This window comes from Paroedura picta, chromosome 10 (assembly GCF_049243985.1).
Source record: "Paroedura picta isolate Pp20150507F chromosome 10, Ppicta_v3.0, whole genome shotgun sequence".
In the NCBI taxonomy this organism is placed as follows: Eukaryota; Metazoa; Chordata; class Lepidosauria; order Squamata; family Gekkonidae; genus Paroedura; species Paroedura picta.
Window position 1 is genome coordinate 29,376,417 of NC_135378.1, and position 281,295 is coordinate 29,657,711.

The following is a 281,295-nucleotide window of genomic DNA, read 5'->3' on the forward strand; positions in this document are numbered from 1 at the left end:
TTTGGATGAGAAGACTTCCCAGGAGTACCAGACGATGACATGGAGGCAAGCCATGGCACACTACCTCTGAATGTCTCTTGCCTTAAAAGCCCTACAGGGTCACCATAAGTCAATTGTGGCTTCAAAACAACAACATAAAAAGTGAGCACTGCTGACTTTTTAACAAGTTTCTTGCTCACAATATAGGCATATAAGGCAACAGCTGTATTTTACAGGAACCATACAAGACCCTAACAACTCGTGCAGGGTCCTGAGTACTTGTCGGAACTAAGCTGAGAAATTAAACCCTCTTTCCTCCAGGCAAAACAGCCAATCAGTGCTGCGAGGGAATCACCTGATAGACTCTTAAATAATACAGGACAAACTGAAGTCCTGGAGTAGCCAATTCCTTATCTCCTATTCCCTCTGAAACTTCCATTTTCTCCATGAGAAACTGATCTCTGCCTTTGGAGATCAGCTGTAATTCCATGGGAACTTTAGGCCCTATCTGGAGGCTAATAACTCTACACTAGTACTGTATGGTAAACATTAACATCCTTTTGAAATGAACCCTCTGAGACCATTTCCATACTTAAATATTACCTTGTTTCTTCTGTATATTGGTTTCCCTTTGAATGCCATGAGTTTGCACTAGGTATTCCACATTGAGACTTTTCTCCAAACATTTCTCCTCCACTATCTAGGACATACAGCATGCCACTATCTTGAACATACAGCATGCTTTCCACATCAACTTTGAAGCAGGCTGCATCCTGGCATTCATTTCTCTGTGTGTTTTTGTTGCATGTATATTGAGTTATCATGTTATCACCATATTTTCACTGTAAAAATACAGTATCTTGTCTTCAGTCACCATTTTGTGCACTCCTCATACCCATCCAAAGTACTCCATGACTCACTTGCCCCCTCAAGTTTCCATTGCAAACCCTCTTTTAAATTTGGGGTTTTTAAATGAATGTTTGCATTATAACGCAATAACAAAATGACCACACAAAATCCCCTCCCTGCTCCATTCCCTGGAGGTTGTAAAAACTCTGTGGTATTCCCAGAATTCCGAGAACAAGAAGGATGGAGGGAGGGAAGAGGAAACAACAAACAAGGCAGAAGGGTAGGGCATGGACAAGCAATTAAATGGCAGAACAGCAGGGAAAATACTACAAATTCCAAGGGATTCTCCACTAGTAGGACCCAAATTAGAACCCAACATAAAAATGAAATTTCTGCAACTGAGGAGTCACAAAACACAAGGTAAGTTAGTGCAAAATTAAAATCTGTGGCTCAAAAGGGAAATTTTGGTAGAGAACTGAGCAGAATCTTTGCGGCTTAAAAGAGACACACACGGGAAACATTAATGTAGAAACAGCCTGAGGTATTCAGATGTTGGGTCAAATGTAAATTGCATTACTGGAATTAGAGTCACTTCCATGTCACTTCCATGTGCCTCTGCATTACAACAATCATTGTATTTTACAGGATCCATACAAGACCCTAACAACTCGTGCAGGGTCCGAAGTACTTGCCGGAACTAAGCTGAAAAATTAAATCCTCTTTCCTCCAGGCAAAACAGCCAATCAGTGCTGCGAGGGAATCACTAAGAAACCTTATTCAGGATGATCTGCTCCCAGGATAGGATGGGCAGCTGAAGCTATTTTGGTTCACAGAATTTATTTTGAAAAAATAAATGTGTGCATTGTTGCATAATATGGGTGAAATAAAAACAAACTAGATTGTTGCCATGACATGGGTTACATATACCACTTCAAGTTGTAGCAGTAAAAAAAACCAAGAACAAATCAAACGAAGGTCCTCTTACAATTTCTGGGTACATTCGATTGTCTATCAATGACAAACACACATGGGGGGGATTACTGTAGCGGAAGAAAAACATCTGTTTCCTTAAAACCACACAGAATACTTGCATGAGCTTACATAGAAAACAAACTGTATAAAAATACATATACAAAATTATAGAAATATATTTTCTCTAAGTGGAATGTTTGTGGCAGATTACTGAGAAAAATATACAAATATTTTCTGCAGCAATGCAAGACAAAATTTAATATCATACTCAGTCTCATCTATAGAATGACAGAGATACACAGACTTATGGGACCAGAGGACAAGGGAGGGAACAAGTCGTACAGGACTGAAGAACAGGAGTGGCTGTGCAATACTGGAAATGAATGAGTGAAGGCTGGACGGTTGTGGATATTGGCACCCCACCCCCAAAATGGAAGAAAAATAATTGGCATACAGCAAGCCTTGAATTTTATGGACTAAATTACTGAACTCAGTAGTCAGATGGTCAACTGAGCTTCTAATTAGTATTTAAATAATAATAATAATAAGTTAAGCAGTGATGGTTTACAGAAGATGAGGTACTAAAAAAATATTAAAATTGTTTGTAAGACAAAGGAGAATACTGAAGATTAGTGGGGAAGGGGAAATCCCATTTTCTCCCCATTCCCAGTTCAGGCTTCCCTCCTTTGGGTTCCAGATCACTACCCCCCTGTCCCATTTTAGCTCCTGTCTTTCCCCTTCCAATTATTGACTGCCGCTAGCCTCTCCACCACTTCTCGCTCTGGCCTTGTCCCCCACCTCACTTCCTCCTGCTGGTGGTCAGCCACCTCCTTGCCCTCCCAGGCACCATGATGTCACAAGTCATGTTGAATTATTAATGCAACTGAAACTGAATGGCTGCCTGAACTTTTCTTACTTTGGTATCTGTGCAGGTGAGGGGGGAGCCCCAGATCAATTTTTTTTTAAACAATTGAACTTTTTTTCCAATTTTTTTACAAATTTATTTGTAAACTTGTGGAGACCCCCACCACCGCCAGTTTTATGGAACTCGAAAGCTAACTGTAGCTTGCCTTGTTGGACAGCTATGCCTATATCGTAATCTTGCTAGCTACAGACTCCATAGTATATACTTTTCTGTTTGATCTTCAAGCTAGTTAAGCTAGACAGCTGGAAACATTTTGCACAAATCCAAAATTGATTAAAACTGTCAGAATTTAAATGCAACATTTTATATTATGAAGTCTTTTTAACATTTTACCTATTAAATCATATTTTGATGGATACTTTAAAATCTTAGGTTTTTATGGATTTTATTAAGACAGTAATGAATTTTGAGTCCTAACTTTTTAGATAAATTTTTACAGTGTCTTATTTAAATAAAATAATCTGACACTATCCATAAATGGGAAGCTGATAAAAATTCAAATGATGCCAATGTAAATATTAAAAAATTAAGCATATGTAAAATGTAAACACTAATCTGAATTGGGAGAAAATCTCTGACAGTCCTTCCCCATCATTAAATTGATTTCAGGTCCAATGTGAGACCACTTAATTCTACCTAAATCAAAGGAAATGAGGATACAATTCACATAACTGCTTTGGAGATTCACCTTTCAATCATTGCAGGATGGCTTTGAATTGAGTTGATGCACATATGATTTGTCCATGATACACACAACTGGCCAGCATGTCACTTAATCCTCATACATCATTGCATGCATGTTGGAATTTTGTGCTTTTGGTGATTGGTCACAGAACTGGTGTGACATATGACCATTCATTCTACAAACACCAATATAAGCCTGCTCACAGTGCTAATTCTCTCCATGTGATTGTGAGCACAAAGCAGCAGTACATAATGACATGAAGAAAAGTTAGGGTGAGAGTCATATATGTAGGGAACTAATTCTGTTCCATGGCCACAGCCCCTTTCTTCCCCAGCACAGAGATTCTGGTCATGTACAACCTGGTTTACATAAGCCTTGCTTTGTGCACCCATGTCCACAATCGCATGAACGATTTCTTTGGTGTGGCCTGGACTTTTTGTCAACTGGTTTTGTGGTTCAAGCTATTTGTATTCAATCTGTAATTACTGTATTGTATTGGAGTCCAGAGGGAGGATTTATTCTCCCCAAGTCCCATAATAGGAAAGCAAATACATCAAGGTGTGGGGATAAAGTTGGCACTGAAAAAAAATTAGTTACAATAATGAATTAAATATAGTCTTTGAATGCTTATAAATAGTAATTAGTAGTAAGACACTGGACATCATTTGCTACATGTTACATAAGGTGCATAAGAAGAACAGACATTAAAAGTTCTGCTCTAGCAGTAGTCTGGACTATTACAGTCCAGGTTATGGCTGAGCTATAAAATTTTGTATGTGAGTATGTAATAGTAGTAATTGTAATAGCAGTAGTAGTAACCTTGGAAGGGCACTCCGTGTGCAGTGTTTCCAATCTATACCTTCCATAGTTCTTAGATTACAAAATGGCCAGCTGGGCGTGCACCCTGGATTTATTCACAGTCTCTCAGAGGCTATTCTACAAAATGGGCTGAAATACTGTCAGCCAACAAAAATAAGAGTCCAATAGCACCTTTAAGACCAACAAAGATTTATTCAAGGCATGAGCTTTCGAGTGCCTTGAATAAATATATTCACGGCTTGAATAAATCTTTGTTGGTCTTAAAGGTGCTATGGGACTCTTTTGTTTGTGTTACTTCAGAGCAACACGGCTACCCACTTGCATCTTGCCAGCCAGTAGGGGGAAACAGTACGACATTAAGAACAAAATTTGAATCCAGTAGTACCTCTGAGACTCAAACTTTGTTCAACTGCTTACTATAAGTCAGCTGTGTCTCGATGGCACCTTCCACCGTCACAAATCTGTTTGTAAACCTATAGAAGAGCATTATTTTCCTTAATTTCTGTTGAAATATCCCCCCCATACTGTGGATTATATCATTGGTACTTACTTTTAAATTCTTTATGCCACTTTACGATAACCCTTCCTTTAAAGTGGGTGAATCTTTTGCCATGCTAATCATACTGACCTTTTCCTTACTGATTTTTTTCCTTGTAATTATTTTTGTGATAGGCATCTTCTTAAACAACAAATCTGAAAATACTCATAGTTTACCAGCATCTGACACACTCAGACAATTGTCTCTAAGCAAGTGAATACAGATGAGAGCACGAGATAGGAAAAGGGCTACTCTTCAGATGTGCCCATCACCCTTGCAAATGCACAAGAACCCAAGAAGATTGAAAACTGCGGCTTGAATCTTGTAATATGCAGATATAACTGAAAAGTACTGCTGCAAACTATCCCCCTCCTAAACATTTCTTCCATAGATCAATAGACCCTTAAGAACTAGACCAGTTCAAAGTGGGCATCTGTTCCAAGCCAATGTCTTCATATACTTTTTCTCTCCTGACATTAGAGGAAGCCAATATGGTCTGCAAAAACCACCTGATTTTAAGTATCTGAAGGATATCATATTACATGATACATTGGTTGATTCTTCCTCTATGTATGTATGTGAGAGAGAGACCATGTGAGTGCAACATAACACAACTCTGCTAAAGAAAATGCCACGGGGGAAAAAATTAAAATTGATTTCTACCTAAATTACATTTACCACCAGAAGACTTACAAATTCTTTTATAGTGTTCCATGGCCAGACACCCGCAATCCTTAGAATTATAATTCACCAGATTTCTTCAGTTTGATGCCTTCATTGCTTCAGTGCTCCTGGGCTTTGCTCTCCCCCTTTTGTTCTGTGCAGCATTTCTGTCTTGGCGAATCAGTGGAGCAGAAAGGTGTGGATGTAGATTTGCCTTTCAATCCATTCAATAAAATGGGAGACATTGCTGTAAACTCCAGGTCCCAAAACTTTGGAAAAGCAGACAGAGCCCCAAGAAGTTAAGCCAAACAATGTCCAACGCCCGGCAGGCTGTTCACACACCAGGGGTCCTCCGCTGTCGCCCTACAATAACATGCAGATGATTTGGTTACTCTTGCTAAGAGAGCCGCTCAGTCAGCTGAATCTGATCTCAGGAAGTAACAGAATAAGTGTGGTTGGTGGAGGGAGTGGGGGCACATGTCATTGAACGGGAGCTGTCCTCCCTATATCATTTAAGAAGACTTTCTTGTGATACATCTTGACTCATCACTTGCCTGGATTTTCACTCAGAAGCAGTGTGGCCATAAGTCACCAGTCCCATCTGATACTGCAGATGAAACTCCCCCACCCCCAGCACAGCACCAAACAGGTCACTGACACCATCTCATAGTAAAGGTAAAGGTATCCCCTGTGCAAGCACTGGGTCATGTCTGACCCTTGGGGTGATGCCCTCTAGCGTTTTCATGGCAGTCTCAATACAGGTTGGCCTTGCCAGTGCCTTCACCAGTCATTACCATTTACCCCCCAGCACGCTGGGTACTTATTTCACCGACCTCGGAAGGATGGAAGGCTGAGTCAACCTTGAGCCGGCTGCTGGGATTGAACTCCCAGCCTCATGGGTAGAGCTTTCAGACTGCATGTCTGCTGCCTTACCACTCTGCGCCACAAGAGGCTCTAACACTATCTCATACTGATAATCAAAAAAATGAGCTGGCTGTTTTTGTCTACCAACATGTAAAGTTGGTTGGACTGGGACTTTCTCAAAAGACTATATCAAACCAGGGGTGTGAGAGAGTTTCAAAGGAAGGGAAAATCTGAAAAGTGAACTACCCAGGCACAATGTCTTGTCCCTCCAAAATCCTGCTCCAGTTTGGCTACCAAGCAGGAACAAAACTTCTGTGAGGAAGCAACCTGACTCAACACTGGGCCAAATTTAGGTAGCACAGTGATACCCTACATTTCTAAATTACCTGTGAGGGTAGGGTTCTGTGAAAACAATAAGATTTCCTTGTATTGCTTCTCTTAAACTGGCTTACCATGCAGGAGTCCACAGTGCCAGACTCATAACCTGCACATAACATCCTGGTGGTGATGGTCTTCATATCGAAGTATGACTGACACTGTTCCAAGGAAATAATGCGGACTTCTCCCTCTTGAAGTTTGAAAGGCACTAAAGAGAGGGGGGGAAATGTGACCTCTATCAAACAATTTACACTATGCATAAATACAGTCATCATAACCATGTTGCTTCGTTGTATAAAGTAGAGTGCTGTTCACTTTGATATAAAGTAAAGGTAAAGGTATCCCCTGTGCAAGCACCGAGTCATGTCTGACCCTTGGGGTGATGCCCTCCAGCATTTTCATGGCAGACTCAATACGGGGTGGTTTGCCAGTACCTTCCCCAGTCATTACCGTTTACCCCCCAGCAAGCTGGGTACTCATTTTACCGACCTCGGAAGGATGGAAGGATGAGTCAACCTTGAGCCGGCTGCTTGGATTGAACTCCCAGCCTCATGGGCAGAGCTTCAGACTGCATGTCTGCTGCCTTACCACTCTGCGCCACAAGAGGCTCTAAGAGTAGTAAGTATGGCTACCAAAAACCTGATTTCACAGAGCTACTAACAGCTGCCATCACATGTAGAAATTTCAAGTCCAAAGTTGACTCAAGACCTTTTGCCATGCCATGTATTTGTACTCCACAATCCACAAAGTGACCCACGGATCCGTTTCCCCCTCAATGCCATTGATATTGGAATGCAGCTCTTAGCTCTCACAGGAATCTGAATAATGTGCTCTTTTGTATTGTTCCAGAAGATTCGAGGGTGCAGTTTTCAGTTTTCACATACAATATGAGAGCTGCATTTGGTGGAGGAACACCTTTCAGATTGGACAGATTCCTTGAACCGGCTGTTGACTACTGACCCTGACCAGATGCAGAACAGTGCAGGCGATGACTATTATTTTCAGCCATATAGAAGTAGATTTCAGCCATAATGCTGTGGTCTGAAGTGACCCCTTGTTAAACGCCAAATGAGAGTGTCATAATTCAACTTAGCATGTTGGTTTATAGTGAAAATAATCATCAGAGCAACTCTGAGTTCCCTCACAATAATTTCCAACAAAACATGCTTTAAACTACTTGCCTCTCCATGATACAAATGTGAGAAGCCACTGACTTTTGTAAGAGACAAGTAATTATACAGCATTGTCAGGATTCAAAGAAAAGGGATGTATTGTATGGAAGAGATGCCGCTTTGTTTCTTTCTGCAATATCAGTTCCTATTGCTAAGACTGCCAAAGTGCCGTTCAGGTTTCAAAACAGAATTAACCTTTGGCAACTGTATATATTGGGGCTAAAGCAGAAAGGAACATCCAGCTGTGTATGCGTTTCTCTCTCAAACACAGATCCCTTCTTGTTTCCTAAGACATGTCCAAACATGCAATGAAGTGGAAAGTGTCAACAAGTTTTGACAGTGGCTGGTGAGAATTTCATATGCTCAAGTATTTAACAATGCACAGGACAGGTTCACTGCTAGTGCCCGAGACAGAAGATTTCCTCTAAAGCTAGATAACTGACAGTGGCAGAAGGAAGGTAAATAGATTTGGGGAAGAATCTGGAAAACATTCATCTTACTTTTGTTGCCCATGTGTCCCCAGCCAGTGATGTAGCAATAGGTATCTGGCTCAACTAACTGCTCCCTGCTGGGTAGGCAGACTGGCCTAACATAGCTTGTCTCGTTGATGTCTTCATTAAGTTCCACAATGCTGATATCATAGTCCACCACAGCTCGGTTATACCGGGGGTGCAGAATAATTGTCTTCACCATGCGGGTTTGCATGAAGATGGAAGGGTGATCCAAGTTGTTGATGCCAAAAACCACTTCCCATACAGCAGGGTTTTCTCTCCTTGTGAAAAAGTAATAAGATATGGAGATGGTTTAGTTCTGCATGAAGAGCAACTTGGGCAGATCTTTTGTAAACTCACAGGCATTCAAGTCTTTCAAAAGAAGGGTATTTCCCTTAAAATACCTTTTTAAAATAGTAATAACCAGATAGGTTTAGTATAGCCAAGTTGGTCTGAAGTAGCAGAACGAAAATTGAGTCCACTGGCACCTTTAAAACAAACAAAGTTTTAGTCTAGGTGTGAGCTTTCATGTGCATGCACACTTCCTCAGACAATGAAATAGTCCTTATATCTGCACTGTGATGTTTCCTATTTCATTATCTAAGGAAGAGTACATGCACACGAAAGCTCACACCTAGAATAAAACTATGTTGGTCTTAAATGTGCCATTGGACTCAGATTTTGTTCTAGTAATAACCTGGTTCTGGGTAGTTTAGCAGCTGTGATAAAATTTTAGATTAAGATTATTCCACTTAATTATTAAACTTTTAAAATCAGAGTTCATTAGGGTTCTTCAGCTGTGTGATGCTTATATATGTTTTATGCCTAATAGACAGCGAATAATTATTAAGAAATTTTGTTCCCCGAGTCAAAATTTGAACTGAATGTCAATACAACATCTCTGCCAAAGCAGTCCATCAGTCAGTCAATCAGCTGGTCAGTTTTCATTTACGGCCCACTGACATGTCCAAAGTACATTAAAAACAGATAAAGAAACGCACATAAAATTAATTCTCTACATAAAAACGCTCCACACATCATTTGCCACAATATATCTAACAGTTAAAAGGTTAGGATCTGAAGTTAGATTTACAGTGGACATTATCTCAGCCAGTATTTTCATTGCAGAACACAGAAACTTTGCCACTGGTTTCTTGCAGCGGGGCAGCATTCCCCACTGCTTCCCATGAATTAACGGGGGGGGGGGGAAATAACCCAGTGCACATAGCCCGCCCAGGACAGAAATGGTCCACTGCGTCTCATCGAAGTGGCTGCAGGGGGCAGGAAGGTTTCACTGCACGAAGGAGGGATAGTATCATCTATTCCACCAAGTACACGAAAAAAACTCTCCATTTAGCTCCGCAGCACCACAAAGTGCTGTTGACAAAACAGGGCATTCTGTATCCCTGCTGGGACACCATAGGCTGAGCGAGGAGCTGGGCCTGGAAGGCCCAGTTCTTCCCTAGCCCAACATAGCCACCAATGGTGCCCGTGTTAGAAATCAGCATTCCCTTAATGTGGGGCATTGGAATCACTAAAGCAGGCCAGGGCCAGGATGGGGCCAGGCTGGCAGTGATGTCATGCATAAGCAAGGATTTGCCTCACTGTCATGCATGCACTGACCTGGCCTTTTCCCCCCATGCATAATCGGTCATTCAGTAGTTCTTTGGCCAACCACTGCACATGAGATTTTGAGATTCTACAAGATTCTATTTTCCTTAGAGAAAGGAAGCACACTTTTAAATTTCCTGAGACATCTAAACTTAATCTAAAATTTAGGAGCATGTACACAAGGCTATAGGATGGAACCATAACAAAAACAAGATGTTTATAGAATAATAATTTTTTTTCATAGTTACTTCCTGTAGCCCTGCATTCACACCCCTGATTTTGAAAATATATAGATTAATAACATATATATAGATTAATATAGATTAATATAGAATATAGATTAATAACAGCCTAAATAATAGACACTAGCTTATTTATGACACTTGCATCCCATCTTTTCTCCAAGAAACTCAGGTTAGTCTGAACAGTGTCATCTCATTTTATCTTCATAACAAATGCTTGGTAGGCTGAACTGACAGAGAGAGTGATATGCCCAAGACCATCAGGTAAGCTTTGTAGTTGAATTCAGGTCCAGAGCTCTTGCCACTATGTTATTCTGACTCCTACACTTTCTCTCTCTCAAAAAAAAATCTGCAGCTTTCTACTGACCTTTTAAATTAAAAAAAGAATTAAACACTGCAAAACTCATGAGAAATGATGTAACCCTTTTCATACACATGAGAAAAGGGCCTGTATTGTTTATTCGGTAACAGTCTAGCCATTATTTTTCTGTAAACTGAACAACACTTGTTACATTTCATGATTGAAAGGCTAAGCAATATTGAAGAGCTATATAAACACAGTTAGATGCTTCTCACTTTTTGTATGTGACCAGATTGGAATCGATCTGATGCAGCTGTGACCAGGCAAATGAACTGTCTATCAGAGTTTCTGTAACCTCTTATTATTTTTAACTGGAAGATTACAGAAAATTTAAGCAGAATAAGTGGCCATGTCAATGGTTTTATAAAACGTGTGCGATACAGAAAACTGAGATAAAAGTATTAATGAATCACTTTGTCCCTCAATAAGTAGCACTGCATTTGTAATGCCTTCAAAGGGCTTCATTGCATCAAAAAACCTATTAATTATTAACTTTAATAATGTGATGTCCAAAGGCTGGCCTTTCAAGGACAAAGATACTTTAATTCCAACTAAATGACCATGGCCTACAGTGAAATCCAAAACAGAGTTACACCCTTCTAAACCCATTGACTTCAATGGACTAAGAAGGGTATGGTGCTGTTTAGGATTGCACTGCCAGCCTATTATTTTTCCTAAGTAGCCTCATTTGTTTTCATTATTAATATTATTCTTATAAAAATAATAAAAATATCATTGTTGTTCTTAACGCTAATAATATATATATTTTTGAAAAGCAGAGATGGGTTGCCATTAGAGATTGTCTACATATCAGCATTCACCTAACCCCCTACAACAGGGGTAGTCAACCTGTGGTCCTCCAGATGTTCATGGACTACAATTCCCATGAGCCCCTGCCAGCCAATGCTGGCAGGGGCTCATGGGAATTGTAGTCCATGAACATCTGGAGGACCACAGGTTGACTACCCCTGCCCTACAAGACTCTCATAGGGCACCATGATGATCAAGGTAAACCAGCTGAAACTCTCAACTCCAAGTGGTGTGTTCTTCTAACCATTGCAGAGATCATTCACTACAACAAGGTATATATTACCAGCATCCACGATATCTGTAATGTGCACTCCAGCCCATGGACCAACTAACTACTATGTAACTTCTGTTTGGGAATTATTTCTCCTACTTCAGTTCTTATACTATTAGTAAGGCATTCTCAGCACCACTCACCCCTCAAAGCAGTGTGCCACTGTCAATACCCATTTTCTCCCAATGAGAACACACCCACAAATGTGCCCACTTGGCTCGCTTTGCAAGGAGCACTGCCATGGCCATCGTCCAGGGCGACTGGTCCTGCCACCAAGGATCCTCTTGCTCAAACGTGCTGCAGGGCGGCGCCCACAATCTATTAAGGAACATATAAAACATTTTGCCAATAAGTAACCATGTATCCAATGCGACTCATAGTTTTTGAGAGACCGGTGCCAGCTCCAAAATTTCTCACAAGAATAGCAAATTGCACACCCAGGAAATACAAAGGCATTCAATCAATCGATCGATCAATCAAACTTTATTACAGTTGTTCAGACCCAGTTATATGAAGTCAATACATAAGAGACCAAAAGAATTTAGTCATTTAATGTAATACAATTTAAAACAGATTATAAAATAGAACTTAAAATTATGCTACTTTAGAGCATCAGATTTTTATTGCAGCGGCACAAAACTTATCCAGCTGAGTTGTCACCTGGGGGGACTCATCACTTGCAGCCTCTTTGCTCGATCTACATCATGATGTTCTGGCAACTTTTTAAGGAGAGGTTCAATCAAGTTGCTACGAATGTCTACATAAGCAGGGTAGTGGAACAATATGTGCTCTCTTGTATCAATTTCGCCACTCCCACAAAAACATTGTCTCAGTGTAAGGGAAATGTTCTTATAGCGACCCTCTACAAGAGCTGAAGGCATTCTACTTAAATAAAGATTTTTTACTCCCTGGTTGAAAAAAGAATTGTAATATTTACATTGTATTTATAACTGTATTGATCTCTGATGAAGATGTTTTAGAGCAAAATGTTTTAGGCCCAAGTCTTTTGTACTTATGGTGTACATGTTTTACTGACATTTGTGTGTGACCTATAGGAAAAAGTGTACACACACTAACTTCAAAACCCATTCTTAGGTTCCCTTGAAAGGGTCCCCTCGACTGGCCCCGGACAGGCAGCTTAAGGTGGCTTTGGGCTGCAGCTCACAGCCGGATCAAGTGGGGCAGGCGGGGGCTGGCCAGCTCGTTAGCAGGCCTGGGACAGAGCTCCTTAGCAGGCAGTCAGCAGACCTGGAGCCCTCATTAGCAGGCCCAGCCTAGCAGGCCAAAAGGCCCTCATAAGCAGGCCCTCCACCATGACCATTTGCCCAGGGCCCTCTCCTCTTACCTGCTGTTGGCTCCAGGCACTGAGGCACATCTGAGAGCAAATAGACTAGAGTCCAGGGATGGAGGGGGGGGAGCTGCAGTGGCAAGGCCAATCAGGGCAAAGCTGTCTGCACCCTAATTGGCCCTATTCCAACTTTGACAGCCAGACACATTCCACCCCCAGGCTGTTTCACAAATATATAGAGGAACCATGGATAAGGATATGTCTCTCAGCATTGAGGGATCCTGTTATTTTGGTTGGGGACAGAATCTAGAGTTGTACAGGCTATTTGGCTTGTGTCAATGACCTTGTCAAATTCTCATTCCTTTTCCAAGTATGGATGTATACAGCACTCTAGCTGCACTTTATGTCCCACTTCCAATCTCTACTCCTTGAATAGATCTGTGAATATTCTGAAGAGTTTTTTTTTAATTGGCAAACAAATGATTCATCAGGAATATATGCCAGACAGTTGAAGAAAAACAATATAAAAAAGCAAGGTGGGCACACTGCCTCAAGTATGAAGCCAGAGTTGAAGAGCATGCTAGGATTTTATTATTCTCCTTTACAGGCGTAGAATGTGTGAGGGGCGGGAAGGGAACCTATAAATATACCTGTTACTAGGTACATCTTCCTTTGCTGCCAGTTTTGATAATCCTAGTTTTGGTACTACTCCAAGCAGCTACAATAGACTTATTGTTAATTCTTTCTAGGCATAGGGTGCATTGAAATATCTGTCTCATCCACTGCTTTGTAGTTCAATAAATGATGCCTCCTACCTTCTTTGGTGCACAGAAGGGAAATCACGCTGTTGCTTCTGCATGGCAACCTTGAACAGAAAAACTAGATTTTATGAGAGATAATCCCTTAGCTCAGATGGCACTGCTGCTTAATACATACACTGCTGAATCATTGACTGCTGAATATCTCACATGAGGCACCAGTTGTCTTCTACTCTCATTAAATAATCCCTTGGGGGCTGGAGTTTGTGTTTCATTTACAACTCCAAATACAGGATGTTGGGACAGTTTCTGTTGCCATAACAGGCTGTACTGAAATAATTCTAGCTAATCATTTGAACACCTTGTGCAAAAAGGGAATATTTGCTGCCCGGCAATAGTTGTCTAATTCCTTTAGATCCAAGGATGGCTTGATCAAGACTGTCTCCATCAAAAGTTACTAGTACTACCCTCTAATTTAAATATCTGTTCCACTTAATATTTTTGGTAAGGTCTTGGAAGAGGAGCGGGTCTCATGGCTTAAGTGCCACTCAGTGCTTAACACCCACTCAGAGCATCCGCCTTTTCCTCCAGCTGGCTTGTCTGTCTGTCCGGTGGTCAGCCAACTGCCTTCCATCCCCCACTCACGACAACCCCTCCTCGTTCCACTTCCCTCTGAGGCTTGGAGGCTGCATGAGAGCTGCCCCTGCCAGTGAGTCCCATAACAGCTGCCTGTAGCCTTTCCAGGTCCTGCGGGGAGGCTATCCACAGAGTTCTTCCACTCCACCCCCGTAAACTAGCACCCATTGAATTCCTGAATGTAACAGGATTGGCCCCTAGTGTACTTAACAGTTTCTTTACCAACACAATCCTCCAATATCACTCCTTGGATCACAAGGACAGTGCAACATGTTACCTTCACTACATTTCCTTTAAATGTGATTTAGAACCTAAAATCAGGGCATTCACAGTCAACAAAGATTACATGTGCTGAATGAGCACATTGATTCCTAGCCAAAACTATGTGCAATTTCCCTAAACCCAAAGTTAACTGAAAACATAGGATATAGTAGTGAAATGGAAAATCAGATTAAATTATAAAACCATGTACAGACAACTTGTATTTAACTGTACATACGAGGCATTAGTGTTGCCTATATTATTTGTAAACAGCGTTCGCTGTTTAAATAAAAGGTTAAGCCCTAAGTGGGCGAAGAGTGGGTGGGGCTAGTCCGGGTGAGGGGCCAATCAGAAGGCGCGAAGCCAGAGCTCTGCCCAGAAGCTGCACCGACCGCCATGAGGAGGCAGTTAGTCCAGACATTGGCTTGCCACCGGGGAAAGGGGGTATGCTCGGAGGCCTCCGGAGAAGCCGCGGTGCCAGATATGCTGGCAGGCTGCGCCGGCAAGGGAGGGGGGAGCCCTTCTTAGAAACAGGCTTTGAATCTAGTATTATTAATAATAATGATAATAATAACTGTACATACCCAGCACTAGTTACCTATAGAAACGTAAAGCATTGCACACTTGCAACTCCACAGATAGAAGTGGTTGGAAGAGCACATTCCCATCCTCATCACAATGAGAATAGAAATGTATACCTCCACCTGTATCTAAATGCAGGTCATACTGGATGCCTCCTGTCTGAATGCGCTCTGCAAAATGGATACGTAGCTGCATCCAGCCAAACTCCACAGGTCTAGCATTGGAATCTGCATGCAAGGGCTGCTCTCACATGGGGAACGGCCATGCTGGGAGTAAGCATATAGAGTACAGCACTGGAAAGTTCTCAGTCTCTTACCCTGCGACTAAAAGGGAATGGACTGTTGATACATTTTTGGTCTCCCATTCGGACTGCAGATTCAACCAGTTCTTGTGATGTAGCCGTTCATACTGTGGTACAATTTCTGTCACAGGCGGCCCACTGAAACAAACACAAATCCAAGATAACTCAGTACACTTACTTTTGTGAAAACTTGGAAATCATGGGAGAGAGTTTCAACTGGCCGGGAAAACTGCTTACTCTGAAGCTGCACTCTAAGAATATCTACCTCAAAACTCTTTACCATCTGTACAGTTCTCCACACATGCAGCATTTCAGCATCAGATCAGGAGCCCACAGCGCTGGTAAGCAGTGCTTTTCAGCTTTGCTCTTCCCATGTGGAAGATTTTTCTGTGACCTTCATGTGATGGTAAGTACCATCTAAATCTGCTCTTTATATCCTACTTGTAGAGATACTTTGGGGAAAGATTTTGCCACGGCTGGACCAGATAGTTTTTTGTTATGTTACTGGTGAGAAAGTGTCAGATTTCTGGAAGAAGGAAATAGAGTGGGAAGTGGAAACTGCAAACTTTTTCTCTAGTGGCCCAAAGCATAGCTCCTGTTACTTTACATCTGTCAAATTCATTCTTGTTTCTATTATATTGTTAACCATCACATTCAACGTCTGCCTCTTGTGAATTCATTCTTGCCTGATCCATTATGTATCTGTCAATGTAATTCCCACTGTTTTTTCATAAGACATTGTCAAGAGTGTTCACAGAGTGAAAGATCCCCCCACTTTCGAGTTCATCAAAGGAAGATGACGCTGAAATCAGAAGTCTCTTTTAAAAGGCTCAAAAGTAAATATTCAGACCTGGCAAGTTAAAATTTTCTTTCTGTTTTTGAAGTACTCTGCTATAAAGCTGCTCATGCAAATGCTTCATCAAAAAAAGGCCACCAGTTCATCAGGTATTAACATTTCATAAAGTTATGTATTCACTCACTGCACTCACCCCTCTCACTGAATGAGATGCCATCTTTAAAAGCCTTGTTTTTTTAAAATAAGCTTTGGTAATGCAAGAAGCGAAGCTGAACTTACAGTGGAGTAAAACATAATATCTCACGAGAAGTTATTCCCACCCATCCTTTCCAAAATCCAAAATCATGACATTATAAAAAGGTCATCTAGTAAGGTCCAATGAAAGAAAAGAAAAAGGGGTGCTTATAACAATTCATAAGGGTACGTTTTCACTAACTTTTTCATTCTTGTACATAATTTAAAATTGCCCACATTCACAAAACTTTAGTATGCACACAGAAAAAAATGTATCCTTTGGCAATATTTGAAAAAATTTAAAGGGGGAGGTATTTCCCTAAAATTACATTAAAATCTTCACAATTCAACATAATAACTTTTCTATCTAATTCACTGTTCAACCAAACATTTATTGCCCTCTTTACTGCAGTCCCCATGGCACAGGACTTTTGTGCATTCAGATCCTGTTGTTACCAGCAGGACCTTTTTTGTGATCAAAGGGGGAACCCCTGCCTTTCTCTATCAACAGCAGAAATGCTGGATGAATCCAACTCACTATGCTGCTCAATGAACAGTTATATATTTTCCCTGTTTTGGCTTCAGCAAGTCCTCTTGTCTATGTTTGGTACATTGCGTTTCAAGGCATACATCTAAGACATTCTAAGGAGGCCCTTAAATTGTCTTAGATGGACACCTTGAAAAGTAATTTTCTCTGACAATAGCAAGTATTTGGAGGAAAAAAATGGAAAATATTTCAATTTATTATGCCAACCCAAAAGAAATTCTTAGTGGTAGACCCGCTTTAGTTCCTCCAAACACATCAGCTGCCATATAGAGGATGGGGCAAAGTTGTTGACGAGAACCAATTAATTCAAAAGAAATTCCATCTAAAGTTCATGACAGAGTGGTTTCTCAGTGGTCGAGGGGATAAATTGATTTATTAGTTGCCGCCATCTTTTAGTTTAATAATTTTAATAATGTAATTGGGGTATTTAAGGGGTTTTATTGTATTTTACTCTTTTATTGTGTAAACCGCCATGAACCCAAATGGGAATGGCAGTATATAAATTTAAGTGATGAATGAATGAATGAATGAATGAATGAATGAATGAATGAATGAATGAATGAATGAATAGGCTTTCTCAGAAGGTGGTGGGTTCTCCATCTTTGGAAATTTTTAAACAGAGGCTGGATAGCCATCTGACGGAGAGGCTGATTCTGTGAAGGTTCAAGGGGGTGGCAGGTTACAGCTGATGAGCAATAGGGTTGTGAGTGTCCTGCATATTGCAGGGGGTTGGACTAGATGACCCAGGAGATCCCTTCCAACTCTATGATTCTAGAAGCACTCTGAAGCCAGAGTAGAGTAGATTCCAAGTTTAACAGCAGAAGGTAATGAAGAGAAAATGTTATAAAACTCATCTGTGGTCCTGTTGTGATCTTCTCAGTAATTTCCCCTAGTTATTTCAAATTTTCCTTGTTCCTTAAAACCTTTCCTTCTTGCAGCAAGCTCATAATTCACTCATCATTCAGAGTGGCTTTTTCTCAAGTAAATGTGCACAGGACTGCAGCCAAAACCATGCTGAAGGCATCCAGCCTCATAAAATACAGGTTAAATACTCAATTGTTTTGAGGCATAAGGAAGAAAACTGAAGCTATCTATTTCTCAGGAAGAAAATTTTCTTTGTTAGATTATAGTAGAGTAGAGTATAGCAGTTGACTCCAAGTGCTTCTGTTAATGTGGCAAAATGAAAATCCACACACAGTTCTGAAATCAGAGAGTTCATAGAAAATTCAGTTGCACTAAGCTAGGAGACAGAAGAGGGAAAGATTATGAAAACTTCATAGATTCAACCAACTGTATCAACAACTATTGCCATTCTCAGAAAATTTAGCAGTGCTACAAACTACTGACCTTACCCTAAACCCATTTGTCTGCACGCTAAATGGCTTAAATTTTCTTCCCATTCATCAGCGCATACGTGGTAACTGGTAGCTGACCTGTGAACAGTCAGAAACATCAAGGAGCTCATGTTTTTAGACACAGTCACTGTGAAGGAAGAAAAGGAAAATGCATTTTTAATATGCTAAAAGGAACAGCTTGCACTTTGGGTTCTATTACTTTCCCCACTACTTGGTTTCCTAACACTAGAAAAAGGCAGATCATAATAAATGAGCTACCTTCATTGAACACCATTGTAGGTAGACACCAAGGACCAATTCACCACAGTCTAAATGTGATAAATGACAAATTGCTTGCACTCATCAGGATGATGCACTGATCCCATTTAGACAACCCAGTTATGCCACCATGACCTCCTTCACTCTAGCCTTCAAATGGTAGCTTGGCTGACAGCTTGCAGTAACTAAGAGAGGGACGCCAAATCTTCTTGCCTCCCAGATACCTGGGCTGTTCAAAGCTGTCCCAAAAGAGGTCCACAAGACAGAACCACTTGTCACTAAATTAGAGCTCCAGTCCAATCCTTTATTTGTTTGTTTATTTGTTTGTTTGTTGTTTGCATTTCTACACCACTTCCCCTTGTGGCTCAGGGTGGCTTACAATAGAAGTTTGTTGCTCACAGTTTGAGTGATGCTGGTACATAACAGAGAACACAGTTTGAGACTTATAGCATTTAACATAGCAATACAAGGAATATATCAATAGTTTGCATTTAAGATTTTGAACACAATAACACTTTATAATCATAAACCGTGTAACTTAACCATTGGATTTATAGTGGCAGGGTCAGGAGTCACCCTATGACTGAGTCTGTTGGGCATTGCTGGTAGTTGATAGGGGGCTTCTGGGATGGTGTTGTTCTGTTGGCCTCAACCAAAGTCTTGGTGAAAGAACTCCATTTTGCATGCCATGCAGAATTGTTTCAATTCTGGCAGGGCCCTGATCTCCTCTGGGAACTCGTTCCACCAAGTGGGAGGCAGGACGGAGAAAGCCCTGGCTCTGGTTGAGGCGAGACGTGCTTCCTAGGTACATATTTCTAGGTACATATAAAACATGTTGTATACCCTACAATCTAGTCAAAGATACTGTGTGTCTTCTTACGTATCACCATAAGGATAAAACACCAATATGTCTGAACTTATGGGCTGGTATCCACCAGAGTTTTTCTAGAAGTGGAATGATTCCTGCCTATGGAATGCAAAATTCTCACCCTTCATGCTGAAGCCCAAAATGCTCCACACAAATGTTGCCCCTGGAAGATGGAGGGCATGCAGATAGGAGAGGGCATGTTGAGAGGCCTTTTCACCGCAGTGTGGCGAGAAAGGCAAAAAAACTGCACTTCACAGGTAGAAATACTTCCACCCACAGAAAGGTCCTAGTGCATCCAAGACACAAGATCTCCTCATATGAGCTCATATGAACTAAAGTGCCATCATAGATCTGCTCAGCAGCTCTCTTTGGCTAGTCAATATAGCAACAGGTGGGCCTTTTTCTTTTTCATTTGTGGCTCCTCACCCTTATCAAATGGCCTATCAGAGAAGGCATCGCAGGTAAGCTTTTCACAGGGCATGCAAAGCTAACTCATTTTACATCATCTTAACCACTGGCTCTTAAATAAAGTTGAAAGAGCCATTTGGGTGGTGCTGTCCGGGTCTCAGCTCTGCCTTCCGGGTCTGTCTGGGCCTAGGAATCCAGAGGCAGCGGGCCAATCTTGATGCACCCAGCAAAGATGGCCACGTCCAGATTGGGCCAGCCCCTGGGGTGCCTGCCTCCATCAGGTGAGTACCAGCTGCTCGCCCAGCCTCCGAGGCAGAAGGTTCCTCGCCGGCGAGGACACTGCTTGCCCGTCTCGCACACTTCCCCGTTCCTCCGCCGTGACCACAGCAGCCAGTGACAGAGCGCCGGCAGCTCCTGAGATGTGCCACTGCCGGGGGGGGGTCCTCTCTGACACCTTGGAGCCCCTGGCTGGCCAGCCAGTGCCTCGGTCCCTCTCCGATGTGCTCTCCAGCGACTTGTGCCACCAACCATTGTCTTCCGCCACCGCTGGAGCCACACACTGCCTCTGGTGCCGAGCTGTTCTGGCTGCTCCTGCCACCGTCTGCCACCTGCCCACGGTGGCACTCACTATACAGGCCAGGTGGCCATGATGCATGTGGGGGCCGCTGCGGTCACGCTCCTCGCCCCGCTGGCCCCTGGTGCCTGCATCATGGGTGCCCGCAAGATGACCTGCCCAACGCCAGCGGAGGCAGCAAGGGCCCATACCTGCCCCTGTCCCTTCTACAGATGCCAACATGAGGAGTAGCTGCTGCCCGCATACCTCCCCACCGCCACAAGGACACCCGCTCAGCAGGACGCCCTGCATCCTCCAATCCCCTGCTTCCTGCCTTAACTGCCTTTTCCGCCACAACCTCCCCCGAGGCCGCCACAAACTCCCAGGTAGGCCTCTGCCCCTGCGTGCCTGCCATCTGCTCCCCGCCCCTCTAGTGGTCTGCCTCCTGCCCCCAGCCGCCTGGCCGCTATCACCCGCTGTATTTTTCCTACAGCAGGCTTTAAAGCTAGTTTTGATTATATTTTTCTTATTTATAATGTTATTTTTAATTTGTTTTAAAACAGTTTATAACTGGTTGGAAGATGCCCTGAACACTGGGAGAGTTTGGGAGAGTTTGACTTAAATCAGCCTTTCTCACCATTGAGAAACTCCTGATACATTCTTCAGGCTTCAAGAAATCCCAGAAGTGACGCAATCATGCAGAATATGGTTGAGAAGCCTAGCCGTGGACACACCAACCCAGGGCCCTCCCCTTCCCACCTCCTCTAGGCCCATCATTGGCCATTTTGGGAGGGGGGTTGACATGACCATATAAGATCGTATCACCGGATAAATGTTTAATAAAATTTAAAAAATATATTTAGAATTAGTTAACTCTCATTCATTCAGGAAACACTTCCAGGGACATCAAGAAATGCCAGGGTTTCATGAAACCCTGTTTTAATTTGTTTTGTTTGATTGATTGACTAATTTCTATACCACCATCCCAGCAAGGAAATAAATAAATAATGAAATAATTTTTTATTTCTCTACTGCCCTTTCCTGCTGTGCTCAGGGTGATTCACAACAATATATCTAATGACTGAAAGAAGACAATAGCAAGCACTTCACCAAAAACTCATGGCCCACGAGACCCATAAACCCGGTCTGAAGAATGATCCATTTCCTTTCTTTGAAACCACTATATCTTTCTGTCTTTTTCCAGAGACGTGTAGCAACATGGGGTCAATATTGTTGTGCAGTATATATTAGAAGGAAATAAGTCTTCAATTTTTTCCCTGTCCTTTACATTTTTAAAAAGTCACATATACCATTCCCAACACACTACAAGAATAGCTAGCTTTCAAAATCCTTCTCCGCTCCTTATTTAGTTCAGTTGATGAGTTATTTATTCATAGTGACTTTCCCAGCCTTATGAATAAAGATTATTTGTTTTCTGTAAACTGCTGGACAGACATCTAGCTTATATTAAAAATAATTTACTCAGCATCTGACTACTTGATAATACAGCAGAGTCCTTATGCAAAGGGGAGAAAATTTGTGTTGGTTTCAATAGTTTCCTGCACACAAAGAGTTCAATTATCTTCTGCTGAAAAAATGAAATATGGACCATGACAACCCTCTTGGTTTTCTCCAATATTATATTAATATATAGCATGTGTGGAACTTTTATTTGGGCTTCTGACTGCTTGGTTGTTGATGCTTTCTTCACTCTAAGAGCTTTCTGTCTCTGCTTCAACACATCATACAGAAAAGTGTTTATTTGAACTTATGCATTCAAATTCCCATCTATAAGGAGGGGGAGGGATATCTACCATACAGAGTTTTTACATCTTTCTTCGTGAATTTCCATAACCAGCCAAATACTTCAGTTAAAATTACTCCAGCAATTCCCACTTTTTGTTGATGTTTGAAAGCCTCACATTATAGATTCTAGAAAATTCTCCCACTGCTAAAACTTACCACAGTTCCATTCATCTGATTTGTCTGCACAGTCTATCTTCCCATCACACCACGTACTACGGGGCACACAGTCATGGTTGGCACAAGCAAGCTCATCCTTTTTGCAAAATGCTGTCATGAAAAATGCAAAATATAAGGAAATAAGATTTAAGGAAGAGGAAGAGTTCTGACAAAGATCCACAGTTAAGTTGTGAAAAGAAGTCTTTCTTAAAGGAAGTCATCAGCTGAAGTACAAGCAGACCTCTATACTATAGTACTTGCTTAATTGGAAGCTAGTGATGACTACTGAGTTTCTTTAGGCAGCAGCAAAATTTCAGTCCATTCATATAATCAAGTCTTATTTAACAGTGCCTAGAATTGCTACAATCTCTGTTTTATTTACATGACCAAGAAGTAATTCACATGAGAGACAGTGAGCAAACAGCAGGAGAAAAAAATCTTCTGAATATTTAGGATACCTTTAGGATATCTGCATCAACTTGCAATTATTGTCTAAATTTAGTTTCTATTGTTTATGATCCATTGACCTAAATAATGCAGTCCATCAGCTGCCTAAATTAACAATTCAATGCAATCAGATTGTGATTTGGCAGTGATCCAAGAAAGCAAGAAACAGTGTATAGCAAAAAAATCCTTTCTGATATAATAGTTGTACAAATAACATTCATAGAATCATAGAATCATAGAGCTGGAAGGGGCCATACAGGCCATCTAGTCCAACCCCCTGCTCAACGCAGAATCAGCCCAAAGCATCCTAAAGCATGCAAGAATTAATATATTCAAATTAATATATGTAGAAACATTTGGATATTCTTGGTGTAGTGGTTAGGAGTGCAGACTTCTAATCTGGCGAGCTGGGTTCGATTCTGCACTCCCCCACATGCAGCCAGCTGGGTGACCTTGGGCTCACCACGGTGCTGATAAAGCTGCTCTGACCAAGCAGTGATATCAGGGCTCTCTCAGAACGTTTATGCACTGGGAACTTCACTGCCCCAGTTCTCATGCAAGAGCACAGATTGGAGGCGGATGAGGTGCACCGGGCCAAATGCTCTCCCGTGTGGGTGCAGGAAGAGGTGGGGCAACCTGCCACAACTAGAACTCCAGCCTGCAACCCAGCATGAAACCTCCAGTGCATAAACAGTCTCAGCCTCACCTACCTTACAGGGTGTCTGTTGTGGGGAGAGAAAGGGAAGGTGACTGTAAGTCGCTTTGAGACTCCTTCAGGTAGAGAAAAGTGGCATATAAGAACCATCTCTTCTTCTTCTTCTATATAAATGAGTGCTGAAACCTCAGAGTACTTCAGCAAGAACACTAAGTGAAACCAAACTATGAGAGAATTTACAGAATTCAAATTCTAGCCAATATATCTTTTGTATTTTATTTGCTTCATATCCTAATTCAAACATCCTAGTGAAATAACACCAACTACAACAGGAACAAATACCAAAATCATGGGGAAATTAATATTTTAAAGAAACTGGGTTTTAAATATTTTATCAGTGCTCTCCTTAAAGACCATTTCTGTACTGGGAACCTCACTGCCTCAGCTCTCATGCGGGAGCACAAATCCGGAGCAGACAAGGTACACTGGGCCAAATGTTCCCCCATGAGGGAGTAGGAAGAGGCAGGGCAACTTGCCCCAACTCAAACTCCAGCCTGCAGTCCAGCACAAAGTCTCCAATGTGGAAATGGTCCTTGTATTCCTTTTTTCACTTATCCTATTGTTTATTTTTGTATTTATAACCTGCCCTTCCCCGGAGGCTCAGGGCGGTTTAAAGGATTAAAAAATACATTTAAAATTAAATAATAAGCTTTTAAAATCTTTAAAAATCAATAATCAAATGTGAAATAATTAAACCAGTTGATTCAAAGCCACCTGCTTCCCCAAGTGAAAAAAGAGGGGGAGGAATCATAAAATATTTGCTCAGATGGAATTTAGCTGGATGAATTATCAATTTTGGGGAGGGAGGAATGCCAATATCTATGCAGCCCAACATGAAACCTCCAGTGGACAAACTGTCTCAGCCTCACCTACCTTACAGGGTTTCTGTTGTGGGGAGAGGAAAGGGAAGGCGACTGTAAGCCGCTTTGAGACTCCTTCTGGTAGAGAAAAGCAGTATATTAGAACCAACTCTTCTTCTTCAGTAATATCAGGGCTCTCTCAGCCTCACCTACCTCACAGGGTGTCTGTTGTGGGGAGAGGAAAGGGAAGGCAAATGTAAGCCGCTTTGAGACTCCTTCAGATAGAGAAAAGCGGCATATAAGAACCAACTCCTTCTGTTCTGATTGAGTAGTAATATCAGGGCTCTCTCAGCCTCACCAACCTCACAAGGTGTCTGTTGTGGGGAGAGAAAGGGAAGGTGACTGTAAGCCGCTTTGAGACTCCTTCCGGTAGAGAAAAGTGGCATATAAGAACCAAATTTTCTTTTTAGCCAAAAGGCCAAGAAGCAATCCTATCTCTAATTGTTTATACAGCACTGAAAGCATAGCTTTCATATAAAACTTTTAACCTCTAATTTCTCCTTCTCCTTCTCTGTCCTCCATTCCCCTTTCCTCAAGGTCTTTTGTTTTAAAATACTGTTAATCTGTGATGAGGGTTTGTTCTTCCTAAGCTAATCATTCTACTGTGCCTGCTCTTGAAGTGCTTTGTGAATAATAATTATCATCACCATCGTCTGATTACTGACTGTGAGAAGGGAGTAAACAAAAATAGAAACTCAAGAACTGAACATTTAAATGACAATATCTTAGCAAATCAGGACAGCTTTGATTTGTTCTACTTAACCAGGTCCCTTTTCAGTCCCTCCAACAATAAGGCACAATTATGCTTATAGATGCATATCTAGGAGTGTGGTGCAATCCAAATCCTTTTGCACTCTCGTGTTCAACATTCCGAGGAACCTGGTGAATCATCCTCTTCCTAGCAAACTAGCCATTTGAGAAGCCACATGGATCCCCATTCGGGAGAAAAGAGATACATATCTAAATTAATGAACAGCTGACATGGAATGTAGATGTCTGAAAATGAGGAGGAACCTGGGTGCTGAATGCAACCATCATTCAAGCCCTGACAGCATAGCTCATACCTCCCTACTCCCCCAAGCCAACACAGCAATAAGGGAGGTAAGATCCTAGCATTAAATTCAAAAAGAGAGCTGTACTTTTAATTGCAGCCCTTCAAAACAAGGTAAATGTTCTAACCCTCATAGCTATGGAATACTGCCTCAAATATGAAAAACCAAACTGTATCTGTTAATTATGAAAACCAGCCGTATTAACATCATGCATTCTGAACACAGAAAATTAACTTTCTAATATTGACACCAATATGCTGATGACACCCAGCTTTTCCTCCTGATGGACAGCCGCCCTGATTCTCCCCCAGAAGCATTAGCCAGCTGCCTGAAAGCAGTGACGAGATGGCTCAAGCAGAGTCATCTGAAGCTCAACCCTTCAAAGAAGGGCCCAAGTGAGGAAGTGTGCCTACCCAACCTGGACAGAGTGCAACTATCAGTGGCTCACTCCTCCAGGAGCTTGGGTGTGGTTTTAGATGCCACCCTCTCTAAGGAGGCTCAGGTCAGCCAAGTAGCACAGCTGCCATTCTAAGACCTTCACCGAGTCAAACTACTAGCTCCCTACTTGGCCACAGAACACCTAGCCACAGTGATCCACATGACGGTCACCTCTAGACTAGACTTCTGTAACTCACTCTATGCAGGCCTGCCCTTAACCCAGAAACTGCAACTGATCCAGAATACTGCAGCCAGAGTCCTAACAGCAACACCATGAAGATCTCACATTCGGCCCATCCTTCAAGAACTGCACTGGCTTCCAGTCAAATTCCAGATCAGGCTTAAGGTTCTAGTAAATACCTTTAAGGCCATCCACGGTCTGGGCCCAGTGTACCTAAGGGATATCCTCTCTGCCTACACCCTGCAAAAAGCTTTGTGCTCTACTACGTCAGTATGTTACAGTTAAATGGATGTCCTTGCCATGTTTGTTCCATTATATTATTGTTTTTCTGTTATGTCTGTATTGCTATTGTTCAATTTATCATATTGTACTCTTTTTTCTCAAGTTCTATGCTATCTGCCCTGAGCCTTAGGGGAGGGCGCTATATAAATTGAATGAATGAATGAATGAATGAATGAATGAATGAATGAATGAATGAATGAATGAATGAATGAATGAATGAATGAATGAGGCAGTTCAGGTCATGGGCACAGAATACATTCTAGATAGACAGAGTAACATTCCTGAAGACAGCAAAAGCAAACATCAACAAACTACATCACGGGAATGAAGTAGACATAGACCAGCGAGAAGTACAGAAGCCCTATTCTAGAAAACGTTTGACATGAAAAGGATTATCAGGACAGGGAGAGAGATTATAAGCAAGTAGGTGGCAGAGAAGAAAAAAAACACAGAAGGGGCTGAAGGCATTCAGACAAGAAATTATTTGTGACAGAAAAAAAAGGACAACTGGTATTAGATAATATAGTAGATACTAATTGACACAGAAGGAAAACCCTGATACAGAAGTAAAAATGAAAGGGACAAAATAAGTTAAAGGAACAAGTTGCCAAGAATGAATATTATCTACAAAGTGACCTGATGGGTTGGGTCCAGCAGAAATGTCTGCCAAAGGATGGAAGACATTTTTGCCTGTTCCCTATTCCTGCTACAAACGTCCAGCTCCCCAGTCACACAATTCCTAGAGGATCCCTCTGCCCCAGGACCAGCATTTGGGGGGACATTTGGGCTGCAGTGCCAGGGGAAGGGCACGATAGCAACACACTTGTGATGGAAATGCTTGAAGTCAGCGGAGATTTTCTGCAGGTTACATCACGATGTTATTTGTGGCTGAGTAATAGAATATAAAAGCCACAAGACATAAAAAAATACTTACAGCAATTTATTTCATCCACCTTATCCGGACAGTCTGGAAAGCCATCACATATCATTGTATGTTTGATACACAGCTTGTTTGAGGGACACTCCCAAAGGCCCCGTTCTTTGCAACCTGAAGACATTTTCCCCCAAAAAAAGAAAAGGAAAAGTAATTTACTTCAAAAATTTGTCAAATACAGTGTGTTCTGTTGTAAAAAGCAGATATGAAATATATATATGGATTAAATACTATATATATATATGCATGAAATATATTGGAAGAAGATATGAAATATGTATTTATATTATACACACACATGACCTGGAATGTTTATACCTATTAGACCAGCCTTTCTCAACTTTCTTACTGTTGAGAAACCCCTGAAACATTCTTCAGGCTTTGAGAAACCCCAGAAGTGGCACGATCATACAGCATATGGTTGGGAAGCTTAATTGTATACATGTCCACCCACAGACCCTCCTATTCCCACCTCCTCCAGATCTATCATTGGCTATTTTTAGGGGGGAAGGTCAACATAAGCATTCCTAACTCTCTGTGAAAAACTCCATCCCTTTTGAAGGATTTAAGAAAGTTTGCCACTAAGCCCAACCTAGAACAGAATAGTACTTTCTGAACCTGATCTCCCAGATTGTCAGAGGAGGAATCTATTAACAGGCAGTCATCCAGAAAAGGAAAAGCAGTAACCTGTTGCATCCTAAGGAATGCTACCACCACAGTTGTGAGCTTGGTAAACACAGTGTAGTATGTAAAAATATCCTTTCCCCCCCCCTGCTCAAACTGTAAGAAAAGTTTATAGGAACAATGTACAGAAATATGGAAATATGTCTTCTTAAGGTCAAGGACTGCCTATCACAAGTCGTGAGTTAAAAACTCAATCACAGAAGGTAACAAAACCATACAAAATTTATAAATGTTCATTTATTTAGACTTCTTAAATCCAAAATAGGACATCTACCCCATCTTTCTTATCAACCATTAAAAAACCTAGAATGAAAACCCTTTTAAAAAGAGAGCCAGTTTGGTGTAGTAGTTAGGAGTGCGGACTTCTAATCTGGCATGCCGGGTTCGATTCACATGCAGCCAGCTGGGTGACCTTGGGCTCACCATGGCACTGATAAAGCTGTTCTGACCGAGCAGTGATATCAGGGCTCTCTCAGCCTCACCCACCCCACAGGGTGTCTGTTGTGGGGAGAGGAAAGGGAAGGCGACTGTAAGCCGCTTTGAGCCTCCTTCGGGTAGGGAAAAGCGGCATATAAGAACCAACTCTTCTTCTTCTTCTTAAAAAAATTCTCAAGGGGCCTTCTCTATGGTACCCTTCAGCAAGAGCTTTTGGAGCTGTGAACAAAGTTCAGAGAAAGGCAGCAGCTGGCTTGGCAGCAAACCACTGATTACTGCCGTGGCTGGAGCCAGCCGCAAAAAAGGCGGCATGGCTTGGACAGCCCCTTCCCCAGCTCCTGCAGCAGGCACATGACTCACCTGCCGCATGAGAAGGCGCAGGGGTGTGGGGGGAAGAGTGGTCCCAGGAGCCATTTAAATGGGACCATGCCAGAGCCTTCCCTTTGTCCTGCTCTTCCCAGCACGTGGCTTATTTCCCACCCTCCCTCCCTGTATTGTAGCACTGACGGTATTTTTCTTCTGTTCATCACATTACAGTTATGTTGTTTTGTTTTATTTCATCACAGCTGGCAGTTTTGGAAAGGGGCGGATCCTTGTCTTTGGGAGCCCGCACCTGCATGCCAGGCTCGGGCAGTATCGGGGAGCTCCATAAGAGGCTGGGTGCATGCTGAGCAGCAGTGCCTCTCTGGGAAGGAGCTGCCATGCTGTGCAGGTGACGGTGTGAGCCCTAATACAAGCTGATGTATGAAGGGCCTATACCAATACCACCCTCCCATGGGGCCCAGCAAGCTTGGTGGTTGGGGTGAGCTTGACCAGGGTGCTGGAAGCTTCAATTGGTCGGCTGGCCAATCTGAAGCTGGATCCGCCCCTTGGTATGTCGACGCTCATGTTAACAATAAAGCTGTGGCCTATAATCATGCCAGAAAAAAGTACAGTTGTCCGTGTCCTCTGTGCAGCCTGGAACATGCCAGCCTGCTAGGTAATGGACTGTCTATTGCCTTGGAACCCAACTGACAAACAGATAAGCATTTAAACCCCAAGCGGCAACCAGTACAACAATCAATAGCACCCTGGAATCCTGAGTGATCAAGTCCCAAGTGGGGAAATAAGCAGAGAACCAGTTCAAAACCCATCTGGGGTGGTTAGTTAGAAATTTGGATTTTGAGATTGTTGGAGGAACGTGTTGAACTGGTCTGTGTCACTGACTTTGCTTTATCTTCTGGAAAGGTGTTTTGTACTGTTTAGGAGGATACTGAAAATATTAAGACTGTTTCTACATGGAGGGGTAAAACATTCATGGCCTCCTGCTTGCAAATGCAAGATGGTAAACCTCGCATTTGCAGCCCTCCTGCATTTTCCCTCTCCCTCATTGCAGCTTTTTGCCTCCCAACGTTTCTGCAAGGGAAAACAAGCCAAACGTCTCCCCCACCCCCCTCTTTGGCTTGTCAATCACAGCAAGCCACCAATCACAGCGCTGCAGTTCACATTATGTGATAATGAAGTGAAGTAAATAGAGAACTATGAGGTCTCCAACTTGATTTCAAGGAGATTTTAATGCACTAAACTTTCTCAAGAATATGCTCAATATGTCATCATCTGTACAAATGATGTTTAAAGACGTTTAATCTGTGTTTGCAACAAGAAATAATATGAACAAGGAGTGGGCAGCTTTCTAGAACTCTAAAAGGATTGGCTGTTCCTCAGTAACAACATTAGGCATAGTCAAAGAAATGTCATTCTGACAGCTGTAATTTTCTAGAAGATGCAGTCTCCCATATTTATAGAAGCTAATAGTAATTCTGTTAACCACTAAAGACATTATGTCTAGGAAACACACAGAGAGAAGAAGCAATTCACTGTTAAAGAAATTCACTTTGTATAATAAACTGTATTTCATATCTTAAAGTCAAATAGCCAAAAGTACTGTTTCTGTACCTGTGAATGTAGCAAAACAAAATCTGAAGAGAACACGCTAATTTTGTGAGATGCAAAACAAGTTGAAATTAAATTTGCTTTAGATTATTTATGCTTTTAAAAAAAAACACACACAGCAGGTATATCCAAAGTACAAATTATCTAATTTTTAAAATTTAACTCTATCCCAATAGAAGAAGTGGGAATGAAGGGTAATTCCTCCACAACAGAAGAGCAGAGGAGCTTTGAAAGTTTGGCCATTACCTTTAAAATATATAATTACCTCACTGAGCGCTGTGGCTTCATTTAAAATGGATATTTAAGAGAAGGATGGAAGTGTCAAGTACTGTTGAATACAACAAAAGAGATAAGGGCTGAGTGAGTAAAAGAACCACTAGAAGGGAGGAGTTTCACCTTCCAACTGAGCTTGTTTAATGTTGTGGGAGGTGAAGAAAGGAATTCAAGGATACTGAAATAGCATGACTGTTAAGAATATATCCTCCATGCTCAGGAATGTGTGGCAGCTATTATAAATATTTTTGGATTTGTCTCTTGATTTGGAATGCCTTTGGACAAATTAAATATGTGTGGTCTCTTTAAGAGGGAATACAGTGTTGGTTTCTGCTAACAAAACTTATTGATGGAGAAGTGCAGCTAGAAGGAATATATATCAAGGTAATTTGGAGATTAAGCAGACTGTGAATAAACAAATGAATAAAGGCAATAGCCAACGGGATTACCAAACATCCCTGAGAAGGTTTTCATTTGCTGGTAAAGGGGATTCAACATCCCAAGCCTACCAGACAAGAAGTGACAAGATGAATGGGGAATTAAATGAATCATTAACAACAATAAAGCAAATTTTGCAAATGAATTAGGAGGCAATAAATCACCTGAGTTTGAATATAAAAGAGTTAACCAAAAAATGGAGAACTGGAAGAAACAACAAAAAAGATAGTGGAAGATTTGAAGGAAATTAAAAGGAGAATTCATAATAATAAACAAACTGTGGAAACTATGAGAGAATCTGGAGAACCAAATGGCCACACTGGAATATAGACAAAGAGAACGTATCCGAAGATTCAGGGGTCTAACAGATAAGGATTATATTGATATTAGGAGATGTTTGATAGATGGACTAGCCAAACTATTAGACATGAATGTGGAAGATATGGAAGATCAAGTTGACATAGTATTCTGGGTTAACTCTGTATACGAAAAACAACATAAACTTCCCAAAGACTGTCTCATCCAATTTACAACAAGGAGTATTAAAGATCAAATTATGCAGAAGCACCAAAAACACCTTTTTCTGTTGTGAAAGAACATATTAAAATTTTAAAGGAGATTACAGCAAGGCTTTTGAGGAAAAGAAAAGATAACAAATTTTTGTCCAGGGCTTTAAAGGACAAAGGAATGAGATATAGATGGGAGGTACCAGAGGGGATATCCTTCAGTTACAGAGGGGAAAAGTATGAGTTGACAGAACAGATCAAGACACAAGCTTTTTGGTGAAAATATAAGAATTCATTTGACCCAGATCCACTTAGCTAACTAGGTGCTGTAGTGACTTTAATAAATTATTGATTTTTATTTCTGCAAATGTGAGGGTTTTTTTCTTGGAATGTTTATGGGTTGAATGGGAAAAGCAAGCATGGAAAGCTCTTGCATTTTTTGTCTAAACAGAAAGTTGATTTAATTTGCTTATTTGCTTTAATTTGCTTATTTGATTTAATTTGCTTACAAACAAACAAACAAACAAACAAATAAATAAATAAATAAATAAATGTGGCCAGCTTAAAGTACCAGGTGCTATAAAACACAATTCATATACCTAACCCAGCACCTCCAAAAACAGCTGCAGAAGTTTTAGAGGCAGACAAATACTCTCAAGGCTAAATTCTCAGCTTCTCAGCCCTAATTCTGCTCTCCACTAAAGCTTATCCTTATAAATGAGGCTAATGAAAAGGGGCTCACCTTATTGGTGAGCCAAGAAAAAAGAACGATAGAAGGTTGCTGATACAGAGAAATTTAAGTGTTGAATTTGGTTCATGTTACGGGAATTTTAAAAAGGGATAATTTTTTAATGTTAAAGATCAACTAAACCTGAAATTGATTTATAGTGATAATGAAGGCAGGGTCTTAATAATTAAGATAGAGGTAGATGGAGTAAGGGTGACTTGTGTTGGTATATACGCACCGAATGACAAGAAACCTTGCTTCTATTTTTAAAAATGAAAAAGAAATTACTAGAATTACCTAATGAAGATATTACCTTGATGGGTGATTTTAATGGAGTAATAGATAAAGGGTTAGATAGAGATGGTATTTAAAATGTGAATGATAAAGATAAATCACTTTCCCAAACTTTTACTATATGGTAAATCAATTAGGTTTGAGGGATATATGGAGAGAGCAAAATCCAGAACAGAGAGAGTATACAAACTACTCAAATAAATTTAACTCCAATTCCAGAATTGATACAATTTGGATAATAAAGAGACTGTTTCTGCATGGAGGGGTAAAACATGGGTGGCCTCCTGCTTGTAAATGCGGAATAGTAAACTCCACGTTTGCAGCCCTCCTTACAGGAGACTCTTCCTGCATTTTCCCTCTGCCCCATTGTGGATTTTTGGATCACCCACTCACCCCCTTTCCCACCTCATATCCCACCTCTGGAAAACACAAATGGGACTGTTTTTTCCTGCCTGAGTTGTGAAAAGGCTGGACATAGTAACTGAAATCCAAAAAACATTCTGTGTAAACGGTTGGCTTAAAAACAAAGTGCTCAGAGCCCTGTATGATCAGGAGAAGGCCGCTCAATCACACACCCCCCCCCATTTTCCCAGCTCATTCCCCACCTCCAGAAAACAGAAATTAGGTTGTGTTTTGCCTGTCCAATCCTAAAAGGACCGTGGACATTTTAAAGAATATTTTATTTTACCTTTGACAGTGTAGCTTTGCGATCACACTGCAATGCGGACCACACCATTAAAAAAAATTATTCGGAGCAGGAAATGGAGAGGGGAGGGAGGGTGCAAGTGCAAGACATCGCTGCAGAGACTATTGCACCTTTTCACTTCCATGTAGGATTGCCCTTGGTTGCTCACTGGTTGCTCACTGGTTGCTCACCAATGGAATGTGAGATAAAATGTGGGAAACCCACTTTGTGGGAAATCCACTTTGTTATTTCCCTCATCCCGTGATCCAGCCCCTGGGCAGCCTTGGGATGCACATGATGTCATGTGGAGGGGGCTCTAGAACCTGCCAGCAACCTCCTTGTGCAGAAACAGAGAATTATGAATGAAATTGTTGATATGAAATTTCACACTGCAATCCCACAACAGCTGGGGAAACAGGAGCAATTCTAACAAAATATTTAAATATGCAATAAGTAAAATAAAAACTGCATATATTAAATATACTTAAATAATACAAAAAGATTTTAACAGCTCCAACCCGCAAATTAAAGTTATCTATACAGCTTTTAGCTAGCTTCCTTTCTACTACATTTGTTTCATGTATCCCCCCCCCCCCCCATGTTGTATGTAAACCGCCCAGAACCATACGGAAGGGCGGTATAGAAATTAAATAAATAAAAAAATAAATGTGGCCAGCTTAAAGTACCAGGTGCTATAAAACACAATTCATATACCTAACCCAGCACCTCCGAAAACAGCTGCAGAAGTTTTAGAGGCAGACAAATACTCTCAAGGCTAAATTCTCAGCTTCTCAGCCCTAATTCTGCTCTCCACTAAAGCTTATCCTTATCAATGAGCCTAATGAAAAGGGGCTCACCTTATTGGTGAGCCAAGAAAAAAATCAAAACACTAACTCCATATGCTTTCCACACAAAAAAAAACACACACACAAACTGAGGTGAGGAAACACAATAAAACAATGTAAGTAAAAGATTTTTAAAGTTTTATCACAGCTACAGCGCAGTTCCTAATGCCTGATGCCATTCCTCTTTTGCTGGTGCCTGCTTGGTCTAGTGATTAGGGCATTCATCTTGGATGTGGAGGCCATGTGTTCAATCCCAGCTTCCGTTTGGCAACAGGACTACATTGCAACTTGGACACTCACTCAACTGTGTGCACAGCCAGGGTGGAGAGTCATGCAGCCATTGATAGTCACTGCTTGGTTGTGCCCATTTAAGCCACTCAGAGGGATGCTACTGGCCAGTGCTCCTTGATTGCTGGTTGTTTCCAAGGTTGCTCTCTGGCATGTTTGCTATGGATATGTGCCCAGTGGAGAGGCCTGTGTTGTCTCCCTTGAGATGAATGTCCATAGGGAGCCAACAAGCAGTGCCACTGCGACCTCCATAGCATTTCTCAGAATTAGCCTGCCCCCCCCCCCAATCCTTTACCTTGGGACCCTAGAGGTGTAAGTATGAAGGTTATATGTGTCTTGCCACCTTGTTCTTGTGGAAGCATTTTCAATTATTTTAACTCATGTTTAAAAGTATCATTAAATTACAGATTGTTCATTTAGTTGGTAGAGTTGCCTTGTTGATGGGGGAGAGTGCAGGATGGAGAAGAAAAAAGGATAGAGATGAGAGAGAAAGGAATGGGGGAAGCCAATCAGATTATAGGCCACCGTGGCCTCAACAACAGGCCTGGTGGAAGACTGCTATTTTACAGGCCCTGTGGAACTTTGACAACTCCATCAGGGCCCAGATTTCAACTGGCAATGCCTTCCACCAGACTGAAGTCATGCATAATAGGCGAAGGCAAGCAAAATGCCCATGTTCATTATGGAGGTTATCATCTGCACCACAGTTGAAAACAAGAATGCATGGCTTATAATGCCATCTTAATCATGCTGTCTAAACACTGCATAAAGAAAAGCTGACTGCTGCTGTCCATTCACGAAGAGCTGCCAGGGAGGGTGGTATAGAAATGTAACAAACAAACAAATAAGAGTTCTTTCTCAGGAGATGCAACGAAGTTTGCACATCTGAGCACAAACCTCAGTTAGTAATAGGAGCACTTGAAATTAACATGTGTCTAGAAAATAATTATTGCACCTTGTTTTAGAATAGGTCTCAAGGAGTAAACACTGAACATTAGTATGCCAAAAGTTAGAACTTACTGATGATCGCAGTAACATATTTATCTGATCCAAGCTGCTATTATGTTCTTACATTTCTTTTTGTGCATAGTGTACACTGACTAAAGCTTTATGCTAACAGCTAGGGTGATGTTCAGCATGAGTGCTGGACTTGGGGCCAAACCATCTACACTTAAATTATTCCTCCATCATACAACTCATTGCTAAAAACAAACGTGGAGAAGACTATGAAGAAATCTGTAAAAAGTAAAGTGTGCACCTGTGCACCCATGGTTGAGGCTGCATGATTAGGGAAGAGAGAAGGCCCTGCTCCCAAACTCAATCTGTATTAAAGAACTGATGTGGGGATCAAATGGGATCAACAATTTATGAACCACCTGGGCTTTATGGAAGAACAATGGAATATAAAAAGAAATTGCTTTTAGGCTGCATAGGCCCAGTTTTTGACCCGCTATTATATTTTCTGCTTAGTTTATCACTCCCCCACCACCAAATAATTCCAAGATTATAGGACTCAAATATGCCATTAAGAATCAATGATTGCCCTTGACGCCCCAGCTACTTTTCAGTTAACACCCGGTTAAGTTCATTTACCACAGTTCTCTTCATCACTATCATCTTCACAGTCTGCTTGCCCATCACATCTTCGGGAGGATAAGACACACCTCCCCGAGCGACATTTGAAGTGACTGGGTGAGCATTCTGTCAGGAAATGCACAAAGTCCAATCAGATTTTTAAAAGTCATAAGGCAAAGACAGAAGTAAAAAGAGAGAGAGAGATCACAAGCTGTCTTTTTAGTCTCAAAACCGAAATGATAGGCATGCGTTCCAGTGACTACTGTGACTTCTGTGATGTGACTACAGGCAAGTTAACTGGAGGGGGAATTTTTACAAAATGCAAATGGCTGAAGGCAATGGGTGATATGTAGGTTCCTTTGTGTTATCAAGGGAGAGCAGTTAATTGGAAAGGTGAGCAGTTGACATGTGCTAAGTATTGGTAGGAATGACACTGCTTTCTGGAGCTGATTTATTAAACATGAATGGGTGCATTTGGATCTACTTATCAAAGAACTGGAGTGCCTTAAGGCAATAAAATCTAAAACACATACACTAACACTAAAAGAAGCCTTAAAACAGTATCAATTGGTCATTCACTTCCTTACTAAGTACCTGCCACAGTAAAAAGTTTTAAAATTAAGTCTTTTAAAATTAAGTACAAGGATTAAACTACCCTGGCAGAGAATTCCATAAGAAATTCCTGCCACTGTTGAAAACACCGCTGTGTATAGGTAATATTGGTTTCAGATAAAGTAGGAGACCAACATCAATGACCCAAGAAGCATCAGAAAGTTCTCATGCTCAAGCCCAATCTAAACAACTGAGAGTAGAGCAAAGGCACTGGCACTGTTCCTGTGTTGGAATTACAATCAGCAAGTAATTTGGTAAAGTTAACCTTGAAGGGTTGCTTTTAAGCTGCAATGCTGTACCTGTGTGCTCACTAGAGATACCAGATGTTCACTGCTGGGATAGCAGACAAATTATCTAAACATGTACTTGGAGTTTTCCATTCTACGTGGCTAAGGAATTTCTTTGTTTAAGCTGCCACCACCACCCACTTCCTGCTCTCCAGGAAGAGAAAGACCTTTGCCTTAGAAAAAGGAACCATCCTCCACCATTTTCTCAGCTTTCTTCATCTGCTGATGTGTGGGCATGTAGTCCTGATTGCAGCCTAGCCATAGGGGCTTGCAATGTGTTGCTTTTGTAACTAACTTTTAAGCTTTTGTGCACTGCATCAGTAAGAAGGCTGAAGCAGATGAATATGATATATATTCATGTATAATCTTTCTAGTAAAGATTATTCCTTTTAAACCTCAAAGTGCTGTGACTTTGGGTCTTTGCCTAATTCACAAAAGGTTACCTATAGCTGCAAACTTTCTGTTACACTGCAGCTCTATTTTTCTGGATGGACCGAGTCCAGAAAAGTCCCAACATCCTGTTCATTTCGGTGTTGGTTACAATTTACAAATGGGACCATTTTTCAGTTCAACTAGAAAATTCTTTAAGTTGCTTTGATAATGATATTTCACATCTTTTCCAGATTAATAAAGTCCTAGGACTATGATTTATTTTAGCACACCTCCCATTTGTGCCTGGAATGGGCAGGGGGCGACAACACACCCCTCTGCAGCAACAGGCTTTGCACCAAAATCCTCTCCCACAAATATCTACCTCTGCCCCCTCAGGAGACACTTAACCTCATCATACCTTGTGCTCCAGGCCTCCTATCCTCCAGGAATGGGGTGGAAGTGCCATCAACCAGAAGCAGCAGGTAGAAGAGATGCTGGCAAACTGCATCTTTATTCTCTTTTCTAGCAGTGTGTGTGGCTGAGACCCCTTGTCTGCTAAGAGGGAGTTGCTGAATGCCAAGCACCTCTTTATCCTGCTCCTTTCCATCTGAGCTGTGAGCCAGGACAAGCCTGAAGCCTACATTTCTGTGTGCCCCATCCATTCCATGATGGGTCAACCTCTGGGGCAGGCTGCAAAAAACTACTTGAGAACTGACTGGATGGGCCAAATTACCCCAAATCATCCTTGCTCTCCTGTCCTTCTGCCCAGGAACAAGCTTATGGCTGGGAGCCTGCCCTATTCCAGCAGCTTTCATGTCTGCCATTTGTACTTCCATTCAATACTTTTGTCCTCCAGCCTTCTATTACGCCTTTCACAAATGGGTTGGTGTTCACTTCATATACTCACAACACCAATAATCTGATTGGAAATTTAATCTTAAATATTATAAAAATGAAATACCCATCTACAAAACCTCAATATTAGTTTAAAGTACTGAAAAACAAGTCACCTTCTACATCCTCATCAGGGGTTAGGCAGGTTTGGTTGCCTGAATTTTCTTCTGGAAACTGAGTACAATCAGTGTCTTCTGGCCATTGCAAGCCCACAATCCCAAGGACAGACTCACATCTTTCCTTGGACTGCTCACAAAGTGCTCTGGAAAGAGTAATTTGAATGGAAAGAGAGAAATGGTTGATAGAAAACTTATCCTCCCTACAAAAAGAAAACTGGCAAAAGCCACAAATCTAGTTAAGAAAATAAAGATTTTAAAAGTTATATATAAAAACTGATCTATACGTCCCATTTACCCCCACACATACACAGAGTAGATCCTCACTGGGGTCCTACACTGTTCCTAGGATCTGCTTCAACCTCAGGAACAAATTTCAGGAGGTTCAGAAGTCTGCGAAGGGAGGGGGAGTAACAAAAACGTCCACTCTGTGATCAGATACTCAGCTGTGAAGTAGGGATGCCAGTCTCCAGGTGGGACCTAAGGAATTACTGCTCATCTCCAGATTATAGAGTTCCATTCCCCTGGAGAAAATGGATGTTTTGGAGGGTGGGCTTGATGGCATTGTACCCCAGCCTCTGTCCTCCTCAGGCACTACCCCCAAATCTCCAGCAGTTTCCTAACAAAGAGCTGGCAATTCTATAAAGGCAATGGTAAAGGTATCCCCTGTGCAAGCACCGGGTCATGTCTGACCCTTGGGGTGACGCCCTCCAGCGTTTCCATGGCAGACTCAGTTCAGGGCAGCCTTGCCCGTATTACACATACCCTAATCCCTCTGGTGGCCAGGGGGCCCCTGACAACCTACAATGAAAACTTTGCTCAGTCTATATGTACGTGCTTACGATGGGTCATCTCATCTCAATATGTAATATATATGTTTGGAGGCTGCTCATGTAGTACTTCTTTTGCACAGCTCTTAATTATTTTCTGCAAAACACCAACAGATTATTTTCAGACTGATCAAAGACCCTCTGCTGTTTCAAGGACATTGCTTGCAGCTTGATTACGAATACAAACCAGGTTTCCCAAAACTCGTGGAGAATAATATAACAATATAACAATAATATAACAACACAAAGGATCATGGAAACATCCTCACCAGCACCCACAGGGTCAGGAGAATAGCACAGGAGGCTTATCCAGCACTACTTTTCTAGAACCTGAATTACTTTCTAGATAAAAAGTATTCTCCTTTGCATCATTACAAAAACTCATATGGAAGCCTTTCCATAGTAATAATTATTTTGATAGTCCTTTATTAGATCTATTTTTTCCATTAAAGCCATTTGAGATGGACTAACCAGAAACAGAACATGCTATTATTTGAAACAATATCCTATCAGTGTCACTGCCTATAATGGTTCTAAAATGCCTCAGTCATTATTTCCCAAAAACTCGAAGTGCAAATCAGATGCACGTGTGACAAGTATTCAGAAGCAGCCAAAATAAACAGTTGATTTATATAAGGATCCATGACATTTTGCAGAATCTTCTGAAGCTATGTGCCGGTGCCAAAGGAACAAATATGTATATTTGTTTATGTTGCTCTACATGCATTGCGAAACAGAATTCCATGCTTTATTTAATTTTTAATAGGCAACAAGTGCACATTTATACTTAGAAAAAAAAGCTATATTTAGAAGCATTGGGAATGCTGCCTGACACGGTGATCACCTTAGAAAACCAGGTGGCTGCTATCTTTCAGAGTGTGTTTGTCCTGCTCCAGCTCGTGTGCCAACTGCCTCCAATCCTGATTCAGTCTAATGTGATCCATGCCTAAGTGATATATAGACTGAACTATTGCAATGCACTGAACTTGGGGCTTCCCTTAAAGAGTGTTCAGAAGCCACTGCTAATGCAAAACACTACAGCTAGACAAAGGGTTGAGACTTGCTATTAAGAGCATATGGCCCTGATATTACAGGAATTACACTGGCTACCAATCCACTCTGAAGCCCAGTTCAAGGCGTTGTTTTCGTCCTTTAAAGCCTTACATAGCTAGGTAACAGGGTAGCTAAAAGACTATCTTCTCCCATATGTTCCTGCCCAGGAATTAAGACTGCAGGGATATGCCCTCCTGACAGTCCCATCAATTAAAGCTACTAGTTTGCTGGGTGCACAAGGGAGCCCTATAGTTAGGGACCCCCCCCCCAAAGAGGTACACTTGGCCCCCTCATTGTCAATCTTCAGAATGCAACTGAAGACAGTTTTATTTAGGTCTGCATTTAGATTGGTTTAGTTTAGTTATATTACTAGCAGTCCTAATCCTCATTTTTATACTGCAACTTTTATAGGTTTTGTAATTGTTGTCTTTATTATGTTTTTAATAATGTTTTATCTATGTTATACACCACCTTGAGCTGCAAGGGAGAAAAGAGGCTACTAAACATTTTAAATCGATGTCACATCAAATATTGAATTGAACCCAAAGGGTGCTTCTTCTTGAACAAGGGAAATGCTCTTTCAGAGGATTTCCCCTAAAACTGTACACACACTACATTCCCCATCTCTCCAAGGTTCATTCAGCTTCCAGGACTGTCTTCTGGGGAGAGGGAGGAGTTTCAAGGAGTTGCAGTGGGGAGCAGAAAGCAGCAAAAACCAATTTCACAGGTAGAAGTCTGATCACTTTCCTTTGTTTCCACTTCTTTGGAAACATAAGAATAAGTTTATCAAATCAAAAAGTTCCAAAGCTTTTTATTCTGAACTTTTATCTTGAGGTTCATGGACTTCAGAAAATGGAAGGGTTGGATAAACTTAGAGAACCTTATGTATTGTTGTACGTAATAACTTATTAGTTTCAGGTGTTTATACTGATGAAAAAAGACAGGAGTTTGATGCATGTAAGGATCAAGAGGAAGAAGTACTTCTGTATAATAACTTTGCCAAGAAGTCATTGAATGTGCTCTGCACAGCACGGAGTAAGGAAATAAGACAGAGAAAACAAATAAGCACACATTCCTCTGCCTCTATATGTGCACTAGCATGTCTCTAATCATGGAAGATATAGCATTCTATTACCTGGAGTCTTTGCTAACCAGCCAGTCTGTTGCCTGTTCCAAGTGGCCATGGCAGCCATCAGGATGGAGCAAAGATGTGAGAGTTCCTTCTTCCATATGGAATCAAAGAAAATGGACCCCTCTCTCTCTGAGCTGAGGGATTTTCTCTTTTCTGTTTTCCCACCCCTTATGACTGATCATGAATGGCAGAGACCGCAATGGGTCCCCGGCGGTTTCTCGCAGTGGGGAAACATGCAGCGTCGCTTCTCCCGGTGCACAAAGTCTACCCTGGAGTTGTGCATAATGGTTGTTATTTCTGAAATTTTAGTTAGATGGTTTGGGGGCTACCATACATGAAACTAAGGGATATTGCAGGAATCTTGCTCCTGACTGGCACCTATCATAAGTGGAGACAAGCCAGCTTCCCGATTACGAACATAAACAAGGATGGTATAACAAATGAGGATCAAGATGAAGGAGACCTGGGTTCAAAACTCCAGTTAATTATGATGCTCGTTGACTCTCTTCCTCTCTCTCATATTATCTCACAGAGTTGTGTGAGGATAAAATGGAGAAGCCAAGAACCGCTTAATCCTCCCTGAGCCACTCTGGAGAAAGAGTGGGTAAAATAAACTATTGCACATATCTAGAAAAGGGAAGGGAGAAACAGGTATAACAAAATTAGGCTGAAACTTTTACTGAACAATTTAGAAATTAGAATCTGAACAAATCAAATTTCCCAAATCAGACACTACAAGCTACCAGGAAGACGAAATGCAAATGCAAAATATGTTCATATTTTTACAGCATTGCAGAACTTTACATCACGGAACAAGAAACTATGCCAATTATTACTATGCCAAGGTTGTTTTCTTTACCATTCCTTAATGTGCATAATTGAGCAAATACACACTTCAGTACTTTGTTCAGTGAATAATAGGGAAAAGCTAGAAGAGTGTGAAAATGTCTTCAGAGAAATATTAGAGGGGTTCAATAGTTGCTTTGCAGTAGTCAGTTAGCGAAATGCGAACTCAAGTCTTCTCAGCAACAAGCAAAAGTTGCGGGGCAATCCTTAACAAGGCAGTCTTCTACGCCCATTGACTTCAGTGGAGTTAGAAAGGGTGTGCCTCTGTCTAGGATTGCGCTGGTATGATTCATGGATTCACCAGCATTGCACATAATGGCATAGATGAAGAAGAGACTATCTGCCCTCCTAGCTTTAACTGGATCATTGATTTAACTCTGGATTTGCAGATTTAATGTTGACAATGCACACCCTTCTTGTCGTGGCTGCATTGCAGCTTCTAAAACAAAATATTAGAAGCAATGGTAACTCATAGTCACACCCAGACTTTTTCAACCTTTTGACCTTAGAGAAGCCCCTGAAATATTTTTCAGGCTTCAGGGAGCCCCAGAACTGAGCCAGAAGTGATGTCAGCTGGCCATGATACCTTGCCCCACCTGGGGAAGACTCTGGGGGGGAGAGAAAGGAGGTATATTGAGGTAGGAATAAATGTCCAGGTTCTGCCTCCTTCCACAAATGCAGTAACCACATAACAACTCCACCCCCAGGTCAATAGGAGCTACCGGATCCTTGTTTTCATGGCAATGTCAAGAATAGCCTGTGGCCAAGGCCATTAAGGCAGGGTATAGGGGAAAGGCCAGGGAGGCACTGAGAAGCACTCACAGAGCCCCAGGGCTCCAAGGAGCCCTGATTGGGGATCCTTGGTCTCACCATTGATAATTGTCCTTTTGTGCACAGTAGTCAGACTTAAAATTGCACTGAAAAGGAAAACAAATCAGAATGCAGCTTGCTATTAAATGTTACCTGCATGGTGGAATCCGTTGGTTTGTCTGAGGATTGCATTTTGGCACCAGGATTGTGCATGCAAAAAACATCAAATATTTGTAACAATTAGTTTGAACCAAAGCTGGGAAGAGAGAGGACTCCCAACTGATGGAGGCTTCTTTCTGTGTTCGATGGCCCAAGTAATTGGGGAAATGAGTATAATTATAAGGCAGGTTCATGCACAGTTCCAATGTAATTGGTTCACATAGACCTGGCAGAGAGGGGGGGAAAGGTTGAAATTACATTTTAAATACATAAGTAATGTTTTTGGAATTCTATGATTTCATGCATTATCCAGTCATTCCAAGATGCAAGATCATATTTTACCACCATTCTCAATTCCCAAAGGAAAGAAAATGTATCCTATTATTGAATTCAAATCAAAGCAAGAAAAGTCACACCAGAACCAACGCCCACATGGTTCTATAACGATAGACATTAACTTTTTTGTTGTAACTTATGTTCTTACAGTTTGCAAAATGTGTGTACATAGAAAATCAAAGATGTGAACTTTCTAGCAAAATGTCCAGTGCCTACTAAATGTATAACAAAAATAACCATTATCAAATAATTCTGCATTCTTTCTTTTAAAATTATCAGCTGTTTTCTCACTTTCATGAGGAGAGCAAACTGCATCTCTCAGCCCAGGGCCAAGTTTTGAGTGATCATGAGTGAACCGGCCCTTTGTGTTGGCCCATGATTCAAAGGCTCTTTGGAGCCATTCTACAATTCAGTATTATATGGAGATCTACTACAAGTTAATTTCAAAACAGAAGGCCACTATTCAGCCAGTACAGGCATATAAATGCATGCCTATTATGTATTTGTTTCACATTATTATTTTGTGCATGTAACATTAAATTGAAAACAGGGCAGATTTGTGAGTCAACTGTAGCCATCTTTCTTTCATGTCAGCTTGTTTATGCTCCCATAGTCTATTCTGAAAATACAACAAGATGAACAAAAACTAGAAAGCCAGTGACAACAGAAAACTGGAATAAGTTGTCACGACAAATTTCTTCTATCTTTAGTCAAGTTTATAACTAAACACCTTTGCTTTCTTCTCTCCTAATCAAAATCATTCCAAGCATTGACAACTGTGACCATCATTCATAAAGAGTAGCTTAAAAGAAAAGAGCATTTTCTCTGATGTCCTGCAAGACACCTTGATTAATGTAACCAGTGGGGAGGCTGCTGGAAGCATGCAGTTGGGATAGCACTGCTAAAAAGGAAATGCCCAACTCACTACAATTCACATGGCTGTTATTCACATTACAGAGAGAAGAGTTGCCACAGGAATCAGGACAGGATGCAGAAGTACATTTCTGATTACCTTGGTGACAAAGCATCTGACCTAGAGGGACAAAATAAGATGTTAGAATAACTGCTGTAGGGTGAAACTATTTTGACCAAGAAAATAGTCAGTCCTGAAGAGACAAGAATTAACAAAAGGATTGTACATAAATAATGTGTCTAGATCACTATCTGAAGAAACTAAGTTAACAATAATGACAATTACATTAGACTAGGCTTTTTCAACCAGGGTTTTGTTGATGGCCCTGGGTTTTTTGAACAGGTGGGATTTAATTAATTTTTTATATTTAAAAAAAATGTTAAACATTGATTGGGTGATAAGATCATATATGGTCATGTCAACCTCCCCCCCCTCCCAAAACAGCCAATGCTGGGCCTGGAGGGGGTGGGGAGGGGAGGGGCTCTGAGTGGGCGTGTACGCAGCTATGCTTCCCAACTATATAACCCTACTTCTGGGGTTTCTCAAAGCATGAAGAACGTTTCAGGGGGTTCTCAATGGTTAAAAAGTTTTAAAAGGCTGCATTAGACAGCACTGTGTCAGCAGCAGGCATTCTGTCCTTCCATGAAACCATCAAATGATCACACAAACTTTCTTCCTCACCTATTAGCCCACCAGAATATAGACTTTGATAGGATGCAGACTTTTTTGTCTAAATCCTACCCAAGGTCTCATCAGTTTTTGCTGGGAAAAAAAATTAGCTTTCAAAAAGTAAATCCTCCACCCTAGAATCAGTCTCAGAAAGTAAAATGGTGAATATTAACCAAGGTGTAACACATGATGGTGACGTCAGAAGCTAAGGAATATGCTCAGCAATCGGCAGCTGTGACAGCCGGCATTCATCTGCTGCTTCGACAGGTTAACAGCATTGGCCTGCAGGACTTTAGCCAAAGCACACTCATCCTACGTCAAGATAGGAAGACATTTGTTCCCAAAGGATCATTTGTTATGCTGCCCTGATGGCCTGATAGCTGGCTGTGTGCAGATTGAAGTGCAAAAGAGGAGTAGACCTTCCTACCCAAAGCATCCATTTGCCTTCTTTATCTGTAGGGGCAGAATGTGAAACCTGCATGTAATTAACCTGAAATTCATCTACTACCAATGACAAGACGGTAGGTGTGGTAGGTGTGTAAAAAGAAATATGCAGTCCTCCTGACACTCCTTATACATGTTTCCATTTTGCACCAAATTGATGAAACAGAAGCTGGTTTCTCCCAAAGACCCATTATGCACGGGGGTTTTAGCGCACATTCGGGGTGGAATGGCGGCGACTAAAATCACGGATAACGCACGGAGCCGGCTGCAACCGGCCGCAGCTTCGGTGCATGCCGCCGAAAAAGCCGCGTCAGTGAAACGCGGAAGAAAGTGCAGCTTCCGGGTGAGCGGGGCGCAACCAGAAGCGGCGCCTGGATCGGCGCGTGCATAATCGGTTACTCTGGGTTTTGCCGCCGTCACGCCCCGCCCCGTGCATAACCGGTATGCATCGCGTCTTCCCCCTCCGCGTTTTCCATGTGACCCGAAATCGCCGTTTCGGCGGCCGTGCATAATGGGCCAAAGTGAAGCAAGATTGCCCCAAAAAGTCCTCCAGCATGGGAAATGCCATAGTAACTGGAGCAGCTGAATATAAAGTGCTCATGATTTTATTGGAGGGGGATGTATGGATTTGAGGACATCACATCGATTTCTAAAGACAGGAGGCTCCTCATCTTCAGGGTGAACAGATGGCAGCAGTGCCCAAGCCCCAACATTATGTGATTCACTGAGGCAGAGAAGACACATCATATGCTTGTTAGTCTGTATTGTTTTGGTGCCACACTTCCATGCACATTTGGAAAAAATCTTCTGAGCCATGTTAAAGATCACGGAATGACTCAGTAGCAAAGATAACAGAAGAAATTGAAGAGAATGTGAGAGGAGAACTTCTCCAAATGATGGCAAAAAGAGAACTGGGAGAAAACAGTGCCCCTCCCTCACAGTACATGACAGTTTAGTTGGAAAAAGTAATCTGGGAGGGAGGAATCCCTTTTCAGTCTATTGGAGGTAGAAAATTATTCTCCATGGGACTGCACAAAAGACCAAAGATGAACCCAAGATATGGCAAATTGTGTCCTGAAACTTGTTTTTAAAGTCTCAGCTTTTCAACTTCACCCTATTCTCCTCCTCAAATCATAATGTTGCTTGAATTTGTATGAAATAGATTCTTGCTAAGCACACCACAGCCAAAATAAAGTTCCTATAAACACCCTGTCTTTGGACTGTTTCGTAGACTCAGCTGGGGGGAACCTCTGTATTGGATTTCTATTCCACAGAATGAATTACAGCAATAATGTCAACCTAACCATAATTGCATTTCCTTAAGGGATGCATTGAAAGGAGCCTGTTTTTCTCCTTCAGCCATGTGGTGAATGAATGTTTATTTGTAACTTGTACAGATGAAATTCCATGAGAATGTTCCCTTCCATCACATTTTTGAAAGACATTCCTTCCTAGCAATCCAGGGTAGGCAAAATATTGTATCATTTGAAAAGGACTTTCCATAGAGACTCTGATTTAAAATACAGCTATCTACTCATGCCTTTTAGCCAACACATGCATTTCATCAGATGATGACTGCAGCAAAAGTCATAATCTGCATGTGTGAATGAGCTATCCACTGGATGTAGAGTAGCAATTCCAAACTAAATGGACAGGATCTTCATGAAGCCACAGCTCAATGGGAAGTTTTTAATAATAATACCCATGTCACCTTTGGTGACAACTTTGCTCATCTGCTGCAGGTGCTACCCTACAGATCTAAAGGTCAACAGCTTTGTGTTACATGGCTTCTCTGCAATCCCCCCCCCCCAACCTGTGGAATGGCCTGCCTGAAGAGGTCAGGAAGGCTTGCATTCTCCTGGAAATCTACAAACTATGTAAAACAGAATTGTTCAGGAGGGCACTTTTATACATGAAATAGTGCAGCATCACAACAGACAGGCCCAGGAAAATGAACTGTGTTCCTACTGATGTACTTTCACTTTATGCATTGTGTAATACTTATGCTTCATTCATGCAACCACTCTGTTTCAAATGTTCATAATTCCTCATCTTATTACATGGTTTATTAGATGTATCATTCTGTTCCAAGCATTGATTTACACTGTGTAATCTGCCTTGAGTTACAGTGAGAAAGCTGGATTAATAATAAGCCCTACACTACTACTACTACTACTACTACTACTACTACTACTACTACTCTGTACTCCTCCGCAAAACATGCCAATGTAGTGGTTTAAATTTCTGGCTCTTTCATCTATGAATTATTAAGCATATCCTTACTTTCACTGCAGTTTTCTTCATCGCTTCCATCCTTACAATCATGATCTCCATCACACCGGAATGCACTGGGAACACACTGCCCATTTTTACATTCCACAAGTCCCTGACTATGACATGCTGGAAATAGCAAGAAGATATTCTGATAAGGTTGCAGGGTAATCCATTTCCTAAACAGTCATTTAATTTGGATAAACATATAACAGAAACGATATTTTTATTAGTGTCACATAGGTCTCATGTTTATATAATTTGTTAGAACGATAATGAAAGTGTGGGAAATAAATGCATATTGCGAAAGGACTATGAGTGACCACCAAATCTAATATTAAAATTGGCTTTCCTAATGTAATTGTCTAAAGTTGCACAACACAAACCCCAACAGAGAAGGTAACGGTCTACATACTCGGGGACTTTCCAAATATGCAGAGAAAGATGAAACAACTTCTAACAGCACCCTAATAAGAACTAAATAAGCCTGGAATGCCAAGAGCAAAATGGGAAGAAGGGAAATTAGTCTGCTCAAGCCCCTGGGAACTTAAAGCCAAACTAAACATCATGTTTTCCATGAGTTCCCACTGGTGACTGGTAGCCATATTGCACCTGCTAATCCCTTGTGATAACTCCAGGTAAAAGCACCACTTTTACATGGAAGCATGGCATAGGAGAAGGAGGGGCTGAAGGTGGTATTATTTGCTGCAAACATTCCCAGAGTGATAAATAATGGAACCCTGGCCTTTTCAGCATCAGAAAAAGACACAAAGGAGCCCCTCCTCCCCCAGCATCAGAGTCTCAATCCAAGTCAGGACAGTGACTTGCCACGAGTGGCTCACCACTGTAGCACAGCTGCAAGTCCATGTGGAAAACTAGGACAAAACATAATGTGTAAGTTTGGTTCTTAGCAAATGATAGAGGCAAGGTAGTATTTCTGCAATTTCTATTATTCTTTGTAGGCCCCAGCTTGTGAACACTAGATCTGTCTGAATACTAAATTCCTAACCAGAGAATCTGCCAAAATACAAAACAAAGAATCCTTAAATCTCCTGTTTCTAGCAATACATTTCTTCATTGCATTTACCTTTACTGGCATCAAGACTCACAAAACTCAGGTTACTTACTACAGTTGACCTCGTCTGATTTGTCTGTGCAGTCATGGTCACCATCACACACCCAATCCATTGTTATGCATCTTCCATCTCCACACTGGTGTTGTGTCATTGGATTACATTCTTTTTCAGAATAAAATGGACCAAAGCAAGGAAAGGCATTAATTCAGCTGTGCAATATGCCATTAGATTGCCAACTACCTACCCAAGCAGAAGCTGCTGTTCTCTTGTGATGCTACGGTGAGAGACCACAATTCAATATTTTGCATCAGTGATAGCAACTGTGGCCCGGATTCAAAGAGCTATTTTTTAACTTTATTCTTTGAGCACAGACCCCATAAAATATCAAAGTGCTATTTTCTCAGTGCCAAAATACTCTACTTTTGAAACTTTTGGATGTTACAAAAGCAAATTTTTAAACACCCCTTAGTTTCAAAGATGTTAGTTAAAATGCCTGGAGGTCAGCTGTGTGAGCAACACAGATACAAAGGCATGCCTCGAATGCAAAAGCAGCCACATATTGCTTTGACTCATGGCCGTAATCAATGCCATGTTAAGCAGAGACCTTTCTAAGACCAGTCAACTGACTTCAATGGAGATAAAAAGATGTAACTTTCCGGTTCTTAGAGACTAGACTACACTATATGTATGCTCTCCCCCTCTCCCTCCCTCTTGCTCTCTCTGTTTTTCTCCCCCATCTGTCTCCCATTCTACACAGGGACCCAGGGCCCATTCTGCGTACATTGGTTAATGCACATCCAATGTGCTTGTGCAGAATCAGCCCAGGAAAATTTATTTCTAAAGTGGATTGGAAATGCATTATCTAACGTGTGCAGAATGGGCCCAGGGAAGAACAGTGATTCTGGCAACTTGATATTGAAAGGGTGAGCTGCAGCAGTTGTCCTTGTTGGGGAAGATGCTGAAAGAAAAGGCACAATGTGTCCTGAGAAACTTGTTTGGACTTCTCAAAGAACACCACAAGGAAACTGAGCTTCTCTTTGAAGTGGAACTCTTTTTTTTCTTATATACCAAACCAAAAGTAGTTTGATATGTTATGATTCCATCCATGATTTAGTATGAATTATCTCTGTTTTTTCTAGGATGTCTGGAGGCAGGGCATGGGATGAATGTACTCAAATCATGCCCTGGAGTGCATGCTATTTTGGTGGATGTCATTGGAGGGGGAAATATACTAGAATGCTCCTCAGCGAACACATAGGAGGAATGTATTTCCTTTAACTCAGAACTGTCAAAATATAACACAAGGTAATATAACACAAGGTTAGAAGTACTTCTGCAAAAAGGTTAATTGGCATGTGATTTAGGCTACCAACAAATGGAAGAAAATAGTATTTGTCATCCTAGCTCATTGCATGCTGGAGCTGATAGAGAGAAGTCTTGTTTCCCTTCTCCATTTCCCCCTTTTTTTTGTTTTTCAAAAACATTGTGTGTGACTTCGTACTGGGCAGAAGTGGTGAAAATATGTGTGTGCATATCTATGAGCACCAGCAGCCTGCAAGTGCAGAATTTACATTTATACAAGAGCAGTCATAATCCACGCAGCAATGCCAAGGAGCCAGTCTGTTTCTCTGGCATAGCAACAATGCTCATGTCCCACAATAGTTGTGAACAGTAACTCTGCACCAGAGATGTCTGCAAAAAAAGGGGGGGCATGCTTACACTGCTCACTCACTTTCAGCACTACTGCCCATGCCTAGCCACTGCCCAAGAATGAGAATATTAATATACAATCAGACCAGAATCTCGCTGTATACTCTGCATGTTTGTTTGACTTAATCAAGGTTCAGAAGATAAGCAGTGGAGTGGAGAAGCTCCTCTGGACTGACCAGGCAGGAAAAACAGAGTGACTACCAACAAACAGGCCAAGCAAAAGCTTGCCTTTGTCTGTACACATGTGTCTATGCATCGTTTAAGAAAAAGACATATGTGAGCTGAAGTTTCCATCTGGGTGTTGTGCATGTGCCTGTACAAATCTGGCAAGAGAAAACATTTGTGCATTTGCTCTATGCTTAATCCATTGACATGATAATGCATCTGACTATTCATTGTCATTATATTGGGAAGAAATACATCCACCCTATTAACATTTTTTAAATAATATTTTCATTTACCGCAGTTCTGTTCATCACTGAGATCTCCGCAGTCATCGTACCCGTCACAAACAAATGTGTAATTGAGGCATTTTCCTGTGTTGCAGCGAAACAATTCTTCACTGCAATCTGCAAAACATGTTACAAGTATTTTATTTAATTATTTAGTAACACCATATACATGGACTTAATGTGGATTAGGTTTCAGTTCCAGGACATATTTCAATGCTAGGACAGGAGTGAATGCTGTAAAGCAAAATATTAATACAATTGCAACTGTATTTCAAACTGAAGAAGAACAATGTCTCCATTTATAAACATATAAGCTATGTGCCTTCAAGAACTGCATACCAGGAAAGGAATCAACAGCTTGATTCCTGAGATGTAGTTTATTCTTAAAGAGTAGCCATGGAAGAGGGGTAAAGGGAATATACCTTAGAGACACTAATTAAAGGGGAAGTATCTCTTTTCCTTATTGAAACTACCACATTCAGGTTGCTTTTAGCTGCCATGGGGCATTTCCCCCCTCCAAGATTTAAAGCAGGTGAAGGAGGCAGTTTGATCAAGGAAATGGCAAAAGTGGAAAGAATTAAACCTTTACCTTCCCCAACACTCCAGCCACAAGCTATAACATGAAGAAGTAGCATATAGTTTGACCCTGTGGCATCTCAGCAGGTCAAGGAACCATAATCTCACAACCTGGGGGAGAAGCCTAGACGGAGCAGGAAGAACTGGAGAGCAACTTCTTGACAACCATGTCTATGCTGGTGGCCTGTTGGCCCTGAGCAGTCAGTATGCAAAGATGCAAAAGTTGTTGAGCCCAGTAGTGCACAGGTACAGCCATAATACCAAATTCTACCCCAGTTCTCCAGCAACTGTAGTTAGGCTCTGTGTACCATAGTTGTGGGTTAGGCATAGGATATAAATCCATTCCAGTGTACTGTCCAATACACCACATTAATGCTAACTATCACTGTTGTTTATGTAATGGTTCACCATGACCTGGATTTTCCAGACTGAACTATATTTAGTTCTGAAAGAACACAGAGAATGAAAGGATAGTAAATACCAAGCACATGAAATCCCAGACATTCTAAATTAAATGAAAATATGTGCACTCTCTAGATGCTTTCATATTGAGTAATGTAGCACCCAACTGAGTTTAAAATTCAATGCATTGTTTATCTGGAATCTGCACCAGCATGAGCTATCCTGGCAGTTCTCTATGTTTACCCATCCCTATGTTGTAACTCAAAGATTACTTAATGCTCTGCATTGGTCTTTCTTTCTTTCAGCTGTCATTTTCTCAGAACAACTTCTGTGGCTTATATCACACTTCATTTCACATCCATGTGAGATTATGGTTCCTTGACCTGTTGAGATGCCACAGGGCCAAACTATATGCTACTTCTTCATGATATAGCTTGTGACTGGAGTGTTGGGGAAGGTAAAGGTATCTGTGTGTGTGTGTATATACACATACATACATACATACATACATACATACATACATACATACATACATACATACATACATACATACATACATACAAGGTTATCAATGCTATGTTCTTGGATAGCAGGTATTATGTTTTTGAATCCATTAACTTATTTTCCCAGGAAAGATATCACTTCCATTGAATAAATATAAAAGAATACCTCTCTTTCTTCCTTCTGCCCTCAACATATTAATGCCAGGTTTCCTTCACATGAGCAGTGATCATCTGTTTAATATCCTTCTTCCACAAAAACCTTCTTACTGGGAATGATTAGACAACAGGACAACCTGGCCTCAATTATTTCTCAACCAGTGGTTGAGAATGAGCTTTGGCTATCTCATCTAGCAAACCTGGTCCACCTCCACAGGGAAGGAATGTTTGAATGGGTATCATCCTCATTTCATATAGTCCATTTTGCAGAGGGAGAAAACCCCCAAACTGACTTTATGATCTGAGAGTACATGCATTGAATTTTATGTGCATGAACTATCTGAACACCAGTGGGTAGATGCATAGTGGTACTGGAAGTGGGGCAGACATGCTGAGTGGAAAAATAGAGAAGGTACACTCTCAGCCTTGCTCCATTTATCAATGTAAATGGGGAACTGGTTTTAAAAGACTGTATTGGCTGATCAGGCCTTCCTATACTACTTGGGGGGGGGGGCTGGCATTTTCTTACTTTTCCTCTTCTATAGACACTTCTCACTATAATTTGTTTCTTGCGTTTGTGTTCTCTCTTGCTGTAAGCTCAGCCTTCTGACAACCTTAAAAGCTTGCATCCTCAATGGGATGCCAAAAGCCACAAAGAGGCAGAGGGAAAATGCGGAAGGGGTCTCCTGTGAGGAAGCTTGCAAATGCGTGGCTTCCAACCACGCATTTGCAAGCAGGAGGCGGCGTGAGTTTAAAACCTCCATGCAGAAATGGTGTGGCTTTAACCTATTTATCCTGCCTTATGTGACAACAGTAGGTTGGTGAGAGCCAGCTTGATGTAGTGGTTAGGGATGCAGACTTCTCATCTGGAGAGCTGGGTTTGATTCCCCGCTCCTCCTCTACATGCAGCCAGCTGGGTGACCTTGGGCCAGTCACAGAACTGATAAAGCTGTTCTGACTGAACAGCAATATCAGGGCTCTCTCAGCCTCACCCACCTCACAGGGTGTCTGTTGTGGGGAGAGGAAAGGGAAGGCGAATGTAAGCCACTTTTGAGACTACTTCAGGAAGAGAAAAGCAGCATGTAAGAAACAACTCTTCTTCTTCCTTTCTGCATTTAACCTGTTTATGCTGCCTTATGTGACAACAGTAGGTGCACTGTCCTCCTCAAAAAGATGGGAATAAAAGCCTTTGTTGCTTTTTGCTAAGAGGGGGGGTGGGGGGACTTGCTTCCTCCTCCAGAATCCCAAAGAAGCACAAGGACCTTTGCTAGCATGTGCTCATTCATTAAATTTTGAACATGTGATCCAGCCTCCAGGTCTTTCTCATCTATGGAAAGAAGAAAGAATGTGGTTGGATGCACCGTGCACTGGAGAGACTTCATGTTCTTTTCCAAAGCACTTATTTCATGAACAAATATTTATGTGACCAAATTTAGGGGTTAATCAGAAAGAATTTTGTAAACAGGTTGTTCTCCATCTGCTCTATAATACAGTGAGCAACTTGACCAAAGGCATATAAACAAAGAGGGCTATCTCATTTACAAAGGCAGCTTTTATGGGGAGACTACACGGATTTTAAAAATTTTAAAAACCTGTTAAAGAATCCCTTTGTCTTTCTAGAAATATTGGCTGCTGAACGACCAGTGAAAATGTGCTTTTTAAAACATAAATTTTAAAAGCTCCACAAGCACAGTTTGTGGTTAGACTGGTCAAAGGTAAACAGGCCCTATTGATTTTTCTGAAAGGGACGTCAGAAGCAGGCATACGTAAATCCTACGCAAAGCTGTTTCCATGTTACAATAGGTGACATTTGCTACTAAGACCATCTGAATAGCAGTAGTGTTGCTGTTATGTAACACGTTTAAGTGACATACTGCAATGTGCCTCATCACTCCAGTCGTCACAATCATTGTAGCCGTTGCACTGGAGTATCCCTGGGATGCAAATTCCACTCGAGCACAGGAAGCTCTCGTTCTCTTCACAAAGCACTGAAAAATAAAACACTTATTTTAGAAAGAATGCATTTACACTCGTTTTCATTTGTTTTAAATTCTTCACATTTATTAAAGCTGCTGCTAAGGGGCATTGATTAGCAACAGTCCAGCCGGGTGGATTTTTGGATCAGGTATTATTATTATTGATGAAATAGAATAAAAGAATAAAACCAGTATGAAAAAGCTACCATAACATCCCTTCAAGAGCTGTTTGCAGTTTATTTAGGACAGGCGGAACAGAAGAAAGAGGATAAATAGACAGACATTGTACGTTAAAATGACAACAGAAGGGAGTGGATAAGTGAATATTTCTGCCTCAATTCTGAGCTCAAGAACTCTGTTTAGGGGGAAGGCCAGTGAACAGGAGGCTACAAAGCTGAAGTTAATTAACAATTTGCCACTCTGTTTTGATTTGGAGATTTGGCTTGATACTTGCTAAAGATTATGGCCCACAGTAGGCTTAGGCAATGAGTTTTGAAACATTCTAGCTCAATGGATGCCCGACAGGACAATATTGCTGCCCTGTAGAAATAGTTTTGCCTCCAATGTTTCCCACAAAGATCAAATTCATTTGCTTCCAGGAGTTCCAATAATCTTAGAATTCTATGAACTGCCCAATCTACCTTAAGTTGTACTTAAGTGCTAGATTCCTAAATAATGAAAATCTTTAACCTGTTATCTTTTCTGGGAGATACCATTCATTCCAAGGAAACTTACTTGAAAAGACTATTGTGTTCATCTCTTATAGTTAATTATATCAACAATTTTTTTTGCAGGACGAGCCAAAAGAAGTTACCTATCTGGGTTAAATCTACTTGTGTCTGTAACAAAAGCATAACATCAGCATATAGTATATATGAAACTACAATAACTGAAAACAGCAATGAATCCTGCAGTTCTAAAATTACTTTCCCAGAACTAATCCCTACTGAATAAAATGTACTTCCAAATAGAGCAATCTTCAGTAGAGTTACACCCTTCTAAGACTTAGCAGGGCAAAACTCTGCTTAGGACTGGCCTATAATTCATTTATATAAAATATAAACAAGGAAGAGCCAAGGCATATAATTGTTTCACTTCTTTGTTTTCTAGAATAGTTAACAACCCCCCAAAAAGAATTCCAACCTGTCCAGTCTGAATGTGACCATTGTGTGAATCACTGTGGCCAAGTGATCTGTGGACAGGTAGGGTGCCAGTAGCCATGCCTGGCACAGATGGTAGAATGTTAAGTTGGCTACTCCTGTGACTATAGATAAGGAGAAGTTCAACATCACTCCCAAATTCCTTACCAATGACACAGTGCTAAGTTGCACTCCCTCTCCCACCCAGCCACAACACCTCCAACTTAGAGGGGCTGAGTTTCAGGCAACTGCTCTAACCATCCAGCTATGGCTTCCAAACATCTGGTGAATATATCTGGAGGGGAGTCCATCCATGAGGAGATAGAGCTGGGTGTCATCCGCATATTGGTGACAACCCAGCCCATAACTCCAAACCAGCTGTGCCAGAGAGTGCATACAGATGTTAAACAGAGTAGGAGAGACAACCACCCCCTACAGAACTCTATAAGGGAGATGGAAGGAGCATGAAAACTGCTCCCTTACTGCAACCCTCTTTGTCTGGTTCTGGAGAAAGAAGCACAACCACTGAAGGGCTGTCCCCCATATCCTGGAGTGATTTTGTGTGAATAGTAAGGCTTAAAAACGAGGAGCACAAATGCCTAGCTGATCATGAGAGGGTTGCTTCATCATACGCACAACGTTTCCCCCATTAAAACCCAAATGTCAGAAAACACAAACAGGGATGTGTCTTGGCTGCCCAATCCCAAAACAGACTAGGGGGGGGGGGTGCTTTATTGTTGTGGCATTTCTCCATAATTTTAAATGCTGCATTCAAACAAATGCAAAGCTTTATGTGGAACTTACTTTTTTGCAGCAATACGTGTAAAGATTTATAGACAATATGTCATGAATTCAATGGATTGAGAAGACTGTAACTGTTTAGGCTTGCACTGCCAAATAATTGTGTATGATATGCCATGGACATGTCTGTCCACTCATCTATTTCGACACTGGGGTACCATAGTTTTGTCACTGTCTGCAGCATCATTTGCATTAGTTCTAAACCTTGCAGATTGCCCTATGAACCAAATCAAAGTACTATGAACCAAACCAAATTTGATCAGGTTTAAAGGGTAAAGCCTATGGAAACACATGATACATGCTCAGAATCACTGTGTGGAGACCCTGTTGATCTGAGGATTTACTGCATTGCATGGGAAGAGAAACCCATGTGGAAGCATCCTCCAGCCAGCCATGCAGTTCTGAACTCTAGAGGACTTGGGTTTCTTGGGAAAAGCCATGGTGATTTTTGTTGATCACTCCTGCAGCCCATTGAGACCTCTCCCACCCTGAAATATGGTTTCTTAGGGAAGTCAGGGACAGCACAAGGGACAAACTAGAGTTTTTCAGTGGAAGTGGGAATCAGTAGAAATCGTAGTCCTCTCTTCTAAAAACCTTAAGTGCCCTTAAGCCATTGAACTATGTAGATGGTCTCTGTTGTGGGAAGAATCTAAAATAATTTAATAACCAAGGAGGTTGACAGATACCCTTCTGGGTTTTTCATCTTCAGAAATCAAGTTACTTGGCATTTTTTCTGGCTTTCTCATTAATTATCTTTATTTTGTTTACAACAGATTTAAACATTGTTCCCAGATTTGATTACTCAAAAGAAGACAAGATATGAGGGGGATGGAGGGAGGACTAAAAGAAAAATTCCGCTGAAGTTTTTCCTTGCTAGGGAGGTTCATTTCTAACCCACAGGAATGCCATTTAAATATTGTTTTTCCAGTATGTCGACAAGGTGAGGCGTAGGTTAAAGGGCTCAAGCAGCAGGAAGAAGTGATAAAACCTCTCTCCCTTGCATGGTCACTGCAACTCATCTGAGAAACCTGTGGAAAGATTTCTTTCAAACCATAGAAGCTTTCTCAGTTCCTTCTGTTTCCATAAAAATAGCCTTTTAAAACAGCCTTTTCAGATGTTTTAAAACAAACTTCATTTATTTATTATGCTTAGACTACAGACTGAAAGCAAACAGGCAAAAATTAAATCAGAGATTTCTCCAGGGCCTATATTAAAATTGAATCAAATGCCCTGTGAAATAGAAGTTTTCACCTCTCTTTAACACGCCAGCAAAGAGATGTCCAGACAAATAGTTTTGGAGAGGATTTTCGTAACCATGGCTTTCCCACCAAAAGGTCAATAAGCAGCTGAAGGTACAAGAGAATAGCTCCCTTGAAAGATTTTCATGCAAGAAATGGGCCATGCAAAAGAAAATATTCCATTCAGGTATACAGGGCCAAAGTTGTGTAGTTGTATGATGACTAAAACTGTGCCTGGAAACAAATATGCGAACAATGTAGGTGGTCTAAGACTGTACCAATTAACAGAACAGCAGTGGAGAAGATACTCTCTTTCCAGGGGCAAAAAGAGAACTAAGGGAGTAGAGCCCCTCTTCCTGATCCTGTGATGGTTTTGGTGAGAAGGCACCAGAGGGAGAAAGGGCACTCCTAAGTGTAAACTGCACGGAGCTTTTATTCCAACCCCAGATCGATTCAGTCCCTGCCCTCTACACAGAATGCGATTTCCGTTTGGATTTGGGGCGATTTTAATTTTCCTTCTGCAGCAAGAAGGATTGTTCCGGAGTGACCCTACCTTTATTGTGCGATATCTCAGACTGCTTTTAATCCTGAATATATTCAGAAAATTGCCTTGTTTTGAATCAGGGCTCTCCTCCGTGGTAGAGGACCCGTGATTGGCTGCAGGTGGTCATGTGACAAGCCTGCCTTAAAGGAGAAGCCCCTAAGTTCTCTCAACTTCTGTCAGCCTTGGATTTCTTTTTTGTGCCTTCTTCGTTCCCCCCCCCCTTCAAGAAAAGAAAGGATTTTTTCCTCCCTCCTCTAACTTCTTTGATCCTGTCCCCCCCTTCAGGAAAACAAAGAAAGAGTCTCCATTTGCCTCCCCCCCCTCTTCTGAGTCTCCCTAACCACGTGCAGAAGACTTTCCTGTTTCAATGGGGAGGGGAGGAAGAGGAAGACCCGAGTTCAAAGTGATCTGAATTCAATAGGATTGACAATGGAATAAAAGAAGTAAGTGCAGACTCTGCCCTAGTCTATTAGAAAGCTTTGGAAATCTTTTCTGCCTCCACACCCACTACCCCAATGTGGAACTGCACAGAAGCCATGATGATGAAAAAACATAATCCTGGGAATTCAACTACATATGCATCATTTCTTCAGCATTTTCTATTTATAATGAAATGTGCATTTTGAAGCCGCACATTTCAGCATACTGTGAAGGAGAGGGGTTGTTTATTCCTTCCTCTTCCAGATATTTTCTGTACTTCCACCCAGCTATTTCTTGCTCCTCACAAGACAAGGTGATCTTCAGTTTGAAAAAGGAAACATCAAATAAAAGATGGAGTTTTTCAGATTGCAGTCTCCTTTCATATTTTCATGCATGTTGTGCCACTTCTGATGAGTGCACTATTGGTAGAATAATTTACTTGGCTCCTGACATTTTTTAAGGGAAAACATTAAAACGGTGTAACAAAAAAAAGGAGGATTTTATTCTCTGGGAAGAAAGATGCAAAGGATCAAAAGAATCTGGTGGATCTTACATGAGGACCCCAGATTACTCAGACTGCAGAGGAAGAAGCAGAGAGACGTGATCAGACCTGTACACATGAACATACAGAAAGAGAGAGAAGAAGGCACCCCCAGTGTGAAAGATTACTTGTGATAATCCAAGCACCTTCCATTGTTGGAATATTTCTCCGTGGGATGAAATGTTGCAAATTAAGAACCAACAGCACCCAAACAGGAAGTTGTGCCAGTCGTCACCAGCACAAAAAAAAAAAAAAACTTTGTTCAGATTACAAGCAGAGGCTTTGTTGAGAATACATTTCATTTTTTAAAGGAAAAAAGCCCAGATAAACTAGTTTTATTAGGCACAGGGAGACAATGACCCATTATGCACGGGGGTTTTAGCGCACATTCGGGGTGGAATGGCGGCGACTAAAATCACCGACAACGCACGGTGCCGGCTGCAACCGGCCGCAGCTTTGGTGCATGTCGCCGAAAAAACCGCATTAGTGAAACGCGGAAGAAAGCGCAGCTTCCGGGTGACCGGGGCGCAACCAGAAGCGGCGCCCGGATCGCCGCGTGCATAATCGGTTACTCTGGGTTTTGCCGCCGTCGCGCTCCACCCCATACATAACCGGTATGCGTCGCGTCTTCCCCCTCCGCGTTTTCCATGTGACCCAAAATCGCCATTTCGGCGGCCGTGCATAATGGCCCAATGACAGGGGAGATATGAGACAGTGGTGGGATGTTTACAAAGTTGTCTGAAAATTTTAAAATTATATACTAACATCTGGTAATGCAAGTGGATTTTTAAGGCACTGTGAAAGATGTAGTAATCAGTAGTTTGTCATACACAGAATCTATACATACTGTATCAGAATTTTACTCCAACTAAGAACATTCTCACCAAAAGACTTACAGTGCTTTCCTCTTTCCCGTTGTGGTAAGAAGCAGACCCTGGTGGCGTTGTCATTCCCAGTTTTGTTTTGGAACTGTGAGCATGCTAGAAACTCTGGCCATGAAGAATTCACCATCCCAAGAACTGGTTCACATCCTTTCTTTGCAGCCTCACAAAACGATCTACAAGGCAGGATTCCATAACTGGAAAGAGTAAAAAGACATCCCAAGGATTACCGTCCTGCCAAACATTAAAAAATATATATCTTTTCTACACATGCTTTGATAAAGGGCAAAAAGTGGGGCAGGGGAAGTTCTTTTTAAATGAAGCAAAACCCTGATTTTATAGGACTCAGACTTCAGGTTTTGTTGCCTATACTGGTCTTGGTTGACTAGTGGCTGTGCATAACCCTCCCTCCCGCAAACACATCTCATTGAATTATCTTACCTAACCACCCACAACCACAAGAGACAATCTATTTCATCTACTGCACACAGGCAAAGTGGTTTGCAAGACAAGGACGAAATGAAAGTGAAGTATTATATCTACTGTGCAGCCACCAAACTGAACAAGACAGTGCCAAGGCAAAAGCATTTGAGGCTAGGCTCAAGGCTGTCAAACTCATTTGCCATAAGGTTTTCAGCATCCCTAGTTGTGGGATGATGATCAAATAGCACCGTCAAATGTTCCAGATGCAGTGAGATTATAGATTTGCTCCGTATTCTAAAAATTGTGGAGCCAATGGATTTGATCCTCACCCAGCATAATGGAAAGCAGATACTAATGGACAGACTTGTGTCTCAAAAGCTAAAATCATTACCAGGTGAATTAATGTACCCTATCCTGTTATGAATGAACAGTTTTCTGTTAGGGAAAAAAACTGTTTCCAAAATAGAATTGAAGATACTGAAAAAAATGATCACCTGCTGTGGTATATTGGCATTATTGCTTTAAGAATAACTCCCAGAGGTTCAGCTAGAGTTATTTAGGTCAGGTCAGTTAGTTGTCTGTTGTTGGTTATGTCCTCCCTCCCTTCCAACCTGTTCCCTTGAGTTCTTATTTCTAGTAGGTTCTCCCCTGGAATTGCACATTGACAAGCACAAAAATATTCCAAGTTCTCTCATGTTCCAAAAATATATTCTAACACAAAAAGGAAAGGGGTTCTTGAATAACTTGTTTACAAGAGGTGTGAATGGCTCAGATGACAGGACCAACTGGCAAGGATGTGCAAAAGATAGTGGATTTGGAGTTAGTTATTTAAAAGCCAAAGGAAATCTTTCTGAATTTCAGGCAGATTTGTTCTACAGGCAATTTTCACTTGGTGAGGGGGAAAAGGCAGGAGTGAATTAGCATAAGCGAGTTTTCACCTCCTGTCTTGGATCTTCAAGCTACAAATTGGAAGAATGGGGGGGTGTCTAGTTTTTATAAAAAAAATATAGCACATGGGCAAGGAGACTTACTGTCCCCCTCTGTGCCACAGCTCACTTCACTTCAATTATTTCAGTATTTTTCTTGCAACTCAGCTGCCTTCTTGTACAGCAGCCTAACCAGAGAAAATATGTTCCAAGAATCAGAAGAAGATGCTGGATGAAAGAGGCCTTAGTTTCCCGAATTCATGCATTCTGGTTTTGTTTAAAAGTAGACTACTTTCTTTAAAAGTTAGTGGGAGGAGTTGTTTGCCCTTCCTCCCTACCTAGGATAATTGCAGCTAAAAGGGGGGGGGGCTCCATTTTAGTGTAGTTGTTAAAAGTGGCAGCTTCTAATCTGGTGAGCCAGGTTTGATTCCCTGCTCCTCTACATGCAGCCAGTTGGATGAACTTGGGCTAGTCACAGTCCTTATAGTGCTGTTCTCACAGAGCAGTCCTGTCAGGGCTCTCTCAGCTCCACCTACCTCACAGGTTGTTTGTTGTGGAAAGAGGAAAGGAAGGCAATTGTAAGCTGCTTTGAAACTCCTTTGAGTAGTGAAAAGTAGGGTATAAAAACCAAGACGGTTTCTGCACAAGGAATTTACCCTTGGACAGCCTCTAGTTGCTGGCTGGTTTCAGTGCTGCTTCCACATGATGTTGTCAACAAACCAAGGCTGTGCAGGGACTGGCACGAGTTTTGGCCAGATTTGCCTCGCAATGAAGGCAATCGCTAAAACTGGATTTGCCACTAATTGTGCTTCAAATCGAAGAGCAACCAGGGGCAAACCTGTGTGGAGAGAGAAACACACCGTAGTCTCACTAGCGTTCTCCCATCCTTGCACCCACTCTCCCCTCCATTTTGTGCTTGCGAGATTTTTTAAAAAATGGCATGGTCCATGTTGCTGCGGGACCGCAAAGCTACATTCTCCAAGTAAAATCAAATGTTCTGTTCATTGTTCTTGTCTGTTTGGGGATCTGGCAACCAAGACACATCTTTGTTTTTGCTTTCTGATGTTTGGGTTTTAATGGGGAATGGTTGTGTGTGTGATGAAACAGCCCTCTCTTGATCAGCTAGGCATTTGTGCTCCTCATTTTCAAGCCTACTGTTCACACAAAATCACTCATTGGGGTCCAGTTACCATGGCCAGCTCTCTACCCGAATATAAATAGAGACCAAAACACCACGAATCCCAAAGGGGGTGCTTTACTGTTGTGGTATTTCTCCATAGCAATGCTGAAATGATATATTTTTAAAAAATTTGCTCCTTATTGTGACATTACCACATAGCAATGTAGAAGTGCTTTTAAAAAAATTGGGGGAGATCAGGGGGAAAGAAGTTTGAGTCCCTAAAACAACTGCTGTGCTGTGATTGGCCGCTTGTGATGATTGACAAGCTGGGGGGGGGGGAAGAAGTTCACTTTGTTTTCCCTTGCTGCCTCATCAGGAAGAAAAAAGCCACGACGAGGCGATGGGGACACGTGGGAGGTGTCTCCTGTCAGGAAGCTTGCAAACACACAGCTTTCAACCGCGCGTTTACAAGCAGGAGGCAGTGCAAGTTTAACGCTTCTGTGCGGAAATGGCCCAACTCTTCTTTTTGTGGTGAATCAGAATTAGGATACTGAGATTCCTGCTCTCAGGCTTGTACCTCAGAGATGGTTGTACTCAAAACAACAGCCATTTATTAACATGGCAATAGAGGGATGAGAGCAACTGCTTTCAGAATAAGGGAGCTCATATAGCTTTTGGCTACTAAACAGAACTAAGCACAACTCTACCCTGTGAAAGTAAAGCAACTCACACAAACATCAGGACAGATGTAGATGTTCCATTATAATGTATATAATAAATACAAGTGGATGCAGGGAGAGGTGCAGTGAATTAGACCTTTTATTAAGAGATATAGAGAAATCTCAGATCCTGAATCAGAGTAGTCTCTTGGACCGTTTAAGCACTGGAGGTTTCATGCTGGGCTGCAAGCTGCAGTTTTAGTCGTGGCAGGTTACCCAACTTCTTCTTGCATATGGGGGAGCATTTGGCCCAGTGTGCCTCATCCGCCTCCAATTTGTGCTCCTGCATGGGACCTGGGACAGTGAAGTTCCCAGTACATAAACGGTCTTGGAGAGGATCTGAATTTTCATTGTCACTGATCTTTTGAATCTCATCTGATTTATCAATTTATCTATTAAAGCATTTATACCCCACCTTTCTTCTTAATTCAAGGTGGGTTTCAATAATAATCTGATGATCTGGTGTGCATGTGTTTACTCTTGGAGGGGTAAAGCCTTAATCTTTTTACTGTAGCCACATATTACATAAGTACATTAAATCAGGCTATATAACAACAAAACGGAATAAATATCCGCCCAGTGAGCTGCCTATTGCCAGGAAATCAGTCTGGACACCTGCTTCCACTTCTCCCATTTTAGAGCCCTCCCCACTTGCCAGCTTGTACAAGTGAACTGTTTCCCTCTTTGCCCACAGAGTATTGCTGTGGGGTTGTCTGGCACTGTGGGTAGAGCTGCCAGATTCCAGGTTGGGAAACTCCTGGAGATTTGCGGATGGTGTCTGGGGAGGACAGGGACCTCTGTGGGGCACAATTCCAACAAGTTCACTCTCCATGTAATCCATTTTCACTGCAGTCTGGAGATGAGCTGTAATCCTAGGGAATCCCCAGGTCCCATCTGAAGGTTGGTGACCCCAGAAGGGGCCAGCTGCAGTGCATAGCCTAGGCTGAGCACACCAGGTAATGGAACTGGGACTCATGGCTGTGGATATTCATAAAGCCCTTTACAAGCCAGTGAAAGAGTACACTTATTGTTAGGAAACAGAAATACTGCACACTAAAATGCCAATTAGAATGATCCTAGTTGATTGATACTACTGTGCACATTAGCACTACTGCTAATGGAAAGAAATTTGTAGAGACAAATTGGACATTGAAAATATTGTATGGATTTTGCAAACAATAAAATGCTAATATTAAAATAATGGGAATAAACAGATCACTGGAGGACTAGGAGCACTTCGTTATCCTTGAATGGTCTGTCTTCAATCTTGGACTGAAAATATTTTAAAAGAACAAATTAAATGGACAATTACACTTTTTTTCCCCACACAAAATTGATACTTCTTTGGCTTTATTTGTTTTCCTTTACTTGTTATTGCAGTAGTGCTGCTTCCATACCTCACAGACCTACAATAACGCTGTGGAGCAAAATAAAAGCACCATAAAATTAGATGTGCCCTCATTCATTCATAGGTGGAGCAGAGATGAATTTTCAACTCCATGGTTCATGCTCAGTTACAAAGCCGACAATCCTATGCACACTTACTCAAAAGTAAGTCCTATGGAACTCAATGGGGTTTACTTCTGCAGAGGCAAAAGCTTCATAATGTTGTAGAAAGCATTTCTGTCACGTGGATTTCAGTGAATACAAATTCTAATCTAGACAATCCTGTGGCGATGAGTTACTCCAAACTGAAAACGATACACTTAAACTGGTTAGAGACCTACTACCTGTACTGAATACCAAAAAAATAAGCAATCTATGAGTATCCTCTATTAGTTAAACTTACTCTTGCACATAAATATAATTTGTTAATTTGTTCTTTTTTCAGGTTTTGGAGAAGAAATATGCCTGGGGGGTTCTTTTGTAGCTTTGTGTTGGCAGACTTTAAATATGCAAAGAGGGGCGGGACACCAACTGCTTAAAGCATTCATAGCTTTATTAAGAAGTGAAGCAACTATGTAAGGAGAAAAGAGAGTCCTAACAGTCTAACAGTTCCTCATCTGAAGAAAGTGCACTCAAAGGAGTAGGGAGTCTCCAACTTAGCTAATAAGGATACTGGAGAAGATCCCCCATCCCTATGAAATCTGGACTCCCCCTGGGGCCAACCATCACCCCTGGATTTACAGCTGCTTAGTTGCAATTGGGAATGGATGAGCCGAGGAATGCGGGCCTAATAAGAGTAATATTGTGGCCACCTTGTTGTTTACTGTTGTTATATTCTTATTATTTGTATCTAGTATGTTATACTGTCAGCAAAAAGGCATAGATTACCATTTTATGGGGTTAATGCTCTTATTATTATGCTGTAAACCTCCACAAGCCGGCTGGTCTGGAAGTGGTGGTATAAAAAATCCAACAAATAAATAAACAAACAAACAAATAAATGAATAAATGAATACCGGGAAGTTCCTAATCTAAATAGCTAACTACACATCTCCCTGATGCCCCCTGTAGGATATTCTTCATATATGTTGGTGAATCATGCATGCTACAGATCTTGCATATTCCAACCCTTTATATGTTTTTGTTTACTCTCACACAAATACTTTTTATTTAACTGAGTTTATGTTTCAGCACTCACAAGTACATACTAATATAGCTTGATCTTCTGAAGGAGGAAATGTCAATAAATTAGTTCAACTATTGTAAATGGAACGTTCATTATTCTTATAGTGGAGGCATTTCCACACCCTTTAAATTCAGCATAATGCCAGTCGTGCAAGCTGAGTATTCCAGCCCCTGCATATATCCAGCTGACAGTTCACTACATCCTCCATTTTAAAGGGCTTCTTTGGAAATCCCATTAAGTGGATTCACTAACCTAAAAAGCGCTAGCTACCCGACAGCAAGCAGCAGGTAAGCAGCAGAAGAAAGGTATGGAGGCTCAAACTTGCTAAAGTTGCCTGCTGGTTGTAATTGCAACATCTGGAGCCATTGTGTAATCATTATGCTTGACCACTAAAGAAGTCCATTTGGCTAAAATACATATGGTCAGGATCACATTAGGTTGTTTTTTGACACAGTTGTATGATTTTATTCTATCTTGACCCTAGTATATTGGACCTAAAAGTATTTTAATTCAATTGTAATAAATACATGCATATTTGATAACACATTTGTTATATATTAAAACATAGCATAACTGATCCCTTATATTTGGAATTCTTTAACCGTTTGGTTCTTAATTCAATTTTGAGTTAAAGTTTCCCCCCCGTTTTTTGTTCATTTGTGGTTAACAATTATGCACCATTTATACAACACACAGGATGCACTCCAGCATGAGAATAATTATAGAAGTGATCTTTCAGTTTGGAAATATATAACTCCTATGAGCATGTCACCAATTTGACTTTTTCTGTTATTAAATCTGTTAACTCCCATAACAAATATATGTAAGAAGTAGAAATATTGTTTGCATAGGGGTAACATCCCTGACACGTTACACTACATAAACTTGGAATGTCCTAAATTCACACTACATCACTGCCCTTTAGCTGAATGGTTGAAGAAACTGAGATCTAGCTGTGTTGATGAGAAACAGTGGATTAAAACTATACTAAGTGTGAAGGATTCAACAATCATTGTAAAAGTAGCTAAGTCCTTTATGGCAATCTTAAATGAAAATCTTTCCACTATGGATTCTGTAACTTCAATTCTTAAGTTTTACTTTTATGCTTTGCTGTTTTATGCCAATAAAGGTACTCTGATTCTGACTATGGCAGAAATAAATGGAAGGAAATGTGTAAGTTTTATACATTTGTTTGTTTGTTTGTTTGTTTGTTTGTTTGTTTGTTTTAGTACCTTTATTGGCAGGGGGACCACATCGCTCCTATTTCCTCTTTCTCTTCCCTGGCAGTCCATCTTTTCCTGTTTTCTTCTCCCCTTGCCCACCAGCAAGTTACTTTTATCTACCCCACTGCCTGCAGCTTACCCCACCCGAGCAGCTTCTCCCCAAGACAAATTTGGCCAAGTTCTGATGGCCTCACTGAACTGAGCCTAGTTGTACAGTGAGGAACTTGCTGTTAAACAATATCTAGCAGTTAGGTCTGTGTGTGTCATGCAAGCCATGCAATAGCTAGTAGCCCAGGTTTTGCTGGTGGGCCTGGCCCCAATGAATCTTTCTTCAAATATCAAAAAACCCTTGAAAAAGGTGTTGTCCTGTGCCCATTTTTTACTGACAGGAGCAAAGTCTGATGGGCTGGAAATACCGTTGTGGTTACCTACAAACCTCAACAATTTCTCAAAGGTACAGGTACTGCTTCTGTTGTTTTAGGTGGTTTTGACCACCCTGTGTTTATTTGTTTTTTAGATTTCAGACTTTCATGTTTATTTGGAGCTTTTCTGAAATTTATAAAAAGATCCACCTTGCTTGTTGTTCATGGCTCTAGTCTCTGGATTTAAGTATCCACTTGTTCATGTTGAGAATTAAATATATTTATTATGACTATACTGTGAAGGATGCCTTAAATATGCTAATAATGTGAAATTCATATTTCACATGTTAAATGTAAACAGAATCTGTTTTTAAGCCTGCACAAATAATTTCATGGAGTACTTGATTTAATTTCTAAAATTAAAAATTATTTGTTCATATTAAACATTATTAACCCTAATTTATTCCACATTGTTGAAGGCCTAACTGACGAACTGCCACCAACAATCACTGTCTGCTTGTCAACAACATTTCTTCAAGAAGGTTTACTGAATGTTCTCTAGCTTTAGTCTCATCAGGAATGAAGTTAACTGAAAAGCCAGATGTGGAGAAGTAAGCAAGATTGACTTTTATCTTACCACTTAGAAAAAATTAAGGCCTTCTTCTAGCCTAAGGAGAATTTCTCCCATGGAAATGGCTCTTCAACAAAACTGAAAAGTTATCCATAGCAGGGGAATGATAGCAGATTTCTACAAAAGTGACTGGATGCTTCTGAAGTTAGCTTCATCCCAATATGTAGTTGGATATCACAAGGGAAGAAAAAGTTAAACTTTCAGTTATTCAGGATATGGCTGATTTTCTCAGTTGGAAACAAGTTGACTAGCAGGTGGCGACTATCCCAGAAACGACGCAGACCCGAACTTGGCAACAAAATTGGCCGCAGCCGTTTATTAACCAGAACCCCTCCCAGCCGGAGGGTTGGCCCGTATGCCAGGTAAGGGAGCCCACCTTGTCAACCGGCCGGCTGACCACCATGCCCGCGGCGTTCCAGCTCCTCGCCTCACTCCCAGCCGGGAGGATGGGATGCCTTCCGCCGCGGGATCCCTGGGAAGCGACCACAGGGGGCCCCACGGGCGTCCGCCTCCAAGGGGCCCCCTCCCCTCGCTTGGCCCCGGGCCCCTGGCCTCCCAGCCGGGTAGGCCGCGCCCGGTTGTGGCCGGTCTCCTTAAGAAGACCCCCTACTCCAGGGAGTCCCGTACGCAGACGGGCTCCCTGCCAACGGGCTCCCTGCCTTGCATAACCCTACGACTGCGACAAAACGATAAGAAACAGGGCGGGAAGGGAGGGTAACTGTCCGTGCGCGAGGTAGTCGGGGAAGAGGGCGGGCTGCGTGCGCGAGGCCTTTTAAGGCCGGCAGCCCCGCCTCTCTCCAAGCGCGCCACGGCGCGGCTGCTGACGCAGCTGGGTCCGCGCCGATCCGGGGCGCCCACCGCCGCGTCAACGGCGGCCGCGCTAATTCGCGGCCGCTATTTGACTAGCAGGTGGCGACTATCCCAGAAACGACGCAGACCCGAACTTGGCAACAAAATTGGCCGCAGCCGTTTATTAACCAGAACCCCTCCCAGCCGGAGGGTTGGCCCGTATGCCAGGTAAGGGAGCCCACCTTGTCAACCGGCCGGCTGACCACCATGCCCGCGGCGTTCCAGCTCCTCGCCTCACTCCCAGCCGGGAGGATGGGATGCCTTCCGCCGCGGGATCCCTGGGAAGCGACCACAGGGGGCCCCACGGGCGTCCGCCTCCAAGGGGCCCCCTCCCCTCGCTTGGCCCCGGGCCCCTGGCCTCCCAGCCGGGTAGGCCGCGCCCGGTTGTGGCCGGTCTCCTTAAGAAGACCCCCTACTCCAGGGAGTCCCGTACGCAGACGGGCTCCCTGCCAACGGGCTCCCTGCCTTGCATAACCCGCCACTGGACAGGTACCTTAGGTCCCTGTTCCCGCCAACCCTCCACCAAAACTGTGCGCAAAACGTCCCGTACGTCGGAAAGCCAGAGGTCGCACCCTCGCTCAGAAAGGTGAACCCCGTCCGACCGAAACAGCATCGGGGAACGAAACGTTATACCGGGGTGTGGAATCACCGCACCCCCCAAGGAAAGTACGGTCTTCGACGCGGCCTTATCTGCCTTCTGCTTGGCCAGGTTCACCCGGTCGGACCGCCTGGCGTCCCGCCAGACCAACCGATCCAGCATCGCTGACCATACCAACATGGTACGCGGCAGGCGTTGTCGCAGGATCGCCAAGTCCTCCGTCATGGCAGCGCTCAATTGACGGCCGGTCAAGGAAGGCAGGTCATTCTCCCCCAAGTGTATCACCAGCACGTCGGGAACTCCCCATCGATGGACGTCGTCGGCCACGACCCGCAGCAAGGACGACCACCGTAGTCCCCTCCGTCCGGACCAAGCAATCCTGCAGACATCCTCCATGCCAAGCTCAGTTCCCCATCCGGAAGAAGCTGCGTGCCTGCCGGCCCAGTAGGGAATACTGTGCCCCACCACCAAGACCACCGCTGTGGCCGAAGGGACACCTGGGGAAAAACCAAAATCAGACAGCATGTTGAGGGCGAATGTATGACTTATATGCCTGCGAACGCCATCGCCCTTTCCGTTTGATAGCCCCGGTCGGCTCGCCAGCCAAGTACGCCTCAGTGGCGGCTCCGATGCGAAAAGAATGGGCCCCATACAAGGCTGGTTGAAGCCCAGCCCCCTGCAGGCACGACCGAAGGACAGCAACAAACTGATACCGGGACAGGCATGCCCCGTTCTGGTGCACGAACAGGGCCCCCGGCACTGGCGGCCTGATTTCAAGATAAGCAGCCATGGCGCGTCGCGGGCAGTCGACCTCCCCCCGGGAAGCCGGAAGGTACACGTGAGTCCCCTTGCCCCTTTGATCGCACTTGGATCGGCGCACCAAGCACTGAACTCCGGAGTCAACCAGCTCCACGTCTGATAACATCAGGCCCCCGGGAAACCGTGCAGCACGGGACTGGGCCACCAACTCGCCGCCCCGCAATGCTCCGTGAAAAGCCGCCGTGAAGGCCGCCTGGAACAGGACCCGCTCGAACTGAGAACGGGCCACGGCTGGCAAGTGCCCCAGCAGCTGACGCAGTACAGCTCTGGTGATGGGGCGTCGAGGATCCGGCCTACGTGCACACTGCCGTCCCCAGCCCTTCACGGCCTGCCGGGCAAGGAACAACGTCCCGGGATCCCAAGATCCCACGGCCTTGGAGCAGAATGAAAGGCCAGCCAGTATGACTCGTAAAGTCCGGTAGGCAAGTCCCCGCTCCCTGAGGTGAGCCAGGAAGCGGAGCAGAAGACCCTCCCTCATGGGCCAGACAGAAGAATGTCCAGCCAGCCGAGCGAAGTCCACGAACTGGCTGGCCGCCTGCCGATACGCCCTCCGCGTGGATTCCGCCAAGGACGACAGGACCCCGTCCATAATCAGCCGACGCCAAGCTGCCACAGGTCTGCCGGGCACGCTGTTGGGTCCGCTGCCGCTGCAGGGGCGAGGCGGCGAAACCTCTCGACCTGAAACCGAGAGAGAGCGTCGGCCAATTCATTGTTCACCCCCGGGACGTGCCGTGCGCGGAAGGAGACGTTGTGCGACAGACAGGCCAGCACGAAAACCCGGACCAGGCGCATCACCCTGGGGGATCTGGACGACTGTTTGTTCACAATCTGAACCACGGCCTGATTGTCGCACATAAACTCAACCTGGCGATTCGCGAAACGGGGACCCCAAATGCGAACGGCCACCGCGATGGGGAAAAATTCCAGAAATGTCAAGTCGCGGTGAACCTCCGCCGTCCAGGCGTCTGGCCACCGCGCAGCGCACCAGTCCCCGTTGAAATACACCCCGAACCCGCATCCCCCCGCGGCATCGGAATGGACCTGAAGTAGATCCCTGGGGGCATAAGGCGTCTGCCAAATGGCCACGCCATTGAACCCCTCCAGGAACCGCTCCCACACGCGGAGGTCCGCCTTCATATCCTTGGTGACTCGAAGGTGGTGAAAAGGCCGGGACAAACCTCGGGTGGCGAAGGACAACCGGAAGCAAAACGCCCTGCCTGGGGTGACCACCCTGCAGGCGAAGTTCAAGTGACCCAGCAGCACCTGAACGTCCCGCAGAGTGCACTTCTGCATCCCCAGAATCTCCTGGATGAGCCCCCGAAGGGAGGTCACCTTGCTGACCGGCAACCGTGACGTGCCCGCCACGGTGTCGAGTTCGACCCCCAAGAAAGTAAGCCTGGTCGCGGGACCTTCCGTCTTGTCGGCGGCCAGGGGGACACCGAGTGCGGCCATCACCCCTTGGAACGCCTTCAAACTGACCGAACAGACTTCCGTGCCCGCCGGGCCTGCCATCAAAAAATCGTCCAGGTAGTGCGCCAGCTCCCTGACCCCCCCTGGACCCTGGCGGCCCACTCGAGGAAGGTGCTGAACGCTTCGAAGGCCGCGCATGCAATGGAGCAACCCATTGGCATGGCCTTGTCTACGTACCATCCGTCGAGGAACCGGAAGCCCAGGAGGCAGAAATCGTCCGGGTGGACTGGCAGAAGCCGGAAGGCGGATTGCACGTCGCACTTCGCGAGCAGTGCCCCGGGGCCGCACCGGCGAACCATGCCAACCGCCTCGTCGAACGGGGTATACCGTACGGCGCACAGCTCCGGAGGGATGAAGTCGTTAACTGACCCGCCCCTCGGGTACGACAGATGGTGGATGAGGCGAAATTCCCCGGGCGCCTTCTTCGGCACGACGCCGAGCGGGGAAACCCTCAAGTTGGGAAGAGGCGGCCTACTGAACGGTCCGGCGATGCGGCCCGCGGCCCGTTCCTTCGACAGCTTAGCGGCCACCACGTCCGGCAGCTCGCGGGCGGACCGCAGGTTTCCGCTCGTGGTTTCCGCCCGCTCGCCGGTGAATGGGATCCGGAAACCCTCTGAAAAACCAGCCGCCAAGTAACCGGCCGCCGGCCTGTTCGGGTATTGACCCAACCACGCCAGCAGCACAGGCAGCTTGACCGGAGTGGGAGCGATCGATCGGAGCGGCCCCGCGGCCTTAGCCGGACTTTGGGGCTGTGGAAGGAGCTGCGGACCCCGATCCCCCGTCCTTTCTTCCGGAGGATCGGGTGCCTCGAAAGGGCTGAGAAGAGGAAGGCTGCGTGCAGGCCGCCATGGCATGGCTGCCCCCGCAAGTCTCGCATCGATGCTCGAAGCGACACCTGCGGCGCTTGCAACCGCCCCGATTATAGTCCCAGCATACGAGGCCCTGCAGCTTCCGAACCAGGCCCGAAGAACCGCTCTTCCCCCGTTCTTTCTTCTGGCGGGCGCTGGGCCCCACCTGCATGAACCAAGCGTCATGCAGCCGGAGATCCCAACGCGTTGAAGCGTTGTGGGAGGCAAGTTCCCTGAACTCGCAATCGTAATCGAAGGCGGCCTCCTCACCGCCCACCTCCCAGGCCTCGAGCACCGTGTAAAGATAGCGGGCGAGGTGCCACCCCCTCTCCGGGTACCCCCCGCAAATCAGCGCCTGGAACTCGGCGAAGCCCTTGAGCCAATTGAGCATTGTCCGCTCGCATGGCTGGGACTGAGCCTTGTCCTTGTCGGCCTTTTTTCCCGTATCTGCGCCCTTCCGGCGCCACTTCACCAACTCGAAGAAGTCAACGAAGTACCCGTCGAGGGCCCTCTCTCGTAGTTTTACGGGGAGGTACACCCCGGGGGGCGCCTCGCCGTCCCTGAATCGGCCGGGGGGCTCCCTCTGCCGTAAACTGATACCGGCCTCGTCCAGCATGCGAACCATATTCCGTCGCCTGCTCTTCAACCAGGCCGGGATCCCAGGGACGTATGCCCCTTCAATCCAGTACCATCCATCATGGATGGTGCTGTCCCCCTCCTCCCAAGAGGAACTCTCACCCGAGGGCAAGCTGTGCCGTGACGTGCGCCTCCGCTTATGGGCCTTCCTCTGCGACTTCCGTCTCCGCTTCTCGCCATGCCTTGGGGAAGGAGTCCTGGATTCGGTGCTCCCCAACGTACTGCCCGAAAACGAAGGGTCGGCCCCGCCCCGGCTGCGCCGGTGTGACCGCCGGGCCCCGTAGAGCGCCTTAGCCTCGGCGAACCCCGCCCGGTATTCAGAGGACCGGCGCGGGATGGAGGGGCCAGAAGAGGTGGAGCGGGATGACCGGCGGCTCCGCCCACTGCGGCGACTGGAACGCTGCCGCCTCCATCGAGTGCCCCCCACACGCCCCCCGGAGGACCCCCGGGAAGGGCGTGGGGAGGACCCGCTGGACCCATCCGCGCCCCGCCGGAGGAGCCGACGCGGACGGCGCAAGGGGGACGGGGACCTGTAGCCGTCTTTGGCCCGGTCCCTGGGGCCCCCCAAGCGGCGTCGGGCGCCCCCGCCGGATGCGGACCCCGACGAACCAGAGGCCCGCCTGGCCCCCGCCGACCCCGATCTGGAAGGCGGCGGGCTCCCCGCCGTGCGGGCCTCCCCTCGGGGGCTCCCCCCGGCCCCGCCCCTTGATGGACGGGAGCCGGACCCCCCGCGGCCCCGCACCGCGGAGCTCCCGGCGTCCCCGGCCTCGGAGCCCCGTACGCGGGACCCCGGGATGGCCGAGGCCCAAGCCCGGCTGGCCCGCAACGCGCAGGCCCGTTTTCGGGCCCCGCCCCCGGATCTGGAAGCCCCAGGCAACGGGGACCGCGAACGCCGCGGGCTGCGCGGGGACCGGCCCCTAGACCCGGACCGCCCCCGCGCTCGCCCGCTCCTCCCGGCTCCAGGCCTGCGGCGCCGCTCGGACCCGGCCCCGGAGGCCCCAGACCCCGCCCCGCTGGCGCCAGGCGAGGCCCGGGCTGCACGCGCCTCACCCCCGCCTCTCCGGGGCTCACCGCCCCCGCCGGGGGAAGAAGGCGTCCGGGCCGGGCTGCGGCAGCTCCTCCGCGGTCGCGCCGCCGCCGAAGACCGAGCAGGCCCTCCCCCCGCCTCCCGTCCCTCGGGGGCGGCAGGGCCAGGCCCGCCTACCAGCCCGTCCCCCGCGGCCGGAGCTCCGGATCCAGCTCCTCCCTCCGCGTGGCCGGACCCCCCTGCCGCAGCCGTGGCCGACTTCGGGCGGCGAGGCATCGCGCCGCCCCTCTTTTTCCCCGACCCGAAAGCCTCCCTCGCCGGGACGCAGCTGGTCTTTTTTTTTTTTTTTTTTTTTAGCTGTAGTGCCGGCGAGTGAGGCCCCTGTCTACCCAGGCCCAGCTGAAGGCAAGCGCCCGAAGCGCCGTTTGCCGCTGGGCCTTCCCTACCTGAGCGCGCCCCGGACGGCAAGCTGTCCGTGCGCGAGGTAGTCGGGGAAGAGGGCGGGCTGCGTGCGCGAGGCCTTTTAAGGCCGGCAGCCCCGCCTCTCTCCAAGCGCGCCACGGCGCGGCTGCTGACGCAGCCGGGTCCGCGCCGATCCGGGGCGCCCACCGCCGCGTCAACGGCGGCCGCGCTAATTCGCGGCCGCTATATATCTTCAAATTACCAAAACTGACACAGCTGATGAAAACTTGCCTTATACTTATTTCATCCAGCAATCAGAATTCGTCCCTGAGGTACCTAAGAACTGAGGTCTCAGCATGGAGCTCCAGATGAATGCTTAATCCAAAGCCTCTGTGGTGACCATATGTCCACCATGTGGACTTTGTAATATGTTAATTGGCTCTCAGATCTTGCACTTCATCATCTTGAGAATTAGAGCCAGATTTACTTGGGCACTACCACATTCAGTATCCTATTAGTTGTTGTTTTGAGAGGCAGGCCATTGCTAGGCTCTCCTGTGTCAAGGTATGGGGTAGATTCAGGTGGGTTGGAAGTAGCAGAACAAAGATTGAGTCCAACAAAGTTTTATTCAAATCGTGGGTTTTCATGTGCATGTACGCTTCCCCAGACAATGAAATATAAATCATCAGATAACATATTTAAGGTCAGAGTAAATTAACAGTAAAATAAAAGACAGCATCATGAGAATAGCCAACAAAAATGCAGCATAATGAAGATGTTTAGCCGAATCAAGTGCCTTGCTAGAATAACAAGTTTATCAGCCCTTTGGATTCAATTCCAGTTAAAAAAAAAGGGGGGGAAATAAAAATGATAAGATAAGTGATTAATGGCAGATGCATTCCCAGTTGTGAAAAAGAATAATTAAAAGAGACCTGTTGCTAGCCTTATCTATAGGTATTACTGCTCAAGGGTCAGACTTAGGAATGGTCAAGCAAACAAGAAGTGCCACCATTGCTCATCAAGATATTAGATGGTAATTACAGCAATGATTTCGTATCAGGAATTCAGCAGTTTCTGGCCTTAATTAAATCTAAAATCATGTGTCTTCATTGTAGCCCCAGGACTGAGATTTATCATAAGAAAGTTAAGTATTATATTGGCTTTTGCTATTTCTGAAGTGTTACAAGAAATAAAACACCTAAGAAGTATAAAAATCCATACAAACCTTATTCATATATAACTTGGCAAACAGTTTAAGCATCTCCTTGAATAATGTCTCTAGCTAGTATTTGATTGCTACAAAACAAACCAGAATCAGTGGAATCCTTTAGCTTTATGTGTAAGAAATACCAACAAAAATTGGTGTTTTATTTTCAAGAATAAATGTCTAATATCTTTAGGTTGTATTGATTTAAAGGGCGTCACATTCTCACCCCTCTTCTTCTTGCTCTTATATCCTTAATATATCCCTGCCCTAGACTTTCATTTCCCCAGTTCTATTAGTATACTAAAAAAAATGCTTTTGTAATTTTTTTAAAATTGCAAAATGACACCTCCCTTGCTGCTTCATATTTCTGGATTGTTGTTGTTAGGTGCGAAGTCATGTCCGACCCATCGCAACCCCATGGACAATGATCCTCCAGGCCTTCCTGTCCTCTACCCTTCCCCGGAGTCCATTTAAGTTTGCACCTACTGCTTCAGTGACTCCATCCATATGAAATCCATATTTATGGATAGTCCTCCCCTAACAACTCCTATCAATTATTACTTCTTAATTTAATCACTTTCATTCTTTAATTCCTCATATAAAACTAAGTTGAATAAATAGTATTGTATTTACCTTATTGTCTCTTTCCCCTTTTCCCACTATTTAATTTAAACAACATTTCTCATAGCATGAATTCCTCAAACTTGTGTCCCTGTGGCATTATGTATACCCATGGTGGAATAATAGCAATGATAGCATTAAAATGTAGCAATCAAATATTACTAATTGTATATGTTCAATTCATTTCCATGACAATTTTTTAAAATCAAGCTTTTGTAAGTTTATCTAAAACATATCAGCTTGGCATAATGGTTAGGACTGGAATGCCGATTTCTAATCTGGCAAGCCGGGTTTGATTCCGCACTCCCCCACATGCAACCAGCTGGGTGACCTTGGGCTCACCACAGCACTGATGAAGCTGTTCTGACTGAGTAGTAATATCATGGCTCTCTCAGCCTCACCTCCCTCACAAGGTGTCTGTTGTGGGGTGAGGAAAGGGAACGTGATTGCAAGCTACTTTGTGACTCCTTCATGCAGAGAAAAGCGGCATATAAGAACTAACTCTTCTAAAAGTACAAAAACAACTATTTAGGCTGACAGTCAATGTGTCATTCCATCTAGCACCATTTAATTTTATGGGACAGATCCCCATTAAAATTTACACACGAACAAAAACACATGAATTTTATAAAATGGAATATACTGTGAAAAAAAGAAAATAACACTAAACTTGTCTTTCTTTTAAGTCTTTTATTATCCATAAACTACCATTAAACTTCTACCATATGTTCCAAGCATATTTTCCAGGAAGTATTTTTCTTCCATTTCTAACTTACTGGAAATATGTATGAATTATTATGGATTGGATTCAGCCAATTCTCACTCAGTTCCCCTCCTTACATGGTTTTTATTTATCCAGGGTCATAATCCTCAGCTTAGCCTTTTCGTTAATCAAAAAGACCCCAACTCTCTTCTTTCTTCACCAGCATAAAAGGTGGTTGGATTCAGACCTATATCTAACACACGTGTAGTTAAAAATTCATGTTAAATAACTCCCTATAAACCTGGCAAATTAACAATAAAGTCCTAGTTTGTGTCCCAAAGAATATCTTCATTTAATCATTTCTTCTTTAAAAGAATAAAGATGTTTAATGAAATTGTGACAGACTACATTTTTAAGAGCTTAGAAATACTTTACAAACAGATAAAGGACTATGAAGGGTTAAGGAGCAAGTGGCCAGAAGTCTGCCCTGGCATATCCTTCATCTTCACTCTTATTCATTCAAAGTATCCATGTTTAGTTATGTGACTTGAGTGGGTTCATCTTAAAAATTTCCTCTTGGACATGTTGGAAACTAGCAGTGCATGTTCTGCCTGACTGAAAACAGAGAAAGGAATCTGTATCTTGAATTTCATCTTCTTGAAATATGAGGGTCCTTGGGAGAGGCCACACCTGAAAATGTGTCCATAATACTGCATCTATACAGGATGTGCTAGGAACAACAGGTCTGCTTGGCTTGACTGCCAACACCAACTTCTCCCTCTTGAGAAGAAAATTCTGACCATTTCTGCACAGAGGGGCAAAACACACGTGGCTTCCTGCTTGGAAATGTGGGTTGATAAATCTCGCGTTTGCAGCTCTCCTCATAGGGAGACCCCTCCTGTGTTTTCCCTCTGCCCTGTCATGGCTTTTTGCTTCCTGACAAGGCTGCAAGAGAAAAAAGCCAAACTTCTCCCTCTGCTCCTTGGCTTGTCAATCATAGCAAGCCACCAATCACAGCACAGCAATTCTCTCATGGACTGAAACTTTCTTTCCCCCCCCCCAGCCTTTAAAAAAAGGCACTTCTGCATTGCTATGCGGTAATGCCATAACACATACAAATTTTTAAAAATAAAAATCTACACTGCCACATTGCTATGGAGAAACACATGAATGATACAGCATTCTCCCCCCTTTTTTAATTTGTGTACTCTTGCACTTTATTCCTGTCTGAGTAGATTTCTGAGATGCTGAACATGGTCCCTGGAGTCCAAAAAGACTTTGTGTTAATGGTCGGCTTAAAAACAAGGTGTTCAGGCCCCTGCATGATCAGGATAAGGCTGCTGGATCACCACCACCCCTCTTTCCCAGCTCATTTCCACCTCCAGAAAACAAAAAAGGGGCTGTGTTTTGCCTGCCTGATCCCAAAAAGACTGTGGAAATTTTTAAGAAGATTTTATTTTATCTTTAACAATGTTGGTTTGCGGATCGCACCATTTAAAAAAAAATACTTGAGTCAGGAAATGGAGAGGCGAGCGTGGGTGGAACAAAGCTGCCGAAACTATTGTGCATTTCCCCTTCTATATGGTCTTATCCCTGGTTGCTCACTGGTTGCTCACCAATGGGACATGTGATTTAGGGGTGTAAATTCAGTTTTGGTGATTCCCGAAATTGCAAGTTAAAAATGGCCAAAGCTCGACCCAGCTACTAGACAGCCTTCGGATGCAGGCGACATCATGTGGAGCGGGCTCTGAAGGCCACCAACATTCAAATGTTGTCCAGGAACAGATTCCTTGTGTGGAAATGGTCCATTATCTCTGGATGAAATTAACTGTTCCCAGATGCTACAGCAGTTATGTAGTATCAGGAAACTTTCTGGTTCAGGAGAAAACCATATCACTATCATGGAGAGCATAGTCTCTTGAAACTGACTTCCAAAGTCTGTGATTCAAATTGAAATAAAGATGGGTTCTGCATAGTTTTAAGGATGAGCAATAACTGAGACCATTCAAGAACATTCTAGGGATTGAGGCCAAAACAAAGTGGCCAATGCCCCAAAGTGGCAGTGGGACATGTTGCTTATGCTATGTCCTTGGGAACTTTTTGCAGGCTATCAGAATCAGGCCATTCAGGCACATTTTGATGACACTGATTGAGATTAGAAACTGTGAGATAAAAATCCTCCAAAATAGATCTTAAGATCCCCCCCCCCCCGGAATTTATTTTTAATGAGACACCCAGTGTGGTGTAGTGGAAGACCAGTACTAAAATCCCCATTGTGCTGTAGACATTTGATGGATTATCTTGGGCAGATCAGACTAATCTGCCTGAGGGGCTATTGTTCTTAGGATAAAATTGAAGATGGGGGTATGATGTTATATGCCACTTCCAGACATCATTGGTGGAAATAACAGAGTATTTATATTTGAATAAATAAATATGTATTTACAAAAATTATATGCTCACAGTGGCCCACAAAGTAAAACAATACAAAAAAATCAGAAAAATGGCAGCACAAAATTTTCCAAAGTCACCCATGAGAGCTAAAAGATAATAAAGAGAAAGGGGCTGTTCTCCAATACTAGAGCATCTATTTGGCATGCAGAACATCCTAGGGTCATTGTCAGTGAAAAGGATCAGGTACTAGGTGATATTTAAATCCCTGGAGAAACCCTGAAAAGTTGATGCCATTCTGAGGAGATAATACTGATTCAGTATAATGAAGCTTTATAAGTTCAAAGGCAGCTTCATAAGTTCAAAGAGAGAAAGGAACTAGAAAATGAAACCATAAAATATGTATACTATAGAAATGTTTGTGTACCTAACAAAGGATGACTGCAAAGGTGAAAATCATTAAATATCTATTGTGAAATAAAGGACAAAAGGAAAAAAGTTCCCTTCTTTATTTGTATGAAGTTGTTCCACAAGATTCTTCAATTACTCCTAACTAAGAAGAGAAACAGTTAGGTATGCATTCCAGAGAAAAATGTTTTATTGCCATTGTGAAAATAGTAGCAGAAGGACCACAAAAACCTTTCCTGGGGTATCTAGAGGTGAAAATTAGGAGGTACTGTGTTCTCAGCTGAGATGAGGGAGAAAAGAAAATGGCATAAAGGGTTACCCAAAAAGATAAAACTGACCAACTGAACTGAAAGGAAGAAAAAAGCAAGAAAGTAAACAATAAAGAAAAGCTGCAATTATTTATTTATGTTATATATTCAGCTTTTCTAAGCTAGTGTTTTTTCACAAAACCTGACAACACTAACTCTTAATGGCATTATAAGTGACGGAGTGAGCTGTTGTAGCACTGCACAGAGATAAAAGGGAAAGTTACTGCAATGGACACAGTATTGCATATAGACCATCCATACTGCAAAACTATCTTCTATGCCACAACAATTAAAAAATTAATATGAACAAATCACTTCCTGGAGAAAATGGGTATGAGGAAATGAAAACTGTGAATTATTACTGATATCATCTGGTACTACCACTAGAACTGAGTGATCAGCAGCCAGCAATAAATAAATAAATTAATAAATAAATAATATCACAACTGACTGATGTTGAACTACTCCTGATCTTAGATTAAGTCATTTCTGAGAACATTATGTAATAAATTAATAGAAGTTTCATGTATTTTTAGAGATCTTTAATTCCTTAAGAAACACAGATGATGACATAAGTAATAAGAATAAAATGCTTATGATTTGGAAAGTATCAGAGACATCAAGAAATTGAATCTTTGAACTAGATTTCACAAGCTGTCTGAATTTTTATAATAAACATTTATGTTATTTTTAACAATCATAATTAGACTAAGTCATCCATTTACTTTCACAGACTTCCTTGTTAATCTCTCTCATACTTCTAACAACATTCTTTTTCAGCAACCATAGCATTCAGTCCTCTGTTCTGTTCCCGTTCTTATCTCCCATGTCAAACGGAATTATTCCTAGTACAATCAGAGAGCTTTTAATAACTTCATCCTTGATCTGTTTTTCACCTTCCACTTCAGACTCATTTCTTGATTGAATATTTTAATTTGTCACTCTGATACTCTGCATTTCTGATTGATTTTATTTTTTAAATAATTGCAATTCATGCATTAAAACTGTTAGGTTAACACATCAAAAACTACACTACTGAGAATCCAGAAATACATTTTAAAGTATTCTTTAAATATAGGGTGTGAAATCCTTGACTCAAAATACCCAATGTGATATCACAAATTGGCTTCTGAAAAAAAAATCTAACAGAGGTTTCTTATGTGCCATTGGTGGGAGGATTATTTAAAACATCAGCTTGGGAATGCAGAACTATTAACTTGGCTTCTATTCCTCCTATTAATAAAACAACAGCTATGTTAGTTCTGCATATCCTTATGACATAAAAAACTAGCAAGCATATAAATTTGAAAATATTAGCCAATGTTCTAAATTCTCTAGAGAGTTTATTGTCTAATTTTATTATAACTGAAGGTATCTTAGAACAACAACCTGTTAAAATATAGATAAAAAATTAAATTAGCATTTAAATCAGAAATATAATTTAAATTTAGGATTTAAAGTCATTTAAAAGCCACCACCTCATCCATCTAAGATAGCTAAGAATTAATGAACATCAAAAATGGGTAGCAATAGCAGGGGAAGAAGAGAAATGGTTTCATGTGTTAGAAGTTTGAAGTTGTACATTTAACTCTTCTTTCAACCCATTGTGGCTTAGAAGCAATTAACTGTGCCTGAATCATGTCTATAATTCAAGCATTACACCATTTCAGTTACTCATGCTGTAACAATGAGTTGTTCCTAAACTATTATACTACAGCTTCCTCCTTGCAGCTGGTTTACCTTGGCAGAAATCTGTTTTCAGACAGCTTTGGGTAGTAGAGTGTTTTCAGTTAAAAGGTCATAAGGCTTAGCTCCAAGGCTATGTTACCATGATTAGATATGCAACATTCCATAACAATTGGTTCTAAGAACCAATCAACTTCAGTTCCCAAATACCTGTCATCACCATCACTGATGCACTCAGGAAGAGCAAGGCTACAGCCGAACAGCATGATGTGTTGATAGCAGCTGAGGCGGTAGAGATAACCAAAGAACTTGAGAAATTTTTCCATTTCAATACTTTTGATAATAGAAAGCATTGGAGTTGAAGTAGTATGGTTATATGGCAGCATTTGGCACTGGCTGTAGGTGATATTTATGCAGGAACCTGTGAAATGAAAACATAATTAGAACATGAACCATACGAGAAGCCTATATAAACTGGAAGAATAAACTGGACAGTTCTTCAAAATACTACATGAAAATCAGTTTTTACTTTTCTTTTTCTAATTTCTTCTTGCCTTCTCTCAATAGCTGTTGTTTTTTTCCTCAAACTTTCACTTACACTTCTCTTGAATTCCTGCTTACTCTGTACTATTTCTTCAGCCACTTTGCCTCTGGGCTTCCTACCTCCCAGGATATTTTTCTATTAGTTTCCCTGAGTTTCCCTACCATCCAAGATATTTTTCTATTCATCATCATCTTAACATCGCCCGTGGCGCCGCGGGCACCACGGACTAAATAATGCGCTAAGGGCTGGGGGGGAGGAGTTAGGGCAGGCTCTGTCCGTGATGAGGAAGGGTGCCAATTGGCCCCTTCCTTGGACTGACACTCGGAGGGCCCAATCGGCAGGTGCGAAGCGCCTGCCGATTGGGCCCTCCAATTGGCCGCCCCCCGGCAAGGCAGCAATTGTGAGCTGCACACAGCGCGGCTCGCAGTTGCTCCCTTGCCAGTGGCCTGACGCTGTACAGGTACAGCGGGCTTGATTACTAGTATCCTATAAGTTGTATGAGTTCTTAGGTCAGCAGGTTTTAGTCCCAGCAGGACTGACTCTTTTCCTTTCCTTTCACATGCTGATAATTTTGTTCTCTAGAATGATCATGAACATTCTATGCCAGATGTTACCCACCTTTTAAAGCAGGGGTAGTCAAACTGCGGCCCTCCATATGTCCATGGACTACAATTCTCAGAAGCCCCTGCCAGCAAATGCTGGCAGAGGCTTCTGGGAATTGTAGTCCATGGACATCTGGAGGGCTGCAGTTTGACTACCCCTGTTTTAAAGCCTACTGGCACTTTTGGAATAATGACATATGGTGGTGAACACAACAAAATGGCTAACAACCACAAAATTTCAGAGAATGAGTCTATACATATAATAGTAACTCATCAATATGTTAGTCAGAAGCTCTGTTTACCAGGGTGCCTTTTAATCTGCACAACCAATCACATCTCTGGGGTCAGTCAGAAGCTCTGCTGAGAAATAGGCTCCATATGACCCCACTCACTTTCTTAAAATATTTGGTAAGTGCCAAGAATGCTGTCAGCAGGTGTTTTTTTTATAATTTTATTATTTATTATTATATGAAGCATTTACAGAAAAGTAAAGAGAAAAAAGTGACCAGCTGATATGGTTTGCCATCCTCTTTTAACATACATATTCAGTTCCCATCACATATTAATCCTAATCTAGAAGTTTTTACCATCTTTCTTAACAAAATGATTGTTAATACATATGAGAGTATGATCTGTTATAAGAATATATTCTATTATTATCTTAAGTGATATAAGGTCAGTCGCCTTCATAAATTGGCCCTGACCTAAGAGTTACTGCTGCTGTCTTGTTAATACATATGAAGTATAGTTTGCCATCCTCTTTTAGCATACATATTGGCATACATATTCAGTTCCCATCACATATTGATCCTGATCTAGAAGTTATTACCATCTTTCTTAGCAGAGTAATTGTTGATACATATGAGAGTATAATCTATTATAAGAATATATTCTATTATTGTCTTAGATGATATAAAGTTAGTTCCCTTCATATATTGGTCCTGTCCTAAAAGTTACTGCTGCTGTCTTCCCCACAGGAAACCAGGAGAATGCTCCACTGTTCATCACATCCTTCAGGTGGTCGCAGAAAATGAAATTGTGTTTTTTTCCATAGTAGAGTATTTTCAGGGCCAAAGAAGTCTCTTACTTGATTCTTGCTTGCAGTCGCCTTTAAATAGGCTCTGTATACTTTGTCAATCCGGATCTCTTCCTCTGGTCGCACAGAGATATCTCCTGATAGCTTCCTGCGTGCTGTCGCCTTTGAATAGACTCTATTTATTTTGTTGATCCAAATCACTTCCTGCTCTAAATAGACTTCCAGGTTTTCGGTGCTTTCCTTCCTTAAATCTGTTTTCCCAAGTTCTTCCAAGGTGCTTTTGATTTTTATGTCTCTAGCTCTCTCCCCCTCCTGTTGATTAACTTCCAGACATTGAATTCTCGTTTGAAGTATTGTTGGCTGAATTGTGTTTTCATCAGCTGTTTTTTCCAAACCGTCGGTTCTGTCTAAAAGCTCTTTCTTAGTCTTTTGGATTTCATTTTCCAGCTTGTTGACTGCTTTCAGTATCTTTGAGTTCCCTTCGCATAACAAATGGAGAAGCTGTGCCTTAGTTAATTCTTCCATAGTTCTAGGCAGTCACAGATTATAAACAGAAAGTCTCGTGAGGTCTCGCGGGAGCTCGAGCGATCCAAAATTATCAGTTTGTCGATCTCCGTATAAAGTCAACGTCCCCCACTGAACTCTCTCCAACAAATCTTTAAAGTCTCTCTTTTCTTTAAGCTCTTTCTTTGTTTGATTAATGGGTGTGATTATCTGGGAGCTCCCACTTAACGAAAGAATTCACTTGTAAATTGGTTGAGAAGGGGGGGAAGAGCTTGTGAGGAAAAGAAAGGAAAAACCAGAACACTCACGGTCTTTACTGTTGTAGATTTCAGCTCCTGTCAGTCTGGTAAAAGATGATCTGGGAAGAATGTAGGGTCAGCTGGTCGTTTCAAGCTTAGAAAGTTATTTACGACAAGGGCGCCATCATGACCTTGAGCACATGCCGCGGGGATCCAGAGAGCTTAGTCTCCCTCCCTCTCCACGGATCTGTAGGACCCTCAGGATGCCGTTCCCGGTTCCTGGGGCGACCGGCGAGCAGATTTGCGTATCTGCTCAGGTCTGCCAGGTGCGGTTGCTCCTGACCCTCAGCATGGCTTAAGAGCCGGACAGAAGCCCAGCTAGTACGGCGCCATCTTCAGTCGTCTCTCCAGAATGCTGTCAGCAGGTGTTTTGATACCAATGGCCAACGTATATTACCATTTCACTTGTCAATACATGTCAGAGGCTTCACCACCAAAAGCACACTGCAGCACAGATGTCAATAATAAATGTAACACTAGTAAAAGGTTATCCTACAAGCATTGGACATGGGAATATATGCTACAGATAAAGCAATGTTTAAAAGAATTTTAAAACTTGTAATTTTTGTTTTTGGGATGTGATTTCAATAGTCATTTCAACAATGCATTACTCTTGTTTTTGCTTTTTAATTTTTTTTAATGATGTAGCAACTTACTAAATTTCGTAGTTTTAAATTCTCTGATTGTTTAGAATGGCAAGATTCAGCAATAGCCATAATTGGCAATATTGAATTTAAATAATGGTATTGTTTGTGGCAGTCCAATTGCTTTTTTCATGTTATGAGCCTAATTTTATCATTCAGTTTACAAGCACACATTTATCATGCAAGTAGTTTTTATGCATGGAAGAAGCATAATTCTGGACATTCAGATATTCCTAATGGGGTTGTATTATCTGTTTGTTTGTTTTATTCATTCGATATATGAATATATAGGTGCATAGGCCTGGCCTTCCTTTAATACCCCACTTCTAGCTGACAGTATAAGGATGGAGAAGGAGTGACACCCCTTTTTGATGGAACTTCCATTTAAATGTTTTACAATTGCATCCACTGCAGATAGAATATTAATGTTTAGAAGTCTAAAAGAAATTCTGAAATATTAACAAATGATTAATTTAAAACAGCCATGAGAAGGAACACAAACTTCTTTCAAACAGTAAATAAAACAAGTAAGTTGGTACCCATATATTATGTTATGAAATATCACTGAGTACATCAAATAAGGAAAGCCATGGTGGATCAGTCTAAGCATCCATCTAATCCAGCATCTTGTCATCAAACACAGGCAGACAGATGCACTTGGGAAGCCTTAAAGTAAGCAATAGCCTTTCCCCATTTTCTGTCCAACAACTGACACTCAAAGGTACACTGGATATAAACATGGAGATATCATTTAGCTGTCATGGATAAGAGCTATTAATAAACCTATGAATTTGTCTAATGTTTTAAAGCAGTCTAAAGCATTCGACATCACTAAAACCTACAACAGTGGGTTTTTAAAATTATCTCTGCCTATATATATCTACTTTCTTGGGTAGCGGTGGGATCATTCAAATTGGCTCACTATATAAATAAAATACACAAATAACATATTAAAAAAGAAATAAAATCACTGTATGTAAAAATTAAACCATCTATAACTGCAGCAGGTCATTTTAAAAACTAATTTAAATAGAGGAAAAGAAAATCAAAACAAATCGTCTTAAATATATTTTTCCACCTTCATATTTTGCTAAGGGGTAAGTGGCCGGAGAGTGGGTGGGGCCGGTCCAAGTGAGAGGCCAATCGGAAGGCGCAAAGCAGGACAGACAGCAGTTCTAGCCAATCTAGCCAATCAAGTGAGGGCCAGAAAGGCTTTTCTGCTGATGAAGAAAAAAAAGGAAGAGTGGTACCTACTGATCACCAAGACAGTCATGCTGGGGTTCATGAGTTCTACATGAAGTAATGTGGGATCAGGGTTATAGCAAGGAGTATAATTGGGTAAGAATGAGCAGAAATTATGGCTGAATCCATCCTAGTGTTGAAAGACAATACCATGTTGAGTACTAAGCGATAATCTGTGATCGAAGTATGGATATCTATGCCCAGATCTTCTTTTTTAAGGAAAAGTTCAGCTGGTTGATTAAAGGTTCTGAAAACTAAGCTTCCCTCTATTGTCACAGACCTAATAACAATCCCAAGCTAAGAACTTGCTCCTCTAGAGGTGGATAGTTTGTATTTTTAAGAAGTTGAGTCCTTAATTGGTTGTGTTGTTGGCCAGAAATAACTCACTCTTGTCTGAGTTAAGCTTCGGTTAGCATTTCCGCTTCCAAGAATTTGTTCAAAATATACAGTGGCTCACTAGACTCTGCTGACAAGACCTACCTGTGGGTTGGTTTACCTTCCAACCAATAGCACTCCTGTGTTGTCTAGATTAAGATTCATTTTCTTTGGCCACCTCTACTATGTTCCTATCTCCAAACATGAGGGTTTTTTTCTGTTCTCTCTCTAGATATTAATAGGAAGGAGAAATACAGTTGGTTGCCATCATCTTGCCAGTGGTGTCCAGAAGACAACCAAAAGCTCCAGGAAAATGAACAGGGTCATAATCTCCATATCTTTCTTTATACAAAGTTTGTGATTCAGGGCAAACAAAGCAGTTTTGTTTCCAAATCTGGGCCAAAACTATATTGAAATAGGTATACAACTGTAACAAAATTAAAACTGTAAATCTGAAACAAAAACATACTTGAAGAAAGTGCTCCACAGAAATCAGAGAACCTTATTTATGGTAATATATAGAAGAAAATTATAGTTCGTGGCAGAAAGTGCAAATATCATCAAATTGCACTATTGCAATGGAATGTCGTAATCATCTCCAATCTATATGCTATTCCTCAGATTTTTGTTTAAACCAACTCTAATCTATATGCATTCCTCATATCTCTTTGAAACAGAGACATCTTTGTTGTTGTCCCAGTAGAAAAGAATCTAATCAACTATGACACAGCAGACTAGAAGGAGACGACTGAAGATGGCGCCATAAAAAAGCTGGACTTCTGTTCAGCTCTTAAGCCATGCCGAGGGTCAGGAGCTTCTGCACCTGGCTGACCTGAGCAGATACGCAAATCTGCTCACCGGTCGCCCCAGGAACCGGGAACGGCATCCTGAGGGTCCTACAGATCCGTGGGGAGATACCGAACTCCCCGGATTAATAGCGGCCTGAGCTCAAGGTCACGATGGCGTCTTTGTCACAAACAACTTTACAAGCTTGAAACGACCAGCTGACCTTACATTCTTCCCAGACCATCATTTACCAGATCGACAGGAGCAGAAGCTGACAGAAGCTGGAATCTGCAACAGTAAGAATTGAAAGCTTTCTGGCTTTTCTCTCTCTTCTCCCACAAGCTCTTCCCTCCCCCCCCTCAACCAATTCACAAGCGAATTCCTTCTTTCGCCGAGTGAGAGACTCCCAGCTAATTATACCCATTAACCAAACAAAGAGAGTGCTTTGAAGATTTATTGGTGAAAGTTCAGTGGGGGAATTTGACTTGATACAGAGATTGACAAACTGATAATTTGGGATCGCTCGTGCTCCCGCGAGACCTCACGAGACTTTCTGTTTATAGTTTGTGACTGCCTAGAACCATGGAAGAATTAACTAAGGCACAGCTTTTCCATTTGTTATGCAAAGGAAACTCAAAGATACTGAAAGCAGTCAATAAGCTGGAAAAGGAAATTCGTGGGACTAAGGGGGAGCTTTTGGATGGAGCCCATGGTCCGGAGAGACCAGCTGATGACGTAGCTCAGCCAACAATAAATCAAGTGAAACTTCAATGTCTGGAAGTTAATCAACTGGAGGGAGAGAGTGCCAGAGATGTAAAAACCCAAAGTACTTTTGAAGAACCTGGGAAAACAGATTCAAGGAAGGAAAGTTCCGAAAACCTGGAAGTCTATTCAGAGCAGGAAATGATTTGGATCAGCAAAATAAAAAGAGTCTATTCAAAAGCGACAGCAACTAGGAAGCTATCAGGAGATATTCCTGTGCGACCAGAGGAAGAGATCCAGATTGACAAAGGATTCAGAGCCTCCTCAAAGGCGACTACAAGCAAGAATCAAGTAAGAGATTTCTTTGGCCCTGACAGAAGGACAATCAGAAACACTCTACTATGGAAAAAAACACAATTTCATTTTCTGCGACCACCTGAAAGATGAGCTGAACAATGGAGTATTCTCCTGGCTTCCTGTGGGAAAAATAGCAGCAGTAACTTTTAGGACAGGTCCAATATATGAAGGGAACTGACTTTATATCATCTAAGACAATAATAGAATATATCCTTATAATAGATTATGCCCTCCTATGTATCAACAACTACTTTGTTAAGAAAGATGGTAATAACTCCTAGATCAGGATTAATACGCGATGGGAATTGAATATGTATGTCAATATGTATGCTAAAAGAGGATGACAAACCATATTTCATAGGCATTAACAAGACGGCAGTAGTAATTCTTGGGTCAGGGCCAATTTATGAAGGAGACTGACCTAATATCATTTAAAATAATAACAGAATGTATTCTTATAACAGATCATACTCTCATATGTATTAACAATCACTTGGCTAAGAAAAATGGCAAAAACTTCTAGATTAGGAATAATATGTGATGGGAACTAAATATCTATGTTAAAAGAGATGGCAAACCATATCAGCTGGTCGCTTTTTCTTCACAATTTCTCTGTAAATGCTTTATATAATAATAAACAATAAAATTATTTTTAAAAAAAACTATGACACAGCACAAAGTATATTTCTTCTAGAACAGCCTTTCTCAACTTTTTGACTATTGAGAAACCCCTAAGACATTCTTCAGGCTTCAAGAAACCCCAGAAGTGGCGCAGTCATGCAAAATATGATTGGGAAACACACCCACTCAGAGTCCCTCCCTTCCCACCCCCTCCAGATCCATAATTGGCCAATTTGGGATGTGGAGGGCAGATCGACATGACCATATATGGTCATATACCACCAATACATTTTAACAAATTTTTAAAATATGTTGAAATTTAATTAACTTCGCCCATTCAGAAAACCCTCCCAGGGCCATCAAGATACCCCGGATTTTCATGAAACCCTGGTTGAGAAAGCCTCTTCTAGAAAAATACATGCATCTCTCTAAATGTTTGTGTGATGATTCTTACAGAAGAACATCCACTTTTAAAGCAGAGTCTCAACAGCACTGGATTGTCCCCATCAAACTAATGCCAGCTACCACATGAATGAGTGGTTCTAGTGTAGAAACTTTTTGTTTACTAAAACGGTCTATATGATAAGATGCCACCACAAATAATCAGCACATGGACTGCAGCCACATCAAAGCTTTTCCATATGATACCCTTCAAGAAGGTTTACAACTCTTTCTCTTCTCTCTCAGTTCAACAGGAGGATACTTTTACATCAACTTGTCAACAAAATTTTATTTCTTAAGTCTTTGTAATTTTCTGAGATTTGTGGTATCATTTTAATTTCTAAGTCTTTTGCATATGACAGATGTTTCATTCCAAATGAGTCTCCTTGCCTGTTTCCCAAGTTCATGTTCTTACAGTTCCATTTCTTTTTACCGAATTCTTTAAGTCTTTCATGACTATTACTCAACATTTGACACTAGGTCATGCATGCATGTTTATGATCTGGTAGCTCATAATAATCTCAGAAAGAGTTGAGTTACAGTTGTACTGTTAACATTACACAGTTCTAAAGTTATGATGTTCTACTGTTTAGCTCGAGAAGTGGGCTAAACTGAATAAAATGAAGTTCAATAGGGACAAATGTAAAGTTCTGCATTTAGGTAGGAAAAACCAAATACACCAATATAGGATGGGGGAGACTTGTCTTGGCAGTAGCATGTACGAAAAGGATCTAGGAGTCTTAGTAGACCATACATTGAACATGAGTCAATAGTGTGACTCAGTGGCTAAAAAGGCAAATGGGATTTTGGCCTGTATCGAATGGAGTATTGTATCCAGATCACGGGAGGTGATGGTACTGCTTTACTCTGCTCTGGTTCAGCCTCACTTGGAGCACTGTGTTCAGTCTGGGGCACCCCAGTTGAAGAGGGATGTAGACAAACTGGAGCATGTCCAGAGGAGGGCAACAAAAATGGTGAAGGGTTTGGAGACCAAGATGTATGAAGAAAGGTTGGAGGAGCTTGGTCTGTTTAGCCTAGAGAAGAGATGGCTAAGAGGGGATTTGATAACCAAGTATTTAATAGGCTGCCATATAGAGGATGGAGTAGAGTTGTTCTCTCTTCCCCTGGAGGGAAGGACCAGAACCAATGGGATGAAATTAATTTTTTTTTAATTCCATCTAAACATCAGGAAGAAGTTCCTGACAGAGGGGTTTCTCAGTGGAACAGGCTTACTTGGGAGGTGGTGGGTTCTCCATCTTTGGAAATTTTTAAACAGAGGCTGGATAGCCATCTGACGGAGAGGCTGATTCTGTGAAGTCTTAAGGGGGTGGCATGTTACAGTGGGTGAGTGATAGCATTGTGAGTGTCCTGCATAGAGCAGGGGGTTGGACTAGATGACCCATGAGATCCCTTCCAACTCTAGGATTCTAGGATTCTATGATGCTTTCTCTGTATTGTACTACAAATTAATTGTAAATTGCCCTGAGCCAGTAGGTAGGTAGGTAGGTCGGTCGGTCGGTCGGTCAGTAGATAGATAGATAGATAGATAGATAGATAGATAGATAGATAGATAGATAGATAGATAGATAGATAGATAGATAGATAGATAGATAGATAGATAGATAGATAGATAGATAGATAGATAGATAGATAGATAGATAGATAGATAGATAGATAGATAGATAGATAGATAGATAGATAGATAGATAGATAGATAGATAGATAGATAGATAGATAGATAGATGACGGACGGACGGACGGACGGACGGACGGACGGACAGACAGACAGACAGATAGATCTTTCTCCATTGTAGTTTTCTATTTGAAACCTCTATTTGCATTGTTTGGGTAAGTCAGCATTTCATATTGCTCTGGCCCATTATGCACGCCGAACCGGCAATTTCAGGACACATGGAAAACGCGGAGGGGGAAGACGCGATGTACACCGGTTATGCACAGGACGGGGCGCAACGGCAGCAAAACCCAGAGTGACCGATTATGCACGTGGCGATCCGGGCGCCGCTTCTGGTTGCGCCCCGGTCACCCGGAAACTGCGCTTTCTTCCGCATTTCGCTAACGCGGCTTTTTCGGCGGCATGCACCGAGGCTGCGGCCGGTTGCAGCCAGCACCGTGCATTATCTGTGATTTTAGTCGCCGCCATTCCACCCCGAATGTGCGTTATTCCCCGAATGTGCATAATGGGTCTCAGGGGTGTTTGACCTATGATTATTGTTTTGCATATGCAAGTTATTACTATATTGCAATCAATTAGTGATGAACATGCATCACTGTGCAATATTTCCATGAAACATTTTCACTTCTAGAAATAGCTTTTCTCTTACGTATGCAAAAGCAATCCGGGGAGGGTAATTTTTATTTTCAAAAAGAGTACCGGGGGAGAGATTTAAGCACACCCTTCTCCTCTCTTTCAATCAAGTGGCTGCTTCATATTTTAAAGACATCAGGAAATTGTTACCAACCTCTGCCATGGGATGTCTAATTTGTCTCTTAGCCTGTATCCATACAATAAAGATTCTTTGTTTTCAGTACATGACTGTCTTTTATCCTACATTCATAGCGGAAATGGACTTTATCACTCAAGATTTGTCTTTGATTTGTTTGCTCAGTCCACTTCCCCTTCCTCTCAATAAAATATGTAAAGGCAGCTTATAACATTTATTGGGTGACATGACCATATATGGTCACATCAACCTGACCTCCTCTCCCAAAATGGCCAATAATAGGGGGTGGGAAAGGGAGGGGTTGCAGGTGGACATGTACACTGCTTTGCTTCACAACCATAGTTTACATTACACCACTTTTGGGGTTTCTCAAAGCCTGAATAATGTTTCAGGGGTTTCTCAATGGTGAAAAAGTTGAGAAAGGCTGGGCTAACTAAACAGATCAAATTAGAAAATGGTATAAAAAGAAGTTTTCTTCCTTCAAATAAATTTTAAAAACCAAGGAGATCCATGCTCTTTTTTCATGTTCATGCAATCTATATTTCCCATGTGTTTTACACATGATTTACAAATCAGTATACTGTGCCTCTTGTGGCACAGGATGGTAAGGCAGCCAACATGCTGTCTGAAGCTCTGACCATGAGGCTGGGAGTTCAATCCCAGCAGCTGGCTCAAGGTTGACTCAGCCTTCCATCCTTCCGAAGTCGGTAAAATGAGTACCCAGCTTGCTGGGGGGTAAAACGGTAATAACTAGGGAAGGGAATGGCAAGCCACCCTGTATTGAGTCTGCCACGAAAACGCTAGAGGGTGTCACCCCAAGGGTCAAACATGACTCGGTAATTGCACAAGGAATACCTTTACCTTTACCTTTTATACTTATTATACAAAATGAAAACCCATAGCTATATGCCACTTAGTTCATTAGACTATGTAACATTCACATGGCTTTTGTCCATACAGGTTACATGATCTGAACATCTGATACGTTTGCCTGTTAAACACCTCAAAGATCTATCAAACAGCTATGCAGCTGTGCGGAACTGTAGTGGTGTTTTATTTCCTTATGGAGGTATATTTTCGTTTCTTTGCCTTGCTTTCACATAGGTGGGGTAGGCGCAACTGATTCTACCCAGGGTCAAGGATTGTTGGTTTAGATCAGTAAATGACAGGAGAGAACTGTGCCTGCCATCAAGCTCTGTGCAAATGTACATGGGTAAACAACATCAACAACAAACAATTTTAAAAAATAAAATAATTATATATAAATGCTGACTAATTAATTCGTTTTTTAGTTGTAACATTGACTGCCACGGAGCATGCAGTTACAGTTTTGGGGACGGGAGATAGTAGGACTGTGCTGGACTGTGTGGATTCATGAAGCAGTACCAATTGCCCTGCACTGCACTGTAATTTTTGAATACTTCAAAAGTAACTTAACAAACATCTTTGTATGATGTAACTCTGTAGGATGGCACCGTAAAACAGTACGCTGGTTAGTTCCATTGACTTCAAAAGGCTTAAATTAGATTAACTGGTTGGATGGGAGCTCAAGCTCTCAATAACAGAAGGCACTTTTACAAATGGGCAGTTTTATGGAATGAGCAAGCCGATCGCTTCAGCATGTCCTGTTTTATATACCTTGTTAAGTAATGGCATACATTTGCTTTTGATTTTCCTAAAATAAAGAAGACAAAGTCTGCCCCACCAGCTTGGATCTGTAATAACTCACATTCGGTTGTATAAACATGTATCATGTTCACATCTGCCAGGCAGCCTTCTAACTAAGAATAATTCAACATTAAAGGAGGCTCTTGTCTTAGAAGAATCCAAATGAAGAAATGTATGATAAAAAAACCTAAACCTAAAGCATGATACGCATGCATTTGGGAAATATGCCAATCATAACTCTTAAGTGTATATTTTAGAATTTATTGTGTCATAATTAATTAAGGTTTCGTGTTAACATAAACTTACTTTTTTTTAGATCCATTCCTTGCACAGTAGGACTGGTAGGTTTTAACACAGGCACCGTAGGGATCTTGTCTATGACTTTGATAGGTGTGTTAGTGGACCACAGAGATTCGTCTTCTTCATTGAGTGACCATGCTTTATCCCCAGGAGCTTTGGTCAGAATTGTTTCATCTGTAGGACTAGTTCTCAGAGTTGGAGTGTGCGAGGCAACATGTGCAGCTTCATTATGTACACTAAAGTTTTGATCAACGTGAAAAAATGGGTTTGTGGTCCAAGATGGTGTCTGTATCTTGTTGTCTCTTGACGGAATTACATTTGAACCAGTTTTAGACATGTTTGGAAAATGAATTACAGGAATCTCATTGTTGCTATTGGTTCCAAATAAGTTGCTTTCATTTGAATAAAGGCATTTTTTCCCCAACACACCTGCATTAAAGAAAAATTATAAAACACAGTCATGCTGTATGCCAAAATTTATTAAGATGAATAAATATTGCAGAGTACCTTTGTAAGAGACAAGAATGCTAATTGTAACAGATGATTGGGAAACAAAGGATTCTGCCCCCCCCCAAAAAAATCTTAAGTATCTAAACAACATTGAGCAATGAAAAAAATATCCTGGAAACAATAATTACAATAAAATTTTTTGATATGTTTAAATACTTCAACAATTTTCTGTTTTAGGCAAACATTAATAGATTCTTGTGGACCCTAACATTCTTTTTTGTGCATGTTTGAGAAAAAAAAATGTAAAACATTCTCTTGGACCCTAAAAGTTCTTTTCTTTTCCTTCTGATTTTAAAAGGAATTAAAACATTTTTGTGAAATCCTAAAAGTATTGTTGGTCTTAGGCACTGTGCCTACTATGCCTAACAGCCCTGGATAAGACTTGTGTGTGTCACAGGCTGTTTCTACATGAAGCGTGTGTGGAAAACTGCATCCTGCAGTGGAAGCAGAAGTTGCAGTAAGGTTAGAGCACGTGGGTTAGCAAGGATTTGCCAACCTTCACGCCTTTATTGCTGTCACTAAAAGGTATGGGAAGGCAACAGGGCCCTTCGCAAGGCTGTCTTGGCCTTTGATGGAAGACTTATTAGGGACAGGCCCAGCAGTAACCTGAAGGTAGCTTGATACCTCACAACCTGCATTACTTACTCTAGCCAGGCTTCTTGCTACTGTTAAACAGCAGCCGAGCCAAAAAAAGGCAGTGTTTTATAGTTAAAGCAGCCTTTCTCAACTGGTTTTTACCACTGAGAAACCCTTGGAACATTCTTCAGGCTTTGAGAAACCCCAGAAGTGGCACAATTGTGCAGAATATGATTGGGAAGCAGAGCTGTGTAAACACCCATCTAGGGCCCCTTCTCTTTCTACCTCCTTCAGGCCCATTATTGGCCATCTTGGGAGGGGCAGGTCAACGTGACCATATGTGGTTATATCACGCAACTCCACCCATTCGGGTAACCCTTCCAGGGCCATCAAGAAACCCCCGGGTTTCATGAAACTCTAGTTGAGAAAGCCTGAGTCAGAGTTTCAGGCTGAGTTAGAGTTTCTGAGTTAGAGTTTCTGAATCTGGGAGATTCAGAATTGAATGACCACACAGCCATGGAAGTTCGTGGAGTGCCTTTGGGCCACTCAACCTAACCTACTTCACTGGGCTATTGTGAGGATAAAATAGAGGAGAAGAGAATGATGTAAGCTGCTTTGTATCTCCACTGCAAAGAAAGGTAGAGCACAATCAAAGAAGTGGAGCAGGTGGCGGGGTGTTTATTTGTTTTTTGGTGGATAGGAAAGAGAAGGAAGCAAGGAAAGGTGAGTATGGGGGCTGCCAAGATTGCCGAGGAGGGACAGAGAAAGGGGGGAATACAAGGGAATGCAACCCCTACAAGCTCTTGTGGGATCTTCATTGTGTAACTTGGCCAGAGTTTTCCTAGACAAAGCCTTTCTCAAGGGTAGAGAAAGAGGGAAAGATGAAGGCCAGAAAAGCATAGGTTGGCGGCTGGGTGGGAAAGGAAAGAAGAACGCAGGAAAGGGGAGATGCTATGGAGGTTTTCTGGGAAGAGAAAGAGAAAATAGTGGGGGAAGGGAGATGAGATATCAACACAAGTCTTTCTTTGACATGTGATTCCAAAACTGAAACATACTGCTATGTAATGATGTGACCCATGACTCTTCTGAAAACAAAGATCATACCTGGGAGTAGGCATGGGAAGAAATATAATATATGAATAAGAGTCATATGGAACCCCCAAGCAAGGTTTTGTGTAGAGCTCTTCATACTACAACTTTTGCCAACCAAAGATGAATATCGGGGGGGGGGGGGGGAGTTTCCCACAGACTATGAAAACAGCATTTAAAGTGTTACTATTTTTAAAAAATAACAAAAAAAACCTCCTATCAAGCTACAATACTGGTAAATCCAATGTGTGCCCTGTTTACATTCTCTGATACTTACCAACCAATGTAAGAAGGATCACCAACAGAAGTATGAGGGCACAGATACAAGGAATTAGTATTAGTAATAGTAGGCGAAGGTACTTGGCAGAAGCCAGCTTTTGAGAGCAACCATCCTCCATATTACCTTCATCTGTTGAAGGAGCCTGAAACACAGAGAAGTAGTTTTGGTCATTTCTGACATAATATTATGCCCTGATTACAGCGCGGAAATAGCAAAATATATTTAATTGCACAGACCCAGGAGAGGACCTGGGGAAAACATTGTGTGCGCTTAGGCTGTGTGACCACATAGCAAAATATATGCCATAAAACATTCGCATGGCGTTAATGTACAGAAATATCTGCCAGGACTGATATATACAAAGAAACAATACAAGCAAAGCTAAACTGTCTATTAAAGACAAATGAGAACTTATGAAACTTATTTGTTTAGTCATATGAAGGATGTTAAAATCATGATTTATACTTATTCTTTTAACAATAACTTATACAAGTGTCTGTAAATTCAGAAGATGTTTGCAATTACAATCATCATACAGAGGCCAACAATTCATAACATTCAATATCTTGCAGGCATCTGCAATAGAAACAAATATTTCAAGCTGCGCAGCAAGCAAGTTCTCAGGGATGAACGTAGCTTCGGGGTGCTGGCTATTGTAAACGCCTGTTTCACCTTCCACCAGGATTCAGCTTCATCAAGTCTCAACAAAACTGCACGGGTCAAGAGATGTTATAAAGCAAATTTAAAAAGGTTAATCATGTGAATACACAATGCCAATGTATACAATGACTGTGAACAAATAAGTTTTATAAGTTCTCATCTGACTTTATTACACAATGAAGCTTTGTTTATTTTGTTTTTCCTGATCTACATATTGTGTACTCCTCTTTTTCATACATAGGACTGATATATACACTCTTATGAGGAAATGCATCATTCTCCGTTTTATCTTGACAACAAGCATTGTAGATCAGCTTGAGAGAAAAATGACTGCCTCGAGGCCCCATGGCAAACTTCCATGTCAGAATGGGAATATAAATCTTCCCAGATCCCGGCCCCGCACTGTAACCACTACTCTGTGTTGTGGTGATGGTATAAGACTCAGAATCCTATTCCGATCTATACAGTGGGACTTAATCCCTTGAAAGTATTCTCAGGATTGCCCTGTTAGTTCCATATAATTAGGTAATAAATTTGACTGGCTTGTAAAATGCAGCCATAGGAGTAAATCCACTTGTTTCATCTAAAGCAGCAGTTCTCAACCTTCCTAATCCCTTTAATACAATTCCACACGTGACCCCCCAAGTGTTCTTTCACAGAAATTAAAGGGAAACTGACCAATGGCGTGAAGATCCATTGTTCATGATTGTATATAAATTGGTTATAAATTGTATATAAATTGGTGGGCGCCTTCAGGAGTGGCAACAGTGGTGCTGCCCGCCCCACACCAAGCTGCTCACCTCGCCACACTTCCTGTGAAAGAGTCATTCAACCCCCAAAGGCGTCTCGATCCCCAAGCTGAGAACCACAGATCTAAAGTATAGAGCTATATCAAACTCCACTCATATGCTGACAAGAGAAAACAGACATTACATCCCACTCTTGAAAACAAATCCACAATCTGCTAGGCTACAGCTAGGGTTGCCAACAATGTGATGGGGAAAATTTCCTGTCTCTTCGATTAGGGCTTCATGTGGGCAAATGAAGCATGAAGGTAAATAGCATCACCTTTGTAATAGACATCCTGTGAAGCCTCTGTTAAAGGGACAGGGCACTTTCCCTACAACCACAATTTCACACACTCCTCCCCCACAAAGGGGCATAAGTGATTCCGCCCTTTAACCCTACTATAATTTGGGACCCTTCCATAGAAAATTAGTATTTTCCCCAGTATAGTTAACTGCCATCCTATTCTACAACTAAAAGAAACATCCGAAAACGATTTAAAGTAGTCTTAATTAAAATGTAGCAGAATCACACAAAGGTCAAAATAAATTTGCTTTATATGCCAAGGTTGTGGAAGATAGGTAGCCACCCCTGTACTAGTTAGAAAGAATTTAAATCATTTTAAAAGAGATCAACATTCTACTTGGGATTAAATACACCTTATACTAAAATCTATTTAAAGATACTGATCTGAAATGAGAAGAGGCTGAAAAGATATTCCCATGAAGCAAAAAAGGAGATTATAACTTTAAAGTTCATCAATAGTACAGAAAACAGAGAGCATTAATTTGGTCACATTCATGCTTTCTAAACTAATAGAAGAACATGAAGGGCAGATCTGGTGACCATTTAATTGTTTAGGTTTGCTTGTCATACTGGAACCAATAAATGAGTGATGAGCAATTTATAAGATTCTTTCTAGAGAAATTGGAAAGGATAACTCAAACACTGTTGTATTATAGAAAATTCTTGCAGATGCTAGTGCTTCCCACCCTCTGCTGCTTTTTTTTTCTTGCAAATTTAAACATTGCTGAATAACTAAACACCATTTTTGTTGCTCTTGAGTAATCTTTTATAAAGGGAAATATCTGATATGAGTATACATTTGTCAAAGAAAATCGCATGTAATACAAGTTAAGGAAAAATGAATAAAAACATTATCCAAAATATATGAAATTTATTTGGCACAGAAATTCAATTGTTTCTCTGCGTCCTGAAGCACAAGACCAGATTAGACATAATGTTAACCTTGTGGCTGCCATGAGGGCCTCATCACCGCACTGCCACAGGTTGAAGCACTTGTTTTTGCTCATGAGCCTTATCATGTGAAGAAACAGCTCCCACCCACCCCCAGCTATTTTGGCTCTTGAAAAGGTGCAGGTGGAGGAAGGATGTTTATGTTTATGTTTATGTTTATGTTTATGTTTATGTTTATATTTATATTTATATTTATATTTATATTTATATTTATATTTATATTTATATTTATATTTATATTTATATTTATATTTATATTTATATTTATATTTATATTTATATTTATATTTATATTTATATTTATATTTATATTTATATTTATATTTATATTTATATTTATATTTATATTTATATACCGCCCTCCCCTGAAGGCTCAGGGTGGTTTACAGGGATCAGGAGACAGATACAGATATCATAAGGTAACACATGTGACAACAACAATAACACTACAGCAACAACAACCCCAACATGACAACAGCAATGATAATATGATAGAACTGCAAAGGAGCCTCAGCTCAACTCTCACTGGGACCCAGTGGGCTAGGCAGATTAGTGATGGTCGTAATAGGAGGGGGAGGGCCTGAGTGCCAATTGGAAGCGATGGTCCGGGTAGACCTCAACCAAATGCCTGGTAGAGGAGCTCCCGGAGAAAACAAAAGCACTGAGCCAAAGACCTGATCAGGATCAGGCTCCTGCAGCATTTTAAAATGCTTTAAAATGGTGGCAGTGTCATTGTGGCCACCGTAAAGCCACCATTGTATCTAGTTTGGCCCATAAAGGTAAATGTATCCCCTGTGCAAGCACCGAGTCATGTCTGACCCTTGGGGCGACGCCCTCTAGCATTTTCATGGCAATACAGGGTGGCCTTGCCAGTGCCTTCCCCAGTCATTACCGTTTTACCCCTCAGCAGCAAGCTGGGTACTTATTTTACCAACCTCAGAAGGATGGAAGGCTGAGTCAACCTTGAGCCGGCTGCTGGGATCGAACTCCCAGCCTCATGGGCAGACAGCTTCAGACAGCATTTCTGCTGCTTACCACTCTGCGCCACAAGAGGCTCAGTTTGGCCCATAATGCAAAGCTAAAAGCATGCATCTAGTCCACCTTATTCACGTTACAACATTCTGTTACAGTATATCGTGTTTACAGTGACCTGTATTAGTAACTTCAAGAATGCAGCTAATGAACCGAATACTGAAAGGCAAACTGGTACTAGGAATTATGCATTCCAGAATTTTGGATCCAGCAAAAGCAATATGTAAATGCAACTGGTTCCACATACCAATTTCTATTTAAACAGGTTGATGTATTATGGTATGCAGCCTGATGTGCAGCACTTAGTACAATTCCCATTTACACAGCATGGATGGACACACTTTTCTGTCTGCATTGTAATACTGATGGATCTGTGCATTCACAACTTCTGCTTTAAACAGCAGATGTATTATTGCAGAATATCTGGACTGGAACCTAGCTTTTATTCCTAGTTATAATAAATTATATTTATGAACTAGATGGTGGTTTTGATGCTATCTATGTTTCCATTCCATAGACATTAGATATAAACTTGCTTCATAAACATAAAAGAATTTTTACTGTGTATTAAGACAAATGACACCACACAGATGGTCATAAAGTTACTAAAAGGAGATTTTCACTGTAGTTGTCCATTTGGCTAATGCCAAATGCATGTTTGTAAGTAGCTGTTTCCTATGCTGCTTAATATGTTGCAAGTTGAAACAATATTTTTAATGTTTACTACATCACAATTCCATCACAATTAGAAAGTTATTAGTAATGTATTGCTGAATTAAAACACTGCCGTACATGAAATATTTCCTTGTACAGCTGAAAATAGCAAAGAGAAATGTATTTGACAAGCTGGCTTTCACATACCACTATTGTTATCATTACATCTGTTGTTAATCATTCCCTTCATTTCAAATATTTCATTTTTGAAAATATAAACAGATGTTTTAAATTGTTAACCTTTTATAAACTGCTACGATTTACATAATTAGGAATAATGCGGAGTAAGGATTAGCAACTGGCAACCCAGAATCCAATACCAATTTATCATATGGCTTCAAGGTGCAAAAGGGCTTGCTACCATCACTAATCTCTCCTTTGAATGCACAGACACAGAGGAGTTTTATTAGGGTTCTAAGCCTATATCTTCTCAATTCCCAAGCAGCAATTGTAAGGTCCAAAAGGCAAGATCACTACAAAGCATACTACAAAAACAGCATACTACAAAAACAAAGAGTATGCTGTAAACTGCACAGCATTGACCGTTTACGCACTGGGAACTTCACTGCTCCAGCTCCCATGCAGAAGCACAAATTGGGGGCAGATGAGGTACATCAGGCCAAATGCTCCCCCATGTGGGTGCAGGAAGAGGTGGGGCAACCTGCCACGACTAAAACTCCAGCCTGCATCCCAGCATGAAACCTGCAGTGCATAAATGGTCATTCAGAGTTTGCCAAGAGTAAATGTAAGGAAGCATTCAATTGTCTGCAAGTTGCTGTTATTTTTGTTTACTCCTGTTGTATTTGCAAAAAATCAGGACAAAGTATTTATTTAATTGGTAACTATTACCTAAACAGAGCAAATCAAGACTGATCATCTTGATTCTAGACATACAGAAGCTGAATACAGAAATCAACAACACATCTAAATCTCAGGGGTGGACAAATCTGTCAATACATAAATCCAGAGACTGAAGCCCTGAACAGACATGGCAGAACTTTCCCCAGATTTGCCGAAAATTTTGAAATCTAAAGGAAGTACTTTGATAAATTAACCCCTCTTCCCCATGGTAGAAGCAGACCCTGCACCTTTAAGAAACCTAGAGGCTGTTATGGCTATTGCTAGGCAGCCACAATTGTATTACCAACCTTCAAACTTTAGATTATATGAAAATAATTTTGCATCATACTTTTCCCCATTCCTTACTTTTATACTATATTCTTCAAGGCACTTAGGGCAGTGTACCCAATCGTCATTTGCATTTCAGCCTCATAATCTCACATTTCACCCTCCTTCAGTAAAGGAATCACTGAATTTATAAGTGCACACCAGTGTTGCCGTTCATAATTCCAAAGAGTTACAGAATATTGGCTCCTATTTCTACATTTCAATGACCATGGCCATTATAGATTCTTCTCCCTTTGTTAGTTGTTGTTTTTTTCTCTCCAATACATTATTGGCAGAGTTTTATATACAAAGCACCAGCTGCTTAAATAATAAACACTTTTAATGAATAGAAACAACTTTGTAAAGAGAGTGGAGAGGTATAGTCCAACATTCTTGCTCACAAACTGTTCTTCCTCACCTGAAGGAAAACCGAAAGGAAGTGTGTTCAAAGGAGCAGGAAAGCTCCAATTAAGCCAATCTGGACACAAGAGGAAAATTATTTGAAAAATACCATCTAAATTTTCTAATTATATATCTCCTCTGATGGTCCTTGCAGGATATACTTCAAATCCTTTTGAATTTTGCACACTACAGATCTTGCATATTATAACATATTTTAACCACTTACTCAGTATCGCAGAACTGGCTAATGTATCACAAATGTGTACAAAGATGCAAATACAATAAAACAAAAACTCCAATTGTGTCTGTCGGATTTTGTAATATAAATATTCTCTAGTGTTATGCTAGCTGGTGTTATGCTAGTAAAATATGAGTTTACCACAATAGGCAGATTGGTTTTCTGGTATGTCAGTGTCTCCCAAATCTTTGAAAACATTCTCATGCAATTGAAACCCATACCCAACTTTGACTGCTATAGAGAGCAAAAGGAAAAATTTATCTGGTACAATATAATAAAATCCTCTTACCCTTACTCTTCTCCAGATGATACAATAGCTCACTGGCTGCCTAAATTAGGACCCATTCACATATGTTGTTTTCCCATTCCTGGCAGCATAAAATTTCGGCGCAAGTATGCTGTTGGAGTAATGCCAGGAAGGGAACTGCACACCAAGGATTCCAGGAACAGAAATGATCTTTGGTGTGCATTTCTCTTGTTGGTGCTATTCCAACAAAACACATGAAGGGAAATCCCATCACAGGATTCATTATACAATGGAAAAATAAGTATCTAAAAATTGTGTTTATAGTCTTTAAAACTGAGATGGTATCCACCCCTTTGGGGAAATTATTTAATCCTTCACTGAGAATTCCTGCTGGAGGTTTACTTTATGAGTACATGTGCATTGGTATCATTTTGGTTATTGAACTATACTACAGAATGAAATCGGAAGTTCAGTTAACTATATACTTCAATACAGCATTCAATAAGAATAACATCAATTTATAGCAGAAACTTTGTGAAGGCATCTTCTCTTTGGAACTAGGAGTACAGAAAATCATCCTTCATGAAGTGGTTACAAAGGCTATGCGACAATAGATAAATAGGGCAGCTACTTTGTAATTTCATGTTTTATAATCATTTGCATAGGTTTTATAATTACTTAAGTGAAATTGTTTCACCATTGTAATTATGATTGTTTGTTTTATTGTCAAAGTGGTTTGAATGCAGGAAGCACAGTATATGATTTCTAACTACACTCACTCATTTTAATTGATATTTCAGTACAAAATGTTTGCCATTGGGTACAAAATTCCTGAGGAGAAAAACATATTTGTTAAAATAGTTAAATCTAACTTTATCTTAATAATAGTCAACTAACAGCCATTTTAACTTACCTTCACCTTAACTCACCTTCACAACTTCAGAATCTCACAAGCTGTTAAAAAAACAATGTAAGCTATCAAACTTCAGTCATTCCTAGCTAACATATCTATTACTGCTCACTTCTTAGCACTTATCCCTAGTTTGTATTATTTGCTAATATGAGAAATTTATATAAGATAGCAATTAGCTTCTGCAAAGTAAAAAAAATTAATAATGTACCCTATTTAATAATGTGTGCACCTGGGCTGACTTTTTCATTACTTGTGGGCCTGCAAGAGAGTTCTTCTTCATCAGCATCATGTTTTACTTATAGTCATGGACCATCCAATAAAAAACAAAAGTACAGATTAAAATCAATCAGTTATAAAATAGATTAAACATTAAATAAGTAGAACAAATTTACTATATGGGATCCAATATACATGAACAGTTAATACATGGGACTGGTCCAACTCTATTTTTGTAGCTACCCAAGTATACTTAGCAATTGTTTTTGTTAGCTCTTTATTTGTATCTGACAGTATTAAGATGTTGTTTCCTCAGATCTCTGGCACATTCTATAAGCAATGATGCCAATAAAGTTTACACACTATTTGTCTCTATTTGTCCTTCCTTATAAATACACATGTGTGCTTCTGCCGGTAGCCCTTTAAACTTTTCTTTCAAAAAGGCAGAAGGGAGAGCACTACTATGCAGAAGAGTGAATGTTCTATATTTAGAATTTGTGATGTTATATATAGCATCAAGAAAGTCTTAAGAAAATCTTTTTCTTACGATCTTACGATTGTGCTGCCTTTTTACTTCTATTACTCTGGTCTTTATTATTTCATCTTATCATCCAAGCTCAGAACAAGTTGGTAAGACAAGCCATAGGTAGCCCATTGAGCGGCAGGGGGAGTATCTTTTCTTCACTGCCAGGGAGGGATAATTATTTTTTCTGCTTTATTGGGGTTTTATTGTAGGAATTTTATTTGTGTTACCTGCCACGAGCCAGAGTGGCAAGCTACAAATTGAATTAAATAAATAAATATGTTTATGGCAACTGGAATGCATCTTCCCCCTTTCTACCAGTAAAAAAATCAGAATTGCGTTTGAACATTTTTACATATTTGATTAGATGTAATTTATATGCACAGTTCCAGGATGTGTGGCCTAAAATATAACTCCCAAGTATTTATAATGTTGTACCCGTTCTATCAGTGTCCCATTTATTCTCCATACATGAGATTTTGGCCTCTTAGCATATACCACCTTAGGCTTATTATGATTTACTCCCAAGTAGTTTACATGACAGTAGCAGTTTGAGACTCTCAGAGTTCTTTTCATTCCTATGGGGGTCCTAGAAAATAAAGCTAGATCATCAGCGTTAAGTAGCAGTGAGATGCATTTTCCACCAATTTTTGGAGGGAAATTTTTAAGATCCCATTGATAAAGACATTAAATAGGAGGGGGGCTAATATACAGCCCTTCTTTACTCCCTTTTTTGTCTTGATTATATCTATGTAAGATGTCTTTGTGGGCTACATTGGCAGTATTTTCATGTAAGGTTTTTTACAGCAAGCAAACGCCTGTCTGTGAATGTTCCGCACAATTTAGCCCTTAGCAGATCTCTTGAAATAGAGTCAGATGCAGATTTAAAATCAATTAAAAAATATAAAGAGAGTGTTAAAATCTTTTGGAAACATGGTCAATTCAATTTAACTGGAGATGAATTACCAAAAGAGTCATTGGTTGTACTATTGGGGTGTGCTAAAAGGAACAAAGATGGTATATCTGGAACTGGTTATAAATATTTTAACAACTGGATTTCTGGAATTATTTCCAAATTGGATAACTTCAAAAGTATTCTTTAAATTGAAAAAGATGTGGGGAAACTGACAAATTTAATATGAACACCCCTCACACACAAACACAACTTAGGCTTCACATTATCTGTCTCCCCATGGCTTTTAACAGCTGCAAAAAAGTTATTTATTTATTTATTATATTTATATACCGCCCTCCCCAGAGGCTCAGGTCAACATATGAGTGCGTGGAAACGTTCAAGGTTTTCTTTCACAAGAGTCCCACCAGGAAACAAAGTTTGTTGTTGAAGGTTTATTGTATGTTTATTGTTGATGCCAAAGCCACAACAGCCAAGCAAACTAAAACACAGACATACACACGACATAGTGACAAGCAGTCCTCTATACATGGTGAAAATAAAGTAGAATCAGTGCGCAGGTTGTAAAACATGGCTGAAAATTACAGCAGCAAAATGAAATAAATGAGATTTTAAGGGCTCAAGAGTAAGCCATAGTGAAGATTCCTCGGCTATACTAGAGCAGGGGTAGTCAAACTGCGGCCCTCCAGATGTCCATGGACTACAATTCCCAGAAGCCCCTGCCAGCATTCGCTGGCAGGGGCTTCTTGGAATTGTAGTCCATGGACATCTGGAGGGCCGCAGTTTGACTACCCCTGTACTAGAGACAAACCTTATCCTAATAATTACAGCTGAGCTTTATTAAGGAAGCAGGAGGTAAGACTTCTGCCAAAAGAAATATTATTTTAAATTCATAGGAAGCAAGGTGGTTACCCTCAAATGCCCCTGCTGCCTATGGGAAACACCACAGGCCCAACATCTGGCCACCAAACTAACCTTTCCTTAGAGCCAGCAGGGGCTTTTGACATTTTCACACCTGCAGCAGAAGCCAAAGATTCCCCCCTCACAAGGCTATGCAAAAGGGGAGGGGAGGGGAGGGTTACACCCCAGGATTTTAAGACAGGCTGATTTAAACAATAATTTAGTACTTTGATCTATTTTTAATTCTTCAAATGTTTGGGTTAATGTTGTAAACCATCGAGTTCTTAGGGAAGGGTGGCATAGAAATGTGGAAAATAAATAAATAACACCCACACACCCAAAAAGAAGGTTAAATAGAAGAAATAATACAAAAAGCTACTCATCGAATGAAGGGAAACCTATTAACAATGGTAGGACGGATAGAAAAAGAGTTTGAAAACGTGAGAGAGAGAAACTAAGTTTCGGGAAGGTATTTTCAAGCGGACAGGCGCGTTGGTCTGAAGTAGCACAACAAAAGTTGGTCTTAAAGGCCAGCAAAGATTTATTCAAGGCGTGAGCTTTCGAGTGCACGCACAGGAGGAAATCTTTGTAGTAAAGGTGCCGCTGGACTCCAATTTTGCTGGACGGCATTGCAAAACACAGGCGCCCCCTTGGAAAATCCTGGGCACGGGCATGCGCCTGCTTATTTATTGTTCTTGTTGTTGCTATTATTATTATTTTATATGTCAGACAGGATGGAAGTGCAAGGCAAGGGCTGGCCGCGACTTCTCCAGCGGGCAGGGGATTGCGAGCAGCCCTCGGAGGGCCTGGGCGGGCAGGTCGCCCTGAGGCAGCGCGAGGACGGGGCGGAGGCCCAATAGCTCCCTGGCAGCGCCGCCGCGCCCCTCGCGCCATTGGCGGGAGCGCCTTTCCCCGCGCCTCCGCCCGGGACTGCGAGGCTGCCCTGCCCTGCCCTGCCCTGCCCTGTCCTGGCCCAGCGGCGCCGGCGTCCCTGCGGCGCTATTTTTACCGCGGCATTCTTTGCCCGCAGACTTTCCATTGCCCAGGGACGCGACGAGGCCGGGGAATCTGACATCGCAGCCGGGCCGGGCCTATTAATAGCGGCGGGTCAGGGAGGTGGTGGGGTTGCCCGCCCGGCTGCTGCAGGATTCCCTCGGGGGAGATTATAGAGACAGATGTCTCCGCCGCAGGAAGCCGGCAAATAGTTCAGGGGACATCTCTGAGGGAATCCCCGGCTGGCCTTCCCCACTCAGCCCTCTCCGGCTGTCAAGTTCCTTCGCAGCCCAGCCTGAGCCCTCTTTCAGTGCATTTTAGAAGTAGACTTTCCTGCTCTGCGTAGGAAAATCCAGCTGCAAAAGTCCATTGAAAGTGCATCAGCCAATAGGTGCAGAATGGGCTCCGGTTCCCTCCAGGTTGCTGCCCTTTTGGCAAGGAGGGAAGAGAAACCATCTCAGGGAAGGAGTCATATAGGCCTGGGGGGGGGGGCAACTGTGACTCTCTGCACAGCTATGGACTACAATTACCATGTGCCCCTGCCAGCTGTAGTCCATGGCCTTCTGGAGAGCCACGGTTGGGCCACCCACCCCTACTCCTGACATGTGCACTGTCCACATATTTACCCCCAATTCCAAGACAGGTTATTTGCTAGGACCCCAGGAGCTGTCAAAATAGAGGGCTCAGTTTCTAAAGAGACAAGTTGCCGAAGACCAGACTTTTATTGCCTTTTGAGTAGGTGATTTTCACATCCTTCATCCTGATACAATTATAAGGGAAATCCTGAAGAAATTCTTCAATACAGGAGATCTGCCTATCCCTCCCCACTCAGGAGCTGGCACCTAGGGATGCCAGTCCCCAGGTGGGACCTGGGGATCCCCTGGAATTATAGGTCATCTCCAGACTATAGAGAGCAGTTCCCCAGGGAGAAAATTGTTGCTTTTGAGGGTAGACTCTGTAGCATTGTGCCCTACTGAGGTCCTTGCCCTCCCCAGGCTCCACGCCTCCCCAGGTGTGTAGCTGTGTTTGTCTGAAGCAGCAGAACAATGTCCAAGTCCACTTTCATGACCAACAAAGTTTTATTCAAGATATAAGCTGTTGTGTGTACAGATACAGTACCTGACAAAGCATGAATGCACACAAAAGCTTATATTTTGAATAAAACTTTGTTGGTCTTAAAGGTGCCACTGGACTCAAACTTTGTATCTCAGCAGTGGAAAGATAACTATCCCTACACTGAAATATATCCCAGATTACTAGATCAACTGGACAGCTCACAGTATAAATATACTGGAGAGAGAAAAAGAAATATTAGGTACTAGGTGTGGAAAGTAGGAGCAGCCTTATTTACACTTTATTTATTTGATATGCAGTTTTTTTCTATTCCTTCCCAGGATTTTAAAATATAATCCCCACTATCAAAGCTCTCTATGTAAGAGAGAATAATGCCAAGCCAATTAAGTGGTGCTGGAAATTAAAGGCAATACAGACAAGCAATGCATTAGCATTCTATGTGTGGTATTCAGCCTCTTTCACAACATATATTTTATACAAAGAAAAGTTTATGAAATCTTCTTGCTTCCACAGATCGTCTGCTGAGGCCGTCCTGCTCAGTGTCCCCACCTTATATCAGAGGTCAGTTGGTCACATGAAGAAAATGCTGTGAACCTAATTTTCATGGGAATATGTAATCTATGGGTGGGGTCACTTCTAAGAAGAAAGGTGAAACACAAGTCAATAAAATGCATTAAATCAAGATAACTTGGGTTGGGTTTTATACATGCTAGAAGACTACTACTGCATGTGTTCATGTGTTGGGCCACCTGTTCCTTGAGGAAGGCCACAAGGTAAGGGATGCAAGGCATAATGTCCCTGCCCCCCCCCTCCTTCCTCTTCAGCATTATTAATATTGTAGCTTGGTGAGGAAATCAGTTATAAAAGTGCTATTGCAATCACAAACATCCCAGCAACTAATTCCGGACTTTTTATGAAAAGTTTCTTTCACAACAAACTACCTTCAGACTGACAACACAAAATTTATTTGGAGCTGAGGAAAAGCAGTTTAATGGCTAAAGAACTAAGAATTAACAGGAGCCTTGCAGAAACCGTTTGGCTGTATTTGCCTTAGAATACAATTAAATGCAGGGGAACTGCCCTGGTCAGCTTTTACAATGCAGGGGTGTTTTAAAGAAATGTGAACTGCCTAATGTGGTGAAGTGAGCCTAGAGTCTAGGCCAGGGGTGGGCAAACTGTGGCCCTCCAGATGTCCATGGACTACAATTCCCATGAGCCCCTGACATCTAGATGGCCACAGTTTGCCCACCTCTGGTCTAAGCAATGCAGTGACTGGAAGCAGTTCAATGTAAAACCGAGTGATGCTTTAGAGCAGCAGTCCCCAACCCACGGGCTGTGGACCGGGACCGATCCATGAATCAATCGGTACTGGGCCATGGCTCCTCCTCATCCTCCTCCCTAGCTGCTGCCTCGGGGGTTGCCCTGCCACTCTGCTGCCAACTCACCTTTGGTGCTCTCCAATGGCTGACAAGGCTGGGGCTCCCCCTCGGTGTGGCACTGTGCAGCTGCTGCTGGCAGTGCCTCCCAGTGGGCAGCAGGAAGTCAGGGGCACCAGCAGGAAAGCCAGCAGAGCAGTCAGCAGCGGCAACGTCCATGAGGCAGCAACGGCATCATCCCTCAGCAAAAGACTACCTCCCCCCCCCCCAGGCCTCAGTAAAATTGCCAAGTGTTGACCAGTCCCCGGTGATAAAAAGGTTGGGGACCACTGCTTTAGAGGACCTTTTTACCTAGTATTGACATGATGCCAACATTGTCGAACACCCAGGGATCCTACCCAACAAATGAATGAAGGCATGCAGGCATACAAATTAACTCTGGGTTGCATAATTAACTCTGGGTTGATAGAAAAGGATAAATCAGTTTGGTTCTAATGTCTCTGTTTAATGAAGCAGCGACTACCACTAATGTTCTGGCAAGCAAAGTGTTAACGGCCCAGTAGAATCAACATTTCTGCTTATCTGACCCGCTCTTTCAGAATGCAGCCCAGTACAGTCTTCAGAGCTAGGAAGGAACTGGGGCGCAGAACCCTGTTGCCTTGCAGGCGCTGCTTCCCAACTTTGGTGACTTGATCCTGCCAACCTATAGAAGCAAAAGCTCGTAATTCGCCCCCTCCCATGTTTCTTCTAGGCTCTCCATTACGGCGATCTCTTCACTAACTCCCGCCCATCTCTCCTGGCAACCAGCACCGTTTCTTTGGCAAACCGGCACGCCAAAGGTCTGTGATCTCGGCCCTTTCAACATCACAGAGGACACGCGAGCGCTTCCTCTCTCCTGCTTGCAAGAGGAGGGCGATGCACGAACAAAGGGCTGGTTGACTATTCCACCGCCTTGATCCTTGATGATGAAGAGCACCCCTAAAGCTCCCTGATTACGCGGCACATGCATATAAATAAACGCACTAAAATCCAGGACAGAATCGTGCCGTGAAGTCAGTTTCCCAAAGGCTACTGAATATTTATGGGGAAGAGAGACAAGCCGGCACAGGGATCTGTCCGCTCAATTGAATAGCTGCCTAGCATCACGGAGAAATGCAGAGTGATGCAGAGATTATATTGGGATAAAGTGCTCCATCATGTGTTGTAGCGCAAGAAGTGGGTACAGGAAGATCTCATGCCTCGTTTGCCATGCTACTTGGCAGCAACCCCCCGTTTGCCACCTGTGCACACTTCTGGGGAGGCTGCATCTATCTCGGTTTCCAGTGTCGCTGAAAACCAGCGCTTGTTCAATTCACAGTTTAGGAAGAACTGTTGTGTGAAAAGGCAAAAGATCACGCCTGGACCGTGCTGGCATAATTTCCTACTCTTCCCCATAAGCAAAGCGGGGGAAATCATCCACCCGCCCATTCGGCGCTGTTTTGCCACCTGTTGGGCTGCAGCTGAGCCCGGAGAACCGTTCGGCACCGATTGGGTCCATCTCCCCTCCCAGGTTTCACTTTAAGCAGAAAGACCGAGGAGGTCACACCGTGGCGCGGGGCGAGTCTCCCGGGGACAGACAGAAGCCCCCGCTGCCGCCCGTGACCTTCAAGGGGCTGTGCGCGCGCAGAGCGAAACTCAGGGCGAGGGAGAAGTTCAAGGCAACCTTCGCCTCCTTCGGAAGCCCGCGGGACTTCCTCGCGAGCAAGCAGGGTTGAGGCCGGGCTGCCAAGGGGCCACAGGGCGCCGCAGGGCAAGGGCGGGCGGGCGGGCGGGCGCCGGGGCTTCCTTACCCGCTGGCGGGCGAGGACCTGCCTGTAGCGCTCTTCTTCCGGCGGCAGCTGGTGCAGGGCCAACATCCTCGGCCGGCGTCGCCCCTGTCCGCGGGGACGGCTGCAAGCGCGCGCTCAGGGCTGTGCGGCGCCCCACGGCCGGCCAGCTGGGCGGCGGGCAGGTTCCTTCCGAGCGGGGGCGGCTCGGCATTTTGTCCGTCCGGCAGTCCACCCCCAACCCCTCCCCGCCCCGCCGGCATCGGCAGAAACTCGCCAAGAGAGCCGCGCAGCCCGCCCCCTCCCGCCTGCCCCCAGCCAGCCAGCCGGCAGCCCAGAGGGACAGCGAGCGGAGCCCAGGTCCCCCCCCCCCAGCCCCCGGCCCTGCATACCTGCCTCGTCCGCTGGAAAGCCCGGGAGGTCTGGCAGCGCCGGCCAAGCCCAGCCCCTTCTCGCCCGGAGACGCGCCCTCTCCCCGCGCGGTCCTCTCCTCGCCCAGAGACCGTGCCTTCTCCCCGCTGGACCGAGGCAGCGGCGGCGAACTCCGGCGGCAAAGTTTCCTGGCTGGCGTCTGCCCGCAAGCGCGGCCCCGGCTGGCTTTCGCCCCCCTGCCCCGGATCGCGGGAAGGGCCCTGCCGGGACTCGGGAGGGAGGGGACGGGGGGGGGGTCATTTCAGCAAGAAGCCCACGCGCTGACCTGGAGGGCCTGCACCACTGCGCCCTGGAATAGGCGCCCCGCAACGGGCCCTCCCCTGTTAGGGCTCGATGGCTCTTCATCCCTTCACAAAGCCCGACCTGGCAGCCCCACCGCGGAAACAAAGGGGGCTCGGCCCTGGCACGCAGGTGGACGGGAGCCCGCCAGGAACAGGGGGCGGGCAGGCAACGGCAATCCGCCGGGGACCCTCTCTTGCTTAGACGAGTCCACGGGGGTCGCCTGAAGCCTTCACACCACTTTCCCCCGCCCTAGTGTTTCAACTGCCTCGGAGGGTTTTTTAAGTAGGAAGTCGCTCTAGATATAAATTGAATGCCCCTCCAGCCACCCGGGGCTGCCACTGGTGACCAAGGTCCCTCCCTGGCAGGGGTGCCTGTAGGAAACATTTTCATGTGCATGTCCTGTAGTTTCCCTTCTGTGTTCCCCTCCTACCCAGATGGCAAACCTTACAGGACATCTTGGGGTTACATTTATTCCAGTAGAAGCACTTGCTGTTTTTTTTTAAGGGAGACCGATCAGGGAAGCTTATCATTTGAACAATTTGTATCCCATTCTTCAAGATGGTTCACAAAAATATATCTTGGTACTTCTTTACTCCCACCCCACAAGCAAAAGGGGACAACGGTCAGACAGGCACCTTCTGAATCTCCAGCCTTTCAGTTATTGGGACAGGGATAACTGTGTGAAGTTCTGCCACAAAAAGCACTTGAGGCTCTAACTCAACTCCATCGATCCTGGATACAAGTGTTGGTCTGGTAAGCAATACATAGTTAAGGACAGAGTGGGGGGGGGGGGGGAGTGAGCAAGGTTTCTCGGAGCAGCAACAAACTAGCCAGATGCTCAGGAGTTAACTGGTCTATCCATGGTCTATCGTGCATCTATCAACCTCTCCTGGTGCATCAGCAGGGACCCAGCATGGTGTAGCGGTTCAGAGCGGCAGCTTCTAATCTGGAGAGCCAGGTTTGATTCCTGCTCCTCCACATGCAGCCACCTGGGTGACCATGGGCCAGTCACAGCCCTATGAGAGCTGTTCTCTCTGAGCAGTTTATCTCAGAGCTCTCTTACTCTACCTACTTCACAGGGTGTCTGTTGTGGGGAGAAGAAGGGAAGGTGTTATTAACTGTGTGTTAGATGTCATAGTGAGGGGTGTTATACACACTGAATGAAAAAATAGTTAAAATTTCACTAATTTTACCAGCTGCTCCATTTAACAACTGATTTTGACGTTTTAAGGCTGTTTCTATAAAACAACTAGAACGAGTATCTAAAAAATAGTAAAGTGCATATTTTAGGACTTAGAGAGTTGTGGCATATTTATCCTAAACTGCCAAGCTGCAAAAACCATGACTAAGATGTAGCTGAAATACAAAGTTCTTGCATATAAAAAGTGTACATTCCTAAAGTGTACTATTTGAACAGTATGATCTTGAGTCCATTCTCCCTGCCACCACACATACACACTACCGAACTCTGAAATTCTACAGATGTTTCCTTCCACTTTCAAGGGGATACCGCCTACTTCAGGGATTTCTTACATAGTAACAGATACCACTCCATACGAATGGCAGAAGTCTCCAGTTGTGCACACATCATAAGGATCTGTTGTCTTTACAGTACAGTCCCAGAGGGCAAATTAACCACATCAATCTTAAACAATTCCCGCTGTCCAGGGACCTCCTTAAAAGGAGGACAAATATTGACTTTGAAAATGCTCTCGTGTCATTTATTAACCTAGATTCTAATCTTATCCTCTTCATAATGTGTTTTCACTAGAACTGCTGACAAAACAATAAGCAAAACTCTCAAGAATCTGTCACTGCAGAAAATGATTTGAGCTTATTTAATATTAATATATAAGCATTGTCACTGGGCCTATGGAAGCAGGAGACAAGCAGGAGAAAAGAAAGAAGTAGCAAACAAATTGAGGTTTAGTCAGTGTTGCAGCTGTTAAGGCTCCCAGTCTCTCATTTCCCCATCAGCCCTCTATGCTATGAATGGCCAACCGTGGATGTGTACACAGCTCTACCTCCCAACCATATTCTGCATGATCAGACAACTTCTGGAGTTTCTCGAAGCCTGAAGAATGTTTCAGGGGATCCCAGTGGTAAAGTTGAAAAAGGCCACTATTGCCATATTTTACTAAGCCCATTTTATCTTCAGATACATGGTTGTGGAAAGGAAGAATCACTTACAATGAAGAACACTAGTCCTACATGGGGGCAGAGGAAGCATCAAATGCAGTGAGACTCAATCCTTGGGTGGAACAATGTGCAATACAGCAGTTCTCTTTTCCAAAGTACTCCCCATTGACCGAACACAAAGTGCATGTAGAAGCCAGCTGCTACACTTAAAGGTGCGTTGGCAGGGGTTCAGAGGGAGGAAATGGGTCATATATCTCCCACCAACTAAAACTTTTGCTTATTAAAGTGACAAATATGGGAGACATAAGAGGGTCAAGTGTGGGATGCATACAGGGGTCAAATTGATATGCTCAGGATACACTACCTCCTTTTGTACCTTGTTGGCTGGTGCTGTCCTTTCATGTTGCTTTTCCAAATCTCCCACCACCAAGATTTCCATCGCTTTGCAAGACTAGGCTATTGAAAAAGATAATTGAAGAATGCTCTCTTAAAAAAATAGCCAAGGCCTTATTTATGGACTTTGAAGCACTGCAACCGCTCCTATGGCCTTCTCTCTCCCCCTCTTGCTACCCCAAGAAGACAGGAAAGGAGAAGGAAGTGCCAGACATGAGTAGAGTCCTAAACAAATTTCACCAACCTGCGGCTTTCAAGAATGTTGCCAAGATGCTGGCAAACACCATGTCAGAGGACTGGGACTGTGTGGATCCCATGTCAGGTGTAGTAGTCAACTTGTGGTGCAGTCTGCATGTGGTAGGACCTGAGTTTTCAAAGTTACTGCATTGTCATCCAAGCAGCAGATCAGGAGCTTTCCAGTTACACCATCCTTCATGTGGACTTCAGGCTTGAATTTTTCATATGACTGGCCACTTGTCATATGGAACCACCATCCTGTGATCCTCCAGATGAGTAAGGAGTCAGCAATGCTGAATTCAATGACAGAATCTAGATCCTCTTTCCTCTTCTCTGTGAGCTCATCAGGCATTTCTGCTTGCCACACCACATGGGGAAAGCCATCCGAAAGGAAGCAGTTTCTGCAGGGAGGATTTTCCAGATTGTTGCTGTTTTTTTAAAAAAAATCAGCTTCACCACCATCCCATCGTTCATCAGCTTGCCAACATCTGTTGTCTCCTTCAGCCTCTTCCCCAGCTCTGAACCAGAGGCTACCATGGCCCTCAGCATGTCGCCCATGGCCAAGTGAAATACATAATATGCTTCAGCAAGCTGGGGAATCTGGGTCCCCCTCCCAGCCTACGGTGGCCCCAGTGGATCCCCTGGCCCACTCCACCTAACTGCAGGATGTTCTGTGCACTTTATAATGTAAACTTTTGTCAGGATGATATATTGTGCAGAAATATTTGGCTGTTATTTTATTGCACACGCCATATTTCAGACATTATTTTACAAATATTTTGATCAGGCAACAGAGAAATATAATCAAAGCATCAGCACAATAGGTGTCCATGAACCTCTGATAGAAACACTGTTGGTTGTGTGTAGAGTGGGGGGAAATAACTTGCTATAAGAAAAGACTTCTGGAGCTCTTGAAATGATGAACATTTCATGCTGAAGCCATACAAAAGATGAACAACCATCTAGAAAGCTCAAAATGATTCAGGCATCAGTTATTGCCATTTTAGACTTTGCAAATTTGAGTCAAAGCACAACACAATGATCACCGACGGGGGGGGGGGGGTTCATGAATAGTTCAAGGATGCTGTGAGATCACTCTAGTTTCCTGAAGCCCACATACTTCTCTCCTTGTTTGCAAACATGTTTAAGACCAATTTGCAAAACAATCTTATTCCTCCCTACTGAGCAGGTAATGCATGGTACATTACAGGGAGGGCTCTTGTTACAGAAATAGGCAGCTGGAGATTTCAAAAACATAAATTAACACCTGAAAGATTATTTCCTTTCTAGCAGATGGTATTCAAGATGACACCTAAAATTAGAAGCAGGTTCTCATTATCACTGGAGAAATATACATAACACTTCAAAAGTTTCATCACATAAGCAAACCTACCCAACACCTTCCCATGTTGCGTCCTATGTGCTCTGTTTTCATATGTACCTCTTCGGGGGGCTCTTGGGGAGTTGGGTAAAGATGAAATTTGAGTTACCATTTCTTATACTAGCCTTATACTAACTGCAAGTGGGTACCCACAATACTTGCCAAGGCTCCCTGCCCCTCCACAGTTGTCACTTTTGTTTGAAGGGTATTGCCCCCCTCCCGTAATTTATTTTTAACAAGCGAAGCTTTTCCTGCAAGCCTGGGGTGTCCCCCAAATTTGAAGAATTTATGTCGGTTTGGTACTAGACTTGGACTGGCCACATTTGACTATTAGACCTCTGATACTTTTTGGACAACTAGAAAAAAGCTGGATTCTACAGCTTCTCTCGATGACTGGTTTTTAAGCATGGATTCAGAGTGAGAATACAAATAGATTGTGGCAATATTTGAACTGATAGGCTCTACTATTCCAGTCTCAAGTGAGACAAATAGATGATAAAAATAGTAAATAAATATGACACCATTCTAATTCTAAATGCCACTGTTGAATACACAACTTGTAACAGTTAAGCCCATGTGTATATTCTGATTGTAAAAGAACCTGCAAGAGGGAACAGATACTCAGACTTGTACAATTATATACATTTAACACATTGCACATATTTGCTTGTTCTTGTGAAATTTATTCTGCTTGCCTAAAGGAGAGATGAGGAGCTCATATAAGGCAATGAAACCCTGTTCCCAGCTAATGAATTCTGTTCTTGCATAGTATGAGATACACACAACTCTGGCAAATAGTCACAGTTACAAAGAAATAGCAAACCGCTCTATGGTCACACTTGTACGTGATTGCCATTTTCAGATGAATATCCAGAATCTGAAAGGAACCAGTCCTTTCATATTAAAAATTCAAGCATCACTCAAGCTTTTTGCACTTCACTAGGAGATCCCACCAATATTCAAATCAAGTAAATTTTCATACAATTTATATTGGCAAACAGATCCCCTTTCATTTGCATTGAGCATAAAATAATTCCAAAGGGCTCATACAAACAGTGAAATCTGACAATTTATTTGCATGGGTAGTAAGTCAATAGCTTTTAAAAGGTTTTAATAACATACAATATAGCAGAATGGCTTGATTCTAATGTTAGAGAGGTTTTTTTTAATTAAGCAAAGGAAAAAAGAGGACACAATTTCGCACTTTTGTAAAAACAGTAAATTGAAAATAGCAAGGCTTTTCCGACTTTCATACTCCCAAAATTTGCACAATGTACTACTACGGTGAATAACCCTGAAAACTGGATAAAGTGACAGTTTACTTTTGTACTGTGCAGCGATAATTAAAATCAGCAATGTGTGAAAGTATCGACCTTGGACTAACTGTAACTCTACCTGCAGCTCCCATACCTCACCTGGAATGCTTGTCCAGAAGACCTGGATTTAACAAATTCCTTTGTGGGTATCATTTCAAGGAAGTAGAAAAACCATTTCAAGTACAGCGAGGAAGCCGGATGAATGCATGCTAGACACTCAAATTACCAATTAACACACTTCCTCATCTGGTTCAACAGGGCTTCCTACATAATTAATGATACAAACAGTTCACTTTCAAGCAATTATCTTGAACCTTCATTTTCAAAAGGTCCCAGGAACGACTGCCAATTTGGTAATAGAAACATTTAACAAGGTTAGCTAGACATCTGAACAGTGACTACTGCAGCCTGACAGTACCTGCTTAACGCAATATTCCATATGTTTATACATAACTTTCAAAACTGCATCTGAAGAATTAACTTGTCATCACATCAACTACAATAATATACCATTCCTATAGTGAGATTGCCTAATATCTCATTGCTATTCCTAGAGTAACAAAGTGGTATTTCTTTGTGAAGAGCTCTTTTTTTCAGGGGCAGTGATACTAACCTTTAAACATTGTGACTTATGGAGTTGTTTTTTTCCCCATGTACAGTACCACTGAAATAATTTTAAAAGATAGCACAAAATACAATTGATAATTCACATGAGTTCAGCTTTGAGACATACAAGTCTCTTCAGAAATACAGTTTTCCGCAAACCTATGCCTTGAAGGGTATGTATGAAGGGTCAGAGCTGTATTAGAAAATATCATTTCAATTTTGACAAAGTACAATTGAAACTGTAGCAAGAGCAGACATCTGGGTTAAAGGAAATATTAAAAATATATTGACTGATCTGGATGCATAAGAGGAGGCCATGAGGTGCTCGTATGCAAAAGAAACCGCGTCAAGTGCAGAGGTTGTATGCACATTGCCCCTTAAATCAAAACCATGACAATCTTGACGGGCAGTGGGAATGGCCAACTATGTCAGTACAAATCAGCTGGGTGTGGCCGGTGTGTGTGTGTGTGTGGGGGGGGGGGTGTCTCCTCTTCTACCCACCAAAGATCAGCACCATTAAAAATGACTATGTCAGCCAGGTACATGCATAAATATCCTTCAACGGTGCCTCAAACAAATGGAAGCTGGCAGTAATAATACTGAACAGTATCTCACTCTATGAGATTCTGAAGGGATTGACGGCGTGGCGCGACCACCTAGAGTGCGTAACTGTTTATTGCATTACCTCAGGAACTTTTAATATATTAAATTGATTTTTACATAAAGGAGCATGTTCGAGGTCTGTCTTGTTTAGTTTTTTCCTCCTCCAGATGAGAAGAGGACCATTAAAAATCGCCATTGAGCATTGTTACTATGCACCGCCTAATATTTTAGCAGCTATCTGTGATCACACTGAGGTGTCTAGAAACAAATATTGAAAATTCAGTAGTTGTAGGCGATGAACCATGCAACCATTGCAACAGCCATCCCACAGACAGGCAGCACTACTGTTTTCCTATATTTTTGCCATAGAGATGGTTCCACTTCAACTTCATCCTTTTTTCTCTTGTTCTTTCGACGTCCTCTTAGCCTGTTCTCAAAAGCCTCCAGTTCGGCCTGCAACAACAACAACAAAACACAAACCGTTATGAAATAATTTAACATGATACATTAAACCTTCACTGTCCCTAAACTGACAGAATCTCAAGACAAATTCCACAGATAAGACTTCTAGAGGGACTCCATATTCAGAACAGCACGAATAAGGTACATGGTCCTTTAATCAAAGTATTTCTTTAAATGGGGTTAAGATACTTGATCCCATCATTGCATAAATATCCTTCAACGGTGCCTCAAACAAATGGATGTTAGCTGTAATAATACTGAACAGTATCTCACTCTATGGAACATGATGAAATTCTGAATGGATTGAGGGTGTGCTCAATGCACTTTAGGATTGCCAGCTCTGGGCTAGGAAATATCTGGAGATTTTGGGGGTAGAGCCTGAGGATCACAGGGTTTGGGGAAGGGAGAGGCTTCAACAGGGCATAATGCCATAGTGTCCACCTTCCAAAATGAATCTGCCGTTAAGTTGTTTACGGCCGAATCCTTATCCCAACTTACTTATGGAGCTCAGCTTGGGCTATAGAACAACACCATCATGCTAGAGAGACTACAATCATCTTTCCTCAGAGCTTTATTTAACATCCCTAAGTTACGTCAAATGTTGTACTCAGACACGAGGCGGGTTTCTCTAAGGTAGAAACTGAGGTTTGATTAATAACACCAATTGGGTAAAGGTGCATCTAAAATTGTATTACCATAGTTTCTTCTTGCAATGCCGTATCCACTGTGGTCCTCTAGCATAATTTAAAAAGCTATCCTCAATAGGTGTAGATCCAATACAATTGTTGGATAAAGGTAGTCCAACAATGCCCTTTTGACAATGAAATGCACTGTGAGTTGGCATTACTACCTAAGCTGTGTAAAGACATTGATGAGCCTTCTTCAAGAGCTGATTTAGATGCCCCTCCCTCTGGCATTCTTTTCAGTAGATTTCTATTTCAATGTCAATCTGAAGAGTTACACAAATGTGGTAGAAACGCTCTCACAAGCTCTCTTACAGTGTGAAGATAGGAATCATATAACTGGTCCCCTGTTACATCCTCTTTAGACATTTAAAGCACTCAGCAACCAGGAGTGGCAGTATAGAAACAGAAATATACATTCATACATGCATAGGAAGATATTTTGCACTCTGTGAACATACTGATAAACACTAGGTGTAATAGCTCCTCCATCAGCATTACCCAAAGCTGGCCCTGAATTTGGCTATTTTCATCCACTTGACACAACTCCTAACTGGCAACAGCTCTCCGGGATCTCTGAAAGAAGTTTTTCACGTCACCCTCCATCTGATCCTTTTAATTAGTGATGCTGGGGAATGAACCTACATGGCAAAACAGACGGCTCTATCACTGGGCCATAGCTCCCTCTCTCCAGACCTAAGCCCACGAGCACATTTCCTGCTGCATGCCTTCTTCCTTACACTTTGGGAGCCCCTATCCTTTTCTTGGCCTCTCTTGTAGAATCCAGCCTGACTGCTATCAATCTTCCTTTACAACAGAAAGCATGGGAAGGTAGGGCTGAGACCCTCTCATATAGCTCTGTTACCAGTGTATTGGCCCACATGGCTGCCTAGAGAGTCATTTGTCAATGGTAGCCAACCACAAGTATGGGAACTACAACATCCTGAAAATCTACATTTCTCTACGGAAGCAGTTTGGAGACGCTATTTTTCCAGCTGTAATCCTACTGGTGTGTTTTATGTTCTATTCATCGGCATAGCTAAAGCCAAAGCAAGGCATGAAAAGTTATGTTAGTCATGGATGCGTTAAACCAGTTTAGAGTTTACCCCAGAGGCTGCTATAGTTTTATTCATAATGAAAAGTTATGGCTTTAGTGCATGCTTGTACTTGAAGAGTCACCTTCATGTTTATGTTCGCACAATTTGTAAGATAGCTTTCTATCGTGACCTCAGTAACTCCAGATTTTCTAAGAATAGCTTGAAGGAGGAAGCTGCTATTGAAGACACCCTAGCATTTGACTGGAGCATCAAAGCTAAGGAAAATAGTGTGAAGGTTACTTGCTTTCTTTCAGGTGGCATGTTACTAATGAGAATCGCAGTCCCTACACTTAAATTACAGGGAAAGAAAAAAAAACTGGGCATCCTTCATTAGATCTGTTTTGGCTCTGAAGAAGAGTTATTTCAAATACTGGTTTACAAAGACCTCTTACAATTAAGTTGTGAAATATTAAATGTTATTTTGATAACTCAAGAGCGAAAGTAGTTAGATGCCCAGGAGGTTTGTACGCAACCCTGTTTTCTTATGTGCACTAATGATTATAATGAAAATGACAGACTAATATCTGGCGAACCCAGCATGCAGACACTGCCTGCTCTTTTTCTATAATCACAAATGCATATTAATACTATTGTTGTAAAATAAATGATTTTTCATTTTGTGATGGATGAATGACCCTCTGGTAATGCGGCTTGAGGGAACAGTAGTCAAATTGGTTCTGCGGCAATTTAATAAAAACCTGAACTGTTCAAACACCATCTGAGCACAATGTGTGCCAAGTCAGAGGCCGCAATTTCGGTTCTAGACTTCAATTATAGAACAGAGTTCTTACAGCCATAGACGTAATATAAGTTATTTCACATCCCATTCAAATGGGATACTGCATATATAAAACCTCACATTTTTTTCAGGCAGGACTTATACAATTAACCAAGACGGCTACACTGCATAAGGATTATTTCAGTGAGATCTAAACACCCTACTGTGTGCAGGATTGCAGACAGAGACAAAGGGGTTTTATTTATTTATTTATTTATTTATTTGTTTGTTTGTTCGTTCATTCATTCATTCCCCATTTCTCCCCGCCCTAAGGAGTCCCAAAGTGACTCAAAAACACTTTCCCCTTCTTCTCCCCATAACAAGCGACCTGCAAGGTAGATGGGGCTGAGAGAGCTCTAAGAGAACTGTGACAAACCCAAGGTCACCCAACTGGCTGCATGTGGAAGAATGGGGAATTAAATTAAATTTGATTCTCCAGATTAGTGTTCGCTGCTCTTTAACCACTATACCACACTGGCTCTCAAGCAGATCAGGGTTATCTCTAGTGGAGTGGAAGAAAAGGTAGACTGGTACCTGTTGCCTTCTTTTCTCCTCTTCAACAAGAGCTCTGGCCTCTGCCTCCTTTATCTGTATGAATATATAAAAATACTCAACACAAACATACAAATCACTGCCGGGATAATAAACCTTTATTTTAATCTAGAGGACATGCAACACATAAAGTACCCTTATAGTGAGTTAGACCACTGGTTCTCATCCTTTTTTGGTATGGAAGCCCACACATTCAAATTTACTTCATATGACAGCCCAGTGATTCATTATCCCATGAATTTTGATTTTTGATAGCCATTGTTTTCATGCATTTGACTGCAAGTCTGCCCATTTTATAACAGTAACGTAAATTATCCAAGCCAAAGTTTACTTAACGTACCTATTAGCGTAGAATTTGTTGAAATGTGTACTGCACTTGCATGTTATTCAGTTTTTTTATGCAAATGTAAGAACACAACTAGCTGATTGCCGGATGCAGCTTCATGAGCTAAAAAAAATTACAGACGCAGCAAATGGACCTTGTTGAACCATGAAGAACACCAGATCTGTTTATTGTTTTTTTTTAATATTTAACTTTAAAAAACCCACCAAAAATTAATGTATTTCTTCCACACCCCTCTCAGAAGGCACAATCCTACACAGGCCTCCTCAGGAGTAAGCATTTATATTCAACAGGGCTTGCTTCCAGATAAGTGGGCATAGGACTACTTTGTAAGAAAGCACCATTGAATTAAATGGGACTGGCTTTAGAGGGAAAAAAAGCACATATGGGGGCATTTGGCCTCACTTGGGCATATAGCGCCAGAGCCCCAGCCCCTCCCACCCCATTTACTTCTCTAAAAGAGAGACTGAAAAAGCCAAATGTGGAAAAGAGGATGGGGTCTATTTGGGTCGGTCCCTATTTAGCAGAAAGCTTCAGGTTTCAAGCCTGAAGCTCCCTTCTCTTAAAATACTGTTTTAGCCTCCAAGGATCTATCCCCCTTTCCACTTTGGTGGAACATTTCTCCTTCGGGGAAGCACATCCGTTTCTAAACATTAAGCACCTTCTGTTTGCTTCTGATCATCAGGTCAGACCAGGACATTGTATCCAGAGTCCCAGACACATTTTGTCTCTGTCAGTGGCTGGCGTGAGGAAGACAATGAAGGTGGCATTTTAAACCTGCGTGATACAGACTTAGAGAGCACATCAGAGGTCCTTCTTGGGTTGAAAAATAATACAGACTCATAGGAGAAGAAGGGACAGGAAGATCTTCCTGTAGCTCCACTGGTGCTACCACACTGATCACAAACCTTATCCAGCAAAAGGGCAACTTCAAAAAGCTAGCGTCGCTAGTCAGTAGCTCATGAATCAGAAGATTTAATTTTATTTAAGGAAAACTTAAACTTTCTTTTTATTTTACTGCTTTAATAAAATGAAATACATCATGTAAAACTGGGCATATAAATGTGTACTATTCTGTACCTTTATGGCATTTAATGCGGTAGACTTACATCTAAAAAATGAAATACATAATGTAAAACTAGGCATATAAATGTGTACTATTCGGTACCTACTCATTTAGTAATGCTTTGCTTTTAAAAGCATTTCACCAATTCCAAATATATACATATTTAACAGGCGTTTCTCCCCATTGCTTCCCAAAATCACTTAGAACGAGCACTTTCCCCACCCTCTTCCTGGTTTTTTTCTCCTGTGCCTGCACTTCTCTGCTCCTGCCAACTCCTCCCAGCAGTTTCTTTGAGCTAGCAGAAACAGATCACAGGACCCAAGCCTAAGGGTGAGGATAGTGTAAAAAATCCAAGACAAATCTCCCTCACTTACACCCCTTTTCAGAAGCAGTACTGGAATATCCAGTTCACATATCACTGACTGGGTTTAAGACAGTCTACTTCAACACTTGAGCAGGATCATCACCAAGTTTATTGTACAGCCAGAGTCCACAACCTTAAGTGATCAGGTTCACTAAATATGGGGATCTGTTGTGATCGTTTTTGAAATATTTAAAGAGGGGAGATACTTTGGATGATATAATATTGCTCCTATCTATTAGATCATGCATGTGGAATACCCAGTCCCTCAGTTCCGGGCCAACATCTTTGTAAATCAGGAGATAATCTGGGATGGTATATTTGGTCCTCATATATCTAAGATGGCCCTCTAGATGTTTCCTATCTCCAAGAAGACACAGGAAGCTCATTCAGCCGAGGGAGTCCGAGCCACAAAAAAAAACATTTTTCAGACAGTATTTCAAGACAGCTATGTTGGCCTGGGCTCTCAAGAGAAGGGATGCTCAACTCTGCTCTCATCAGGACTACAGGAGCAGTCTTTGGAAGAGCCAATATATATCTTAGGAACTGGTTCTGGATTCTTTCCAGTTTGTCCAGGATCTGATCTCCACTGCCCCAAATTTTGATTCTGTAGAACATGCTAGAAATCACCTTACTTACAAATAGCTTGATGGTTGAATCCACTAACCCTCCTCCCCACCCCTTGTAAAGAAAAAATTCACTATGGCCCCAGGCTCCTTAAGCTGTATGGTGAATGCACATATTGTCTTAATAGATCAAACCAAACTTAATCAGTTCTAGGATTCTGCAGCCAACAGTGGGCGTGGCTAGAAAATTCGCAAGCAAGATGCTATGGCAACTGCACCCAACAATTGCCTCCCACATCTCATACTCAAGGCTATACTGCTTCAAACAAGGAAGTTTTATTATTGGTTTATTGACTTAATCAGTCACGACAGCTATCTCCATTAATTAAAAAAATCAAATTTGGCTATCATTACATCCCAACAATTTACAAGAGACTGAAGTTAGGCTGACTCTCCTGATCCTCATGCTTTTTTTTTAAGTATTGCAATGGCTACTTTCCAACTCCCTGGTAAGGATTTAGTGATTTATTATTTTAGTTTACATTTAATGCGATGCCCAGAAAAAGATGACTCACAAAACAGTGCAGGAAAGGAGAGCTCTTTTCAGTAAAGAAGCACACACACAAATCTTGATGAGAGACAAAAAAGCACAACCATTGTGTAAAACGTATTATGCGAACGGCTGTGGCTGAAAACATGAACTGTTTTCTTTCAAAATTATTTTTTTCCTCTGTTTCCAATATCATGACCAAATGAAGAAGATGCAACAGACACAAAAAGTTCCTTCATCTCACCACAAATGCTTGCCTTTTCCAAATACCAAAAAAACATCTCTCAGGTCGTCTCATAGCCACAATGACCCTCCACTTCTTACCAAAAATCTTATTATTTCTGAATGACAAGAGCTTTGCCTTCTCTCCCATAATATGTGTGTTCTTCACATATTATCATGTCATAAATGCTCCTTGCTAACATGGAAATAGAAAAGCAACTTTGACACACGGCCCTTGGCAGACAAATTGCATTTTAACCCTCAGTTACAATGCTTAATAGCAGTGTTAACTTCCCTCAATTATTCACTGTCATATCTCGGGATACAACTGCAAGACAAAACTGAAGGAGCAGCTGGGAAATTACTCTGTGGATCATTTCTAAGCCCAACACTTGCAGCTAAGCTTTTTCTATGCCTCCAGCTTTCTCAACCCTGGGGTTTCTTGACAGTTCTGGAAGGGTTTCCTGAATGGGTGGAATTTAATTAATTTTGTCTATATTTTTTTCGTTAAACATTTATCAGGTGATATATGATCGTATAGACTTTCCCCCCTCAAAGTGGCCATTGATGGGCCTGGAGGGGGTGGGAAGGGAAGGGGCCCCTGATGGGCATGTACACAGCTATGCTTCCCAACCATATTCTACATGATCTTGCCACTTTTGGGGTTTCTTGAAGCCTAAAGAACGTGTCAGAGGCTTTGCAATGGTAAAAAAGTTGAGAAAGGCTGTACATAGAAGCTAAAATGACTAACCATTGTAAGACAAGATTCACTGGAAAAGACATAACGTTAGGGAAAATTGAAAACAGTCAGAAAAGAAGACCCAACATGAGATGGGTTGACTCTACAAAGGAAGCCACGATCCTCAGTTTGCAAGACCTGAGCAAGGCTGTTAACGAAATAATGTTTTACAGAATATTAATTTATATCTGCCTTAAGTCAGAAGTGACTAGATGGCACATCACACACACAAAGCATCGCTCCAAAGCATCAATATCCTCACATAGGTAAAGTTCTGTTCAAAAACATGCTATGGAATCTATAAATCAAGCAGAGTTAAGAACTAGCTCATGCGTACATACTTATTACTTGTCAACTCTGGCGCATGAGGCCAAAGAGAACATAGCTGCAGTCGTATGTGAAATTAACCATCACTGCAGGCTGAAACTGTGGATCTACTATGTGTCTGCTACAAATGGAATGAGTTATACCTCAACTAACCCAAATATTTAACTAAGCGATAGGGGAGCACGCATGTGCAAACAAGCAATGAGATCTTTGAGGAGGAACTTGTAGAAATATTTTATTGCATTCTGCCGAGCACCAATAGTATATATAGTATATAAAAAAGTCTGCTTTGGCAACCAGATAACCCTGCGTCTCCCCCAGCAAGTGGGATTGTTGCTCTATTGGCTGGATGAAGACTTTTTTTTCAAGCAGAAGAGACACCCCAAACCGTGACAAGCATACATACCGTAAGAGACATGAATAATTTGTCGGAACATTATTCTACCGCAGCATGCCTAATGGCTCACAGCAGCAACCGTGCGTGGCAAACAGATATGATTACAAATTGGCCTCATTAAAACAACAAAAGCAAACATTGGACATGTGGCAGCTTTTGAACAAGAATATCCAATTTTAAAGTATTCTGTTGTTTTTCAGCTGACGTTCTTGGAAACTAATGCAGTACGCATTTTCCCCCTCTTGAAGCAGTGAGAATATGTAATAACCATGAGAGAGATGTTACCTCAGAAGCTTTCTGTTTCATTTCCTTACACACCGTGTCACATTCTAATGAAACGGAGCCTTCCTGAATCTTGTTGCACGGCAGCTCCTAGGAGCAAAAGAGAATCCCAGTGAAATCTCCCAACATGCCTGCACAAGCTCTTGTTCAAAGGAGACAACTTTGAAACTTTTCCAAGCTGTACTTGGGCACCTCTGCTACTGGACTTCATCCGCAAGTGAGCTTACCTGCCGCTTTATGCCCTTCAAGCCTAAGAAAACTGGACAAGGCCTAACCAAATGCTGACTTCCTAGAGAAGCCGTTATACAGAAAGCACTGTCTTGCTATCTCATGAAAGGAACTGGGAGCCAGTTTTCTAGATCCTGAAAACCTTACCTATCACCACTGCAAGATTCATTCTAGTTTTAGTCAGAGAAAAAGTTGGTTGCAGAAGTAGAACTCCTGCTTTTACTTGAATGATGAAAGAAGTGCCAAACTAGTTATCACTGATAAAATACAATACAACATTATCAGAGTTCATCTGTCTGATGTTGTTTTGTTTAGTCTCTGCCCTGTTATGCATGACACATTTCTTTCTCACTCAGTAAATAAACAATGATAACTTTGTCCTATTTTGGCAATTCTGATACCCAAAATAGGACTTAAAAGTAGGCAAAAGAACCATATGCCATGTGTTGAAGAATCTTGTCTCTGTGTCACAAGACTTTTCTGCTTTCGGTTACATTTACATAACAGACAGATATCCTATGTTTCACTGAGTAGTGAATAGCTGCTTTTCTCTGGGTGTTGTTAGAGATAAATGAAATTGATTAAGTATCTGTCATCTGGTTGCACTGTTACTGTACTATAAAAGATTTCACGTTTGTAAACCGCCTTGTGGGCCTATTGCAGTGGTCTGCAACCTCTTCCAGGCTGCGGACCGGCGGCGGCAGGGAGGGCGATCGGCCGCGCATGCCATGCATGCGCATTTGCGGCCGCACATGGCGCAAACGCGCATGCACAGCCCGGCGCAGCCCTGCGGAGGCGCAGCCCAGTGCCAGGGCCTTCGCAGCCCGTCACCAGGCTGCAGCCCGGTGGTTGGGGACCACCGGCCTATTGGATAGAAAAGCAAAAGTATAAATCAGTGCCCTTTGCCAAACCATATTCCTCACCGCTGTCCATTTTATGAGCTTGTTTCTATAAATATATATATACCTGGACAGCTGCGATCTGGGGTCAGGCAACTGACCAATGTTACAATACAAAGCAATTTACACTGCTGCTTCCTATGAGTTTGCATACATCACAGATTAACCTGCAGAAAACAACCTTTGCATTACAAACATTACATGGTTTAACAGTGTGATACATTTTTGGTTTCGTTTAAACAATCCACCTATGTTAATTACATCGTTTGTGCAAAAAACACTGGGCTCTTTTTGGAGTAATCAGATTAAGGAAATAGCTAATTTTTTTTTCCAGTGGGAAAAGACAGCTGAAACCCAAATTCACCTAGCAATATTGCTGCAGCTTAGTCTTTGCGTTTATTAATTGTTCAAAAACAAATTTTAAATAATTGGTTTTATCATTGCAACCATAGCGACAGGTATAAAATGAAGGTTACAACGGACTGGACAGAAGGCATAAGCTTCTATAACTATACTGATTGAAAATCACTGCAATTAACATACGGAAGATCAAAACAGGGGAAAGAAAAAAGATATAACAAGGAGAAGAGAAGGGATGCACAGAATAAGACGGACATGATATTACATTTGTGCTTTTTGTCTAACAGGCTGATACTTGTCACAACTGTGTAATACAACTATGATGCATTCTACATGGGTCTGCCCGTAAAATCAACTCAGAAGCTCCAGTTTATATAGGAACGTTACTCCTGGGTGGCCTATGCATTTTCTACCCATTCTCCAGTCACTCCATTAATTGCCAATTAATTATTAGAATCAATTGAAGGGGTATCTTACAAAGCCCTTAATGGCCTTGCACCCACATACTTGTAGTGCTGCCTCTCCTGTTATGTTCAACCACGACAGCTCGCTCATGTGAGCAAAGCCTTCCCTGCAAATGGGGAAGATAAGCAATTGCCAGGATACGTGCATTTTCTGCTGTGGATGACACCTTGTAGAATAAGCGCCCTCAAGAAGTAGGGTACGATGCCATACACCTGTATTCGACAGTGTGTGAATCAGGGTTCTGGAGGGCATTTTTATGGTAGGAAATAGGGTGGCAGTATAATAGAATGGCTCCGGAAGAGGAAGAGTTAGAAGAAGCTATAAGAGTTGCTTTTTTGTACCTGCTTTTTACTACCCAAAGGAATCTCAAAGGTGCTTACAATCGCCTACCCTTCCTCTCCCCACAACAGACACCCTGTGAGGTACGTGGGGCAGAGAGAGCTCTGAGAGAACTGTGACTGGCCCAAGGTCACCCAAATAGCTGCACGTGGAGAAGGAGTGGGCAATCAAACCTAGTTCTCCAATTAGAGGCCATCACTCTTAACCACAACACCAATCTGGCTCTCAAAAAGGGAGTTTGATCCCTGGCACTCATTACTGCATGTAGCATGTTTTTAATGCATTGCCTTTTACCTTTGTAATGCACTTTCTGCATTGTTTATGACATGTTTGCACTGTATTCTAATTCTGTAATGCTGGTGCACTGGATTTGGGGATGTCTTATTTTGTGATCCATCTTTGCTATAACACAGATAAATAAGATGAAATAATACGGACACCTCCCTAACATTGTAGGAGATTCTGAACCCACCCCTGAAGTTGTTGGATCAAATTCTGCCTAGAAAACATGCTGCAGTTACAAATACTGCTATTCAATTTTTAGTGGCAATTTATATTTTCTCTGGAGGACAGGAATTTTCCACAAACTCCTATAAGTTGATTAACAATTATTTAAAACATCAGTGTCTGGGAAAGCTCCCTCCTTCAATACTATGTCTCCAAGAGCAGAGATGGGTCATCCCTGCTTATGTGTATGCATAGAACTAAACTGAATTTTGCATTATGGCCACAGTGTTGCATTGCAGTAAGACACTGTCTCATTTCAGGGTCGAATATTAGTACTGTTAATAAGGAACTTAAACCTTTCATGGGCAAACATTCAGGTTTTCTAGAATGTACCTTATTTTTTTAAGACTCTTGCCATCTACTTTTTTTACCAATTCTATGGGGTCAACTGAAGCAGTAGGTCACTGAAGCAGTAGGTGCAAACTTAAATGGACTCCGGGGAAGGGTAGAGGACAGGAAGGCCTGGAGGATCATTGTCCATGGGGTCGTGATGGGTCGGACACGACTTCGCACCTAACAACATGGGGTCCACAGCAAAAATCCATTTTGGGGACAATCTGATCAAAATTTAATACTCCTAACTCCCGGTCACCAGTTTCCATGGGAGAGTTAAATGCTCGCTTAATCCGCTCCATCTGACATTACAGGGACTTTGAAGTGCCTAAATAGGCTCGGATTTCGTTTATTAATATCTACTTGACGAACTAACTCCATAAACTAAAAAGTGACTAAAAATAACTGTTTAATAGACTTCACCCAGTGCTCAACAAGTAAAAAAACAAGGATTAAACCACAAAGCAGAGGATGTTCAGTGATCTGACTAACTAGGTACATGAGAGAAAGAGGACAGAAAGACGATGATGTAGAGGGGTGGGCAAGGAAATAAGACCGGAAAGGCAAAATATGAGCAAACAGGAAGGCACATCAGAAAGCAAAACGGAGCATTAAGGGCTGGGATTAGAGGGACATGTAAAAAAGCTGAGGAACTTTCCGCTGTTCAATTTTTATACAAATACATTCACTTGCTATATTTATGGATCACTTTTCTGCAAAACTTCCAAAACAACACAGTCTTGGCTCAGTAATTTTTCCTTTTTCAGGATAGTACAAGCACTATTGAACAATGAAAAGGCATGCTTTCTGGCAAAAAAATTAATAATATCATGTAAGGGGAAGTCATTTATCCATTATATTGTCTACTTCAGGGGAGATGATGACACCAGAGTTGCCCTGAGACTTAGAAACCTTGTGCTGTAAAATGCATTAGGGAGTCACAAGTTTAACAACTGTTCTTGGTCCAATTATTATATGCAATTAGATATGCTTTTTCCTGATCGCTGGTCAGGAAAACTTATTTCCTCCCTTTTGTCTGGATCAGCCATAGTCGAGTTGAATTACTATACATGTTTCCCAACACAGTTTTAAAGTCTGAACATATTTAAAACAAGGAATTTCATGATCACCAGTACCCTTTTAAAGCTGCTGGTGTCTGACTGACTGACTTCTGCTATCCATCGAATTTTAAAAACCAGAATCCCAACTAGCTAATAATATTTTCAACTCCTGCACTTAAAGAAATGTTTTGCTTTACATAAGTGAAGGTCTATTGGAATCAAAGGTTACAAACAAACCTTTTGTTTAAAAAAATACAGTTTTCAAAGACGAACGCATGATGTTTACCTTTTTTATTCTCTTGCAAGGACATCTGATCTTTACCTTCTGATTGCAGTTCAGAAGGCAGTCACCTGGATGGCAGATCTCTTTGCATCTGTGACCGCAGGGCAACTACAACACAGGAAAAACACTAGCGTGAAAGCAAGCAGGGATCCATCCAGCTGTGAACTCAAGTCCCGTCGCAAATAACAAATGCTACGTTTGTTTCAATTGCCTTGTACTGGCATGCCAGTTTCGGTACCACAAGGTATCAGAGGCTATGGACGTCAAGAGATTCTCTGTACATCTGCTTTTAATGGAATGTTTGAATGTTTCTTATACAATTGTCAGACTGTCTCTTGAAGTTTTCACTTCTGCTATCATTTTTTGCATTTCCCATGAACTGATTGAACTACCAGGGCAAATGCAGCTCCTTTAGCACTCATTCGGTGTTCTTATTACTGTTAGTGATCAGAAACCCTGCTTCCAACTCTACTACCTATACACCAGCACCTTTTTGAGAGACCTAAAAAAATTGTGAAGCTTAGTAACCCTCTTAAAGGGCACATGGGCTGCTACAATATTGGAAGGGGGAGTGTGCAATGAAAAGATATATGAGAGCTGTCTCCGGATCTCTATTCTAGGTATTGTAGCTATAAATCAAACTTAAGGGGAATGGCAGGTAATACAGAATTTTGCTTCTTTTTGCAAAAAATAAATAAATAAGAGAGAGATTTCAAAGGAGCTTTCATTCAACAATGCCCCCATTTACTCTTCACCTACACTAAGCAATAATTAGAAGACAGGACCCCCAAACAGGCATTTCTGTTTATAATAGGCACCACGGAATTTAGAAATACAACTTTACTTCAAGGTATTTTCAAAATCAACTCATTAAAGATGAGTTCAAAATCAAATCATGAGTTCAATATCAACTCATCATAAGATGGGTTTTCAAGAGATAATTTTCAGATCCCCATTGGTTTTCAACAGATAATTTTCATATTCAATTAGCATCTATTCTGAACATCCTAAATCTGTTCCTCCATTTTAATTTGTTTTAATCAAAGTGACAATTGAGAAATGTGACTTTTCTGATATGTAAACTTTTTTTTTTTTACAAAAAGGTAAGGAAGTACCGAAATCCTGCATTCGATTTCATGATTTCCAGGGATACTTTGGTTTCCAGTCTATTGGAACAGAATTTATATGGAAATCTTCATTTTATTCATTCTCATCTATGGACGTCATGACTGCCATGGTTTAGGATGGGAAAAGGGGTCCTCAAAGAAAGAAGATCACTTATCCCCAACCCCTCCCAGTGAGGTGGACTGGCAAATACCTCCCAAAAGGGACACTGTCCCAGCACTAGCATCACCCGCTGAGCCAGAAGAGACCTCAAGTCTGGAAGCCCTAGCATGGACTCACCCATGATCAAACCTGCCATAGTCTCTCAAAACATCCAAGGAGGATACAAAGGGCTAGAGCTGAGACACAGATCACACACCAGTTTGTGCTTTGTAGCCTGAGCCTACCATCTCTACTAAAGTATTAGGAGATATTTATAAGGCACCACAAGGTCTGAGCCCCTGTACTCCTCATGTGTAGAGGAGTTAATTCAGCTTGTGAGGAGAATCCTAACAATGGGGCCCAATGACATCTATAGGGTACCTCCCTATAATATGCTGCCGGCTGTGTGGGATCCTCTGCCAGTGGTCCCCAACCTTTCTGAGGCTGGGGACCGGCAGGGCATCGGGCCGCACCCGCGCGAGACACGACCGTGCATCGGGCCGCGCCCCGGCCCTGATTCCCTCTCCCCGCCCTCCCGCAGTAAGAAGCTTCCCGGGCCGCAAGCTTGTGGCCTGGGAAGTTTTTTACTGCGGGGGGGCGGGGAGAGGGAGCCGCGGCCTGGCGCCATGGCCTTCACGGCCCGCCACCGGGCCGCGGCCCACAGGTTGGGGACCACTGCTCCTCTGCAACCCTGTTGATGATCCTACCAGTTACCTGGCTTGCTAAATGCTTGGAACCTTGCTTTCTGAGCTTGGACTGCAATTCTAGATTACGCTACTGGACCTTGGACTTTAACTTTGAACCCGAACCCTAGAACCCTTGCTGGGATACCTGTTGTGACCTGGGATGTGCCTCCAACATGGTGAGCATGACAGGACTGGTATTAGCAAAAGTCACAGAAACAATAATTCTTGAATATTTATGTTGATATTTCATATACACTAGCAACTGCAAACATGCTATGTATGTTAATGAAACAAGACAAATATTTTGCTGTATTACATTTACAAAACAATCTGACAAGGGATATTTACTGATACAACTATGCGTAAGTTCATAGAAGTGGGTTTAAAAAAATAAGGACGTGTATCTCTCTCTGTAACTGATGTTTAAGCAAGTTCCCTTGCCAAGTTTTTATACAATGTTACACCTATTAGTGGACTGACTTGAATACATACGATACCAGAATCATAGAATCATAGAGTTGGAAGGGGCCATACAGGCCATCTAGTCCAACCCCCAGCTCAACGCAGGATCAGCCGTAAGCATCCTAAAGCATCCAAGAAAAGTGTGTATCCAACCTTTGCTTGAAGACTGCCAGAAACACCTGGGATCCAGTCACCTTCCCCAATATACACTGGTGCTAGTTCTACCCACACTATGTCTCTGCAGTAATTTCACAGAGATGGTATGGGTGGAAGAGGAACACCACAAGTACAACACACTTGTGAAGTAATATAAAACAATAATGACTTTGCTTTCAGCAGTGCTGCAAATACTTCTTATATGATGTATGAGGAGTCCTTTAAACTTTTATAATGCTCTACATCTGTTCATTGATAGTGTTCTATTATTACCAAGGTCTACTATGGACTTTGATATCATCTGGTACAGGTAATGTCACAATTTTGTCTTTAAAGAGTTTCCAACTAAGGTACTTTTTAATGTTCTAAAATATGTGCAACATTTTGATTTTTAAAACCCCATCCCCCATACCTGTAATAAGAGCATTTTAGTGCAGAAAAGCTCACTGGAACCAATTTACCGCTTTGATTTTTTTTTAAACTGTAAAACTAATAATAGTTTAGAATGGGATTCTTTATGTCACGGTGTTTGGAAGATTATAACACAGCTAATATCACATGCCATACGTGCCACAAAAATTCATTTACGAGAACTGTCTTCTGCACTATGTATTTCCTCTCTGCATCACAGTGATAAAGCAAAAATTGTGAGAAACATAACAACTGGAGATACCTTAACAGATTTAGGCCATGATGCCTTCTAGGCTTGTCCTAAAAGTTCATAATGCATTTAGCATATGGATTTAAGCAGTTATACAGAGTGTTTGGTTCCTGCAGTAAAATAAATCTCTCGTAAAGTGCTTAAGCTTTTGAGTAGTGTCTGTGGCGGTATCCTACTCTGCTCGCTCCCTAAAGCAAAAGGGAATGCGAGACAAAAAAGTTACACTTGTCCCAGACAACGAAAGCCCTTTCTAGTTGATATACTACTGTAGCCAAAACAAAGCTCTTAAACCTGCCAACATTTTATGGAAACTGTTATACCTTTTTAAACCATCAGACTAGATAATTAGATTTTTTCACAATTCCCTGCAGTCATATCACATTCACAATTCAACAGGCCACAAACAGCATTGGTTTTGATATATATGTTTCCTTCCAGTGCCTGGAAGCCGCAAGGCAGCTCTCTCCTCTCCCCACGCATATGCACAATCTCTCTCACAGAGGCTAGATTCAAATGAGTAGCCATGTTGGTCTGTAGTAGCACAATAAAACCAGAGTCCAGTAGTACCTTTAATACCAACAAAGATTTTATTGTCTCACATTGGCCCATTATGCACGGAGTGGAAAGTCTGCATTCGGGGTGGAATGGCTGCGGCTAAAATCACCAATTATGCACGCTGCAGGCGGCAACCGGGTGCAGAGTCAACTTATGCCGCCGAAAAAGCCTCATTAGCGAGATGCGGAAGAAAGTGGAGTTTCCTGGGACCAGGGCGAAACCAGAAGTGGCTCCGGAGTAGCCCTGTGCATAATCGGATACTCTGGGTTTTGCCGCCGTTGTGTTCCATCCCGTGCATAATCGGTTTGCTTCACTTCTTCCTCCTCCTCGTTCTCCATGCCACCGTTTCAGCAGCCGTGCATAATAGGACAGAGTCTGTTCTGTTGACTGGGCAAAAGGGAAGCAAGTGTGGTGCTTATACGTTGCCTCCTTCTCTTGTGTGTCCAGCTAGTAACTTCTATTTTAGTACATTTTGCTGAATAGTGAGATTATGGTTTGCACTTGCACTCCAAGACAGGATGCATGCAGTGGGAAAAGACAAGGAATGCACACAAATCCCAGCCTCTTTCCTAAAATAAGTCCATGTAATACATTTTATCAGAAACAACCAAATTGACACGAAACACTGTGAAAGCTTAAGAACTCATGGTACAAAATTTCCAAAAGACAAAAGTGTAGGAAGGCCAGACCGTGCGTCAGGCACTCAGTGTCAACAGAACCACAATGAATCTTCAATATTGCTAACTCTGGAGAAAATACTTGACTAGAACAAGCTGTAATAGCCAGTAAGTTTGTCTTCTAAGACTGTCATAGAGCCCACAGGTCATGGTACAGCATTGTCCCTGTAGACACATATGCCCTTCAGTTGGTGGTACAGGATCCACCCCTTGTTCACTGCCTCAGCTAAAGAAAATGTGAGGTATTTGGCTCAGCTGAATTTTTCCTGCCAGAATGTCATTATTCAACCTCTTCAAGTGGGTAGTTGTGTTGGTCTGAAGCAGCAGAACAAAGTTTGAGGAAGCATGTCTGAGGAAGTGTGTGTGCACACAAAACCTTATACCTTGAATAAAACTCTGTTGGTTTTAAAGGTGCTGCTAGACTCATACCTTATTCAGCCTCTTGTAATGCAATATTTAAGTCCTCTAACTACTGGAAAAGATTTAGTCCATAAAACTGGGCATATTCAGAGGACTTGAGAGCCAACTAGTCCAGGTCTTGAGTGAAGTAGAATTCTCTTCAGAGTTCACCTCCGCTCTCTTCCTAATTGGTTAACATCCAGAATCAAAGGGAGAAAAATTTGGAAGAAGATGACTTGTACGGAGCTTTTAAAAACAACGTTGGCTCCAAGTGAGCCAAGATGTCTGTCCCTGAAAAATATGGATCACCAGCTGAATTAAAAGCAAAACAAAGACAGACATCAGAATTTTTTTTAGAAATCTAAGCCAAGATGTGGTCATAGGCAGAGTCACCACCCACACAAATGTAACAGTAATAAAAAAAACCTGTGCATCTTATTATTCTGACATTCCTATATTTTCCCTGTAGGGGAAAGGAAGGAAAGAAATAAAAGATGACAGTTGGTTGGATCCTATCAGCTTTTCTTCTAGTGAAAAATTTAAAATTTGTGCCCTTTGACCATCCAAAAGGGTTCTGCTGGGGATCATGAAACCTGCACAGACTAAACCCATGCGGGGTGGGGGTTGGAGACAGGAGAATGAGATGAAAATGAGCAAACAACACTGGTTCTAGCTTTACTCTTCTGCATGAGTTTATAGGATTAAGAATGACATTTAAAATATCTACTGCACCAATAAGTCTTTCAAGTGAATACTCTGAATGCACACGCAAATGAGAATAGAGTTTTACTGCTATGTGTGGTATATAGGGATCTCTTTGTCAGAGTTCAGTATGTTAAAACTATTATGAAACAGTTTTCACAGGTGAGAAAATTATTTCGATATTCCTGAAGTATTACATGAGCTTACCTCTTTTGGACATTGATTTTGGCAGGAGCTGAGTACATCCTTTTCTTTCTGGTCAGCAGAAGTGATTTTTCTAATTAGATATTTGTGAAAGAAGATGCAATAAATCAGTGCATACACTCAGTGACACACATTTTACCCACCTCCAGAGTTGTATTTGTGTTCATTTGTTATATCAAAAACATTTTTGAATGCATAGCTTTCTGGATTTGTTCTTTACAAGGCTCCCCCCCCCCTTTATATTAGTGTAATAACATTTCATACAAACAACACAGCAAACTCTAGTCAAAAAAATATACACTACCACAATTCTACTTTAAGTTGGTATGGGATTCTTGTTTTTACTTCACTTCAGTCATAATCAATAATAGTTTGATGCTTTAAAATTACACATTGCACTGTCAATATTTTAAAATTACTATTGTTTGCTACCATGAATCGGCTGTACTAAAAGTAGCTTAATAGCGTGTATGTGCACCTCCCTATGTGGTTGAAGCAGTGCTGAATACAGATGGGCACAAACCAGAAAAATGTGGTTCATGTTGGTTTGTGGCAGAAGCACAAATGGGATTGAACAGGGAGGTTGGTTCTTATATGCCGCTTTTCTCTACCCGAAGGAGGCTCAAAGCGGCTTACAGTCGCCTTCCCTTTCCTCTCCCCACAACAGACACCCTGTGGGGTGGGTGAGGCTGAGAGAGCGCTGATATCACTGCTCGGTCAGAACAATTTTATCAGTGCCGTGGCGAGCCCAAGATCACCCAGCTGGCTGCACGTGGGGGAGTGCAGATTCAAACCCGGCATGCCAGATTAGAAGTCCGCACTCCTAACCACTATACCAAACTGGACTACAATCCCTTTATTTTTTTTGTACAGTCCCTTTAAACTTTAAAGGGAACACACAACAGAAAGCAGGATTTCTTTTAAAACCCTGCTTTCTGCTCTATTCATGAACTGCTTTAAAATTTTGTGGAAGTTCGTGACAGTAAACTTGTCACGACCTTCAGTTAATAAACCAGATACATTTATTTCAGTCAGCAAGCAATACAAAATACACAACAATACAATACAGTATAAGATTTCCTGAATTGTTTAAAAGTGGCAAAGCAACTTCATACAAGATGGCAACCTGCTGGAATGACATTTCCCATTTTTTCTTCTGCTAGTATGAACTGGAATAACATCTTTTTACCATAGCAATCACTGAATCCAGACTGGTCAAGCTAGCCCAAGACAAACCCCAAGAAACTGCATCTCAGAGCTAATCTATTAGTCTTATTGGGTGAACCCAAATCTGCTTCTGACACAGCTGTTGTTAAATATAACCTAGAAGGGATGGAGCAAAGGTATTTATCCAGCACTGCCTGCCTTGGATTGGGTCTAAGCATATAGGATTTCTATGCATATTGGCCACTGTTTCAGTTTGACATCTTAAATACAATGTCACACGTAACAAGTAGGCAAGCAGATGCCATTCTGAGGTCCCACTTAGGGCCCTGAGTAAGACTATAATTTATCAGCTCTCAGAAGAAACCGGGGATGGGGGCGTGAGAGGAGACTGCAGCATACATATACAGCACTTTAACTTTCAAAGTACTTTAAAGCCAAGTCTCTAACTACATACAGGCATTCGATGTACAGGCTTGTGAGCTTGCAGTGACACTTCATCCGGATCATTTGGGCACATGTTGGGCATTCTCCAGGGTGGCAAGGCAGAGGGCATGAGTGAGGACAGCCAGGTGGTCGTGGTTTGGAACATTCTTCTTCACACTCAGAGCATTCTTGACTTGCCTAATAACAATACAATAAAAAGCTGAAAGACAGAATTATTTGGACTCTGGACCATTATGCAGTTTTAAGTACTAATTCTGCTTCCACAGGTTATTAAAAGGCATGATGCTTTTTTACTCAAAGAACCGTGCACCTAATAATATTGAAAATTAATTTTTGAAAACCACTGTGAAGCCTATTGTGAAAGGTCATTGTCATCTAGGGTGCGTAATACAGGCAAGAGATCCTAAGATTGTCTGGCTGCCAGGCAAGAGACGTTTGGAGGTGGTTTGCCTGCCTTCCCCCACATCACGACCTTGGTACATCTTGTAGGTCACCCTTCCAAGTTCTAGCCAGGGCTGATCTTGCTTAGCTTCCAAGATTTGACAACCTCCAAGAGACAAAAATCTGGTACCTTGGTGGGACATTAGAGCTGTATCCCAACAGAGATAATAGGTGGAACCCATGAACCCAAGGATGGCTCTTCCTAGAGTTTGTAAATTTCCTGCCACTAGCCCATGCATCTGTTGAAGAAGAAGAATTGGCTTTTATACCCGCTTTTCTCTACCAGGAGTCTCAAAGTGGCTTACAATTGCCCTTCCTTCTTCTCCCCACAACAGGCACCTGTGAGGTAGGTGGGGCTGAGAGAGCTCTGACAGGACTGCTCTATGAGAACAGCACTATTAGGGCTGTGACAAGCCCAAGATCACCCAAGCTGGCTGCATGTGAAGGAGCAGGAAATCAAACCTGCCTCATCAGATTAGAAGCTGTTGCTCTTAACCACTACACAAATCCATACAAGGTCAATACAGACTGTTATTCAGTTTGGACTCTGTGTTACAAGAAAGGGGGGGGGAAAGACTATTTTATTGCTTTAATAGATTTATTCTTGTTTTAATGTGACAAAGCAGATGGCAATGTACATATCAAAACCACATGTAACACAAATATTTGCAGCAGACTAAGGAATTAAATGGAACACATTCTAGGAATTCTAGGAAACATATTTTTCAGACAGAACATACTGAGAGATGGATTCTGCAATAATCAGTGTCTCCACAGCAGAGAGGAATCAAAACTAGTGATGCCACTACAATTTATGCTCTGGAAGTCTTAATGATTGTCTATAATCCAAGGTCAACTTTATAAATGGGAGAGTTGTTCTTGGGCTTGTAATCTGAACTGGAGAATACTTTCCTACTCCTTTCCTGTTTAACTTACTTGTCTGTTGCTGTGGCAGCAGGATAGAGGGTAGAGCCTCTTTTCTCTGTGAGAGCCTCAAGTACTATTTCAGCAGTGTCTGAAGTGTCAAGAATCCAAGGAAATGTAAGCCACAACCTACTTGACATTAACATCGGAGCTCTGGGGCCTATCTTTTCCAGGAGACCATTACTTTAGACAATACCAAAAAAGCACTTGATGTTTGAGAGAGATAAGGAGAAAAAACGGAGGGGGGGTGATGCCAAAAAAGGCTAGTATACTGAAAGCCATCGGACATGCGTGGACAAATGCCATGTGTGTCAAGGCTGCAGTTAGGAAGCCACTTAGACACAACTGAATGAAAAAACTGGCTGGGTCTCAGCTTGTGTATTATGCATATGCCATGCAAGATCACTAATGGAGCAACTGGGCTCTATGTCAATCACAAAAGCGGTAAATGCTAGCTACCCACTGATAGCTCGACATGTTTCGGGGGCTCCCCAGGCATCCTGTGCCTTATACCAGGGGTAGTCAACCTGTGGTCCTCCAGATGTCCATGGACATCTAGAGAACCACAGGTTGACTACCCCTGCCTTATACAATAACCAAAGTTTTCTGGCAGGGGCTCATGGGAATTGTAGTCCATGGACATCTAGAGAACCACAGGTTGACTACCCCTGCCTTATACAATAACCAAAGATTTCCCTCAGCACTATAATCACTCCCAGTCAGTTGTGGTCTGAATATGCTCAATACATATGTAGTGTTGAAAGTCATTTAAAAAGAAAAACGGGGAGTGGGGGGCTAGATTTTGAGAAGTAGAATTTCCAAATAATTCCTCTTTCCTGAAATTCTTCACAAGCCCGCAGCTGCTGCTGCTTCTTTGTGTGTGTGTGTTTATTAATTTAAAAAACAGAATAAATAATAAATGAAACTTGCATGATGATATTGCATTTTCCCTCTACATCCATAGAAGATGAAATAATACAAAATATTTAACAACTCTCTTTAAATTCTAAGATAAGATTTACCTATCCTCATGCATCATATAGCTTAATAAAAAATATTTTAAAGCTTAATAATAAAAAACTGACTATCCTCATATAATATTAATTTTCAATATTTTTGTCCAGTATCAATTTCATATATCTAAACTTTATTGCCTTTTGTAATTTAGATTCAGGATAATACCTAAAACATTGGTAATATTTTTTCCCATCTAGAAATCCCCCCATTGTAAATACTTCTTAAGATTAACTGTTTTAACCTATTACAAATATTTCCCACTTAATTTAAGATATTTGCCAATTTTATACACCTGAACTTAAAATTTTTGCACCTGTCCATATTGCTGTAACAAATAAACTTCCACCTAAGATTTATCTTTCTTTTACCCAGGCTTTAATAATTTTTTTTAAATACAATTTTAATATAATGAAGATTCACAGCTTCTTACCACTTTGGTATACAATCTGAAAGGGGGGGGAGAAGATATCAGAAATTTGTCACCTGTCTAGTAACAACATTGATCAACCTTAAAATGGAAATCTATAAACAGTCTCACTATTTAGGACCAATTAAAACTGATTACAGGAAGAGAAGTCTAATCACAACTTTCACAATTGGATTCTGAGTGCTAGGAAAAAGAGTTGCTTAATCAGAGCACTCTAGATAAAATCTCATTTTGACGTAAGCTGTGATACACTTTTATGTACTTTTGAAATTAAACACAAACACTCCAGTCTATTTCAGGGCACACACCAAAAGACATCTGGCAGCAGGCGCTAGCAATCCTCAAAAATAATCTTTCATAGAAAAAGCAAGAATGTGCCGCTTTTGCTTTCTAAATATTACTAACAAGTACTGTCAGCCAACTGCAGAATAGACCATGGAAACACACAGCTTCTTTGTAGCACCAAAAATCATGTCCTGTTATAACCAGCAGATCCTGGTGTGATTAAATAAGCTATGTTTCGCTTGCATGGATACCTGTTCTTTGAAAATATAACTGCTGTCAAGCAAACTGAGACATGTCTGTCAGAATTAAAAGATGTGTTAGGGCTTGAGAATTAGTCCTCTGTCAGGGTTCACTTCCACAGTGCTCGGAATACAGGATCATTCCCCTGATAACCTGTGGATCCAGAACAGTGTAGACTCGTACTTGATTGCCTTTTGTACATGGTCCAGCGAAGACATGTCATACCTAAATGGAGAACTCATCAAAAAGACCTGATCTGCCAATTTCTACTGAGAGATCAGGATGCTAATGCCACTTTTATTATGGCTGATTTTTTTGTCTACAGTTTTAAAATCTAAAATGACTGGTGCATTATGACCATTCGATTTCTCTTTCCCTTGCTCCTAATTTGTTTTATGCCAATAAAGGTATTGTGATTGTGTGTGACCTGTAGGTCAGTCCTAAATATACATACACAGTGTAAACCCCATTTAGTTAACTGAGAATTCTCTAGAAAGGATGTTTAGGATTGCAGCATTAGACTACGGCAGGCTTTCTCAACTTTTTTCCCGTTGAGAAACATTCTCCAGGCTTCAAGAAACCCCAGAAGTGGTATGATCGTGCACAATCTGGCTGGGAAGTACATGCCCACCCAGAGCACCTTCCCTTCCCATTCCTCCAGGCTTATCATTGGCCATTTTGGGAGGGCGGGGCAGGTTGATCCAACTATATATGGTCATATCACCCCAATAAATGTTTAACAAAAACATTCACGAAATCCTGGTTGAGAATGCCTGGACTAGGGAGACCATGGTTCAAAGTCCTGCTTAATCTTGCAGCTAACTGTTCTGCTTTATTTACTTCAAAATGTTATTGCAAGGATAAAACTGGATTATTCAATATACATCAGACCCTGAATTCTATATAAGTAGTCATGGATTTCTGAATGCACTGAGAAGCAATACTACTGCTTTGCACTGATATGCTGCTTTCAGAGCTCAAACCATTTTACATACATGATTTTGCTGTAGTAACAACAGCACCGTGTAACAGACCAGTGTTCATCTTGAAAGGAGAGGAGGGCAAGGATTAGAGAAAAAAGCTCACCTAAGTCCTCCTAATGAGTTTGTAGCAGAGGCAATATCTGAACCAGGAACTGCTGGACTACAGTTAAATTGAATAGAACAGGGCTTCCCAATCATGACTGCAGTTTTGCATTACAATTCACAGGTAGCTGGTTTGCAGTAAAGGTAAAGGTATCCCCTGTGCAAGCACCGAGTCATGTCTGACCCTTGGGGTGACGCCCTCCAGCGTTTTCATGGCAGACTCAATACGGGGTGGTTTGCCAGTGCCTTCCCCAGTCATTACCGCTTACCCCCCAGCAAGCTGGGTCCTCATTTTACCGACCTCGGAAGGATGGAAGGCTGAGTCAACCTTGGTTTGCAGTAACATGCACAGAAATTATTATCCTAATTAGAACAAGAGCTGACATTAGAAAGAGATTGAGCAAAGAAAGCTGAATGCCACCAAATGCCAACCTCTGAAAGGTTGAAATTAACAAAATTATCATATAACCCTGACTAAGGCATCTGAGCATAAAACAAGCATTTCTTTATTGCCTTCCACCTGCAAAATACTAAGCAAATACTAACTTGAGCCACAAAGGTCTCTCTGTTCTAGGATATGAAAAGCTCAAAACCCAGTATTTTAGAATGGCTTCAGTTTTTTTTAGTTTTTATCAAAAAGTAAGCAGTATCAACATGATACTAGAAATTTATTGCCAGTATCAATTTTTATGTAATTTTTTTTTGAGAAAATCATTCGGTAATCAAGCCAGAAATCTATCTACAAATGGCTACAAAAGTACCTACCAGTTGAATTATACAGTTCACGCACACAAACATGCACATAATCTTTAAAGGTTAAGTATTTTTATTTGTATCTACTGTAACTAGGTTTAAAATTATTTCCAAGGAGTCATTTACTTAACAGATTCTAGCCTACTTTAGCACATTGTCTAGGAAACAAATACTTTCCCACTAGTGGTTGAGATTTAAAAAATCTCATTAAGGAGTGACATTTATTTAGAGACACATAATTGAAAGAGTGAAAATGCTCTTGGCTTTCATTCATAAACTAAGGTTGCCAAGATTCTGTACAATTCTACCCTTCCTTAACTCCATTTTAATTACATATGATGCTGCTAATTGTTCATTTATATTTTGAATGCAAAATATTTTTAATTAATCCATTTGTATTAATGACAACTATAAAGCAAATAAACATTTTAAAAAGAAAGTTAAACTGTCATTGCGAATCCTGAACCATCCATATCAACAGACCCAATATAAAATCACAGATAAGGTAAGGCAGTAAATGTTTCCTCCAATTCAATTTTTTTTAAAAGAAAGGCTACTGATTCCATTGAATGAGATCTGCCATTCTAGAAATTTTTGATAATTTATTATTTTCCAAGAAGGTTGCAGAAAGAACTTTGGCTGCAAGCAAAAAAATTGCCAACCAATTCCCCATCTCTCACTATTATTAGTTATTATTTAAAATATTGCAACAAGGTTGTAAGAGTGGTCAAAGGATCATCACACCTACTTCTTTATTTAAGTGAAAAGTAATCCACAAAGGGGCAAGTTATTTGGTATTTCATTGTTGAAAACCTCATTCTTGTACTCTTCTATCAAGCAATACCTTATTTTACTTCTTAATGAAACTGAGGCATATAGTTGCCTCTTTTCTCCATCAGGGACTCCTATAGGTGTTCTCCTGGATAAAGAAATTAGATGGCTTTGGGGAGGCTTACTAGTATGATTCTGAGAACCACTTAGACCACAAGATAATCAAAAAGCAGCCCTGTATAAATGGTTCATTTCATTCGCCAGTATTAACTACAAAAAATTCATGCAGAAAAAACAACATGTGATGGAATTATAGTCACTATGTAAAAGCCACTCCAGGGTAGGGTTCCCAGAACCCCGTCTGTGGTAGGGGATCCCCTCCCTCTACTACTGACCAGCTGGCTGACAAGATTCTGCTAGTGACATGATGACATCACTTCCAGTATGTGCTGGAAGTGACATGGCTGTGTTGCCAGCTACCGAGGCTTAGGCTTCAGGTTGCAGCCACTCCCCACACTGGTTGCCAGTGGGGATCTGGCAATCCTATCAGAGTAAATATAATCAAAACCATTGTGTACACTTCTAACCCCCCCCCCCGACACACACACACACAAACCACAAGGAGGCAATTTGAAACCAGTACCAAAAATTTCAAGATATTTCCCCCAGCCCTACCCTGTATTTTCAGAAATAAACTTTGCACCAAACAACTAATGGGGGGGGGGGATTGACAGTGGAATGGCATACTGTAGAAAAGGAAGAGTGGACAGAACAATTTTGCATGCCTTACTAATAAAAGGCCTAGTTTTTAAGACAAACTGTTGGCTTTTAACTATGTTTAACAGTAAGTGGTCAGTACAGGAAAATGAGGTTAGTTATTTCTGAGCACAATGATGAATGGTGGATTTCAGTTTTCAATGCAAGCTGCAAAGTATGTTGAGGATTTTTTATATAAAAGTGCCTATAAATTTAAGAAAATACACACCGATCAAGGCTTGTAGCTTCTCAAACCCTCTGAGACAAAGCTGAAGTGGACAAGAAAGGGTCAGAGGCCCCTAATTACCCTTAGTCAATTATTTCACGTGGCAGATAAAGTGCAATGAGGAGATGCATGTGGGGAAATAAGGGGTTTTTTTTTGGGGGGGGGGAGTGTTTTGAGGTAAAATACACCAGTGAAATAGGAACTGAGTGCCTGCTAAAAAAGGGACATAAGCTGAACAGGTGTACCAAATGACAGTTTTAATTATCTGTACAGCCAGTAAGACAGAATTATTATTTAGAATATTTCTATGCTGGCTCTTTATAGTCTGCATATAGGAAATTACATACTGACCTAGTAATTAGACCCAGTGAACAGGACTTCTGATGCATAGAACTAGGCTGCACACTACAGATAAAAGTCATGGATACAGTCCCATGAGAGCCAGACAGCCTGTTGTTCTATTACATTGGGGTCCCCATTGTGATGCCTGTGGGAACCGGTCACCCATTGACACCATTCATGGCTCCCAACAAATGTCCTTAGAAAGTGGTTAGGACCACATTGGGCTTTGCCCACCAGGACTTCTGAATGGCCACTGGATATCTGATTGGCTGCGGAGACATTTTAAAAGATAGTTCTACAGCAATTGCCACCACAGCACAAGGATCTTCATTGTGTGACTGAAGGCAAGCTGAGTGTATGCAATAAAATATTTTTAAACAGTATGTTCCTTTAAGAAGAGAGTGTCCTATATTTATTTATTTAAAACATCTGTATGCCACATTTCCAGATGAACAGAGTTTCTGCCTGAAATGCTGAATGAGGGGGGGTACTGAAGAGTTACTATCAGTTAGGAAGTCACCACCTGGATTTTTGTGGCTGAAAGCCATTTTCAGGTAGCACCCACCTTACTGCCTCAGAATTCCAAAGGTGTCTATGGGCTCAAAAAAGTTGGGGACCCCCTTCAAAAAAAAGACTGGATCCTAAATTGCTGAGAGTAGAAAAGGGTAGAAAAGACCTAAGTAGCAACCAAATGTAAGCACCACAGAGCATTCCCAAGAGTTTCTTCTAGCACTTCAGATCAGTAAGAAAGCACGCCCTGTAAGTTTCTACAGGAGACCAGGAAGTACCACCTGACTCTCAACTGCCCTATGTGTAGAGTGCAAAGCTCAAAACATAATTTTTTTAAAAAAAGAGGGGAAGACATGAAAGTCAACATGCCTCCATACCTTCTAAACTCATAAATCATGCTTTTCCATGATTAGACATGCATGGAATCTCATTCGACTCCGACAAATCATTTCCATGGTGATGGCCCAGAAATGCAAAAAGGTGTTTACTGGGTTCACTCCAACTGTGCCATTAAATAAGTTTTAGCTCTGCAGCTGAGCCTTTGTTCCATTGTTTAGTAGCAGAGACAAGCCAGTTGCTAATTGTTTAAATTTTCACACTTAAATTTTCCTGCCTGTTTAACCTGGAGAAGTTAGAAGTACATTTTGCGTAAAAGACACAGCATACAATACTGTATGTTGTAGTTCTGTCCAAAATGACAGGAAATCCAGAACAAGCACAACAAAGCAAGAGAAATGGTGGTTAAGAATGGGGAGAAATAGAAAATTAATCCAGGGCAGGAATTGGATGGAAAGGAAAGATGTTAAGAGAAATATATTTTGAAGAGGGGAATTAATCAAGAAGGAATCTAAAGGGAAATACACAGGAGGAATGGAGAGAAATCAATTTTGAGGGAAAGAACTTAATAGGCTGGTTCAAGAAGTGTAGTATATTAAATTAAGGGAAGAAAGAAATACTGGAAACAGTACTTGTAGAGCACAGAAGTGGTAACTGAGCTTGGCTGTCACATAAAAAAAAGAGTTTATCTGTACAAACTCAAGAGTCCATCACCCCAGTGTTGTATATCCAACAGTCGCATACACTCCACCCACTACATATGTATCTTTCCATAGGGGCATTTACTGTGGACAATCAAACGCAAAGTACACCAACGAGAAACACAGACTCGAACACAATGTACACAATCACATCCAGATGTATACCTAATGCTGCAATTCTTGAGTGAAGCAATTCTTATGCTCCTGTATAAGAAAGGACACCTTACCTTTTGAGCATCACCGCCACCATCTCGTTCAGTAACTTTATGACATTCTTTCATGCATGTGTGATTCTGACACTCAAGCAGTCTTCCACAAGGTCTTTTACAAGAGTAGGGTGCCGCAGCGTGGCATGGCAATGGACTCACCTGAAAGAAAGGCAGATGAAGATCAACCTCCCCAATATTTCAAAGGCTTTCATTAAATGAAAATGTAAGTATTTTGATTACTGAGGCATAATGCCATTATTCATATACGATTGCAAACACTGTTAATTTCATTAAATAAAACATTTTGATCATCATCAAAATCAAGGCCATAGAGAATTCTGGTGGGTTGCCTGGAACCAGTATGTTTTTTGCAAGGTAAAACTGACAGTGAAGCTATATATGCAAGAAAACGTACAAGGAATTAAACTTTTTGTTTACATTAAAAACATCCAAACAAATCACTCCTAAGATCATGCAGCCAGGTTCAGAGTGGGTCTCAGAGAACTGCACCAACACGGCCAGACTGGGAGCTTCTCCTACTGTCTGCCACAGTAGCAACTGAGCCCATAACCACTTCTGCCTTCCTCTGCCATGGCAGCTAGACCCATAGCTGACATCTGTGGTAGTCACCACCAGTTCAACTGGCAAGTACATGCAAAGACAACACAATTTTTTTTAATTTGGAGGAATGCAAGCACCCAATGTACACTTTTAAATTTTTTGCATTCTTCTACAAATATGTTTAGCACTAGTGTGGTCCCAATCTGTGGATTTAAAGAACCACAGATGGGGGCCACATGTTCGATATATAGCTGTTTATAAAAGAAAGCCATATCAAGGGGAAAAATCCGTAAATGTTATTTTGATTATAGCATTTTCCATATAAACTTAATAAATCACTGCCAATAAACTAAAAACAATTCAATATATATTTCTCTGTCCCTTACCAACACACATAGTTATTTTGTTTATCTCATCAATTTTCTATTCCTATGATTTTTGACTTAGAACTTTAGTCAGTCAGTCTGCACTGTCAGGAAATTAGGCTGGTAGCAAACGATGTCACAATTGAGGTTAACAAACTTGAAACCATCTCTTGCTGCTCTTTCTTCATTTCACCCAGAAAATCAAGTCATATATCTCTCTCTGCCATCTTTTTTCTACAATGGATTGGATCCTGTGGAGCATTTCTGTACACAGAACACTTTCTGTCAGTGGGGCATGATTTTCTCAACTCCCCACATCTTGCTGCACCATTCTGGATTGCAGCTGCAGGGGAGCTCCTTCCACCTGCAGAAACCTGCCTTGGGATTCAAGCTGATGAGATAGTAAGTTTTCTAAAATGTAAATTAAAAACATGCACTTCCCAGGGCCAACAGGACCTCAGAAATCAAAGGACAAAGAAGATATGTTTTTCTGAACAGTAGTATATTAGCAGGTTCAAATGAGGAGTTACATGAACAAAACACGTACCACTGCTGACTTCATTTTTCTATCTGTACTAGTTATACCACCTTTGCTAAAGGCAGCCTCAAAAATTCCTGCCTAGAAGTCAGCATATGTGTTCACCAATCTCTTCAGTCATAGATTGGAACAGGCTAAGAGGCCATTCCTCCCTCCCAGTGTATCTGAAGCCATGTGGTGTACTCCTTGGTCCCAGAATAAATGAACGCATCTCTACAACTACACTTTAGACCACACCGACATAAAAACTTGTCCTTTGGTAGCTGAACAACCTGCATGTTACTACATCCTGAAAAGTAAAAATATTCTAGAAATGACAGGAAAACTTTCTAAACATAGCCACCCAATTGGACTTTCCCTCTGAGCCACCCCACCTTTGCATAGCTGGGAGGGGGGGGTGTTAGTTGGGGTTTTTTTTTTCCTAGTTCAGTTTTAATTGTATTTTATTGTTGTGAACTGGCCGGGAGGGGAAGTATATAAGTCGAATACTAAATAAATAAAATAAATACGATAAAAGGCAGAGAGCAGCAGCCTCACCATGGCAAGTATGTGTCAAAGGGATCTGCCTAAATGAGAATATAAGACCAGGAAAGGAACTACACTGGATTTCCAGCCTTAAAAAAATAGACGGCTTCTTCCAGATTCACCCTCTATTTTCATCCACTGGTCTTTTGGACAGGGAACTGGATACAGCCACTTCCGCTAGCTCAAACAATTGGGCAGCACAGACATTCTGCAAGTTTATACACTAGAAACAATTTTATGCCTGGAAGAACAGGATTGAAAGAACGCTTTCAAGTGCTTCTATCTTCTGCTTAGCTGAAACAGTTTATCATTACTTCTGTTAAAAATAAACACAAATCCAAGACATCAAGGTAGCTTAGGCAATTAAGATAAAAAGGGGAAACGGATGAACAAGCCAACAGTTGCTTTCCATCATTTCCAGGGATGCAGTTTAGCAAAATAAGGCAACACTTAATAAGCAAGAAGTCTATTCCTCTCTTTCTGAACAAATGGGGCTGGCAGCTCTGGGCTGCAAAATTCCTGGAGATCTGGCGGTGGAGACTAGGGAAGAGGCAGCTCAGAAGGGATGTGATGTCACAGAGACCGCCCTCCAAAGCTGCCATTTTCTCCAAGGAAACTGATCTTTGCTGTCTGGAGTTCACTTGTGATTCTGAGAGAACTCCAGGCCGCACCTGGAGGGTCAACAAAACAAATTAAATGGAATTACAGCAATATATAAGAAATCTAGATAACAATGATAAATTGCCGTAACATTGTTATAAAGGTAAAGGTAAAGGTATCCCCTGTGCAAGCACCGAGTCATGTCTGACCCTTGGGGTGATGCCCTCCAGCGTTTTCATGGCAGACTCAATACGGGGTGGTTTGCCAGTGCCTTCCCCAGTCATTACCGTTTACCCCCCAGCAAGCTGGGTACTCATTTTACGACCTCGGAAGGATGGAAGGCTGAGTCAACCTTGAGCCGGCTGCTGGGATCGAACTCCCAGCCTCATGGGCAAAACTTTCAGACGGCTGCCTTACCACTCTGCGCCACAAGAGGCTCTTAACATTGTTATATGATTGGGGAAAAGCAAATATGAAACAATGTAATGTATACCACCCTGAGACGGCTGAGCCAAGAGGGGTAGTCTTATAAATCAAATTAAAAATAAATCAAATTATAAACAAGGACTGTCAAGCCCACCTGGAGGTTAGCAACCCGGAAATGAAAACTTATTACTGGTTAATCGATTACTGAAGTTCTAAGTCAAAAATCAAAGGAAAAAAGTTACAGCAAACATTGGGGGGAGGGGAATCAAAAGAATTTCATTTAACCATCTAAAATCTAGGTTTACCCTTAACAAAATGGATTCATATCAACAAACTCAGATTTTACCCTTGTCACCCACCATCTCCTTTTCTGATTAGGTTGATGTGCAACCATTTGACTAAGTCAAAGTTTGACAGTGTGGCTTTGTAACAGTGGGACCTAAAACATGAAGCTAAGTGATTGTGGGCAGGAGACTCAGTTAAGTAGCCAGCATTCCTCCTTTTCATCTCGCAGTGTCATGTAACGGACTCCCTTGGGGGTCACTGTGTTGCTCTGAAGCAACAGAACAAAATTTGAGCCCAATGGCACTTTTAAGACAAACCAAGTTTTATTCAAGGTATGAAAAATTTGTTGGCCTTAAAAGGTGCCATTGGGCTCAAATTTTGTAACGTCATACAATGTCATCAGGTTGCCCGCTTCCCTAGCTCCAATCCATTTCATTGGCTGCCACCTGGGCCCATTATGCATGGCCGCCGATACAGCGATTTCGGGTCACATGGAAAACGCGGAGGGGGAAGACGCGAAACACACCGGTTATGCACGGGATGGGGCGTGACGGCGGCAAAACCCAGAGTAACCGATTATGCACGCGGTGATCCTGGGGCCGTTTCTGGTTGCGTCCCGGTCACCCGGAAGCTGCGCTTTCTTCCGCGTTTCACTAATGCGGCTTTTTCGGCGACATGCACCAAAGCTGCGGCCGGTTGCAGCCGGCACTGTGCATTATCGGTGATTTTAGTTGCCGCCATTCCACCCCGAATGTGCGTTATTTCCCCCGTGCATAATGGATCCTACAGAGGTGGAAAAACGTGAAGTGCAACAGTTACAACATGGCAGGCACATTTACCCTTATGAAACGTCCCTGGGAAAGAGGAGATAAAAAGGGGCTTCTGCATTCAGTAGCAGCAATGCAGGAAAGTCACAGTATGTTCTGCTCAGAAATGAAGACACAAAGGAAGCCATGTGTAAAAGAGCAGATGCTGGCCTATACACTAGAATCCATCATCCAAACTAAGAAGAGAAATAAGGCACCAGAACATGAAGCCAGTCGTTTTAAAATTAAAGTATCACTCAGAATAACTTTCCCATTAAAGAATAAAGGCCTGGCTCTGTGTAAACACCAGCGGGGCAGCAAGAATAATCCCATTATAATGAGAAAATAAATCTAAAATTATTTCTGCTGCAACACTTACAGCCAAAACCCGAAATTTGCTTTGCTGGCAAATCAGCTCTTCGAACGGAGTGTCACAATGGCATTTGAGGCCAATGCAAGTGTCAAGCAACGAGGGATAAGTTAAGCAACCAAACACAATGTTACTGGAACACATCATGAACAATCGTCTTTTTCTCATTTGCAGTGGACAAGTGGATCTGAAGAGAAATTTGCTCTAATAATATTACACAGTACCAAAATAATCCGCATAAAAGGAATAAGGCAAATAGTCTAAAGACACAGAATGAAGACACAAAAAAGAAATGCAGAAGAAAAACAATTAAGAAATGCAAGGAACTTTAAATGCTGCTTAGAACCTGTGAAGAGAAGGAGCCGCGTGAATGCTAGTTGGGAAATAAAAAGGATAATGTATAAGAGAAAGGGTACAAGGGGCAGGCAACAGAACCAGAGGTCTCATGAGCAGGGACTAAGGACTAAGGGACTAAGGATGTCCAAACTAAACAGAAGAGCATGGGAGGAGGGACAAGGGAACATTTAAAGGAACATGAACACTTTAAAATCACTGATTTAAAAATTAACAGCTGGATGAAGAAGCAGAAAAGAAGGCCAGGGAGAAAAGAGTAGCAAAACAGGTCAAAGCAAGGAACATAACCACCAAAACAAGCAGAACAAAGTAGAATAGATGTATGTGAATGGAGATAAGGAATCAGAAAACCTAACAGAAGCTCATTGTTATCACCAAAGGAAGAACTAAATGTTAAAATCTTAGTAGCAGAAGCAAAAAAATATGAAAAACTGAGAATTTTGGATGATGGGAGTGAAAAATCAAATTTGTGCACCTAGAGATAAGAAAATGTTGTAGCAGAACAGAAACACAAAGATAAAAGGAATCTAAAAAGAAATACTTAATTTAAGAAAACTGGCTGCTTATTACATTTTGTATGTTATGGCTACTTCTTCCTGCCTCTAAGTGCTAAGTTGTAAATCGTACTTACTCTTTTGAAGATAAGGGGGTACCATTCAGTAAGATAACAGACCGTGGGAAAACAACTTGGCAGAAAGGGAAGCAAGCAGGGTTCTATATCTGTATCAAATTCTGTATGTGATCAGTTTCAGCAATGAAGTGTTCTATATAGCCATTAGTATGTTTCTCTAATAAACTACTGAAAATTCTTTCTAAGACTCAGTGTTTGCCTTCTTGGGGAGTACTGCTATGGAAGATGACAAAAACTACCTTACCTTAATGACATTGAATGCAGTCCCACAAAGCTGAGAAACAGGTCATGGGTCCAAGACTTCTAAACTCATCTTCTTTAGAGGTTACCTATAATTTCTTGTGTAAATGCATTTAAGGCAAAGTCAGCTACAACTTTGCTTAAATTGTTCTAAATATTATATGAAGTTTTGTGATGAAGTCTAAGATGGAAATATAATACTACACTCTGTGCCAAGAAACGTAAACTAACAAACAAGCAATTAATGTAATTTGGAGGCTATCTGGCTAAGAAATATTCAACTCATTTTCTCTTTGCAACATAAAAAGTTTCTAAATGCATTCTACAAAGGATCTTCTTTAAAAAAAAAAATCTTAGTTTTCAATCTTCTAACCACCCCAAAATGACATGCACAATATGCTACAGCTATGAGAAATTAAATTTTTCTACCAAATAGCAGTTAAAAGCAATCAGCATGACAGCAGAACACTATCGGGTAGCAGCTGTGATTTGGTCATTTCATTACTAGCGTATAATTTGATAATTAAAACTGGCATGCTTGCTTTGTGGTTCCTAGCAATCTAAAAATGAAAACTCTAAACTAATACCCCTAGGATTTCTTTATTTCAAGGGGAGAATTAAAATCAAAGGCACTACCAATTGCTGGTATCTTTAATGCAAGAAATAAGAAAATATATATTATGGAATACTAGCCCTAACATTATGTAACACTGATACATTGTCACCGCTGGCCAAGTTAAGACAGAATCTTAATTCCTTTTGTTGGGCAAATAATTTAAGAATTTTGCCATTAGTGTCTCAAGATTTTGCTCTTATGCAATGCCAAACTACTACTTTACTCAATGCCAAACCGAGGGTAGGGAGGACCACCTCAAATTGGAAGCATTTAACATTTTTGTTCAAGAGTCGAGAGCATAAAAGATGAGACTCTCTCTTTATGAGCACAGGAAGCTACTTTACCAAAGCAGATGATATTTACAACTGTGGTTGGCTCTACAACTCTGATCCATCCAGCCCAGCTTTTCAACGGGTAATGGCATTCCATGTTATCAGAGAACGGTCTATTTCAGGGGAGTTCTCCAGATGAAATACCAGAGGTTGAACCACTCTACCTGTTTAAAACCTTTTCTGCTTCAACTTTGTGAGCTTTGATGACAAGAAACTACAGGTGATGACTGTACTGTGTCTACACTCTTTACAAGACATTTCACAATACAGAGGGAGAAGATGCTTTCAGTGGAGGTTTGGTCTACGCAGCAGAATGAGCCAGCAGAATGCTATGATAACAACAGAATGAACTACTTCAGAGCAGAGGTGTGATTCATGAATTCTCTTCTACATTAAAAACTCTCCACAAATAAAATGATAGCAAGGCAAGCACCAGGCTAGGATGGAATATGTAACACAACTGCTACTTCTGTTTGGAGGGAGACTTTTTTGTTCTTGTTGTTCCCTTTTGCATGAAAGACCATTCTAAAGTGGTATCCCACACCTATAGTATGAAATGGAAAAAATCCAGTCTAACAACAGCATTTTACCCTCTTATTTGGCAGGATGCATCAAACCCAACCTGCTATTTATTTGCAAGACATTTGACAGTGCAGAGCAGCAATGGAAGATCCCCTGAAATATTTTTAAGGCTTTGAGGAACCCCAAAAGCAGGCTGGAAAAGGTGGCCAAGTCCATTAAAGGCCGGATATAGGGGAAAGGCAGGGGAGCACCTGGAGACCTCTCACAGAGCCCCAAGGCTCCAGGGAGCCATGGCTCGGAATCCCTCCTACAGAAAAAGGTAATGCTGTTCTCTTGCCTGGTGGCAACAAAGTAATGCAATGGACAAAATAAAAAGAAGATAAAACTAATCCAAGATCTCAAATCAAGCAATGAAAGATGACTGCAGAATCAGCCTGGGAATCTGAAACACTTTCTACCCTTCATTGGGTCACTATAAATAACCTCTTTAATTTGTTTTTGCAAAAATCTATTTTGCATAATTTAAATGTAAAAGAGATCCACTGGTTTGTCACTAAGGAAGCAAGCCCGAAGAATTCTGGCCCTATATTCCCTCCCATGCAATAATCCAGCTAAAGATCTTCAATTCGTTTTTATTAGGCCTGAATCATAAATCATCGATTGGGCTTTCCCCCATTCAAAGCAGGATCCCAAACCATGGTTAAATTGTGACTTAACATTCCGGTATATAGGTCTGAACAGAAACCAAAGTATATTCATTCTGATTCATATAGAAAAGTTCAGATCAGTTTGACATGCAGTTGTAATAGTCAAGTATAGCTTGCTGCAAATTCAGAAGCCTTCCATTGACTGCCCACGTAAAAGGAAAGGAGAAAGAACATATGGCCAAAGATCTCCGAAGCTTATTTCTATATCAATAGACCATACTTTGGTATTGCTACCGAATACTGCTATTCACCATGAAATGCCATAAACCAGGGGTCCCCAACCTTTTGGCACATCAGGAATGCATTAGCGTGCCCTTGCCTAAAGAGGGCCATATCTTAAACCAAAATGTAACAAAATTATTAACCTAATTATCTAGATCAAAAGTAAACATTCAAAGGTAAATGAAGAAACGTTAACTTTAATGCAATCCATTTTGGAACAGTACTTTACTGTGGAATCCTTTTATTAGCTACACGTGCTTACCTAGTCAGTGTGATTTTTGTGGCTGTTTTCTGTTAGCCAAGGCAGTGGTCCCCAACCGCGAAGGCCATGGCGCCGGGCCGCAGCTCCCTCTCCCCGCCCCCCCCCCCGCAGTAAAAAACTTCCCAGGCCGCAAGCTTGCGGACCGGGAAGCTACTTACTGCGGGAGGGCGGGGAGAAGGAATCGGGGCCGGGCTGCGCCCGCGCGGCCCGATCTGCGGGCGCGGCCCGATCCGCGGGCGTGGCTTCCGGGCGCGGCCCGTTCGGGTGCGGTCCCCGCGGGCGCGGCCCGATGCCCTGCCGGTCCCCAGCCTAATAAAGGTTGGGGACCACTGAGCCAAGGCATTGATGTCCAAGTCAAGAGTTGCACAGAAAGAGGTTGGGGGCCGCATGCAGCCCAGGGGCCTCAGGTTGGGGACGCCTGCCATAAACCAATTCAGCTTAACCTTCTAATAATGTACAAGAGGGTAGTCATGTTGTTCTGAAGCAGCAGAACGAAGCTTGAGTCCAGTGGCACTTTTAAGACCAACAAGGTTTTTTCAGGGTATCAGCTTTCTGAAGAAGTGTGCATGCACACAAAACCTTGAATAAAACATTGCTGGTCTTAAATGCTCAACTGGACTCAAATTTTGTTACAATGTACTAGCACAATTCTTTTATAGCTTGCCTGTTAAAATGTTGCTGAACAACTACTGTGCCAATTCTCCTCCAAGCATTCATTTTAAACAACAGGATACTGCAGAACGAACAAAGTATGAGAGGATAAGTGTTTTGCTTGAGCTCTCACATTAGCCAATAAGATCAAAGTATGGTTTAACAATGTGGCCCAAACAAAGGCTGCCAAAGCTATGCTGCATTCCTGAGTTCATCTCTTTTCAAGTCTGGAAATGGCTATCTACTGTCAGATCAAAATTGTATGATTAAACAAGCTATAAACAACTACGATAAATTCTCCTTATCTGACATTGCCTAGGACACTGTACCACTGTTCAAAACAGCTACAGATCAAAAATTCCCTCCACTTTCCTTAGTTATGCCCGAGTTCCTGCAGTTCAGAAGAATTGTTTTTTATATCCCACTTTTAACTACTTGAAGGTGTCTCAAAGCGGCTTAGAATCTCCTTCCTTCCATCTCCCCACAATAGGCACCCTGTGAGGTAGGTGGGGCTGAGAGAATAAGAGAACTTGGATGCCCAAGGCCATCCAACTGGCTTCATGCGGAAGAGGAGTGGGGAATCAAACCAGTTTCTCCAAATTAGAGTCCATTGCTCTAAACCATTAACACCATGCTGGCTTTAAGTTAAATGAATATATTCCAACTTAATTCAAAAATTCTGTCTTCATCAATTTACACAGGTTGCATTTTTACAGAAGCCAAATAATCACATTGCGAACAAACAAACAAAGAAGTATACATAAGTTGAATGCCTCCCAAACAAAGGCCTGTTGAAGTCACATTCATTAATATATTGACACATGACCAAATCCAAAAGATATCACTTAACGGGTAGCTCCCAAAACCTGATAACCACGCACAGCATAAGCAGAAGGACTGTTTAATAACTGGAAATGCTTGTGACACCCTTATATAAGGTGGAGATACTGCTGGCAGAATAAGTAATAATTCCAGTTGGAAACTGAATTCGCACAACTCAGAAGAATGAGCTGGTAAGGAAGTGGCAGGCTGGACAGCAGGTGGCAGGCAACAGTTATAAATGCAATTTCTGATTAAAAATGACATAGGAGGGTTTCTCCCCTCATGCCCTTTTATTGCTGTGTGGAGGACATTTCAAAAGGCGATCCCTCCAGGGGAAGCCCGAAGTAGTCTCCAGTCCAGTCTAACATTTTAAATCTCTGCCACCTCAGTCTCCTGCATGATAAAGAAAAATATTTTCCCTCTCAGCACATTACTCAAATATGTTAACTGGAATAGATTCTGCCAGAAGACATTCTGTTCAATCTCTTCCAATTCCCCTCCTCCTTTTTTTGCCAGTAAAAAGACTCCTAGATACCATCCATTGTGCTAAGGAGTCTTCAAAATCTTTCTTCCATTGCTCTAAAACTACAACTGCCTTTAATGTCTTGTAACATCCCACAGAAACAAATTAGCATTGCTTAATTCAAGACACAGCATCCTCTTGGTTTCCATTTATACTACAGAAAGCAAAGACACTTCAGACAAAGGCATCCCCACCAAATCACAACAGGCCCCACTATTCAGCTGCAAGTTATAATATCCCCTCCATTATAATCTGAAAGCTACCATGTTCTAATATTTTATTGCAGACATCGTAGTTGCCAAAGTGACAGTTAATACCACCATTCAAAACGTCGTTTACAGATGCTCCTAGAGCAGCCAAAAGATTTATCCAGCCAACAAGTATAAACTGCACCAGAAAAGATAATTTAAACATTTCTAAACAATTCAGAAAAGCTATAAAGTAGTCCACTCTATAAAACCAAAGCTGACCCTAAGTCATCAGAGTAAACACTAACAAACGAGCATTTCACCGGCAGTCCACACTGCTTGAAACATGATGTCAAAAGTTTAAAGTTGCATTGAGATTAATTACAAATTCACTCTTACAAATTTCCTAGAACAATTTTTGCAGTGTTTCCTTAGTGGAAAAACCAGCAAATCTCAAACGAAAAACAATCTGTGGGTTTCAACAAAGCAGTGAAACACTTGAAGTTGCTAATAAACCTCATGTCAAATCAACTGAAGGCTAAGATTTCATTCTGAGAATCTTTATTAAAACCCAGTTATGCAAGTCTCAGTTTTGCACCAAAAGATGACAGCTATCATAACTCACCTCGTGTTTCCCCAAGCATTGCCTGCAAATATAAAATGGTGGAGAAAAATCAAAACAATTGGAATATGATCACTTGGTTTAATCAAGCACTTGAAGTTCAGCACATATCCTAAATATGCAAGCCTTAGGTGTTTTAATCTCAACAAGTAACCTTTTCAAATCTGAGACCAGAGCACACAAATTTGCTTTTCAGGACCTTTTGAGTGTGTTGCAATACAAATTGGAAAAGAAAGAGTACTTTTTAACAATAAATGATAGCTTGTACTTAGAGAGGCAACAAGGCAATTATATTGATGTTTTGGCAAATCTAAGTTTAAAGTTAGTTAAAAGGTAAGTGAATATAACTATGGTAAATGATTAGTCAACTAAAATTCTGTGATGGCTGATTGTCTCCACCTCAGACAACATTTCAGGATAACCAGCAGTATTTGCCAAAGCACACTGTCAGAATGCAGAATTACAAGAACCAAATTTCTTGAAATAAGGAATTTGTTGAGGAATCAGTGTGAAGGCCAGAACCAGGGTCTTCTCTGTACTAGCCCCCACTTGGTGCAATGAACTCCCAGAAGAGATCAGGGCCCTGCAGGAAAACAGTGCCACAGGGCCCACAAATCAGAGCTCTTCCACCAAGCCTTTGGTTGAGGCCAGTGAAGTAACACTAACCAGAAGCTCCCTCCCAATCACTAATAATGCCCAACAGAGACAACATGGGGCAATGTTTTCCATGATATATGGACATGTGAGACAACGCTTAGGGCTGAATAACTAATAGTTCACACATTTATGACCATTAAATGTTATTCAAGTTCAAAATGTTATAAACAAAAATGTTAATGTATTCTGTATTGTTATATTTAAAATGTTACAAGTCTAAGAAATGATGTTCTATGTACCATGAGCTATGAGCAATAAACTTTTACAGTAAACCGTCCTGAGACGTATGGGAAAGTGGTATAGAAATGTAACCAAATAAATAAAATAAATGACAATATACTACGGTGGTTGCAATGTAAGACTAAGGTAAAGGTAAAGGTATTCCCTGTGACCCTTGGGGTGACGCCCTCTAGCGTTTTCATGGCAGACTCAGTACGGGGTGGTTTGCCAGTGCCTTCCCCAGTCATTACCGTTTACCCCCTAGCAAAAGCTGGGTACTCATTTTACCGACCTCGGAAGGATGGAAGGCTGAGTCAACCTTGAGCTGGCTTCTGGGATTGAACTCCCAGCCTCATGGGCAGAGCTTCAGACTGCATGTCTGCTGCCTTACCACTCTGCGCCACAAGAGGCTCCTAATGTAAGACTAAGAGTAAGGAAATCCATGTTTAAATCTCTACTCAGCAACGACAATCACTTGGGCCAATGAATAAAAAATGTAAATATGAAATGCAATCAGACAAAAGGTGTCATTTTAGATTTAGAGTCTATGTAACAGACTATGAATCTCTGCCTTTTTCTCACAAATCCATTTAGTCATTTTAATTTAATTTTAGGTTTAGGAAACTGCCTCTCGCATAACAAAAATTCAGCAGCAGTACACACATTCCAGTGAAATGACAGAACAAATGTGCCATGTCATTCACGCAGACTGAACTGTCTAATTTCAAAGCATATTTTTGTACTCACGTTGGAATCAGAACCTGACAGGGAGGGCAAGGCAATGCAGTCTGAATAAAAGCAGGCTCAGATGACTGTTCCCAAGGGCCTGCAGGCTGGTGCTAAAAGTAAAGAAATAAATGTATTTAGGTACACCTATACACACTAATTACACAACACATACTACATTTATGGCTAAAGTCAACCACTAACATACAGGAAGTCCAGAATTATTTCTTCCGCCACAAGAAGCATCAAAGAATACACTAGCCATGCTTCTAATATAATAACAATAAAATACCACCTATGATGACTAATTGGTTACTGATAGCACCATAATATGATGGGGATCAGTTCCACCCTGGGGGCAAAAAACACTAGTTCAGTAACATCTAAAATAGGGAGCAGGTGACATCTGCAACCCAGCCCGCTAACTGGTGACGCACAAAAGGATAATAATCACATCTTGCTCCCCTCCAGAGGGGAACTCTTGCTCTTGGCCCCTTTAAAATGCTATCAGAATCACATTGCAGGGTTGTTGTAAGGATGAGATTATTAAATAATCTACAGATCTAAATGTCAAATCAAACATTAAACATAACCACTTACCCAGAACAGATTCCCCCCCCCACATCATTTATGAAGAGCTTTAAAAGATTTTTTTTTGGGGGGGGGGTGATAAAGATGGTGCTATAAATTATGCAGGCAGTTTTAGAACAAGAAATTCCTGAGTAAAATTTATAATATGCTTCTTTCTAATCCGACAAGATAAGGCCTCTAAAAGATTAATGCCATAAATCAGTGGTCCCCAACCTTTTTATCACCGGAGACCTGTCAACGATTGACAATTTTATTGAGGCCCGGGGGGGGGGGGGTAGTATATTGCCAAGGGACATTGCCGCCTGAGCCCCTGCTCCACTTGCTTTCCTGCTGGCGCCCATAACTTCCTGCTGCCCACTGGCGGGCGCTGCCAGCAGTATCTGCGCAGTGCCACGCCAAGGGGGAACCTCAATCATGGCGGCCGCTGCAGAGCACCAAAGGCGAGCCGGCGGCAGAGTGGCAGGGCAGCCCCCGAGGCAGCAGCCAGGGAGGAGGACGAAGAGGAGCCGCGGCCCAGTACCGACTGATCCACGGATCGGTCCCAGTCCCCGGACCGGGGGCTGGGGACCGCTGCCATAAATGACGCAGTGAATACTAAATTCATCCTGAATTTTGAAAGCATAGGCCACACAAGTAGCCACACAAGTAGCATCACCACATCATATATTCTCTCTCTAAAAAGAGAAAAGAGAAGTTGAAACAAATGGAGGAAAATATGAGCAAATCAAGATTACCGAGTAGTCCTGGGTATGAAAAATTAGAGATTAAAAAACAATAGATTCCTTTAGATTTCTAAGAGGGCAAGAAAACGCTTTATTGTTATTTGATTTTCTTAGTCAAGCAGCACCTGTAAATCTACCTCAACCAACCCTTCCTTTCCAGCCGGCAAGCTAAGGTAAGTGTTGCCAGCTTTGGGTTGGAAAACACCTGGAGACTCTGGAGGTGGAGTCGGGAGGGAGTGAGATGGGGGGGGGACTTTATTGAAATATAATGCTATGGATTCCACTCTCCAAAGCAGTCATTTGCTCCAGGGGAACTGATTTCTTCAGTCTGGAGGTGAGCTATAATTCCAGAGGATGCCCAGGTCCCACCTGAAAACTGGCATCCCTAAAGGGCGGGGGGGGGGGGGAGACCCACTTTTCAAACTCTTTTCAATAAGCAGTGTGCTTGTGACTTGGAACACTGACTCACCAGACCAGATTGCTTCACAAGTGCTTCATCGTGGCAAGCCACTGGGCAGAAGTGGCTGCACCTTTCTAAAAGCTTCTTGCAGGGCTGACGGCAAGGAGAGCAGGGGCCAAAATGGCAATTGTGTTTCTCTCGACTGGGATGATGGCAGGTTGGCGGCCGCCTACAGAAAAAATTAGCATGGTTGAAGATTAGTACCTTGGATTGCAATACAGTTACTCAAAGAAAGCAAAAGAAGCAACATGCTGTGGTGTGGTTATTTGAAAATGAACAAGTGCAACTTTAAATATTTGTGGAAATGTATATGTATATCTGCTGTCATACCTGAAAGATCCCCAGCACTGCTACATTGCAAACAAACAAACGAATAACAGAGCTCTCAGGAACCAAACTCTGTCAGTCTCACCTACCTCACTGGGCATCTGCTATAGGGAGAGGAATAGTAGGCTATTATAAGCCACTCTGAGACTTCTTAGGGTAATAAAAAGCGGGGTACAAAAAGCTCCTCTTCTTCTAGATTTTAGCAGTAGGAAACCTATGCGCAGGACTGAGACTGCTAATAAACCCCCATAGAGCAGTGAGGTAAGGACGGATTTCTCCCAGCTGGGCTCAAAAACTAAAATGTTTTTCAGAAACAGCTGGGGACCAAAGGGAAGATGCATCCAGCTCCCCTCTCAAAGTTGCCCATGATAAATTGTAAAAATGTTCCCACCCTTCTTTCAGGACCCAGGCTAATCGGGGTTTCCTGAATGGGTGGGAATTAATTTTTAATATATTTTTAAATGTTTTTAAAAACATTTAGTGTATAATAGGACCATATTTGGTCATGTCGACATGCCTGCCCTCCTAAAACGGCCAACGATGGGTCTACAGGTGGTGGAAAGGGAAGGGGCCCCAGGTGGGCGTGTACATGACTATGCTTCCCAACCATATTCTGCACAATCATGCTGCTTCTGGTGTTTCTTGAAGCCTGAAGAATTTTTCAGTAAAAAAGTTGAGAAAGGTTGATGTAGCGGTTAGACTATGATTCGGGAAACCCAGCTTTGAATCCCTGCTCTGCCATAAATGTTGGCTGGATAACCTTGGACCAAGTTGCACAAGCTCTGCCTGACCAAGAGGAAGAGGAAGAGGAAGTTCTTATATGCCACTTTTCTCTACCCAAAGGAGGCTCAAAACAGCTTACAGTCGCCTTCCCTTTCCTCTTCCCACAACAGACACCCTGTGAGGTGGGTGAGGCTGAGAGAGCCTTGATATCACTGCCCAATCAGAACAGTTTTATCAGTGTTGTGGCGAGGCCAAGGTCACCCAGCTGGCTGTATGTGGGGGAGTGCAGAATCGAAATTGGCATGCCAGATTAGAAGTCCACACTCCTAACCACTACACCAAACTGGCTCTCAGGAGGGTTGTAAAATAAAACGGAGAACCCATTTTGTTGTGGATCTTCAATGAGAAGAAAAGTGGGGTATAAATGAAGTAAATAATAAAATTAAATAAGTACCTCAACGCATTTTATCACAGATAAATGTTTTAAGGGCTGACCAGGGAAAACTGTCCAGAAATTTGAGGAATGATGTTGTAGCTTTGGGACCAATACTGCCTGTCGATGCACCTGTTGGATGGCTTACCTGCTCCACCAGTATATATTTGTAAATAAAAATATTATAAACCCCACAGATGCTCCTCTAAATAAGACTTGAATACTACACTGGATATTCCCATCAATTAGGAAAAAGAGGAGGCATTAAACTACAATATAGTGGAATGATCAAAAATAAAATCTATCAACTGTGATAGCTGAATCCAGATGATCTAGCACAAGCTGCCATAGAATTATCTGAATACTGGCTATAAAAATAGTATGTACGCCTAAAAGTAGTACAATGAGGGACCATTTGCTGTTAAATATGCTATATCATTCTGTGTTATAATGTGATCAAGTGGCTCCACCTACTGGGAACTGAAACACTAAGGAACCCATCTGGTCACTACAAAGTTAGAGGCCCACCCCCAGCACTGTATAGCAGTTCTGTTGCTAACTGTCCCAATGCTATTAACTTTCAAAACAAAGCTTGCTTATGTAAAAGATCACGCTACAAATAAGTCTGAGTCTTCTACTCTGAAAACAAAAGCCACAGCCAAAAAAATACTTGGGCAATAAGCATAGAGAAAGGAAACTGACCAATCTGCCCAACATAAAATCAAAAGGTTTGCAAATCTTTTAAACCCTTCATATTAGCAAGTAAAACTTACGAGACATCTGAAAACTAATCTGACGCCTGTGGCTCTTGAGTTTTTCATGCCATCCTTACCACGCCATGCAACAAACTGCTTTTGAAACCAGACGACCATCAAAAGCATTTTGTAACACAGCCATGCAGTTTACTGTTCAAGAGGAGGGGGAAAAGTGGGCTCACTAACTCCATGGGTGTTCCTAACACTGATCTCGAGAACTCAACCTGGTACATTTTAGAATACATAATGAATTTCTTTTTTTACTATACTAACCTGCAAATCTCTTTGCACCTGGGAGGTTTGGTGGTCCGTTCTCTACCACAGGGCACTTTGAGAACAGTTTTGCCACAGTTGCACTTCACGTCTACAGTCTCGGGACATGGGTAGCAGCTGCCTAAAATGAACAGTACAAATGGATTGCTTTAAGACAGGGGTAGTCAAACTGCGGCCCTCCAGATGTCCATGGACTACAATTCCCAGGAGCCCCTGCCAGCGACTACCCCTGCTTTAAGAAAAGATCTGCAATCATCAGAGTTCTCTAAACACATTTAACAGAATCTGCATCCAGAGACAATTGGGAAGGGCAATTTTAAAATTCTAAAATGGATGCTTTGCTACTATGCAACTTATATTAGGGATTCACATTTGAAAGTAGCAAGCTGGTTGAACTAAAACCCATCCTCAGACAGCCAAAGCATACTAGAAACAATAAGTGTGATACACACTGCCACCATTAGCATATTACGTTCCTCAAAGCTGTAAGTGCACTTGCTCCACAACGTTATCATAAAAGCCATTAACAACCTGGAGCGGGTCTCAAATGTTTGCTGTTATTTTTCTATCTCATCCCCCAACTCAAAAGGCTAGAAACATTTAAAGAAAGTCAATTTTTTCTATCTCAGACCCCAACTCAAAAGAAAGTCAAGAGATTTCCCATAACAACTGCATGGCAGAAAATTTAAAAGCACATCTTGTTTGATAAGCAGTAAATAATCCATAAGGGGGGGATTTCCTCCTCATTCTTACCTCGGTGGCAGACCGAAGGGCACTTGTGATTCCGACACCCCAACGTTCGCCCGCAGACTTGATCACACGGAGGGCAGTTTCCAGGGCAGCACTGCAAATATATGTTTTGAAGTATAAAACTTCTTGTCAGTTAATGACTGTCTATCTACCAGGAAGTCAGCAAGACTTTTAAAAATGTATCTGAGATGCATTGGTATTTGCATTTCCCCTCTGCTCTAATCAAGTTGATACATTGTACCTCTTCATCCTTTACAACACCCTTTTTACTAGCATAACAGGACTCAGATCTCAAGTTCTCGTCTACTGATGAAGGGGTCTTTGACTCTCAAAAGGTTGGACTCTATGCTGTTCCTGGACTCAAATCTAACTGGTATTTGTGAGTTTTCTTGTAATAATCTCACTGCTTTTCCATTAAAGACAAATGTACATACTTAGGAAGTACATAGGCCTCCTCCCTGTCTCTTCCCAAGCAGTCTTAAGATTACAATATCCAGTGCATACACAGAAGACATAAATCGATACAAATGGATGGGATCCCGAAATAAGATGAATCCAAAAGACATCAGAATGCCATTGCCTAGTGCCTACAAGTTGCCACTTCAAACCAGTCCAACACATCATCATAGATATTCACCATCCCAAATTATAACACTTTGTTTTCATAGTTCTCTCTTTGCTTAAAGATAGCGCTCTATTTCAAGACAGCTTCTTACAAATAATAAGCCATAAACAGATGCCAATTTCATTCTCAGGCAATACAGTTATAAAATATTGAACTTATCCACCTGCTTATCCTCCAATTTGATGTATGTCATCATGGGTCAAACAATGGCTTTCCTGGACAAACAGGTCAGTCCCAATGCAAAAGAATAAAGAGATACAAATCTGCCACTGAAAACCACAATACTCAGGAATCACTGGGCAAACATTTTCATCTCACTGGGGACCCTGTTCCTGACTTAAAGGTCACAGTTTTCAAACAAAATGTGTTCAAAGGGAGACTCCAGCGTGAAACTATCCAACTAGGATTCAATAGGAGGCTTCACACTATGATCTGGCTGAACAATGACATGGGATTTCTTATTCATTACAGCAAAACTGGAGACACCCCACCCATTGCAGACATTAACAACCCTGACCTGGATAGCCAGGTAAGCCTGATCTTGTCATATTTTAGAAGCTAAGCAGGTAAGCTAGTATGTGGATGGGAGACCTCCAAGGAACACTAATGACAGAGAGGCAGGTAATGGCAAACCACCTCTAAAGTCTCTTGCTCAGCTGTCAGGCAATCCTAGGATCTCCTGGTTACACAACACACATTAACTAGCTTAGCATAATTACTGCATAGTTCTTATGCTCTTCTTGCTGGATTTCAATTTTTCATAACTACATTCCAACCTGTATCTTCTGCATTTCATGGCCCCTTGAGCCTACAGTTTGCCATTATGTCTAAACCAGCAGACAATGAGCTGGAAAGCACAGTTTGCAGAGCTGCACTATAGGGCAAGCGCAATATTTACAGCACCATCCTTAGCAAATCACATGCTACTCAGTCCCTTTATGTCAATGGACTTAGAAGGGCATGACTCTCTTTAGGATGGGGCTGATAGTTTGCTAGTTCAGACACTGGTTTTGCAGGGAGGAAAAAAGGAAGGAGAAGAAAGGAGAAAATGTGTTAGGCGCAGGTGGTTTGGCTTTACTTCGGAACCATTAAATAATGCAGGAAAAAGAAAAACAGATGATTCCTAACCAAATTTCTTTCCCAAAGCAAATGGAAATTCAATACAGAAGGATGAAGAAGTCATATGTACTATAGCTGCAAAATGAATAGCAAAACAGCCTATGTTGTATGTCAAGAAAATTTGCTGTGCCTTTCTCAAAGGGACTTAACTGAGTACATTTATTTCCTAAGGCTAGAGTGACAGAAACTAAAATATAGTGTTGGTGTATTTTTGGTACTCGCCTTTCTCTTGCACTGATGTTTCTGACAGTCACGAATTTTTGCACATTTTGACTCGCAAATATATGGCTTATGGCAGGGCATCTGTTTCATGTGCTTTCCACAGCGGCACTGCTTTTCAACTTCCTGGGGAAAACATGAATGGAAGGAAACCAAAGCTGAGAATTCTAAGCAAAGCCTGACCAATAAACATGCCTTAATTCTGACAACAAAATTAATGGGTCAAAATGTTAACTTAAAGGCCTTTAGGAGAAGTAGTGCATTTGATTATGGCAGCTGAACTGCACAGATGTTTCCTAATATACCATGTCAAGAGGCCTGATGAAAAATGGAACAGAAGACTATGGAGCGGCAAGTGCAGAAGGGAGGGCAAGCTATAACGAACCCAATATAATGATCCCCATTTCTGACAAATAGCAGAGGAGGAGATGAACCAGTTTCAGGACCATGCTATTTCACAATACCGATGGAAATCCACTTGCCTGAGAGTTCTTAGGCACAACATATGTAGCTAATGACTAAAGGAATAAAGCCAATAAACTGTTTACCTCCCCAACATCAATTTAAGACATACTCTTAAGTAGAGAGGGAGCAGAACTACAAAATACAGAAAATCAAGCACCACTAAGGACAAAAGAACAAAGTTGGAAAGGCATACATTGTCAAATAGGGTAAAATGGTATTTTAGAACATGCAACTGGCAGTCCAGACAGTGGTAAAGGACATAGGCAGGGGAAGACGGACCAAGCATAAGCTAGATGGGACAGGTACTATCTGAGCTGCACCCCACCCCCACCCTGGGATCCCAAATATCTGCTGTGAAGTAACAAAAAGAACACATGCAGAAATGCAGAAAGAGAAATGTTAACCTGTCTACAGATTTCACAGGGACCTCGATGGCAGCGCTGAGAACATCTATGGAGCTCACATTCAAGGACTTTGTCACAACTGTCTCCGCAGGTAGGTACATCCTCCGTACATGGCAAAGAAAATTCTAAGACAACACCAACACAACAACAACAAAAACACCCTCTATATTGGTTGCTGCTGTTTAACATGCAGGTGAAAAAAGATAAGCTTTATTTTCCTGTAACCTATTCATTTCAAATGGGGGGGGGGGCCCTCAGGAAGTTGCATCAGGAACAAAGCTAAATTAGACTTCTGACAACTTTACAACCTTCATGTCTTTGATCTAATCTGATTAAGCTACATTTAGCTTGTTTTTAGCCTACTTTATTGCAATCTGTGAAAAAGATGACAACTAAAATCTACCCTATCAATTCACCTAAATGGCCAACTGTATGTATACCAATGAATAGGCAGAAAATACTTGCTTGATTTTCCACATGGGCAGAACCTTTTGCCAGATCTAGGACATTCCCCACAGGGTCCAATATGACAAACCTGCTCACAGGCATGATAACCACAGGGTAAGGTTTTGCGACAAACCTGGAGGAAGCAGGAGAAAGAAATTAACTCACTTGCAACTGCTTTATATACAACAAAACACAATAGGAAGGAGAAAGGTGGATTTCTCAATGCTGAGAAGATAAGCTACATCTTAACTAAAAATATTACTCCTTAATACTTAAGTAAAATTATATTAGCACTTTCCCCAGGAGTAGACAAGAGGGTGCTTATCATCTTATCACGAGCAATCATATTCCCATCTATTACATTGTTAACACTTTCAGTTTTCTAACTAAGTGCAAAAATTATAACAGAAAACATGAGTAAGAATTAAAAGCTTATAACTTTGCCCAATGCAAAGAACAATGGGACCAACAGATACTTCATTCAGGATCACAATGCAGCACAATGCATATCAGCAGTTCAGTATGTCAACACTGAGACTTTCTGGTGACCCCACTATTGAACCCAAATATTCATCCTCTGTGTAGGAAACAGCCTCTCCATTTATATCTTGTGATAAATTCATCAAATTTGTGTGTCAAAGAGCCTATTTTGGATGAATGGAATTTTTTAAATTAAAATTTTAATGTAATCAACCATGTACTCTAGTGCCAGATATGAAAGTCGAAACAGAATATGGTATACACAGTTTCAAGCTAAAAACAACAGAAAATACTGTTTATGGCTATGAATAATAATTTTTAATACAAAAGCAATTTGCATTGTGGATTTATTGCTTGAAGTATCAAAAAATGGGATGTATGGTGTTTAACAAGATACATTTTGGCTACAAGCCTTCATCAGTATAAATCCATTCACAAGGTTCATCAAAATTCATTCATCCTTTTTTGTCAAAAAGCATCTAATTTTAGCATTGGCCACAATTAATCTAATGCAGGGATTATCAAATGTGACACAGACTTAGATTCTCCGAAAGGTTACAAACAATCTAGCTGCCCAGGTCCATGTTGCGTTTGATTGTTCCTGAATTAGGTTCTTTGTAGCTAATGTTAAATTTAGATGCTTTCTGACAAAAAGCATGAATGAATTTTGATGTACATGTTGAATAGATATTAATACTGATGAAGGCTTGTAGCCGAAACGTCTGTCTTGTTAAACCCCAATGAGTTCCACTTTTTGATACTTCAAGCGATAGGTCCACAATGCAAACTGCTTTTGTATTAATAATTGCATAGCCACACAAAGTATTTTCTATGATATGAAAGCCCAACAGCCATGCAATTGCTGGTGACTGTGCATAGGGCTGCTGGTGAGCTCACATACCGCTGGGATTGCATGGAACAGTCAATCATATATAGCCCTCCGCTGGAGAGGGGATTATAAATAGCCATCACAATGTACATTACCATGGCAATTCAAGGAAGGGTTGCCTGTACGGAGGTAATGGTTCAAAGCAATTGCTACTTTCATTCAGTCCTGGCTAAGCCCACCAATAAAGAGTGTTGAACATCTGATTTGAGACAGGAATAAAATTACTAGCTTTAAGAACAATGTGACCCTCTTTTTGCCTCACATCTTAAAATTCCCTTATTATTAATACACAAGGTTATTCACAGAGATCCTCTAGCTTCCCCATAAATGAAAGTTCCATATATTTAATGACAAGCTACAAATGACAACTTCTAAGGAAACTTACCTGATCACACTGCCACAAAGGGCTGGCACAAAGTCTTTCTGCTACTTGCCTTCCACAGATGCAGCTTTGCTTGCTAACTCTTGGGCAGGGTTCACAGTCTCCTAAAGCAAGGTGAAGTTTATGAATCGCATTCCACCACTCACACCAGCAAAGTTACCAAGCTATGTAACAAATAGCAAGGACCCCTTTAATTCTACAGTAGGGAGAAAAGCAGAAAACACAAATCTCTCACAATCTTAGACAACACACCTGGATGGCAAGACTTCTCACAGCTGTGCTGTCCACAGGGCAGTTTTCGACCGCAGGGCAGCTGGCACGACCATTCTTTTGTACTGCACCTCCGTGGCACTGGCTTTGCCTTTTTACAGTAACAGGTTGTTAAGACCATCTTGGGACAAGGCGGACAAGGGCCTACAAAAAACAGCAGAAACAGGATCAAGAAACAGACATTCCTATACAGTGGGCTTTCTCAACCAGGGTTTCATGGAATCCTGGGGTTTCTTGACAGCCCTGGGAGGTTTTCCTGAATGGGCGGGAATTTTTATATATGGTCATGTTGACCCCCCCCCCCAAAAAATGGCCAATGAAGGGCCTAGAGGGGTGGGAAGGGGGGCACTGAGTAGGCATGTACACAACTATGCTTCCCAATCATATGCTGCACAATCACACTACTTCTGGGGTTCCTTGAAGCCAGGATAATATCTCATGGGTTTCTCAATGGTAAAAAAGTTGAGAAAGGTTGCTATACAGGAATCAAACTTAATTATGGAAGTAATAGCAAGGACCAAGAAAATCAAGTCTCCACTTAAGTATGAAGCTAGTTGAGCAATTCTGAGTCAGTTACTCTTTCTCAATTTTTGTTTAAATTTATCTTAGAGCTTCTATACTGTCCCTCATGACAGAGTCTTGAGGTGGTGCACAACATATATGTGACACGACACACTGGTATAAAGATCAAAATACATAAATATTCAATAGAAGCATATAGTTCAAACATACTCAACAACATAAAAACAGTCTAGAAACATCAGTTTGTGTTAATCATGTTGGCTGGTATTAATGCTGGCCCCAAAGAGGGATGAGGGAGGAGGGGTGTAAAGGGTAAGGGGGGCCCAGCTATATTTCTGCTTGCCTCAAAGCTCTGACTTGCAGGCCCGCCAGAATTGCAAGTTTCTTCAGGGCCCTGATCTCCCCTGGGCACTCATCCCACCAAACAGAAGCCAGGACTTAGTATACCATGCAGGATTGTTGTGGGGATGAAGCAGTAAAATCCTATGTATGCTGCTTTCAGCTCCTTTTAGAAACAATGTAGGAACTGTCCATGTATATAATCCATAGCTCTTTAAACAGCTATCATCTTTAAGCTTCCACTTACTGATAAATTTCCATCTAACCTGCTGGAAAAGCAAGCTCTCTCCAATATACCCACATACTTTAAAATCCAGGCAGTCCTACTGTTTGAAACAGTTCAATTACAGTTACCTTATGCTGTCTGGGACCTGCATATTTGAGGGCCTGCCTCTGCGTAGATATCCCCTGAAGAGCTCTCTGCACAGCAATTCCAATCTGCTGGTGATCCCCAGCCCTAAAGATGTGCACCTGGCCTCGACCAGCCTGGTGAAATGAGCTGCTGGTAGAAAGCTTTCCAAGTTCCAAAGGGCCTGCAAAATGGTGTTGTTCCACCAGGCATTTGGTTGAGGCCAAGGGTAACAACTCCAACATCTGTATGGGCCCCACCAGTCCCACACCTGGGGACTTTACCTAGGTTGTGTGCCCCCATCTTGAGCCAGGCCGGATAGAAGAACACTACCAACAGTAGACTTTGGCTCATTAGAGCAATGATTCTTGAACAGATTGAACATGGATTAAACTGTAAATTGATTGACTGACTGACTTATTGAATGAATGAAAATTCCATACCAGGATGGCACAATAGCAGGCACTTGTGTCCACAGGGAGGCTTGAAGTCTCTCTCACATACTTGGCCACAAGAATGTGGAACCAGCCAGGGGTCCAGAGCTGGATCCTCCACCTTTCCACAATAGCAGTAATATCGAGTGGGGATATCCGATCGCTTGTACTCAAACCTGCATTTTGGACTAGAACAGGGAAGGTATAAAAGAAAAAGAGGATTCGCTGAAATTAAATCTGAGCACCCATGCTTTATTGCAAATACTGACTGGGCCACTTGCAATGATGAAGCTACAGTTGCAACATGCCAGCATGAGTGCTAAACACTCATCTGTAATGCAGGTGGCAGACTTGGCTCTCCTAAGCCCAGAGTTTACGAACAAAATGCAAGACTGAAATTGGAAGCCCGACACTCCCAAAATTCTATCAATGGCAACTGAAAACAGACAATTCAGCAAGGCTTATCTATATTGCAGCACAAACATTGCAATGCTTTTTTTCCTTGGGGACTCCACTACGTCTGTACCTGCATGCCTCTTGGAACTGGACCATAGCATCCATACGCTGAGTGCATTTGGCTAGCAGTATGGCGGGGAATTCCGAAAGCATCAGTAGAACAAGAACCTCATAGAACTTAGGGCACGCCAATTAACCTCATCTCAGGTGTGGTGGCGGAAGGTCCTTTAATGTACGCCCTGCTATGATTAATTGCCAGAGGCATGATTCCCCTGTATCCACATCTCCCTCACACACATACGTATGTATGTTTTTGGATTTATTTTAGCCTAGTGAAATTGTGGACATATAACATTGAATGAGCTTTCTGTCTCCTTGTTTTCCTCTGTGAAATCTACATTTAAATCAAGACTAGACTGTATAAATTTTGCTAGCAATTTTTTTTTAACCACTGCTTAATTTATTATTGCACAGATAAGTTCCAGTTTCCACAGGTTAAAATTTCTCCATTGTGGTTATGGATATTTCAAATAATGCTTTAAACCTACTGCTCAGTTTTTCCACGACACAAAGCTAGCTTTCCAAATAAACCTTTAAAAGCTCACCATGGCCACTGATAATCCTTCTTTCCAAAATCATCATCAGTCAAAGAAGATATTAGGAAAACGCTATCCTTAGCCCATTTCTGAATGCATGGCATGTGAAAAATGCAGAAACATCCAGAGCAACTCCAAACCTAGAAGACAGAAAGGATGAATTTCAGACCTTTCTAGGAAATTGGTTTCTGATTTAGTATACCCAACAAGCACAAAAAATTGAAATTGATTCCATTTGGTTTTCTGTATAGTTGCAGAGTAGCACAGCGGTCAGCCAAGTTTTATTTGTTCAATAGATTTCTCTGTTTTTCATATGTGATCCCAGTTGGCTAATGGATTTTAAATACACTAATCCACAAGAGATACATCAGAGGCTGAACTCTATGGATGTGTTCCACTACCAGAGGAACTTTATCAGAAGGAGCTTTTCCGATACCTAGAATCATAGAACCACAGCATTTGAAGGGGCCATACATGCCATTTACTCCAAGCTCCTGCTCAAATTAGGATCAGCCTAAAACATCCATGATAAATATCTGTCCAGCTGCTGCTTAAAGACAGTTACTCTGACTGTAAAAAATACTTTCCTGGTATTTAGCCAGTAGTATTCTACAGGTAATTTAAAGTCATTACTGCAGATTCCATCCTCTGCTGTCAACAAGATCCATTCCCTGCCCTCCTCCAAGTGACAACCTTTCAAATACTTTTAAAGTGAGAGGCCCCCTCTCAACCTCCTCTTCTCCAGGCTGAACATATCTCACGCATCAAAGGCTGCTTCCATAGAAGGAGGAAAAATTATAACAGATTCTCTGCAGGATCCAACCCAATATGAAAAATTAAGATATCAAGTTCCAGATGGCAAGGATCACACAACACAGTAGGTCTACGAAAGGGACATCTTATGATATTTCCCAATAGTCTCTAGAAACAGGCTCTGAAAGAGGCATTGTTCCAGGGCTGTCATTTGGAGGTCCAGCTAGATTTTAACCACATAAACATTCTCTACATAAACCACATAAAAATTCTCTACAATTGCATTGTTCACTGGACATCAAGTTACAGCTGACTTATGGTGACCCATGATGTGGTTTTCAAAGCAAGAGACCTTCAAAGATGGTTTGCCATTGCCTGCCTCTACACAGTGACCCAGGATTTCCTTGGTGGTCTCTCATTCAAGTACAAACCAGGGCCAGCTCTGCTTGACTTCTGGCATCTGATGGGATCGGCCTGGGGCACATTGCCTTTATTCTGTAACTGACCTTGAGTCTCAATGAGAAATGTAAACTATAAATAAATAAACTCTTTCCAACCTAATTTGGGTTCTGCTGACTGGGGTAATGCATTTAATATGTACAGCTCTGTAAAAGGAGCTTTTATAGCAAACCAACCTAGAAGACTCAGTTATATGGGGGGGGGGGGGGTGAAATCCATAATCACAACAAAAGGCAGCAGTGGTTGCGAATTCTGCAACAGAGCAAAATTCACATCACTACAATTACATTTTAATATTAAAATTACCACTTGCGCTGAACTAACTGCTCACTCCAGATGAAAAAATACCTAAATTAAAAAAATCTTGCCTCACTTCCTGAAAATATTTAATGTATATCAAACTTTTGAAATGGGAAAAAATCCAAGGGTAGGGTGGAGATACTCTTGAGGGAGTTCTCTTTATATGTCTTCTTTTTGGCTGAGGTATCAAAAGAGGAGCTGTGCAGAGACCCTTCTTAGTTGACCAGAGATATTCAATTTAGAAAGAAGTGGTACTACAACACTCTTGCAGTATACACAATACTTACAGCTTGGTTTCTCTTAACTGAAGCAATACAAATCAAGCATGTCATTGCTCCAGACTGAAAAGCCTCGTTCATGTATTGCCTTGTGCGCTCCAATTCATGTGTGTCACCATCTTTGAATAAGAGAAGATTACCATTATCAGCAGCAGCAAATAGCATTTTAGCAAGTTTTGCAACTTTTAATGGGCTCTACCACTCTTATTCAATAAGCACTGGTTAGCCAAAATCAACATTCCTGTGCTAACCAGGATAGCATATAAATACGGAAAAGGGCAGCCTAGAAATACAAAACAGTGTAAAGTTTAATTAAGTTAATTAACATATAAGACTTTACCAGTTTGATTAGTGTAAGTTGTAAATGTTTTAGCCAAAATCTTCCCATGTTTTCCTTCAGCATCATCGTCGTCATCTTCAGATGAGGAACTAAATTGGTCTTCAACAAGCCTTTTAGCTGCCGCTTGATTAGCCCTCTTAATTTCATCGAATTTCTTCTGAGAAGCTAATTCTGTTTAAAGAATTAATAATGCAAGCATTAATGAAGTTTTGTCAGTAGTGCCCAATACTATGACAATATTATGTAGTGCCCAATATTATGATAATATTATGACAATTCCCGAAAAGATATTGGTCAAATATCTAGCCAGTTGTTTTAAAGGTCAAAAGCTTTAAAGCAAGCCCATCTGTACCACAGGCCAGCTACTGTAGTTTCAATTATCTTTAAACAGGGGTTAAGCCCACTCCCCTACCTGATTGGTCCTCTGGGGTGAATACCACCAAGGAGGAGGAGGAGGTCAGGGGCAATGCACAGCCTACCTGATCGGTCCTCCTGGGTGAGTGACACCCCTGAGGGCCAATCTGTGCATCGTCCTTTCCTCTTTGATTTTGTCTTTATATTGTTTTATGATGCGAGGGTCATGCCACCATTAAAAATACGATTCTTCTTTCCTTGCTGCTATTCAGCATATTACTGAAATGGTCAGCAAACTGTTTTTGCTTCTTCTCTTTCTACAAATCAGTAAGAACTCCCACGCTTCAGAAACTAGCCATGTGTTAAGTGTAGCTCTATGTGACCAGCTGAGTAAAGGCCACGTGTCAGTTTCTAACCATTTGATCAGTGAAACTGAACCTTGACAGTCCTTCCCTACCCTGAGGAAAGGCTGCTTCAGTAAGGGTATTTAGAGAAGAACATCTGCACAGGAGAAGAGTTCTTAAACTATTTTCCTACACCAAATCAGTCCTCCTTTATTTTAATTTTCATTTATTATTATTATTTATATTTATAGACAACCTCTATCAAACCAGTCCTCTCAGGGTTGCTTCCTCACTCCAGGGTTTCAAGCACATCTGTACAAAGGCAAAAATCTTTTCAGGGATCGGCAGGGAAGTGTCATGTGATGTAGAAGGGTAATGAACATAACAGCTTCATCTAGATCAAGGATCCCCAACCTTTTAAAGCCTAAGCGTACCTTTGGAATTCTGACACAGGGCAGTGGACATGATCAAAAACTAGCTGCCACAGGAGGAATAACCAACCAAAAAATGTCAAGGAGTAAGGTTATATTATAACTGTAATAGTAAATGTCCAGCATTTCAGGCAAAACTTCTGGTTAACAGGATGGCTTTTAATATGCACAGCTGACTAAAATCCCCGCTGGTGCCCAAAGGCCCCCAAAAGGATGGTGTCCTGTGTGATAAATAACTTCTCCTCCAAAGCTCTTTACAAAATTTTGCTTTTTAAAGTGAAAGACATTATAAATGAGTAGTGCCTCTCTCTCCCACCCCCCCTCATTAATTGTAACTAAGGGTGTGCAGTTACTGCCCTTGGTTTTTTTCAACTCCACGTTATTGGACCTGAACACATTTCAGGAATCCTGAAAACAGACGGATTCAAATACTGGTAGAGTATTTCGATCCAGGATTTTACAGAAACCCCTAATGTTTTCGGGTCCAAGAGACTCAAACTGGACAATGTGGTGTAAAAAAGGGAAAAAAGGAGCAGGAACCCACTACAAACAGCTGAGCCACAGCTCAGCTAGAGGTCTTTTAGGTCCCTTTAACTCCCGCAGGCCTGGCTATGGCTCTGCTGGGTAGCCCAATTCGAACTGGGCTGCACAGCAGACCCACCAATCAGCTGATTCTGCAGAGAGAAATTTCAAATCCAGCCATGCAGCAAAACTCACCAAACAGCTGAGTCTGAGGAGAGCGCTCAGCTGATTCGATTTTGTTCCCTCCCACTTTGAAGGGGGGAAGCAAAACAAGTGGTTTTAATGGCTGCCAATTGTTTAAACCTAACTTCTTGGTGGGTCTAACTTGCAGCCATTTAAACCGTTTTGTTTCCCCTTGCTTGGAAGGGGGTGGAGGAGTGAAACAGACACTGTTAGGCTCAAAGGAGCAGAGTAGGGATTTAAATGTGGGTCTCCAAGAAACTAGACTTTAATTATTACAACACACTGGCTTCCTAACAGTCTCTAAAGAGGTGGTCTGAATGAAGGATAGTCTTAAGAATGGTTTTTTAAAAATTTGCTTTCTCTGTCTTTCTTACTAGATAAGCCAATAAGAGACCAAGATGCTATCTAATACTAAAGAATAGCATTGTAAGGAACAATTTAAAAACCAAACATCTGGGAGGGAGGAGTATCACTTAGAGCCAAACACACCAAGCTATCATCAATTTACACAGCCCCTTAGGTCCTGCCTACCCACGCGGCAAACAGGAGCTAAGGTGAGCTGACACATCATAGCACTGAAGAGCATCACTGAAGTAATAGCCATCTGGGGAAGCATGCAATCAAAACTGAATGAATCCTATGCTTCCATAGCAATAGCATCCAAGCACAGAACTGAATATCAGATGCAAAATTCAGCACATTTCTATATTTCTCAGACAGATGGATGAGCCACACTCTGATTGAACTCAGAAGGCTGAGGAGTGCCAATCGGATAGTGAAATGAACTAATTAATATTGTTCGGTTCTGTCAAGTTGTTACCGACTCATAGTGACTTTCTGAACAAAGGCCCGCCATCCAACTCTGTCCGCAACCATTACTTTAAGGGCCATTCCGCACGGCCGCCAATGTAGCTAAATATGAGCGCTATCGGAAAGTGCTAAAATGAACAGTGGCAGGTCTCAGTAACGCACACAGCTGTTTTTCTCGGAAAAAAGACTCTCCAACTAGCGCTGTTCTCGTAACGCACAAGTTTCCGGTCTTGCCGGAATTGCAACAAAGGGGGCGGTATATTTCTGTGCTTACTCCTGCCCCTCGCCGTCAATCAAAAAGAACAGCCACTGAACTGTTGTTCGTGCTTCACTTTAAAAACTGTTTTTTAAAAAACCCGAAAACACCTGTAGCAACGCATATTTGTTCATTCGATGTATCAGATAGATCTTTTTCGCTGGCGTGGGAGCTGGCGCTTAATCATTTACACAAGCTTACAGTTTTAAAAAAAATCAGCCCCCCCCCCCTCCCCTGGTGCAATTTCTGGCCAAAATTACGGGCAGTGTCGAACAGGGGGCTGTATTGTGCTCTGAAACTTTACAGACAATTGCTTGTGGAGGGATTTCAGCAGAAGAAGCATCGCTTATTCGTTGCTTTTGCCAGTTTAAGGGGGGGAGGGAAATGGCGATCGCGACGCCGGAAGCTCAGGTCCGAGAGCTTAGGGAGGGACATTCTTGCTACCACTATATTGAGAATGCACATGTCTTTCTTGGATGTCTTGCAGGTTGTTCTCAAGAGTTGCGGGGTTTTTTAGGGGGAATCCACTTTTGTGGATCCACTTTTGTGGATTCCCTGAAAAGCACTACAAAGAAACGGTTTTTGCGGGAGTGTTGCAGATCGCGTATGATGTCGTGCATGTTTAAAAAAATAGCGTTACACAATGGTAAGACTTCAGCAACATTAACGCTGTACGGAATGGCTCTAAGTTTTTGTAAGGTCAATCTACCTCCATCTTTGAGTCTATCTATCTACCTTGTCCTTTGTCTATCTCTTCTGCTTCCTTTACTTTTACCAAGCATAATCATATTTTCTAATCCATCATTTGCATACATCATGTGTCCAAAGTAAGAGAGTTTTTGTTTACAGATCACTGCCTCAAGAGAGCAGTAGGGCTTAATTTGGTCCAGAACAGTTTGATTTAATATACTGAAATGTTAATTGCGCAGGATTTCATTTCAACTTAATGCATAATGTATACAGAACGCAATCAAGTTACCTGGCAAGTTCCTGATAAACAACTGTCCTGAAAGCAATCAACAGCCAGAAACGGAAGACCCAAATGGGGTCCACTCATTTCAGACCCAGAAAGCAGCAGCCCCAAGGACAAGTGGCACAAAAGTTTAAACCCATTGCCACAATTAAACACCCCCCCCCCCGCACACATACACACAGAACCCCACCTGGCTCAGATTTCACCTGGTCCAAATACAAGCTTCCATCATTTAAAGAGCAGTCCCTTACAGACGCCATGTCCCCAGTGCCCGCCTGCCTCTTTCCTCAAAGCGAAGAGCCAGCCCTAGCTTGTCACCACTTCACTGGAGCAGAAGTTGGTGCACTTCAGACAAGCCAGCATTACTTTTGTATCTGGAGGAAAGTACCCATTTGGAAAGATGCTGGGTTTCATACCTACAAACGTTCTGGTAGAACCTGATGGTACCTTTGTGATTAGCAGCCATTTTGTGGTAGTGCTCACGACTGTTCTCTAATAGAAATTGTATTAAATATTTTTACACAGATATAAAAGAAAAAATAAAGCAAAGAACAGACATATTAAATTCATTACATTATTTTTTGAGTCTCCAGCCAAACTACAATCTAGACATGGAATCAATATATACCAAGCATTTCTTCATATTAAAACTGAAGTTATTTCTACATTTTGCTTTCTTTACTCTACAAAACCACAATTGTTTTCCCCACCACCAGTTTTCCAAAATTCCCACAAGAAAGTTGGAACCCCTGATCGATTTGTCCAGTGAACATAAATTAGGAAGCATACAACAACACCCCTCCACAAATGGGCTTCAGATCCCATGTAGTACAGCCATATGCTCAAGGAAATGCCCTTTCAAGAAAAGGGCCTTTGAGTCCACTCTTCTGATAATACCAGGAATAAGGCGTATATTTCCATCCAGGTGAGAGCAGACACCTATTCAAACAAATAAGTATTTTGCTCTAGGCTTGTTCTGGAGATTCCTCTTAGTTTAACCTTGAATTGTGCATTTTAATGTAAAATGGGTTTTAAATGGGATTATATATTGCATGGTATCAGATATCGATAGGAGGAGGAGAAGTTGGTTCTTATATGCCGCTTTTCTCTCCCGGAAGGAGTCTCAAAGAAGGTTTTAATTGCATATATAACGGCCTTTGGCTATAAACATGGAGGGGAAGTAGGTGATGGATGGATAGACAGACAGGTGCTCCGTTCAAAAAATGTAAGAACTCAAATAAATACTTAATAGCCCAAATCCTTTAAAGTGAGGCGGGTTCCGCGGGCTCCTCGCGTGGCCCCCAGCCCAGCCCGCCCCGGCCGGCCGGCGGGAGGCGCATTCTCACCATTGGCTCCCGGGACGCTGCTGGGAGACGGGGCGCCTCCCGCTGCTCGCCCCCTTCCCCGGCCGCCAGGTCCGTTCCCGGCGGGGATGGCTCCGCTCCTCGCCCTCCCTCTGCCGCGGCCACCGTGCCGCCAAGGCGCCTCCATCGTGCCTCCTCCTCGGCCTGTTCCCAGCTGCTGAGGAAACGAGAAGCGACGTGTCCCCCCGGCCAGGCGCCCGCCTTTTGCCTCGCCTGCAAGCCCTTCAGGGAACAAGCGGAGGCGGCATCGGGCAGGAGGGAAGCGGCGCTCACAAACGCCGCCCTTTGCTCGCCACTGCGGGTCCCCGTCGTGCCCGGGCCGAAACTACAGCTCCCAGAGGCCCACGCTGCAAAGATTGAATCCTGCCCCCCCATTGGCCAAGAAGTCAGAGTGGCGCCGGAAGCACTCCCCCGCCCTCTCCTGAGGAACACGTAGAGACCATAGAGATACGGATGGGGCGCTGTGCTGGCTTGTAGCTGCAGAACCGAGACAAGCAAGTTCTTGTGGAGGTATAAGCTTTTTGCACACAAAAGCTTATGCCTTAGATAAAACATCATCATCATCTTTGTTTATTTCCCCAAAGGCAAGGGGCAGGATACACACATTTCTTTGTTTGAGGAAGTATGCATAAAACTTGAATAAAACTTCGTGGGTCTTAAAGGTGCCATTGGACTCAAATTTTGTTCGGCTACTTAAAACCAAGATGGCTACCCAACTGAATCCACACATTTGAAAAGTTTACAAAATTGAAATCTAAAATCTGACTTTAAAATTATTTTTACAATGCCGTTTTTTTTTGCAAGATTTATTCCCAATAGTTCTGCGTGACACAAAAGCTTATACTGTGGGGAAAAAAACCTACAATTTTACCCATCCTTCCCCTAGGACAGGTTACACACATTTGAAAAGTTTACAAAATTGAAATCTAAAATCTTAATATTTAATACAGGAGAGTTCAAAAATATTCAAACATTTAAAAAAGTGGAAGTACAGTGGTTAGAGTTTAATCAATTGCTTTCTAGATTCAGTTCAGAATTTATTAGGCATGTGGAGATGGGCAATCTGCTCCCGAAATTTGAGAATATCTTAATTCAAGCTAAACCACACTTAGAAGATCAAATATATAAATTATTAAGTTATGAAACTGAAGCAGAGCAGGTTAAGGGGTGTATGATTAAATGGATGCAGAATATTGGAACTAACTTCACACTGGAAACATGGGAACATATCTGGGCTAAAGTGCCTAAACTAACAAGCAGTCAAATATTAAGAGAAAACTGGTATACAATGTTTTATAGATGGTATATAACACTTAAAGTAATTGCAAAGATGGCTAAGGGCTATAACAATAAGAGTTGGAAATTTCATGAAAAAGTGGGGTCCTTTTTCCATATGTGGTGAAGATGTGGGACAGTGAATAGATTTTGCACAAAAGTACATGCTGTTTTAGAAGAGATGTTTAACACTAAGTTTCTTATGAGAGCTGAATATATGTTATTAAGTTTGTGTCCAGATCTACTCCCCTCCCATGCCAGAAATCTGTTTTTTATGTTACTACATTGGCAAGACTAGTCTTGGCCAAGAACTGGAAATCTCCGCAGATACCAACTACTGAACTATGGCTGGATAAACTTGCTGATTTAACGAAAATGGTGAAACTAATGTCCATAGTCAACAAAAAGCTAATGGAAGAATTTCAGGAGCAGTGGAGCTTCTATCTGGATTACCTTGCCAAATGAAGCTCCAAACAAGATACAGGGACTGTGGGAGGAAGCCAGCTGGGTGACCTTGGACTAGTCACAGTTCTCAGAGCTCTCTCAGCCCCACCTACCCCACAGATTGTCTGTTGTGGGGACAGGAAAGGAAGTAGATGGTAAGCTACTTTGCGACTCCTTTAACTAGTGAAAAGCAGGGTACAAAAAAAAAAACAGCTCTTCTTCTGCCTGTATGTATATCAGCTCTTTAATCAGTTTGAAGCAGAGATTCTGCTCCAAGTCCACCTGCTGTTTAAAGCATAGTGTATAATCGTCTGTCATCACGATTGTTGGAACCCCAATATAGTGGCATCAGAGACTAGGGGTTCTGTAAATTTATGCAGGTAGTCATGTTTGAGTCCAGTGGCACCTCTAAGACCCACAACGTTTCACTCTGGGTATAAGTTTTTGTGCGTACGCATACTTCTTTGGATAGGGCCTCTTGTGGCGCAGAGTGGAAAGGCAGCAGACATGCAATCTGAAAGCTCTGCCCATGAGGCTGGGAGTTCGATCCCAACAGCTGGCTCAAGGTTGACTCAGCCTTCCATCCTTCCGAGGTCGGTAAAATGAGTACCCAGCTTGCTGGGGGGTAAACGGTAATGAGTGGGGAAGGCACTGGCAAAACACCCCATATTGAGTCTGCCATGAAAACACTGGAGGGCGTCACCCCAAAGGTCAGACATGACCCAGTACTTGCACAGGGGATACCTTTACCTTATACTTTTTTGGATAAATTGAAACAGAAGTCACCGATGATTACATATAGATGGGGAGGCTGTTGCCCCAAAGGGTTAATTAGAATTCCTGGCTTGGATGGATTTTATTCCAGGAATTCGGACTAGATTAATTAAAACAATTAGAACAACAAGAAATACCAGTATAGCATAGTTTAAATGAATTAGAAAATCAGGCATTAAAATAGCCAGTGGTACACAATATATAACATGAAACCATCTGACAAGGACAGGGCAGTGGTAATTTGGGACAGCACGGATTACATCAGGGAGGCATACAGACAATTGAACAGCAGTGTGCATTGCCAGTTTGGTGTAGTGGTTAGGAGTGCGGACTTCTAATCTGGCATGCCAGGTTCGATTCTGCACTCCCCCACATGCATCCAGCTGGGTGACCTTGGGCTCGCCACGGCACTGATAAAACTGTTCTGACCGAGCAGTGATATCAGCGCTCTCTCAGCCTCACCCACCCCACAGGGTGTCTGTTGTGGGGAGAGGAAGGGAAGGCAATTGTAAGCCGCTTTGAGCCTCCTTCGGGTAGGGAAAAGCGGCATATAAGAACCAACTCATCTTCTTATATGAAGAGTTAAGCTAATTAAGCTAAGGAAGAAAGAATAAGGGCACCCCTGGAGGAAGGCACTGTAGAAAGCTTTAGAGACAGTTCTACATAAGCAATCCTATTAACATCAGAGGAAAGAGTGCCACAGTTCTATCTTTTACCAAAAACACCTAAAGGCACCCTTCCCTGTCTAGGAAGATCTGTTGTTTCTGGTTGTGGGTCTGCTTTAGAATCTGTGGGCCAGTATTTAGACCTTTTTCTCACAGTCTTTATTCAAACAACAGACTCCTACTTAAGAGACACTATGGTTTTCCTTAACCACATTAACAATATACAATTGCAGACAAAAGTCATTTGTTGTCACTCTTGGTCTTGTTGATCATTGGATAAATTCATCAGTGGTCTATATGAAATCATCAATTATATATGTAAAAATCATTACAGTTTCTATATAAGGTCATTTTGATGTTTTGTGTAGTCTGATATTCAGACCTTCTGTTTTTAATCTTTGCCGTTGTGTACACCATGTAATAAATATACATTTAGATAATGTTTTAGGTAGCTTGATCGTTGCAACATATCAGTAGTGCTTAAGAGTGTCTGACTAGTACAGCCTTTCTCAACCACATGAAACATTTTTCAGGCTTCAAGAAACCCCAGGAGTGGCATGATTGTGTAGAATATGCTTTGGAAACAAAGCTGTATGCACATCCACCCGGTGCCCCTCCCCTCCCCACCCCCACCCCCTCCAGGTCCATCATTGGCCATTTGGGGATGGGTGGGGTTGACATTATGGTCATATCACCCAATACACGTTTAACACATGATAGAGAGATAGATAGCCATCAAGAAACCCCAGGGTTTCATGAAACCCTGGCCTAGTATCTAGGAAACCCAGGTTCGAGTCATCACTCAGACCATGGAATCTCACTGGATAACCTTGGGCCAGTCAGATGCTATCAGCCTAACCTACCTCACAGGGTTGTTGTGAGGAAAAAATGGAGAGGAGAATCATGTCAGCTGCTTTGGGTCCCCACAGGGGATAAAGGCTGGGTATAAATTAATTATATAAACAGCTTACACCCTTCCGAATCTCTGTTTAGGATAGCACTGTAAGTGACCCCATTTCTTTACCACTGCAGTGGCAACCAACAGCTGCAGTGGCAACCAATAGCTGCAAGCATATTGTCATATTTAGTTCATATGCTAGTATGTGCAACTTTTGGAAGGTTCACATGTATGAGGAAATAGGTAACCAGACAAAAGTTCATCCTCAATCTATATCATTTTAAGGAATGGTTCAAGGACAATATACTAAATTGTTGCATGATTTTATTAAAAGGGAGGAAAAATACTTGCATAAAAACCTTGTACGCTTTATCTCTGCCACAAGACAACAAATAGCTTGAAAATGGAAAACAATCACAAGCTTTGTATGGAGTCTGGGTACAAGACGCCAGTCATCATCCGTAACATCATCTCCCCCTTCCCCCCAAGCCCCCTCTATAGCATTTGAAACAATGAACCGGCAATACAGACAAAAGACTTTAAAGTAGATTAGCTGCTTAACAGAGAGCAATGAACTACTGCTAGGGAAGAAAAACAATCTTCCCTTTGTCACCTTTATATTAAAAGCCAGGATTTCATTTTATCGGTTTGTCAAAACAGCTGCCCTGTTTTACAGGCACTTGAATATTTACTCTGCACCTACACCCCAGTGTCTTGGCAGCGAACATGGTCTTCCTGGAGGCCACACAGTGCTGAAGCAGAAGCTATGTTCTTCAGTGTGGCTTGACTGGATCGGACTGAAGCCCACGCAAACCAGGAAAGAGGCCCACTTCGGGCCAGGGCCAGGCCCAGGGCCAACATACTCTCAGGTGGGGCAGCTGCTGGGGCCCAGACAGAGCCTATTGCAGCCGGCACCCCCTGCCCACTCCACCTCCCACTGTGTCTGCCCAGTGCCACGGGGAAAGGTCAGAAGGCAATTGTGGGCACCAGTAGGAGGGCTTGTGAGCAAAGGAGTGAACAGGTGGAAGGCATGCAAACAGGTGAAAGGGAAGGAGAGCATGGCTGTGGGGTGAGGGGTAGAGAAGGAGAAGGGTGCCCAGGGAACTTTCTGCCTGGGCTTCTAAAAACCTGAAACTGGTCCTGCTACAGCCTATTGATTTTGGTACATTTGCATGCCACAGTACCCCTGGCAGAAATGCAATGATGATAATTGCCTCTGGAAAAAAAATATAATGCAGAAAGTTCAGGAGCGAGGCTTTTTAAAGAGGAAACTTTCCATCTTGCTATCCTTCTGAACTGAAACCTGATGGAAAGATAATAATTCCTTGAAACCAGAGCTGGCTGCACCCTGATTGGCCCTATTCCATCTTGGACAGCCTGAACACTCTCCACCCCCAGGGCTGTTTCACAAGTATTAAGAGGAACAATGGATGGATGAGGATAGGCAAAAGTAAATGACAAGGATGCCCAATTGTACCCCAGCTACTGGTTTTCTGCCTTTCACTCCAATTTGATCTTCATAATTAGCCATCAAAACACAGGGTGATGGGGGGGGGGGGCTGTGTACACACCCACCTGAAGTCCCTCCCCTTCCCACCGGCTCAAGACCCCTCACTGGCCATTGGGGGGGGGTAATCAGAACCAAATATGTTCACCCCACCCCATCAATGTTTAACTAAAATATATATAAAGTTATTTAACACCCAGCCATTCAAGAAACCCTTCCAGGTCCTTCAAGAAACCCCAGGGTTGCATGAAACCCTGGCTGAGAAAACTTGATTTGTAGAATCACCATAAATCGGAAGCAACTTGAGGGCACTTAACACACATGCACTGAGACCCAGATTGCTTATGAGGAAACTGGGTCATTTTCACTTTTCGAAGAGAATTACCGTGCAGTGGCATTTACATAGGCATAAGTCTTGCTGAGTTCAATTAGGTATCCTCCCTAGCCAGCTGGGGGACCTTGTGCTAGTTAGTCCTGTTAAGAGCTGTTATCATGGAGCAGTTCTGTCAGAGCACCAACCTCAAAGGTTGTCTATTGTGGGGAGGAAGATGAATATAAGCCACTTGGGGAGTTCCTCAGGTTGTAAAAAAGTGTGATACAAAAAAAACCAGTTCTTATTCTTCAGAGCCAAGGTTGAATCCCCACTCTCGGAATGACCTTGGCCCAATTATTTCCCTCATAGGGTTGTTGTCATGAGAATGCTGAAGTTGGGTGAAAGGCCCTTGGAGAAGAAAAGTTGGACTAGATGGCCTGTATGGCCCCTTCCCACTCTATGATTCTAATTAACCACATTTGTCGTGGCTCAGTAGCAGAATATTGGCTTTGTGTGTGGCAGATCCGGAGTTCAATCCCTAGCATCTCCAGGTAAAAGGCACAAGCAGGAGACAGTGTGAAAGACCTCTGCTGGACCCCTGCACTTGACCTACCAAAGCCCCTCCCCTCCCTAAACACCTTCAAATCTCCAGGAATTTCAGAAGCCAGGTGTTGTGTATGCAGGCACACAGGTGATCGGCGATCCTACAGAGCAGGGGTAGTCAAGTCAACCTGTGGTCCTCCAGATGTCCATGGATTACAATTCCCATGAGCCCCTGCCAGTGTTTGCAAATGCTGGCAGAGGCTCATGGGAATTGTAGTTCATGGACATCTGGAGGACCACAGGTTGACTGTCCCTGCTACAGAGGACCAAGCACATGGTCCGCAATCGGATCGGGTAGACATGTACTCTTTTGCAGCCACCGTGACAGGCAGTCAGTTTAATCAAGGGGTCTGAGCCAATGGCTCACTGCCATGGCCAGCCCCATTGCTCTGTTTGTATATTTGTTTGTTTATTTATTTGGATTTTTATACTGCCCATTCTTTGCAGCTCTGGGCAGTTGAGGTCTTAAGGGGATTTCAGCTGAGTGAAGACGTGGTGCTATTTGTATAATATTCGTTCACAATTAAAGAGCTGCAATGATTCCATTGTCATGTGGTTCTTGAACCCACATATTTTACACCAGATTTGGCCAAATTTATTTGGGTAAGGTAGGGCTCACACATCCTAGTAGTCCTGCTAGGGATGTCAGTAGGACCTGGGGATCCCCTAATTTTACAGCTGACCCCAGGCAGCAGAAATCAATTCCTTCGGAGAGAATGGCCACTTTGGAGGGTGGACTCCATAGCATTTTACTCCACTGAGGTCCTTCCCCATTCCAAATCCCGCCCACTCCAGGCTCCACCCCCAAAGTCTTCAGGCATTTTCCACCCCAGAGATGGCAACCCTAGGGAGATCTGGAGATGGAGCCTGGGGAGGATAGCGGCATGCACAGACCCCACCCACCACTTCCTCCAGGGGAACTCATCTCTGTAGTCTGGGGATGAGCTGCAATCCTGAGGGATCCCCCGGCCGCCCCTGGAGGCTGGCATCCCTAGCAGAGGCAGCCCCCCCTCCCCGCCCGGGGAGATCAAACAAGCTGAAATGTCTTTTTTCCTCTTCCCTTTTCGGCGTCATAATCGCGGCGCCACAATGGAAGCCCGGCGGGTCTGCTCTCTCGCCTCGCTGGCCCCGACGCCCTCCCCTGGGCTGGGCGAGGATTGGCCACGAGCTGGCGGCGAGGGGGCGGCGGCGGCGGCGAGCAAGTGCTCTCGTTCGCGGCTGCCTGCGGTGTCCCTTGCCGGAGACGGTGCGAGGAGGCGCTCAGCTCGCCCGCCGACGGCCGGGGAGAAGCTCCGCAGCCATGGGGAAGGAAGCGGTGCGAGTCCTCGATGCGTGCCGCGAAGGTCAGTGGAAGCGGGGCCGGCGGGGACTCCCATTGAGAGGGTGGAGGAGACTGGAAGTCCCGGGCTGGGCTGCGCGGCGCCCTTTGCACGTGCTCGGAGGCGCTCGCTGCGTTCTCTGGTTCTTACAGCGGAATCAAACGAAATCCCAGTAGCACCTTTAAGGGGTCTGTAGTCTCCCCCCCACACCCCCCCCTTCTCTTAGAATCATAGAATAATGGAGTTGGAAGGGGCCTCATAGGTCATCTAGTCCAACCCCCTGCACTATGCAGGACACACACACATACACAACCCTATCTTCTTCACGTGCCTCGCTTTTCGGGCTGCTCATAACAACAGCCTTGAGAGGTAGGTTAAGTATGAGTGTCGCTGGCCCCCCGGAGATCCAACGAGCTTCCAGGGCAGAGCAGGGATTTGAACTTTGATCCTCCAGACCGCAGTCTCCCCAGTTCAGCAGGCTGGCTCCAGGCTTATGTGGCTGGGGTGGTGGAAAGTGCCATTAAATTGCAGCGGATTTACAGTCAGCCTGCGGGGGTATCTAAGGCAAGACATGGATAGGGGTGGGTTGCCATTGCCTGTCGCTGGGCAATGCCCCTGGACTTCCTTGGGCGTTTCTCCTCCAAAGAGTAGCCGGGGCAGCCCCTGCTTTAACTACCCAGGTCTGATAAGCCTGGGCTGTCCCAGATGAAGAAATCAGCCAGGTTGAGAGTTACAGTTGTTGAGGTAAGGAAATAGCTGTAAGGGAAATCAAGAGACAAAAAATTGCAGGTGTAGAGGCCATGCTTTCCACCATCCAGTGAATTGGAGCTTAACTCCTGTCTTTCAGATGTGGCGGAGGGAGAGGCTATCTTTGAAATCACTGCATCCTCCTCTTGCTGCCCACCCTTAATCCTGGTGCTTGTAATAAATCACACTTCTGAGAATCCACGAGGTGCATTTTCACAAATCGCAACCCCACAAAAAATATCTGCTGATTGGACAGAGGAGACCAGAAGGCAAATCTCAGGCGGGTTTGAGCTCCAGACTCTTTCTGGAGAGTATATAATCATATTATGGTCCTTACATGACCATATTCCCACGGTCATGTAAGGAGTTCTTAGTCTGACGAAGAGTGCTTGCACTCGAAAGGTCACACCCTGAATAAATCTTTGTTGGTCTTAAAGGTGCCACTGGACTCTGATTCTATTCGGGGATAAGGTGTTGTTTATGGCGTGACATGTGACATGAGTACGGGGTGTTAGCAGAGTCAATAAGGCAGTAAGGTTGCACACCCTAATTTAAGAATAGGCAAAAGTTTACTAAGGAATTACCATACTCAACAGTGCAAAGGAGAGACAGAACGGGACTACATGCCTAACTAAGCGAGATCTTCCAATACCAGGAAAGAGAGAAGGCCCAGGGCAGTTTGGTGCCACAGATAGATAATTAAAATATGTAAAAAAAGAATTATAAATGAAGTAACTGACAACTTTCTGCCCTACAGAGTGTTGTTTCTTGTTTATTTCTGGGGGGGGGGTAATCGTTCCAAATTTCTAAAAGCAGTCGGGACTCTGAGGATAAATGTTGTTCATGTGTTAACTTCTATAGTCATTTGATCAGGACTTTGAAAATTTTGGCAGTCGTCAGTTGATTCTTAAGACGCTGTCCTTGATTAATTGGCGGGACTAATATTAATTGGCGGGACGATATTTGTAGATTAGTAAGCATGCCGAAGAAGCATCGCTTATTCGTTGCTTTTGCCGGTGTTGCAGGAGTGTTGCAGATTGTGGATGGATGGCATAACATCTGCATGATATGGAAAATCCCGGTAGAAATTTAATACATCATGGATAGCCTTGTCAACCTCCAGGTGGTGGCTGGAAATCACCCATTATTATAACTTATCTCCAGGTGACAGAGATCCACTCACCTGCAGAAAATGTCTGCTTTGGAAGTTGGACTCTATGGTGTTACGCCCCAAATCCTGGCCCCCTCACTCTCCACTGAGGCCAGTAGCCAGAAAATATTTGTTGGTTGGGGGACAAATGTGTACGTGGGTGATCAGCCATCATTATTCATTTTCTTTGCTGTACTTCAGCATGATTTTCCGCACACGCATCCATCGTGGGCTTTGTTAAAAGCAGGATTCAGGATTCTTCAGGCCTGTTAACTGCTGATTCGGTTCTAGTCAATTGCGTAGAGCAGGGGTAGTCAACCTGTGGTCCTCCAGATGTTCATGGACTACAGTTCCCATGAGCCCCTGGCAGGGGCTCATGGGAATGGTAGTCCATGAACATCTGGAGGACCAAAGGTTGACTACCCCTGGCATAGAGAGTTCACCTTTGGAAAACTCCTTCCTTTTTGAAACAGAATTTACACTTGTCATGCTGGTGACAAATTTAACACCCAAGTCCAAGACTGGAGGGGCAGGACAAATGATGGATCAACCCGGCCCCTTCCACCACCACCACCCCCCGCTCTTGCTGCTATGGGTCTGGCTCTACCCCCAAAATCTTCTGGTAGATCCCAACCTGGAGCTGACAGTCCTACTAATGGATACTGTGGCCAGATGGTTTGTTTATGACCATTTACGCACTGGAGGTTTCATGCTAGGCTACAGGCTAGAGTTTTAGTCGTGGCAGGTTGTCCCACCTCTTCCTGCACCCACATGGGGGAGCATTTGGCCTGGTGCACCTCATCCGCCCCCAATCTGCGTTCCTGCACAGGAGCTGGGGCAGTGAAGTTCCCAGTGGGTAAACGGTCCTGGTCAGAGATCAGGGGCTTGGATCCTGAGCCTAGTTTCCACTTGTACAGCAACCTCTTCTATTGTGGAGGTAATCATTGGGGCATCAGCACGGATGTTCACAAAAGTCCAGTGTCTCTCAGTGAGCTGGAAAGTGCTTAGTGACAGAGGAATGCCCTCGGCAGAAGAGGATCCCCACCACACAGCAAAACAAAACGGGGGCCTAAGCAGAAAGAAACACATATAAATTAGCTGTTGACGCTGAGAGGAGGAGCGGTTGCTTAGCCAAGGAGCCTCTGCAGTGTTCCAGGTTCAGTCCCCAGCATCTCCAAAGGACCAGATAGGTAGTGATGTGAAAGACCACTGCACACGCACACATCTATGTGGACTTGAAACTGGAGAGCTGCTGCCAGCATGAGTAGACATTAAAGTATTTGATGGATGCATAATCTGTTCCACATAATATATTTCCGGTAAGGGCTTGTAGGAGGAGCGTGTCTCATGGCTTAAGTGCCACTCAGCGCTTAACAGCCACACATGGTGGCTCTCCCGCCCCTGAGTGCCTCCTCCAACCGGCTCACCTGGCTGTCCGGCAGCCAGCCAATCACCTTCCGTTCCCCACCTCCGACCATCTCCTCCTCCTTCCACTACCCTCAGAGGCTGTAGATCCCTGCTACGGGAGAGCTGCCCCTGCCGGTGAGTTCCCTGCCAGGGAGCCTCCAGCCTGCAGCTTTTCCAGGTCCTGGGGAGAGGGAGAGACCATCCACAGAGTACTTTCACACACACACCCCCAATCTAGCGCCTGTTGTATTCATCTAGGGCTGAAATCAGACTCTAGGCAGTCAAAGCAGAATTAACCCTTCACAGGTTTGTCCAGCACTTTTAAGCTTTTAAAAAGTGCAGTTCATCACAATGGACTCTCCTGAAAAACTGCCCAAGGCAATATAAAACACAGTTAATACTATTAACAATTTAAGGTAACTACTGAAGTCAAGCTGCTGAGAGAAAAATAAGGGGCACACATTTGTGGTCACCCACAGTGCGCTGTGAACTTGGCCAAGTAACGTGATTTTCTTTTGTGAGACGTTGGGTCTAAGTGTGGCTCGGAGGAGTCTTTCTTGTGGGTCCCTGCTGTTTTTCAGCAGCCCTGTGTGTGCTAACTGCTTTATTTTTCTTTATATAATTATTATTTATTAGATTTGTAAAGTACCCTCCCACATAGTGGCTCTTTCCATTGTACCTCTGTCTACAAAAGAATATGTGGCTATTTGCTTCATAGCGTTGATAATATTTTTCCAGTCTGTTTTCCCAGCAGCGCCAAGCAGAATCATGCATGTTGTTTCAAGTGAGTAACCATCATTATGAGGTTAGACTCTGCCCTTCAACATTAATAAGAACCGTCACTCTATAAAACTCAAACAATGAATCATTCAAATCAGTCTGGTATTCTACAGTTCAATGCAAGTGTCTTGTTTGGGTTGAATGCTGTTGCCCATCTGAATGTATACATTAAACAGAATAGTATTATATTTATTTTTGTTCCAGTCATACAAACGAAAGGAGCTATTATTCCTCTCCTCTTCTTTCTCCCCCACCAAGCATTCATCAATGGCAGCCACTTGTGGAATGTCGTTTTTTAAAGAATGCATCTATGTCTGTATTGATCATGGTAAAACCTGTTGAGTGAGATGAAGTTTACAAACCGAAGGCCTGGTGCTATGTTCTTTTGACATCTGTATAATTATATAGTCACTCTTTTGCATTTTTGTGACTGCATAGAATGTAGAAGAATTTGTTACTGCACCATACTAAATAATCTGAAGGTTGCTTTTAGGACACTGGTACTAGGCATTTTAGAGAGTGCTATCTTTTAAATATCCCTTTGCATTGCATTTAAGGAAGGTGGAAGTAATGCTCAATAGAACACATGACTTGCATGCAAAAGGGCTGTGTTCCATTCCTGGCTTCTCCAGTTTGTTTGTTGATGCAATTTTTAGGCTGCCCCTCTTTGACAAAGGTTCTCCAGTGCCAGGGCTAGGAAAGAATCCCACAAGAGATCTCTGAGAAGTCATATTGGAATATGCAAGATCTGCAGTGTGCAAGATCAATCAGAATATAAAGGGGATCCTGCAGTGGGCACCGGAGAAGATGTATATTTAGCATAGTTAGGATGGGAACTTCCTGATAATTTTCAGATTATCTCCTCCAGTGTCCTGATTGGTTCAACAGGTGACTTCCTGTTTGTTTGAGAGTACTCCCTTCCAGCTTCTCTCCAGAACAGTTGTTGATCTGAAGAATGACTGCAGACAACATCTAGCTAGATGGTTAGGTCTCTCCCTATTTCTCTACATAGTTTCTTTTCATAATAAAAACTATTTTTATTCTTTAAGTAGTTTATTTAGATTCTGCCAACAACTTCTACCAGTCAAAATACCTAGTGTGGGAGAAATGGAACAAGGTTCAGTCTCAATGGAAGGCTGCTGCTTATATATTCATTTACATTCCTGAGAACAAGCAAAATGCTTTACTTCTGTGGTGGAAAGGTGTGATATGATTTAAAATGACACATAGGCTCATATACCCTACTTCCCTAAGCAATCATTTTAGAAATGATTTTATAAGGTCACCTTCCTTGTACTATACTAGAGACGTGTATGTTTTATAGCATCTCTTTACAAATGTAGAAGGAACAAATGGCCCAGCCCCTTTAAAAAAAAATTAATGCAGCGTTATCAGTATGCCTGCAGCTTTACAAATAATAAAATAACTGGCCAGTTTCCTGGCAATGGCTGCTGCCGTCAAGAAATCTCTCAGCAATGGTCTCTGATAAGCTCTGCAATGTGGAACTATTTTTTTCTTTTGCTGTCTTCCCGAATAGAAGGTTTCAAAACTTATTTGTTCCACCCACCACCAGCCTCAAGGTAGGTGCAGTGTGGGACATGTACTGGCAGCTTGGAGTTGCTGCAGCCTTCAGGAGCCAAGCTTTACAAAAAAAAAAAAAAAAAAAAGCTGCCTCTCATCAAACCTGTCCCATTGGTTATTGAAACCTTTCTTCAGCCTTTGGGATTTGGCTGGCTTCAATTAAATAAATATTCCCCTCCCCCTCCTTCTTTCCTAGGTGATGTGTTTCCTCTGGTTTGCCCCAATGCCCATCATGCGTGGTGTCAAATATTCAACGTATCTGTACAGCAGGCGTCTTTCTTTGTTTATTCTGGCCGATACCCCAATGAGACAAGATTCAACGTTTCCGCACCAGCAGGAAGCAAATACAGCTTATTTGTAGGTACGGCCTTAGCCATAAGCTCCAGTATCTTCATCGGTTCCAGTTTTATACTGAAAAAGAAGGGCCTTTTGCGACTAGCTGAAACAGGAGCCCTTAGAGCTGGTAAGAATTGTTTTCTGGTTTACAACTTTTGAAGAAATATCCTTTTTTACAATTCAAAGGTACCTTTAAAGCTAGAAAATAGCTTCATTCATAGTTCTTAAAACCAATCATATGTGGTATTCTTCTATAATGACCAGTGGATAATTTAGGAATGCTATTCTCCAGGTGGGGCCTGGAGTTCTAGAATTACACATGATATCCAGACTTTGAGATCAATTTCCCAGGAGGAAATGGCAGCTTTAGAGGGTGGTCTGTGTAGCATTATACCTGACTGAGATTCCTGCCCTCCTCATGCCCCTCCCTCTCCAGGCTTCACCTCCAAAACTCCTGAAATTAGGGCTGCCAGTTCTGTGTTGGTAAACACCTGGAGGATTTGGGAGTAGAACCAGGAGCGGGCAGGATTTGGGGTAGGGAGATGCCTCAGTGGAGTATAATGCTCTGGAGTCCACCCTCCGAAGCAGCCATTTTATCCAGGGGAACTGATCTTTCTCCTATATCCTATGGAACACTGTGAGAAATACATTAGGTGTGTTTAGCTAGACTTTGGTTCATTCTCTTTGTCTAGTCTAGGTGACATTAACATACCCACTGTTAACGCTCCAGAGCAGAGACAGTCTTCACACCAAACGGCTGTCCCCTCATGAGTCTGCATTCTTTACGAAGTGAGGCCTCTTTAGACTAGGTTTAATAAATAATATCTTGAGGGATCTACAAGGCGAATACAAACAGTTCTATCTAAAGAAGAGTTGACAGCCCAAAGATTCTCTCCTGTTAATCAAGCCACTCACTTGGAAGTATTTGGATCTAATCCATCACATTTCAGATCTGTTGTTTTCTCTTTTTATTTTATACATTTTTATATGTGTTATTATTATGCTGGATATGCTTTTTTAATAATAACCATTGTTAGGACCAACAAGATTCACAATGTGTGTGAGCTCTGGCGGTTCCCTCCGGCAGGAGGAAAAAGCTAAACCATATCCACGTTTTAAAATGGTAATCAAGGAGGTCCTTTACGTGCTATAATTTGGTTAATATTTATGCTTTGTATGAAATATTTCTGAATGTACAGAGGCATGCAGGGGTAAAGCCTCAATGGGGGCCAGGCTTTCATAATATGAAGCTGAGATAGACGTGTGATTCAGGGCTTTATCAGAAGTCTTTCTACATTATTTTTATGAAAAACCATTCTTTTCCAGGGCAGGGTGGATATTTGTACCTGAAGGAATGGTTATGGTGGGCAGGACTGCTGTCAAGTAAGTATGTGCATTAGTTTTAACTCTAGTAGGGCAGCTTTGCAAATCTGTCTCAATCAGGTTTTTCAAAGAAGTGTGTATACATGTGCCACATATCAAAAATTGGTTGTATTTCTCACAAAAACTGGCACCTTGGGCAACAATTCAGACTAATGAAGCTGCCTTGGTCTGAGCCAGAGTAGTGTAGTGGTTAAAAGCAATGGCTTCTAATCTGGCGAGCCAGGTTTGATTCCCCATTTTCCCCATGCAGCCAGCTGGGTGACCTTGGGCTCATCACAGCCCTGATAATGCTGTTCTCAAAGAGCAGTCCAGTCACAGCTCTCTCAGCTCCAGCTACTACCTCACAGGGTGTCTGTTGTGAGGAGAGGATGGGAAGGCGATTGTAAGTTGCTTTGAGACTCCAGCACTGAAAAGTGGGGTATAAAACCAACTCTTCCTCTTCTGTCTGTCAAGATCAGTAATGTCTGCCTTGACTAGTAGCAGCTCTCCAGAGAAACTGATTTGCAACTGTGTAAGGCAGGATGCTGGACTAGATGGGCCACTGGTCCAGCCCTCTCAGGCTCTTCTTAGGTTCTTATACATTTATGTATTCATTCAATTGATATACCGTCCCTCACTATCCATTTCCTCTTGAGCAAACCTACATTCTAATACTGAGGATGGGAGGAATCTCTCTCGCTATTTTCTCTGGTCCATTTATAATTGTATCATTTATAATTTTATAAATCTATACTGCACTAAATGCAAGCCATTAAACCAGCCCTGCCAAACTAAGGGCTCTCATGTCACCCTTCTCCTGTTTAACTAGAGATATCCAGGATTGAACCGTGGACCTTTTGAGTCACAGCCCCTCCCTTGCCAGTAACTGAGTTGCCATAAAACGTTAGAACCTAAATAAAATACACCCATCATCCTACTTGAGAATTCTTCTCTTGAGTTAAAGTCAGTGAATGAACTTCTTGGGGTAGGAGGTAAAGCAGATGCAAAAGTAAACATGCTAAATTCTTGTTAGACATGTCTCGGTCTCAAGGGTTTTTCAGCATTTCTTCTCTACAATAAATACAGGGCCTTTATTGGTGTGGCAAAAAGAGTAAAGCAAAAATAAGTACTATCACAGTGCAAAACCAAGTTTGCCAAACAAAATGATTACAAATAATCATGGGTTGTTACAAATAGTCATAATATTCATCCATTCCAGGTTAACAGCTAAAATCTGGGCTAAGATCAGTGCAGTTGCACTCATCTTAACAGGATCCTTCTCATTTTATAATATCCAAATACAAGGTTTCTCATCCAGATGGGTTACATTTGCCCTGCAAAGGCATTCCTTCTCTTTGATTAACGAAGTGCAAGCCTTAATTGATTTGCAGAAAGCTGCTCTGCCATTAATTTCTCATGCAGTGATATAGTGGGGGGAAATATTTATAAATGAAGTCCTTTTGGGGATGACCATTAACCTTTTCCCACATTCTAATAATAGGTCACTTACTGATAATTATCATGTAGGAGGAAATATGGATGTAATTGGTTTAAGCAAGAAGAAATCTACCAGCACTTCCTTATTTTCTGGTGCAACAGCATTCTTGTAGTTATTGGCAAATCTGCATTTAAAAATAAAACGAATGAATGTTTCTTTTGCAGTGGGAATAGGAGAAGCAGCAAATTTTGCCGCATATACCTTTGCACCTGCAACTTTGGTAACCCCATTGGGTGCACTAAGTGTTCTTGTAAGGTTGGTATAGTTCACTTTTCTTAGCTGCATATCCAGTACATTATGTTAAGTATACTCTGTGGTTGAGTCCAGATGATGGATCAGGACTGAGCAGGGGGCTGTCTGAATTATACTGAAGTTTTGTATTGACAAGTGGCTGCAAAACTTAATTAGTCTTGTGCTAGGAGTGCTTGCTTACGAAGTTTAGTGGGTCATATGTATGCAATGGTTTTACAGTCCCAGAATGCATGTTTCTCTTTGCAAATAATCCACACACGCATTTTGCTTAAGTCTTCATACACTTGTTCCACACTTCCCACTTAGAGGGCATTTTACTGCTTTTTCTAGAAGTAGGTTAAGAATCCCATCAGCTTAAGCATTGAAGCTAAGTTTCCTAGAGCTTCCTGCTTTCCCTTTTAAGGCTTTGTGAGGGAATAGTGCCCTAACCTGGATAGCCCAGGTTAGCCTGATCTTGTCACATTACAAGCTAACCATGGTTGGCCCTCGTTAGTATCTGGATGGCAGACCACCAAGAGGTCCATGGTGGCTACGCAGAGGCAGGCAACCTCTGAAAGTCTCTTGCCTTGAAAACCCTGTGGAGTACTGCAACAACACCTGGTTGTAGCCTGTAAAGATAATATTTGGAATAGCCTGGGAGACAATGAGAAAGTCAACAAATGAGAGATGATTCACAGAGTCACCTGGCAGCAACATGCATAGCAGTGTGGACTGTGGATTGGATCCAAACTAAGCTATCAGTTTCTGCCTGCAGACACACAACCCTCCCTATCCCGGCCCTCCTTCGGGTCTCCTGTCTCCCAGGAACAGCATTTGGGGGTGGTCTGTGGGAGGAAGCAGGAAGGAAAGTTGCATTCTGCCAGTGGCAGACTTAGTTGGGAATCAGTCCTGCCCTGCCCTCACTGCTTTACTGCTTTTATTATATGCATTAAGTGTGTAAAACTGTATGCACACAAAAGCCCAATGTATGCAATCTTTCCTTGCCATTTTGAAGCATAAAGGAGCTTGTCTATATGATATGTGTAGCTGATCTCTGTCCAGTGTGTACATGGATCAACTAGCGGCATCTGTGTGAACAGTACAGAACCTCAATTGCATGCTGCATCAGCTTAGCATAGGGGCTAATCGAGCCAGCTTGGTGTAGTGGTTAGGAATGCAGACTTCTAATCTGGCAAGCCAGGTTTGATTCTGCACTTCCCCACATGCAACCAGCTGGGTGACCTTGGGCTTACCACAGTGCTGATGAGCTGTTCTGACAGAGCAGTAATCTCAGGGCTCTCTCAGCCTCACAGGGTGTCTATTGTGGAGAGAGGAAAGGGAAGGCGAATGTAAGTCGCTTTGAGACTCCTTCAGGTAGAAAAATGTGGCTTAAAAAACCCAACTCTTCTTCTAAGCTGTTGAGCCTGGTTTGATTCCTCACTCTTCCACATGCAGCCAGCTGGGTGACCTTGGGCGAATCACATGCCTATAAGAGCTGTTCTAACAGCAGTTTTGTCAGTGCTTGCTCAGCCCCACCTAGGGTGTGTGTTGTGGGGGAGAGGAAGGGGAGGCAATTGTAAACTGCTCCGAGACTGTATTGAGTAGTGAAAAGTGGGGTATAAAAACCAACTCTTCTGTACACACATGCATCCATCCATTCATTTTTCTCTTTCTTTTGGACATGTACTACAGACCAAGGCTTAGATTCAGAGTTGCATTTTGTCAGGTGCAATGATTTTCCCTGCAAAAAGCATGATTTTCCCATCCTCCTGCAGAAATCCAAAATGGCCCCTGAAATAATGTTCCTGAAGGGCCCCAGGCATCTGTTGGGAGGGGGGAGGGAAGATGGGGAGGTTGTGTGCTCCATTGGTAGAGATACTTGCCCTAGGAAGTTCTTAATCATTCTTACAATTCTGAATTTAAAGGATTTTTTAAAAGTTAATATTACATTTAGTGTTCTGTTTTTAATATTTCCCTCCTTTCTTAAAAAAATCCAAACAGTGCCATGTTATCTTCCTGTTTTTTGAACGAAAAGCTCAATATCCATGGGAAAATGGGCTGTGTATTGTGCATCTTGGGGGCCATTGTAATATTAATTCACGTTCCCAATGAAGAAGAAGTCGTTTCGTTGGATGAAATGGAACCAAAGTTGAAAGATCCAGGTAGGTCAGGTTTGCAATCTCTTTGGCCTGAGTGTATCGTGTAGAACAGATTTTCTGATTTTTCTGATGATTGTTTCATTCCTAGAGCCAGTAGATCGCCATGTGCTAACTGGACAGCACAGTAATCAAAGAAGAAAACCATGTGACTCAACAATCATATATGTTGTTGTTGTTGTTAGGTGCAAAGTCATGTCCGACCCATCGCGACCCCATGGACAATGATCCTCCAGGCCTTCCTGTCCTCTACCATTCCCCGGAGTCCTTTTACGTTTGCACCTACTGCTTCAGTGACTCCATCCAGCCACCTCATTCTCTGTTGTCCCCTTCTTCTTTTGCCCTCAATCGCTCCCAGAATTAGGCTCTTCTGCAGGGAGTCCTTCCTTCTCATGAGGTGGCCAAAGTATTTGAGTTTCATCCTCAGGATCTGGCCTTCTAAAGAGCAGTCAGGGCTAATCTCCTCTAGGACTGACCGGTTTGTTCGCCTTGCAATCCAAGGGACTCATAACAGTCTTCTCCAGCACCAGAGTTCAAAAGCCTCAATTCTTTGATGCTTGGCCTTCCTTATGGTCCAACTTTCACATATATACATATATATATTTCAATAAAGTTGACTTGAACTCACATCATAAAGAAGAGTAAGCTGAAAAATATATTTACGTTAACATCCTAGAAGAGTGTGAGCAAGAGAACTATGGGCCAGTTTCGCAAGTCTTCCTCAGTTCATAAATGACACGCAACCACACACAGTCAAATTAAGCAAAAAGGGACTGCTTTATGATGTGGCTATGTACTATTTCTTCTAGAGTAAATGAAAGACTGAAATACATTGAGTGCGGTTGAAGTCAACTTTATTGGAATACGTATATGATTGTTGAGACACATGGTTTTCTTCTTCGATTACTAGACAGTATATGCATAGTCCTGTTGCACATGTCCCATAAAAATCCATGCTTTATGGGTAATGTGTCTACTTTGGCTTGTTACTAAGTTTTTGAAAACCACTTGTTTTAAGAAACAGACAAACAAACGTAGGGTACCTTGCCATAACAGCACGATGAAATAACGGTAACAAAATGGGAGGGGGCAGGTCAATGACTCAGCTGCCCGTAGAGGATGAAAAGTTTCACTACCACACCCAGTTAGTAAGCCAGTATTTATTCATGAGAACTAAGGCCCAACCTGGCAAACTCTGGAAAAGGGGAAGTAATTGATCAAGTAGGAAGGGTTTATTGTTTGTTGTTAAGGAGGCAGTCGCTTGGGGGAGCCTTCACAGCACTGTGCTATACAAACAGCACAGTCTGATGCAGCCATTGTGTATTAAAGTAAGGAATAGGTCACCACAAAGGAAGTCTTTTGAGACGGAAGGACAACCCAGCAAAGACTGACTTGTGGCAGGTTGGAATTCTTGCTGCATCCGTGTATGATATGCGTAACGCTCCGAAAGAGCAAGAACCCCCAACATTTTAGAGCCCTTATCCAAAATAGACATATACAAACATGCACAAAGAGGAAGCTGGAGTGTGGGGGCAAAAGAATCTTTAACCGCTCCTGCAGAGCGGATTAAATAATCGGTTAAGGGTACCTAAGGAGGGCCCTGTCCGTGATGAGGAAGGGTGCCAATAGGCCCCTTCCTCATGACTGACAATCGGAGGGCCCAATTGGCAGGCGCTTTGCGCCTGCCGATTGGGCACTCCGATTGTCAGTCCGGCGGCAAGGGACCAATTTCTCTGATATGATGGGTTGACTGAAATGCAATTGACAGTCCATATTGTGTAACATTCTTTCCTCACCCTTTCTCTTTTTCTCTCCCCCAGTGTTTATTACATTTGCCATTTTTATCATTGTGAGCTCCCTCATGCTCATTTGTTTCGTCGCACCCAAATTCGGTCAAACAAATATTCTGGTCTACATTGCGATTTGTTCGCTGGTGGGTGCGTTCTCCGTCTCCTCTGTCAAGGGCCTTGGCATTGCCATCAAAGACCTATGGTATCATAAAGCCGACTTCCGGTCTCCACTGCTATATATTTTTGGGGCTGTTTTGGTGTTGTCAGTAAGTACGCAGATTAACTACCTCAACAAGTCATTGGATGTGTTCAATACGTCTTTGGTGACACCCATTTATTACGTGTTCTTCACAACCACAGTGGTGATCTGCTCAGTCATCCTCTTCAAGGAATGGAATAGCATGACACTGGGTGATATCATCGGGACCTTGAGTGGATTCGTCACTATCATTATAGGCATTTTCTTTCTTCATGCTTTTAAAAACATAAGCGTCTCCTGGAACCAGCTGACATCTACTGCTAAAAAAGATTCGGCATTGCCGGTTTGTGGCTATGATGTTCATCATACTTTGTTGGAGAATACAGAGATGGGAGATGAAGACAATACACTGTTCAGCCAAGGAAATGAGCAAGAGGATGGCCGTCATTAATATGATGGCCAACATTAATATGTTGCTAACTCCTGGACAGCTAACTGGGGCAAATAAAGCCTAGGAAACTTAACACCTTCCTCCCCTCCCTCTACAAATGGCAGCACCTGTGCATTTGGAGCAACAGAGAGCATTCACTATGGTTCTTGGTTGACGTAACAGAAATGGATGTGTGGCTAGATCCCATATTCTCCTCCTGAAATGTTGGCAGCATATGGACCTTGCTGGTGTAGTGTGGTGCTGTTGAAGTGTTTCTTGAGCTAAATAACTAAATTGCATATAAAGCATATTGTCATATGTAGCACTTTATAATTTTACTATTTGAAATGAGTGCTTTATATAGCTGTCTGGGAGGGGGGGACCATGCTGCATATGGGGGGGGGGGGCGCGAGACCATGACCATCCCAAAATCTTTGTTCCTAAATGCTGTGTAGATTGTCAGCTACCAGGGGTTTTGAAAGTGAAAAAGAACCCTGGTTTTAAATTCAAGAAGTCTTGTACATTTTCCTGAAAAGAGGTACTTTCATATATCAGGTAGCACTGAATTGTGTGTGTGTGTGTGTTCTAATACTTATTACATGCATATTTTTTACTGGATTTTGCACAGCTAGTTTTGACTTTGTTTCTTGTCTGACTCCTGTTTGATAACAAATTCCTGGAACATAGACCTAATAACTAAGGTCTTCTCAAAGAACTTTCAGAAGAGCTTTAGGAATATAGTTCCTAGTATTTTAGGAGAATGTATCTTACTTTACCTAATTGTACTGTTTCTGGTTGACCACAGTTTCCCAGGAGCGGCCCTAATGCTCTGCAGTTCAATTTCAAAAACAATTTTCTATTGTCCATTCCAGATAGAAGGAAAATGAAACTCAGATATGTATTTTATTAGAAGAATAATATAAACACCCTATTGGATGGGTATTGGGTCAGAATTTAATTATGGAAATTATGGAACATTAGAGAAAAACTCTGAATACGTGAATGAGCCTACAGCTAGGGTCAACAAATCCTCTGATGTACCTTTTTAAATACTCAAATTGGTTTGCATTATTTGACGTTTGCAGTGAACCAAACATAGAGGGCCATTTTGCAGTGCAATCCACCACAGGGTTACTCCAGTGTACACACATGGAACTCTGTATAGGAACATACAGTCAGTTCTCTTCAACCAAGAGAACCTTTAGCATCATTCAGGAAGCACGTCACATTAAGTGTTTCTGTTAAGCTATTTAATTTGAATAAAACCATTTTTTTTAAATGTTCCACTCTGATGAAAGACTTCAAAGGTTTGATTAGAATGGTGTTGAGCAAGGAATAAAGTCTAGTTTTGTGTACATGTGTTTTCCTTCTTTACTAAGTAGCCTGAGGAATGGCTTTTGGGAATGGGGCTACTTAGCATGAGTAGATACGTAACACGTTGCCTAATTCACCACCTGAAGCATTCTTCGAGCTCTGAGAAACCCCAGAGGTGTTGCAATCATGCAAAATATGGTTGGGAAGCATAGCTGTGTACACACCCACCCTGGGGCCCTCCCAGACTACCTGTGGCCATTTTGGGAGGGCCGGGTAGGTTGACATGACCATAACATTTTTTAAAAATATAAAAAATTCACTATACCCTCCTATTGCTGTACCTTCCCCGCCCACAGGCTATTGATATTGTGCTGATAACTCTCTAAACCTGCCTGCTATCCACCAGTAACATACTAAGGCAGATCCAGACATGCACCCCATCAAATCAATCAGCAGCACTACAGTTCAGTTTCCAAATCTACCAAGGAGAAATAAAACTGTAACGCCAAAGTTCCAGAGTCCCACCCTGGTGGTTTACTATTAAAATATTTACCCATTTTAATTTTAGACATTTCCCCATTGGGAAAGTATGGGTTTTGCCCCCTTTCTGTGATCTAGTATATTTTGGATTGTCTTCTACTCATTTTATTGTACTGCGCAAAAGGTCTTGGGGGGAATCCTGACAAGTACGGCTGAGGCTGAATTCCCTTGTCAGTAGAGAATGCAAACATCAAAATGAACAGTGCAGAAGGATTAGTAGGATGTCAACTGAAATACACTTTTGCTTGTATAGTATTTCATTCATTGGGCTACAAATGAGAAAATGTGTCAAATTTAAATGAGAAAATGAAGCATTTCAGTGCATAGCAAAATTTCAGAGTATGGGTGTTTTTCTTTTATGTTTGTTCTTGTTATGAATGCTGCATGTCAAAGATACAGTTGTGGTGTCATAAATACATTGGTTCAGTGTGTCTATTTACAATGTGCAGGCTACATAAATTACCTTAAGAATGCTGTCAAAGTCCATCCCCCAGTGGCTTCCTTATTGGTCTGGTCACAGTGCTATCCTATCAGGATGAATTACATCCGTGTCTGATCCAGCCAATCAGAAGTTTAACTACGCACACTTCTTTGCTATGCTCCACGTATCAAGTGCGCTATCACTATGTTCTACGGCGCCCATAGCAGCCAAGTTGATACAATTGGCTTTAGATCCCGCCAGCTACATAAAATTCTTCAGGAGACTGTGATAAAATATAAAAGCACAATCCTTGATGCAAGACAGAGTCGCTGATCAGTGCTCATTATCAAAAAGGTACATTTAAAAGAACGGCTGAACTAGCAGCAATGTTTATAGCTTCGAGCAGCCGTTGAGAGATGCTGGCTTTTCAAGATGATATCTTCATCTTATCTATTGACTCCAACCACCTTCTTGTCCTCTATCCTCCAAAATACAACCCTGAACAGGTAAATTAAGGCTGAGTGCATGCAAGTGGTCCGAGGTCATTCAATATGCTTCCGTGGCCAAGTGGGGATTCAGTCTTGGTACTTGCAGATCCTAGTCGGATCCTCTTGAACCATGATACCACACTGGTTCATCAAGCTTGATAACTATTATCTGAAATAAGAAATGAGAAAAAGACTTGTGCGTCCTTCACATGTAAATTAATGGTCAACTGGAGGTCTCTGGTCCATTTCTTTCTCCTTGGCAACTCTCATGGATTTCCAGCTCAGGCAGAATATTGCATAAGTAGCTAAGGAAACTTGGGATGTCTCAGTCCATCTTAGTCTTACAAAAATATTACATGCTTTTTGCTTTGTCCCTGTGTGGTCCATATAGCAGCATCCAAGAGCTCTCCTTTCACAAGAAAGGGCACAGCAGCATGTCCAGTCATCTCTACTGCAACCTGTGCTTCTGTCTTCTCAAGAAGAATCTTCTGATATAGAATAAATCTTCTGAAGGAGATCCTGAAATGTAGGACGTCGATCTGGGTTCTAAGAATTTCAAAAAGGGCTTAGTTAGAACTTTAACGCCTGTTACAATAATGTAGTGATGCAACAATAGGGGGGAAACACAGAAGCATTGGGAATAGGATATTTCTTGACAGCTGTGCTATTCGTTCAACCAGAAGTGAAATTAAGTTCAAGTTTTTATTTTTTGTATAAAAATAAAGAACTTTTAAAAAGTTCTATGTGGAATCTTACTGAGTAAATAGTGAAAAGCCTATAAAAGAACACAAGGCAAATGGTAAATAATTTCTCGTACAAGAACTGCACTTGCCAAGTCATGTGGTCTGTTCCTCACTTGTACAAAACTCAGTACAAAGCTTGGGATAATATCCACTTACATAGTATTTTTTGCTAGTAGGTAATTTTCATAGAGTTGAGATGAGAGATTCCATGATTTATAGATTTATATCTCGACTCTTATTTATTAATTTATGAAGTCTCCCAAGGTGGTTTAAAACAGTTATTTTCCTTGAGAACAATTATTTTGGCCCAAATGACCCTCTTATACAACAGATAGGCCATAATAGTCAACATCAATTTTGTTCATAAATAAAAGGAAATCAAGCTGGACTCACAAATGTGTGACAGATATTACAGAATATTCTTAAAAGCCACTGCTGATATTCATTTATAAAGTGATTTTTTTCTGTGTTATAAAAAAAAGTATAATTGCAATTTGCATTTCTAAAAAGTCACACCTACTTCTTGTTACATTTCAGAAGCCATCAACATTTCATTCTGGGCTTTATTTCCCAATCTTACATTGTATGATTTATTCCTTAGTCCACAAAACATATTTTTATGCTTGCTTTATGCTTGTTTTCTCCCTTTTTTGTTTCAAATGCTCTCTGATATCCTAACAGTACAATCATGAACAGAGATAGACCCTTCTAAGTCCATCGAAGCACTGTAGGGTTGCACGTTCCGGCGTTCTTTGGCGAGCACCAAAGCCCGAGGCGGCCAGCACCGCAGCACAGAGGGGAGGGAGTGGCATGCCAGTCGACACCTGCAAGCAGGTGCAGATCTCCGTGTGGGTGTTGGCTAGTGCACTGCCGCCTCCCCTCCGCTGGCCACCTTGGGCTTTGGTGCTTGCCAAAGTGGCCACTTGCACAACCCTACTGTAAACTGTTCCTTCCTTGTGGCTGATATTTAGAAAGAGAGATGAATCAATTGTTGCATGATACTAAGGCCAACAGAACAAAACACTGCTTTTGTCCTTTGTTGTGGCTAAACTGGTTCAACTGCAGAAGTCCCAGGGAGAGATATAACAGTATACAGTAATGTACCCTTACCTCTTGCCAACACATCATCATCACATCATATACATTCTTAGAAGCTAACTTTGGCCGAAATAGGCGGTGCCCTTGACTAATCATAGTCACCACTTCATAGTTTGTGTTGGTCTCAAAAGGCATTTTGCCTTCAGTAAACACTTCCCACATGGTAACCCCTGGAAAATATATTTAAAAAAAAACATCTGTCATGTTCGTGATCATAAACGATTTCTAAGAAGAACACAAAGATTTATATTCTAAGAATAGCATATACATCGCTATATATTAATATGTTTATCTGATCCAGGCTTTCTCAACCAGAGTTTTGTGAAATCCTGGGGTTTCTTTACGGTCCTGGGAAGGTTTCCCAAATGGGTGGTAGTTTGTTAAAAATGTATTGGGTGATATGACCATACATGGTCATGCTGACCTGCCCCTCCAACGGCCAATGATGGACCTGGGGGGTGGGGGAAGGGGAGGGGCCCCAGATGGGCATGTACACAGCATGCCTCCCAACCATATTCTGCACAACTGTGCCACTTCTGGGGTTTCTGAAAGCCTGGAAAATGTTTGGTAAAAACATTGAGAAAAGTTGATCTGACCAAAAGACAGCAAAGGCAGAGAGACGAAAACAACGAATTAGGCACTGCAGAATGAATGTTGTAATCTCAGAGACAGTCTCATGGTCTAGTCATACAGTCTTTGCCTGGACCTAAACACCTTTTTCATGCAATCTCACCCATCACCCTCCTTTATTACAAGTCCCCATCTCAGGTGACTTGTCATGCAGGACCCATGATTCCCAGAATAGCCTTCTTGGGGATCCAAGGGGACCTCATCCTTCGTTCACCAGTGGAGAAACAGATTGGACCCAGCCCCATATCTCTTGACATTATGCCCTGATTGTGTGAAACAACACAGCTAGATATGTGAAGGCCCAGAAAAAAAAGTTTCAATGGAAAAACTGGAAATTTGCTGGAGTTCTGAAAAACCTCTGATGGAATATTTCCTCTATTAGAATGAATGTAATACTTTCTAAGATAAATCTGGGAGAAGGGGGAACTCTAATATAGCCTTGCATTAAAAAGAAACAACAACCCCAAATCCTTACCAAAAGACCAGACATCTGACTTGCTGCTGAAACGGCTATAATTAAAAACCTCTGGGGGGCACCACTTCACTGGAAACTTAGCACCTGAAGAGCTTGTGTACTGATCGTCAAGAACATACCTAAAAAGGAAAAAAATGGGCAAGCCTGGCTGACATTATCTTTGAAATCTAGTTGCCAACCTCCAAGTTGTATCCGGAGACCTCCCACTATTAACAACTGACCTCCAGACTAAAGAGATCAGTTCCCCTAGAAAAAAATGGTGACCTGGAGTTGGTGGCACTATATCCTGTTAAGCTCCCTCTCCCACCCAAACCCCACCCTCTCCAGACTCCACCTCCAAATCCTCGAAGTATTTCCCAACCCTGAGCTGGCAGCCCTACTATAACTCTCTGATTTAAGTGTTGGAGCTCTGCTGATAGTAATAATATGACCCCTTTTACAAGATAGTCAATTCCAGTAAAAAGAGGGAATAAAACGTATTATTTGTATTTATTTGCAGAATTTATATGTTGCCTTTTCAGAGACCTGTTTAAGGTGGTTCATACAATGTAACATGAGACAGACACACAAAATCATTAATACTATTCATTACCTTGTCATTCCAAAGTCAGACACTTTAACCACTCCTGACTCATTCACCAGACAGTTTCGAGCGGCCTAAAGAAAGAAAAGAAATCTCATTAGCAGCTGAGCACTCATCGTCCTCACCTTAATGCGGCATCACAGCAAATATACAGAGTTCCCTGTGGGGACCGGCAGCTGGTATATGGCTGCCAGTTCCTATGGAGAACACATCACACACATCATGTATATTTTGGCCCTCAGACTGCAGTTTTTATCGTGCCACAACTTCTGGTAAATTTTGGTAGAGTGGGCCTAGGATGACCAGGTACAAAGGAGGTCGAGGCACCTGTATATTTAGTAGTTTTGCAGTAGAAAGTACACCTTGTTATACACAGAAGTGGAAACAGCAGGTTCTTCAGTACTATGTCCTCGAGAAAATCTTTCTAGGATACATATATCGTGTCCTTGTTTCTCTCTGGTCACCATTACTGCATAAAGGAAACTTACAAATGAGAAAACATGTTGTATGTATAACAGCTTTAAACCCTTCCTATGTATAGAGGCCATTTATCTATTTATCTATCTATTTATTTATTAATATATTACTTACTAGATCTCTGTGAATAAAGCTGTTTCTTTCTAGGTACTCCATTCCTTCACATACATCCTGGCACATTGTCAGCAGGCTGTCATTAGTGAAATGACCACGTCTCTGGCGAAGGTAATTCAGGAGACAGCCATGCTCCATGAATTCTGTCACTATGTAAATTGGTCTTTGCTGAGTACAGACTCCATACAGCTGAACTAACTTAGGATGAGTCAGCTTCCTGGGAGGAATTAAAACAGAAGTTATCATAACTTTTAGTGATTCGAAATTAGCTTTAATAAAAAGAACGTTAACTGTTCGATCTTAGGCCACAGAGACTGGGAATAACTTTACATAGGACTATTACACACAGGACCTGACGGGGACTTCTAGAGGGCGTTGCAAGACATTTTCAAGTATTTCCTTTACTTCATCATCATTTTGTTAATTCTAAAAGCATTCTACAAGCTTTTGTGCCACCACTAAAGCACCACAGAATAAAACAGCCCAACATTATTATAAATTCAATTTATTGGCCTCCCCTCCTCAGGGCAGGTTCGGGGTGGCTGAAAGAGATATACAAAGTAAATATAAAAATATTGGACAGTAATTTAAAAAATTCTTAACCTAGAAAACCCACCTGAGTGCTCCAGATCTGATCATTAGGTCAGAAAAATTCTGGCATAGATCTTATAACCGGATTTCAGATTTCAAGATGGATAGGGAGGTGCAGCAGGAATAACACTTTAGTGATTCACTGTGTAGTCCAAGGCAAAGTGACACCTTTCCAGGTCCATTGAAGTCACTGAACTTAGGTGTTGCTGTGTTTAGGACTGCACTGTGAAAGCTCTTTAAAATGGCTTTCTGTAGTGCTGAACGGAACTAAGAAAGGGAGCTGGCAGCTCCCCTTAAGCAGCAAGTTCCACAAGCATTGGCTCCACCAAAGAAAAGGCCAATCTAATTGCCGCACACGGGAGGCAAAGCAAGGTTGATCCGAATGTCAAAGATCAGAGATGAGCAGAGGGGGCGATGTGCTCTTTAAATTGCTGGCTGCTTAGGGCCTCTCACCACTTACTTACATCATGACTTTTGCTTCCTCTATGAAGTCCTCCTCATACATGGCACCTTCTCGGATTGCCTTGATAGCCACTTTATACTGTGCCCTCCATTTGCCCAGGCGCACAACTCCAAAGAGGCCACTCCCCAGTTCTCTCATAAAAGTGAGCTCTGCAGGGTTAATTTCCCATTTCTCTATAAGAGGGAGAAACAAAGCAAATACTGTTTAGGCAACACAGGAGGGCACCCTGAATATACTGAAAGGAAGATTATGGCTGTGGGACTAAGGTTATTACCACACACACCCTGGCAACTGGCAGGGAGTGAGATGGCAAAACTTGCCAGTAGCAAACAGCCTAGGCCAGGGGTAGTCAAACTGCGGCCCTCCAGATGTCCATGGACTACAATTCCCAGGAGCCCCTGCCAGCTTTCGCTGGCAGGGGCTCCTGGGAATTGTAGTCCATGGACATCTGGAGGGCCACAGTTTGACTACCCTTGGCCTAGGCTTTTGTTGCTGGCAAGGAAGGGATGCTCTGGTATTGGAGCAAAATTAACCCTACATCGTTTCTTTCTATGGAAATGTAAACATACCATAACTGAATCCTGCAGTAGCTGGTGTGACTTTCTTCTTTGGCGTCACCGGATATCGTAGCCTCGTCACAAGTCCTAAAGCACAGAGAAAATGTGTATGGAAAATAGTTTACCTCTAAAATTAGGACAGTAGAAAACTCACTGGCCATATTATTGCATTACCATACTGAGCATTTCTCTTGTTTAAAAGCCACTATAGTTTTTTAAAAACTTTTCACACATGGAAATATTTCTGTGTTTGGAAGCGCTACTTCCTCACCTACCCCCTCCTGCTGTAGTCCAAGATGTCCCTGAAACTGCTGTTCCTAGTGGATTATGGATTCACATATTACAGAATACACAGGTTGCACCTGCAATCCCCACCCTCTGTTAGACAATGGTAAGTTGTGGAGCTCTCAATTCCTGCAAGTGCGGCACCTAATTTGGTTTAGGATTATGGTGTGTATGAAGGAGTAGCTTCCACTTTCCTTCCTGTGTCATTTTCTCATCCTGAAACAGCCTCAGGGTGGCACACATGTCCCCTGCGGATATATATGGGTTTCCCAAACATGACATTCCTGGGAACACTATGGCTGGGAAAATGGCATGGGGTGGTAGGGGAGATTGAAGCACCTTCTCCACACACATCACAGTCCAGATCCAAATTGGACTCTACACACATAGGAACTCACCTCCAAGCTGTAATACATGACCAAGGAACTTTCAGGATTCCGCAGGGCCTGCAAGACGGAGCTCTACCACCAGGCCAGCGCACTAGGAAGATCTGGGATCATTCTACTGCCAACTGAGACCTGTTCTCCCATGTCCTCCCCCAGAGTTGGTATTTAGCAGGCTTTTAGGGTTTTTTTATGTCACCGCATTACATTTTACATTTTATATCTTGGATATTGGATAGGATATTATGGATTGTATATTTTAGGGGTATTTCATCTAAGGATTTTATCTGTTGTAACCCGCCATGAGCCTCCTTGGGAGTAGTGGGCTAAAAATAAAATAAATAAATAAAACAAGGGTAGGGACACCATAATTTGGGAATTTAAAAAATTAAGATCATTCTGGGACTCAAAAAGTGATCAAAAAGCAAGAGTCAAAAATATAGAATTTCAAAAGTAAGAAAACAGATAAAGGGATAGTACATTTATGTATTGGATCAATGCCAAAAATACAGAGAAGCTGCATGATTACACACCAATCAGGATCCAGAAAGATGCACATCTAGTCCCACAGGCCAAAGGTGCTTGGTACTTTTTACATACAGGTGCTGTGTCTTGAGCAGCAGTAACCCGATGCAGAACAGCAAAAGCCTTTTGAAACAGGGTAGCTGAAAACCTAAGAGTGGCACACTCCATTCATTCCAACAAGCTGGTGATCCCTGGCCCCAAAGAAGTTTGCCTCGTCTCCACCAGAGCAAGGGCCTTTTTGGTTGTGGTCCCAAGCTGGCGGAATGAAACCCCTAACAAAATCAAGGACCTATCGGAGCTCAAGCAGTTCTTGTCCAGTCTCTACCAGGCAACTCACTGCTGTTCTATATGTTTCAAAATTCTGCTGTTTTGACTCTTATGATTCTTCCTTATTGTTACAAATGCCTTCAATGTACTTTTCGTCTCTTACTGTTCTAGGTACACCACCCCAAGACGTCACAGTTAGCGGCGGTATATAAATTAAATGAATAAATCAAAACACAATTCTTAGAACATAAGTAAAATAACGCTTTCATCCTGATTAATCTATTTAGCATATACAACAGCTGCAACTTTCCAAAGTATATTGAAGTCCTTAATAACGCTGCTCTGTGGGTCACTTCCCTAGAAGTAAGTTTCACTGAAATCAATGAGTCTTACTTGCAAATAAATGTGCTGTTTGAGGTGTCTAGGAAATATTCATGCGAGTCATAATTCACTTTTTGACTTCCCTAGCATGCATCATGATAATGGCTTATTGTTTAACTGGGCTCCAGTAAAACTAGACTAATCTCTAAAAAATGGGGGGAAATAGCTATGAAGTAACCTGATCCTCCCCCCCCCCCCAAAAAAAAAACTTTTTACAAACATGCTTCACCCAAGTAAGCTCTTGGTATAACATAGACTTTCTCAACCAGGGTTTCGTGAAACCCTGAGGTTTCTTGATGGCCCTGGAAGGGTTTCCCGAATGGGTGAGAATTAATGAACTTCCTTCCAGGACATTTTTAATATGTTTGTTTAAATTTGTTAAACATTTATTGGGTGATACAACCACATATGGTCATTTCAACAAACACCCGTTCCAGGATGGCAATGGGCCTGGAGGGGGCTGAGAGCAGCGGATCCTCAGGTGGGCTTCCCAACCATATTCTGCAATATCACCCTATTTCTAAGCCAGGGGTAGTCAAACTGTGGCCCTCCAGATGTCCATGGACTACAATTCCCAGGAGCCCCCTGCCAGCATTCGCTGGCAGGGGCTTCTGGGAATTGTAGTCCATGGACATCTGGAGGGCCACAGTTTGACTACCCCTGTTCTAGGCCTTCAGAGATTATTCAACAATAAAAACGTTGAGAACGGCTGGTATAACAGATTGTTACATACATGTAAGAGAGCACAGAGGATCTGGCTTATGGGTAAGATTGAGTAAGGCTTTTCCTGTTAGCTATTAAAAGTAAGTCTGGTTTCTTAAAGCATTGCACATTCAAATGGTAACACACACATTTACCTGCAGCATTGTGTTTATGATACTCAATTAACTCTGGGATGGAGTCAAAAAGATGTTTTGCAGCTAGGTAGTACTGCTTTGGTGAGGTCATTGTATCTTTGATATGGTAGTGTCTTATTCCAGAGGTCCCTTCTCTGAAAACAAAAAGTCAGGGCTTTCAAAATGTACGTGATATATCATAGGCATGAAATATTTTGCTCAGCTTTTTGAGAGGACTGATAAGATCCAGACATTCAATTGCCCAAGTGAATTACATTTTGTTGTTCATCATGACTGGGGTCCGCCACAGGTTTTCCACAAGGAGTGAGACTTTCTCTGTTCCCTCCTCCTGAGGCAGTTTGAAATACGCCCGCCCTCTGCTGTTCATGGAGGAGAGGAGGAAAGCATTTAGGCTGACGCATAAGAAAATCACACTTCACGGGCAGAGATTCTTGTACCTACCGAAAAACTGTGGTGGATCCAAGTCAAGCATTTGGAACAACAAAGATGGTTTTGGACATAAATCCAGAGCTTCACTTGAGATAATGTACATCTACCTACATTGCAGACCAATTTTACCCATTTTCTCATGGACATAAGTACCATTGGGGTATATCCAACAAGGTTTTCTGCTGATAAAAGAAATGCAGGAACAGTTTCCTTTATCCACCCCAAAAGATTTTGCTCCTCGTCACCTGGATATCATGTGAGGCAGAGACTGTATTAAGAAGGAAAGTTATGAAAAACTCTGCATAAAAACTGGTCAGATCCACCTCAGTAATTTTAACAGGTCTGACTTCTAAGTGAACATACCTTTCCCCAGTCTTCAATAGCATTCTAAAGCAGGAGAAAAATGATCAACATTTGATTTCCCTACTCTGAATTGAGGCTTATTATCTGTGCCATTCTGATTCACATGGTGCCAAAATCCATCCTGACTCCCATTACAGAAATAGGAAAAGACAAGAACTATATAAACAAGGCATTTCCTATATGATCAAGGACAATAACTGGAGCAGTTTGAAAGTTTTAACACTACAACCTTGCAACACCTTTGCTGACACAAAGTGGTCAGTTCATGGACCAGGGATCTTCAGTAAAATCCAAGGTGAAAATGGGAAAAGATAGGAAGAGTCATGTCGGAAGAGTCAGTCCTGAAGTTACGAAGGTCCCAAGCTGTTTAGGACTTTAAAAGTAAATACCAAAACGTTGAATCTGCGCCGGAAACTAATTGGGAGCCAATGCAGCCACCATGTTGTATGTGCTGACCAGGACACTCCTGTCAGCAATTTGGCAGCTGCGTTCTGGATCATTTGCAGCTTCTGAATCAATCAATCCATCCATCCATCCACCCACCCACCTATCCTTTTCCTTGAAAATACTGGATGCTTGTCAAGAAAGAAAGAGGTAAGAAAAGCTATATCAGGATTCTAGTCACTTACCCTCCAAATTTTGCATAAAGCGATACTGTATATAAACCTGGTTGACTGGAGTCCCTTACCACAAAACCACCTTCTTTATCCTAAAAATCCAAGAAAAAAATGCTTTATATACCAAATGATGATTATTTCATATGCTTAACCATGTTGCTTTAAAAATGTTTTATAGTGTTTTATTCTGTTTAGAAACACAAATAACGACAATGGCAATATAATACAAGTACTTACCTCATTTCTGAGGAGTTGCTCTGCTTTACTTCTGTTAAGATTTCTACAGTACCATCTAAAGAGAGGGAGAATTTCTGGCATTAGTCAGGAATGGGTTTCATGTTCCCTTACTTTCATCTAATGGGCACAAGGAGATTACAGCCAAGTTGGATGTTCACTTTTTAAAAAGGTATTTAATCCCTGCTTCCCTTCCCCAGTGGGGACCCACAGCTGTAAGGTAAGTTAGCCTAACAGACAGGAAGTGGCCCATGGTCACCCCACAATCTTCCTTGGCAGAGTGGAATGCAAACCTGGATCCTAATCCATATAAAGCTGGCACTTGACTCAGCCAGTTATTTCAGTCCAATCTCATTTCCCCCATCCTCCCTATTTCCCCATTCCCTTCCCTGAAATCCCCTATACTTTTTCCTGAAAATCTCTTTCTTCAGGTTTGTAGAAAGATCTTTCTTGTCTGACCATGGCTCCAGTCTTTGGATTTAAGTATTGACAGATTTGGCCACATTAAGAATTAGATATACTGATAAAATTTTTATTATAAGAATGTAATATTCATAAATGTATACTTACTCATACTGGTCAAGATCATTGGACTTCTTCCCGGTTACATAATTGCTAGGAATATATCCTATACTTCTAAAGGTAAGCAAATAATATGCTTAGACGACATAGGTGATAAGATTGTCTAGGCAATACTATTTATTACAGTGTTTTAATCCCACCCTTCCTTTAGGACATTTATGGCACACATGGTTCTCTCTTCCTTCATTTTATTCTCACAACCACCACCATGTGAGGTAGGCTAGGAGAGAATGCAGCTGACCCAAGGTCATCCAGTGAGTTTCACAGCTGAGTAGGAATTTGAACCTGGGTCTCTCTAGAACTTAGTCCAATGTTCTAACCCAGTGTTTCTCAACTTTTTTACCATTAAGAAACCCCTAAAAGGAGTCTTCAGCCTTCGAAAAAACCAGAAGTGGCGCAATCATGCAGAATATTGTTGGGAAGCATAGCTATGCCCATGCCCACTCAGGCCCCTCCCCTTCCCAACCCATAACTGGCCACTTTGGGCTAGGCGGGGGCCATATATGGTCATATCACTGGATAAACATTTAACAATTTTTAAAAATATATTAAACATTAATTAACTCCCACCAATTCGGGAAACTCTTCTAGGGCTATCAAGAAATCCCAGGGCTGTCAAGAAACCCTGGCTGAGAAAATTTCTTCTAACTACTCTGGCTCTCTTATCAATAAAACTTCCAAGACACTTTTTGAGCCCATACAAGGAACTTAATGACAAATAACATAACAATAAAAACAACTCGATCTCAATGCCCTGCTTTCAGCATATTGGTTTCTACTGTTGATTAGCTCATGGTCACATGAATCTCTGTACTTTTTATAATTTATTCATTATTATTATTATGTTAGCTCAGTCTCATCAGGTAGAGATAAACAAGTTTTGAAGAAACACTGGATTAAAATGATACTAAACGTGAGGGACACAGCAACTATTATAAAAGTAGCAAAGTTTTTACTGGCAATTTTAAATGAAAATCTTTTACGATAGATTTTACATCTGAAACTGTTTGAAATTTTCATTTTATGTTTTGCAATTTTATGCCAATAAAGGTACTCTGAATCCGAAACAAGTATTGGAAAGGTTATCCCTTGGAGGAGGGCAGGGAGTGGTTCCTGTTGGCAACAGGGGATAAGACCTGTCATAATGGGTTTAAACTATGACCGTTTATGCACAGGAGGTTTCATGCCAGGATGCAGGCTAGAGTTTTAGTCATGGCAGGTTGCCCCACTTCTTCCTGTACCCACATGGGGGAGAATTTGGTCTGGTGCACCTCATCTGCCCCCAATTTGTGTTCCTGTATGAGAGCTGAGGCAGTGAAGTTCCCAGTGCATAAATGGTCTATGTGTAGAATAGTAGTGGCTAGATATCGGGGGGGGGGGGGGATTTCAGTCTAGTTCATCAGTGGAATAGGCTGCCTAAGGAAGCCGTGAGCTCCTCCTCACTGGCAGTCTTCAAGCAGTGACTGGACAGATAACCATGGATGCTTTAGGCTGATGCTGCACTTGAGCAGGGGGTTGGACTAGATGGACTGTATGGTCCCTTCCAACTCTATGATTCTATGATTCTAGGTCAAGCTGATATATAATGATTTGTCCAAGGACATCCAGCACAGGTAAGTGGATCTGAACAAGATCTAATCCAGCAGTCTAGCTCAGGGACCCCCACTTTTTCTGGCATCTACCAAGTGTTCTTAAAAAGTGAGTAAGGCAAATTGGAGCTTCTGGCCAGCAAGCCTTCTGATTTTTTGTTTTTGTTTTTTAACTGCTGTTTTGACACCAGTTGCCCCCATAGAACTGTGTGACTAAAGATAGGCTGGAGCAACAATTCTGCAGCTGGATCCACCACCTGCAACAGTCTTTTTATGGCAGCCATTTTGTAACTGTGCCCATCCTGCTGTGTCATAACTCCAAAGGTGCCTATGGGATCCCTTAATGCAGTGGTCCCCAACCCCCAGTCGGGAGACCGGGACCGGTCCGTGGATCAATCAGTACCAGGCCGCGGCTCCCCCTCGTCCTCCTCCCCGGCTGCTGCCTCAGGGGCTATCCTGCCACTCTGCTGCCAGCTCACCTTTGGTGCTCTCCAGCGGTCACCATGGCTGGGGCTCCCCCTTGGTGTGGCACTGCGCAGCTGCTGCTGGCAGCGCCCCCCAGTGGGCAGCGGGAATCAGGGGCACCGGCGGGAAAGCAAGCGGAGCAGGGGCTCAGGTGGCGATGACATCCCTCAGCAAAAGACTACCCCTCCCCGGGCCTCAGTAAAATTGTCAAGCGTTGACCGGTCCCCGGTGATAAAAAGGTTGGGGACCACTGCCTTAGTGGATCCCCGGTCTAACCACTATATTACACTGGCCCCTTCTGAACCCTCACAGAAGGGCCTGATATAGAGGTATGAAGATTTGCCCACAACATAAATGTTACAAATCTGAAGATTCTTCAGCATAACTGAAGAAGTAGTTTTGATTTCTATTGATAAGTCAGCTATGACTATCCAAATTATGCATAACCAATCCGATTCACTGTACTGCAAGAGCACTGATAAAAGAGTTAAAATAGAAGCAACAGTTCTCACCCATATTTATCTCTAGCTTTCCACCAATGAATGTCGTTTTTTTCAATGACTGTATATTCTTCACCTTTTTCTAGTCTCAAGTCATGACTTTCTGTGGGCTGGAAGTCATACATGGCAATTACTATTTCTTCTTCTTCCTCTTCCTCCTCTTCTGGGGGAATAGGGGGTGGAGGCCTCCTCTGAAACTTGAACAAAATTATTATTATATTTTCTATTGAAAGGTTTAAATTATTATATTTAACTGAGAGTATTTATTAGATATTCTTAGGTGATTACATTCACGGACTTCATCTTGATTATGCAGACTAATGACACAAATGGCCACAATACTTGGGATACATAATCATGAGATACCATGATTTGTTCACGGGAATTCAAGATACCATCCTAAACAGAGAAACTCCCATCTAAATCCAGGGACTTCAATGGATTTCGAAGGGTGTAACTCTGCTTGCAATGACACTCAGTTCCTTACATAATTGAATGTGAACATGAATATTTTGAATGTGAACATGAATATGGCTTACCCACGCCTCAAACAAAGACCTGAGTCACTGTCTCAACTTGGTTCTTTGTAATTACCATAAGAATTGTAGACATTCAGTCTGACTGGTCACACTCCAGTGAGGTGATTAAAGCACAAGTTACCAATGCAAAAATAGGAAACCTTCTCAGTCTGCCATTTCTTTGGAACAATGGCCCTCTCGTCCATCCCTGCAGTCCACAGAAACTAGTGATGCCTCCTGCCCCTTAAAACATAAGGTAGACTGAAATAGAAGATGACTATGGACTTAGTAAAGTATCTAATGAAGTACTGGCAACACGTGTAGTAAGTAGGTGCTTTTCCTTAAATGGACTGGATTTAGATCATAACCAATGTTTCAAAGTTATTAGAGGAAAGTTCTAATCTTTTTTTTTTTTTAACCCTGAACCAAATACAAACAACTATCAGCAGAAGATGGACAATTTGGAATTCTCTCCATACCTTATTTTTGTCTGGTACTGGTGTAGGCAATGTCTTTATACCTTAAACCAAACAGCACAAAGTTAAATTTGCAGATTACTCTTAAAACTTCATGCGCATAGGGATAATAAAGGGAGGATTTTTGAAAGATCTGAATTAATGAATGAATTAATTAATATTCTTATGACACACCCTTCCCTTTAGGCTCAAAGTGGTTAACATTAATCAAGAAAACACAATCAAATACCATTAAAATCACAATTAGATTAAAAGCTTAACAACTTCCCCAAAGATATACAGCAGTTAGTTGAGCATTAAGGAGGGTTTTGTTCTTTAAGTGGATGGAATCGCCCTCGATGTTCCAGAGGATGCTTCCCAGTAGGTGTTTCCAGGGGGAGGAGGCTAGCCAATGAGATGATATTAGATGGTATGATTCCTGGCCTCAACCATGGGCCTGGTCTTGCAGACCCTGCAAAACTGATTGAGGTTCCGCAGGGTCCTGGTCTCAGTTGGCAGAGCATTCCACCAGGCTGCAGCCAGGGCCAAAAAGAACTTGGCCTTGATTGAGAGCAGTTAAAGACTGGTGTTACGTGCAGCCATAATACTGATGACTGCTAAGTCACAAGCTTATACCAATCCTCTCCCCCACATATTCCCTGTCAGTTTGTGAATACTCACGTTGGGCCTAATTGTGGTTATCCATAAAATACTGAGCAGACAATAACTAAGCCTCTGGAAAGAAAGAGCATCAATAGATGCATGGATAAAAATTATTCTGAACAGCACAGGAAATATGATCATTTACCATTTTCTAAGAGGTTATATTTTTCGCAGCCAGGTGCTAATTTTTCTGTTTGTCTGCAGCACTGGTAGGTTCCATCAGTCCAGAATTTAGGATGGTATTTAACCATTATATTATTATTGTTCTTTATTTCTACAAAACAACAACAACATCTTTAAAATACTGGAGTTTTAAAGAACATGAGTAATTCCATTCTGACTTTAACAAATTGTTAATATTTTACCCCAAAGCAACCATCATTCCCATTTCTCAGAGAGTAACTACATTTTAACTGCTGCCTGGACAGAGTGTGTCCACCAATTATTTAACAGTTATTAATAGGGAAAAATATGTTCAATTACTTTAGGATTTTTCTCCAAGACCTGCTTTATTTTGGGAGGGTGACAGTGAGAAATACACTTTTTTTTTTGCCGTTTTTGATATTGAGTAGATGAGCAGGGAGAAGAAGAAGAAGAGTTGGTTCTTATATGCCGCTTTTCCCTACCTGAAGGAGGCTCAAAGCGGCTTGCAGTCACCTTCCCATTCCTCTCCCCACAACAGACACCCTGTGGGGTGGGTGAGGCTGAGAGAGCGCTGATATCACTGCCCGGTCAGAACAATTTTATCAGCACCGTGGCGAGCCCAAGGTCACCCAGCTGGTTGCATGTGGGGGAGCGCAGAATCGAACCCGGCATGCCAGATTAGAAGTCCGCACTCCTAACCACTACACCAAACTGGCTCTCAGGGAGGGGGTTAGGCATCACCAAAGTAAACCTTTTAAACTATCTATACCAGGGGTAGTCAACCTGTGGTCCTCCAGATGTCCATGGACTACAATTCCCATGAGACGCCCATGGGAATTGTAGTCTATGAACATCTGGAGGACCACAGGTTGACTACCCCTGATCTATACTATAAACATTTTATCTCTACATTCACTTTCACTGTACAGGGCTGTGAATTAGCAAGTTTGGTGTAGTGGTTAGGAGAGCAGAATTCTAATCTGGCGAGCTGGGTTGGATTCTGCACTTCCCTCATGCACCCAGCTGGGTGACCTTGGGCTCGCCAAGGCACTGGTCAAGCTGTTCTGACCGAGCAGTGATATCAGGGCTCTCTCAGCCTCACCCACCTCACAGGGTGTCTGTTGTGGGGAGAGGAAAGGAAAGGCGACTGTAAGCCGCTTTGAGACTCCTTCGGGTAGAGAAAAGCGGCACATAAGAACCAACTCTTCTTCTAATATGCCAAGGGTTAACAGTACGAGATTATTCATCCCCTTATCCCTCAAAGAACTATAATTTTCAAGGCAGAACGAGATGTTAAACACAGAGCTAGACAACCCATGTTTCCCTCAGAATGTATATGTAATGGTGGAAGACCCCTTTCAGAGGAGAAGGAGATGCCTGATCATTCCTGCCGTTGCAACCATTTGAATTTCTTCCCTGAAGATAAGTGATTATACCAATAAACACACATTTCCTAATGCCTATTTTTGCTGGCAGGATTCCCTAAAAAGGAATTATTGTTAAACCTTCTAACGTCTGTGGCATAACTCGTCAGTGGCATAACTTCACCCACATACTTATTAAAAATCCTTCCATCTACTTTTTAGCCCGAGAACAGAACACCAGTTGAAAGAGGTGGCATTCTTGCTTTTATAAATACGTAGGCTGAGGATTCTTAAGCATGTCTACGGGGGAAAGCTCTTAGTTGGTCCTTTTGCGTTTCGATCCTTCCCCCGTCTCCATTTAAACTTTTGCCAGATAAGTTTTATAAACTGCTCTCATTACCTTCCTTCAGTTGCTGCACCCACTGGTCCCTGCTGTGTGGAGTAGGAGCAAAAATATAAAGCGTGCTACTATCGTACACCACCTAGAAAGGAGAAACAACATAAATTAGTATAGCAGTTTTCAAGCTCAAAATCTTTAACGGCATATAAATAAGTCTCTACATATTACAGCAGTTTCTATGGAACGACAGCACTTGCTTACAGTTAAATTGTGTCCACAGAGAGGTGGGGAAAGTTTGCCTCTGCTGTGGAAACAACAGGAAGGGGTTTGGGTAGCAGGGTGGGGACTGCATCCTCTACCCCTGGGCTCTTCACTTTGGGCCTAACACAGCAAAAATATCACACTTCCCCCACATTTTCCAACAACTTCTCCTGTCCCTTTCACAACTGGGTAGAATATACTAGAATGTCTTTTCAGCTGACTAATCTTAGGGCCAAACTGCATAGTACTTTTCTCTAATTAATTAATCTGCCCATTTTCAGAGCTTTTCATACACAGAATACTCCAAAAGTGGGGTATCATCCTGAGCTTAACTGGACTCTTGGGGAATCTAAAAAAGCCTGCAGCTGCTGTGTGACTTGTGCGGAAAGTGAGTTGGGTCTGGATTCCCTGGTTCAAACACATAATGTGTAGTTTGGCCCCCAGAGAGCAATTCTAAGCAGGTCTAGTCAGGCCCGATTTATTGAATAATGGGCCTTACTCCTGGGAAAGACACTGCCATTCTACACAGAATTACATCTGTGTCACTGGACTTAGAAAGGTGCAATTTTTCTCAGGGCTGCACTGTTAATCTCTTACGTTTTGAATGACATCCATTTTATAGGCTTCCCTTAAACCGTGTGCTTTGCCACAAATTCTTTGTGTTCTCTGGAGTTGTTACTTACACTGATTACACTGAGTGTTTTTTTATAGGTCCCACAGGAGTAATAGTCAATTCTTATAATTTCTAAATAAAAACATCTTTGTGATATGGTGAAGTGAATTGTGCACAGGTAGTTCTCTTCAAAGCAGACTAGTTTTAAGTGTGGAAAGGATTTGTATTGGGAAGGCAGCATGATATAGTCTGATCTCGCCAGGAAGGGAGACCTCTGCAGAAGAAGACATGGACAAATCTCCCCTGCTTCTCACTTGCCTTGAAACTCCTTGTGGGCACTTATATAATTAAGGAACTGCACCATGCCTGTAAGGAATGCTGAATGTTTTAAATCCAAAAAGCCCTACAGCAAACAGATAAATATTGCAATTCTATGAAAGAAACTTTGTATGAACAAATAAGCATTATAGTTACAATCTGTATTCATGGCTGACTGGGTTCTCAAACCAAGCAAACTTACCTGAAATGGGTATTTGTTCTGACAGGGAATAACACCATCACTTTTCACAATCTCCACGCATTTAATTTTGAAAATATCAACCGAACCCTTTCTATACTTTTTCTGCAAAGCAAAAACGAATGTGACAATTCAGACACATAAACAGAACAAATGCACTGGATTTCAGTACCAATCGGAGCACAAATATTCTGCATGGATTCAGCCAGGAGAGGGCACAGTTTGGCTGGCAGCACATCCTCAGCCATGTGGAAATATCAGATGTGGACTGTTCTCATGACTGTCCTGAAGGTGGTGCTCAAGGAATCAGAATCAGGAAGGCACAGGGAAGACAGAAGCCAGTGAAGCAAAAACCCAGGGGCTTTCCGCACTGGGATCTTTGTAGCAAATTGGTTGCTGAATGAAAAATCGCCATTTAAAATAGTGGAATTCGTCGTTATGCATACCTGCCTTTGTAGTGGAATCCAGTTGTGTTTTGTAGCGTTTCCCACAGGCTTCCGGTCTCGGCAAAAATCGCTAGCCAGGAAGCGCTATTGCCAAGCTCGTCCCGCCCCTGGCCGTCAAGCAGCCAATGGGTGGCCGTTAGCATGCTCCCAAACAGCCCCTTTCCCTTTAAGAAAGTTTTTTAAAAAAAAACACACCCATTGCAACGAATGTGTGTTGATTCGTTGCAACGGAGAGACCCATCCAGCTGCCCGGTGTGTTTGAGCTGTCGTTTCATCGTTGCCACGCTCCCTCCGAGTGAAAAAAAAAAAAAACCCTCTCACGGGCCCAATTTTCGTGTAAAAAATAAAGGGAAAATACATCAGCAAACGGGCTTCTCTGTTGTTTGTGTCCAAAGTGTTGTTTGTGCTTAGTGACTCTGGGGAGGGACTGAAGCCGGGGAAGCCTCTAAACAGAAAGAGGCTCGCTGGTGCGTTTATCCCCGCTCGCTTGGAGAAAAAAAAAATGGCGATCGCTTCGCCGGAAGATCAGAGGAGAGAGCCAGGGGGGAGGGACTTTGTAGAAACCGCAACAATGTTAACGCACAGGTCTTTTTCGCTAGTGTTGCAGATTGGTTGCAGGAGTGTATCGCTTTCCGGAGGGTGAATCCACTTTTGGGGATTTCCCTGAAAGCGCTACAAGGAAGCGCTTTTTGCGGATCGGTTTCAGGTGTGTGGCAGATTGTCAACGACGTTGTGCATAACGGCAAATCAATAGCGTTTTCAATTGGCAACCATTGTGCGATTTTGAAGGCGTGCGAAAAGCCCCCCAGTGGGGGAACAGAAACTTAGATGGAGGGCACAGGAAAACCACACAGCGCTTAATTTCTCACTTGGGCCATTTTACCCTTGGTGCAAATTTTCATCCACAGACAGTGCTCTTGCAAATCACTCCTATCAGATAATACTTTCACACAGGAAAGATTAATAAATGAGTCATCTTCCAAGACAAGCTAGCCAAGAAGATCTCGGCATAGTTGTGTCTGACTCAGAAGCACTCATGCAAATATACCTTTCCTATGCCACAATGTTACCTTCAGGAGTCATTTCTTAAAATCCAAATCTAGCTGGAAAGCAGCCTTTAGAAATCACAAACGTTTGCCTAGATCAGCCTTTCTCAATTTTTTTTACTCTTAAGAAACCCCTGAAACATTCCTCAGGCCTCAAGAAACCCCAGAATTGATGCAATCTATGCAGAATATGGGTGGGAAAACATAGCTGTGTACACGCCCACCTGGGGCCCCTCCCCTTCCCACCCCCTCCAGAGCCATCATTGGCCCTTCTGGGGGGTGGGACAGGTTGACGTGACCGTATATGGTCATATCACCTAATAAATGTTTAACAAATATATTTTATACATCAAATCAATTCCCACCCATTCCAGGGCCATCAAGAAACCCCAGGGTTTCACAAAACCCTGGCTGAGAAAGCTTGTCCTAGATGCTGCCCAAAGTCCTTCCGTATTTTGGAGCAAAGAAGTTGGGGGGTCAAACCTGTTAACACCCAGCTTGGGTAGAACCGCAAAACAACACTTTAACCTAAACAACACTTTTACCTAACACTTGGATAGAACCGCAAACAACACAGACCCTATCTACATGATTGATTTTCCATGCAATAAGCGTGCACCTGTTTTCCACTTATCGTGTGTGGCCCACACATCTTCCTGAAAGTATTGTCTTGTAGTACAGATATCTAAATCTAGTACAGATATTTCATTTTCTGACAACCCCCCTCCCCCCCCCCCGCAAAAAAGAAATATTTAAGCTTTTATAGGAGGAGTTCAGTTCTCTACTGTAGAACTCTCATGTGGGAATAAACACCAGTCCATTCTTTTGATTTAAAAAGTGACACAAATTGCTCCTTAAGATCTCTCTACCACAGATAGGCTGGAGCCAGCGTGGTGCGGTGATTCACAGTGAAAGTTTCTAATTTGGTGAGCCGGGTTTGATTTCCCACTCCTCCACATGCAGCTGGCTGGGTGACCTCCTGTTCTGAACAAGCAGTCCTGTCAGAGCTGTCTCAGCCTCACCTACCTCACAGGGTGTCAGTTGTGGGGAGACAAAGGGAAGGTGATTGTAAGCTGCTTTGAGCCTCCTTCGGTCACTGAGAAGCAGGGTATAAGCCTTTGGGGAGGGCAGTATATAAATGTGAATTAATAAATAAAATAAATGAAAACCAACTCTTCTTCACTTCCTTCTTCCCATGCTGGTAGCATATTGCAACACTGTCTTGCAGAAGTCACGATATTGCTGGGCCATAAGAATGCTCTTGTGGCATATGTGATGGGGGGTGGGTTAGAAGAAGAGTTGGTTTTGTGGCGTATGTGATGATGGAAGAGCAGGGAATTAAACCCCGCTCTCCAGGTTAGAAGCCCCTGCTCTTAACCACTACACCAGGCTGGCTCCTTAGCAGGTGCTTCTTAGCAGCACTCAGAATGAAAAAAACAAAACATTATGCGCAGTAAATTCATGCTTTACTGGCCCTCATCAGGAAGAAAGTCAGGATGCCTGAATCTAGATAAAGCTAAAAATACGCCTGAAAAACAGCCCATGCTTCTGAAAATTTAAAATGATACCAGACCTGAAGTTAAACACGCAGCAGCAGCTTGAGACTTTTTAGTGGATAACATCAAGAAGCATCTCATGATCTTTTAGCGTTACTGATAAATTGTCTTATGCTGGATTTTGATTATACAACAGACTTCTGACCGAGTAGATTCTGCTTCAAAGGAAATGCTGCATCTTTTTTACATCGTTACATGTGCTAATGTGGATATTCACCCACCCTTTTAGTATTCCGTGGCCTTCCAGGGTCCTGTCTCCATGTACATCATTCCTGGGCACATATGACAGCAAACTGGTGGCTTGCTTAGGGGGTGGGTTTTGGACGGTGGCTGGGGGATTTTAATTGTATGTTTTACTGACTCTTGTTGTCTTTTAAGGGATGTTGTAAGCCATCGCGAGCTAGCTGGCTAGGAGTGGCGGCATAGATTAAATAAATAAATATAACAACCCCCCTTAATGAAGCAATTCCAAAGTTTGGCACGAGGATGGAAGCTCTTCTGCATGTTTTATACGGATCTGTCTCTTAAGCAATTTAAGCTTGTTGCTCAGAATTATGACATGTTCTTAGACACACCCTCAAAGGGAATGAGACTGGCCTTTGCCATTACCCCAGCTGAACTGCAAGTACACTAAAAAGCAGTCTATTTATTAAATAGATTAGATAAATTAATGAATAGTCAAACAATGGAACTGTGTAGGTATTTTTCAGCAGCTGCTAGAATTTTGTGGGGACTGAGAAAGATACCCACTGAGATGGGAACTGAGAAAGATACCCACGATAGTTGAATGGCAGTATAAAGTTAGGGACCTGGCAGTTGGGAGCTAAACTGACCGATTGGATAGAGAAGGGGGATTTATTTTATTTATTTATTTATTTTTATATTTATATACCGCCCTCCCCGGGGGCTCAGGATGAGGAGTCTCTCTGTTTAGATTGGGACTCTTGGAAAAAATATATAAGAAGAAGAAGAGTTGGTTCATATATGCCGCTTTTCTCTACCAGGAGTCTCAAAGCGGCTTACAATCCCCTTCCCTTTCCTCTCTCCACCACAGACACCCTGTGAGGTGGGTGAGGCTGAGAGAGCCCTGATATTGCTGCTCGGACAGAACAGCTTTACCAGTGCTGTGACGAGCCCAAGGTCCCCCAGCTGGCTGCATGTGGAGGTGCAGGGAATCAAACCTGGCTCACTAGATTAGAAGTCTGAGCTCCTAACCAATGCAAGGCAATATGAAATGTCAGAATTGCTGGTTTCACAAAATAAAAGGAGTGCATTTTATTTTTCTCTGTTGATGTTGATGATTGGATTACCTAAATAGTATTGTAAAATTTATAAACTGCTTGCTTTGATGCTTTTCTTTTGTGAAAACATGTCATTTCAGTATATTACAAAGCAGTGAGAAGTATTTTTTCTTTTTTGTACATTTTTGTATTGTAATGGTTCTGTATGTCTTGTATGTTTTATATGGTGTTTCCCTGTAAGTTTGTTTATGCTTCAATAAAAGATTTTTAAAAATAAAATAAAAAGCTCTTAATATGCCTTTGCGGCTTGCCCACTGCAGTGGGAGAAATATAATAATGGGGAAGTTAGTTTCACTGAAAATCCCTGCTAACTTCCCAAGAAAAGGGGCAACATGTTGGTATTGCTCCTATCTTGCCAGGGGCAGATTCAGAAGCCAAAGCCCTTTAAGAAAAAGCTCTAAAGCCCTTCCTCTGCCATGCCTCCACCATGGAGGGAGGGGTTGCTGATGGCAGTGGCTACAGGTAACTCACCCAGGATTACAGCAATGAGACTGTCCAGAGACAAGGTGGCCCTGAAGGGGGAGCACAGGAGGACCTTCACCAGCGGCCACTACAGCCACTTTACCCGTGTCCTCCCATCTACTTTGTTCTTACAAATTGAATTTTTTAAAAAGTGGATTCCTCACCTTATAGTACAGGGCAGCCAGAGGTGTTCAACCACTTGCTTGCCTCTGTGCTCTATCTCTTTGTGCTTGACTTTGGAATAGGAATTTGAGGACTTTCGCCTTTCCAGGCATCATGATAAACTGAATCCCTTTATGCACATGCACTTGCACACATGAGCCAGCTCTCTCCCCATGCACTCACACGAAGGTTGCATGTACATGAGTGGGGAATCAAACCTCGGTCTCCAGTTTAAAGGATGCTGTGTTTAACCACTACACCAAGTTGCCTTTCTCTGTTACACCAAGTATTTTTTTAAAGAAAAATCTATCTGCACGTACAGAGTTCTTCAATGCAGTGCTAAAAAGTTCATGTGGCTGCATCCATGTATCACTGGATATTGCACAATCATTCTGCTACAGCAACCATTTGCTACTGGACTGGCTTGTCTGCTCAGGATAATTCTGTTGTGAATCATGTCTATAGCAGAATGAGAGTGCAGAATGTTCATGTGGGTGCTACCGTGTCTGAACAAGCACCACCAGATTTTACCTAAAGAAAAAAGCCAGTGTGCAGAACGGTGGCATAAAGTTCCTCAAAGGTGCCTTTCACACATACACCAAACAGCATGAGAGTCCTTCAGCATGACACTTATTGTCTAGCCCAGGGGTAGTCAACCTGTGGTCCTCCAGATGTTCATGGACTACAATTCCCATGAGCCCCTGCCAGCAAATGCTGGCAGGGGCTCATGGGAATTGAAGTCTATGGACATCTGGAGGACCACAGGTTGACTACCCCTGGTCTAGCCCACTCCAACTAGTCTACTTCTAACTGTTTAGAAGTATGAAAAGCTTTGAACATATTCTCTTGAAAACCTGTTGGTTGTGATGTAATGTACTTCCTAGAAAATTTCTTTAGGACAGTAATGCCATTTTTAGCCTTGGAATCTAGAGAAAGGACACACTTATACAGCTATTTTGAGTACTAGAGGAATTTTGTATACATCTACTGGTAAATCCATCTTATTATCCCTACAAATTGGCCACCCAAAGGGAATTGAGGGGTATGTATGGAAATTCCATTGAGGCCATCGATGGGGACCTGCAACCTGCCCCCTTTGTCAGCCAACTTTGACATTCTGCACATCCCTAGCCTACAGCTGCTATTCAGCTGTTGCTGTTCCCTCCTAATTTGCTGCAGATACCCCAGCGTAAATTGTTCCTAAATTTTGATTGATATTTGACTGTTTGTGACTGTTACGTTTCTTGTTCATATTGTTGCAAATGTTTCTATGTACTTTCTTGTTCTGCAGTTCCAGGCACACTGCTCCAAGGCAACACAGTGAGGGGCAGTATATTAATTAAACAAACAAACAAACACGCTCCCTCTAAGTCTCTACACTCCTTGGGACTTGAGCACATGAATTTCTCCATAATTGCCTTTTGTCGTCCTTTAGGATCATCACAAATGTTCTAAACATTCCATCCATGCCTCCTGGAACATATTCAGTCCTCAACAGGCCCCTGGGTAGCAAGAAGGCCTTTCTCTCCTTTTCCTTTTTGGTTCATTTACAACCTTGCATGTTTCTGCATGCCTGCAGAGGTTCTCCAAGTACGTGGAAACCCCTTAACCCAGGGTTGACAACCCTTCCCTAAAAGTCTCCATCTTTGGGAGGCTGGAAAAGCTTTCTCAGGTTTGCTCCTGGACATGGGATTTTCCATTGCTTGTCTCTGTCTCTCTCTCTTTCTCTTCTCTGTTTTTCTTTCTCCCCAATGAGGACTCAAAGAACTTCTTACGAATGACTTTTACAATGAACATATTTTTTTCCAGACTAATATATGGCCGCTGCACAACAACAAAAAAGGATAGGCAATATAGTGTGTTTTGAATTTGCAATAGACCTAACCCTAAGCATGAGGTGCGTGTTTATATTGCAGGGGCACTAGGGATGTGGCCTGGGCGCCGAGGACAGAAAAAGCAGTTGGAAAAAGTTGGAACACCAGTGTAATGCTTCTTTAGTGGAAACTAACACCTAGAGATGTTTTCCTAAATGGACAGTTTATCTACAGGATGAAGGTGTGTCCCGTGTTTATAGGTTACAAAGTTCTCATACGTGCTGGGTAATGAGAAGAGGACTTTGAATCAGACATTCGGTGGGAATATTGGGCCTCTCAGACTCACGCTTGCTTTTGCAGGCAGAAGTGATAGCTGACTTCTTTATGAATCCCATCAAGCCACTAGACTTTGCTGTGAAAGTCATAATTTTGCAAGCAAAGTCGAAAGCAGTTGCATGGCATGTTTTACAATTGCATATGCAAGATCTGTAGTGTGCATGATTGAACATCAAAATAAAGACTATCTTGCAGGGGACAATGGTGGAGATACATATTTACCATGGTTAGATTAGGAACTTCCTGATAGTTTTCAAACAATCTCCTCCTGTGTCATGCTTGGCTCACTGGGGACTTCCTGCTCCTTTGAGCACTCTTCCTCCCTGCTTGCCTCCAGAACAGAATGAAGATACAGAACAGCCAGGCCTCTCTCTTCTTTGTTTCTCTTCTAAAGTTGTTTCTCTTCTAAATAAAACTATGTTAATGTTTTAAGATTCCTGGTGATCTGCTCCTTTGCATATTTAAACTCTGCCAACACTTTTAGGGGGAGAAAACAGTACAGAGGAGAAGGTTGTTGCTCCTTCTGCCTGTACACAAGGAGAAACAGGCTTGTATAAGTCTCAGAGGCGCAAAAATCCCATGGAAGGAACACCTGATTCAAAGTCTTCCTGTCAGCACCCAAGGTTAAAGAGGCCCCAATTACATATGGTTTTGAGTTCGGGCAGAGACAGAAGTGTGTTGGCTGAAGGGAAAGCACCTTGGGATGCAGTTGCTCTCTTTGGAAACTTGATGCAGGACTACCAGTTGAGCAGTCTGGTTTACAGTTCAGATTGCTCAAAAATCTTTGTCTCAAATAGTTTCTGAAATAAACAAGTATTATGAATATACAGTAAGGCTCTAGTGCTCTGTCATCCAAAGGAAAAGACATCTTGAGTGTTCTGTACTAGGATTTAAGCACTCAAGGAAAGGAAATGTGTAAGAGGCTCACATTTGTACCAAAATATTGCTGAACCTGGAAGAAGTGGTTCGATGCAACCGTCAACAAGTATTGTTACTTCAAGATTTGCGTGGTGTTTTGACAATAATAGCGGATGCCAATGAGTACATAGCACCTGCTTTGTACCAGTACTGGAAATACAAAATACAAAACCCAGTTATAAATCTGGTTTAATTATGTTGCCGTGTTTACAATGCATTTGTGTCACCCCCAAACAGTGACCCTTCACTGAACTAATGAAACTAGCTTTGAAATTTACTGAGATGTTTTCAGGTAATTGTTGGGCCAGAATTTACTAAAGCAGCCAAACATAAACTTCTGTGGTTTTGGTTGATGACAACCAACATGTCATAATGAACAGTGGTTAAAAAGTTAACAGTACAGAGCAAGTTCAGCCTGCTGTGGCTAGACCCTGTCAGATCCATAAGAAAAAATTGTGTTTGGTTTCAGTGGGGACAGGGCCACAGACTGTACAGTGTTTTTACAAAGCATACAGATGATGTTCCTGGCTTCCGGCAAGATAACTCTAACAGCCCATACAAGCTCGTTTTGCTTGGGCTGTAGGACCTAGGTCAAAATGACTGAAGTGTGTACCATGGAAACATTTTGATTTCAGCCTTTCAGGATACCAGTTACTTCACTCCTTGCAAATCAGCTCACAAAATTATTAGTGCAAACACACTCAAAAATATTAGCTAGCATGCTCCCTTTCCATGTGTCAATTAAAAATATATTTTTCAAGATCCAGATAATCTTGTAATCTCACACTTTTAAATCTACACATTTTATAAGATCCATACTGGCTGAGTTTCAGTTGAGTTCCAGATCAGTTTCATGATGCTGGATGTAACCTTCAAGGCCTTATGCATTTTGGGACCTGCATATCATAAGGACTGTCCTCCTCACAGAAGCGTGCCTGGCCTTGACCAGCCTGGTGGAAGGAGTTGTCAACAGAGATCTGGGCCCTTTCAGAACTATCAATGTTCTGAAGGGCCTCTAAAATGGCACTCTTCCACCGGGCTTATGGTTGAGGGCAAAGCCATCTGACCCATGCCCTCTCCATCCCCACCATCTCATGCCTGGATGGTCATGCCCTCAGGCCTCAGCGACAGAGCATGCTTGTTTGTTTTTAATGGATATGGTTTAAAATTAAATGGTTTATATTTTTTGTATGGAATCTTAAACTGTCGTTAGCCACTCCAATATTGCTGCTAGAGAGGGGCAGCCTAAAAATATAAAAGTAAAATAAATAAGTACAGAATCTTTAAGACAAACTAAAGTGTGGGGAGGGGGGCTTTTCAACTTTTAGGAAGCAACTTGCTTCTGATCCCTGGTTATGTCTGTATGCCCAATACATGCCCAAATTAATCCTATTTAATGCTTTGCAGCTGAAGATGGTGGTCTCTGTCTCTTTTCCTGATCACCTTCAACACAAGGTCAAATTTAAGCTAGGGCTTGCTGAGGCTCCATCCCGCCAGAGCTCAGGCAAAACATATATTAAGCAACCGGGAGGCTCTGAACAGGGACACAATCAATGGTCAAAGGCCTTCCTGACCGGATTCAACTGGCTGTTGTCAGTTTTCTGGTTTGTGTGGCCATGACCTCTGGTCGTTTTAGTTCCTAATGTTTCTCCTCTGAAGATGCCAGCCACAGTTACTGGCAAACCTCAAGGACTAAAGCTACCAGACCAGGTCATTTCAAGTGTGTGTACAGAGAACACTTTTGGTTTGGGCCTACGTATTAAATGGTGTGCCTTCCTTCATTACTGAATCAGCCAAGAATAAACTAGCCCATTATATAATTCCAATCTCCTTCCCTTTTATGTATGAACAGTTTCTTTGTTCATGAATGTAATTATGTCAAGACCTTCACAGGTCTCCTCACAGTAACTGACTCGGGCCTGATTTGCACATGACACTGGCTGAAATAAAAGCGTTCGCTCATGGGGACTTAACGCTTGCACAGTGACTATTTTTAAAATGGGCTCCAAAATTAAGCTGCAGGGCAAGTAGGAGATATTAAACAAAAAGAAATAAGAGAAGGTCAAAGGCTACTGGGTTTAACCGTGACTGGGGGGAGGAGGGGGCGATAGTGTACCATTTGCAAAAAACTCCTGATCAGAAACTATTACGTACGGAAAGCTGATTCACCATATTCTATGTCCCATGGATTAAAAAAAAAAAAAAGATAACAGGGTGACAAGCTGTTGCAAAAGAGAGGCTCTGGGTCGACTGTGAAAGATTAGGAGGAGGCTGAAGATTTCTCGTTTCCAACCCCGCATTCATTCATTATTTGTGACTTATTTCTGAATCCAAGCACAAATATTGAGGATTGTGCATGATTTCTATTTGCCCCATGCGAGAAGACAAGTGGTTAATTTCACGCCCGAGTTATTCAGAAAAATGAACCTTCACAGGGGAGTGCTCTCATGCTTGCAACATGGTAATGCCGGCCTTTCAAGATCACAGAGATGGGAAGACCTGGAAAGAAAACTGAAAATTTTGCAACATAATGTTCTCCATCCTAGAACTTTATTTCAGTTTGTCCTAAAGAAAAACTGGAAATGGTGTCAGACACTGAGACAAAGTTCCTAAATCTTTTTTTTTTGGGGGGGGGGGGATGAAATAATGTTAAGGATGAGTTTAACTGAGTTGAGGTCTTTTCACTAAATTTGTTTTCTAAGAATGTTGTATAATGAAGGTTTTTATGTATAACAAAATATTAGATTATCACAATTCTGGTGAATATCCTCAAGATGATACCCTTAAATATACTAAAATACAAAATGCATCTCTGCTCCTAGCAGAAGAGTTTGTGGAATTTTGTGATTTCATATCTAGTTGGGAACTTCAAGGTAACTTTGATACATGTCCCCCACTTGGGGCCAGTTGTAGCTCTTCCTTCCCTCCTCTGCCTCCTTCTACTCTGTGCCTCTTGTAAGGGGGGCGGGGGGAGACCTGCCCTGGGTTGGGTCTTGCTACCATAATCCATTCCACGTCTTGTCTTTGGGCCTGGTCACAGCGCTTTGGTGGGATGTTTGCCCTCATCCGCCTCCTTCTCCTTCTTCCTGCTGCTTCTGACTCAGGGCTCTGGCCCAGAGCCCCACTGACCCACACAGTTGCCAGTAAGGGGGGAGGGGGAAAGCCACCCCAGGTTGGGCCCTGCCACCACTAACCCTTCGGTGCTTTGCCTTTCGGCTTGGTTGCAGGGGTGGGTCCTCCTCCGCTTCCTCATTCTCTTTCCCATGGCTTCACATTCAGGGCTCTGGTCTGAGCACCAATGTCCGTGCTGCCACCAAGAGATCTCCAGGTCCTACCTGGAGGCTGGCATCTCCAGGTATAATGCCATGGAGTTCCCTCTCCAAAGTGGCCATTTTCTCCAGGAAGACTGGTGTATGTCATCTGGAGATCAATTGTGTTTCTAGGAGATCTCCAGACCCTGGCTTGAAACTGGCAACCCTGGTTGGGCACACTGATCATATCTCCAGCAGCAGAAAGATATCAGAGCTCAAGTCCTGAATTGGACAGCTGCCGATTACTGGTAGGGTTGCCTGCTCTGGGTTGGCAATACCAGGGGATTTGGGGGCTGAGCCAGAAGTGGGCCAAATTTGGGGTGGGGAGGGATCTCAGTGGAGTCTAATGCTATGATGTCCTCTCCCCAATGTAATCATTTTCTCCAGAGGAACTGATAGAGTTAGGCTGGAGATGACCTGTAATCCTAGGGGATCTCCAGGTCCCACCTGGGGACTACCATCCCTACCGCACTGCCCATTCCAACCTCTAGAGATCATTCCACAAAACTCATACTAGCCAGAGGACTAGCACCCATTGCCTTTCAGGGTGCAAAGAGCTCTGCCACTAGTACATAAATAAATGTCCTGCATTGTTGTAGCACAAAGGCAGAAGGGGAATGGGAAATACAATATAGGTGATCAACAGTGAGATCTTAACTGGTCAGCATAGAATCCTTTTCAGGTCTACTCAATGAGACTTACTCCTAGGAAAGTCTTCTTAGTACTGCACTGAAAGCCTCAGATGGCAAAACCTAAGACACACATGTATAGTACAACGGTTTGCCATGCTCTGACTATTTCATTTGACCAAAACTGAAGTTGTTTTATACTGCTACTTTTCATAAACAAGTAAAAGATTGCATTTTAAATGCTAAATCATGTATAATGCACTATGTACCGAAAGCAGTAAATAGAATAAGAAAGTAAATATTGCCAACCTTCCCCCAATGTCCAATTTTTCATAGAGGAAAATGTCTCCCACCCCAATTATTCATGGCATAAAAATTTCCAGAGGAAAAAGAGTGAAAAAAGTCAAGAGACCTCTGTAACAAGCCATAACAGGTACCAAGTACCAGAGGCTCAAAAAAGAAAAAGAAAAAAAGCAATTGTCTTTAACTGTGTAATAACAAATTGTATTATATGATATTATTAAAATTTCCAGAAAATACAAAACCTATTTCTGATTATTTGGTTTTAATGTGCCCTTAAAGGATAACGATATGGGGTTGAGTGTCACAATTTAAAGCTCTAGTTCTTGAGACAAAATATCCCTGTCCCTTAGCCTTGCAGGGAAGAATTCCTAGCTGTCTGTCAAACAAAATACTGATTACCACATTTTGCCTAGGATGTCCTTTTCTTAAAAAGTTACATCACTAATGAAAAGTGGGTTTCAATTTCCTGTGTGCATCTAAAAATAGCAGTTAGCTCAAACTCCAAGCTCTCACATGAATGCTGATCTGATATTTCGGTACTAACCATTTTCAGTTTAAAAACACACTCCACATTAGATAATGTAACTGCACAAGCAAATAGAATTCTGCTCCAATTGTCTACTCAAATTGTGTCTGCTCCTCCATGACTTCTTATATTCATTTCTCAGATTCCAAGTACAAGATCTTGCTGGGCACTTTTTAGCTTAACTCAGGAGTGGCCAAACTGTGGCTCTCCAGATGTCCATCTGCCAGGAGCTCATAGTAATTGTAGTCCATGGACATCTGGAGAGCTGCAGTTTGGCCACCCCTGGTTAAACTTATGACATTGAAAAAAAACCCTGCAAAATACCACATGGCAAAAAAGGCCAGGGGCGGTGGTGGTGGTGGTGGTGGAAGTAGCGCTGTTTGAAATAGTCAGAAATAGCTCATTAATAGGATGAAATTTGCTGTATGAAACTGAATTAAATTTGCTGTATAAAGCCATGGAGAGGCCTGTACTGTGTACTTTCCCAGAATAGATAAGAACTCTAAGGTTCTTATCTATAGGGCATGTGATTGTCATGAACACTACCAGAAACATTCTTTGGCTCTTATCTGGTTCTCACTGACAATTCAGGGCCTTAATTACATGATACACTTTTCCCAGTGTGGGCCCGCTAGGGCTGCTAGCTGGCTTATAAAATACCTGGAGATTTGGGAACTAAGGGTAAGTTGAGCTTGGGGGAATGTGCTTAGCAGGAATGTGATACCATAGTAGGGTTGCCAGCTCTGGGCTGGGAAATACCTGAACATTTTAGAGGTAGAGCCAGGAGGGGACAGGATTAGGGATGGGGCTGTATAATGGAGTCCACCCAAGTAGTCATTTTCTCCAGGGGAACTGATCTTTTTAGTATGGAGATGACCTGTAATACTGGGAAATCCCAGATCCCACCTGGGGGACTAATATACCTATACCATAGAATCCACCCTCCCACTAGAATTAGCTGGCTTTTAGCCACAGCCACTGACCAGCAGGTGGCCAGGCCATGACTGAAGGCTTATCCTTGCCTCTTTGGCATTGAATGATGCACCAGCTCCCCAGGTAAAGCCAGTTATTGTGTTCTACCACTGTAGGGCTAACACACCAGGTACATTCCTAGGTACAGTCAACAGATACAGTTTGGGAATGCAGTGCTTGTTTCAGGCTGGGGGAATGGGGTGGGGGTAGATTCTCCATCTTGATCCGAAGCGAACCCCTGCATACTTGTGAATGAAGTTCTAAGCATGAAATCCCCAGACCATATCTACAGACCAGATAGAATTACCTACTGGACCGGACAGGAGTTCTCCAATGCACCTTGCTCCTTGAACTTCCCCCTGACTCACCTAAAAACACTGTGACATGTCGATGTCACCCTGATGTGACATCAGCACACCATGGTTGTCAGGAGATGATGCTCTGGTTTTGGGGCAAAACTCTATGGTTTGAAGCGATTTCTAACATAGAGTTTTGCCTTAAACCCACAGTATGACCCCCAATGTCTCTGACATGCCAACATCATTTCTGGGTGACGTCAGCATATTGTGGTGCTCCTCCTCACCCCTGTAATGCTCTCCCCACCATGGCACACATCAAAGGACCTAGCAACTCTACCACCAGACTCAGAGATGTGCACAAGAAAACTGTGTCATGTAGTTGGGCTCCTGAATTTGTGGTCTTGGATGGGGTGATACCTTCATTCCAGTTTAATGGAACCAAAATGAATGTTTTAATATTTCTTATTTAAACATTTCTATTCCACCTTTCCTCATAGTTCAAGGCAGCTTACAATAATGGTTTAAAAGTAATAAAATAACAAACCTCAAATCTATCCCCCCCTTCACCCCTTAAAAGATGCTTGTCAAATCAGACTTCCACAAAACCCCTGTTAATCAGGCAGGGCAGGCGACGCCTCTTGAAGACCTTCAAGTTTGGGGCTCCCCTCATCTCTTCAGGTGGCCCATTCCACAGAGCCAGAGCCACAACTGAAAAGGCCCAAGTTCTGGTCAATGGTAGCATAGCCCACAGATGGCTGCCTGATTATCATAACTGGTACACAGAGTCTCAGGTCTTGAAGGGATTAAAAGGTCAAACCAGCACCTTGAATTGAATTCAGAAACAGACTGACAGCTAATGCAGCTGTTCTAAAATGGGCAACATATGTTCCAAGCAGCTAGCCCCTGATTTCTGGTCCAGTTGTACTTTCTGGGTTGTCTATGAGCTTCATGCATAGAAAGTGATTCTGTGTACACGTCTTCCTTACTGCAGGGGTAGTCAACCTGTGGTCCTCCGGATGTTCATGGACTACAATTCCCATGAGCCCCCGCCAACAAATGCTGGCAGGGAGCTCATGGGAACTGTAGTCCATGGACATCTGGAGGACCACAGGTTGACTACCCCTGCCTTACTGGATTGGGACATTTCTAATGCAATCTGGAGACAAATCAGCGATCTTAAAATCTTTGGCCTACTTAGTTCTTCCACCATACCTTACAATACATCATGCAGTCACCAAACAACTAGACAACAAGAATGTTGTTCTTAAGAACAAAATTCAGTGAATGCAGGCAGCTTCATAACTAGTTCAGGAAACATTTTCTTAATTATAATTAGCACCAATTTAGGGGAAAATACAAATGATCACCTTCACAGTATCACCATGGGCACTTTGAACAGTTTAATTTCTACTGGAATCTCCATCTTCTTTGCAGGTCTGATTAATCATGGCAAAATCAGACTAGCTATCCTGGTAATGTTTTTAAAAAGAGACTCCTTGTCATACTTCCAGCTACAATTCAAAATAGCTTTAGAATGAGGAGAGCTTTAGTAAGACTTCAGGATTTTTGAATTGAGACTCTGGGTTTCAGGTCTGTCTATCTGCGCCTCTATGTATGTAAAAGTAATGAAAGACAAATGTTCTTCCCAGAGATGCCAGCTGGACAGCAACACAACCCCCACTCTCAGCACCTGTGCAGGTAACCCAGGGAGCTAATGTCACTTCAGCTCCATCTGGATCTATAAAGTTTTAGACTCAGGGCTTTCTTCGAACGAAGCCTACCAATCAAAGCTTGAACCAGATTCAGGAGTATATCTACAGAAAACAGCACCTAGGGCAAGTACCCCTGACGACCCGGATGTGCAGAGGTCACTCCCAAGTGACATCAGCACATCAGGTTACATTCCAGAGTCCTTCTGGCTTTGGGGCAAGCTCAAGTCCAGCCCTTCTCTTTTTAGTTTGATAATCAAAGACAGATCAGACATCTGAGGAAAATTCTTTTTTCACTATCCGAGGATGGCTTGTCTGACTTTAATAGAAACTGCTCAGTGATGCCCCCATCAAGTGGCACCCAGGGCATGGGCCATAACTGCCATACCCGCTACCTGCCACTGATCAAATGGCTCTTCTCTTGGCTATTTTTCAACATATGACTATGTTGCTTGAGCATGGAAGTAACCACTTGCTTCTTCGGGGGCCTCAGCCAGTGCCTGCCACAGTCTCGGTCAATTGTGCTTACCCCAACCTGCCTCATAGCTTCCAGTCTCTTGACCTTGGGACTACAGCCCATTACACCACTTGGAACTGTGACCCCAGAGAACCCTGTGAGATTTTAAGCAGTCATTTACTTCCCATAGCACAATCCTACAATGAAACACGCACAATGGCATTCCAACTCATCTTTGCAGCAATTTCACAACACAAAAACACAACCAGAAATAAGAAGTCTTCTCTGTGCCCCACATAATAAAAGAGGCCTTTTCTTCCAATTAGCCCTAGTTTTCTTACCATAAAGCACCCAATCATTGGTGGCACCCCATGTACAGCCTTAATCAAGACTTCTAAAGAAGCATCAAATGTTGAAACAGGCACAAACGTATCCTAATACTGAACTCACACTGGAGGCCTCCTTTTATTTTAGTTTTCCGTTTAGAGCAAGGGTGGCCAAACTGTGGTTCTCCAGATGTCTAGGTGGCAGAAGAAGAAGAGTTGGTTCTTATAGGCCGCTTTTCTCTACCCGAAGAGGCAGCTGCTCGTGGGAACTGTAGTCTATGGGCATCTGGAGAGCCTCAGTTTGGTCACCCATGCTCTACAGCAGGGGTAGTCAAACTACAGCCCTCCAGATGTCCATGGACTACAATTCCCATGAGCCCCTGCCAGCGAATGCTCATGGACATCTGGAGGGCCGCAGTTTGACTGCCCCTGCTCTATAGCATTTTTATCCTACCTTTCCTCCAAGGAGCTCAGGGAAGGGTATGTGGATTCGCCCATCTCCATTTTATCCACTCAGCAAACCTGCCGATTAGGCAGAGTGTGTGTCACTGGCCCCAAGGTCACCCAGCAAGTTTTGTGGCAAGCAGGAGTTTAAACCAAAATCTCCAAAGTTCCTAGTCTAACATTCTAACCACTACCCTGCAATGGCTCGTGAGGAGCCCTCTCTGATCCCTGTGCTCTCGGACTGTGAGGGAAGCCAACCTCAATATAACTGTTTTCGCTATTTCAGTCTGAGCTAGCACTCTCCCTTGTCAAGCTTGACTGCTCCTGTGCCTTTTACCTCAAAGCACCCACAGACAGAAGGAGGAATCATAGAATTGGAAGGGGCTATGCAGGCCCAACCCCCTGCTCAATGCAAGATCAGCCTAGCATCCATAATCATTAGCTGCCTTGAGCAAGTCTACTCAGAAGTAAGCACGCTGAGAGCCAGTGTGGTAGCAGAGCATAAAAAACAACTCTCCTTCTTCTTCTCATTTTATACCATGGAGCTTACTCCCAGGAAAGTGTTTTTAGAATTGCAGCCAAAGGCTCTCTGGGTTTCTTCTCACACTACATTTGCAGCATGAAGCTGCCTCGGCCCAGCTACGGCCTGTGCTGCTCAGGTTACATCAGGAAGCCCCAAGCTATATGGGAGAAACCCAGGTTGCAGCTCCTTCCCACACCAGTCTTTCCACTCCTGAAACTGGATCAGCACTGGTATGCGTAGGACCACAAAGTGGATTCCTCCTGTATGTATGCCCTAGGGCTCCTGGCATGACTTAAGCAACTTGAGAAAAGATTGAGACAGGAGTAGCTCCTATGTTACAAAAATACCGTGAAAAGGGAGGTGGCCTTACTGCTTGTCTCGGAGGATGCATACCAGGAAATCTGAAAAAAAATGTTATGATATCCATCATGTTTATCACTAGCCTGTCACGATGATTTCTGTAAGATTCATATCTGAAAAACTAAGTTGCGTTTGAGTCTGCTCATGGAGATGCTTAAGAAAAGGATCCACATTTGGCATATTTTGAGAAATCAAAACAACATTTTATTTCTTTGCAAATGAGTTGCAGCCCGGTTACTAAGAATACCATGGATGTTCTTTTAATATTGATGACTGTACCTGACGCTATCATACTTTGGGCACATTATAAGAGGGCAAGAGCCACTAAAAAAGACAATAATGGTTGGAAAAGTTGAAGGAAGCAGGTAAAGAGGAAGGCCCAACATGAAATGGATTTGCTCAACCAAGGAAGCCATGACCCCAACAAGAGCTGAGCAAAGCTCTTAACAAGAGGACATTTTGGAGGTCATTAATCGATAGGTGGCCATACTGTGGCCCCTGGGCTTCGTGGTAATTGTGGTCCATGGACATCTGGAGAGCCACAGTTTGGCCACCCCTGCCATGGGGTCACTGTAAGCAACTCAACAGCATTTCACACGTGGATACAAAATTTGTTTTGTTTTGAAAAGTGGAGAGCTCTACTATAAAGACTTGTATTTCTCTCATCCAGTACTAGTGGCATACAGTCATTATGACATCTCCAACATCAGTAACAAAGTGCAACACCAGCAAATCAAATCACAACAAGAACAACAATAACAACAACAACAACAGAAACCCCTTACAAATGCAAATGTTCAAGGAACCACCAAAAAGGACAGCGAAACGAAACTTACCTCTGGTCGACCTTCATAATACGCTAACATGGATTTTGTAAGTACGAAAAGTCTCTCTTTGTAATTTAAAGGAGATGTCCTCTTCTTCTGCTGTGATCTTTTAATCAGAATCTCTTCTAGAATAGTGTTCATACTCATTTCAGCCACTTGCTCAATCTTGCCCCAGCCATTGAAGATCCAATTCTGCAAAGGGTAACTGAATCAGTTATGTTTTGCTAGGCCATGGCTGCATGGTGGTTAAAAATAAACTGCCAGTGATACTCGCGAATTACAGCACAACCAGGGAAATTGCATTCCTGACACAGTAACTCTGAAATTAACCAAAGTTAAACATTAGACAAAAAGGTCAACTCTGTGCTCAGGTGAGGTCTGCAACGGCACGTCACCTGTAGCTTGACTGGCATGAAAAACAGGACATTCCGCTGCTAAGGAGCACACGGCTCTCTTGAAGTCCATCGAAGTCAATGGACTGGCAGTCTTCTCACACCTCCTTCTGCTGTGCACAACAAGCCACAGAGAGGCTCCTTTTTAAAAAGGGCCTGAGAAAGGCAGCAACATCTGTCACAAGTGGGTGTCTCTTGCACATTTTGCTTTCAAGAACTATTTTCTCCCAACGTAGAAAGTCAGCTGTATCGGAACTAACTGTTCCGGTTTCTTTTTACGAAATCAGTTACAAACCCCCTTGTTTAAAAAAAATGTAGTGCAGAGGTCAGGATTTGAGGAGAAAGAAACATAACTTTGCTTGGTATCTGAGGGGCTAACACATCTAAGCCCCTGGAAGGGCCCACATAGCTGGCTTCTCCTGTATCTTGTGACTGTGACTAGGCTCCAGGTTCAGGTGGGTAGCCATGTGGATCTTAAGCAGCAGAGCCAAGATTGGATCCAGTGTCACCTTTAAGGCCACTGGAGTTTTATTCGGGGCATGAGCTTTCATGTGCATGCGCAGAAAAGCTTTTACTCAGAATATAATTCCATTGGTTTTATAAGTGCCACTGGACTCAGTATGTGTCCTGTAGTCTAGGCCAGGGGTAGTCAACCTGTGGTCCTCCAGATGTCCATGGACTACAATTCCCATGAGCCCCTGCCAGCGAATGCTGGCAGGGGCTCATGGGAATTGTAGTCCATGGACATCTGGAGGGCCGCAGTTTGATTGCCCCTGGTAGGCTGTACAACCTGCATTACTCAACAGCAGCTCAAAAAACTTAACACCACAACTAACTTCAAACTAGCACTGTCTGTGCAAAGTCCAGTTTTCAGTAACATTCCTCATGCCAACTTTGGCACATACAGCAGGTTGAGAGGGGCTGTGGACTACTTATCATGCAGAAGAAACCATGTGAGCCCGACTTCAGAGCTATGTTAATCCAATCCCTGGTTAATTCACACGGTTATATATACAGGGACGTCTAACAGGGTTGCTAGAAAAATAACATCGATGAACATATTGAATTTGCTACAGGGGTGCTGTTGAAAGCCTCCAAATTCCCTCCTCCCCCCCCCAAAAAAAAGGGGGGATGAAATTTACTGCTACTAGGGGCCAAAAGGAACATACAGCAGTAGTTGCAAACTGTGGGTTACAATACGAAAATGAGTTATGACACTCTTGACAGTGGGTCGCAAGGCTCAAGCTCCTGGGCTGGAAGACTCCGAACCCTCTTTTCAAGTGGTGGGCAAAGAAGAAGAGGGGGCAGAACGGCCAAATCCCCTCCTCCCCTCCCTCACCCTGAATCCTCATTCATTCCCAAGAGTTTGGCTCATAAACAGCCACCAGTAGTACCGGAGGCAACAGGCACAGCTATGCCCACAGCCTGCCAAAATCTGCACTACTGGCCACTTGAAGCATTGTGTGGCAAATCCCCAAAAGCAGAATAAGTTTAGAAGTGGATGCACTTTTACAAGGTATGAAAGCCATTGGTGCTGGAATAAAAATTCCTAGCTAACTAAGATTCAACAATAAAACAATAAAAAAATCGTAATATTTTTATGAGGTACCTAGCAGTAGCTATTACTGAGTAACAAGGTAGACTTGGAAACAGTAGAAGATTTATACTCCACTTTTGTCTATTTTAAGGAATCTCCAAGTGGCATATGGTCACCTACCTTTCCTCTCCTTGCAAATGACATGCTGTGAGGGAGGTGAGACTGAGAGAGCTCTAAGAGAACTGAGACTGGCCCAAGGTCACACAACAGGCTTTATGTGGGGGAGTGGGGAATCCAATCTAATTCTTCAGAGTGCACCATTCTTAACCAACTACACTATGGTATGTTAAAATTAATTTGAATCTTTGTAAGATTTAAATAATACATCATTTTTAGAAGAAAAAAAAAGGAGTGACATAATTTATAAAACCATTGCGGAGAATATAAAATCTCAAGAGTATCTACTGAAACAACAGATTGAAAACATAGCATCAGTTTACGTCGTATTTAACCTAAGGGACTCATTTCCACAGGATGTGGCAGATATAACTACCCCCAAATTAGTATACATTCCTGGAGGACAGGTATATTGGTAGTTACATCCTGTGAGAACCTAACACAAAACCCACAACCCACATATTCTGAAACAAGAGAGAATGGCAACCATCATCAAGATTCATCTTAAGCCTCCCAAAGGCACCAAGCAGACATCCATCCAGACACACAAAACATTGATTCAGTGAGTGACTAACCTGGCACAGCATGGTACTTTTCATCTCAAATCAGCATTTCCCTTTATCAGAAATTCCATTCCAACCGTAAGGCACCAAAGGAGCTCATCCCAAACTTTGCAAAAAAACAAAAAACAAAAAATCCTTAGCAAATAATCCTGCACAGCCAACCTCGCCTGTGAAAAAAGAGTTCAGACTCAATTACCTGTGTTTCAGTCTAGCTTACTACTGTAAAATCTCCTCCTCGTATGGCCACAGTGCTCATTAAAAAAAAACAACAACCTCTTCTCTGGAAACTAAGAAGCCAATGAATGGCTGACCTCATCTGCAAGAGCTGTGGGAGGTTCAAGCTGCCATCCCTCCCAAATTTCCATAACACCAGCTGTCAGAGAGCTCTCTTGGCTCCACCAACCCTTGCTTAGCCAGTCTGTCTAGCTGGAAGACTGTGGGTGCACAACCAACCACTGAAGTCAGAAAGGATTTCAAGCACTCAGCTCTTCTGTTTGTGAGGATACTTACGCCTCTCAACCCTTCTTTCGGTGGTCAGAACAATATTCTAGAAACAAACCGAATGACATTTTATAAAGCCACCAACATAAACGTTTCAGCAGAGGAATAAGACACAAAAGAGGCTTCAGCTTCAGAAAGGTGCCGAAATCATTAGGATACTTCCACAGTAGATAGAAAGGTGAAATTCAAATGGCAAGTCCTAAGCAAAGTGCCACACCCTTCTAAGTCCAGTGAAGGCACTGTCTCTCGCCAATATCTTCCACCAGATCTCAATCACCAGAAAAAGCCTGATAACTAATCACGCGTAGGGATCTGGTACCCCACACTTTTTTTACAATTCTCAGCTGGAGGGATATAATAATAATAATAAATAACACGGAAGTAACCTAGCAACCCTCAGATGGAGAGAAAGGCTAGCAAAGAATATATGTATACTTCGTCACCCACAAGCTGGATTTGCAGGTCTGATTACAAACAGGAAAGGGACGCAAGTATACCCCAAACCCACCCACCCCTGCCTTTCATTAGCCCAAGTACACTTTTCATGCCTGAGCCAAACCATATTTATCTGTACATCTCAAGACCAGTTTTTTAAAAAGAGATCATATCAGGATTCTCATTTTCCCCGTGGGGAAACTACAGCACCGAGAGGCTGAGTAGCCTTATCTGTGTCATGGGATGAGTCAATCGCATCTTCAGTCCTGCTCCTCGAAACCTAGCCCATTTATCTCTCACTCAAAATATTTTACAAACTACAGTGTGTGCATGCATGGGGGGGGGGGATAACTCAACCATGCTGAGGATAGATAACAGCCCCTACCGCTGGCTGGCCCAAGTGAGGTGGTCTTAAAAATCAAATTATAAATAAATAAAATAAACCTGCGTGTAAACATAGTTTTTTTTTTTAAAGAACGACCAACCTATAACAGAGAACCTGCCTAGATTAATGTCAAATTCAGTCCCTTATAGTGTTGCAGTTCATGAACACAAGTTGAAGTTTAGATAATAGGTTGGCAACTGGAAGACCTTGGACTAAATCTAGCCTACTGAGAGGTGCCACCAGTTTGGTCTTAGTTGCTGATCCTGTCACTACAAAGATGAGGGGGAAATGGCATGGGGAGGTTGCCTCTGCAGTCAAACTCACCTCAACCATGGCCAGGGCTTTTCTGGCTCTGCCCCCGGCCTGGTGGAACACTGCCGAATGATATCAGAGTCTTGTGGGACTTCAAGTTGTTCTGCAGGAATTGTAAAGCAGAGCTCTTCCACCGGGCCTATGGTTCAGGGAAGTAGGCAGCATCAAAACCACTGGCTTTCCTAACCAAGAATCTACCCCAAGAAGAACATCTTTACATGATATAAGTCCCTGTTGCTGCCCCTGGAATAAAGATGAAGCATTCAGCGACTGGTTTCAGGATTTATACTTTTAATGTTTTAATAATTGTATGAATGTGATATATTTTATGGTTTTAATCTGTAAACTGCTCTGAGCCTTCAGGGAAGGATGGCCTAAAAAATGAAGTAACAGCAGAAAGAACACCGAAAACAGTCATTGTGTGGATCCAGTATTACCCGTGGTCCCTTTAGCTCGGTCTGGCAGTGGCTTTCTAGCCCCTCAGCCAGAGAAAGGTTTCCTCCAACGCCTGAGATTTTTAAATTAGAGATTAGCAGGAACTGAACGCTGGACTTCCTGCATGTAAAATGTATAGCCTGAGTCACAACCCCTCCCATAAATTGTAACTTAGCAATGATTATGTTTATTGTATGATTCATAAAAGAGAAATCAAGCTTATTAAGTATAGTTCAAGTTATTCTGAAAATAAATCATTCTTTCTGTAGGAATAAGAACACACAGAATCAGCTTACATTGTTCTAAGACTAATCATAGTTCTCCTTCTACTAGGGGGGAAATATTTTACATTAAAAAAATAATAAAACCTTCCCTTTACACTGCTCCTCCTGAAAAGAAGTGTACATTCAAAACATCTCCTTCCTGGGAGGCAAGAGATATGTTTACATTAAAACACAAACTGGTTTAACAGCCATTGGTCCATCCCAAACAATTTTAAGAAATGTATTTATGTGTGCCTTGACCTGGATAGCCCAGCCTAACCTGATCTGGCCAGATCTGAGACGCCTGCAAGATCGCTTCTGTTTAGGAATTGGATGGGAGACCACCAAGGAAGTCCTCGGTTGCTACATAGAGACAGGCAATAGCAAGCCACCTCTACCCATCTCTTAGAATCATAGAGTTGGAAAGGACCTCATGGGTCATGTAGACCAACCCCCTGCACTATGCAGGACATCCACAACCCTATTGCTCATCCACTCTAACCTACCACCGCCTTGAGTCTTCACAGAATCAGCTTCTCAGATGGCTATCTAGCCTCTGTTTAAAAATTTCCAAAGATGAAGAACCCACCAACCCCCGAGGAAGCCTGTTCCACTGAGAAACCGCTCTAGATGTTTAACTTCTTCCGGATGTTTTAACAGAATTTCTTTTGAATTAATTCCATCCCATCAGTTCTGGTCTGTCCCTCTGGGGCAAGAGAGAACAACTCTGCTCTATCCTCTATATTAGCAGTCCCCAACCTTTCTCAGGTCAGGGACCGCCTCTGGAGTGAGGGAAGAGCCGACGGCCCGGGTGCTGCGAGAACGCGCACGCGCAATTGCCGCACGTGCATGTTTTCGCCACCAGGTGGCGCTAACGTGTATGTGCTGCAACTGCGCATGCGCGTTTTCGCCACTAGGGGGCGCTAACGCGCTTGCGCGGCAACAGCGCGCACGCACGTTTGCGTCACTGCCATGCCGGCGGCTGCGCCTGCCTCTTCCCTTCCTTCTTGCTGCCGGCGGGGGAAGGCAGGCGTGGCTGATGGCGGCCCGGTACCGTGGCATTTGCGGCCTGCCACCGGGCCGCGGACCGGGGGTTGATGACCCCTGCTCTATATGGCACCCTTTTAAATACTTGAAGATGGTTATCAGATCCCCTCTCAGTCATCTCCTCTCCAGGCTAAACAGATCAAGCTCCCCCAATCTTTGCCTGGAAAGCCTTATGGGGTCCCTATAAGTCAGCTGTGACTTGACAGCTTCATGTTTATGTGTATGGTTTATATGTACATCTCTACCAAGGAATTCTCTAGTCTATTCTCTGCAATTCCTGGAATTTCTTGGAGCAAGTCATGGTAACTGAACTAGCATAAATGTAGTTTAGGTACGTTTTGCAGGGTGAGGACTGTAAGTACAGAAGAATTCATACAGAGAACAGAATGACCACACAGTAATTTTGGGCACATTTTCTTTGTCAGATGCCATGTTTCAATGCATTTTCCTCCTGCTGCTCCATCAGAGGGCTTTTACATATAGCGACTAGAATGTCCGATTACAAACAAGAATTCTAGGTTCAAATCCCCACTGTACCAGGGAAGGTTATTGAGTGACCTTGGGCCAGTCACACACACTCAGGCTCTCTTACCCCACAAGATTATTATGAGAAACTGGAATAGAGGATAACATTGTAAGCCACATTGGGTCCCCACTGGGAAGAAAAGTGGAATATAAATGAAGGGAATAAATATAAAGAATTAAATACATAAAAATTTAAAAATCAGTCATTGTATTGTGTTATATGATGATGATGATGATGATGATGTTATCTGTTTAGCCGTGTCCGACCCTCGGCGATTCTATAGGAAAGTTTTTGCCACATCTCTCTGTCAAAGACCGCTTCTTTTTGTTGGTTCACGGTCATCCCTGTGTCGGCTTTGACCATGTCGAGCCAGCGGATCCTTTGGTGACCACGTTTCCTTTTGCCACTGACCATGCCGAGCATTAATGGTTTTTCTAGCGGGTTTGATCACATGATGTGTCCAAAGTAAGTGAGCTTTAGATGTAATGTCTTGCCTTCTAATGACATAGTTGGTTTACTCCTCTCTAAAACTGTCTTGTTGGTAACTTTGGTTGTCCATGGCATTAGCAGCATTCGTCTCCAACACCATATATAGCACAATACATTTACTATTTCATTTATTATGGGAGGGGATGGGATTTATATTCTGCCCGATCTTTGAGAATTAAGGACGGGTGACAAGCTGTTGCCACATGCTATTATTTACTCAAAACAGTAATGTAAATTTGATTTTTTTTTCAATTTTAATATGTTTTGATCATTATTTTTATCCTATGAAATGTTGTGAGCCACTCTGATCCCTCAGGAAAAGGCAGCATACAAATTCAAAGATAAGCAAACAAAAAATCCTCTTTCCTTTTTAAAAAGGTACATTTCCAGCTCTTTTCAATGCAAAGGTATTTGAAAAATCCCCTTTTCCCCTGATGTCTCCACAACATATGCTAGTAATTTATTTATTTTAATGACAGCTGGGAATTCAGAGTAACCCACAAATCGTGGCCAGACATTTTTTATAATGTTACTGCACTACAGAATAACAGCAATTATCTATTTTAAAAAAATAACTGGAAAAGTCTTCTTGGGGCATGTGGAGGGGGAAGAAATGGCGCCTTTCTAAAATTGACAGATTTCCGAATCAGACAGCTTGCATTCTTTCTAATCGGAGCAAATCAAACTAAGTTTGACAGCAAACGTTCCCCCAGTACAGGGAAAGACTGGGAAGTGCAGGATTAGACGGTGACATCAGGTAGGTGCTCCAAAGCAGCTACTGCAGTTCTGGAAGCCAAGATGAGGAGCAGCTTCCATGTGCATTATGTGCTTAAGAGTGTTAGAATTTGACAGACCCAGGTTCAAATCCCCGATTTGCCATGGAAGCTTTCGGAGTGACCTTGGGCCAGGCAGTCTAAGCCAGGGGTAGTCAACCTGTGGTCCTCCAGATGTCCATGGACTATAATTCCCATGAGCCCCTGCCAGCGTTTGCTGGCAGGGGCTCATGGGAATTGTAGTCCATGGACATCTGGAGGACCACAGGTTGACTACCCCTGGTCTAAGCTACTTTACAGAATTGCTGTTAAGAGGGTACACTGGAGGGGGAAATGTTGCAAGCCCCTTTGGGTAAGGAGAAAAGTGGTGTAAATATTGAAATAAGCCAGCAGCTGAGATCTGCCCGGGACACGGAATGCAAACAAATTCCCACAAGAATGCACACCCAAAGTCCAAACTCTGCAGCAGGAGTTTGAGTCTCCAACTTTAATAACTGTAATGAATGAAGACATGCCAGTTAATTATCAACTTCCAGTTCATTGTAAACTTCTTACTAATTGGCTGTTTATATTGTTATTTTGTAAAGGACTATAGCCATACACGAATAAATCTATTACTTATCTACAAACGTCTTGCCTTTTTCACTCCCAATTTGTACAAAAATCCCCTTAAAATATTTCTACCAAGATGTTACTTAAGCAGCAACTGTCATTACTAAGTGGAAGTTGCAAAAATGTTTTCAAAGGAAATGGTCTAATTTATTGTGAGGTACAAAAAAGAGGAAGTTAAAACATATTAACCTGTTTTTAGCAGAAGGAAATGCTGTCCAACAAGCTCTCTCATCTGGCAGACAGTATTTTATTTTAACTAAAACAATTATAAGTCTTTTGACTACTGTTCTGACTTTCTGAGGTGCCATCAAAAAAGTCACTATTTCAACACAAGTGACTTAATTACCAGCTGTTTTTCTTTCTTCACACAACTAATTCAAGTGGGCAGCCACGTTGGTCTGAATTAGCATTAATTTGAGTTCAATGCCACCTTTAAGACCAACGAAGTTTATTCAAGGTGTAAGCTTTCATGTGCAGGCACCAGAAGGTCTGAGGAAGCGTGCGTGCACATGAAGCTTACACCTTGAATAAACTTTGTTGGTCTTAAAGGTTCCTTTGACTCAATTTTTTTTCTACACAAGACTGCATAAGACATGCACACATGTATGCATGTATGTATCTAAATACAAACTCATGTGTTTACAAAATAAGAGTTGGCAGAAATAAAAATAACACTGTGAATCTTCATTTAAGCCATTTGCCCCCTATTGAACCTACAGCTAGCTATGCCCATTACACCTGACCAATTTCAGTGTACAGTACACAGAAGAAGAAGAGTTGGTTTTTATAAACCACTTTTCTCTATCAGGAGATCTCAAAGCAGCTTATAATCACCTTCTCTTTCCTCTCCCTAAAACAGACACAGGGCAGACAGTGGTCGTGGTGGGCTATTTATGAAAAAATGGCTACAGAATGTGCTGAAAATCTAGGGTGCTAATGCCTCACGTCCTTTAACACTATGAACTCAAGTAGAGTGATTCCCTGCTCTGAAATAATCTCTGATGTTGTCAATGGATATCTTTGAGGCAACTGGGTTGTTGAGAAAGGTGAAGTGGTTTAACTTCAGATTCAAAAGCCACACAGTCCAAGATATCCCATTTTTGTTCTATGAGGCTACAGCTACATCTCTTTTAAGAAAAGGGCCACACCAAGAAGAAAAGGGAGGGTGGGGAATTGGTGCTTGCAGGGAAAGAATCTTTAACATTTGTGAAACCTGAATGTATTGCTTGTTAATAGCTTCTTCAGGGGGGTATATCAGAGAAAGTAACATTCTACTGAAAATCTGAAGAAGCTTGATGAGAAATGTGTTGGGGTTTCACAAACATAGAAGATTATTTCCCTACAAGCACCAATTGGGTTATTTTTTCTATTTTCTTCACCTCTGTTTTCAAAAGTCATTTGGTTATAGTTTCAATCATATAAGAAACTGGACTGGTATTTCATTATGCTGAACATGTGGCTTTGAACAGTGTATTTGATTGCAGCCAATTAAAATGTTCTAGAAAAGGAAATTGTCTTCTGTGAGTTCCAGTACATCAGTATGCAAGCTGAAGAAATGAAAACTCCCTACTTATGGAAGCATAGCACACAAGCCTGGCCCTCTCTACGTTCCTCATTTACTTGAGTACTTAGACTGGAAAACAGACAGGGACGTACAACTTTTTTTCTCCTGAACTTCTCAGCAGCTTTTGACAATGGTATTTTTCTGGAACACCTCCCTGGGACCAAGAACTACCGCAATACATTGATTCTGATTAGTCACAGAAGATGTGGGCCCCAGGAATCTACAAGGTGTTACCAGGATGGATGGACGGATGGTTTACTATATTGAGCAAAGGCCTTCACAATGGGATAATAAAAATATAAATCAGATAAAACAGAAAACAATAAATAAAATTCCATAAACAATTTGAAACAGTGTTCCAGAATTCCAGTGTCTAGAGGTAGCTTTTTTTTTTTTTACGTAACCATTTTAGCTCTGATTTTTCTTTGGTAAAGAGGTGCATAAAGAGCCACCCTACTGGAGGCATATGGGCTGGAATCAGGGAATAAAAAGATCAATTTATCATGCTCTGACATTGCGGGTACACCAGGCATTGACCTTAAAATAAATCCATCCCTTGGTTTATGGTAGAGTGCACACATTAAACATAATAGGTAAGGTCCTGAACTTCCAGGTTCCCACATATACACGGGTGTTGGGATCTTGGAATACAAAATGCATAGATGCAGGAATAGTTTGAAATTTTATACAGGTAAAAGCCATTCTTAATGGAATGGTGGTCATATTAGCTAGGTAAGGTGTTCTAATGTGATCGTAAAAAAAATTAAATCGGGTTGTCTTTGTTTGTGAAATTATGAATATACTGATTCAGCATCCTTTGTTGCTAGGAAATGGCTGCACTTCCTCCAATCTGGAGGTTCCACAAGGCTCCTAATTAGTTCTAGTCTCTTCTTTAATACCTACATGACAATGCTAGGTGAGCCTGACACCCAGCTCTACGTCTTGTGTACACAAAGAAGAATGAAACTAGTTTCTAGATGAGGTGATGCATTTGATGAGGGTGTACAAGCCGAAATATAATCTAGAAGAGATGGAGATGCTATTGGCTAGAGATTTAGCAGAACTAACTTGTATGCAGAGCACATCATGAGAAAGACAGGTTTAGATGAGTCATAAATTGGGATTAAGATTGCAGGGAGAAATATTAACCTCAGATATGCAGATGATACCACTCTAATGGCAGAAAGTGAAGAGGAACTAAAGAGCCTGTTGATGCGGGTGAAGGAGGAGAGTGCAAAAGTTGGCTTGAAACTCAACATCAAGAAAACAAAGATCATGGCATCCGGCCCTCTCCATTCCTGGCAAATAGATGGGGAAGTAATGGAGATAGTGACAGATTTTATTTTCCTGGGCTCCAAGATCTCTGCAGATGGGGACTGCAGCAAATAAATTAAAAGACGCTTGCTCCTGGGGAGGAAAACTATGGCAAATCTAGACAGCATCCTAAAAAGCAGAGACATCACCCTGCCAACAAGTGCGTTTAGTCAAGGCTATGGTATTCCCAGTTGCAATGTATGGCTGCGAAAGTTGGACCATAAGGAAGGCCGAGCGTCAAAGAATTGAGGCTTTTGAACTCTTGTGCTGGAGAAGACTCTTGCGAGTCCCTTGGACTGCAAGGCAAACAAACCAGTCAGTCCTAGAGGAGATCAGCCCTGACTGCTCCTTAGAAGGCCAGATCCTGAAGATGAAACTCAAATACTTTGGCCACCTCATGAGAAGGAAGGACTCCCTGGAGAAGAGCCTAATGCTGGGAGCAATCAAGGGCAAAAGAAGAAGGGGACGACAGAGAATGAGGTGGCTGGATGGAGTGACTGAAGCAGTAGGTGCAAACTTAAATGGACTCCAGGTAATGGTAGAGGACAGGAAGGCCTGGAGGATCATTGTCCATGGAGTCGCGATAGGTTGGACACAACTTCGCAACTAACAACAACAAGCAATGGTATTAAACCTCTTTGGGGTGGAGCTTCCTGGGATCCCTTTCCATTGATGTGCCCAAGCCTTTGACCTTTGAAGACCTAAATGGTTTGAGGCCAGGATACTAAGGACTGGCTTCTGTATATGAGCAAGCCTATATGTTGAGATTAACTAACATGATTCGTATGGGGCTGCGGTTCTGTAGATGACCACATAGAGCGGCCACAGTTCTGTAAGACAGAACTTGCACCTGTAAGAAATAACTTGTCTCTTATATTCCCTTATATTCCCATAGGATATATAATGATTTTCCCTCTAGTTAATTTAATTAGCAACAAAGTTCAAATTCTTATTTTAAGTATCCTATAAATGTTTAATTTAATTTAATTCATATACCAAACTTGTTATACCCATCATTCTGTCTTTAGGTTTTCAGTATTACTATCACTACTATACTATCACAAATATCTTTTTATTCCAAGTTGTCTACATATATTTTATTATTATGTACTTGGATTATTTTTACCGTGCCATTAAAGTATTGCTGTTGGTTTTGAGATTTTGACCACATAGGGCCATTTTGGTAGCAGCACCAAGTTCATAAAATCCCCCCCCCCTTGGAGGCACATCTGTTATGGATCTTTCTCATGTTGTCCTCCCACCTGCAGTCTTTCTGAACCCACTGGAGTTAATTTCCAAGTTCATGGGACCCACCTGATCTAACAGCCTTCTCCTCCCCACTGCAGATTCTCTACCCATACAGCTGTTAACCATACATGGCCTAGCAGATGACATCCATAACTACTTGTTTCAACCTCTCTGTAGAAACAGATAATTGCTGTTCATGGATAGTTGAATAACTATCTTCTCAAAAGCCTCATATAAAAATATTCGGAGCTTGGTGTATTTCCACTTTAACAACAGACTGAATTTTGTGATGATACAGTAGCAAAGGTTTTGTTTTGTTTTTTCCCTGTCAGTGTTTCCAGAACACGAAAGCTACGAGGGTAACATCTTTAGTCTTAACTCCAAAATTGTTTGTCTCCTTAGAAATCACATATGTTCAGTTATTTCACACAGTTGCACAACTGTTTATTTCTTGCATGTGTGTAGGGGCCACCATGGACTAAACACTCAGGATGGAGTCTGAGCACACAGCAACATCTCAAATAGATTTTTCAGTGGAAAGAGTTCAAAGTCAGCTGACAATAATGAAATGAAACGAAAGGGGAAATAGAAACAAAACACCATGAAAGGAAACTAGCTTATTCAGATGTGCTACAGAACTGTTTTAAGAAGCAAAAAAGTTTTGCTGTTACCTAAACATGAGTATGTTTGCATAATATTAGAAGAAAAATAACATGAGAAAGGTCATTGGCCTTCTGGTTTCAGCACAGACCAACTAGAATAAACCTACATCATTCCAATTTGGTTTTTATTTAATTCTGTGGGACTAACAAAGCCACTTGGGATTCTTACCTTACTTATTTGAGTGTCAAAATAAAACGGGTATGATCCAGTCAAAACTTCCATAGATGAAAGATAAGCCTGCTTGGTTGTCTCTTAAGACAACCAACTGTGCTTGCATAAACTGCACTGGGTCCTGACTAACCACAAACATCCTTTGCTACAAGTCAGACATAGTTATGTGGCAACTTTACCTACTGAAAAAAAATGCTCTTGCAGGGTGAGACAGTGCTGCATTATACAATTTTATTTCTATCCATACATACCCTTTAAAAACATTTTCATGCTGCCCTCTAAAATGCAACATTCTTGCCACATAATATAATTCTAGACAATCAACAAACTGAGATCTCTTTGAGAGCCAACTTGGTGCAGTGGTTAAGAGTAGCAACCTCTGATTCCCCACTCCTCCATATGCCAGTTGTAGTTCTCTCAGAGCTCTCTCAGCCCCACCTACCTCACAAGGTGCCTGCTGTGGGGAGAAGAAGGGAAGGCTACTGTAAGCTGCTTTGAGACTCCTTGTGGTAGTAAAAAGTGGGTACAAAAAACAGCTCTTATATTATTATATTTCTTCCAAAATTTACTGACCAGTAGTTGCCTGTGTAATGAATCATGGAGGGTCTGAAAAAATGTTATTCATTAGACTAGAAGGGGAACAAACTCTTTAGTAACAATCTTCTCGGAATGTGAAACACCAGTTCCTTTGTATTAAGATTTTTAAAAGGTAAGTCAAGTTCTACTTCTACACTATGTAGTTCTACTTCTACATAGCATCTGTTCTTCCAAGGTCTTTTTGACTTGTTTTGACAAAATAATGCCAGCAAAAAAGTTATTACAGAATGCTACAATACTCTGAAATGACTGAAATTGTAGTTTTCTTGCTTTTTGAAATGTGGCTGAACATGTGCACCTTTCCACTGCCCTAAAATAACCTTAACAAAGAAACCACCCACGCCAAAAAAAAATTAAAAAGTCATGTCACATTTTGCAGACCATTAAATTTGTATGCATTAGAAGATGAAGAGTTCAGAGCAAAGACAGCATGCCATTTTAACAGATGTGAGGTATTTCCGCAATATGGAAAACATGCAAATCAGATATATCAGAATAGACAAGACTTCACAGTACAGCTTCTCACCCACAGCAATACCCTTCCAAGCATGGCCATGAACTCTAGGGGCATCCAACGTGTATGATGTACTGCTGATATTATTGACAGCTGATCTCAGTAATAATAATAATAAACTAAACTAGGACTCTGAGACCACAACCTGTAACAAACTAAGATGCTAACTCTTATCCCTATATCCACTCTGACCACGCAATAATTGGACCCAACAACACCAGCTATACCATCTCAGGTTCATTCACTTGTTCATCTTCTAACATTATATATGCCATCAAATGTCAGTAATGTCCTTCCACAAACAGGTCAGTCACTACAGAAAAGGATAAATGGACCTAAGCCCAATATTAACAACTGCAGCACTTAAAAAAAACAGTGGAAGAACATATTAATCTTCGACTGCTGACCTAAGAGTCATCAAACAAAGAAACTTCAAGGGGAAATTACAATGAGGGATTATGGAACTTGAGTTAATTCACAAGTTCAGAACAATGAACTCCCCGAGGCTGAACAGAAGATTCTTGTTGCTCTACAGATGCATTTCCCCTCTGCTCTAAACAAGCTGATTACAACATACACTGTACCCGGGATTCCTTTACAAGCATTCCTCACAACTCCCCTCCCACCTTCTGACTGGGACATAAAGACTAAGAAAGCTCCATCCTTACTTGTATCTGGCAAAGGAGCCTGGATTCCCAAAAGCTGAAAAGTTGTTTTGTCTCTAGGGTACTACTGGATATGAAGCTAACCTTTCTACTGCAAACCAGCCTATCCTCTGAAACTAAATGAAGCACGTTCAGAGTTAGGTAACACAAAGGCTGGCACCAGAAAGCATAAGCCAGGGGTGGCAAAACTGTGGTTCTCCAGATGTCCATGGACTACAACTCCCATGAGCCCCTGCCAGCACTACAGTCTGCCAGAATTCTAGCCCATGGACATCTGGAGAGCCATAGCATGGCCACTCCTGGCCTAAGCACAATGCTTCTTAGTCACAGATATAAGGCTTGCCCCAACAATGTCTGCAGTTCCCAAGACCCAAATAAAGAACATTCTTGCCATGCAGTACATGTTCCACTCACCCACCTTTCTGACAACCCTTTTTTGCCTGCGTTGGTCTTTGAACCAGCACGCCATGACAGCTGCACATATGGATTGCTGGCTCTGGGCACGGTGGGGGAACCCACAACAGGGCCAGTCTCATCTAAGTAAGTCTCCTGGGATGGGTTCTCTTCAGCTCCCCCGAAATAAGTTATCAGTAGAAGCAGAGTGTAAAAAAAAGAGCTCTCTGAACTCTCTGAAATTGGGATTGAGGGAAACTAAAAAAGGAGGAGGGAGAAGAAACCATAGAGGAAGGGAAAAACCAGTAGCCAGCCCTGTGACTGTGAGGAGGAGGAAGTGGCATGTGATGGGAGAGAAGGGGAGATGGTTGAGTTCAAGACAGACCATCAGCGATATAGATATTTGAGAGTCCACGTGAAAACTATATATGATGGCTCAGTCTCTAGGAACATATAAAAAGAGGAACATATAGAATATGGACAGTAGCAAATTCTCTGCCAGCCATTTTCAATGTTCTCTCCTTCACCTAGCAGACTCTCCATGGAGGGCAAAGTTTGGCTGAGTAGTGTGGAAATATGGATGGAACAGAGCATTGTCATTCTAATCTGGAGAATTTTAATCTGGAGAGGAAGGTTTGATTCCCCACTCCTCCTCCACATGCAGCCAGCTGGGTGACCTTGGACTAGTCACAGTTCTCTCCGAACTCTCCCAGCCACATCTATCTCACAAAGTGTCTGTTGCGGGGGGAGGAAGGGAAGGCAAATGGGACTCTGGGACTCCTTCAGGTAGTAAAAAGCAGGGTACAAAAAAAAGCTCTTCTTCTTTTGATTTTATAGCATTTATTTTCTTGCTATGTCTACTGATTTCTGGGCTTAGTAAATCTGTATTTTGGTTCACAGTATCCACCTTCCTACTAGCTAGGTAGAATATTGGGGGAGAGGTTGTTCTATATTATCAGATACACACACACACACACACATATATATAGTGTAAAACTATATAGTATATATAGTATAAAACTATATATATATATATATATATATATATATATATATATATATATATTGTTTTGAATTCTAAAACTTGTTTTAACAAGCAGCTAGATCTCTATGACTCACCGGGGGGGGGGGGGGAAGCACAAATGCCATTCCCACATGTGATGCTTAAATCAGCTTTTCATTATTAATCTGGAGTCAGCAAAACAGAAATTGCTGGTCACAGCCGGTTTCTTGAAAGGTACCATTTGGTCCTCTAATCCGGAGATTAAAATGTGAAGAAAGCAGCATTTTGCTCACTGTGAAGGCAGTGAACCAACCACGCCAAGAAGAAAAACCTGCAGCACAGATATACCCAAATTGTGTTTGTAATTAGGCTTGTGCACTTCAGCCACCAAAGCAGCTGCTCAAGCCCGAATTGGACAGCACTGCGGTGTGTGGGGGGGAGCGGCAGTGCCGGCGCACCAGTCGGTGCACGCATGCAGGCACAGAGATCTGCGCCTGTGTGCACGTGCCAACCGGTGCGCTGCCGCTGCCCCTCCCCCACACATACCGCAGTGCTGTCCAATTCGGGCCCCGCCCACACCATGTCATTGGCGGCCAAAGCACAGAAGCCTATTTGTAATAGGCTTTCAACTAACCACTTGCCTAACTATTTATGCATTTATCATATTTACCATTTTAACACTTTGCTTGCGTGGTTGTTATGGCTTTGGCTTCAACAATAAATTGAAATTCATTCATGCGTGTATCATATGGCATGTGCGCAGTGTAGCCAGGGGAGCCTAGGATTGCCTGGCAGCCATACAAGGGATGTTCCAAGGTAGTTTGCCATTGCCTGCCTCCGTATCATGACCTCTAGTGTTCCTTGGAGGTCTTCCATCCAAGTGCTAGCCAAGGTTGACCCTGCTTAACTTCTGAGATCTGAGGAGCTCGGGCTTGCCTCGGTTCTCCAGGTCAGGGCACCTTGCCCAGTTATCTGCAGCTATTAAGGATTCCATGTGACAGATCAGACAGTATTGTGATAATTTTTCCCTTTTATCAATGATAGATGCCGGTAGGCAGCAAACGTGTATTGTTCTAGTAATTTTTGTGTTTATTATTTGCAGGACTTGTTTGCATAGCATTAAGGAAAAGGTAATCTTTGAAGGGAAAAGTTTCCAAAATCTATTTGTGAGCAGTATGGAACTGAGCTTCGATTTAGGATTACGTTTGCCAGGTTCAAAATCAAACACAACTCCTGTGCCTTCAAGAATTTTACAGAACAGAGAGATGGTGCAGTTACAACTTCTCCCTGGTTTGCAAAATAGCAGCATTCGTTTTTTAAAAATTGTTCCTGGTCATTTATTAAAAACATGGGGAACTCTGTCATGTCTTAAATTCAGCCACTTTTATGTAGGAAACAGAGATTCCAATCCTAATGCACCAAGATTCTTCCCTCTGGCAAGACTCCTGTGACTTACCTGGACAGGCAGACATTAACCTGCAGAAGCTGTTCCCAACACAGTGATGATGGGAAATGCTTCATGTTGAACTTTTTGTCTGTCCAGTAACTTAAAAAAATTAGGCAGGGGCACTGCCAGGAATTCCCTCAAGGGGTAAAAAAATACCTTGAAAATATGTGGAAGATAGCATCCAACGGTACGAGGAAGAAATCCCCCTTTTTGGTACCTGCTTCTACTTTGCTTTGAGGAATGCTTTTAAAAACCACTATCCTCTCCAACTCATGACTCTGGTACACATAAAGTCTGCATGCTAGCATATGCCTTCCCCTTTCACAAACAGTTCACTAACAAGCCGTTATCTAAATAGTCAGCATTTCTGAATTTTGAGCTGTAGCTATTTGATGATAAAAACCGCCTAGTCCATTGTGTGGTTGACCGTTCCTGGGTTTCCCCTTCCTCCTTAAGGGAATTGACAGTTTACGAAGCAACCCTGCTGCAGAAAAATGAAGTCGTTGAGAAAAGCTTCAAGCACTGTACAACGGAAGGAAATGGAGAGACAGGGCTCTTTAGCAGCAGCAGGGGGAGGAGTTGGTTCTTATATGCTGCTTTTCTCTACGGCCATTTATGCACTGGAGGTTTCATGCCAGGCTGCAGGCTGGAGTTTTAGTCATGGCAGGTTGCCCCACCTCTTCCTGCACCCACATGGGGGAGCATTTGGCCATGTGCACCTCATCCACCCCCCAGTTTGTGCTCCTGCATGGGAACTGGGGCAGTGAAGTTCTCAGTGCATAAATGGTCTACCAGAAGGAGTCTCAAAGCAGCTTACAATCTCCTTCCGTCTCCCCACCAAACCCTGTGAGGTAGGTGAGGCTGAGAGAGCCCTGATATCACTGTTCAGTCAAAACAGCTTCATCAGTGCTGTAGCGAGCCCAAGGTCACCCAGCTGGCTGCATGTGGAGAAGGAGCGGGGCATCAAACCCAGCTCACCAGAGGAGAAGCCACTGCTCCTGACCACTACACCAAGAACACAGTAAAAAGTACCCTGCTGGATGAGATCCCTTGGCCCATCTAGACCTGCATTTCCCAACCTTTTTGGTTTGGTGATCAACTCAGGGCTGGCCCAGGATTTTTTTGACGCCCTGGGCATCATGTTCAGCACCCATCCAGTTCAGCATTCCATTTTTGACAGCGGCTAGCCAGAAAGTCTAGAGCAGGGGTAGTCAACCTGTCGTGCTCCAGATGTCCATGGACTACAATTCCCATGAGCATTTGCTGGCAGGGGCTCATGGGTATTGTAGTCCATGGACATCTGGAGCACCACAGGTTGACTACTCCTGATCTAGAGGAACCAACAAACATCCCACAAAGGACACAGCTGTCCCTACGAGGAATCCCTAGCGAGAGGCGTTCTGAGTACACAGCCTTTGCCTATGAAGGTTGCATTTGACCACCCTCTCCTTCGTTACTCTCTTGACACCCCCCCCCCCCAAGACTAAGAAAATCACCTTGGAAACCCCTGGGACACCATCAGAATGTAGATGTAGTTAAGAACAAAGATCACCTTATCTATGGCATGGAAGATACCTTTTGCAGGTTCAGCACTTGGTTTCCAAAGAACAAAAGAGAGCAATGGCTTCCTAACGGCAGGGGCAGCCCTTAGGGACGACTGGCCGCGAACCCCTTTGGGGACCATTTTGGGGTCCCAACCCACATGCTGAGCCCGAGTCACCTTCCTATTTCACACGGCGACTCACGGGTTACTCTGGAAGGCCGACGAAGAAGGCTTGGGAGGTGGGGGGGGGGGCAAAGGGCGCCCTCTAATGGCGCTTCTCAGCACTGGCGTCCCAAGACTCGCTGCCTCTGAAAGTGGAGGCTCCCTTTAGCGTCCCACCGCTTCCAAGCCAGCCCTCCCTCCGCGGAAAGACCCATGGGCACGAAGGAGCCCTTCCTTCCGTCTCTTGCCCCTCACCTGCACTGGGCGCCGCCGACTGGCACGGGAGCGGGAGGCAGCGGGGAAGCGCGTCTCCCCGGTAAGCCTCGAGGCATGCCTCGCATCGCCTCCTCTTCAGGCTCCAAAGCACGCGGCGCAACAGGTCCGCGCGGGCCAGGTGGGGAATCGGCGTCGAGGGAAGGGAGGAAGGGAGCAACTCCTTGAAGGAGCGGGCGCCTCCTGCTCGCCAGAAGGTTTCCGAGGGGGGAGAGGGGGAAATGCTGCCTCCAGCGCACGACAACCTCCCTTCCCAGCTGCAACCAAGTTGACCAGAAGCGAAAGCCCCCGGAGCAGCCGCGCTCCCCTTACCTGCAGAGGTCCCGGGAAGGGCAGGGGGCACCCCACGGAGGCCGGCGAGGAGGGAAACCCCAGAGGCCCCCGGGGGCTGCAGCCAGACGAGCCGCCTCCGCCTCGTTCCGCGCGAGGTCGCCCAGCCAGCCAGCCAGGCAGGCAGGGAGGGAGGCAGGGAGAGAGCGCGGCTTCCCCTCCGACGCCGACGCCGCACGGTTGTTTTTGGCTCGAGGGCCAGGAGGAGGAGGAGGTGGCTGGTGCAGAAAGCGACGAAGGAAACGGCGGTTGCGAGTTCTGGGCGGCAGCCTTGCCCGCGCGCTCCAGCAGGTGCTGCTTCAGGCGACTCTCCGCCTGTCCCTCCAGGGAAAAGGGAAGGCAGGCAGGCAGGCAGGCAGGCAGGCGAAGAGAAATAAAGAGGGAAAGGAGAAGGGAGGGAGAAGAAAGAGAGAGAGAAAAGAAAGGACGGGGAGAAGGAAGAAAGAAGGGGGAGAAGAGAAAGGGGAAGAGAAGGAAGGAAGGAAGAGGGAGAAGAGAAAGAAGGAAGAATAAAGAAAAAGGAGAAGGAAAGAGGAAGACTAGAGAAAGGAAGAAGGAAGGAGAAGTCAGAAAAGAAGAAGGAAGGAGAGAGAAGAGAGAGACCTTTTGAGGATGGATTCCTAAAGAGGTTGAGGCACAGGTTGTGAAAAGTGCCTTGAAGCCTCACCTGCAAGTGATGTGGGTGGGGAGATAAAAGTACACCTTTTTTTGGTACCAATGTCCTTTACAGATGTGAAAAATGGAAAAAAAATGCCCTTTAGTATGCACCAGAATTTCCTAGGCCTTATCTCCAGAATCTGCTGTAAATGTGAATGAATAATGAGTCTACAGGCATGTGCGGAATGCCTTTTTGTAACCAGAACTGGTCCGATTACAAAAATGAGATTCTGTGATATGGGTTTGTTGAGCAGTAAAGACAGCTTCTGGGTAGGTTTGAGCCATAGCGAGAGTGACATGCAGGTGACTAGTAACTACTCTAACCAAAACTGACTAGAATTCTAGTTGGAAGGGGCCATACAGGCCAACCCCCTTCTCAATGCAGGATCAGCCTAAAGCAGTGGTCCGCAACCTTCTCGAGGCTGCGGACAAGCAGCGGTGGGGAGGGCTATCACCCGGCCGCACATGTGTGACCGTAATGCACATGTGCAGCATTCCTACGCATGTGTACATGCGTGGGAGTGCCACGCATGCGCATTTGTGGATGGCCCTGCTTCCCTCTCCCCCCCTCCCACAAAAAGAAGCTTACCGGGCTGCAAGCTAATCGGCCGCTTTTGCGGCCAATTTGCTTGCGGCCTGGGAAGTTTCTTACTGGGGGGGGGTGGGGAGAGGGAGCCGCGGCCCGGTGCCAGGGCCTTCGCGGCCCGGCACTGGGCCACGGCCTGGTGGTTGGGGACCACCGGCCTAAAGCATCCATCTAACCACTGCTTGAAGACTGTCAATGAAGTCAATTTCACTGCTGAACTACTCTCTGGCTGTGAAATTTCCCCCCCTGATTATATCTAGTTGATAACGTTCTCCATGTAATTTAAAACCATAACTTCATGTCCTATCCTCTGCTGCTAACAGGAACCTTTCCCTGCCCTCCTCTAAGTGACAACCTTTCAAATACATAAAGACAACGATCCTGTCCCCTCTCAACCTCCTCTTCTCCGGGCTGAACATTCCCGAATCCCTCAGCCTTTCCTCATAGGGGTTGGACCCCAGGCTCCGGATCATTCTCATTGCTCTTCTCTGAACCCTCTCAATTTTCCCCACGTCCTTTTTGAAGTGCGGCTACCAGAACTGCACGCAGTACTCCAGGTGGAGTCTGACCAATGCAGTATACAGTGGAACAATGGCATCTTGTGTCATAGTCCTCTTCCTTTTTTGTATCTTGTGTTATTTAATATAGTTATTACACCAACCCACTCACCCACCCTTGGGGGGAAATATGGAATTTATAAATGATCAAGAAAGTTAAGTGGCAGGCACCATAACCCAACAGAAAAAGTTTCTGTGTGCTCAATTTCTTCCATATATTGCACTGTTGGGGAAGATTCTGTGGGTTCCATATATAAGCAAAAGCAGTGTTACTATCTTCCCCATATCAAATTCTTTCTCTGAGAGACTATGCATAAATAGATTTTCTGTCACTTACATTGTTACTGCTTTGCAATTGCTAACCTGAATGTGAGAGATGAAGACTTAATAACAGCCTCTGTACCCATTTTGTGACCATTTCTTGTAATAACAAACAATCCTGAACATCAAAAATAATTGGATACAAACAAGATAACCCATACAAAAATTAAAAGCCACATATGGACCTTAAACATGATTTGAGTGTTAAAAATAAATAAATTAGTGTTTTATCTTGCAGAAGCTGCCCTAAATAAGACATTCCATTTTTTTATGGAGCAATCAGGATAACACTGCTCTTTCTAAATATCTGATATTGCAGTGAATTAGATTTTCACCTCTTTTAATAGTATGTGTATAAATGAAGCTTGGAAGAAGATAATGTGCCTTTCGGAATCAAATTATCAGTACAGAAACGGATACTGTCATGTAATTTTTTTCATCTTGGTGGTTGTATTCTTATTTTGTTAAAATTATTTAGAGGCTTCCGCTTTCTCTTGAGCATCCCAAGACCCAAGGCAGGTGCCAACAATTATTTGCATCATCATAGTTTTTAATAATGGGTTCATATGACACCAGCTTGTTCTTTATATATCCAGGTCCCCAAAAACTATTTAAGCCTTTAAAGGTCAAGACTAGGATTTTCAGTTCAGTTGTATCTTTACTCTTTCTGAAAATAGGAAGTTGGCTAGGTGTGACAGAATTTAGCCAAGTTAAAAGCCACTTTGAATCTGAACTGGGGAGAAAAGCAGGATACAAACAGAACAAATGCAAGGTATATAGAATCCAGGTATGATTTTTCTTACAGCATAGCTATTGCTGTACAAGCACTAGAAAGCTCACGCCCTGAATAAATCTTTGTTGGTCTTAAAGGTGCTACTGGACTCTGATTTTATTGTTTTGTACTTGTAATTCTTCAGGATGCTAAATGTGATAAACATAAAGGTAAAGGTAAAGGTATCCCCTGTGCAAGCACCGAGTCATGTCTGACCCTTGGGGTGACGCCCTCTAGCGTTTTCATGGCAGACTCAATACGGGGTGGTTTGCCAGTGCCTTCCCCAGTCATTACCGTTTACCCCCCAGCAAGCTGGGTACTCATTTTACCAACCTCGGAAGGATGGAAGGCTGAGTCAACCTTGAGCCGGCTGCTGGGATTGAACTCCCAGCCTTATGGGCAAAGCTTTCAGACGGCTGCCTTACCACTCTGCGCCACAAGAGGCTCTATGTGATAAACATAGTTTTGCTATAAATAAACTAAGAAGAACTTCCTCAGAAAAGGTTGATTTTTTAAAATTGTGTTGTGGCTTGTCAGCTACAGGTGGTTTTAGACGAGTCAGATAATCTACATTCTTTCTGTTTTGGTTTCACACTTGACTTATAAGACAGAAACCAACTTTGTTTCCCTGACCAAGGATGTGAAATCTTTGGTCCAACCATAGAGGATATTCATCCCTGTTAGTTCTGCATTTGCAATGACTTTCAATACCATTGACCACTGCTCTCTTTCTGTACTGTCTAGCTATGATTGGGAAGGGAATAAGAAACAGTCGTTTATCGCAGCTCTGTTCTACCTTGTGAGCATGTTTGTGATCCTGGAACACTACTGTACTTCATGGCCTTTGGCCTGTAGGAGTCCTCTGTTTGCATTCTATTTTCCACTCTTTTTAAACATCTGCTTGAAACTGTTGGGAAAGTCAGAGATTTAGAGCAGGATGTCAGCACCATGCTGATGATTCTCTAATCTATGTCTCCTGAATATCTTTTTCCAGGTAGAGAATGGAAACCCTTAATTATGGCTGCTGAAATCAAAGAACCGTTGAGTGTAGATAACATGGAAGTGAGGCATGTCAAGAAAATGGCTTTGCCTAGCAGTTCCTTGGTTTTTCAAAACATTGGTTCAGGCTTCAGGCCTAGTAAAAGTCAATGTTATGCTGACTTGTAAGTTCAGAATCAGGGCCCTATCAATCTGCTTTCAATGTACTTCTCAAGTGGATTTTATTGTGTAAAATAGCAAGATCCACTTTGCAAACCATCACTGAAGTGGATTGAAACACCATCATTTAGCATGTGTGAAGGCACCCAGAGATAAAGAGATTAGGTGGACACAGGTGCTGTTAAGATGGTGGGACCAAAGAGCTTCAAGACCTGATAACTTGGCCATCTCATTACCTCATGGAAGGGGGGGTTGTTTAATTGTGATATCTTGTAGCTGCAGAGTATGTGGTCACATGTCTTAGGAACACACCTGATTAGTCAACTAGGATCATGACAACTGCAGGTAATTGTCATTCTGGTCATTCTAATTTGTACCTTTCTGGACACCTATCTGTTGGGTCATGCTTTTGACTGGGTTGGACCTTGATTGGCAAGAATACCTGGTAGGTATAGGTATAGGTAAAGGTAAAGGTATCCCCTGTGCAAACACCGAGTCATGTCTGACCCTTGGGGTGACGCTCTCTAGCGTTTACATGGCAGACTCAATATGGGGTGGTTTGCCAGTGCCTTCCCCAGTCATGACCGTTTACCCCCCAGCAAGCTGGGTACTCATTTTACCGACCTCAGAAGGATGGAAGGCTGAGTTGAGCCGGCTGCTGGGATTGAACTCCCAGCCTCATGGGCAAAGCTTTCAGACGGCTGCCTTACCACTCTGCGCCACAATATACTACAGGTCTCAGTTAACTTGTGGCAGTTTACAATAAAATGATAAAAACACAGTTATACCTCTAAAAATGCCCCTTAATACAATTAACATTTTACAAGATGGCAGTCAAAAGGAATTCCAAAAAATCTCCACCACCCCCCACCACCCCCATTCAACACATGGGTCAAAAGCTCTTTCCCTGGGAGCGAGGACTCTGACCTGACACACACATTGGGGACCCAGGGACCCGGTACTGGCCTCAACCATACACCTGTTGGAAGAGCTCTGTCTTACAGCTCCTACGGAAAGCTGACAATTCCAACAGGGCCCTTAGCTCTTTTGACAGAACATTTAGTCAGAGGAACATGTGGTATGCAGATTCACTCTCTAACACTTTTTTGTTTGTTTTTTGCCAGACCTGAAACCTTTAATGTATCTTGACACTGTGGAGAGGAGGCATTTTAGTACCTGAAGGAGTCACAAAGAAGCTTACAAACACCTTCTCCCTCTGCTCCACACAACATACACCTGTAGGTAGGTGGGGCTAAGAGAGCTTTAAGAGACTTGCTTGGTGAGAACAGCTCCAAGAGAACTGTGACTGGCCCAAGGTCACAGCACAGCGTATGTTGCTGTGCTGAAGATCAAGCTCAGAATTTGAGGATGCTTCTAGATACTTCAGTGTCAATGGAGGTATCAGAACATAATTTGACCAGCTTAGGCTATTTTGCTTTTGGTTATTGCCACACATGCCTCAGTAATATACGGAATGAATTACTATAGCATGCCTGAATCTGAAAACATTATTTGTTTTTTATATCCTGCTTTTTACTGCCTGAAGGAGTCTCAAAGCAGCTTACAATCGCCTTCCCTTTCTCACCCCACCACAGACACCCTGTGAGGTACGTGAGGAGGAGAGAGCCCTTGATATTACTGCTCAGTCTGAACTGACTCAGTCTGAACTCAGTCCGGGGAGGGCGGTATATAAATATAATAAATAAATAAATGAACAGCTTTATCAGTGTTGTGGTTAGCCCAAGCTCACCCAGCTGGCTGCATGTGTGGGAGGAGCGGGGAATCAAACCCGGCTCACCAGATTAGAAGCCCGCACTCCTAACCACTATACCAAGCTGGCTCTACACCAGGCTGGGATGTTAAAAAGGAAGCTGCTGTAATCAATGTGTGTGGCCAGTACTTTATCAACTTTGGCTGGTGTATTTTTTGGGCCCCATTCAAATGGTCTGTTTTATTCTTTAAAACCCTAAAAGGCTTCGTTGGGAACTACTTGTATCCATCCACATAAATTTGTTTAATAGTCAATATATAGTGGTGCCTTGTTGTACAAACTCAGTTTACAGCTTTGATGTGAGGACCATTTTGGCAACTGCCCCCAAACTTATTGGAATAATCGGGAGCTGACTATATAGCTAGCCTAATCTTTTCACTGGAAATTTTTAAAATATGCATCTTCTGGGTGCCTTTTGAAAGCTGGTTGCATTCTTTCCTGGATTGTTTCGTGCTTTTTCTTGCCTGTTTTTAATGTTTTTTGATATTTTAGCTAGTTGTATTGGTTGCTATGCTTGCTTTATTATTGTTGCTGGTTTTAATGGAGTAAACCACCTTTGCATGCTCTTGAATGCAGAAAGATGGGACAGAAGTGTAATAAATGTCTTGCTGCTAAAAGTGAATGTGACAAGTCTGCACATGAAAAAAAACCCTTCGTTTTGATATGTACTAATGTTGTCGGGAGCAGATATCTGTCGCATGACAAGAAAGGGGCTGTTCCTTGGGCCACTAGCTTATAAACAATAGTAGGAACCTAACCCAAAGGAAATACCTCATTCTTGCCAGCCTAACCACATTGTTTGTTCTGGGAAAATCATGTAGGAGGGAAACTTGCAAGATTCCTCACTAAAAATAAGTGCAAGTCTGACTCTTAAGTTTGGAGGAGGGGTGTCTTTTTGTCAAATTATTTTAGATCATGCACTACCTTTGGAATAGAATGCTTTTATCTTCTTCCTAGTGTAGAACAACAAAAGCTGTTTGCAGATTCCAGCAAACAGAATATTACATTCTCTTTCCCACACTGGCATTATTCCATCGTTTGTTAGAGGCACGATAGAAATTAAAGAGTCAACAACATTGTTTAAGTAACTCTGTCTCTGCCTGATAATGTCTCTCCCCACAACAAATACCCTTTGAGGCTGAGAGAGCTGAAAGAGAACTGTGTCACTGCTCTGAAGAGGCATGTCATCATTTCCTGGGTTCCTGGAAGCCTGAAAAATATTTCAGGGGTTTCTCCATGGTCAAAAGATTGAAAAGGGCCACTATAATTCACTGAGAGCCTGTGTGTCATGGTGGTGGATAACGTGTCTGGTTAGTTCTTATCTCCACTTCTACATGGAAGCATGTTGGGAGTGCAACCTAACCCGTCTCACAGAGTTGTTGCTGTAAGACAATGAAGGGCAGGAGGGAGAACAATATGTCCCCAGTGGGATGACATCAATAAATGCAAGCTATCAATAAAGGCAAAATGCAACTGCATACATTAAATTCCTTTTCAAATATACCCTCTTTAAAGTATTAGGCAAGCATCTGAAATGTATGGTACTGAGCAGTTTAATCTGGATACCTGATTATGATTTGCTGGTTTATATAAACCTCAAGAGCCCCTCAGATATACTGCAGCATAGGGGATTCCAAGATGGCAGCTGCACAGAACGTCCACTGTGGATGGGCTAAGTTGGCCCAGAGGGTCTTGTGTTGGGTGTTGGGGCTGTCTTGAGTAGGGGTATGCATATTTTTATTTTATTTTTTGAGGGGTGAGGAGAGGGGGGGTCTGATTTTAGTGTTTATGTTTTTTTATGTTTATTTGCATTTTTTTGCATATGGGGGCATGGCAGGGGACGTGACCAGCTGACATGACTTCCGGCATACCTCGAAGCCTGATAAATACTTCAATTGTACCTCCACAGTCAAAAGGTTAGCAACACAAGGGCAGTCCTGCCATTCAGCGTATCAGGAGTGCACAGCAAACAAGGGATTTAGTGGTGTTGCTATATAATCATAGGTATCTAGTAACCTTCTAATTAGTTTAATTGGAAATATGGCACTAGAAAACAGGTCACTAATGCCCAGTGGTCATTATCACCCAATAGCTTTCAACAGTATATTGACAAAATTTGAGTCCAATGGCACCTTTAAGATCAACAAAGATTTATTCAAGGTGTGAACTTTCATGTGCCTGCACACGAAAGCTCACACCTTGAATAAATCTTTGTTGGTCCTAATGATGCCATCAGACTCAAATTTTGTTGTACTACTTCAGACTAACACAGCTATTCACCTAAACAGAATATTGAATAGAGTAATGTAATCTTCTGTATTTCTACAAAACAACCTGACTGTTGATAACCTATTTATTAGAAAGCAAGTTGCCTGTTGCTCTTTACTGTGTCCAGGAGACCTTTTGAAAGTTTTATAGGGAAAGACAAGGGCCTGCATTCACATGCTTATTGTTCGTTGATTCCGGTTTTGCATATGAGGACCAGTCAACACAAACAGAAAACCCAAAACAAAAGATTAATACCTGGCCTCAGCTGATTTTAAATGGAAATTGTTCAGCCAAGTGCTGGGTTCAAATTTTACATACATGTGTGGATTGGTCCTTCAGTAGTAGGTTGCCTAATAAAGCCTAAATTGCCTAATAATCCCAATCCCAGCAGCCGGCTCAAGGTTGACTCAGCCTTCCATCCTTCCGAGGTCGGTAAAATGAGTACCCAGCTTGCTGGGGGGTAAACGGTAATTACTGGGGAAGGCACTGGCAAACCACCCCGTATTGAGTCTGCCATGAAAACGCTAGAGGGCGTCACCCCAAGGGTCAGACATGACTCGGTGCTTGCACAGGGGATACTTTTACCTTTACCTGCCTAATAAGGCCTAAATTATTTCTTCTATTTCATGCAATGGAGGATTGAAGCTGTTATGTATGTGGATATATGTTCATACCATAGAGTTCATATATCTGAGCTTGTGCCAGAACCTGGCTCCTCGGTCCTCAATTGCAATTTGCTAAAATGTTGTAAGCAGCCAATTAGCAGTGTGTTTACTAGCCAATCATAAGGGTGTGTTAACAACCAATAATGTGTCTAAGGGGTGTGTATATATATATAAAGCCTGTGTGTTCTGCTACAATTCAATTCAGGTTTTGCTTGTTAATAAAAGTTCTTGTCATGTTGGAGCTGAATTGTCAGTGGCCTGATTGAACCTACAAATCTAATAGAAGCCCAAAATAAAGAAAGAGCCATTTGCCTCTACATACTGAACTCCCCAAATACCTTCTGAGAGATAGGAGAGCTGATCATAGGGGTAAAATGAGATCCTGATTTTCATTAAAGAAACCTATGATCCCAACCTGCTCCATGGACTTTAGAACATGAGCACTGCTCTAGTCAATATCAACATGTAAATTTCATTTCAGTTTTCTCTTCTTCGGACCAAAAACTGGCTTGATACTTAAAATATTTACATCATATCAACTCAATTATATCTACATCCTCTCATCACTACTGCCTGACCTCACATGGTTCTTATCTATGTGGATCCCATAATCCTTTAACACATTCTTCTAAGGGATGAAAGGGAGTCCCTCATTCTTTTTGCCAGGAGTAAAGATGGTAGGATTCAGTTCACGGACTTCAACTGTATTGTTCTCATTTTTACTGTCACCATTACAACCACCTGGAAAGGTTGGTCAGCATTATTGGCTTCCTCCTACAGGAGGAGATGAAAGGGCAGATCGTTGAACAATGCCTTCTTGCTTCAGTTGGTTCCATGGGGCGTACTCCCAGAAATGGGTTCTTAGGATTGCATAGTTATGCTAACAGGTGGGTTCAGGGAGACGTGAGACTTGAATTGCAAACCTCCTGATTAATAACCCAGTCTTTTAGACTGAGCCATAACCAGCTATCTATTTATTGTTGGCAGAGTTTAAATATGCCCTCGAGTTTAAATATGCAAATAAGGGACAAGCACTAGGCTGCATAAAAGAATAAAATAGTTTTATAAAGAAGAGAAACACATTTTGTGGGGATTCCTGTCTTTATAGTTGTTGTCCACTGTCATTCTTCTGTTTGTTCCGGAGGTGAGCAGGGTGAAAGTGTGATCATAGAAACAGGAAGTCTCCAAAGGAACGAATCAGGACACTGGAAATTATTTGAAAAGGAAGTTTCTGTGGTAACTAAACTAAATACACCTCTCCTCTGATGCCCCTGGCAGGATGTTCTTTCTATGGAGGCTCAGGTCACTAAAGTATTTTTCCATCTTCACCAAGCTAGGCTACTAGCTCCCTACCTGTCCTCGGACCGCTTAGCCACAGTGATCCATGCAAAGGTCACTTCCAGACTAGACTACTGTAACTCGCTGTACACAAGCCTGCCCTTGTCTTTGACCTGGAAGTTACAGCTGGTACAAAATGCGGCTGCTAGGGTTCTCACTAGGACATCATGCAGGGCCCATATCCAGCCGGTGCTTCAACATCTGCACTGGTTACCAGTCTTTTTCCGGATCAAATTCAAGCTTTTGGTTTTAACCTTTAAGGCTATATGCGGTATGGGTCCTGCTTACCTGCGGGACCACCTGGTTGCTTATGCCCCCCGCAGGGCTCTTCGCTCTGCGGGTATGAACTTACTGGTAGTCCCGGGCCCTCGGGAAGCTCATTTGGCCTCGACCCGGGCCAGGGCCTTTTCGGTCCTGGCCCCAACCTGGTGGAATGAGCTCCCGGAAGAGCTTAGAGCCCTCCCAAAGTTGTCAACTTTCTGCATGGCCTGTAAGACGGAGCTCTTCCACCAGGCATATGGTTGAGGCCAGGGCAGATTCCCGCCATTCAATCTGGGATCCCCCCCATCTCCATCTCCATTGTGTCCATCGTCAGTAGGATGGTAAGACTGTCACCTAGCTGGTCAAGGGGATAAATTGATTTATTAGTGCTGCCATCTTTTAGTTTAATAATTTTAACAATGTAATCGGGGTATTTTAGGGGTTTTATTGTATTTTTACTCTTTTATTGTGTAAACCGCCATGAGCCCGAATGGGAACGGCGGTATATAAATTCAAGTAATAATAATAATTTAAAACTATCCCCTTAAATAATGCATGCCTGCATATTCCAACATTTATTATGTATTTCGTTACAAGATTTATACCTGGACTTTCTGCCCTGATTGTGGTCACCAAGGCAGCTCATATATAAAGAGAAACACATCTTAAAAACCATTAAATAAAAAGACATTATTCTCAACACTTAAAAAGCTAAAACAAACGTACAGTACAGTCCTATATATATATCTGTACCATAAATAAAGCCGGAGAGGGATGGTGGGAGGAGTTGGGACTCCTCGCCTACCTGATTGGGCCCCTGGGGAGTCACTTCCCCAAAGCACTAATCAGGCAGGAGATAGTCAACCCCTAACTGCTTCCATCCCGATTGGCCCTTGGGGAGGTCACTTGCCCCCCAAAAGACCAATCAGGTAGGGATTACGCTGTCCCCGACTGCCTCCCCCTCTGCCTTCCAGCCACATGAAGAGGCGGCAGTCAGGTAAGGCAGCCCCAGCTTGAGCAGCCCCACTGCAGCCTTGCTAGGCCTTGGCGGGGCTGCCCAGGTAGGTGGGGAGGGAGGCAAGGAACATCCAGCCAAGCTCGCCAAGCTCGCCCCCTTCTGACAAGCCTCGCTGTGGCCTGGCAAGACCTCAGCAGGGCTACCCGGGTGGGTGGGAGGTGGGGAGCACCTCCCTGAGCTCTCCCCCGCTCCAACCAGTCCTGCCGTGGCCTGGCAAGCCTCATGAGGGCTGCAGGGGGTATGTGTGGAGGGTAGAGCCCGTTGTATTTTTTTATACAATGGGCTTTTCTGCTAGTATATGTTTGTGTATGTGATACACACATACACATATAAGCGCAACAATTAAAACATAGGGAAAGTGAGATAGCTAAGGGAACACCAGCTACTTATATATGATTGTATTCAGCTGGGTTTTTCACTGAATCTCACCTAATTTTCTTCCTTATTATAGGTTACATTCCACATGGATTTTTTTCCATGCAGGTCCCGTGATCCTCACCATAGCCTTTGAGGTAGTCTTTCAACTGTTGAAAAGGATATACTGTAGTATCAGTTCCTATTGCTAGGCTACACCTACTCACAAATTTATTGGATTTTATACTTTGCCGCAACCATAAACTTAATGGACTAGTTTCCAGTAAAAGCGGATGGGATAAACCTCATTATGGTTCATATTTAAGCACTTGTGAGTGAACTTTAAACATATTGTCTCATAAAACCCGAGGACCTACATCTTATTGTTGAAACAATAAGAATGATTAAATGTTTACAGCATCATTTACCCTTTACACTATTCCCAGGGTTTATATGCATTGAAAGGCACCACCCTTCTTTTTAGTTAAAATATATTTCAAGCAAAGGTAGACCAGTTCAGGATGTGCAAGCGTTTACAGCAGGGTTTCCCAACCATGATACTAAGGTACCATACCGTACTGTGAAGGCCCCTCAATGGTACCCTGTCATGGGTTTTTTCAAAATGGTGGCAGGGGAGAACCCTCCCACCCTGTGGAAGGAAAAAGGCATAAGGAAAAACCCTTATTTGGGCAGGTTGACCTGCTCCCTCGCAAAGTGGCCAATGATGGGCCTGGAGGGAGTGGTGAGGGGAGGGGCCCAACCATTTAAATATTTGCCTCCTGAGGCTCCTCTCAATTCTGGGGTGTGTGGCCAGCTGATGTCACCTCCTGGTACCTCAAAGCCTGAAAAAAATATTTCAGCGGTACCTCCATTGTCAAAAGGTTGAAAAAGGTTGGTTTACAGCAATTTATTCACTAAACTTACACTCAGCAACACCTATTTATTACCGTTGTCTCTGTATAATACTGTTTTCCGATGCCATTAGAATAAACCTTGAATCCAGTGGCATCTTTAAGACTAACAAAGTTTTATTCAAGATAAGCTTTTGTGTTTATGCACACTCAGTTAGATACAGTGAAACAGAATATCCTCAACCATTACATATACTACTATAATAATTATAATAATAATTTAATTTTTATCCCACCCTCCTCTGGTCAGCCCAGGGTGGGTAACAACAGGCTTTAAAACATCAAACAGAAATGTAAATATTAAAACTTAAAAAAAAAATCTTAATTAAACTTTACTGTAGGTAGAGAGCAGGTAGGGGGGTTAGTTGCCAGGAATTCTGGCTAGAGTGAAAATGTATAAGAGATAACAGATGAGATTGTGTGATGATAGCTGGGATTGGATTAAGGCAGTAATCAAGAACTGTGAATTGCCGTAAAATAATTGTGAATTGACATAAAATAAGCATACAAATGGAAGAGTTGGCAGACAGACATAAGAAGTTTAAGTCACTGTATCTGAGGGTGCCCCCTATAGGATACTGACAAGAATGTCCATTTGCATCACTGAAACTATACAGGCTCCCATTATTGATAATTTACATGCTGTTTAATAATCTATAAAGTTTCCACAGCCCAAACACTAAATATTATAAGTATGGAACATGGCACATGCTGAGTCTCAGAATAAGTAATATGCACAGGAGTACTCTGCACAATTGTACTTAGTTTGCACATGAACTATTGGCAACTGAAAGCCAGCATTGTGTACTGGTTCGTGTTGGAGGAGATACTGGGAGACCCATGTTGAAATTTCCCCTCTGCTATGGATGGTTACTGGGTGACCTTGGCCCATCCACAAACGTTCAGCCTATCCAACCTCACGGGGTAGTTGTAAAGATAAAATAGAGAATGGGGGAATGTTGCAAGCCATTTGGAGGTTTCCATTGGGCAGAAAAGTGAGGTATGAATGAAGCAAATAAACATATAAACAAACTGCCTTGAGTCTCAGTAAGAAAGATGGATTATAAATAAAATATTCACCTCTATTGTTTCTCTTGCTATAAAGCATCACTACGAAGCCCTCCAGTTCCATGAAAATGTTTGTCTGCCGTTTGCTTCACATACTGGTTATTTTAACATCCCATCTACCACTCTCTAGTCTATTTTAGCTAAAATATTTCATTTTAAAGTACCATATTTAGTGCTGTGTTGAAGTATTTGCCACTAGAACCATAGGTGGAAGACCTATGGACAAGAGTAATTTTGCATAGCTTTGCACTGTTATTGTATTTCTTTTTCATCAGTAATATGCCGAATGAAAGCCAGTGAACTGAAATTTGACAGATGACCAAGCAACTTTTAGCTGGAGATACAGGTGACCAAGAAAATAAGATTCTTCCTATTTTGGCGCAGCGGTATATCCTTCCTAAATTAGCAGATTTGTAGCATGGAGATGTTTTACAGATGAACTCATACATATCAGTTTCACAGCCAGAATTTTAAAAATTACAGTAGAATTCTAAGAACACATTCCTGGCAGTGAGTATTCCTGGCATGGAATAGCCATGAATAGGATTCAGAGAAGACATGTTTTGGATTGCATTGTTAACTAGCTGTGGTCCTTCCTGGGAGGATAAAAGCAAATATGACTTCAGTTATTCAGGTTGGTAATTTATACATTAGGTCTGTGGTCCCCAACCTTTTTATCACCAGGGACCGGTCGACACTTGACAATTTTACTGAGGCCCGGGGGGGAGTAGTCTTTTGCCGAGGGACATCGCCCCACCGCCTGAGCCCCTGCTCCGCTTGGTTTTCCGCTGGTACCCCTGACTTCCTGTCGCCCACTGGGGGGCGCTGCCAGCAGCAGCTGTGCAGTGCCACGCCAACGGGGAGCCCCCAGCCATGGCAGCTGCTGGAGACCACCAAAGGTGAGCTGGCAGCAGAGTGGCAGGGCAGCCTCCGAGGCAGCAGCCGGGGAGGAGGAGGAGGAGCCGTGGCCCGGTACCGACTGATCTACGGACCGGGACCGGTCCCCGGACCGGGGGTTTGGGACCACTGCATTAGGTGATTGCATGATGCTGGATTTGGGGGATATCTTTGAAGATTATAGAGAAACATCAGTAGTTTTTAGAAGGTACAGTTGCTTAAGAATGTAAGCATCTTCTCAGTGTTCAAATAACTTCATTGGTTAACCAACTTTTCCAGGAACAATATAAAGTGCTGGTTCTGAGCTATAAAGCTGTAAAATGCCTAAATTGGGGCGGTCTGCAGGAATGCATGCTCCCATATGAAACTGTCTAACAGTTCTTATCCCCACCAAGTAACTTGCTGTGGGTCCTCTCACCTTCTGCAATTAGGTGAGGGGCTACCAAGGATAAGGCTATTCTCTGTAGTGTCACCTGTGGAACTTCTTCTTCCTAATCAATTTGTTTGGTGCCTATGTTTGGTGCCTTTTGGTGCCAGGTAATAATAGTTGAATCTGCAAGAATTTTAATGCTGTATGGTTAAAAACCAAACAAACAGTGTTTTGTGAATATATGTAATCTTACATCTTATTTTTTTTGTAAGATAAGATGCCTTGAAGACTTGGCATAAAAGGCAGGATATAAATACTTTAAATAGATACGTAAATAGGTTGTTATTCAAAGGGTTACAATGCTGAATTTGTTCATTTCCAGTTATGCATGTAAATGTAAGGCTTTCTTAATTATAAAAAAATGTAGCAAAACTGGTATTTTTTCGTAATGAAGCTGCCAGTGCTAGCAAAGGTGGAGTGAAATATTCTCAGAACACTGGAGGCTTATATGAGGTGGAATCTTTGATCAGAAAGTTGCTTCATACGGGTGTGGTTGTATACAAGTTCCAGTGCTTAGTAAAATGGTAAATGAAAATATTAAGCTGCATAAAAGAAGATATAAATCTTGCACAGTACAATCCTGTGCAGAATTACTCCTACTAATGTTAATGGATTCACAATGAAACAATTCCACACAGGATTGCTTTGTTATTTCTCAATAACTAATTTAGTGTCATCCCAAGAACACTTTCCTGGGAGTAAACTCTGATGAACAGAGCTAAAAGGGGGAAAAAATGACTGCTAATGTAGAACAATTTAAATTATACTGTAGATATGTTCAGAGATTCAGCTGGTGCTACGCTGGGGAAAATCATCTGTCATAGCATTCACTGGACAAGAAGGTGTAAGTTGCCCACCAATAGGAAGCCTATAAAATTACTTCAGGAAGTATGCAGACATGTGTGGCCATATGAATACATATGTATGACCATATGATGATGACTTTATGCCAATAAAGGTACTCTAACTCTGATGATGACTTCCCAAGTCTGACAATGGGTCCACCTAGCTTAGTACTATTTACTCAGCTGTTCTCTGTGGTCTCAAACAGAAAGGCCTTCCCATACAATTGCTGCCTGAGGCCTTTCAACTGGAGCTGCTAGGGAATTAATTGAGGATATTTTGCATGCATAACATATGCTCTACCCAGTTGCCTAAAGTTTATGTAACTTTACAAAACACATTAGAGATGGGGGGGGGACGACTTGTAACACATCCAGTAAATACCAGGACTTGCTGCTCAAAATGCAGAGGTGTATTTATTGAAGAGAGATATTTACATTTAATTTTTGAAATTCGAGAAGGGATTATGTTACCCCCCCTTACTAATACCAATGAAGTGAGTGCAGCATCAGATTGTGAAAAATAAACTGCAATAATGTTAATATTTTAACGTAGATTTGAATGTGTGATATTTACAACTGAAAAAGTACACATGTATCAAATTTAGAAGTTCATAACAGGTTTACTTATGGGTTTACCTGAAAGCAAGTATCGGCATGTTGAAAATTTGTCTGGAGGTTTAGGTGACAATGGTCAGAAATTGAAAATATTTTGTAGAGTAACAAGGCAGAGTTAAATCCATAATTTAACAAAAATGCTGGTAAAATACTTTGATATTTGCCATAGTTCATCAAATTTCTGTAGTCTTTTATGGCTGGTCCCAATATACATAGTTTTGTATTGATGTGGGACAATTCCCTCGCATGACTGCCACTTCAGAATTATTTGGAAATTGTACACCTGATAACTGTGTAAAAACCTAGACCACAGACACGTTCTAAGCTAGCCTTCAGACTGATAACCAGTGGTGGTGTTTTTGATGTGAAGGTGCTTGCAAGTAAATAACATCCCTCCACAAATACATATACAGGAATTCTGAGACAGTGCAGATGACTGAATCAGCAGAAGTAAAATTGTAGCTTTTAAATCATTGTTGGTTTCTTGTCAAGAAAATTTGGGCTGTTATTGTAGCCAAAAACTTAGAACATCAGAAAGTGGGTGTTACGGCTATATCATCTGGAAAATTATAGGAATTGGGGTTTTGGCTACAAGCAGATGTTTCTTTATCCATGTCAGCTAGAAAACATGACCAGTTATCCAAGTCAACTTGAATGTTTTGAAGTGTGGAAATGCTTTCCAAGAGAGGTTATTTAATGCATGCAGGAGCTGCATAACACATAACTGCAGATCATCCTCACTTAAGACAACCACCATTTGTAGGTATCACCTGTTTTTACTGATCATCCTATATCTTGTAATCCAGCATCTATATTTTTAGTAAGAACAAAGAGCCGCTAGTGCAGTGGTTCTCAACCTCGGGGTCGAACGACCCTTTCACAGGGGTCGCAGCAGGGCGAGTAGCCCTCCTCTCCAAGGGGGTCCCAAAGTGGCCGACATCGCTCCTCTTCCATTTCATCCACACAACTGCCTTGCGGGGTAGATCGAGATCGAGTGTTCGTCTGTCTGGAGCAGCAGAAAAGAGCGAGATTGGTTTTTCGGGACAAGAGGCAGAACTGAACTGAGACACTCCGGGGGGAAAAACAATTTATATACATTCATGAACAATGGATCTTCACACCATTGGTCAGTTTCAGTTTAATTTCTGTGAAAGAACACTTGCATAATTTTATGGTTGGGGTC

The 281,295-nt window shown here is 42.5% G+C and overlaps 4 protein-coding genes and 1 pseudogene across 13 annotated transcripts; 1 reads left to right on the forward strand and 4 right to left on the reverse strand.

Annotated features, from left to right (window-relative positions):
• Positions 1 to 1,648: 1,648 nt before the first annotated feature.
• CORIN (corin, serine peptidase) lies at positions 1,649 to 113,107 on the reverse strand. 6 transcript variants are annotated; one of them, XM_077301903.1, is made up of 22 exons: positions 113,088 to 113,107; positions 97,172 to 97,316; positions 94,726 to 95,148; positions 82,347 to 82,557; positions 60,203 to 60,384; positions 54,522 to 54,635; positions 51,020 to 51,127; positions 48,900 to 49,010; positions 47,785 to 47,901; positions 44,401 to 44,508; positions 43,134 to 43,365; positions 38,310 to 38,455; positions 36,047 to 36,154; positions 27,347 to 27,460; positions 22,438 to 22,548; positions 18,386 to 18,515; positions 15,472 to 15,594; positions 13,734 to 13,783; positions 11,774 to 11,948; positions 8,345 to 8,616; positions 6,747 to 6,880; positions 1,649 to 5,793 (listed from the first exon to the last, which is right to left on the reverse strand). In XM_077301903.1, exons 2-22 carry the CDS (start codon positions 97,290 to 97,292, stop codon positions 5,611 to 5,613), a joined length of 3,273 nt encoding a protein of 1,090 aa, XP_077158018.1. In that variant the 5' UTR covers positions 97,293 to 97,316; positions 113,088 to 113,107; the 3' UTR covers positions 1,649 to 5,610. The 6 variants fall into 6 exon arrangements, with proteins under 6 accessions (XP_077158018.1, XP_077158015.1, XP_077158016.1 ...); XM_077301900.1 differs by lacking the exon at positions 113,088 to 113,107 and adding an exon at positions 112,783 to 112,911; XM_077301901.1 differs by lacking the exon at positions 113,088 to 113,107 and adding an exon at positions 112,787 to 112,909.
• A 2,765-nt stretch (positions 113,108 to 115,872) lies between these two features.
• On the reverse strand, positions 115,873 to 116,422 carry LOC143820024 (adenylate kinase 2, mitochondrial pseudogene; annotated as a pseudogene).
• A 1,883-nt stretch (positions 116,423 to 118,305) lies between these two features.
• Positions 118,306 to 182,604, reverse strand: NFXL1 (nuclear transcription factor, X-box binding like 1). The gene is made up of 22 exons (XM_077301904.1): positions 182,231 to 182,604; positions 177,012 to 177,182; positions 176,681 to 176,790; positions 174,891 to 175,021; positions 173,839 to 174,017; positions 172,168 to 172,329; positions 171,919 to 172,019; positions 170,183 to 170,297; positions 169,718 to 169,842; positions 168,852 to 168,974; positions 166,889 to 166,979; positions 166,136 to 166,256; positions 163,634 to 163,793; positions 161,873 to 161,964; positions 160,253 to 160,274; positions 149,100 to 149,240; positions 140,069 to 140,235; positions 138,451 to 138,520; positions 132,683 to 132,787; positions 128,208 to 128,294; positions 123,334 to 123,387; positions 118,306 to 120,232 (listed from the first exon to the last, which is right to left on the reverse strand). The coding sequence occupies exons 1-22, from the start codon at positions 182,373 to 182,375 to the stop codon at positions 120,059 to 120,061; spliced, it is 2,646 nt and encodes an 881-aa protein (XP_077158019.1). The 5' UTR covers positions 182,376 to 182,604; the 3' UTR covers positions 118,306 to 120,058.
• A 7,008-nt stretch (positions 182,605 to 189,612) lies between these two features.
• On the forward strand, positions 189,613 to 205,068 carry NIPAL1 (NIPA like domain containing 1). The gene is made up of 6 exons (XM_077301911.1): positions 189,613 to 190,070; positions 195,908 to 196,174; positions 197,374 to 197,430; positions 199,072 to 199,162; positions 201,140 to 201,300; positions 203,115 to 205,068. Exons 1-6 carry the CDS (start codon positions 189,668 to 189,670, stop codon positions 203,732 to 203,734), a joined length of 1,599 nt encoding a protein of 532 aa, XP_077158026.1. The 5' UTR covers positions 189,613 to 189,667; the 3' UTR covers positions 203,735 to 205,068.
• An 831-nt stretch (positions 205,069 to 205,899) lies between these two features.
• Positions 205,900 to 264,174, reverse strand: TEC (tec protein tyrosine kinase). 5 transcript variants are annotated; one of them, XM_077301909.1, is made up of 19 exons: positions 263,603 to 263,737; positions 245,968 to 246,061; positions 243,296 to 243,478; positions 224,563 to 224,664; positions 223,229 to 223,310; positions 221,466 to 221,594; positions 220,682 to 220,722; positions 219,697 to 219,881; positions 217,119 to 217,184; positions 216,552 to 216,606; positions 216,327 to 216,406; positions 214,906 to 215,039; positions 212,220 to 212,294; positions 211,652 to 211,823; positions 210,597 to 210,813; positions 210,015 to 210,079; positions 209,423 to 209,541; positions 208,330 to 208,487; positions 205,900 to 207,022 (listed from the first exon to the last, which is right to left on the reverse strand). In XM_077301909.1, exons 2-19 carry the CDS (start codon positions 245,989 to 245,991, stop codon positions 206,951 to 206,953), a joined length of 1,959 nt encoding a protein of 652 aa, XP_077158024.1. In that variant the 5' UTR covers positions 245,992 to 246,061; positions 263,603 to 263,737; the 3' UTR covers positions 205,900 to 206,950. The 5 variants fall into 5 exon arrangements, with proteins under 5 accessions (XP_077158024.1, XP_077158023.1, XP_077158021.1 ...); XM_077301908.1 differs by lacking the exon at positions 263,603 to 263,737 and adding an exon at positions 246,152 to 246,281; XM_077301906.1 differs by lacking the exon at positions 245,968 to 246,061 and having other exon boundaries at positions 219,697 to 219,875; positions 263,603 to 264,174.
• Positions 264,175 to 281,295: the final 17,121 nt, after the last annotated feature.

Excerpts from the sequence above, each read along its gene's own strand:
- NIPAL1 (XM_077301911.1), top strand. The coding sequence starts at position 189,668 with ATGAGCTGCAATCCTGAGGGATCCCCCGGCCGCCCCTGGAGGCTGGCA. Across the intron at positions 199,163-201,139 it reads GCACTAAGTGTTCTTGTAAG|TGCCATGTTATCTTCCTGTT; the intron begins GTTGGTATAGTT and ends AAATCCAAACAG. Across the intron at positions 201,301-203,114 it reads ACCAAAGTTGAAAGATCCAG|TGTTTATTACATTTGCCATT; the intron begins GTAGGTCAGGTT and ends TCTCTCCCCCAG.
- TEC (XM_077301909.1), bottom strand. The coding sequence starts at position 245,991 with ATGAAAAGTACCATGCTGTGCCAG. Across the intron at positions 224,665-243,295 it reads ATTATGAAGGTCGACCAGAG|AAAAAGTATAGAAAGGGTTC; the intron begins GTAAGTTTCGTT and ends TTTGCTTTGCAG. Across the intron at positions 209,542-210,014 it reads TCTGACTTTGGAATGACAAG|GTATGTTCTTGACGATCAGT; the intron begins GTAATGAATAGT and ends TTTCCTTTTTAG.
- CORIN (XM_077301898.1), bottom strand. The coding sequence starts at position 112,480 with ATGTTGGCCCTGCACCAGCTGCCGCCGGAAGAAGAGCGCTACAGGCAG. Across the intron at positions 95,149-97,171 it reads GATCCTTCTTACATTGGTTG|GTGTGTTGGGGAAAAAATGC; the intron begins GTAAGTATCAGA and ends TCTTTAATGCAG. Across the intron at positions 43,366-44,400 it reads TAACAGCCATGTGAATTGTA|GTCTATGTGAACCAATTACA; the intron begins GTGAGTTGGGCA and ends CCTCTCTGCCAG.
- NFXL1 (XM_077301904.1), bottom strand. The coding sequence starts at position 182,375 with ATGGAGGCGCCTTGGCGGCACGGTGGCCGCGGCAGAGGGAGGGCGAGG. Across the intron at positions 172,020-172,167 it reads TGAGAAGTCTTGCCATCCAG|GAGACTGTGAACCCTGCCCA; the intron begins GTGTGTTGTCTA and ends ACCTTGCTTTAG. Across the intron at positions 166,980-168,851 it reads AACATCAGTGCAAGAGAAAG|TGCTGCCCTGGAAACTGCCC; the intron begins GCGAGTACCAAA and ends ATATATTTGCAG.